General features: G+C 47.7%; 3 protein-coding genes across 3 annotated transcripts; 2 read left to right on the top strand and 1 right to left on the bottom strand.

Annotated features, from left to right (window-relative positions):
* Positions 1 to 16,225: 16,225 nt before the first annotated feature.
* On the top strand, positions 16,226 to 154,452 carry PHF20 (PHD finger protein 20). Its single transcript, XM_062204130.1, has 18 exons — positions 16,226 to 16,310; positions 43,356 to 43,470; positions 74,738 to 74,909; positions 77,100 to 77,184; positions 86,740 to 86,819; positions 91,684 to 92,071; positions 97,889 to 98,002; positions 98,704 to 98,892; positions 99,262 to 99,441; positions 123,145 to 123,423; positions 126,703 to 126,801; positions 127,393 to 127,557; positions 127,994 to 128,172; positions 136,463 to 136,562; positions 139,344 to 139,539; positions 144,711 to 145,104; positions 146,702 to 146,885; positions 151,940 to 154,452. Exons 2-18 carry the CDS (start codon positions 43,388 to 43,390, stop codon positions 152,080 to 152,082), a joined length of 3,030 nt encoding a protein of 1,009 aa, XP_062060114.1. The 5' UTR covers positions 16,226 to 16,310; positions 43,356 to 43,387; the 3' UTR covers positions 152,083 to 154,452.
* Positions 154,453 to 155,125: 673 nt separating this feature from the next.
* Positions 155,126 to 156,721, bottom strand: SCAND1 (SCAN domain containing 1). The gene is made up of 2 exons (XM_062204131.1): positions 156,617 to 156,721; positions 155,126 to 156,516 (listed from the first exon to the last, which is right to left on the bottom strand). The coding sequence occupies exon 2, from the start codon at positions 156,466 to 156,468 to the stop codon at positions 155,968 to 155,970; it is 501 nt and encodes a 166-aa protein (XP_062060115.1). The 5' UTR covers positions 156,469 to 156,516; positions 156,617 to 156,721; the 3' UTR covers positions 155,126 to 155,967.
* Positions 156,722 to 164,569: 7,848 nt separating this feature from the next.
* CNBD2 (cyclic nucleotide binding domain containing 2) lies at positions 164,570 to 216,198 on the top strand. The gene is made up of 12 exons (XM_062202349.1): positions 164,570 to 164,620; positions 165,921 to 166,058; positions 168,158 to 168,211; positions 170,633 to 170,796; positions 175,587 to 175,743; positions 176,176 to 176,327; positions 178,604 to 178,742; positions 184,926 to 185,040; positions 192,161 to 192,338; positions 194,745 to 194,865; positions 209,028 to 209,197; positions 215,861 to 216,198. The coding sequence occupies exons 1-12, from the start codon at positions 164,570 to 164,572 to the stop codon at positions 216,177 to 216,179; spliced, it is 1,758 nt and encodes a 585-aa protein (XP_062058333.1). The 3' UTR covers positions 216,180 to 216,198.
* Positions 216,199 to 255,229: the final 39,031 nt, after the last annotated feature.

Genomic DNA, 255,229 nt, shown 5'->3' on the forward strand with positions numbered 1-255,229 from the left:
GAAAAACAGACGAGATGATAGTATTTCCATTCCAGGAACCCAGGGAGTCCTGCCATCTCTCTCATTCTATTTTCTTATTTCAGCCCAGATGTTGCAAATTTCCTCTATTTCCTTGCCTAGAGAACGTACATCTTTGAATATGTTTGTTTTACTTCCTCTAGGAAGTCAGCCTCGTTCCTGTCAACCCCTTGTTAGACTCAACTCATTATTGCTCTTGTGAAGCTGAATTTCACTTATTTTCTTACATATTTGTCTTCACCACCGGATTATGAACTCCTCTTGGAACCTACTAAGAACGTACTTCCTGTTTGTCTTTCTCCCCGAGCGCCTAGCGTTCGGCCTGGAATATGTTGGGTGTTTCACAACTATTTATTGAATTATTTGGGAGTTGCTCTAGAGAGGTACTAGTGCAGAGCCATACAGAGGAAGAATGAAACAATCTCCCAGAAGTGGAGCACTTTGCCTACTGATAATAAAGTGTAGACAACAAGGAATTCTTTATGAAAGGGGCTGTGTAGGTTGGTTGGAGACTCTCAGCAGATTCCTGGGAGTTTCCATTAGAAAGGTAGAAAAGGGCTGATCTGATCAAGGAGCACTCGAAGGGGAGTGCTGGAGCTGCCTCTTACCAGCTCATGAGCTGATTATTAAATGTCCAGGAATTTTGTGAGCCAGCCTCACATTGGTAGCTTGAAGTTGGCCATAGTAAGGTATTTACACCACAGATATCTGCGATTGCAGCAAACCAGCCTTTTCCTTTTTCTTAGAAAACCAGTTACTGATTGGCTGCTGAAAAGTTTTGAACAAGGGAATCACATTTAAAAGGTTGTTTAACCTCACACAACTGTTAAAAAGATTAAATGAGAAAATATATATGTAAAGTATTTGGATGGCCTGGCACCAGGGAATCAATTGAACAACCTGGTATTAACATTCACACAAAGAATAGCAGGTGTGTGCTTCTGGTGCCGCAGCCATGGTTAAGAGGCCCTTGAGCTGCCCACGTCCCGTAATGGAGTGCGCAGGTTCAGATCTTGACGTTGCTGCTTACTCCAGCTTCCTGCCAATGGGCATTCTGGGATGCAGCAGGAAATGGCTCAGGGATCTGGGTCCTTGCCATGCACCAGGGGAACCAGGATTGAGTTCCAGGCTCCTGGCTTTGGTCTGGCCTAACCACAGTTGTTAGGTCATTTGAAGGAATGAAACAGTGGATTGAAGATTTGTCTTTTAAATAAATAAATTAAATTTTAAAAATTAAAAAAAAAAAAATCAGACATTTGTTCCTGGCCACACATCATTCATTCCAGGCACTGGGAGTATAGCAGAACACAAAACAAAGACCCAGCCTTTCAGAATTTGAATTCTAAGAGTGGGCAGGTGTTCGGCCTGGTGGTTAAGACTTCAGGGACCGGTGCCATGGCTCACTTGGTTAATCCTCTGCCTGCTGCGCTGGCATCCCATATGGGTGCTTGTTCTAGTCCTGGTTGCCCCTCTTCCAGTCCAGCTCTCCGCTGTGGCCCAGGAGGGCAGTGGAGGATGGCCCAAGTGCTTGTGCCCCTGCACCTGCATGGGAGACCAGGAGGAAGCAACTGGCTTCGGATCAGTGCAGTGCTGGCCATAGCAGCCATTTGGAGAGTGAACCAACGGAAGGAAGACCTTTCTCTCTGTGTCTCTCTCTCACTGTCTATAACTCTACCTGTCAAATAAAATTAAAAAAAAAAAAAAAAGACTTCAGACATTCGCATCCCTTCTGAGCGTTGTTCTTCGATGTTGCTCCTGACTCCAGCTTCCTGCTAGCTCAGACCACAGGGGACAGCGGTGATGGCTCGGATGGTTGGGTTCCCGCCCCCCACTCACATGGGAGACATGACTGGGGCTTTGTTGTGGGTACTTGGGGAGGAAGGCAGTGGAGGATGGGAGTGTTTCCTGTTTCTGTTTCTTTACCTCTCTCTCTCTAATAGAAAAATAAACAAATAATTTTTAAAATTTTATATGCTAAGAGTATGAAACACTCTGAATATCCCAGCTGGTGACTTGTACTCTGAAGAAACATAAATGAGAATCGGGGGAGAGAAGGACAGGGCACTGCGTTATTCAGGGTGTCAGACACAGCCTCTGAAACGGAGGGACATGAGAACAGATAGCAGAAGCAAACCGGCGGCTCCGTCATGCGGGTCTCTGGGGGTGGAGAGAACAGTGAATACAGAACCAGCTGCAGGCTGACGTGTGATTAGTGTGTTCACGGGACACACGGCACTAGTGTGTAGCTGGGAGAGAGTGAGCAAAGCAGAGAAGGGAATTCGAGGTCAGAGAGCTGGGGAATGCAAAAGGCAGCTCAAGGAGTGCATGTGGGCCCAGAGCCTGAATTGACCTTCAGTTAGACAGCAGACACTGTGAGAACATTGTGTGCGGAGAATAGATGATCTGCTTTACATGTTTATTTATTTATTTTCATCTACTTGAAAGGCAGAAAGAGAAGGATAGAGAGAGAACCTACAAGAGTCAAGGCTGGGCCAGACTGGACCAGGCCATTGTAGGAGCCCTTAACTCCATCCAGGTCTCCCATGCAGGTGACAGGAGCTCAAGCACTTTCACCACCATTTGCTGCTTCCCAGAATGCATGAGCAGGAAGTAGCATCAGGGAAGGAGTAGCTGGAACTCCAAGTGACACTGCAATGTGGGATATAGGTGTTGCAAATAGCAGGTTAACCTGCTGGGCCACAACACCCACCCCCAACGTGTTTTAGCAGGGAGCTGGATCAGTTGCAAAATGACAATAAATAGAAGCTCTCTTCCACGGTTATTGTGAATAGTAAATGAAATAATTAATGGGGTCAGTGTTGGGGCTTAGTGGGTTAAGCTGCTGCCTGCAGTGCCAGCATCCCATATCAGACTGCCAATTCGAGTCCTGGCTAGTCTGCTTCTAATGAGCTCCCTGCTAATGCACCTGGGAAAGGAGTAGCGCATGACCCAAGTGCTTAAGTCCCGACCACGTGTGTGGGAGACCTGGATGGAGCTCCTGGCTCCTGACTTTGGCTTTGACTAGCCCCAGCTGTTGCAGCCATTTAAGGAGTGAAAAAGAGGATGGGAGATCTCTCATTTTATGTCTCTTTCTCTCTCTTTGTAACTTTGCCTTTGAAATAAATAAAATAAAAGATAATAAATAAATAATAAAGAAAAGAAAACAAAGAAATAATTCATACAAAGTGCTTATCACAGTGACTGGCAAACAGCAAAATTTCAATAATATTATCATTTTTTCCCCAAAAGGAAACCATTGTTGGCTCAGGGGTTAAGATGCTCACATTCTATATCCAAGTGCCTGGGTTCAAGTTCCCACTTTGCTTCTGATCCAGCTTCCTATTAATGTTAATTTGCCACCTGCTGGTTTACTCACCAAATTCATGGAACAGTCAGGGCTAGGCCAGGCCAAAGCCAGGAGCCTGACACTCAATCAGGAACTCTCATGTGGGTGGTAGGCACCCAAGTGCTTGGGCCATCATCTGCCGCCTCCCAGATGCGCACTAGTGAGAAGCTGGACTCAGAAGCAGAGCCAGGATCTGAATCCAGGCACTCAGACACAGACATAAGGCTCGCAAGCTGTGTCTTTACTGCTACCCCAAACGCCTGCTTCTACTGCACTCCAATCTCTACATTTGCTAGGTGTTCAGAGGCTTCTGCTTCTAGTTTACTTCCTGTAGTCAAGAGGCTCCCCTAAAAGTAAAAGGAGCTGAGTAGGAGGAGCCCCATAATTAAGTTTCTCGAATAAATAAGTCTTTGGAAAGAATAAAGGCCAAAAATGAAGCAGCCAGGGCAAAAAAGGCAACGGCAACGGAGGAAAGTGGAGAAAGTGGAATAAGTTGTGAGAGTCTCTGTGATGCCCTTTCTCTGTAATTCCACATGGTTCTCCTTGCTGGTGCTATTCGGAGCCTGGAATTTGGAATCCCGATTGTACTTCTGATATCTTTCAGGCCCAAGGGAACAGTAGGCTGGGCTGTGTAGGACCAAGTGAAGGAAGGGAGATTTGAAAAGTGCAAGCAACAGAAAAGAGAGGAACGCATCTGGATCTTGGAGAATGAGCAAGCAGGCAAGAGGGAGATCTGTGGGGCTCTGCGCAGAGAGCATGGGCGATCATCTCCACCCTTCCTGCGCTGGCTCCAAGTGACAGGATGACACGGATGCACTCCATTGTGCTCTTGGTCCTCGGCTGCAATTCCCATTAAGCCCGACACAATCTCACTTTCTCATTTCTCTTGATTTTTTAGAATGTACAAGGATGTTTACTGAGGCTTTTTTTTTTTTTTTTTTTGACAGGAGGAGTGGATAGTGAGAGAGAGACAGAGAGAGAAAAGTCTTCCTTTTTGCCGTTGGTTCACCCTCCAATGGCCTGTGCGGCCGGCGCATCGCGCTGATCTGAAGCCAGGAGCCAGGTGCTTCTTCCTGGTCTCCCATGCGGGTGCAGGGCCCAAGCACTTGGGCCATCCTCCACTGCCTTCCTGGGCCATAGCAGAGAGCTGGCCTGGAAGAGGGGCAACCGGGATAGAATCCGGCGCCCCGACTGGGACTAGAACCCGGTGTGCTGGCACCGCAAGGCGGAGGATTAGCCTGTTAAGCCACGGCGCTGGCCAGGCATTGTTTATAACAATTGGAGAGCTTTATGAATGACCATTAGTAGATAATTATTTATTTATTTACAAGCAGAGTGGACAATGAGAGAGAGACAGAGAGAAAGGTCTTCCTTCCGTTGATTCACCCCCCAAATGGCTGCTATGGCTGGCGCACTGCGCTGATCTGAGCTAGGAGCCAGGTGCTTCCTCCTGGTCTCCTGTGCGGGTGCAGGGCCCAAGCACTTGGGCCATCCTCCACTGCAACCAGGACAGAACCGGCACCCCAAATGGGACTAGAACCTGGGGTGCCGGCGCCGCAGGCGGAGGATTAGCCTAGTGAGCTGGGGCACCGGCTGATAATTATTTATTACCACATTGTTTATAAACATTGGAAGCAAAGTGAATGACCCCTCTTTGTTGCCCTTCTTTTCCCTCTGTTTTGTCATGTTTCCCTACTATTTTTTTTTAAATATTTATTTATTTGAAAGTCAGAGTTACACAGAGAGAAAAGGAGAGGCAGAAAGAGAGTCTTCCATCCACTGGTTCACTCCCCAGTTGGCTGCAACGGCCAGAGCTGTGCTGATCCGAAGTCAGGAGCCAGGATCTTCTTCCGGGTCTCCCACTTGGGTGCAGGGGCCCAAGCACTTGGGCCATCTTCTACTGCTTTCCTAGGCCACAGCAGAGAACTGGATCAGACAGAATAGGAGCAGCCAGGACTTGAACTGGCACCCATATGGGATACCGGCACTGCAGGTGGTGGCTTTACCCGCTATGCCACAGTGCTGGTACCCCAGTATCTCTCTTTTTAAAAAGATTTATTTGTTTGTTTGAGAGGCAGATTGAAGAGAGAGAGAGAGAAGAGAGAGAGAGAGAGAGAGAGAGAGAGAGAGAGAGAGAGAGAGAGATCTTCCAAATGCAAGCCTAAAGCCAGGAGCTAGAAACTCCATCTGGGTCTGCCTTGTGGGTGGTAGTGACTCAAGTATTTGAGCCATCATCTGCCACCTCCCAGAATGAATATGAACTAGAAGCTGGCTTGGAAGAGGAGCAGCTTGCACCTGAGACAGGGACTCTGATACAAGGCATGGGTGTCTACAGGTGAGGTGACTTAACCTGCCGCACCACGATGCTCACTGCTGTATATCTCTTTTTAAAAGATACGTTATGATGGCATTGACATTTATGACATATGTGGTGGTGCCAGTGGGTTACACATATTCCTAGCTGGAAAATTGGTAAATCACTCATTTCTCTCTCTATCAAAGATGCAAATAAGTGAGAATAATCTTGGAACAGCTTATGTTTCTTAAACTATAAATAAGTTACAGGATTTTAGTTGTCACAAGTAACAGATCACTTGTGACACATTTTGCAACTGTTGAGTTATATCTTTGGAGGGTAATTTGCAATCTTTATGAAAATTATCAGTGCACCTACCCCTGTGGCCCAGTTCTCTCATTTTTGAGAATTTTTACTACAGTTTCATCTGCACACAGGCACTGCACTATTTGGAAATAGAGCACTGCCTCTAAATTGCAGAAGACTGGAACCAACACAAATGTCAGTAGGGGACTGATCAAGCAAATGACATAGCACAGCACACAAAGAATCCTCTATAGCAGCAACATAAAACAGAATAATAGGGAAGCTATTTTCATTCCATTGTATAAAATGTGTGGAAAGGTATCCAAAATATGTTATTTAGTGAAAAGAAGTCAGAAGAACAACACGAATAAACCTTTCCTTTTGTTTAAAAGAACTGAAATTAAACCTATATTCAAATTTTCTTATACACGCAAGAGAAAATTCTGAGAGGATTCGTAAAAAAATGGGAACAGAGGTTGCCAATGGAAACCGCAAATGAGGGACAAGAATTTGAGAGAGACTCTGTTGTGCATTTTTTACATCATTTCTTTTTTTTTCTTCTTTTTGTGCCATATAATAGCATTAACTTTTAAAAAATATTTATTTATTTATTTGAAAGTCAGAGTTATACAGGGAGAGAAGAAAAGGCAGAGAAAGATGTCTTCCATCTGATGGTTCACTCCCCAGTTGGCTGCAATGGCTGGAGCTGTGCTGATCCAAAGCCAGGAACCAGGAGTCTTCTGGGTATCCCACATGGGTGCAGGGACACGAGGATTTGGGTCATCTTCTACTGCTTTCCCAGGCCACCACAGAGAGACGGATTGGAAGTAGAGCAGCCAGGACTCGAACCACTGCATACTCAAACCTCTGTATGGGATGACGGCACTGTAGGAGGCAGCTTTACCTGCTACGCCACAGCACTGGCCCCAGTAGCATTAACTTTTTAAAATTAAATTACATATGTTGGACTTTGAGGTGGTGCTTGAGACCACTCTGCTAGGGACACTGGTAGCACATATCAGAGTGCCTGGATTCAACTCCTGCCTTCACTTATGATCCCAGCTTCCTTTTTTTTTTTTTTTTTTTTTTTTTTGACAGGCAGAGTGGACAGTGAGAGAGAGAGACAGAGAGAAAGGTCTTCCTTTGCTGTTGGTTCACCCTCCAATGGCCGCTGCGGCCGGCGCACCATGCTGATCTGAAGGCAGGAGCCAGGTGCTTCTCCTGGTCTCCCATGCGGGTGCAGGGCCCAAGCACTTGGGCCATCCTCCACTGCCTTCCCAGGCCATAGCAGAGAGCTGGCCTGGAAGAGGGGCAACCGGGATAGAATCCGGCGCCCCGACCGGGACTAGAACCCGGTGTGCCGGCGCCGCAAGGCGGAGGATTAGCCTGTTGAGCCATGGCGCTGGCCCCCAGCTTCTTTTTAATGTGCAGATGATGGCTCAAATACCTGGGTTCCTACCATCCACATGGGAAGCCTGGATTGAGTTCTGGGCTTCTGGGATTTGGGGAGAGAACCAGGGGATGAAGTTTCTCTCTTTGTCTCTATCTCCCGGAATTGCAAGTAAAGAAAAACTAAATTATAGGCTGGCGCCGTGGCTAATCCTCCGCTTTGCGGCGCCGGCACACCGGGTTCTAGTCCCAGTTGGGGCGCTCGATTCTATCCCAGTTGCCCCTCTTCCAGGCCAGCTCTCTGTTATGGCCCGGGAGTGCAGTGGAGGATGGCCCAGGTCCTTGGGCCCTGTACCCGCATGGGAGACCAGGAGAAGCACCTGGCTCCTGGCCTCGGATCAGCACGAAGCGCTGGCCGCAGCAGCCATTGGTGGGTGAACCAACGGCAAAAAAGGAAAACCTTTGTCTCTCTCTCTCTCACTATCCACTCTGCCTGTCAAAAAATAAAATAAAATAAATAAATAAAAATTAAATTATAAAAGTTGGTCAAGTAGAACACATGAAAACTCTTTAATTGATCTCTATTCCTTCTATTCTTAGTCCCCTGAGGCTATAATCCACCCCTCTTGCTCTTTATCTCTGAGCTGTCTGAAGTTTCAATGCACAAGAAATGTTTATTTATTTTTAAAAATATTTATTTATTTATTGGAAAGGCAGAATTACAGAGAGGCAGAGGCAGGGAGGGTTGGGGGAGATTGATTTCCATCTTCTCTGGTTCACTACCCAAACAGCTGCAATGGCTGGAACTGTGCTAATATGGAACCAGGTGCCAGAAGCTTCTTCCAGGTCTCCCATGTGGGTGCAGGGGCCCAAGGACCTGGCCCATCCTTTGCTGCTTTCCCAGGCACATTAGCAGGGAGCTGGATGAGAAGTGGAGAAGCCAGGACTCGAACCGGCACTCACATGAAATCCTGTGCTACAGACGGTAGCTTAACCTGCTGCACCATAGCACTGGCCACAAGAAGCGTTTGTTAAATATGCTTAAATTATAGGAAACAGTGCTAAGTCCTGGAGCCCCCAAGGGACAAAGGAGAACAGGACATAGCCCTTGCTGTTGATGTGGTACAAGTGGATTTTTATCAGGACAAAAATTAAAAATTTTCTTCTTCCCTACTTATAATCTTAGAAAATGCTGGAGGTATATATATATGTATGTGTGTGTATATATATATATATATATATATATATATATATAATTCAATTCTTCCCCTCCCGACCCCCACTTATAGTGCAGTTAAGGCCTGGGAAGCTCAGAACTTTCCATCAAGTCCAGACTGGAGGGAGCTCAGGCCGGGGCAGAGACTCAGCCTGTTTTCCTGAGGCCCCTGGGGCCTGGTCCAGGTTGGTTCTTGGACTTCACACTCTTGACTGTGGTTTCCGGCTTCCTGACTTCGCATATTCACAACTGCAGTTCCTGCTTTGGGGACTGAGCTGCTCAAGCATGGGATACCTGAGGTTTGTGAGAACTAAGGGGCTTGTTTTTCTGTTTTAGTTTCTCTCTTTCCCTGTCAGACTCATTATAAAAGCCTTGGGGTTGTGTAAGGACAGGGTATGAAGTTTGCTGGAGAGAGGCAGAGAAAGATCAGTTTCCTAATTGAGTAACCTATCTCATATTAGGTCCTTAATGCTGCTTTACTTTAGTTAGGGATGTCTTCAATAGGCCAGACCCTGAATCTGGTAAGAAAGCAACCATGGGGGCTGGTGCTGTGGCATAGCAAGTAAAGCCACCGCCTGCAGTGCCGGCATCCCTTATGAGCACTGCTGTGGTTCTCAGTTGCTACACTTCCAATCCAGCTCTCTGCTGTGGCCTGGGAAAGCAGTGGAAGATGGCCCAAGTCCTTGGCCCTCTGCAGCCACGTGGGAAGACCCTGAGGAAGCTCCTGGCTCCTGGCTTCAGATCAGTGCAGTTCCAGCTGTTGTGGCCAGTTGGGGAGTGAGCCATCGGATAGAAGACCTCTCTCTCTCTCTCTCTCTCTCTCTCTGCCTCTCCTTCCCTCTCTGTGTCTCTGTGTATCTCTGACTTTCAAATAAATAAATAAATCTTTAAAAAAAAAAAAAAGCTGGGCCGGCGCCGTGGCTCAGCAGGCTAATCCTCCGCCTTGCGGCGCCGGCACACTGGGTTCTAGTCCCGGTCCGGGCACCGGATTCTCTCCCGGTTGCCCCTCTTCCAGGCCAGCTCTCTGCTGTGGCCAGGGAGTGCAGTGGAGGATGGCCCAAGTGCTTGGGCCCTGCACCCCATGGGAGACCAGGATAAACACCTGGCTCCTGCCATCAGATCAGTGCGGTGCGCCGGCCGCAGCGCGCCAACCGCGGTGGCCATTGGAGGGTGAACCAACGGCAAAGGAAGACCTTTCTCTCTGTCTCTCTCTCTCTCACTGTCCACTCTGCCTGTCAAAAAAAAAAAAAAAAAAAAAAAAAAGGAAAAAAAAAAAAAGCTGCCAGAAAGTCATTTGTATAAAACTTTGCAGTTTATAATTTTCCTATTTATTCAACTTATTAAGGTAATAATTTTGAGAGTTAGATATCATCCAGTAGATAAAATAAGTGTATATGAAGAACAGTGATGCTTAAGAGGATTAGAACTTCTCCTTGTGGGTGTTGAATACTTCTAGTGTTAAAGTATACCTTGTTTCATTGTGGAGCTACATTTTATGGGCTGGGGAGACTTTTTTTTTTTTTTTTTTTTGACAGGCAGAGTGGACAGTGAGAGAGAGACAGAGAGAAAGGTCTTCCTTTTGCCGTTGGTTCACCCTCCAATGGCCGCTGTGGCCAGTGCACCATGCTGATCGGAAGGCAGGAGCCAGGTGCTTCCCCCAGGTCTCCCATGTGGGTGCAGGGCCCAAGCACTTGGGCCATCCTCCACTGCACTCCCTGGCCACAGCAGAGAGCTGGCCTGGAAGAGGAGCAACCGGGACAGAATCTGGCGCCCTGACCAGGACTAGAACCAGGAGGATTAGCCTATTGAGCCGCGGCGCCGGCCTGGAAGACTACAGTTCTAAATAGCTCAATATTTAGCAGGAGAGTCTACTTTAACTTGGAATCGAGGCTGTCATTCTTGAACTCACTCATTCTCAACTATTCGTCGTGCTGCTTACCTTGCACAATGAAAGGCTTTCCCTAAAAAGAAGTGGGAAGATGAGACCAAGTATTAGTATTAGCTGCAGAAAGGGCAAGACCTGGGCTGTAGGCCAGAACTTTGTCAACTGGAGCTCCCTGGCCAGCATCCCATTAATATCCAGTTCAAAGGAAGCTGGTAAGTCAGGTTTAGGCAAGTTTGTTTTTTTTTTTTTAAGATTTATTTTCTTTATTTGAAAGGCAGAGTTGCACAAAGAGAGGGAGAGGTAGAAAGAGAAAGAGATCTTCTATCTGCTGGTTCACTCTCCAAACATCCCCAGTGTCTGGGGCTGGGCCAGCCTGAAACCAAGAGCCCAGAATGCCTTTCACGCCTCTCACATGAATGTCAGAGATTCAAGTTCTTGGACCATCTTCTGCTGCCTTCCTAGTTGCATTAGCAGGGAGCTGGATTCAAAGTGGATCAGCCAGAATTCAAACTGGTACTCATATGGGATGCTGATGTTGCAGATAGCGGCCCAACCCACTTTGCCACCATGCCAGCCTCTCTACAATTTTTTAATCAAAAAGAGCTTAGCTTACAATACACTTTATTCCTGTCTGTATCAGATTGTATTTGCCTGGTCAGTGTGTGTCTCCTTTAATTACCCTGCCCCCTGAACCCCTTCCTATCTGGGGGGGGGTATCCTTAGCAACAGATCATTCTTCTCTCTTTCCCTGGCAGCCAAGAGTCATCCCATATGACCTTAGATTGGCCAATCAACAATGGCTGCTAGTCAAGACTTTGCCTCCTGGGGCCAGCACCGTGGTGTAGCGGGTAAAGCCACCGCTTGCCATGCCATCATCCCATATGGGCGCTAGTTCATGTCTTAGCTGCTCCATTTCCCTTCCAGCTCTCTACTATGGCCTGGGAAAGCAGTAGAAGATGGCCCAAGTCCCTGGGTCCTGGTACCCACGGTGGAGACCTAGAGGAGGCTCCTGGCTTCGGATTGGTGCAGCTCCGGCTGTTGCGGCCAATTGGAGAGTGAATCATCGGATGGAAGACCTCTCTCTCTCTCTCTCTCTCCCCTCTCTTTCTGCCTCTCCTTCTCTCTCTGTGTAACTCTTTTAAATAAATAAATAAAACTTAAAAGAGTTTGCCTCCTGAGCCAGTGGCTCAAAGACAAAGGGATATTAGGACTGAATTCCAGCAGTGGTGCGCAGTGTTTCCAACAACAGCTGCTTCTGCTGCTTCTGGCTTGAACTGCCCTTGCGCCTGGTTGTCTGCCAAGCCAGCCCTCCTGTTACTGCTCAGGGCCCCCATATCCCTCTAATATATTTCTGTTTTGTCTGTACTTGCAACAGTGTCATTGCTTGTACTTGCAACAGGCAAAATGAATTTTTAACTTAAAAATTCAGGTTGTTCCTTCACCAGGCTGTGGGCTTCCTGAGAACGGGGCCTTAATCTCACTCTGCTCTGTGTCTTTGGTGCTTAGCTCAACCCTGCCTCTCAGTGAGTGCAAATTAAATAAGTGAAAAACAGACTGTATTTGTTTGAGGCTATAGATACGGAATTAAAACTTTTTTTTCCTTGCGGCGCCGGCACACCGGGTTCTAGTCCCGGTCGGGACACCGGATTCTATCCCGGTTGCCCCTCTTCCAGGCCAGCTCTCTGCTGTGGCCCGGGAAGGCAGTGGAGGATGGCCCAAGTGCTTGGGCCCTGTACCCGCATGGGAGACCAGGAGAAGCACCTGGCTCCTGGCTTCGGATCAGTGCGATGTGCTGGCCGCAGTGGCCATTGGAGGGTGAACCAACGGCAAAAAGGAAGACCTTTCTCTCTCTCTCTCTCTCTCTCTCTCACTATCCACTCTGCCTGTCAAAAAATAAAAATAAAAAAAAATAAAAACAAACAAACAAAAAAAACCTTTTTTTTCTATTTCATAAAAATTTATGGGGCCAGTGATGTGGTGTAGAGGGTTAAGTTGCTGCCTATAGTGCCAGCATCTCACATTGGTGCCAGTTCGATTCCTGGCTGCTCCACTTCTGATCCAGGTCCCTGCTAATGTGCCTGGGAAAGCAACAGAAAATGACCTAAGTGCTTGGGCTCCTATTCCCAACTGAAAGATCCATTTGAAGCTCCTGGTTCCTGACTTCAGTCTGGTCCAGCGCTGGCTGTTGTGGCCATCTGGGGAGTGAATCAGTGGATGGAAGATCTCCCTCCCTCTGTCTCTCCCTATAACTCTGCCTTTCAAATAAAATAAGCACAGCATGAAAAAAAAAGTTAGGCTAGGCTTCGGATTTTTTAAAAAAGATTTTACTTATTTATTTGAGAGGTAGAGTTACAGACAGAGAGAGGCAGAGAGAAAGGTCTTCCATTTGCTGGCTCATTTCCCAAATGGCCAAATGGCCAGAACTGAGCTGATCTGAGCAAGGAGACAGGAACTTCTTCTGGGTCTCCCATGAGGGTGCAGGGCCCCAAGCACTTGGCTCATCTTCCACTGCTTTTCCAGGCCATGAGCAGAGAGCTGGATCAGAAGAGGAGCATCTGGTACTCAAAATGGTGACCACATGGGATGCTGCACTGCAGGTGGAGAGGTGGAGGCTTAGCTTTCTATGCCACAGCACCAGTCCCTTGGCTTTGGTATAAAAAAAATTATTTGCAAGGGAGAGAGAGAGAGAGAGAGGGGAGAGAGAGAGAGAGAGAGAGAGAGAGAGAGAGAGAGAGAGATGTAGATCTTCCATTTGCTGGTCTATTCCCCAAATGGTTGCAACAGGTGTGGTTGGGCCAGGGCAAAGCCAGGAGCCAACAAGTCCATCTGGGTCTCCCAATGGGTGTCAATAACTTAAGTACTTGAGCCAGTTGCTGCTGCTTCCCTGGTGCTTAAGCAGGGAGTTTGTATCACAAAATGTAGATTTTCCTTTTTTTATTTAAAAAATTTTAAAATAATGTATTTATTTGAAAGGCAGAGTGACAGAGAAGAACGGGAAAGACAGAGATTTTTCTGTCTACTGGTTTACTCCCAAATGGCGGCAACAGCCAGGATTGGGCCAGGCCATAACCCTGGAATTCTGTCTGGATCTTCTACATGTGTGGCAGGGGCCCAACTGCTTAGGTCATCTTCTGCTGCCTTCCCAGGTGCATTAGCAGGGAGTTGAATTGGAAGTAGGGCAGCATGGACTTGAACTGGCTCTCTGATATGGGATGTATGGGTCCCAAGTGGCAGCTTATCCCACTGGGCCACAATGTCTGCCCCTCTAATTTTTTTCAATCTCATTTTCTTTCCTTTTTTTTTCTTTTAAGATTTACTTATTTATTTGAAAGAGTTACACAGAGAGAGGAGAGGCAGAGAGAGAGGTCTTCCATCTGAAGGTTCACTCCCCAATTGGCCTCAATGGCCAGAGCTGTGCCAATCCAAAGCCAGGAGCCAGGAGCTCCTTCCAGATCTCGCATGTGGATGCAGAGGCCCAAAGACTTGGGCCATATTTCACTGCCCTCCCAGGCCATAGCAGAGAGCTAGATTGGAAGTGGAGCAGCCGGGAGTTGAACCAGTGCCCATATGGGATGCCGGCAACTGCAGGCAGCAGCTTTACCTGCTATACCACAGTGCCAGCCCCAATTTCTTTTCTTTTATTCCTTCACAGTTCATATCTACCATTTGCTAGATTCTGACAATTCTAGTGACAAACGTAAGCTCTAACACATGAAATAGACCAGTAGAACCAAGAGAACAAACAAATGCAATAAATAGTCTATGTAAAGCACTCTGTTGAAAATGAACAATGATAAGGGAGGGAGTCACTTCTTTTTCTTAAAAAAGATTTATTTATTTATTTACTTGAAAGTCAGAGTTGCAGGGAGGCGGAGGCAGACACAGAGAGAGGTCTTCCACCTGCTGGTTCACTCCCCAAATGGTCACAACAGCCAGATCTGGGCAGATCCGAAGCCAGGAGCCAGGAGCTTCATCCAGGTCTCTCATGCAAGTGCAGGGGCTCAAGGACTTGGGCCATCTTCTGCTTTCACAGGCCACAGCAGAGAGCTGTATTGGAAGTGGAATAGCTGGGACTCAAACCGGCACCCATATGGGAGGCCGGCTCCGCAGCCAGTGGCTTTATCCACTATGCCAAGGCGCCGGCCCAGGAGTAATTTTCATGGGTGAGGCATAAGATCCAATGGAGCATTTCTAGATAATATGGTCATTGAGATGACAAACAGACCTGTATGACAAAGTGGGCCTTGCAAGTAGCAGCCTTTTTTTTTTTTTTTTTTTTAAGATTTATTTATTTGAGAGGTAGAATTACAGACACAGAGGGAGACAGAGATTTTCCATCCACTGGTTCACTCCCCAAATGGCTACAACAGCCAGAGCTGGGCCAATCTTAAGGCAGGAGCTGCTTCTAGGTCTCACATGTGGGTGCAGGGGCCCAAGCCCTTGGGCCATCTTTCACTGCTTTCTCAGGCCATTAGCAGAGAGCTGGATTCAAAGAGGAGCAGCTGGGACTTGTTCCAGCCCTCATATGGGATGCCAGGGCTTCATGCCATGAGCGTAACCTGCTGTGCCACAGCTCTGGTCCACAACAGCCTTTTTAAGGGCCCAAAGGCTGTAAAGAACTTAGAGCACTGAAACAGAAAGTGAGTTTGGCCAGAGGCTGATGTAGATGAAGAGACTGTAAGTTGTCTGTCAGTATCTAGTAGGGCAGTGATATGCCTAGATTTACATTTAAAGGAGTGCAAAACAGGATGGGGTGCAGTGCCATGGGTTAAGCAGAGGCTTGGGATGCCTGCATCCCATATAGGATTGCCTGGGGTTCAGTCCTGCCTCCTGTCCTGCTGACATGTCTGGAAGGTAGCGGATGCTGGTCCAAGTACTTGGGTTTTCGCCACTCACTTAGGACTGAATTCCTGGCTCCTGGCCTAGCTGGGCTATTGTGGGCATTTGGGAATCAGACCAGCAGATATAAAAGATTTGCTTCTGTCTCTTTCTCTGATTGTCTGCCTTTCAAGTAATAACAGTTTTTTTTTTTTTTTTTTGAAAAAAATAAGTGTGATCTGGCTGCCCTGTCTCTCCAATGAGAAGTCATCATTGCCCTCAGAAAGAACTTCAGCATTTCTCCTAGGGGCTTGCCAGATCCCCATCAGGGGAACATCTCAGACTCTTGTAGCGACTTTGACCTTGGGCTCTGGAGACAAACATATAGCTTCTTTTTCTCAGCAGCAATTTCCTAGCAGTTACTGACACAAAGCAGGGGAGGGGTGAGTGCAAAGGCCCTGAGGTGAGAAAGAACCTTCAGGCTTAAGGGCTTGAAAGGAGCTGAGAGTGTGGAGCAGCTGGATGTGTAGGACAAGAAAGAGGCAGGTCCTGATGTTGAAGAACCTGGTAGGAAGTCGAGGTGAGGATTCGGGTCTTAATTTAGAGGAAGAGGGAGAAGGATTTTGAGTATAGGATTGCTTTTGACAAGCTATGGGATCCTATGGGGGAATTGTCATTTTGGAGAGGTGATAGTGGTCTACATCCTTGTGGCGACAGCGTCTACACCCGGCCTTCGCGTGACCTCAGCAGTTACGGTTGAGGACGGACTTCGCGCGTGTCCCATGGACGGTCGGCCTGGTTTCCCGCGCGTCAGGGCAGTGGGCGTGGTCTGCTGGAGCCGTCGCCACGGAAACTGGGCGGGGCGGGGCCGAGGGCGGGGCCGCTGGAGCGCTGCGTCACCCGGTGGTGGCGATGGTGCGTGTGTGTGGGGGGCGGGGGATACGCTGGGCGCGTCCCTGGGGTCACGTGGTGCGCGGCACGCAGAGTCCTTCTGTCGGTTGGTCCTGGAGCGGCGCAGCAGGAGCGGGGCCGTGAGGTGAGCTCGCGGCGTGGCGCGGCAAGACGAAGCCGGCTGGCTGGGGCCGGGTCGGGCCGGGCCCGCGCCGCGCGCGCGCGCGCGCGCCGTTCGGGCGGGAGCGGTGACGGACGGCCCCGCTGCTCCGGTCCCCTGCCCGGCCCCGCTCCCCGCTTGCCTCCGCTTGCCCAGCCCTGAGGGAGGCCCGGGGACCGCTGCTGAAAGCGTGGCGGGCGTGCAAGCGGCGCCCAATGCCCAGGGCTGCCCGCGGGAGTGACGGTGGCCGCAGCCAATCAGCGCCGCCCGAGGGGGCTGGGCCGTGGGGTGCGGGCCCGGGGCGCGGAGCGGGCCGTGGCGGGGTGGGGGGGGTGCGGGTTAGGGTTAGGAGCTGAGCCTGGGCGGTCTGGCCCCTGGGAGCCACCATCACCACCCGCTGTTGTTGCCTTGTGCTTTGAGGACGCGGTTTCTTTTATTGACTCATGTGATTCTGGGTAGCACGCCCCTTTCTCAAGACCCCGAATATGGGAGTGTCCCGTTTTCTGTAGTTTTTAAAGATCTGGGCCATGCACCCCCTTTTTCAGCTCGGACTCTGGAATTTTATCATAATTTCTGAAGCTCCCCAAACTGAGGGAGTACCTCATTTCCCCAGCCCCTCAGACTGGGCGCACAGTTCCTGTTTCACGATTCCTTCCAATCTGAATACGCACTGTTTCTAATTTGGAGGTTCACCTCGTCACCAGGGCCCTCAAATATGGGATCAGTAACCAGAGTTTTGGGATATACTCCAAGGAGTAGTCGTCTGTTTCTGGCCCCAAATCAGAACATGTTTTCCAGAATTTCTTGAGTTTAGGGATTATTTCCTTTCCTCAGCCCTTCAAATCTGGGGGTGCACCTCATGTCGAGTCTATACAAAATGGGATCCATGCCCTAAAGTTTGTGAGCTCGTACTTCCAGTTTCATAAATAAGGGAGTTCGCTGCCTCTTCTAGTTATTGTGTTCTTGGGGTTAACTCCTTTTTCAAGAGAGACTGATTTTCCTATCTGAGAGAGTGTTTCCTGTGTCCTCCGGATGTACCAAATGCACCCCTTCTAGCTACACGACCTCTGGGATGTGGCTGCCTTCCTGGCGCTGCATACATCTGGTGTGCACAGCTTCTTCCACAGTTCATTCTCAGGTGGTTCTTGGGCCTGCCTTCCTACCTTTCTGGCTTTTTGCCAGCCAGGATAGCTTCTTTCCTTCCATTCCTTCCCTCGTTGGAGCCGCATTTCCCTTTAGGTGCTCTCCCCTCTGGTCAGGGCACCCATTTCCTCTTCCTCTGGCGAGTGCCTGTCTCTTTTCAGCATAGCACTTTCTCTCTGCTTCCGTGGCTTTTTTTCTGTGCACACTTCTATAGTCAGACCTGCTGAATATCCCCACCTCCATCCCAGGATCCCTCTTAAAAGGGTGCCTGCACATGGTTTGCTATGTCAAATATATCTTTCATCTGCAGACAGCCCTCCTCTCTTGGCTTGCTACATCCCCAGGCTTTTTGTTTGTTTGTCTGTTTCGTTTCATTTGGTTTCTCATTCCCTTTGGAAACTGATCTGCTTATTGAGTGGCTATAGAGATCTCCTTCTCTTCCCCTTTTGTGGAGGTGGCCTTAAATCCAGGCCTGCCTGGCCTCCCAGCACTGGAGTCAAATGCAAGGAAAACCTCTGCATTACTTTGGTTATTCATAGGATAATTAGTCCTCCTGGTGGTTTGCTTCTGTCAGATTCTGGTTAGGTTGGTTTCATTTTCTCTGCTTTATCTACCGGTATTAAGTAAAAAAAAAATACCCTCGAGATTTTTCTAGTTTTGTATTGCTTCTAGCCCTTAAGTTTCTTTCCTACCTTGGCTTTCTTCCTTTTATCGAGAAAATAAGCCATTTGAAGGAATTTTCTTGGATACTCTTTGTTCTGGTCCTTTTTGTGTGAGAGGGGGATAGATATTTTTCCCTCCCTGTCATCCTCTCCAATATCTGCCAATCCTTACCTTTACCTACTTTAAAGTCTGCAGATATCTGGGACTTCTTGTCTCTTAAGAGCCTCCCAGTAGGTTCTTTCTTTTGTATTTCCCTCTGCCTTTCCAGAATTTTCTAGGGGGTTTCTTAGCCTGAACTCCCAACCAGATTAATTTCTTCACAGCTGGAATCTCAAGTGCTTAGGGGATAATGACACCCCTGACCTTTCTCTCTTTGGGGAAGTACTTGAATGTGCAGCTGTGTGAGGCCTCAGTGGGGGAGAGTTTGGGTCTGAGAAGCTCCACCAGTAGGACTAGGCAGGAAAATACTGCATTTTCAGGACCACGTCCTTCTGAATCTCATTTGGAAGCTGGATGCTTGCCAAGCACCTGCTTCTTAGGGATGCTGAGGGATTTAATGATACTTCCAGGAACCTGTAGGAATTAATGGGGCCTGTGGAGAACTGCTCTGAACTCAGTGTTGGAACCTGAATAAAATTATTGTCATTGTATTTTCAGAATAACTAACATATTTTATACATGAAAGCCCTGGAAGTAAGTTGTGTTAGTTCAGGAAGTGAAATAGATCACACACTGAGATCATATGGTTATTAGTAAGTACTAAATTTATAAAAACTTTGGAGGTCTAAGAAGTACCTAATAAAATATGGTGTGCTGAAAATAAACAGGAACTTTGTCTTTTTATTTGTTAGATATTTTATCTGTATCCTGCCTATAGGGCATCCTTAAAGTATTCAATTTCAGTGTTTCTCAAACTTGAATGTACTTGGAGGTCTTGATAAAATGCTGATTCTGATTTGGTGGATCTGCACTAGGGCCCAAGTGTCTGCATTTCTAATTTGTAGGTGGAGCTAATGTTACTCAGCAAGGCTTTGAGTAGTGAGGTTCCATATACAAAGCCAAAGATTTCTCTGAAAATAGGAAGAAGGTAATTAGCTTTATGCTGGTGTAATGTTTTTCCATTTTTTCCTTTATCCAGACACACATTCCTTTTTTTGTTTTGTCTTAAGATTATTTTATTTATTTGAAAGGCAGAGGTACAGAGTGAGAAGAAATAGAGATCTTCCATCTACTGGCTCATCCCCCAAATGGCCACGACAGCCAGGGCTGGGCCAGACTGAAGCCAGGAGCTTCATTTGGGTTTCCCACATGGGTGCAGGGGCCGGCCCAAAGACTTATTTTATTTATGTGCAAAGGTCCCAAAGACTTGGACCATCTTATACTGCTTTTCTAGGTGCACTAGCTGGGAACTGGATCAGAAGTGGAGCGGCCAGGACTCTATCCGGCACCCATTTGGGTTGCTGGCATTGCAGGCGGTGGCTCAACCTATTACACCACAGTGCTGTCCGCATATCCAGATATACATCCTTTAAAGTTTATGTAAGGCCAGCTCCTTCTGAAGACTATTAATTATACTTATTTATAATTATTCCAACATTTAGCTTTTTTTTTTTTTTTTTTTTTTTTTTTTTTTTTTAAGATTTATTTGAAAGGCAGAGTTAGAGAGAGGGAAAGACAGAATTTTCTGTCTGCTGGTTCACTTCCCAAATTGCTGCTGCAGTGGCCAAGGGTGTGCCAAAGCCAAAGCCATGAGCCAGGAGCTTCATTTGCATCTCCCATGTGGGCGCAGGGGCCCAAGCATGTGGGCCATCTTCTGCTGCTTTCCTAGGTGCATTAGGGAGCTGGATGGACTTGTCTGGTTTTCTGGGTTTTGGAACTGGGCCTTGGAAAGGCCGAGGTAAAAGTAGGTGCCTGGATCCTGAATGGAAACTGCTGGCTTGTCTTCTAAGGGGTTGGTCCTCAAAGGCAGTGGGGAGGGGGGGCAGATGACAGATGACATTCTTTGGTGGGGATCATGGCTTACCTATTTGTCTGTACCTTGTTAATTCTCTGTGTGGTTTTCCTTTCCTTTCTTTCTTTCTTTCTTTTTTTTTTTTTTTTTAAAGATTTATTTATTTATTTGAAAAGAAGTTACAGAGAGGCAGAGGCAGAGAGAGAGAAGGAGAGGTCTTCCATTTGCTGGTTCACTCTCCAAATGGCCTCAATAGCCAGAGCTGAGCTGATCCTGGAGGTTCTTCTGGGTTTCCCACGTGGATGCAGGGGCCCACGGACTTGGGCCATCCTCCACTGCTTTCCCAGGCACATTAGCAGGGAGCTAGATTGGAAGTGGAACAGCTGGGACTTGAACTGGTTACCCATATGGGATGCCAGCACTGTAGGTGCGGCTTTACCCACTGTGCCATAGTCCTGACCCCAATAGTTTTCCTTTCTAAATACCTTGAGATCCTCTGTACCTGTTTCCCTGACTGTCACCTGTCATGGCCCTTTTCCAGCGTGATCCTATTCCTGGCTCTAATCAGGACAGCCTTGATTGTCCATTTGTCCCTGGCCCTTCCACTCCCTCTCCCTCCCTCACATGAATGTCGGATCATTTTCAGTAACAGATTTGATCTGGATTTGGCTCTAGTCCCAACTTTTCCACTGAACGTGAGACTTCAGGCAAGTCACTTAACACTGCCACTGGGCTGCCTCCCCGTTTGTAAAATGAGGGACTGAGGGACTGATTATATCCGAGGTCTGCTCTGCTCTGGGTCTTTGTCAGTGCCTTGCTTAGAAACCCAGTTGTCTGTGGGCGCTCATAGCAGATCTGATTTCCTTCACGTGCTCTGTTGGGCAGTCTGCCAGTCATTGCCTTGTGCGCATCAACTTCTGCCACTGTCCTTTCCCAGCCGCGGCGGCCAACTTGGCCTCACACCCAACTTCAGCCTTCTTCTGACTGCGTGTCCTCTGCAGTTCTAGGCTGTATTTCATTCAGAACGGCCTAAAAATTCTCCCAGAGGTCTTGAGTTCTCTGTTCAATGTTTTCTCCTTCCCTGCATCACTGAGAGAGAGGCTGTATTTTATATACAAACCAATTTACTGTTAAGTTCTCTTACCTGATAAGTATTTTAAAAAGGTCTTCCCCTCCTCCACACCCAGCTTTCTTTTTGCTTTGAATTAGCACCGAGGTAGCAGAAAATGTTTTTATTTTTAAAAATAAGAGAGGCAGGCCAAGAACTCCCATCTGTTGGTTCACTCCCCAAATGCTGACCACAGCCAGGACTAGGCCAGCCAAAGCTGGAAGCCAGGAATTCAGTCCAGAATTCCTCCCATGCCTCCCACAGGGCTGGTAGGAATCCAGTTATTTGAGTCATTGCTGCTGTGGTCTCTGCATTAGCAGGAAGTTGGAGTCAGGAGCCAGAGCCAGGTATGGAACCCAGATAATCCAAAATGGGACACAGGCATTTTAATGTGCCCTGGTAGTTGCGGTTTAAAGGGGAAGCAGGTATTTTGCCTTTGGCTGGAATTGGGAAACTGAGGTGCAATGCTTTTAGACCCCTTTCCCTAAAATCTCCCATATCTCTGGGAATCAGCTACCTGGTTACTTCTTCCTGGATTTTAAAGGTGATTAAAATTGGCCAGCGCTGTGGCTCAATAGGCTAATCCTCCGCCTGCGGCACCGGCACACCAGGTTCTAGTCCCTGTCGGGGCGCTGGATTCTGTCCCAGTTGCCCCTCTTCCAGGCCAGCTCTCTGCTGTGGCCCGGGAGTGCAGTGGAGGATGGCCCAAGTGCTTGGCCCTGTACCCACATGGGAGACCAGGAAGAAGCACCTGGCTCCTGCCTTCGGATCAGCGCGGTGTGCTGGCCCCAGCAGCCATTGGGGGTGAACCAACGGCAAAAGGAAGACCTTTCTCTCTGTCTCACTGTCCACTCTGCCTGTCCCCCCCCCCCCAAAAAAAAAAAAAAAAAAGACAGATGTCAATGCTGCCTAGAAATAGGGGGTTATTAAAGGTGTATTTTACCTCCTGACTTTTGTCCCCTTCCTCTTCTTAGGAAGTAATATGGAGGATGCTTACTTTTTTTTTTTTTTTAAAGATTTATTTATTTACTTGAAAGGCAGAGTTACAGAGAGGCAGAGATAGAGGGAGAGAGAGAGGTCTTGCATCCGCTGGTTCACTCCTTTAAATGGCAGCAATGGCCAGAGCTGGGCTGATTCAAAGCTAGGAGCCAGGAGCTTCTTCTGGGTCTTCCCCATGGGTGCTAGGACTTGGGCTATCTTACTGATTTCCCAGGCCAGAATAGAGGGCTGGATTGGAAGTGGGCAGCTGGGATTCGAACCGGCACCCATATGGGATGCTGGCACTGCAGGCGGCAGCTTTAACTGCTATGCCACAGAACTGGCCCTACCTTTTTTTTTTTTTTTTAAGATTTATTTATTTATTTGAAAGAGAGAGAGAGACAGAGAGAGAGAGAGAGGGAAAGAAATATCTTCCATCTGTTGGTTCATTCCCCAAGTAGCCACAACAGCCAGAGCCAAAGCCAAGAGCCAGGAGCTTCCTCTGGGTCTCCTGTGTGTGTGGCAGGGTCCCAAGCACTTGTGCCATTGTCTGATGCTTTCCCCAGGTCATCAGCAGAGAACTGGATCAGAAGTAGGGCAACCAGGACACCAACCAGCGCCCATATGGATTGCAGGTGGCAGCCTTGCCAGCTACGCCACGATACTGGATGCACATTTTTAGAAAAAATTTTTCAATAAATTTAAATTTTTAAAATAATGTATTTTATTTGAAAAGCAGAGAGATGAAAGGGACATAAGTGATAGACTTCTATTTGCTGTTTCACTCCCGAAATACCTGCACAACTGGGGCCAGGCCAGGCTGAAGCTGGAAGCCTAGAACTCCATCCTGGTCTCCCACATAGGTAGCAGGAAGCCTAGTACTTGAGCCGTCTCCTGTGGCCTGCAAGGTGCACATGAGCAGAAAGTTGGAACTGGGGCTTGAGCCCAAGTACTATGATATGGGATGTGAGCGTTCCAAGCAGCGTCTTAACTGCTGCACTGAACACTTACCCCACATTTTCCTTTCTTTGTTTCTTTTAATAAGGATTTATTTGTTTATTTGAAAGGCAGAATTACAGAAAGAAAGAGGGAGAGACAGCAAAATCTTTCATCTGCTGGTTCATTCCTCAAATGACTGCAATAGCCAGGACTGGGCCATTCTGGAGCGAGAAGCCAGGAACTTCTTACAGGTCTCCCACGTGGGCACAGGGGCCCCAGCACTTGGGCCATTATCCACTGCTTCCCCAGGTGCTTTAGCAGGGAATTGGAAGTGGCGCAGCTTGGACACGTGGGATACTGGCTTTGCAGGCTGCAGTGTAACTTGCTATGCTACAAAACAGTCTTTGAGCCAAATTATTGTATGTTTAGTCACTCTTCTGGATTGGATTATAAGCTGGGGTAAAGAAGTGGGTGCCGTCTTACCTACCTTTCTCAATGACTGCTGCTTACAGGTTTATTTCTTTATTTTTCGTGAGAACAGCCCTCCCCACCTTTAAGTTTTATTCATTTTTATTTGTTTGAAAGGCAGAATAGTGAAGGGGAGAAGAGGAAGTGGGGGTGAGCTCCCGTCTGCTGGTTGACTCCCTAAAATGCCCGTGACAGCCTGGACTGGGTTGGGTGGCAGGGGCCCAGTTAGTTGAGCCCTCACCACTGCCTCCTTGGATCTGCATTAACAGGAAGCTGGAGTCAGGAGTTGGAGGCAGGTGTTGAACCCAGAGAGTGTGTTCCAGAATGTGGGTGTCCCAACCAGGAGTCCAAACACCCATCTCAATTTGATTCTCATAGGTTCTTGACTGACTAACCATAGGATAACCTGATAACATGTGGTAATCAAAATTGAAACTCTGATTTGTAGTAATACTTTCACAACTTTGGTATATCCTGGGCTAGGTCTCCAGTTGTAGTTTGCTTTCTTTGGCTAAATAATGAAAGTAATAGACCTGTAAAAATTCTGTAAAATTTTAAGAGCCTGGTATGAGTCACCAAGTGCAAATAGGGGAGTTATATGAAAGGGAGACAGAGCTTGATTTGGTGAACTTTGGGAAAGAGGGAGAGGCGGGACCTAGAGAAGGATTTAAAATGGAGTGTTTACTTCATGACAGTTTATCCCATGCCTGGGATTTTAAAGGCTGACTCCCAGGCATCTTAGATAAGTACAGTAGTTAAACTCTCTGTCCAAGTAGAGACCTGATTTTCAAGAAGTCTGTTTCCTACTTGGTAAAGGTCATGGGTAGATGGATTGACACGCCTTCCTTGCTTGTACCTGTGCACAGGTGTTGGACTTTCTAGGTTGTAGAACCCTGGCCTGGAACTGTAAGGATTTTGCAATAATGATAGCCATAGCTAATGTTTTTGGAGCACTCTGATGTCATGGAATCCTCATAGCTGGTTTATTATCCCCTCTAACAGAGGGGAAACTGAGACTAAGTAACTTGGCTGAGGTCATTTAGCTAATAACCAGAGCTTGGGTGCAGTTCGGGTTTTGTTGCCTCTAGTTCTAGTGCTCTTACCGCCTCTGTCCACAGCTGCTTTACGTTTTTTTTAGCAGGGGTAGGGAATGTCTGGCTCACGGGCTGCTTAAGGCCTGCAAAATCATTTGGTCCAGCCCTGCCAAGGTAACTGCAGGCAGGCTCAAAATTCAATAAATCTATATAGCAGGCTAATTTTTAAGTTGATAATTTTGAATGGCCTATGAATGGTGTTAAAAGTATCCACATGGCTCCTGGCAGAAAATAGGTTCCGCACCCCTGCTGGGTTTGAATAAATTACTTTAATTACAGGATCAAACAGGTGGCAGCCTGGAACTCAGAGCTGAGGCACTTTGCCACCCTCACACCAGGTTTCATTCCTGACCATGCAAATGTTCTTTAACTGTAGAATCCTTTCAGCACAGGCCACCTCTTTCCTGTCAGTCTGTCTTTCTTTCCTTCCCTGCCTCCCTCTTTCCTTCCCTCCCTCCCTCCTATCTTTTTTTTTTCAATGTTTTGTGTGGTAAAATACACATAAAATTTACCAGCTTAACCATTTATATATATAATATATATATATTTAAAGATTTATTCATTTATTTGAGAGGCAGAGTTATAGACAGAGAGAGGAAGAGCCACAGTTCACTTCCCAAATGGCTACAGCAACTGGAACTGAGCGCATCAGGAGCCCAGAGCCTCTTCCAGGTCTTCCACGTGGCTGCAGGGGCCCAAGCACTTGAGCTATTTTTCACTGCTTTCCCAGGCACATTAGCAGGGAGCTGGATTGGAAGTGGGACAGCTGGGAATTGAACCGGTGCCCATGTGGGATGCCGGTGCGGTAGGTCATAGCTTAACTGGCTGTGCTACAAGCCCCTTTTTCTTCCTTTTTTGAGGCTTGTGGACATGGCTGGATTGGGTTGCTTGATTGTCCTTGGTCCTATGAAGAGGTGCTTGCAGTGTAGTGTGTTTTGATGAGTAGGAAATTGGTTATGCTGTGACTCCGGGACACTTTAATATCTGCAATTCGGAAGGCCAGATAGTTGCAAAGGCTGCCTTTCATGTCCAGGCTGCATGTCATGTGGCGGTAAGCACCCAGGATTTAGTCAGAATGCCTGAATTTAGTTTCAGCAGCTGCCACTCTGTGGCCACATGTAACTTGGGCACGTGGTTAAACCTCTGACCTCTCACTGTGGAATGGACATTGGAGGCAAATGTTCCAGGATGGCGAGTTACTTGACCTAAGTGGACTTTGGGTTCCTCTGTCAAGTGTTTTCATAGCTGCCTCACATTGATCATTGGCAGTCTTCAGAAATATTACTCTGCTAACTGACACGTGGGAATAAAAAACCCCAGTTTATATGGTTATCAAAGTTTGGTAATCCACAGAGAATTGAGTGTGTGTGTGTGTGTGTGTACTTTGTTTTTCATCTTATAAAATGTAAATTCCTTCCATTGGGTTGGGAAGAGAGAGGAAAAAAAATTCATCCCATGGGCTGTGGTTGTTTATGTGTGTTTCATCCATCACTTTATCAGTAGTGTCCATCAGAGATAAATGGTCTTCAGTTTTCCTTGTTTTCACATGCAAAATCTTAATAGTAATCTGGTAATAACACTGGTGTTCAAGTATCCCAAAGGCCTTGCTTTTTTTTTTTTTAAACTTTTATTTAATGAATATAAATTTCCAAAGTACAGCTTATGGGTTACAATGGCTTCCCCCCTCCCATAACTTCCCTCCCACCCGCAACCCTCCCCTTTCCCGCTCCCTTTCCCCTTCCATTCACATAAAGATTCATTTTCTTTTTTTTTTTTTTTTGACAGGCAGAGTGGACAGTGAGAGAGAGAGACAGAGAGAAAGGTCTTCCTTTTGCCGTTGGTTCACCCTCCAATGGCCGCCGCGGTAGTGCGCTGCGGCCGGCGCACCACGCTGTTCCGATGGCAGGAGCCAGGTGCTTCTCCTGGTCTCCCATGGGGTGCAGGACCCAAGGACTTGGGCCATCCTCCACTGCACTCCCTAGCCACAGCAGAGAGCTGGCCTGGAAGAGGGGCAACCGGGACAGGATCGGTGCCCCAACCGGGATTAGAACCCGGTGTGCCGGCGCCGCAAGGCGGAGGATTAGCCGTGGCGCCGGCTTTTGTTTTGTTTTTAATAAAGATTTATTTATTTTACTTGAAAGAGTTACACAGAGAGGAGGAGAGAGAGAGAGGGGCTTCCATCCGCTGGTTCACTCCCCATTTGGCTGCAGCGACCAGAGCTGCGCTGATCCGAAGCCAGGAGCTTCTTCCAGGTCTCCCACGCAGGTGCAGGGACCCAAGGGCTTGGGCCATCTTCTGTTGCTTTCCCAGGCCATAGCAGGGAGCAGTATAGGAAGTGGAGCAGCTGGGACTCGAACCCGTGCCTGAATGGGATGCTAGCACTGCAGGCGGCGGCTTTACCTGCTATGCCACAGTGCTGGCCCCAGGGAGCTGTTTTTGAAGTGGAGCAGCCAAGACTTGAACAGGCTTCCCATATGGTCTACAGGAGGCAGCTTAAACCACTGCACCACACTGTTGGCCCTGGCTCTGGCTTCTGATTCTACTCCTTGCTAATGCAGACTTTGGGAGGCAGTGGCAGTGGTGATGGTTCATATATTTGGGATCCTGCTACTTACCTAGAACCTGGATTAAATTCCTGGCTTCCAGCTCTTCCCAGCATTTGGGTAATGAAGCAAGGATAGGAAGTCTCTCTTAAAAAAAACAAAAAAAAAAAAAAAGAAGAAGAAGAAAAATTATTTTGAAGGAAGTTCTGCTCAAATCTCAAGTCTTGAGTCTGGTATTTGGTGCAGGGGTTAAGATGCCACCCAGGATTCCTGCATCCCATATTGGAGGGCCTGGGTTCCAGTCCTGACTCTGCTTCTGATTCCGGCTTCCTGCTAATGTGCACCCTGGGAGGCAGCGGATTGTGGGTGAAGTCCTTGGGTCCCTACTACCCTCATGGGAGACCAGGATTGAGTTCCTGGGTCCTGGTTTCTGCTTGGTCCAGCCCTGGGTTTTGCAGGCATTTGTGGAAATGAACCAGTGTATAGAAGAGCTTTCTGTGTCAGTCTCTTTGTTTTTCAAGTACGTAAAGGTAAAATAATCCCAGTTCCTACACCTAAGTGGATAACCGTGGGCAAAAGTTACTTATTTACTTTAAATTCCTTGTTCCCTCCTCCTCTGTAAAATGGAATACTATTGGGGGCTGACGTGGTATGGTGGTTAAGCTACTGCCTGTGATGCTAGCCTTCCATATGGGTGCTGGTTTGAGTGCTGGCTGCTTGACTTCTGATCCAGCTCCCTGCTAATGTGCCTAGGAAAGCAGCAGAGGATGGCCCAAGACCTTGGGCCTCTGCACCCACGTGGGAGACCGGGAAGAAGCACCTGGCTCCTGGCCTTGGACTGGCCCTGTTCCAGCCTTTGTGACCATTTGGGGAGCGAACAGTGGATGGAAGATCTCTCTCTCTCTCTCACTTTGCCTTTCAAACAAATAATAATTTTGTTTTTAAATGGGACACTACCACCAACTTCTCTGTGTTGGGAATGAGACATTTGTCAAGGATTTAGCATGTGGTAAATACTCTGTAAATGTTAGCCATTTCCTGGTTTTAATAATAAAGGCCAGAAATAAAAGTTAATATTTAAAGAATAAGGAAATTAATGGTCTATTAAATTTAATTTTTGTATCTTTAAAATGTCACAGGTATTGAAAGTGTTGTAATTCAAGAAAATATCTATGGCAGCTATATCAGATAATGGCTCCATCTTCAAATCATTTTCCTTTGTAATATGGTGATAAAAAATGTAATATGGTGGTACTTCAATTCAGAAATCATGTAAGAACAGCTAAGGTGTATTTAATAAAAAGAACCTCCCCTTCCCTCAAAAAAGAGGGGTTGTACAGAAAACTCACTGCAGAGCTAGACTCTGAAGTCCACAGCCTGCAGACAAGCTGCACACTGGAGCCACCAGTGACTGAAAACCCAGATAGAGCATTTCTTGGGCCTCAGGAACAAAGTCAGTGTCTGTTTTCAGGTGCCTTCTTTCCTAAGCTTTGCCTTCCTCCTCTGCCCCCAAGGAGCAAGGACAGTGCCATTATTCCAGTTGCCTTCCCCGGCATCTCACTTTGCACACTGCTCCATGTGGTCATCTCCTTTAATCCCTATAACCCTTGATGTGGGTGATGCTGGTCTGTTTTCCTGTTTTTCTTTGCGTTTTGCCAGCTTGAAAGAGCTGATATTATCTCGTCTAACCAGTATGGGACTGCTGTTTCAGGGCACTGTTTGTTAGCGGTGGGGGTGTGCCTGTGAGGAGCAGGTCCCCTCTTGGAGAGAGGAGGCTCACACATGCGGGTTCAGTACGGAGTGAGGAATGTGGTGACGCAGACGGTAGGTCAGGCTGCCGTGGAGAATATAGGGGTGAGCAGCTGGCCCAGCAAGCCCTCTAGGGAGTTGCTGATGGCTGAGCCCAGTCCTGAAGTACCACAGAGGAAGCAGCTTGCTTGTGCGAAGGTCCTACAAATCAGAATTGCAAGGAGCGTAAGTGCGACAAGAGTGTGCGTGGGCTGCGAGAACGGGGATAACTGTGTGCCGGTCTCTGTTGAGTAACCTTCATCTTCATGACACTTGCGATGGTGTGAAGGAGGTGCCAGTAGTTCCCTATTTTGCAGATGAGAAGCCTGGGGTTCATAGAGGAAATGACTTGTACAGGGTTATCTGGGAAATGGTGGAGCTGGGATCCCAATGAGGACAGTCCCAGTCCAGGGTTTTTCTCCTGACCACTAGGTGCAGCTCCCCGTCTGCCAAGCTTGCCTGCTCCCCCCTTTTCAAGCGGTCATCTTTAGACTCCTGTCTGATTTGATCCCTGATGGCCGCAATGGCCGCAATGCTGCTCTGAGTGTCTTGAGCTCTTGCTGTAGGGGAGTGACTGAGTGGTTTTAATACAGAGAGGTTTCACGACCTGGTTTGCAGTATAACAGTGGGACTGCTGTTTCAGGGCACTGTTTGTTGGCGGTTGGAGGTGCCTGTGAGGAGATGATCACCTCTTGGAGAGATGGGCTCACACAGGGAAGTTCCGTGCAAAGTGAGGAACATTGTGACCCAGAGGCTTACCGTGTAGAAATCTTACTGTAGCCGCAATATGGAAGATTAGCAACAGTGATGGTTGATTGGATTCAGACTACTTGGGTTCATGCCTTGTCCCAAAACTTGTTAGTTTTCTTATTTGGGCCTCTTTTTGAACCTCAGTTATTAAATAGGAATAACAGTAATTGCTATAATCTGGATTAGAACTGATAGGGTTCTGAACTGGGCAGCTCTTTGGCAATGGGAAACCTAAAAGTAGGTCCCACAAAATGGTGACTGAGTGGGAGGTGAAAGGTCAGGGTGCTGCCCATGTTACTGGCTTGGCATGTTGGCTAATCTTGAGGGCTTAAACTGTGATGGGAGAAAAGGAGAAACAGCTTGTAAGGGTGAGATGGTTAGCGTGGTGAGGTTGAGTAATGTGTCAAAGGTCATATAGCAAATACATTTGAGAGCCAAGCCTGGGCACCAGGCCATTTTCATTGCTTCTGGGAAGACCCACTGATTTAAAAACTCATTCTTGGTCATTTGGAATGAGTCAATTCAACCTGTATTTGCTTGACAGCCTGAATTTTAATTGTGAATGAAAAAGTGTGGCTCTTGGAGAACACATTTCAAGTGTGTAGGAAGAAGGTAAGGGAATTTCTGAGGCTGATTTCTGTTCTCCCTCCCTCGCCACATCCCTGACTGCAGCCTTCCCCCCTCTTTCCTTACCCTCTCAAGCAAAATGGACTGATTCGGCTCTTTTGGTGTGACTGGGAAAGGGCCCTACTTGATCCAGCTTGTCCTTCCCCAGCACTAGTGATGAGATGTGTTCACTTGGGTATTGGGTGCTGTTGGTTAATATTTCATCATAACATTGCCTGTCGTCCTTGCAGCCTGTGTCCTTTTTGCTAGTATACCGCCATTACCATCATCATGCTGAATATTTATTGTTTACTGTGCTAAGTCCTTTCCATCCATTAACTCATGTATTTTTCACAGCCACTCCAGGAGGTTGAGATATTTAATCCCCTTTTACAGGTGGGCAGATGGAGGCTCATTGATTTTTCTCATCAGTCAGCCAACAATGATGGGAGTCAGAATTGGCCAGAATCTGAGTCTAAAATCTCTGCTCTCTCTCCAGAGCACTCCCTGGCCTTCCTTTGAGGGAGAACTGTTGGCCCAGAGGCCCTGTGGAGGCTTTCTCTGGGAGACATCGGTGTGGCTGGGTCTGTTGATTATGTTGATGCTTTTCCTAGGCAGTGGTGTGGGCTGCAGGGAGTGTCTGCCTCTGGGCTCAGGGCGGGCTGTCTTTGCCTTCAGTACATTCCCTCTGCCTAAAATTTTTTCCCCCAGATTTTTACATTTGCTGTTTCTTTGTCATTTTTTAAAAAGATTTATTTATTTATTTGAAAGTCAGAGTAACACCGAGAGAGAGGAGAGGCAGAGAGAGAGAGAGAGAGAGAAAGAAAGAGAGGTGGAGAGAGAGAGGTCTTCCATCCGGTGGTTCACTCCCCAGTTGGCTGCAACGGCCAGAGCTGCACCAATCCGAAGCCAGGAGCCAGGAGCTTCTTCCAGGTCTCCCACATGGGTGCAGGGGCCCAAAGACTTGGGTCATCTCCTACTGCTTTCCCAGGCCACAGCAGAGAGCTGGATTGGAAGTGGAGCAGCCGGGTCTCGAACCGTCGCCCATATGGGATGCTGGCGCTTCAGGCCAAGGCCTTATGTGCCATGGCGCCAGCCCCCTCTTTGTCATGTAGGTCTCAGTTTAGACCTTGGCTCTCCAGAGGGCCCTTTTTTAGCCTTACCTGAAATGATTGCTTAACATGTTCACATTATTTTGTTGTTACCCTACAGTGCCATCTTTGTGAGAAATTATATTTTGATGTATGTGTATCTTACACATCTGCTTTCCTCACTAGAGAACAGGAATGGGGGTGTCTGTCTTTTCTAGCACCTGGCACACAGCAGGCAATAAATGTTTGTTGAATGGAGAGGACATGAAGATTTAAACTGGTCTTTCTTCTGAGTGTTGCTTCTAGAGGGGCTGCACTGAGTTTAAAAGGCGCCGTCACTCTTCAGTGGAGGTGGACTGAGAGCTAGCTGCTGGTGCGCACTGATGGGTAATCCCAACACCTCTTCTGTAGTATCTGTTGAATGGAATTTTGTTCCTCTAAACATGACCCAGAATTGACTGATTGAAAGCTCTTTTTTTTGGCAGGCAGAGTGGATAGTGAGAGAGAGAGACAGAGAGAAAGGTCTTCCTTTTTGCCGTTGGTTCACCCTCCAATGGCCGTTGCGGCCGGCGCATCGCGCTGATCCGAAGCCAGGAGCCAGGTGCTTCTCCTGGTCTCCCATGCGGGTGCAGGGCCCGAGGACTTGGGCCATCCTCCACTGCCTTCCCTGGCCACAGCAGAGAGCTGGCCTGGAAGAGGGGCAACCGGGATAGAATCCGGCGCCCCAACAGGGACTAGAACCCGGTGTGCCAGCGCCGCAAGGCGGAGGATTAGCCTGTTAAGCCATGGTGCCGGCCTGAAAGCTCTTTTTCTATATCCATCCATCACTTTCGTTTTTTAAAGATTTATTTTATTTATTTGAGAGTCAGAGTTACACAGAGAGGGGAGAGGTGCAGAGAGAGAGAGAGAGAGAGAGGTCTTCCATCTGCTGGTTCACTCCCCAGATGGCCGCAATGGCTGGAGCTGCGCCGATCTGAAGCCAGGAGCCAGGAGCTTCTTCAGGGTCTCCCACTGCGCCACAGTGCCAGGTCCCCCCCCCCCCCCAACCCCAAATCCATCACTTTTAATTCTTTATTGCTTTCAATCCTTACTCCCTCTTCTCATAGTACAATGGAATTGTTGGGGGCAAGGCCTCCAGTAGCCATGGCGACTCTTTCACCTTTCCCTAAATAAAACCCTAAGTCCTTCTCAGTACAACATTGACTGTAAATGTTTTATGAATTCCCAAAATTCTCTTACCACTTATTGAATATATGCTTTGTGCTAGATATTGTTGTAGGTGTTTTGCAAACCTTTGTTGTTTAATCCTTATAGGGATATTATCTCCATATGATAAGTGAAGAAAGAGTACTCACAGATGTAGACCATAAATAAGCTTGGGGTAGTGGTTAAGTATCTGAATTCAGGGAGATGGTGCTGTTGCTCAGTGGATTAAGCCACTACCTACAACACCAGCCTCCCATAGGAGTGCCGGTTGCTCCACTAACAACATGCTTGGGAAAGACGTAGAAGATGGCTCAAGCGCTTGGGCCCCTGACACCCATATGGGAGACCTGTATGGAGTTTCAAGCTCCTAACTTCAGCCTAGGTCCGCCCCAGCTGTTGTGATCATTTGAGGAGTAATCCTGCAGATGGAAGACATCTCTCTTCCTCTCTAACTCTGCCTTTCAAACAAATTAAAAACAAAAAAGGAATCTGAACTCAGAACCACTGGGTTCACATACTGTTGCTTGCTCAGCTCCCTATTATATGGGTATAATAGAGTATCCTTAACTTTTCTTTATTTCTTATCTTTTTTTTTTTTTTTTTTGACAGGCAGAGTTAGACAGTGAAAGAGAGAGAGAGAGAGAGAGAGAGAGAGAGAGAAAGGTCTTCCTTTTTCCGTTGGTTCACCCCCGAAGTGGCCGCTACGGCCGGTGCGTTGTGGCCGGCGCGCTGCGCTGATCCGAAGCCAGGAGCCAGGCGCCTTCCCCTGGTCTCCCACGCGGGTGCAGGGCCGGAGGACCTGGGCCATCCTCCACTGCACTCCTGGGCCACAGCAGAGAGCTGGACTGGAAGAGGAGCCACCAGGACAGAATCTGGCGCCCCGACTGAGACTAAAACCCGGGGTGCCGGCGCCACAGGCGGAGGATTAGCCAAGTGAGCCATGGTGCCAGCCTATACTTCTGATTATTATAAGGATTAAATGAGTTAATATATGTAGGTTTACTCATTACTTATTTGAAAGGTATTTGACAGAGTGGGACAGAGGGAGACCTGCCATCCCCTGGTTCACCGTCTGTATGCCCTCAAAAGCTGGGACTGGGCCAGGCCAAAGCCGGGAGCCAGGAGCTTCATCTGGGTCTCCCATGTGGGTGATAGGAGTCCAAATGCTTGGGACATCTTCCTCTGCCTTCCCACGCCATTAGCAGGGAGCTGGATCAGAAGTGGAGCATCTGGGATTTGAACCAGTGCCCATATAGGATGCTGGTGTCTCAGGTGGCTTCACCCGCTATGCCACAACACTGGACCCTGTTTAAGGGTATTTTGTGTCTATTCTGTTTTGGAAAGTGAATTCAGATTCTCATAATTTCAGTAGCTTATAATATTCTCTTTCATTTATTAGGGATCTATCAAATTTATAGTGTATTATACTGAGTTTTATTTAAAAAAAAAATTTTTTTTTTGACAGGCAGAGTGGACAGTGAGAGAGAGAGACAGGGAGAAAGGTCTTCTTTTGCCGTTGGTTCACCCTCCAATGGCCGCCACAGCTGGTGCGCTGCGGCCGGTGCACCGCACTGATCCGAAGGCAGGAGCCAGGTGCTTATCCTGGTCTCCCACGTGGATGCAGGGCCCAAGCACTTGGGCCATCCTCCACTGCACTCCCTGGCTACAGCACAGAGCTGGTCTGGAAGAGGGGCAACTTGGACATAATCCGGCGCCCCGACAGGGACTAGAATCTGGTGTGCCGGTGCCGCAGGCAGAGGATTAGCCTATTGAGCCACAGTGCCGACCATAAATATTTTTTGTTCTTAAATGTGTGAACAGTATCTAATTTATCCAAGATCACCTGTAAAGAATTATTGTTTCTTTTCTCAAATTCACAAATGATTTACTTTCATTCTGGGCTGTGTTCGTCAGATTGCAGTGACTGTGAGTCCAGGATTATAAGCAGTTTTGTAGCTTGTTCCTTACTCCCAGATTGAGGTCTAAAAAGATGGCTACAGTCAGGCCCTCAGGGAGTGTTCCTAGTTTTTTTTCTTACTAAAAAATTAAATATTTCTGCTTGTTATAGAATGATGCAACAATTCTGACACAACATTTGAAAAGCATCCAATTACTTTATCTTTGTGTATTCAAATTATGTTTATATTTACAGATGTGAATGTAAGCATAGCAATACTTTGGTAGAGGAAAGAGGGGAGGGCCTTTGAGAAGTGGTTTGACTGCTTCTGGAAAATCCTATTAACTTTTTTTTTTTAAAGATTTATTTATTTATCTTCCATCCGCTGGTTCACTCCCCAATTGGCCATAAGGGCCAGAGCTGTGCTGGAGCCAGGAGCCAAGAGCTTCTTCTGGGTCTCCCATGAGGGTGCAGGGGCCCAAGGACATGGGCCATCTTCTACTGCTGTCCCAGACCATAGCAGAGAGCTGGATGGGAAGTGGTGCAGCCAGTTCTCAAACCAGTCCCCATATGGGATGCTGGTGCTTCAGGCCAGGGCATTAACCTGCTGAGCCACAGCGACGGCCTCATCCTATTAACTTTTTTTTTTTTTTTATAGATAGAGTTAGACAGTGAGAGAGAGAGACAGAAGACAGAGAGAAGGGTCTTCCTTCCGTTTGTTCACCCCCCAAATGGCCGCCACGGCCAGAGCTAAGCAGGTCTGAAGCCAGGAGCCAGGCGCCTCCTCCTGGTCTCCCACTGGGATGCAGACGCCCAAGCACTTGGGCCATCCTACACTGTCTTCCCAGGCCACAGCAGAGAGCTGGACTGGAAGAGGAGCAGCCAGAACGAGAACCCGGCACCCATATGGGATTCTGGTGCCGCAGGCAGAGGATTAACCAAGTGAGCCACAGCACCAGCCCCTTATTAACGTTTTATTTTTTTATTTTTTGACAGGCAGAGTGGATAGTGAGAGAGAGAGAGAGACAGAGAGAAAGGTCTTCCTTTTGCCGTTGGTTCACCCTCCAATGGCCGCTGCGGCCGGCGCATCATGCTGATCCGAAGCCAGGAGCCAGGTGCTTCTCCTGGTCTCCCATGCGGGTGCAGGGCCCAATCACTTGGGCCATCCTCCACTGCCTTCCCAGGCCATAGCAGAGAGCTGGCCTGGAAGAGAGGCAACCGGGATAGAATCCGGTGCCCCGACCGGGACTAGAACCCGGTGTGCCGGCGCCACAAGGTGGAGGATTAGCCTGTTAAGCCACAGCGCCGACCCCCCTTTTTAACTTTTAATTAGAGGGATTTCTCCTGCCTTTCGTTTCTGTATGTTGGGGAGATTATATTTACATTACTTTACACTTTCCTTTTTTGTGTTAGAAGATTACATCATTGGGGGCCAGTGCTCTACCTCTCAAATAAATAAAATCTTTAAAAAACAAAAAAAGAATAAAATTCTTGCATTAGAGAAATTGCAGGAGCGTGCAGGTCTTTGGCCTAGCAGTTAAGACACTGGTTGGGTCTCCCACATGCCGTATCAGAGCACTTGAGTTTAAGTCCCCGCTCTTGTTCCTGATTTCAGCTTGCTGCTAATGCATACTCTGGGAGGAAGCCGCTGACAGTTCAGGTGACTGGGTCTGTGCCACCCATGTGGAACTCCTGCCTTCTAGTTCTGGTCTGGCCCAGCCCCAGCTGTTGTGGGTATTTGGGGAGTGAGCCAGTAGATGGGAGTATCTGTTTTCTCACTTTGGCTTTCTGTTTGTGTGCCTCTGTCTCTCAAATAATAATGAAGACTACAGAGGTGGGTGTTTGGCCACCAGTTACAGGCTGTGGGCCAGTATCAGAGTGCTTGGGCTGGCTCTGGCTTCTGTTTCCAGCTTTTTGCTACTGTGGAAGTACATAAGTAAAATTCTTTAAAATATTTATTTATTTACTTGGAAGGCAGAGTTACAGAGAGCCAGGGGTGGCGACAGAGATCTTCCATCTGTTGGTTCACTCCCCAAATGGCCGAAATGGCTGGAGCTGGGCTGATCTGAAGCCAGGAGCCAGGAGCCAGGAGCTTCCTCTGGGTCTCCCTGTGGGTGCAGGGGCCCAGGGCTTTGGGCCAACTTCTGCTGCTTTCCCAGGCACGTCAGCCTGGATTGGAAGAGGATTGGAGAGCTGGATTAGAAGTGGAGCAGCTGGGACTCTGACCTCCACCCGTATGGGATGCCAGCACTGCTGGCAGGGGCTTTATCTGCTTTGCCACAGCTCTAGCCTCAAACATTGTTTTTTTGATTTGCATTTCCATTAATTGAAGGTGAGGTTATGTGGATATAATATCATATGCTTATTAGACCTTTATATCCCCCCATCTGCCAGTTCATACACTTTGTCTTTTTTTACTTATTTTCTTAATTAACTAATTAATTAATTAGAGGAGGTGTGGGGGAGAGGGAGCCATAGAGTTCTCATCTGATGATTCATTCCCCAAGTACTGGCCACAGCCTGAACTAGGCCTGCTGGCACTGGGAACTCAGTCTGTTACTGGAGGTGGCTGCTCAGAGGTTCTTGTTTTCGTGCAAGAAAAAATTCGTACGTAAGAGAGAGAGCACTGAGCCTGCCACCCAAATTTAATGAGGAGAAACACACCTGACAAACCAGGTGAGCTACTCAGGAAAGAACTGAGAGCCCAGCCTGTATTCAGACAGGAGTTTTCAAGGTTATGGGTATGGGCCTCTGTCCCCACCTCCCCACCCCCACCTTAGATGTTGTTGATCAGAGGGTTTTATGGATGTAGTTCCTGAAATTCCTCCCAGAACTTTGTAAGGGTGTGGGGTGGGGAAGATTCCGGAAGCTGCCCCAGGAGGATTGGGGCCCACTGATGTGTAATTACTGGTCAGCCACACAGAGGAGCCACCTAACAAGGCTTTCTGACAAGGCCAAGACTTTTATGTGTAAATGCTGGTCTGCTCTCAAGGCTTCTATATTTCATCTCTCATTCAACCACACAGAATTTCCTATTTTCCTCAAAAAATAAATAAATAAATAAATAAATAAAGTCCTTTTTTGGCCCCTTATACACAGATAGGCTAATGCCTACCTAACAAATCCAGGTCTCCCTGGTGGGAACAGAAATCCAAAGGAGCTTCCTTGCTGCCTCCCAGAGCCTGCGTCAGTAGGAGGCTGGAGTCAGGAGCTGGCACTCCAGTGTGGGATGCAGGCATTTTCACTGGAAGCTTGGCTGCTGGGCTCAGTGCCGGCCTTTGCTTTGCCTATTTTAAAGTGACAGGTTGGACTTTCTGTCCTTGTTTGTATGCAGTCTTTGTTAATAAAGGAAGTTAGCTCTTTGTCCTTATGGGTTGAGTTTGTTTTTGTGAAAGTGATCTTTGAACTGTGCTCTACTGCATACATTTAAAGCTTTCATTACCACTGATGCAGGGAGCATTGCTGACTGTATTTAAGGAAATAAACTAGGCTAGCTGTCTCCTGTGTGGCAGTGAGTTTCCATAGAAGGGAAATTTGAATATAAAGGAGTAACGTGAAGTCTTGCCACAGTCTTTAAAATGGAATCCCAAATGAATATAGATTGCATCTGACTGTTTTCTCTTAGTCTCTTCCTCCTGTGTCCACCCGAAACCATGTTATGTTCTTATTCTAGAAGTTGGAGATTTTTGGAAGGAAAAGTTAAGGTCTTAAAGGATGGATACATTTAAAGCTTCAGAATCTTAGCCCTCTTGTATCTTCAGAAAAATTATTTGTGTTTAAAACTAAATGTAAGGGCCGACACTGCGGCTCAATAGGCTAATATTCCGCCTGCGGTGCCGGTGCCGGCACCCTGGATTCGGGCGCTCCTCTTCCTGTCCAGCTCTCTGCTGTGGCCAGGGAGTGCAGTGGAGGATGGCCCAAGTGCTTGGGCCCTGCACCCGCATGGGAGAGCAGGAGAAGCACCTGGCTCCTGGCTTCAGATCAGCGCGGTGCGCTGGCTACAGCGGCCATTGAGGGGTGAACCAACGGCAAAAGGAAGACCTTTCTCTCTGTCTCTCTTTCACTGTCCACTCTGTCAAAAAAAAAAAGAAAAAGAAAAAAGAAAGAAAGAAAGAAAATAAAAGAAAAAAAAAACTAAATGTAAGGAGTGGGCATTGTGGCTTAGCAGGTAAAGCAATGCCAGACTCCCATGTTGGCTCCTGTTTGAGTTATTGCTTCCCTGCTTCTGATCCAGCTCCTTGCTAATGGCCTGGGAAAAGCAACGGAAGATGGCACAAGTGTTTGGGCCCCTGTCACCCACGTGATGAAGCTCCTGGTTCCTGGTTCTAGCCTGGCTCAGCCCTGGCCTTTGCAGCCATCTGGGGAATGAACCAGTGGATGGAAGATCTCTCTCTCTCTCTCTCTCTCTCTCTCTGTCTTGCTCTTTCAAATGGATAAATGAATCTTTAAAGAAAAAAACCAAAAATGTAAGGAGTAAAAATGTACTTGTGTGTTTGTATATGTGTATATGTTTGTGCATATATATGTATATATATATGTATATATATATATATATATATATATATATAATTACTGCTTCTGGATTGGACTCTTCTGTGTGATCCCTTCAGTTGATTTCCCCAGTATCCCTCCACCCTTGCCCTTGGTTAGAGCTCATTCATTCTGCGTATTTGTGATTGTCTTGCTAGTTGTGGTGGAGTGGGACTGAGTTGGATTCCTCATTTGCAGCTTAATGCCTCACTGGTAGTGTTCATTAATGGCTATTGGATAAATTAATATGAGATTTAAATTCTGCCCCCTCAGAGGGCTAGGATTGGGGATGGGATGAAAATGCTCTTTCTTAGCCTTGCTCTGCGTGACACCAGAGTAAAACTTCTAAATGGTTACAATGAAACAGTTTTTATTGTTCTTTAACACAAATGTTTATTTTTTCATGTACTTAAAAGAGAGACAGACAGTGATATGTGTTGCAGGTGTCCCAAGTAGTGATTTTACTCATTGTACCACAAAGCCCAGGGCTCCACTAGACCAGTTTTAGTTCATGATTAAGAACTGTGACAGTTCAGCCTCAAGAGGAACTGGTTTTTTTGAGCCATTGGGAATAATCTGCTCTTCCTCATTCATTGACTACTGCCTGCTCCCTCATGTCTGTATTTTAAGGGGAGGCCTCCTGAGGTGCCTGGGGTGCAAAAGGATTTCTTCAGCGGAAAGAATGAATCCACAAATTAGGCAGACGTGGACTTTTCTAGGACCACTCAGTTACACTTGAACTTTAGTCAAGTTACTCTAATTTCTTCATTTGTGGTAATATAGTTACGAATAGCTACTTGCTTTGTGCCAGCCTAGGATGCTTTACATGGATTATCTCGTTTAGTCCTCACACCCCTGTTTGGAGATTGGTCCCCATTTTACAGAGAGGAAAGAAATTCAGAGGGGTTCAGGAATCACACACCTTCAGATAGTAAAGGGTGGTACTGGGGTTTCAAGGCCACGCCCTTAACCCCTTACATGGTGCTGTGGCCCTGCACAAAGCCTGGCAGATAAGAGCAGTGCAGTGAGTGTTCAGGGTTACGCGGCCTTCCCTTGGGCCATCACCTTTTCGTGTAATCTGGGTGGGCAGGCTAATAATCAGAATAGTTCTTGGTGTGCTTGCCCTCAGATGAAAGGTAGATAGATGTCTGAGGTAGTATTTTAGGCAAGCCAAAATAAAGACTTTTTCCACTTATTGGATTATATTTGTGAGTCATATTTGGTATCTCATTTTCTTTTTCTTTTTTTTTAAAGATTTTATTTATTTGAGAGAGTTACAGACAGTAAGAGGAAGACAGAGAGAAAGGTCTTCTGTCTATCGGTTCACTCCCCAAATGGCCGCAACAGCCGGAGCTGCGCTGATCCGAAGCCAGGAGCCAGGAGCCAGGAGCTTCCTCCCTGTCTCCCACACGGGTGCAGGGGTCCAAGCACCTGGGCCGTCTTCCACTGCTTTCCCAGGCCATAGCAGAGAGCTGGATTGGAAGTGGAGCAGCTGGGACTAGAACCAGCGCCGGCCCCTGGTGTCTCATTTTCAAGGAGAGTGCTTGGTGAAGCCAGTAAAACCTCTGACATTCCCTTTCTGAGAGTTCATATCGTGGAAACACTGCTGATAACAGCGCTTCTCCGTTTATTAGGTTTTAGTTTCCTTATACAACTGTCACCCACCCCTGCTTCAGCCTGACTTGCTGGGAATGTTTCTCAGTATCAGACCTTCCTGATGGTTGTTTAGTGAATGGCTTATCCTTCACATTACGATTTTTTTTTTTTTCTGGAAAATTTCTGGTGTGAAAAACTATAACTATAGGAAACTATTTAAGTGGAAAGGAACAATCACCTTTAAACATGTTTTTTCTTCCAGTCATTTTTAGAAATACACATGAAGTCTTCTTAAGTAATTAATTAGAGGAAGAGACAAAGAAAGCTCCCACCTGCCAGTTCATTTCCCAAGTACCTGCAACATTTGAGACTGCATGAGAGCTGGCAGTGCTATACAGGTCTCAAGCGAGTGGCAGGAATCCAGTTACTTGAGCCATCACCGTTGCCTACCAGAGAATGTACTGGCACAAAGTTGGAGTCAGGAATTGACCCTGGCTACTCTGAAGTGGAATGTGGATGTCTTAACCACAAGGCTAAGTACATATAAGTTTCAGTGTAGTTCAAGGGGTGTAGTTATTTAAAAAGATGTGTTTATTGGAAAGAATTATAGATGGAGGGAGAGATCTATCTACTGGTTCACTCCCCAAATGAGCAAAACAGTCAAGCTGAAACCAAGAGTCAGGAGCTTCATGCCGGTCTCCCACGTAAGTGTTAGGGGCCCAAGTGCTGCTGCCCCTTTCCCAGGTACGTTAATGCTGGATTGGAAATGAAGCAGCCAGTACTTGAACTGAGGCTGACATGGGATGCCAGTGTCACAGAAGATGGCTTAACCTGCTGTATACAGTGCTGGCCCCAAGAGGTGCAATTTTGCATCCTGCCTTTTCACACAATATTTTGCTGGCAGAGTTCTTCCTAAAGTGTGATGTTCCAGATGAAGATATCAGGACCCCACTTCTGTAAATTTTTTTATGTTCATTCATTGCAAAAAATTGTCCACATCTCCATCAGAACCACAAGACCATTTGTTTGCATTTGGGACTCCCTAGGTTTACCTGAGTGACCCCAGGAACTGTTCTTTTCTGGCAGTCATTTTTTCATAAGTGGCCTAATCCAATACATTTTCCCCCCTTTATGATTTATTTACTTGTTTCTTTGAAAAGCACAGTGTCAGAGAGAAATAGAGACACAGAGAGAGAGTGCTAGAGTGTGCTTCTGGTCTTTGGTTCACTCTCCAAATGGCTGCAACAATTAGGGCTGGGCCAGGCTGAAGCCAGGAGTCATGAACTCCATCCAGGTCTCCCACATGAGTGGCAGGGGCCCAGGTTCTTGGGCCATTATGTGCTGTTTCCCAGGCACATTAATAGGGAGCTGGGTCAGAAGTAGAACACTCTGATATGGGATGCCAGCTTTGCAAATGACAGCTTAATCTATCTGCTGCATCCCAATGCTGGACTCCATAATGTAGTTTTTTTTTTTTTTTTAAAGATTTATTTACTTATTTGAAAGGCAGAGGTACAGAGAGGGAAGGACAGAGAGGGAGGGAGGGAAGGAGACAGAGAGAGATAAAGAGAAAGAGAGGAAGAAAATCTTCCATCTGCTGGTTCACTCTCCAAATGTCTGCAACAGCTGGGGCTGGGCCTGGAACAAGCTGGGAGCCAAGAACTTCCTTTGGGTCTCCCATGTGGATGCAGAGTCTGAAGGACTTGGGCCATCTTCTGTTACTTTCCCAGGCGCGTTAGCAGGGAGCTGGATTGCAAGTGGTGCAGTTGATACTGGAACCGCCACCTCTGGGATGCAGGTACTGTACCACAGCACCAGCTCCATTGTTTACTTTTCATCAAAAATGGCCACCAGTCTCATTACCTGAAGGCTCAATAAAGAGAACAAGTGTGGAGAGCACAAATATACAACACAGGATTGGTGATTTTGAGATCCAAATGGTGACTACAGATTCAAAAGCAATTGGTGCAATCAGAAGGTAAAATATGCAATATTGTTCTGTGTTAATAAAATTGAAATGCTTGTTGAAGTGGACAGTTTGGTAGGAAAATGGTAGACATTGTCAAACTGGACTCAAGAAGAAACAAAATAGAAATAGAACAAAGAAAATATAAATAGGCTTTTCTTGTTCTGCCTTCCAAATGTGGGGTCAGGTATCAGTGTCTCAGCTTTTGTTTGCTTCTTTTGTAGCAGTTAGATTTCATAGCATTTATAGTTTGCAGTTATTTCATGTATTCATTTATTGGCTGAATTTTTGTCTTCCTCTAAGAGACTGAAGGTTCTTGAAGACAGGAACTATGAGTCTATTTTGGTCTCAACTGTTTCCCTATAAAATCTGAGTACATATTTGTGGAATGCAGCAGCACCTGATAGCTTTTGACCATGAGAGAGATCGTTTTTTGAAGTTCTGGGGAGTGCTTCTTGTAGGAATCCTTGGAAAGCAGTGTTGAGGGAGGGGTCCAGTCCCAGGGACTGTAGGGTGCTGCACATGGCAGAGGAGGACTCAGTGGATAGCACTCTCATGTTAGAATCAGGGCAGGCGTGGAAGAGGGTGCTGGCAGGGTTCCATGGACCTTTGTGGTTTGAATAATGCCTGCTTGCTTTTTATGTGTAGGGAGTGATGCTACACTCTGGGCAGACTGTGCCTAAGTTTCATAAATATTTAATTGGCTTTTTCAGGAGAATAAAGGCAGCCCCGTTGATGACTGAAAATGACAAAGCATCCACCTAACAGACGAGGAATCAGCTTTGAAGTGGGAGCCCAGTTGGAAGCCCGGGACCGTTTAAAAAACTGGTATTTTAACATTTTCCTGTTAACTAAAGGCCTTCAGTAAAGGGTTTTTGTCAGTACTGACAATGAGTGGTAGTGTAGGCTTTCTGTGGTGTTTTCCTGCTCTCTGACTCTCAGATGAGGGAGGGAGATTTGCCTAGATCTGTGGGGATGTCCTTCACATTTCGTGCAGGGTCTCCGTGTCAGGGGGGTCCATCCTGTGACCCCTTGTTCAAGCTTGTTTATCCTGTGCTTCTGAAGGAGTTACGGGAGAAGGAAGCACAACCAGCTACCGGGAAAAGACGGGTTAACAGTGGCAGCTCTCTTGCTGTTGGCTGCCCTCTGAAGAAGAAAGGAGAGAAAGAACAGGGATGGAGAAATGAAGATGAGGGGTTGGGTCCAGACAGCTCAGGTGTTGTGAACAACCCCTCTTGTTTTCTGGGTGTGGTGTTGTGTGGTTGACACATCTCAGAAGCGCACTTTCGTAACGATGAAATTCACAGGCTAAAGGTTGCCGGTCTGTCACGGACTTGTGACCTCTGACATTGGTTTTGTCTACAAATGCATTATGTTTTGGTAATATTGATATCATGGGACTAGTCTGGGTATCAAATGGAGTATGTGGGGAAAGGTCTTAGAAACTGTAAAATGATCATTGGGGGTTGAGGACATCCTAGAATTTGGTCATTTGTTAGGGTTCAAGTTGAGGATACAGGTTTCAGACCTTGTTCCTTTTTGAATTTTGTAAGGAAGAATTTAGCTATGTTGGGTTTATATTAAATAGATTGAACAGTTTCTGGAGTATAGAAAGAGAGAGGCAGGATCAGAAAATTGTCTCTACTATTAGAACTAAGACACTTTGGAGATGGTTTTTAGGCTGTTGTATTATCTATAATCTTTTTTTTTTTTAGGTGTTTTTTTCTTTTTTTCCCATTTAGTTACATGTTTTTCTATTGGAAAGTCAGAGAGAGAGAGAGAGAGAGAGAGAGAGAGAGAGAGAGAGAGAGACAGAACTCTCTCCCTGGTTTACTTCCCAAATACCTGCTGTGGCTGAGGCTGGGGCTAGGCCATGCCAAACCCAGGAACTGGGAACTCAGTTTCACATGGATGGCAGGAAGCCAACCCCTTGGGCCATCACCTGGTGTCTCCTAGGATGTGCATCAGAAGGAAGCTGGATTTGGGAACAGACCTGAGACTCAAACTCAGGCATTCTGACACAGGGTGTAGGCATCACAAGCAGTGTCTTAATGGTTAGGTCAAATGCCTGTCCCAGTTTCAGTATTTTTTAAGACAACTTTTGATGCTAGAGAATCAAGGGGAAAAAGTGAAAATGCAAAAAGTAAAATACAAAAATTGTAAAGTGCAGCTAGTCCTAGTAAATATTAACATTTTAAATTTCATTTCTGTTTTCTTAGAAATTTGAGTGGCAGGGGCCAGTGTTGTGGTGTAGTGGGTAAAGCTGCCATCTGCAACACTAGCATCCCATGTGGGTATCCATTTGTGTACCAGCTGCTCTGTTTCCCATGCAGTGTCCTGCCAATATGCCTGTGAGTCACAGGATGAAAACCCAAGTCCCTGGGTTACTGCCACCCATATGCAGGTCCAGTTCCTCGTTCCTGGTTTAGGCCTCATGTAACCCTGGCTGTTGGGGGCTTTTGGGGGAGTGAACCAGCGAATGGAAGATCTTGCTGTCTTTTGTGTGTGTGTGTGTGTGTTTTTTTTTTTTTTTTTTTTTTAAGATTTATTTATTTGTTTGAAAGAGTAACAGAGAGAAGGAGATGAAGAGATCTTTTATCCATTGGTTCCCCAAATGGCCGTAACAGATAGGGCTGGGCCAGGCTGAAGACAGGAGTCAGGTGCTTCCTCCAGGTCTCCCATGTAAGTGCAGGGTCTCCAGGACTTGGGCTATCTTTTGCTGCTTTGCCAGGTGTGTTAGCAAAGGAGTTGGATTAGAAGTGGAGCTACTCGGTTTCAAACTGGCACCCAAATGGGATGCTGGCATGGCAGGCAGCAACTTAACCTGCTGTGCCACAGCACTGGGCCAAGAATGCGTTTTACAGCTTCTTTTTCAAACCAGGATCCAGTCAAGGTTCACACATTACATTTTTTTTATATGTCTCATTAGTTGCTTTTATTCCTTGGTAATCCTCTTTCTACACCCCACCCCCCTTGGCATTATTCGTTTATTTTATTTAAAAGTTCTGAGCAGTTGTTTTATAGAATGCTCCACGTTTTGGGTTTTCTCATTGTTTTCCATGTTGCATTTAACTTGTTTATGTTTGTATTAGTTAGGCATCCTAACTTTGTCAAGGAAAAAGGTTTATTTAACAGAGTTCCGCCACATCAGGCAGTCCCTTGGTTTAGGCTGTGGTGAGGCTGTTGAACCACAATGGTGGAGTGCATGCAGAGGAAGGATCACAGGTAAGCCAGAAGCAGAGGCCTGGTGGGCCTGAGCTCAGGCTTTCCTAACAGCCCTCTGAGAACTGCCTCCTGGGGCCTGCCTCTAAGGGCACCACTCTGGACCTTTGGGGAACGCCAGACTAATCCAAACCATAGTTCTTATGTTCTCTTATGTTTCTTGTAAATTGGAAGCAAAGTCTGTCAGGCTAAGCGTTTTTTGGTAGACTGTGTCGTTGGTAATGCCAGGTGTTTCATATTACATCACGTCAGGAGTCACATAGCTAAGTCATCCCAGTGTTCCGTGTTTCACTTGGTTAAGGTAATGACTGCCTTTCTCACCACTAAAAAGGGGTGTTTTTCCCGGTGCAGGTAGTGTGTGGTACCTTGGTTAATGCTGGTATCCTATTATCTCACACTGAGTTTGGTACCCATTGATAATCCTTCTCTGAATCGGTTATTACAATGGAGGTGAAAAAATGGTGATTTTTTTTACTTTGGTCTTTGTATGTTTTATTAGATGATGTTCTCCTGTAAGAAGACCTTTCTATTTTAAGGATTGCTAAGATTATTTAGTGTGGTATTGTGTCACTTCCATTCATTATTCTTTTTGGCCCTAAAGTTTTTCCAAATTTGGCTGGTGGGAGCCCCTTTAAACTGGTTCCTTTGTCCATGGGACATACTTCTGTTCGTCCTTGAGCACTGTGTTGTTTTCTGGCACTACTAGATGATGCAGGTTGTCTTCCACTTTTTTTGTGCCTGACCCTGGATTCAACCACTTCCCCGAAGAGGCTTGGTTCCTTTTATTGGAAAGTGATACAATTGGCCCTTTATATCTGCAGGTTCTGCATTGTGGGTTCAACCAACTATGGATTGAAAATATTTGGAATAAAACATATTGCATCACAGTGGGTGTTTGTCATAGTGGCTAAGCTGTTACTTGGGAGGGAAAGCCTGGGTTTTCGTTATAGCTCTGCTTGTGATTATGCGCACCCTGGGAGGAAGCAGGTGACGCCTCACGTGGTTGAGTCCCTGCCATCCATGGGGGAGACCTGGATTAAGTTCCTGGCTCTAGCCCGTTCCTGGATGTTGTGGGCATTTGGGGAATGAACTAGTTGATGGGAGCTATCTTGCCAGTCTTTTTTAAAAAAGATTTATTTATTTATTTGAGAAGCAGAGTTACAAACAGAAAGGGAGAGAGAGCTCTTTCATACACTAGTTTACTCCCCACATGGCTGTAATGGCTGGAGCTGGGCCAATCCAAAGCCAGGAGCCGGAAGTGGGAGCTTCTTCTGGGTCTCCCACACAGGTGCAGGGGTCCAAGCACTTGGACTTTTTTCTGCTTTCCCAGGAACATTAGCAGGGAGTTGGATCAGAAGTGGAGCAGCTGGGACTTGGATCGGTGCTCATATGGAATGCTGTGCCAGTGCTGCAGGTAGAGGCTTGTACTACACCACAGTGCTGGCCCCATCTTGCCAGTCATATGCCTGTCTCACTGCCTCTCAAATAAATAAATAACAATTTAAAAAAAAGTGAAACTAATGAATTCTTTTTGTCAATTATAGTTCAATAAAATAGGGAAAATATAAATCTTAAAATGTTAAATGTAAATTGTAAATGTCAAAATGAATTCAGTTTTTCAAAAAAATATATTTCTTAGCTGTATCCACTGATGATGTTTATGACATAAATTAAATAGAATCCCAAAGTAAATGAGCTCCATTCTGATACTCTTACAGTTTAATTTTACTTCCGTATTTTAAATTATTTTTAATGTACATACAGTATATCCACTGTTTCTGGGTGCATAGTTGCTTCTTTACCACCAACAGTGTCCAGAACAGTTTCAGCACCCTGAAGATCCCCTCATGCTATGCCTTTGACGGTCTATGATGATTTAATTAGACTGTCTTCCCCCACTAGAATGCAAGACTCATGAAGGCTATTGTGCTAGATGGGATTTCCAGCACGTAAAACCAGAGATTAATTGGAGAAACTCCTGCAGGGGAAGTGGAGACGGGTCTGGAAGAGGCTGGGAGAGCTGTCAGCATGGAAAGAGAGCAAATAGGAAAGTCATAGACTGCAGCACAGTTCTAAATGTAAAAAGAGAAAGTTACAGCAGTTTCAAGATCTTACTTGACTTTTTTTAAAAAAAGATTTATTTTATTTATTTGAAAGGCAGAGCTGCAGAGAAAGAGGTAGAGACACTCAGAGAGGTCTTCCATTCGCTGTTTCATTCCCCAAATGGCTGCAATGGCCAGAGCTGAGTTGATCCAAAGCCAGGAGCCAGGAACTTCTTCCAGGTCTCCCACCTGGGTGCAGGGGCCTAAAGACTTGGACCATCTTCCACTGCTTTCCCAGGCACATTTGCAGGGAGCTGGATCGGAAGTGGAGCAGCCAAGACTCGAACCAGTGCCCATATGGGATGCTGGGGCTGCAGGCCAGGGCTTTAACCTGCTGTGCCATAGCGCTGGCCCCTTAATTGACTTTTTAAAGGTTTGTTTATTTATTTATTTATTTAGAGAGAGAGAGAGAGAGAAAGAACGAGGGGGATAGGGAGAGAGAGTGACAGAATGAGAGAGAAAGAGAGAGAGAGAGAGAGATCTTCTATATGCTGGTTCACTCCCCAAGTGGCCACAGTGGCCAGGGTTGGACTAGGCCAGCACCAGGAGTCTGGCCCTCCATCCTAGTTTCTCCCGTGGGTGGTAGGGACCTAAGTACTTGCCATCATCTGCTGCCTCCCAGGATGCATTAGCAGGAAGTTGGATAGGAAGCAGAGTTAGACTCAATCCTTAACATTCTGATATGAGATACAGGTGTTCCAAGCAGTGACTAAACCTGTTGCAATACCATGCCCACCCCAGCTTTATTTTCTATTCTGGAATTAAACTATAATTTATTCCACAAAATAAAGTAAGTGATCTGATACCAAGGAAAGGAGGTTGGTTTTATAGATACCAAAGGGGCTCAAGGAAGCAAAAACAAAAATTGGTCATTTCATAGTTACCTTCCTTGTAAGGTGGAGACAGGGAGATAGAGCCTAGAAAAATAACTGATTAGATATGTTAACCATTTGTGTGCAAAGATTAAGGCAGAGGGAATTTCGTTATCATACCAGTTGAAACTGGAAAATTATTTGGAAAATTTCCACTATTATCTCTTTAATTCTGATTTCTAGGAAAGCCAAATAAACAGATTAGTTTAAATTTAGTGACTGGGAGCTTTTGTGTGAGTGACTCCATTTTGATTTTTAGGCTGGTCTGCTTGTTGGGGCTAGAGCAGTGTTGATGAGGACCCCCAAGTTATGGTGTGGACATTGAGAGCCCCAGCTGTGTTTAGTACAAGTTCTTTCACCTGTGCTAGGGAATGTGGCTAGAGCAGGAAGGCAAAGCAATAGTACACTCTCAGATTTGTGTGTAGGCAACCTCAAGAGAGTGAATCGCCTCCATCTATCTAGGCTAGAGTTGTCCTTTTTATAGGATAAAGGGTGGGACCACAGTGCCAAGAAGGTGTCGTAGTGCCCGGTGCCTGATGTAAAGTGGGGCTTAGCTGCATGGTGAGGAGTGAGCAGGGAAGGTGATGGGATTAGGGCGGCAGGCCTGGCTTGAGTGTTGGCAGTCTTTAACTACTTTTTCCTCTCTGACTCCTTGCTTAGCCTAGATCAGCAGGAACTTAGTTAAAAACTGTGGCCTCTGTAATTGTTGCTTAAATAGGGAAGTTTTGGAAAAGCAAGTGGAGAGTCCACAAGTCCAGTTGCCATCAGAGGAGTCTCATTCCGAGAAGGCTCTTGCCTTATTATTTTTGCACACTCATTTTTAGGAGTGAGGAGTGAATTCATTACTAGGGACGTGTGGCAGAGGATCTGCAGCAGTGCACTGGAGTCAGTTACTAGCTTCTCTATGAGGATGTGAGAGGTGTATTTTCTTTCCCTTTTTTAAGATTTTGTTTGTTTAAAAGATAGAGTGAGAGAGAGAGAGTGCAAGGGCATGCATTCCCAACTGCTGGTTCACTTCCCCAAAGGGCCGCAACAGCTAGGACCTGGCTAGGTCCAAAGCTAGGAGCCTGGAAGCCTGGAACTCCCATCTGGGTCTCCTGGATGGGTGGCAGGAATTCAGGTACCTCTCAGGTGCCTTAGGGAGCTGGATGGAAACAGAGTAGCTGGCTCTCAAACTGGTGTTGTCACAAGTGGAGGTGCCAGTTTAGATGGGTACATTTTCTTTCTTTGTCTTCTCTCTTTCTTGATTCAAAATACACACATGTGTGTACACACATACCCCTTCCATCTGTTGTTTTACTCCCCAGTGGCCACAATAACTGGAGTGGGGCCGGCTGAAGCCAGAAACTCTGAGTTTCCCATGTGGATGGCAGGGGCCTCAATACTTGGGCCATCTTTTGCTGCTTTCCTAGGTGCATAAGTGGGGAAATGGATTGGAAGTGGAGCATCTGGGTCTCGAACTGGCACCCATATGGGATGCTGGTGTCACAGGTGGTGGCACAGCTCTGGCCCTGATGGGCATATTTTCAAAGCCAGGCACAGGTGAGCTGTCTGTTTTGTTCATTGATGTCTCAGTGCCTCAGTACTTTACCAGGCGTGTAATAAGTACTCGGTGCAGTATTTGTATACTGAGTTTCAAAAGATTGTAGGACAACATTTTCCTAAGTTATTCTCACTGCTTACGTTTTAGGTCTGAGAAAATATTTTTAATATTGCTGACTGTGTGGTTTATTGAACATAACTCTGGGTCAGGCTCTTCAAATGCAGCTTATCCCTTAAATATTCCCAACAAGCTTTGAAGTTGTTTCTTGTTTGAATTTTATAAATTTTATAAATGAGAGAAGAAACTGAAGCTTGCAGAGGTAAAAGTCCAGTGTCCCATATTCAGAACTGATGGATCTTAGAGCTGGGATTTGAACCTGTGTTAATTTGACTTCAAAAGCCAGCCATGTCTCCTTGGTGATTCCTTTCCTAGCTGGTATTATTTTTATTGCTCTCCCATGTTTCCTATATTTATGGCTAGTTGCAAAAAAGGAAAAGGGGCTACGGCATTGTTAAAAACCCATGTGATGGAAGTGTATGGAGATATAAATGTGGCCCAGAGTACGTGCCTGGATTATTGCTTCATGTATATAATAGGCCTCTGTATTTGATTTATTTTGTCTGTATTTCTTACACAGGCGCCTGGTTTTTCTTTCTTTATATACAGGGCATATTGTACTCCTGGTAAACAGCAACAGTCATGATAACTAATAGAGATTTGCTGTGTCAGGCACAATGCCGATTGTTAATTGCTTTACATGCCTTTTTTTTTTTTTTAAGATTTATTTTATTTATTTGAAAGACAAAGTTACAGAGTGAGGCAGAGACAGAGAGAGAGGTCTTCCATCTGCTGGTTCACTCCCCAAGTGGCCGTATCAGCTGGAGCTACGCCGATCCGAAGCCAGGAACCAGGAGCTTCTTCCTGGTCTCCCACATGGGTGCAGGGACCCAAGCACTTGGGCCATCTTCTTTTGCTTTCTCAGGCCATAACAGAGAGCTGGATTGGAAGAAGAGCAGCCGGGACTAGAACCGGCACCCATATGGGATGCCAGTGCTTCAGGCCAGGGTGTTAACCTGCTGTGCCACAGCACCGGTCCCCCCACCCCCTTTTTTTTTTTTAAAAGATTTATTTATGTTACTTGAAAGAGTTACAGAGAGGCAGAGAGAGAGAGAGAGAGAGAGAGAGAAATATTCCATCTGCTGGTTCATTTGCTAGATGGCCACAGTGGCCGGAGCTGGGCTGATTTCTGAAACCAGGAGCCAGGAGGAGCTTTTTCTGGGTCTCCCTCTTGGGTGCAAGGGCCCAAGGGCTTGGGCCATCTTCTGCTGCTTTCCCAGACCATAGCAGAGAGCTGGATCAAAAGTGGAGCAGCTGGGACTTGAATTGGCACCCAAATGGGATGACTGCATTGCAGGTGACGCTTTAAATCTCCCATAGCAGAGCCCATTTGGAACTGACACTCAGAGGTAAACTAATTTGCCCAGGGTCACAAATTAATCAGTGGTGAATCTGAGGCTCACCTACTTCTGTGAGACAACAGTGTTCTGTGTACTTTACTAGAACTTGAAAATCATCCAAGCCAGCTTTTTGCAATTATTAGCTCTCAATGACATCATAGAATCAGGCTTTTAATTTTCTGAGAGAAGGGAGTTTATAACATATAGGTTTAAATTTTCCATGAAGATCATTAGTTTCAACGTGATTTTTTGCATGTCTTCTCACCAAGCAAGCTGTGGAGTATTTGTTAAGAATCTATGTTCTTGGGGCTGGCGCTGTAGCGCAGCAGGTTAAAGCCCTGGCCTGAAATGCTGGCATCCCATATGGGTGCTGGTTTGAGTCCTGGCTGTTTCTCTTCCCATCCAGCTCTCTGCTATGACCTGGGAAAGCAGTGGAGGATGGCCCAAGTGCTTGTCCCCCTGCACCCATGTGGGAGACCGGGAAGAAGCTCCTGGCTCTGGATTGGCGTAGCTCCGGCCGATGTGGCCATCTGGGGAGTCAACCATTGGATGGAAGACCTCTCTCTCTGTCTCTACCTCTCTCTGTAACTCTGTCTTTCAAATAAATAAAATAAATCTTACAAAATACAAATAATAAAAGAATCCATGTTCTGAGGTGGGAATTTGGCTTGACTGTTAAGCTTGGGACACCTGCATTCCATGAGAGTGCCTAGGTTTGAATCCCTGCTTCTCTTCCCATTCCAGCTTCCTGCTTGTGTGCATCCTGGGAAGCAGTAGGTGATGGCTCAAGTACTTGGGTCTCTGCCATCTTTGTGAGAGTCCTTGATTGAGTTTTCAGCTGGTATTTTCAGCCTGGCTCAGCTCTGGCTGTTGTGAGCATCTGGGCAGAGAACCAGCAGGTGGGAGACACTTGTCTCTTTCTGCCTTTCAAATAAACAAAATAAATGAATAAAAATGACCAAAAAAAAAAAAAATCTGTATTACCAACAACGCTGGAGAGAACTTTCCACAGGTCCATTTCCTTGTCTTTAGAGGGGTAATCCTCCCTCTTTTCACTTCCTGGGTTGTGATGAATTAACAAGTGAGAGGCTGCAGTTTCAGGGCTGTGAGGTTGGTGGATAGAATGGAAGCAGCTTGCTCGGCTGTCTTCCGCCTCCCTCCTGTCTGTCAGGAGAGTACCATCTGTCCCAGGCAGTGGGCTGGCCTTCCCTGTTCTTGCTGTGAACATCGTGAAAAGGCTTCTTCTGTCTGCTACTTCCCTGACTCTGGCTCGTTTCCACTACTGTGTTTCCATTTAAATGGGCCATAGTGGTTTTTGTTCTTTTTTGTACAAAGGATTTAAAAATCTGCATTTCATAATGTCCTTAGATTCTTTCCTATTTCTTTTTCATTTGGATTATTTGCACCAAGTGTGCCTGTGTTTTTACCTCTTCACTTCTTTTTTCTCATTTAATTTATTTGAGAGGCTGGGAGACAGAGTGAGCTGCTCTGTACTGTTCTCTGTATGACTACAAAGGCTGGGGCTGGGCTGGGGCTGGGCCAGGAGCTGGAAACTCAATCCAGGTCTCCCATGTGGGTGGCAGGGACTTAATTACTTGCGCCACCACCACTGCCTTCTAGGATCTGTATTGGCAGAAAGCTAGAATTGGGAGCTGGGGCTGGGAATCTAATACAGGTGAAATCCGAAAAGACCCCCTAAAATCTACACTAAAATGTAGCCCTTTAGAGTTCCCCAGCAGTGCTAGCTGGGGTGCCACATGTGCTATTGGAATTTGGGGTGCCGTACGATTTCAACATGGGCTTATTACTGAATCCTCAATATTAATAAGCCCAAGAGGGTTCTTGCCTAATATTTAGAGAAGCATTCTCGGCTGGCACCGTGGCTTAACAGGCTAATCCTCTGCCTTGCGGCGCCGGCACACTGGGTTCTGGTCCTGGTTGGGGCACTGGATTCTATCCCGGTTGCCCCTCTTCCAGGCCAGCTCTCTGCTATGGCCAGGGAAGGCAGTGGAGGATGGCCCAAGTGATTGGGTCCTGCACCCCATGGGAGACCAGGAGAAGCACCTGGCTCCTGGCTTCGGATAAGCACGATGCGCCGGCCGCAGCGGCCATTGGAGGGTGAACCAACGGCAAAAAGGAAGACCTTTCTCTCTGTCTCTCTCTCTCTCTCACTATCCACTCTGCCTGTCAAAAAAAAAAAAAATAAATAAAAGAATTATAAATACCAGCATAGATAAACGAGGCTGCATGGGATGTTTTAAGCTTTTATTTAGTGAGAAAGATGCATAGGAGAGTGAGAGCTTTATTTAAGAGAGAGAGTTGAATAGGGGTTCATACCCAGAACTAGGAACCAGCCACGTGGATGAGCATCTAGGCCCGAAGGCCATGTGCCTTGGAGGTGCAGGGCTACAGCAAGCCCTGTCCTGGCAAGAGGCCAGGGAAGAAGAGCCGGCCGGGCCACACCGGCTTTTAACCCACTTCCAAAGGGGAGTGGTTAATTAACTTGATTGGTTGGTAGGCACCCAGGTGTGGCCAGGTAGGGGAAATGAGGTCACACAGGGGCATGGGGAAGGCATCAGGTAGGGGCATGAGGTCACACAGGGGCATGGCGAAGGCGTGGTCTTCTAGTTCACAAATCTAATCAATTTTAGCCTGTATGCCTGCCTACTTCACAGGCATCCAATGATTTGTAACTGGCATCTTAACTGCTAGGTCAAAGGCATACTTTCAGTCTTTCTTTTTTAAACTTGTCTTTTCATTTTTTTAACTTTCCACACACACATATATTGAATGTCTTCTGTGAGTCAGGCATTATTACATTAATGGACTGTGGGAGGAAGAAAAATCACACAGATCCTTCTAGAAGTTTGGAGATGAGTGGGGTATTTGTCTTTGGCCAGAGAGTGTTAACCATATATTCTCATGCTTATGTCTTTGCTGATGTCTCACATTTACTGAGTGATATACTCTGTGCCATGTACAAATCTAATTGTGTGTTTAATCCTCACAGCAGTATGAAATGGACACTTTTATTGTTGGGATTTTATATATGAGGCAGCCCAGGCACAAGGTAGTTAAGTAAGTGGACAAAGTTACACAGATAGAAACTGTTAGCCGTCACAAAACACACCGAACACAGGAATAAGAGAAAGGGTTTATTGAGGAAAACCAGCAGACCGGAGGGAAGGGGCAAAGAGGGAAAAGGGACATGGAAACTGTAAGAGAGAGAGGGGAGTGAGAGAAGAGAGAAGGCTAGAGAGGGTGAGCAGGAGAGAAGAGAGAAGCCAAGAGAGAGCACAGAAGAGAAGAGCCAAGAGAGGAGAGCGAGCAGGAGAGAAGAACCAAGAGAGAGGAGCCAAGAGAGCTACCTGTTCAGGGACAGATTCTTTTAAAACTCTGCCCGAGGGCGGGCAGGGAAGCAGGAGCAGAGAATCCCATTAGGATGGAGGTGGAGCTTGACAACAGAGGTTGGGCCATGTGGCCACCTGGCTTCCAGCAATGGCGGTGGGGGCTAGAGCTTGGGATGTAAATCAGGGTGTAGATGGTGCCATAGATAAAACTGTGCCAGTTTCCTAACAGAAACTGCTGCATTTGGGACTTAAATCCAGGTAGTTTGGCTTCTGAGAGTGGTAGGTTATGGTTTCGTTCCCTGCATTGTTTCCTAAACCTAGAATAGTACCTTTTTTTTTTTTTTTAAAAGATTTATTTATTTGAAAAGCGGAGAGCGAGGGAGAGAGAGAAACCTTCCATCTGCGTGTTCACTCCCCAGATGGTCACAACAATCAAAGAAGGGCCAGGCTGAAGCCAGCAGGCAGGAATTCCATCTGGGTCTCCCACATGAGTGGCAGGAGTTCAAGTACTTGGGCCATCTTCTGATGCTTTCCCAGATACATTAGCAGGAAGCTAGATCAGAAGCAGAACAGTTGTGATATTGGATGCCAGCTGGCACTGAAGCATTGTAAGCCGTGTCTTGATCTGCTGCCCACCATGCTGGCTCCTAGAATAGTCCTTGACATCAATTGTGTCATGAGAATTTATTACTCTGTACAAAGTTCATGTACTGATACCTACAGAGAACAGGTTATTTCATATGTAGGACATTCCAAAGATTTTATTTACACAAAGGTGGCTTTTGATGTCTCCAGCCCCTCCCTTAGATTTTGAATGAAAGTCTGTACATGTGACTCACACTTCAGAAGTGGAAAATTTTGGAGCCAGTGCTGTGGTGTAGCAGGTAAAGCTGCCACCTGCGGTGTAGGCATCCCATATGGGCTCTAGTTCGAGTCCCAGCTGCTCTACTTCCAATCCAGCTCTCTGCTATGGCCTGGGAAAGCAGTGGAAGATGGCCCAAGTCCTTGGCCCCTGCACCCACACGGGGGACCCGGAAGAAGCTCCTGGCTTCGGATCGGCTCAGCTCTGGCCATTGCAGCCATTTGGGGAGTGAACCAGCAGATGGTGTTATGCCGAGTTCAGTTGTCCCCAAAGACCACCAAGGAGCCGATACTGCTGTAAAGCACATGATCGTTTTATTGCAGGTCCGGCCCTGGTTTCTCAATCAACACCGATGCAGCGGGTCTGAATTGAGAGCCCCGACCCTTCAGTTAACAGGGTTTTTATAGGGTTTTCAGAGACATTCTATACATCATGGTACCATTTAGCAAATCATCTCATCCCGCGGGAAATTCAAAGGACATCTCTTAGAACTGATTAGTGCATCCAGTGGTGCGAACGGACCTACTAAAGGTGGTTGGATGGCTTTGGGGTTGATGCCTTTTAAATTGATTGGCTGAAGCATAGAGTCCGAGCTGCTGGGGTGTACGTGCCGAACTACAGGGTCTCAGGTAGCTATTAATCATCTCATCTGCCCTGAGAGGCCACCAGGAACTCTAGGTATTTCTCTGTTATCTGTTAATCGGCTGTTGCTAGGAGTGTTTATCGCAAGGGGAGTTCATTTATTTACTTTTAGGAGCTTCTGGCTTACGGTTCAGGGCCTGTTTAGGCCCAAGTTACAAGATGTAGGCCTAATTTAAAATAGTTACACCTTGATCCAGGCTCAGGTCTCACAATGGAAGGCCCCCCTCCCCCCACCTCTCTGGCTCTACCTCTCTCTGTAACTCTTTCACCTAAATACATCTTTAAAAAACAAATGTAGTGGAAAGTTTTGTTCCGTAGTGTGAGAGGATTAGCAACCTAAGTTATTTTCTGTTCTCCCCTATTTTTTTAGTCATCTGTATCAGCATGGAGTCATGTATTTTATTTTATGCTTTGGGTTATAATCAGGACTATTTTACTTTTTGTGTGTGTGTGTTTAAAGATTATTTATTTATTTGAAAGGCAGAGTTACACAGAAAGAAGGAGAGGCAGAGAGAGAGAGAGAGAGAGAGAGAGTCTCCCATCCACTGGTTCAATCCTCAGTTGGCCGCAACAGCTGGAACTGCTCCGATCGGAAGCCAGGAGCCAGGAGCTTCCCCTGCAGGTGCAGGGGCCGAAGGACTTAGGTCATCTTCCACTGATTTCCCAGGCCATAGCAGAGATCTGGATTGGAAGTGGAGCAGCCGGGTTGTGAACCGGCGCCCCCATGGGATGCTGGCACTTCAGGCAGTGGCTTTACCTGCTACACCACAGCACTGGCCCCGAGTGTGTGTTTTTAAGGATTTATTTGAAAGGCAGAGTTAGAGAAATCTTCCATCTGCTGGTTCACCACCCAAAATGGCTGAAATGGGTCGAGCTGGGCTGATCCAAAGCCAGGATCCAGGAGCTTCATTCATTCTCCAACATGGGTGCAGGGGCCCAAGCACTTGGACCATCTTCAGCTGCTTTCTCAGGAGCAATAGTAGGAAGCTGGATAGGAAGTGAAGCAGCTGGGACTTGAACTGTGCCCATATGGGATACTGGTGCCACAGGTGGCAGTTTTACCCACTACGCCATAGCGTTGGCCCTGTTACAGTGTTTTTCATAATGTTCCCTTGGGAGCTCCTTCAGTTGGTTTCTTTGTGTGTGTGTGTGTGTGTGTTTTAAGCCTTATGTATTTATTTGAAAGTCAGAGTTAGAGAGAGGAGAGGCAGAGAGATCTTCCATCCGATGGTTGACTCCTCAATTGGCCGCAATGGCTGGAGCTGTGCTGATCCGAAGCCAGGAGCCAGGAGCTTCTTCCAGGTCTCCCACGTGGGTGCCGGGGCCCAAGGAGTTGGGCCATCTTCCACTGCTTTCCCAGGCCATAACAGAGAGCTGGATGGGAAGAGGAGCAGCCGGGACTAGAACCGGCGCCCATATGGGATGCCAGTGCTTCAGGCCAGGGTGTTAACCCGCTGTACCACAGCACCGGCCCTCTTTGTTTTTTTGACATATCCTCATCATGATTTTCTGTGTCTGTGTCTATATGTAAAATATGTCCTCATTTCTGGCACTACAAGTTATTCTAATACATTTTGTTTATTTCCTGCCCAGGTCTTAGAGTCAGCCATTTCACCAAGGAGCCCTTTTTTTTTTTTTTTTTTTTTTTTTTTTAATTGGAGAATGGGCTTAGATACCCATTTCTGGCCCTGATTCTTATTGGAGAATGGGATTAGATACGTTTTTCTGGTGGCTCAGCAGTTGCTACTGAGGGGTCCTGGCTTTTAGGCCCTAGATTATTTTTTAATTTTAGTTTTCTTGAGCAAATGATTGTTTTTCTTTCTTCTTCTCATTATATTAGTACTTGTGCTTGCTGTCAGAAACAGTTAAGTGTCACAGAACTCAACAGACTTCCTTAGAATTCTGTTGGTGTCTCCCTCTGCACCCTTATTCAGTGTTAGCTGATCCCATTGGTCCCACATTCAGCATTCACCCAGCTTTGCCACTGGCTGCCACTTCTGGTGCTCTGGTCTCAGCCCCACCATGGATCTAACAGATGCTGACAGGAGTCTCCTTTTTTATTTTTATTTATTTATTTATTTATTTATTTGACAGGCAGAGTGGATAGTGAGAGAGAGAGAAAGGTCTTCCTTTTTGCCGTTGGTTCACCCTCCAATGGCCGCTGCGGCCGGCGCATCTTGCTGATCCGAAGCCAGGAGCCAGGTGCTTCTCCTGGTCTCCCATGCAGGTGCAGGGCCCAAGCATTTGGGCCATCCTCCACTGCCTTCCCAGGCCATAGCAGAGAGCTGGCCTGGAAGAGGGGCAACCGGGATAGAATCCGGCGCCCCAACCGGGACTAGAACCCGGTGTGCCGGCGCCGCAAGGCAGAGGATTAGCCTTTTAAGCCACGGCACCGGCCAGGAGTCTCCTAATGGGGCTTCTGGGTCCATCTGTTCTCCTGTGCCTCTTCTTAGGCTATTTCCCTTCAGAAGCCAGTGGTAGGTCCTGGGTTTTTATTGGTAGTTATTTATTTATTTTTAAAAGATTTATTTATTTAAAAGACTGAGTTAGAGGCAGGAGGAGAGAGAGAGAAAAAGAGATATCTTCCACCTGCTGGTTCATTCCCTGAATGGCTAGCATGGCTAGGGCTGGGCCAGGCCAAAGCCAAGAGTCTGGAATTCCATCCAGGTCTCCTACGTACTTCATTAACAGGGAGCTGGATTGGAAGTGCTGCAGCCAGGACTTGAACTGGGCCTCATATTGGATTCCTCTGTTATAGGCAGTGGCTTAACTTGCTGCATCACAGCGCTGTCCCCTGAATTTTTATTTTTTTAAAAGTTATTTATTTGTTTGTTTATATATATGAAAAGCAGAGTGATAGAGAGAGATCTTCCATCCACTGAGTTCATTTCCCAGATGCCTGTAATGTTCCAGGCTGGGCCAGGCTGAAGTCAGGAACCTGGAACTCCATCCTGGTGTCGCACGTGAGTGGCAGGGACACACGCACTTGAGCCATTATCTGCCGCTTCCCAGAAGGTGCATTAACAGGGTTTATTAAAAAATTGATTGGCCTCATGGCAGATAGCATCACATGTCAGAGAAGTACAAATGGCTGTGTGCAGAAGAGCTGTCAGTATTTTTGATGTTAATTTTGATGGCAGTTTACAGATGTTAGACATTGAATTAAGAAGTGGAATATACAGCAGAGTGCACACATCTTAATGTATAGCTTGATGAACTTTTACACAGGTAGACTTTTCTGTAGCTATCACCCAAATCAAGATACATACCTTTTGGGCACCCAGAACACTTTTGTGTCCCCTGTCCAGTCACACAAGCTTTCCCCTTAATCCAGAAGGAACCACTGTTTGCAGTCATGCACTGAAAACGGCACCCATCCGCATGTTGAGTATGTTCTCCAGCTGTTCTGAGGTCTGGAGTGTCTAATATGACAGTGACTGGGAAGCAGTAATGTTGGAAGGGGAGGGGATTGGGAGTTGAGGGTGTATATAAGAAGTGAGATTCACAAATGAGACTTCCAGGAGAGAGTAGGATTAGACAGAGAGAAAAAGCCAGCAAAAGTGTTCAGGGCCTGGAAGAACATGGTGTGTTCTGAGAACCTAAGAGGAGACAGGTCAGGAGAAGTGGGAAGTGAAGCCTAGGAGAGACATGTTCATATCCATCTGAGGGACAGAAAAGCTGTAGTGATCGTTCAGTCTCCAAATCCTTACTGAGTGATTCTCAGAGAGCGACTGGGAGTTGTCTCTCCGTACTTGGTACTCGTTGTTGCTGGTGAGAGCTGATTGGGACAGAGATGAATTCCAGGTGCTTCCTGAGTTAGAAGTGTCAGGTGTTGATTACTTACAGTGGTGAAGGGATAGCAGTTCTGCTGCTAAATAGTCATCCCTTCGTTTTCACTAAATACATCTTCATGCCCATCCTCTCTCCAGGGAAGACTGGTGTGTGCCCTCAGCCAAGAACAGAGATCTGCTTGATTCTTGAAGTAGAATGAGTGCTGCATGTTTTCAGAAAGGCTGTTTATATGGAGAAGAATCTGGAATCAGCCTGAATGCCTAACCCCTGGGGAAAAAGTTGGGCAAATTCTAGGCTATATGTACTTACTGCATATACTTACTATTAGTTTGGCTGAGATGAAAGGCACTTCTGTGGGTGTGCGTCACTACAAGGATATTTAGATGTGATGTCACATTAAGAGCAAAAGGCTCTTTCTTGGGTTTAGAATTAGAAGATTTGGATACTGTTGTTGGTTGTGGCTTTTCCTAGTCAGTATCTTTGAGCCTCCATTCCTGCAAATATAAAATAGGTGCAGTGATAGTAACTCCTTCAGTCCTTGTGAGGTGGTTGTAAAGATAAGTGAGATAGCTTCTGTAAAGGTGATTTTTTTTTTGGACAGGCAGAGTGGACAGTGAGAGAGAGAGACAGAGAGAAAGGTCTTCCTTTTGCCGTTGGTTCACCCTCCAATGGCCGCCGCAGTAGGCGCGCTGCGGCCAGCGCACCGCGCTGATCTGATGGCAGGAGCCTGGTGCTTCTCCTGGTCTCCCATGGGGTGCAGGGCCCAAGCACTTGGGCCATCCTCCACTGCACTCCCGGGCCACAGCAGAGAGCTGGCCTGGAAGAGGGGCAACCGGGACAGGATCGGTGCCCTGACCGAGACTAGAACCCGGTGTGCCGGCGCCGCAAGGCGGAGGATTAGCCTAGTGAGCCGTGGCACCGGCCCTGTAAAGGTGATTTGTAAACTCTCAGGTAGGTTGTACACGTTATTAATAGCCATGTGGTGGGACCGGTGCTGTGTCATAGTGGGTTAAACTGTGGCCTGCAGCGCTGGCATCCCATATGGGCACTGGTTTGAGTCTTGGCTGCTGCACTTTTGATCCAGTTCCCTGCTAATGTACCAGGGAAAGCAGCAGAAGATCGCATAAGTACTTGGGCCCCTGCACCCATGTGGGAGACCTGGAAGAAACTCCTGGCTCCTGCCTTCAGATCTGCCTAGCTCCGGCCATTGCAGCCATTTGAGGAATGAGCCAGTGGATGGAAGCTCTCTCTTTGTCCCTCTTTCCCTCTCTCTGTAATGCTGCCTTTCAAATAAATAAGTAATCTTTTGGGCCGGCGCCGTGGCTCACTAGGCTAATCCTCCGCCTTGCGGCGCCGGCACACCGGGTTCTAGTCCCGGTCGGGACGCCGGATTCTATCCCGGTTGCCCCTCTTCCAGGCCAGCTCTCTGCTGTGGCCAGGGAGTGCAGTGGAGGATGGCCCAAGTGCTTGGGCCCTGCACCCCATGGGAGACCAGGAGAAGCACCTGGCTCCTGCCATCGGATCAGCGCGGTGCGCCGGCCGCAGTGCGCCTACCGCGGCGGCCATTGGAGGGTGAACCAATGGCAAAAGGAAGACCTTTCTCTCTGTCTCTCTCTCACTGTCCACTCTGCCTGTCAAAAAAAAAAAAAAAAGTAATCTTTTAAAAATATTAATAGCCAGTGTGCTTTATAAGCAGCTTAACTTTGCTTAGAAGTAACCACACTTGTGAGCTACAACACTTCCTGGGATTTGGTCATATAGTATAGATGAGTCAACATTGTATCCCTGGGTAGACTGGGACTGTTGTCTTCCTTTCTGGACATGCAGGTAGAATCATTCCCCCTCATTTGGTGAGAGCTTTGCTCCTCACCATCCTTTCCTTTCCTTGGGAGAGCTGTTTGTCATGTTGGTTTATCTGGTAGCCTAGATCAGTGTGTTTCTCAAAGTTGGAAACACAAGGTTGGCAGTTATTATTATTTTTTTTAATTTAAAGTTATTTATTTGAAAGAGAGAGAGAGAGAGAGAGGTCTTCCATCTGCTGGTTCACTCCCCAAGTGGCCGCAATGGCCAGAGCTGGGCTGATCCAAAGCCTGGAGACAGGAGCTTCTTCCTGGTCTCCTACGTGGGTGCAGGGACCTAAGGAGCTGCGCCATCCTCCACTGTTTTCCCAGGCCACAGCATAGAGCTAGACTGGAAGAGGAACTGTCAGGACTCGAACTGGCACCTTTATAGGATGCTGGCTCTGCAAGTGGCAGCTTTACCCACTACTGTAGTGCCAGCCCAGGCACTTCTAACCTATAAACTCCCAACAGATCTCACTTTTATAAACCATAGTATTGGCCGGCACCACGGCTCAATAGGCTAATCCTCTGCCTGTGATGCCCGCACCCCGAGTTCTAGTCCCGGTTGGGGGCGCTGGTTCTGTCCCGGTTGCTCCTCTTCCAGTCCAGCTCTCTGCTGTGGCCCAGGAGGGCAGTGGAGGATGGCCCAGGTCCTTGGGCCCTGCACCCGCATGGGAGACCAGGAGGAAGCACCTGGCTCCTGGCTTTGGATTGGTGCAGGGTGCCGGCCATAGCAGCCATTGGGGGGGGGGTGTGAACCAACAGAAAAAAGAAGACTTTTCTCTCTGTCTCTCTCTCTCTCACTGTCTAACTCTGCCTGTTTAAAAAAAAAAAAAAAAAAAAAACACAGCGTTGTAGCAAAATGCTACTTTGTTAGTTAGTTGTTAATTGTTTATTACAGTGTATGAGATGTTTTTAAAACATAGTGGCCTACAACAGCAACAAACGTTTATTATCCTCTAAGTTGTATTTGGGTCTGGAATTCAGGAGCAGCCTGCCTGGAGGATTCTGGCTCTGGGTCTGATGAAGGAGCGGGTTCAAGGCAGCTCAGTCTTGGGGCACATACGTTGATGCTGGTTTCCGGTAGGCCGCAGCTCCTTGCCCCACGGACCTCTCCATAGACATCTAGAATGTCTGCATGAAGTAGCACTCGGCTGCTTCTTGGGAATCCAGGAATGAGAATGGGAATCCAGGGATGTGCAATGCAGAATCAGCAGTGCTGTATGAGTGTGTGTTCGTATGAAATAGAATATGTATAAAGTAGAGTTTGCTTTTTTAACCATTTTACATATTATTCTGTGGCATTAAATGCATTCACACTGTTCTGCAGCTATCACCACCATCCATCTCCAAAGTTTTTTCATCTTCCCAGACTGAGATTTTATATAATCACAACAGCTGTCATTCCCTGAGTCCTGATAGGCTCAGTCTACTTGTATGAATTTAAGTACTCTTGACTGCAGCCATACAGTTATCCCGTGTTTATTTCACTTAGCATAGTGTCCTTAGAGTTCATCCATATTGTAGGACTCCTTAGAATTACTTTATTTTCTTACAATCTTTTTTTTTCCTTTTTGTTCATTCCTTCTTTATTCTTTTCTTTTCTCGCATTCTTTCTTTTCCTTCTAAAGGCAGAGTGACAGAGGGAAAGATTCACAAGTGATCTTGTATCTGCTGGTTCATGCCCCCAGATGACTGCAACAGTTGCAGGCTGGGTCAGGGTGAAACCAGGAACCCAGAACTCCATGTGGGTCTCCCACATGGGTGGCAGGAATCCAGGGCTTAGGCCATCTTCCACTGCCATTTCAGGTGCGTTAGCAGGGAACTGGATTGGAAGTAGAGCAGCTGGGACTCAAACTGGCACTGCAATATGAGATACTGCTGTCCCAAGCAGTGGCTTAAGTTGTTTTGTCACAGTGCTAGTCCCCATTTCTTTCCTTCCTTCCTTCTTTTAGATTTATTTATTTATTTTCAAAGTCAGAATTACAGAGAGAGAGAGAGAGAGTGTTTCCTTAAAATGCCTTCAACAGCCAGTACTTGCTGTTCACTCCCCAGATGGCTTCAACAGCCTGGGCTAGGCCAGGCCGAAGCCAGGAGCTTTTTCCAGGTCTCCCATGAGGGTCATAGGGGCCTAAGCATTTCAGCCATCTTCTGCTGCTTTTCCCAGGCCATTAGCAGGGAGCAGGATCAGAAACAGAGTATCAGGGACTTGAACTGGTGCCAGTATGGGATGAGGGTAGTCACAGGCAGTGGCTTTACCTGTTAAGGCCACAGCACCGGCCCCTCTCCCCATTTCTTTTTAATGGATGGGTATCCCGCTGTGTGGACATCACTTTTGTTTGTGTACTTATTTGTGAGACCCTTGGGTTGCTTTCCCTCTGACTGCTATGAATAATGTTGTTAGGAACACTGGTGTGAGTATCTGTTCCTGACTTACTTTCAGTTCTTCTGTGTATCTACTCAGAAGTGCGATTGGAGCAGTACTTCTTATGAGCCAGCTTTGGAAGTCCCACAGCATCACTTCCTCCTCATTCTGTTAGAAATGAGGCCACACTGAAGGGGAGGAGAATTAGACTCCATCTTTTGAAAGAATGACTATCAAATTTACAGACATGTTTTAAAGCCACTACAATGGCTGTTTGAGAATTAGGTAATGCCAGGGTAACTGCAAACACACACTAAAATTCTTTAGTAGTTGATTATATAGTGGTCGTCTTGCATCTTGACTTTTTTCATGCTGTTGTATGCCCCTAGCTGGGAAGTGTTGGTAGAAATGATCCAGATTCTGGAGAAGCACAGTAAAGTGTTCCTGATGGAGACCTTGGGGAATGCCAGCTCTGTGTTCATCCACACCCAGTGGCTTTTGGACTGCTCTTGGGAAGCATTCACTTAAGGCATTGCCCTCTACGGTGTTCGTCCTTGTTTTATGCTTGCTTTTATTTTCTCCCTCCCTCCCTCCCTAGATTTATTTCTTTGAAAGATAGAGTTGGCTGGCACCGTGGCTTAACAGGCTAATCCTCCGCCTTGCGGCGCCGGCACACCGGGTTCTAGTCCCGGTCGGGGTGCCAGATCCTATCCCGGTTGCCCCTCTTCCAGGCCAGCTCTCTGCTATGGCCCGGGAAGGCAGTGGAGGATGGCCCAAGTGCTTGGGCCCTGCACCCGCATGGGAGACCAGGAGAAGCACCTGGCTCCTGCCATCGGATCAGCGAGATGCGCCGGCCGCAGCGGCCATGGGAGGGTGAACCAATGGCAAAAAGGAAGACCTTTCTCTCTGTCTCTCTCTCTCACTATCCACTCTGCCTTTCAAAAAAAAAAAAAAAAAAAAAAAAAAAGGATAGAGTTAAAGAGAGAGAGGGGTCTTCCTTCTGCTAGTTCACTTTCCAAATGGCTGCAATGGCCAGAGCTGAGCTGATCTGGAGCCAGGAGCTTCTTCCCAATCTCCCATGTGGGTACAGGGGCCCAAGGACTTACGCCATCTTCTGCTGCATTCCCAGGCACATTAGTAGGGAGCTGGATCAGAAGTAGTGCAGCCAGGACTCGAACCTGCGGCCATATTGAATGCTGGCACTGAGGGTAGGGCTTTAACTGCTGCACCACAGCCCTGGCCCCTTGGTTTGTGCTTTATGTACACTCCTGCTCTGTTCATATTGCATCTTCTCCCAGAACTGTTCACCTTCTACACTGCATCCTTGATCTGGAGAATACCCTCTCATCTTTGAGAGCTGAGATCAAGTGCTCCTCTTCCCTAGAGTGGTCTCAGATCCTCTTCTTCCTCAGTCCTCTTTCCTTCTCTTTGCCTTTTGCTCCCTTCTGCCCTATCCTACCCTAAAGAATCTTCTGTTGTTATAACTGCCACACCTGACTGAAGTTATTTGTACGTATGGAAGCATAATTTAATCCTCCTGAAGAGACCATAGTGGATGTGTGATGCCTGTGCCCAGTAGAGTGGATGAGGAGGACACCTTTACCATCTCCTGGGGAAACAGGCTATAAAGATAACTAAGTGAGGAGCCGGCACTGCGGTGTAGCAGGTAAAACTGCTGCCTGCAGTGCTGGCATCCCATGTGGGCGCTGGTTCAAGTCCTGGTTGCTCTACTTCCGATTCAGCTCTCTGCTGTGGCCTGGGAAAACAGTGGAAGATGGCCCAAGCCCTTGGGTCCCTGCACCTGTGTAGGAGACCCAGAGGAGGCTCCTGGCTCCTGGCTTCAGATTGGTGCAGCTCTGGCTGATGTGGCAATCTGGGGAGTGAACCAAACTCCATCAGTATTTGGACAAGGTCATAAGCAAGGTGGAAGTTCTCTCTTCCCTTTCGAGAGAAATACATCCTTCTTTGATGGCCACTTCTTTCCACTGGGGTCTCATTCACATAGATCCTTCATGTAGAACATTTTTTGTCACCATGTCTTGGCTTTCCATGCCTGAAATGCTCTCAAGGGCCTTTCAGCCAGACCAGGAAGATTTAAGGGCCGATTCTGAGGGTAGAGTGTTGCTTAAAGCAGTTGTCATTCTATGAGTCTGCTTCCCATGTTGGTCATTCTCTCCTTTTTAATTGTATCTATTATTATTGCCAGGCACTTGATCCTATTTATATGATCTCTTTAACACTTAATCCTATCTATACGTTCACTTTAACACTTAAAAAATGTGAACAATTTAACAATTAAGATAGCATTTTTACCAAGTTTGATGAGATTTAGAGTTCCATGACAAGTTTTTAATCTACAGATTAGAAGTCAGTAGGAACATATGCAGAACTATACAGCTTTACAGTTACAAACTTCCTCTTCCTTCTCTTATTCCCACTCTTATTTTTTACTGAGACCTATTTTCAATTGACTTTATACACATATGATTAACTCTATGTTAAGAGTTCAACAGGCCGACACAGTGGCTCACTAGGCTAATCCTCCGCCTATGGCGCCAGCACCCCAGGTTCTAGTCCCAGTTGGGGTGCTGGTTCTGTCCTGGTTGCTCCTCTTCCAGTCCAGTTCTGCTGTGGCCCGGGAAGGCAGTGGAGGATGGCTCCAGGCTTCAGATCGGCACAGCGTGCCGGCCGTAGTGGCCATTTGGGGGGTGAAAAAGGAAAAGGAAGACCTTTCTCTCTGTCTCTCTCTCTCACTGTCCACTCTGCCTGTCAAAAACAAAAACAAAACCGGAGCCGGCATTGTGGTGTAGGGGGGAAAGCCGCTATCTACAGCGCCGGCATTCCAGATGGGCAATGGTTCAAATCTAGCTGCATCACTTGCAATCCCCCTCCTTGCTAATGCACCTGGGAAATCAGCATAGGATGACCCAAGTCCCTGGTCCCTGCACCTGCGTGGGAGACCTGGAGGAAGCTCCTAGCTCCTGGTTTCAGATCTGCCCAGCTCAGCCCATTGCAGCAATTTGGGGAGTGAACCAGAAGATGAAAGCTCTCATACTGTCTCTCTGTAACTCTGATTTTCTGACTTTTAAATAAATAATCTTCTCAAAAAAAAAAAAAAAAAAAAGGCAGACTTTAACCTAAGCACTCTGATATGGAATATGTGTCCAAAGCAAAAAAAAAAAAAGTTTAACAAATAGTATGAAGAAAAAAAGATGAAAAAACAAAATGAAACTGTTCTTTGACAATCAAGACAAGGGCAGCTCAAGTCATCCCTTCTCGAGTGTCAATTTCACTTCTACAGATTTCATTTTAGGTGCTCTATTAGTTCTAACAGGTCAGGGAGAACGTATGGTATTTGTCCCTCTGAGACTGGCTTAGTTCATTAAGTATGATGTTTTCCGGATTCATCCATTTTGTTGTAAATGACTGGATTTCATTTTTTTAAAAACTGCTGTATAATATTCCACAGTGTACATATCTCATAATTCCTTTCTCCAGTCTTCATTGATGGGCATTTAGGTTGATTCCATGTCTTAGCTATTGTGAATTGAGCTGCAATAAACATGGAGGTGCAGATAGTTCTTTACTTTACTAATTTCATTTCCCATGGTAAATTCCCAGGAGTCTGATGGCTGGGTTATTTGGTAGGTCTATATTCAGATTTTTGAGGTATCTCCGTACTGTCTTCCATAGTGGCTTTACCAGTTTACATTCCCACCAACATTGGATTAAGGTACCTTTTTCCCCACATCCTCTCCAACATTTGTTGATCTCTATATGAGAGCCATTCTAACTGGGGTGAGGTGAAACCTCATTGTGGTTTTGATTTGCATTTCCCTGACAGCTCGTGATCCTGAACATTTTTTCATGTGTCAGTTTGCCATTTGGATTTTCTCTTTTGAAAAATGTCTGTTTAAGTCCTTGGCCCAATCCAGCTTCTTACATAAAATGTACATCCTAGGAGGCAGCAGGTGATGGCCCAAATACTTGGGTTCTTGTTTCTCCTGTAGGGGAGAATGAGATGGAGTTCCTGGTTCCTGACATCAGCCTGGCAGAGCTCTAGCTCTTGGGGCATTTGTGGAGTGAATCAAGGGATGGAAAATCTCTTCTTCTTTTTCTGTCACTCTGCCTTTCAAATAAAAATGAAATTTGATTTTTTTTTTTACTAGCTTCTGGAAAGATGGATGAATGAGCGGGCAAGACATATATGAAAGAGATATCTTTCTTCCAATTTTTTAAAAAATTTATTTGACAGAGTTACAGACTAAGAGAGACACAGAGAGAACGGTCTTCCTTCCATTGGTTTACTCCCCAAATGGCCGCTACAGCCGGCTCTGCGCCGATCCGAAGCCAGGAGCCAGGTGCTTCTTCCTGGTCTCCCATGTGAGTTCAGGGGCCCAGGCACTTGGGCCATCCTCCACTGCCCTCCTGGTCCACAGCAGAGAGCTAGACTGGAAGAGGAGCACCCGGGACTAGAACTTGGTGGCCATATGGGATGCCGGCACTGCAGGTGGAGGATTAACCAAGTGAGTCATGGCGCTGGCCCCTCTTCCCCTTTTTTTTGAATATTTATTTTATTTTGAAAGGTAGAGTTACAGAGAGGCCCAGGCAGAGGGAGGGGTGGAGATCTTCCATCCGCTATTTCATTCCCCAAATGGCCGCAACAGACAGAGCTGCGCCCATCCAGAGCCAGGAGCTTCTTCCGGGTCTCCCACACAGGTGCTGGGGCCCAAGGACTTGGACCACCTTCCACTGCTTTCCCAGACCTTAGCAAAGAGTTGGATTGGAAGTGGAGCAGCCAGGACTCGAACTGCTGCCCATATGGGATGCTGGCACTGCAGGTGGGAGCTCTACATTCTATGCCATAGCACCAGACTCTCCCTATTTTTTTTAAGATTTATTTACTTATTTGAAAGGCAGAGTTATGTATATATAGAGAAATATTCCATCCAGTGGTTCACTCACCAAATAGCTGCAACAACTGGAGCTGGGCAGGTATCATGCCAGGAGCCAAGAGCTTCTTCTGGATATTCTACATTGGTGCAGGAGCCCAAGCGCTCGAGTCATTTGCTACTGCTTTCCCGAGCGCGTTAGAGGGGAGTTGGATTGGACGTGCAGCTGCCAGTGCCGTATGGGATGCCAGCATCTCAGGCAGTGGCTTTCCTTGCTGTGCCACAACACTGGCTCTCTTTCTTCCCACTTTACAGAGAAGAATAGAGTTAGGGAATCCTTTCCTGTCTCCTACAGTTGTATCACTCTGTTCAGCAGTCATGTGAGTAACCAGTCTGTTGTCAAGACATCTTGTATTCGTAGCAGCTGTCATGGGGTAGGAGTAGGAAGACTAGTTTCAGGGCAGTTTATTCCTTCTGTTAATATTTTTGAGCAATTAATGTATGTTATAGTACCATATTAGGACTTTTGAAAAGCACATGCTGTCAGTCCTCTGTGAGTAATGTCCACCTGAAGTGATGGGGGCCTGAACTTGGGAGGGCTTGAAATTGGAATGAGTAAGTGGAATTTGAAAATCTTGAAATGGAACAATTAGCAGGACACATGACCTTTGGGAAGAATAGGAGAGTGGAATTCATTTACTGAACTTTTGTTGAGTGTGCAATATGTGCAAGGTGCTGTGATGGCTAATTGCTTTAAGTGTGTGTTAGGGTAGGATTGAATACAGCCTAGTTTATAGATCAAGAGAACAGACCTATTCATTTATGTAGGACAGCAATGTCCTAGGTGCTGGATACAAGAAAGGAAGGAAATGATGCAGATCCAAGCTGTAATCAGAAAGTATAGGTAGAAATTGAACTTTCTCAGTTCAGAGTTAGCAATCTGATTGTGTATTTTGGAAAATAATTGCATACACTATTTTTCTTCTTTTTATCTACTCATTTATTTTTAGAATGAGCAATACATTTGTATGGTTGAAAATTTTAAAGGTATTAAAAAGCACACTGCAAACATCTTCCTACTTTCACTTCCCTCTTCCTTCACAGTTTCCTTTTGTGTCAGTCAGGTGTAAATATTGGAAACAGAAAGCACTATGGATATTTTAACTGCGAAAGGACTTAACATGGGGAATTGGTACTTGGAAAATTGCTTGGGGGCCATCACTGTGGCACAGAGGATTAACACCCTGGCCGGAAGTGCCGGCATCCCATATGGGTGCTGGTTAGAGACCAGGCTGCTCCACTTCCCATCCAGCTCTCTGCTATGGCCTGGGAAAGCAGTGGAGGATGGCCCAAGTCCTTGGGCCCCTGCACCCACTTGTGAGACCTGGAAGAAGCTCCTGGCTCCTGGTTCGGATTGGCACAGCTCTGGCTGTTATGGCCAACTGGGGAGTGAACCTTCGATGGAAGACCTCTCTCTCTCTCTCTCTCTCTGCTTCTCCTTCTTTCTGTGTAACTCTTTCAAATAAGTAAATAAATAAATCCTTTAAAAAAAAAGAAAAAAGAAAATTGCTTGGAAGGATTGATGCAGTAGAACTCAAGGGGACTACAGCTTAGTATACCAGTTGGAACCGGAGATCTGATTAGAAGGCCATGAAGTCCCTGTTGCCATTGTGCCTCATACCGCTGTTGCTTGGCACTGCCGAAGCTGCTGAGCCTTGCCTTCTGCCCACCAGCAGCAACACCAGGAAGCTTGTTAGAGATCTTGGGCCCTAGCTCAGACTATTCAATCAGAATCTGCATTTTAACAAAATCTCTTGATGATGGCTTATGTGTATAAAAGTTTGAGGGGTCCTGCACAGGTGTGTGGGTTTAGCCACTAACCTGTTTTTGGCTCCCCTAACTCTCGATCGGGAAGGAGGGTGGAATGGAGGTTGCAAGAACCCATCTACTGGCCGGCGCCGCGGCTCACTAGGCTAATCCTCCGCCTTGTGGCGCTGGCACACTGGGTTCTAGTCCCGGTCGGGGCACCGATCCTGTCCCGGTTGCCCCTCTTCCAGGCCAGCTCTCTGCTGTGGCCAGGGAGTGCAGTGGAGGATGGCCCAAGTGCTTGGGCCCTGCACCCCATGGGAGACCAGGAGAAGCACCTGGCTCCTGCCATCGGATCAGCGTGGTGCGCCGGCCGCAGCGTGCCTACTGCGGCGGCCATTGGAGGGTGAACCAACGGCACAAGGAAGACCTTTCTCTCTGTCTCTCTCTCACTGTCCACTCTGCCTGTAAAAAAAAAAAAAAAAGAACCCATCTACTGAACTGACCACATTTTCTCACAGGTAACCATTTTTAGTTTCTTAGGCATCCTTCTACATAGATATTTTATAAGTATATGAGAATCTCTAAATATATGTTTTTCCATTTTGTTTTAAAAATAAATAATGGTTTAACATACACAGTGTTGTGCATCATTTAATAGTACCCTATGGGAGAGCTTTCCCTATTGTGACATACAGGAACATCTTGTTCTTAACAACTGTAAAGTAATCTGTCATATATGATTACATAATGTTTAAAACTAAGATTGTGTGATACAGTCTGAGTTATATAGTTCTTCTAATTTTACTGTTAAAATATAAAATATAATTATTAAATATTTTTTCTTGCCTCTTTTTGTTTTAAATTTAGAGGGCACATAGGGAGAGAGAGAGATGGAGTGGGTGCACAAGAAAAAATTTTTTTTCTTTTTTAAAGATTTCATTTCTTTATTTGAGAGTTGGAGTCCCAAACAGTGAGAGGGAGAGATAGAGAGAGGTCTTCCATCCACTGGTTCATTCCCCAAATGGCTGCAACAACCAGAGCTGAGCCAACCTGAAGCTAGGAGCCAGGAGCTTCTTCCAGGTCTCCCACGTGGGTGAAGGGCCCAAGGACTTGAGCCATCTTCTACTGCTTTCCCAGGCCACAGCAGAGAGCTGTTTGGGAAGAGGAGGAGCCGGTACACAAACTGGCACCCATATGGAATACCGGTGCCGCAAATGGAGGATTAACCTGCTGCACCACAGCTCCTACTCCTCTTCTTCTTCTTCTTCTTTTTTAAATATTTATTTTACTTATTTGAAAAGCTGACTTACAGAGAGAGGGAGGTCTTTGATCTACTGGTTCACTCCCCAGATGGTTGCAACAGTGGGGCTGGGCCAATCCAAAGCTAGGAGCCAGGAGCTTCTTCTGAGTCTCCCATGTGGATATAGGGGTCCGAGAACTTGGCCCATCTTCTACTGCTTTCCCAGGCCATTAGCAGGGAGCTGGATCAGAAGTAAAGCAGCTGGGATGTGAACCAGTGCCCATAGATGCTGGTGCTGCAGGCTGCGGCTTTACCCATTACACCACAACACCAGCTCCATAAGAGTATTCTTTTTTTTTTTTTAAAGATTTATTTATTTGAAAGTCAGAGTTACACAGATAGTGGAGAGGCAGAGAGAGAGAGAGAGAGAGAGAGAGAGAGAGAGAGAGAGATCCTCTATCCAATGGTCCACTCCCCAATTGGCTGCAATGGCCGGAACTGTGCCAATCAGGAGCCAGGAGCCAGGAGCTTCTTCCAGGTCTCCCACGCAGGTGCAGGGGCCCAAGCATTTGGGCCATCTTCCAGTGCTATCCCAGGCCATAGCAGAGAGCTGGATTGGAAGAGGAGCAGCCGGGACTAGAAGCGGCACCCACATGGGATGCCGGCCCTTCAGGCCAGGGCGTTAACCTGCTGTGCCACAGTGCCGGCCCCACAAGAGCATTCTTAATCATTAGTTCACTCCCCAAATGCCTGCAATGACTGAGATTGGGCCAGGCCAATGCTGGAAGCCAGAACTCAATCCAGGTCTCCCATCCAGGTGACAAGGGCCCAACTACTTGCGGCTTCATACCTCTCAGATGCTCACATCTTTTGTATACATCACCTCATTTAACTTGTACTCAATCCTGTGTTTTTCCTGCACTTTACATAAGGAAATTCAGACTCTGATATGTTAATTTATTAAAACATTTTTTAAAATATTTATTTATTTGAAAGGCAGAGTCACAAAGAGGCAGAGGTAGCGAGAGAGATCTTCCATTTGCTGGTTTACTTCCCAAATGGCTGCAATGTCGGGTTGGCCAAAGCCAGTAGCCTGTAGGTTCATCTGGTTCTCTCATGTTTGTGCAGAGACCCAAGTACTTGGGTCACTTTCTGCTGCTTTCCCAGGGGCGTTGGTAGGCAGCTGGATTGGAAGTGGAGCAGTTGAGACTTAAACACTTAAACTGGCACCCATAACACAGTGCCGGGCACTGATTTATTTTAAAATTATTTGTTTATTTGAGAGGGGAGGGAAGAGAAAACTCCCATCCACAGGTTTACTCTCTTTCTTTCTTTTTTTAAAGATTTATTTATTTATTTGAAAGAGTTACACAGAGAGAGGAGAGGCGCAGAGAGAGAGGTCTTCCATCCGCTGGTTCACTCCCCAATTGGCCGCAATAGCTGGAGCTGCGCTGATGTGAAGCCAGGAGCCAGGAGCTTCTTCCAGGTCTCCCACGCAGGAGTCTTTGGGCCATCTTCTACTGCTTTCCCAGGCCATAGCAGAGAGCTGGATTGGAAGAGGAGTAGTTGGGACTAGAATCGGCGACCATATGGGATGCTGGTGCTTTAGGCATTTAACCCATTGCACCATAGCCCTGGCTCCCACTGGTTTACTCTTAAAATGCCTGCAATAGCCATGACTGGGCTGTGCCAAAGCTGGGAACCAGGAACTCAGTCTGAGTCTCCCATTTGGGTGGTGGGAAACCAATCAGTTAGTCATCAACTGCTGCCTCCCAGGTTGTGCATCTGTAGGAAGTTAGAGCCAGGCATCTAACCTAGGCACTCCATGGGATGCCGCCATCTTTACTGGCATCTTAACCCTTAGACCAAACACTTACCCTCTGAAAGGTTAGTTGAATAGTTAATAAACTAAGGAATATCCAAGTTGGGATTTGAACCTCAAGTTTGTTTTCCTCTATATTTTGTGATTAGATCCAATTACACAGCCTCTGAATGCTAGGCCTGTAGTACTGTGTACATCTCCTTGGGGAAGAGAGTTGGAAGTACACCATTTTGGATGTTTTCCGTGGGTATTAAAGGAATTTTGAATTTTGTTTTCTGACTCAGGTATCCAGCTCACATAGAAGACATTGACTACGAAGAAGGAAAAGTACTCATTCATTTCAAGCGTTGGAACCATCGTTACGATGAGTGGTTCTGCTGGGATAGTCCTTATTTACGTCCTTTAGAAAAAATACAGCTGAGGAAAGAGGGCTTGCATGAAGAGGACGGATCTTCTGTGAGTGACACATCTGGGAGGTTCTGTACCGAGTGGGGCAAGCCGTCGGGCAGTTTCCCTTCTAGCTTTTGATGTTCAATATGGAGGCAGTAGCAGCCGGGGACCCTTAGCCCTGTAGTTGTGACCCTGAGATCTCTGTGTACCTGGGGCTCTTGGAGAATCCCAGTTTTCATCTGTTTGAATGATATGATTGATGTTATAGCTCGTAAACTACTTTGGCTAATACTGTGTTAATAATGAACGAGGAGCTTACTTCTCTATTACACCACTGCATTTCTAGTCTCCAGAACACTGCCTACCTCACACATAGTAGGTCATTAATAAATAATTGATGGCCAGATGATTGAATGATTGAATTTAGATCCATTGTTTCTATAATACTGGGTATTCTAGATATTGTAGACTTCTGGACCATTTATGAAATAATCATTCTGTATGAAACACTGTGCTAGTCTTGTATACAAAGTCTTTTTTTTTTTAATTTGTTTATTTTGAAAGAGTTACCGAGAGAGAAAGAGATGAGGAAGAGACAGAGAGAGAGAGAAAATCAATCTTCCATTCTCTGGTTCACTCCCCAGATGACCCTGCGACCAGCACTGGGCTAGGCCAAAGCCGCGAGCCAGGAGCTTCATGTAGGTGTCGTGTGGGTGGCAGGGGCCCAAACCTTTGTGCCGTCTTCTGCTATTTTTCCCAGGCCATTAACAGGGAGCTAGACGGGAAATAGACCAGCTGGGACAGGAACTAGCACCCATGTGTGATGCCAGTGGCACAGGCAGCAACTTTACCTGCTTTGCCACAATCCTGGCCTTGTCATATACAAAGTCTTTTATAAACCCTTGAATAAATGATCAAAGAACATTCCTGTTTTCTAAATTTCTTCACTAAGCCTTGAGAGTTTACTGATTTTAGAATGATGTAAGAAGTATTAATTTTAAGTTTTCTAAAAAATGTTTTCTGTTGTTTTTATTGAAAGGCAGAGAGACAGAGTTGAACAGATCTTTCATCCACTGGTTCATTCTCCAAATGCCTGCAGTGGCCCGGAGCGCAGTCTGAGTCTCCTGCGTGGGTGCAGGGAGCAATCACCTGCTGCTTCCAGGATACATAGTAGCAGGAAGCTGGGATTGCAGACAGAACAGGGACTTGCACCCCGGCCCTCTACCCCCGCCCTCTAACATGGGATGTGGGCGTTTGAAGTGGCGTCTTAACTATTGTGCCAAGTACCCATCCCTGGTTCTAACTTTTTAGAAACAGGCATTGAGACCTCTGTGGTATTCTCGCGGTTTTGGGTTTGACTCAGCTCTGGGTTTTAACCCGGACCAGGAATCTTATATTCTTGCTGGCTCTTCACCCTAACCCTCAATTTTGGATTGTTCAATATTGTTTCATTTGATTGTTTAGTGTCTCTCTGTGTAAAATTTATCAGTGCAAACTGTGTGCTAGGAAAATAGTCTGAAAATAAAAATGAGGTGCTGGCGTTGTGGCAGAGCTGGTTAAGCTGCAGCCTGTGATGCTGGCATCTCACATGAGCACTAAGTCCCGGCTGCTCCACTTCTGATCCAGCTCCTGCTGATGGTGCCTGGGAAAGCAGCCAAAGATGGCCCAGGTACTTGGTCCCAGCACCCACTGGATGGAGTCCCAGGCTGCTGTCTTTGGCCTTGCCCAACCTTGGCCGTTGTGGCCATTTGGGGAGTGAAACCACAGATGGAAGATCTCTCTCTCTATCTCTCTCTGTCTGTCTCTCTCTCACACATTATCTGTAGTTTTACTTTTCAAATAATGACTTTTTTTTTTTATTTAAAAAAAGGCAAATGGCTGTCTCCATTGCCATAGACCTTAATAGTGTGGGTGGTGTAAAATGGCATGAATGCTGCTCCCCTGAAGATGAACTAGCCTGATTCCTGCCGCTCCCATACCAGTGTGTTCCCTGGTGGGCCTGCCTGTTAGACTTGCTTTCAGTGCACATCCTGCAAAGGGTAGGGTTATCATCAGTGCTGTGCTGTGTCAGAACTCCAAGGCTTGACAAGGTCTTGTGTGTTAGTCCTGTTGTTTAGAGTCCTAGTGTGAAACAGCAGAAGCATCTGTTTCTCCTTGCCACTCTGTTACCAACCCCAGCTTCTTTGGTGAATTCTGTTATAGTGTGTGTCCTATGAAATTTTGTTGGTAACAGGATTTTTTTTTTTTAATTTTCAGGAATTTCAAATAAACGAGCAGGTCCTTGCTTGCTGGTCTGACTGTCGTTTTTATCCAGCCAAAGTCACTGCTGTTAACAAGGACGGTAAGGCATTTGGATTGTAATTATTTTTACTTATAACTTAGGGGGCATAGAATATTAGAGTTTGATAGTATATTTTCAGTATTTATTCCTCTTTTTTCAAGTTAATCACAATGTCAGGCATTAGGAAGAGATTAGTAAATGAAAGCTGGAAAAAAGGGGGAGTTTGACTCTTTGCCCCCTGCTTTCTGTCACTGTCACTCTGCTGGGAGGTGTGTAGGTTCTTGCTATCTAGAAGTGCCTCGTGTAATTAACTCAGTTTCTCATACATACCTGTGAATAGTCTACCAGTTAGGTGAACACCAGCAACCATTTCAAAATGTGCTTTGTGGATGCAGGGTGGTTGAGGGTCATCTTGTCACAGCTGGGCTGCTGGAGTTTTAGAGCACTAAGTTGGTTGCCTTTGATAGGTTAGAATCTGTGAGGGGATAGGAGAGGGAACTTGACCCAAAGAGGCCCATTTTGCTAGCACAAGGGCTGGAGAAGGGTTGTAAGGATAGTACGTGTGCTCAGAATCCTGGCGCTCACACAGCAGACTGGGTTTGAGGGACACCCTTTTTAGGATGTGTCTATTAGGATGTTTGTGATTGTCCTTGATCTCTGATGTGAGTGTTGAAGGCCGTCAGGCCTCTTGGTGCTGCTATTAGGGGTGACTATGAGGCTGGATTGGCTTTTCAGGTATTATTTAGGTATTTATTCAGTACTCTGCTACGTGTTGAATGTCAAGCTGACCAAATTTTGCCTCATAATGGTTGAAATGGTCAAAAATAAACCTGAAAAGCAAAGTTATATCTTCTGAGTTGTCTAAGCAGTTACTGATTCTCCAGTTCATGACTGAACCTTTTTGGATAGCCCCTTGTTTCTCTAAGTTACTTTAATGAGCTTAGGTTCAAAATAAAATCACCTGTTAGTATTTTTCATATGTGTCATGTTAACCTGAAAAACTTATTTTAAGGGAAAGCTTGCATAATATTTTTTTTTTTATTTGAGAGAGAGAAAGAGACAGAGTTTCTGTCTGCTGATTCACTCCCTAAATGCTTGCCGAAGTTCTTGGTCATTGTCCCCGGGAACCCAATCCAGGCCTCCCACCTGGGTGGCAAGAACCCATCTGCTTGAGCCATACTGCTGCCTTTCAAGGTTTTTATTTGGCAGGATGCTGGAGTTGGAAGCCAGAGCCGGGAATCAAACCCAGGCACTCTGATGCGGGCTGTGAGTGTCTTAACTACTAGGCTAAAGGGCCATTCCAGCTTAAGTTGCCTGAAATCCTTTTAGTAAGAAACAGAGTTTAGCTTTTCCGGTTTTTTTTGTTTTCAAGATTAAGCTTCTTTCTTACTGGCTTTTGAATCATGTGGGATGGAATACAAGTGTTCTTCTTGTATATAAATGTTTTCCTCGTAAGTTCTTCAGATGATTGATGATGAGCGAGTCCTGTTTCCCCGAGTACCTAGTGGCAATGTGTCTCCTGTGGGGGGTGGCCGTGCTTTAATCTGATGCAAGCTCTGCACGGTAACGGTAATTCTGTAGGCACAGGAAGTAGCAGAGAGGAGGGGATGTTTCTGTTGTGTTCCAGGGATGCCCTTCATCACATGGGGGACCTAAATGGGATTGGATGAGAGAATGGCAAAGAAGGCATTTAGGAAGAGGAGTTTAGGAGCTGGGGCAGTGCTCATCTGGGTGGAGGCAGTGAGGCTTAGGAATCTACTTGTCTGCACCTTCCATCTGCAGAGGCCAGAGCTCAGCATCAAGTATTTTAAAAAAGAAGACTTGGTCACGGCAGAAACAAGTAGGTACTGAAATAGAGGTATTAGCAGGAGGTAGGGTTGGGGCCAGTGAATCAGTCACGACAGGGTTGGGGAGTGGGGATGCCTGTCTGCAGAATGTTATGTGTGGGATGCTTCTGAAACTGAAAGAATCATTTAAAGACTAAAAGTCATTGTCCACGTTATTGGTTAGTTTTTTTTTTTTTTTTTTTTTTTTTAAGATTTATTTGGAAGGCAGAGTTACAGATAGGCAGAGGCAGAAAGAGAGAGGGAGGGAGGGGTACTCCACCTGCTGGTTAACTCCCCAGATGGCCTCATGGCCAGAGCAATGCCTATCTGAAGCCAGGAGCCTGTACCAACGTGGGGTACAGGGGCCCAAAGACTTGGGCCAACTTCTACTGCTTTCCCAGGCCATAGCAGAGAGCTGGATCAGAAGTGGAGCAGCTGGGACTTGAACTGGCACCCATATGGGATGCCGGCACTGCAGGCAGCGGCTTTACCCACTATGCCACCGCGCTGGCCCCAGGTTAATTAGGTTTTAAAATATCTTTAAAACTTGGGCATCTGGAGTTTTGCAAGTTAAAACAAAAGTCTTTTTCGTTGTGTTTCTTTCATGAGCTAAAATTTATAATAGAGAGAGTCTTGAGTTCATGTTCTTAAAATGGTCATTTCCCACTTTAATGTTCTTCAGGCTCAGAATTCTGTCCAGTGAATGTTTATTAATAGCAGAACATAAAAATTGGTGATTTCCCCACAAACTGTCTTCTTGTAGTTTATGGTTCCGGAAGCCCTGTGTTGTGCTGCCAAGTTTACTGGTTCTTGAAACAACTGGAAGAGGGAAGAGAGGACATGGGGGCAGGGACATCTGGAAACCGAAAGTTAGTGGGACAGATGCGGTGGTAGGGTTGCTGTGCTGAGGATTGTGGAGGGTGGCTGGCCTTTGTGGGACTCAGATCTCTGCCTGCTTTGGAGATGAAGAGAATGACTCTTAGCTGCTGTCTCTGGGATTACATTTGCATCTGTGGAAGCTGGTGGGCAGTTTCTTCTGCTTCAGCATGAAGGATTCTGGTTCTTGCTGGGCTCTCTTTCACTCCCTTTTCCACACTGGCTCAGTTGCCTTGGTGGCGAGGCCACCACAGCTTAAAGGCTCTGCTGGCAAGGTGCTCCTTTGTTTCCTCTACATGTGACTTGTTTTCCTGGTGCCCCTGAGAGGCAGCTGCGGATACAGTATGGTCACGCCTTGTAAGACTCATCTTTGCAAGGCTTGATGTGGTTTTCTTGCCACTCTTAACCTTCTTGCTGGTTTTGCTGAGGCTGGGCCTTGGCTGAGCAGACTGGTGCTTGGGGAACCTTGCCAGAGTGCGGAAGTAGTGGCTGCGGGCACTGGGGAGTCTGACGTGACTGAGTCAGAACTTAATCACGATTTCCGAGTTTCTTAAGGGAGTTGGCACCTGGGAAATAGGGAGGGCAAGGCCATATTATCTGACCCCCCCCCCCTTTTTTTTTAATCTGGAATGGTTCTTTGGCAATGGAAATATTTTTAGAAAATTAATTTTATTTGAAAGGCAAGATTATAGAGAGCGAGCAAGCACGCTCTTTCATCCATTTGTTCACTCCCTATGGCCAATGTCTGGGGCCAGGCTAGGCTGAAGCCAGGAGCCTGGAACTCCATCTAGGTCTCTCATGTGAGTATGGGGCCCGAAGTATTTGGGCCATCCTCAATGCCTTCTCAAGTTCATTACATGAAGCTGAGTTGGAAATGGAGCAGCCCGGACTTGAACTGGTGCTCATATGGGATGCTGACAGTTTAACCTGCTTCACCACAACGTTAGCCCTGGCAATGGAAATTAAGCATCATTTAACGTGAAGGCAGCGGCAGTTTGTAGCCTTGTTAACCCTCAGTCTGTGTTGGAGTAAAAGGCAGCGTTCTGCTTTCAGGAAGTCTGTGGAAGCCATCTCTGGTGAATTGACCTGAGCCCTGCTGGGGCTGCTGGGCCCCCTTTGCACACAGAGCTTGGGCAGCCAGGCTCCCATGAGGGCTTTCTGCCCTGCTGGTGCCTCACTCTGCCCGGTAAGGCATTCTGTCTGGGGAAACTGCAAGTAAGTTGGCATTTAAGACAAAATGGGGCATTGTTCCTTCCTACTGATGTGTGGTTCTTTAACTTGGGTGAGCAGGTGGATCAAATCCCTCTTCCTAAAAATAGGCATATTTTTGTGTCATGTATGCCCCACCCGCCAGTTCAATCTGTGGGCCAGTGCCTGCAATCTGCATTTATAACATGAGATGGTATGGAAATGGGCTTATTTCTAGACTCTCTGGCTGAAGGAGTTCCTATTTTTTGTTTTCTGCAAGCTGTAACTGATCCTACATTTGAAATGCTGGGAGGTTGATACTATTTGAACAGCTTTGCATAGAGGTAAAAAGAATATTTTAGGCCCACACATGCAGGTGCTAGCTTGGCTGTTTTCTTCTATGGGTGGAGAGGGATTGGTGCTTCCCTTTTGAAGTGACTTGGTAGATGATGATAACCACTTATTGATCCTTTCCTCTGCAACAGGCTAGGTAATTCTTGTCTTATCTCATTTAAACTTGGTACAAACATGGGAAGGTTATTGCCATCAATCCCATTCTCTTAAAGATGAGGAACTAAACTCACAGGAGAAGCCTTCTAAGCTTACATGGCATGGAAATAGTAGAGCTAAGACGGGACTGGGGCCCCGTGGGGCTCTGAAGTTCCTGAACTGCAGTTTCCTCAGTACTAAGCTGCCTTTCAGGAGCAAGGTTTTCGTGACAGAGGAAGATTATCAAGTAGGTGCAGGTGTTTACAGGATGCTTATTGAGGGTAGGTGGGCTGACTCTCTGGAGCCTGGTGTCTGGGAATCCCTGGTTGGGAAATAGACTCTAATCCAGTCTCTGTTCAGAGATTCAGGGCAGTTGGTTGCCTTTGCTGGACTCACTGAATGCCTAGAAGTAATAGAAGGAATTGGAATAAATGAGTGCTTTTGGAAATTGTTGGCCACAGAACCCAAGTTCAATATGAAAGTTGCTAAGAATTCAAGAGTGAAGGGTGGTGGAGGAGTGTTGGCCAGTGTGCACGTCCTCGGCCTGCCCCCTGAAGCCTGTCTGTGGGAACCTCAGGACTTGGAGAAACCACGTTTGAAAGGTTTTCATCTCCCTTCTTTGGCATTCTGGAAATCTCTGTCAGCTGGAGAATGAGTGAGCTTGAGAAGGGCCCTGGAGACACACTTGTGTTAGATTTCAGGAGCAACAGAAATCTGTCCAATCCAGAGTTTCCATTGTCAGTATTTTATTGGTTCTAGAGCAGATGAGCTTTAGGTTCTTTTTTTTTTTTTTTTTTTTTTTTAAAGATTTATTTATTTACTTGAAAGAATTACAGGAAGAAGGGGATAGACTGAGAGCTCTTTCATTTGCTGATTCACTCCCCAGATGGTTGCAACAGCCAGTGCTGGGTCAGGCTGAAGCTGGGAGCCAGGTGTGTCTTCCAAGTCTCCCATGAGAATAGCAGAGCCTCAAATACCTAAGCCATCTTCCTTTGCTTTTCTTAGGCCATTAGCAGGGTGCTGGATCAAAAATGGAGCAGCCGGGACACGAACCAACGCCCATGTGGGATGACAGTGTCACAGGCGGTGGCTTTCCTTGCTACACTATGATGCCAGCCCAACCACCCCCCCCCCCTTTTTTTTAAGATTTATTTATTTGAAAGGCCCCAGTTTTGTTCTTACATCCCTTCTGTTACTGACTACTGTAAAATTGTCTGAAATGCTGAACTCTGAACCCTCAGAGGGGCAAGGCTCAGATGCTTTGTTTTACTGGTCCATTTAAGGAGAGACTCCTGAAGATAGCCTTATCAAGTCAGAGCAGATACAGCAGGGTGCACTTATTTCAAGTTCTGTTATTTACATGTTATTGTGGCTACAAGAGAGCTGTTATCAGCTGCTCAGAAGATTCCATGAGAAGGCATTTTTACTCGTTCATGAAACCATTAAAGTAGATTTTGGGCCTCTCTCCAAAAGTGGTCCTAGGTCACTGTTACTGGTCATATTTTCGGTAGTTCAGAGTGACCAGTGAGGCTCCGGATCTGTGGTTTGTCTTGGGCAGGGAGTTTAGGCGATTGGCAGTGTGGGATGGTGGGAGGAGGATGGTAGCGGTCAGCATGTGTGCTCAGGTTCTTTTTTTTTTAAATTTTTTATTTTTTTATTTTATTTTTGACAGGCAGAGTGGACAGTGAGAGAGAGAGACAGAAAGAAAGGTCTTTGCCGTTGGTTCACCCTCCAATGGCTGCTGCGGCCGGCGCGCTGCGGCTGGCGCACCACGCTGATCCGAAGGCAGGAGCCAGGTACTTCTCCTGGTCTCCCATGGGGTGCAGGGCCCAAGCACTTGGGCCATCCTCCACTGCACTCCCTGGCCATAGCAGAGAGCTGGCCTGGAAGAGGGGCAACCAGGACAGAATCCGGTGCCCCGACCGGGACTAGAACCTGGTGTGCCAGCACCACTAGGCGGAGGATTAGCCTGTTGAGTCACGGCGCCAGCCAATGTGCTCAGGTTCTAATCCTAGCTCGCTCTTAGACTGTGGAAGTTGCAACCCTTGCATCCATGGCTGCCTTCTGAAACCTACCATCAGGAGTGAGCTTCAAAATTAGCCTCACATAGCTGAGAAAGTTGGGCTCTGGGGTAGCATCATTTAGCGTTGTCCGTTTAGACGTTGTAAATGTCCATGAAAATGTGTTTCTGTTTTGATGTAACAGATGCTGGACTTTGTTAATTAGGTAGTTGAAATTAGAGGCTTAACGGGGGGCCACCTGTGCCCTGGGGCAGTGCAGTCCCCAAGGCCGCCACGGCCAAGGTCACTCGCTCACCACCCAGTCCTCACCACGCCCTCCGCACCCTACGCCACCCGCCCATCCCGCCACCCGCCCATCCCGTGTGCTTGGTTTTGGGGCACCTCCGGGGAGTGGTGACCCCGCAATAGGATGGGGCTCCAGCCGCCAGGGTGGGGCGGGCGCCCTGCTGTTTGGTTTCCCGCCTTTGTTGGATTCAGGTTACACTTGCAATAATCCACACAGAGCCCAGCTTCGGGAGGTCAGAGCAGAATAAACAGTAACTTATTTAAGAAGCAAAAAAAAAAAAAAAAAAAAAAAAAAAAAAAAAAAAAGAAATTAGAGGCTTAAGTGGCTTGCTGACCCACCTTGTGTTTACAGTTTCATGAGTACTGTATTCTGAGAGCTCCCAGTGCCTACCTTCATCTCCAAACTGGCCAGAACTGCACTCTGGGTGCCTGAGAGTGGTCTGTTTATAATCCATAGCATTGCTTTTCATGACTCCTTTGCTTGCCAACACCCTCACAATATAGGCAGGGAAAGAAAGGAACACAGACCTTTGTTGTTAAGTCATAAATCATTGCTGAACTGCCTCATATAGAGAAGTATTTATGCTCTCATCCTTGGGCTTCCTTCATCATAGCCTATCATCTAATTTCTGGGGTTGTACCTGACCAAGCCGAGCCATGAGTATATGTAGCCTTATATTTGGTTTGCGCATCGGTTTCATTCCATATTGGTGACACCTGTGGTATTCACCTTTGCTTTTAATCGCCAGGAGTAAAGACCTGTAGATAATTACTGATCGTCTGTGGCAGTGGTTTTTAAGAGTTTGGTGTGCATCAGAATCACCTGCAGGATTTGTTGCACCATTTCTGCGCCTGCTCCAAGTCTGTGATTCAGTTCATCTGAGTTAGGGCTGCTAACTTGGATTTCTAACAAGTTCCCAGAAGTTGCTGCTATTGTTGGTACAGGGAATTTACTTACCTGAAGGTAGACCAGGTGCGAAGTTCTGCAGGCCAGGTGCCAAGTGAATCTGAGAAATTCAGAGGAGGGGGAAATCACCAGTAGCTGACAAACCAGGAAGCTCTTAGAGAACTGTTGTGGTCTTTTGAGCTGGGCGCTTATGGATCAGTGAGTGGCACATTTCAGGTAGGTAACATTTTACTAAGATATGGAGATGGAAAGGTCACAGGCAGTTGCATTAGCTAGCAAGTAGTTGGTCACTTTGATTTGGGTAGTGCTGATAATGAGAAACAAGGTTTGGAAAAATAACTGGGCCCAGATTGCACTGGATTTTGAATACCAGGGAGTTAGGCTTTTGGACTTCATTTCGTAGTGATGCCTTGCAATGTCAAGGCCCTTTGGAAGTTAGAAGTGGGGTAGGGAGAAAGTGTGCAAGAAGGAGGTAACTGGGGCATTTTAATTTCCTTGTTGCATCCTTTTGCACCCAGTCCTCAGTGTTTCTTTTCTTTCTTGGATGGTGGAGGAGGTGGGAAATTGGTGCTGAAAACTGACCCATGTTTACCACTGATAAACCATTTTTACATGATTCATTGGTAATTTTGAATATTAGAGATTCAAAATTTTGATTAGTGCTAACACACAAAAGTTTGAAAGTGTTGGGGTGCGTTATTTGTAAAGATAGGATTGTTTGGATTTCCAGCTTTTTTTTTTTTTTTTTAAGCAGAGAGTTATTCTTTTGATTCTTATTAAGCAGTTTTTCTAATGGAAATAACCTGACAAGGTAACAGGCAGTATTTAGTGTTTTGGCCAAGTCTCTGTTTTAAAAATATTATTATATGAAGGTAATTCATATGGACTTTGGGATTAATTCATCCTTTAACTATATGATAACATTGATAGAATGATCATGTTTCCTTTATTATATTATGTGAGAGGCAAGGAGAGAGAGAGAGAGAGAGAGAGAGAGAGAGAGAGAAAGAAAGTGCTCCCGTTCGCTGTTCACTCTCCATATGCCTGCAGGAAGCTCTTACAGGGAGCCAAGGTATCAATCCAGATCTCCATGTGGGTGGCAGGGACCCATCTACTTGAGCCGTCACTTCCCTGGGTCCACAATAGCAGGAAGCTAGAATTGGCAGCTCGAGCTGAGACTGGAGTCCAGGCCTCTGAGATGTGACATGGTCTTCTGAGCTGGGGTTTAACTCAGTAAGCCAGATCCTTGCCCTTCAAATTCCTTTTAAAATTTAAAAGACATTACTGTCCCAAGCTCAGAAAATAAGATTAAGTTATTCAAAAAAGAAATTCATCAGAGAATAAATAAGTATGTATTTTTCTCACATTTTTAATTGATTCACTGGTCTTTGTACTTCGCCTAAATTTACTGCAAGTTTTATTTTAGGGAAGCATCATACAAATGAGTTATTTTTTGATGGATTTTGATTTGTATAGATACACTGAAAACTATATAATCTTGATTAAAAAATGAAGGCAAACATGATTAATAATTGTGAATATATTGGGGCTGATGCTGTGGCGTAGTGGGTTAAAGCCATAGCCTGTAGTGCTGGCATCCCATATGGGTGCTGGTTTGAGTTCTGGATGCTCCACTTATGATTCAGCTCTCTGCTAATGTTCCTGGGAAAGCAGCAGAAGATGGCCCAAGTGCTTGGGTTCCTGTACCCATGTGGGAGACCTGGTTGAAGCTTCTGGCTCCTTGTTTGGCCTCGCCCAGCCCAGTCGTTGCAGCCATTTGTGGAGTGAACCAGCAGATGGAAGATCTCTCTCTCTCTGTCTCTCCTCTCTATCTCTGTAACTCTACCTTTCAAGTAAATAAATACACCTTAAAGTATATATATAGTGAATATAAGTAAGAGTAAATGTGATTCCTAAATAATTCAACACCCACAGATTTATTATTAGAGTTTTGTTGTGCTTATGCTTTGAAAATTTGCTGATTTCAAAAACTGAGATAAAATCATATCTTCTTGAATTTTAGGTACTTACACTGTGAAATTTTATGATGGAGTAGTTCAGACTGTCAAACATATTCATGTCAAACCTTTTTCCAAAGATCAGGTGAGAAATGTGGTTTTGTGCTTTGTGGTATGAATCACACTAACATTGTAGTTTTGTTTCTCAAAGATGTTACGCTTGTTTATGATGGCAAGCTTTTGTTTCCTCCATGTGACACAGTTTGACCACCGAGTAACACCCACGTTTTCAGAAGTTGTGAATATTTGTCTCTTTGCCATTTCCTTTTAACAGTGATTCTTTTTTTTTTTTTTTTTTTAAGTGTCAAATACTTGGATACCACTGCCTGTTACCTGTTTTCCTCATCTTTGCTCAACAGTGTCTGTTGTTACTCTTTTTTTTTTTTTTCCCCTTCTCCCCTTGCACTGTCTCCAAAGCTGTTCCCATCACAGGGCACTTGGTGAAACACATGAGGAGACCTAGTATGTATTTTCTCCTCGTTTGGCCTTGTCCTTCAGCTTGGGACCCTGATGTTGCAAGACTGCTCTTTGGCGTGGGTTTGTCATGCCTGGCTGGAGAGTTTTGTGTCCTGATGTTACATTTACTATACTTATATTTGGCTGAGTGTGGAGCCAAATTCTCGTCCTGGAAGCTGACACTCACTGGCTATCTTGAAATGCTGCCTACTTTCTTAATTTTCCCCCTTTTAGTCTTTTTCATATTTATGTTTTCAGGAAATAGTCAAGGGGAAAGTAGAGATCAAAACTGGATATTGGTGTTTTTAAAAATTCTGGTTGTTACTAATTGTAGCTCTTGAGACAGCTCAGGTAAGATTTTGTCACTAAGGTGATTGTGTGACTGGTTGTTGATATGACAACATTGATGATGTTGTGACTTGTTTCTTTCCTTGACAATTTGATGCTTCTGCTTATCATGGGTTTTAATAAATTCTAATTTACATACATTTAGCAATTTCAAAGGATTGTGCAACATGATACCTTTAGAGGTGGCCTTGTGGATGTTTTTTGCCTTTTGCTGGTTTTCCATTTCAGAAACTTGGCAAAATTATAAAGCTGTGACCCTGAGGATCGACACAGTACTCTAAAATGTTATTTTAGCCCTCTATTTAGTGTTTTTATAATACGATTTGTGAGATGAATTACTATAGACCATGACAGCCATTTTAGGAGTGAACCAATGGATGGAACATCTCTCCTCCCTCTTGTTCTCACTGTCTATCTGTAACTCTGCCTTTCAGATAAATATTTTTTTAAAGATTTATTTATTTAGGGACAGATACTGTGGTGTAGTGGGTTAAACCACCATCCGCAGCACTGGCATCCCATATGAGTACTAGTTTGAGTCCCAGATGCTCCACTCACAATCCAGCTCCCTGCTGAGGTGCCTGGGGAAGCAGCAGCAGATGTCCCAAGGACTTGGGCTGCTGTACCCACATGGGAGACCTGGATGAAACTCCTGGCTCCTGGCTCCTGGCTTTGACCTGGCCCAGCCCTGGCTGTTGTGGCCATTTGGGGAATGAACCAGCAGATGAAGACTTCTCTCTCTGCCTCTGCCTCTGCCTCTCTGTGACTCTGCTTTTCAAATAAATAAATAAATCTTAAAAAAAAAAAAAAAGATTTATTCATTTGAAAGGCAGTTATAGATGGAAAGAAAGAGAGAAAGAGATCTTCCATCCATTGATTCACTCCTCAAATGGCTGCTAAGATTGGCATTGAGGCTGGCAGAAGCCAGGAGCTTCATCTGTGTCTCCCGTGTACATGGCAGGGTCCCATGCATCTGGGCCATCTTCTGATCTTTTCTCAGGTGCATTAGCAGGGAGCTGGACTGGAATTGGAATGCCTAGAATTTGAACTAGTGCACATACAGGATGCCAGCATTGCAGGTAGATGCTTAACCTGCTGCCACCCCGCCCAATGCCAGCCCCAAATTACTATAGATAGAGTGCTAAAGCATGAATTTGTCTAGAATTGGCAGATTGTATTCAACACCTCCCCAGAATGGAAGTCTAGAGCTCTGGGTAAGCAAGTGTTCAACTGTTTACTCTGCTGTACTCAGTTGAATCATAGCTCTCAGTAGGCACCTTACCCATGAGGTTCTGTGTGTGCTTCAGCTCCCAGTTCCCTCTTTTTTTTTTTTTTTTTTTTTTTTAACAGAGTAGACAAGGAGAGAGAGACAGAGAGAAAGGTCTTCCTTTTTCCATTGGTTCACCCCGCAATGGCTGCTGCGGCCAGCACTGCGCCGATCCGAAGCCAGGAGCCAGGTGCTTCTCCTGGTCTCCCATGCGGGTGCAGGGCCCAAGCACTTGGGCCATCCTCCACTGCCTTCCTGGGCCACAGCAGAGAGCTGGACTGGAAGAGGAGCAACCGGGACAAAATCAGGCACCCTGACCGGGACTAGAACCCAGTGTGTCGGCGGCGCAGGTGGAGGATTAGCCTAGTGAGCCACGGCGCCGGCCCCCAGTGACCTCTTGAATATCTAGGCCTAACATCAAACATAGGCCCATAGTGCCCTTTTTTTTTTTTTTTTTTTTTTAAACCCCAAGAGGGTGTAGTGAACTTGGCTGAAGGTAAGTTACGGATGGCTTTTAAAGTCCTTTTCGTGTAGCATTAAAATAGCTTGAACCCCATTGTCCTAATTTTTTTTTAAAGCTTTGTTTATTTGAAAGGCAGAATGAAAGGGAGAGAGAGCCAGATAGACAAGAGTGAGTTCTTAAATCTTATGGTTCACTCCCCAAATGTCTACAACAGGCAGGATTGGGGCATGCAAGGCCAAGAGCCTGGAACCCATCTTGGTCTCCTACATGGCTGACAGGAAGTCAAATACTTAGGCCTTCATCTGCTGCCTCCCAGACACATTAGCAAGAAGCTGGATCAGAATTGCAGAGTAGCCACTGCTGGAACCTGGCACTCTGATATGGAATGCAGGCCATCTAAGCAGTGGCCTAACCCGCTGTGTCACGATGCCTGCCCTTAAATGTTTTTATAATCTATATTTTAGTAAGTTTTTCTGAATTTATAAAAGTGATATATTTGCTGTAGAAGATTTGAAAAGTACAGAAAAGCACAAAAGTTTGGTGTGTATCTTGGTTTTTGTTGTTGTTAAGCATATGTATGTGTGTACATAAAATTCTTTTCTAAGTTTGAATCATGTGATATATTACTGTTCTGTAACTTGTTTTCTTTTGACAGAATAGCATTTTCCCCAAATTTTTTAATGGTTTATTTTTATTTATTTGAAAGGCAGAGTTACAAGAGAAAAGGAGACATAGAAAAAGAGATCTTCCATCTACTGGTTCACTCCCCACATGGGTGCAACAGCCGTGGCTGGACTAGGCTGAAGCCAAGAGCCAAGAATTTTGTCCAGATCTGCCACGTAGGTGGCAGGGGTCCCAAACACTCAGGCCATGTTCCACTGCTTTTTCCAGGTCATTAGCAGGGAGCTGGATTGGAAATGGAGCAGCCATGATAAAACTGTCACCCATGTGAAATGCTGGCATGGCAAGTAGCGGCTTTACCGGTTATACAGCAGCGCCAGCTCCAGGAATGCAGCTTTTAATGACTAAGCAATTCCTGAATGCCCATTGAGGATATTTGTAAATCTGAGTACACAAATCTAATTATACTGGTAGCAAATCTGTTTCTAGGAATTTATTTCTAGTTTATAAGTTTTCATACCTCTTGGTATCCAAATTGCTAACATACCCCCATCTTAAAGGTTGATGTCTAGAATCTGTTTGTGTCAGCAGTTACTGAAAGTGCCTGTTTCAAATATGGCTTCGTTCATAATAATTCTCATGACTTGAAAGAATATTTATTTTTTATTGTCTGTCTCTCTAGAACAAATTAAACTTTTACATACAAGAAGGTATACCTTCTTGTTTTTGGCAAAAACCTATGTGTCCTGTGTATGCTGGGTGCTGGGGATCCCATGTGAACATGGTATAGGGTTGTTGCTCTTACTTTGATGTCTTGGGAATAGAGATGGATTATAGCTTTCAGAGTTGGCTTTATTATGAGACAGTCACATTAACACACAACATTTTTAGGATCAATTTTAAAGGAAGTAATTCAGGAGGAAAATAACCAAGAAGCAGTATTTCCTTCTGATGGACAAACACTGAGAGTAGTTCAGAAATACAGCAGCTGACTTACTGGGCTGAGTAGGAGGAAGCAGAGCCACGGGTTCAGTTTTCCTGTTTAGCCTATATTTGCCAGTTTGGGTCTTTCTCTACACAGGGTGTCTGCATATACTGGGAAACTGAGCCAGGCCTCTAAAAAGCCCTGAATCAGGAGGATCACACTGGGGATAAGGACAGAGCATGAAGGCGTGTTCTTAGAACACCTCTGTCAGATCGCCAGATGGATTCTGGGGTTGTTGTCTGTCTGTTTTCTAGGGACTTCATCATAATAAAGGAGATTGCTATGTCTCAGAAGCAATTGCACTTGGCAGTTTTTTTATTTTTTAAATTTATCTATTTGACAGAGACAGAGAGAAAGGTCTTCCTTCCGTTGGTTCACCCCCCAAATGGCCGCCACGGCCAGCACACTGCGCCGATCCGGAGCCAGGAGCTTCCTCCTGGTCTCCCATGCAGGTGCAGGGGCCCAGGCACTTGGGCCATCCTCCACTGCCTTCTCGGGCCACAGCAGAGAGCCGGACTGGAAGAGGAACAACCGGGACTAGAACCCAGCGCCCATATGGGGTGCCGGCACTGCAGGCAGAGGATTAACCAAGTGAGCCGTGGCGCTGGTGCCGGCCCCGGCAGTTGTTTTTTAAGCTTTAGGGTTGGTTCTCAAATCTCAGAGTACCGGTGGATGTTCTCAGTGGTGTTTGGCATTATGTGACCTGGCATATTTTCTTCTTGACTTTGTCTTTATATGCTTGCAAAAAACCTCTTTTGTATTTGCAAGTAGTCACAAAGTGTGTTTCATTGCTATTTTGCTCATTTTAGAATATTGTGGGTAATGCTAGGCCTAAAGAAGCAGATCACAAAAATCTGTCTTCGTCTCCTGACAAACGAGAGAAGTTTAAGGAGCAGAGAAAAGCTGTGGTGAACGTGAAGAAAGACAAAGAGGACAAAGCCTTGAAGACAGAAAAGCGTTCCAGGCAGCCTGACCAAGAAGGGAAGTTAATCTGTTCTGAAAAGGGAAAGGCGTCCGAGAGGAGCCTTCCCGAGAACGAGAAGGAGGACAAGGAGAACATTTCCGAAAACGACAGGGAGTACTCTGGAGATACCCAGCTGGATAGAAAGCCCGGCAGTGACATTGTGAAGAGTCCGCAGGAAAACTTAAGAGAGCCAAAAAGAAAACGAGGCAGACCCCCCTCCATAGCTGCTGCTGGTGAGTTTCCCAAATGGGCTCTGCAATGGGCATTGCCCGAATGTTTTCCTGTGACCCTTTATATTTCTCTGAAACCTCTGTACGTCCGTCCTCCGTTTTTGTGTCTGACTTTGAATCGTCTTGTGACGTGGACGCAAGTCCTATCTGGAGCTGAATGTAAGCATCACACATCCAGAAGAGACTGAATTGAGAGATGTGTGTGCCCATGTCTGAGCTTCAGCTGGATGCATGGGCTTCTGTGATAAAGCTTTCTGCTTATTTCTATTCAAATGAGCTTTTTAAAATCTGTTTAAGTAAGTTTAACTGAATCTGGGACCAGGAATTTAATAGTTTTAGTGAGATAGACATCAGAGACCTAGAGGAGAAGTAAAAAGGTGTGAGCATTCAAAGGAGGGAGGGCCAAGGGAACACTGGAGCTAGGAAGTCATGTGTGTGTTTGAATTTGAATTTCCTAATTTCCTAGAGAGGGTTGTTGATTGGAGATTTTTATAGCCTAAATAAAAAGCTGAGATGGTTAACTGGTAAGAATAATAGTTAGAGGGTATAGATACAGTGCAGAATACATAGTTTTTTTTTTTAAGATTTTATTTATTTATTTGAGAGGTAGAGTTATAGACACAGGGAGAGATAGAGAAAGGTCTTCCATCCACTGGTTCACTCTCCGGATATCTGCAGTGGCCGGAGCTGAGCTGATTGGAAGTCAGGAGCTGGGAGCCTCCTCCAGGTGGGTGCAGGGGCCCAAGCATTTGGGCCATCTTGTACTGCTTTTTCAGGACATAGCAGAGAATTGGATGGGAAGAGGAGCAGCTGGGACAGGAACCAGCGCTTATATGGGATTCTGGCACCGCAGGTGGAGACTTAGCCCACTACACCACAGCGCTGGCCCTGAATACATAGTTATTAAAAGCAGTTGAAATTTGTAATTCTTATAGAATGGCCAAGAATGAAACAAACCTCGATTCCTTGCTAAACCAAATATTTATTTCCAAGATCAGTGGCATTAAGAGTCTTTCAAGATTTCTAAACTGAACCTGCCCATGGTTACATATGTAGGATTTGTCTTCAGATTTTCTTTATATATTTGAGATAGATAGACACAGATACATATATACACATCTCCCATTTCCTGGTTTACTCCCCAGGATGGTTGCAGCAGGCTAGGCCAGAGCCAGAAGCCAGGAGCTCAAACTGGGCCTCCCATATGGGTAGCAGGAATCCAATTACTTGAGCCATTATTTCTGCATTGGCGGGAATCTGGAGTTGGGAGCTAGAGCTGGGAACTAGACCCACAGACTCTGATGTAATATGTTGATGTCCTAACTGATAGGGTAAAGACTTGCTCTAGGGGCCAGCGCTGTGGTGTAATGGGTAAAGCTGCTACCTGCAGTGCCAGCATACCATATGGGCGCTGGTTCAAGTCCTGGCCGCTCTACTTCTGATCCAGCTCTCTGCCATGGCCTGGGAAAGCAGTAGAAGATGACCCAAGTCCTTGGGCCCCTGCATCCACGTGGGAAACCCAGAAGGAGCTCCTGGCTCCTGACATCAGATTGGTGCAACTCCGGCTGTTGAGGCCAATTTGGGAGTGAACCAGTGGATGGAAGACCTCTGTCTCTGTCTCTGTCTCTCTCTCTCTGTCTCTCTCTCTCTCTCTGCCTCTCCTTCTCTGTCTTTGAAATCCTTTAAAAAAAAAAAAAAAAAACTTGCCTGAGTGTTCAGACATATTTGCTTGCATATTCCTTACATGACTGTTGAACAACTGTCACTCTTAGCACATTTTGAAGCAATATCTATTTTTTCCTTAAACATGTAAATGCTACAGTATAGATTTAAAATTCAAAATTTGACATAAAATGTATTCTCATCAAAACTGTGGAACTACAGAGTTAACTTACTCATTATTTTTTAATGATGTAAAATATTAGCCAGCCCTCTCTATCAAACTGGACTTCTGCATCATACTTACTTTCTTGGGGAAAAAGAAAAATCTTAATTTGCTTCAAATAAATCTGTTAGTACTCATTCTCAAAAGATAGTCTCCTTATATCTGAATTCTAATTTTTTTTTTAAGATTTATTTTATTTATTTGAAAGAGAGAGAGGTCTTCCATTTTCTGGTTCACTCCCCCAGATATGGCTGCGAGGACAGGAGCTGAGCCCATCTGAAGCCAAGAGCCTGGCACTTCTGCGTCTCCCATGTAGGTGCAGGGGGCCAAGGACTTTGGGGTGTCCTCCAGTGCTTTTTCCAGGTGCATTAGCAGGGAACTGGTTGGAAGTAGAGCAGCCGGGACTCCAACCCGCTGCCATATGAGATGCCGGCACTGTAGGCGGGATTTTAACCCACTATGTCACAGCGCCAGCCTCTCTGAATTCTAATTTTAAGATGGAAACTTAGATTTTATAGTGACTTGTCCCTAGATGGAATAAGGAAACTCCTCCTTTGTGGTTGTAACAGGGTTTTACTTTCAATAGCTGCTCACGCTGGAACTGTCCCTAGCCCTAAATAGGGCCTAGATCCGTGCTGTCCACTATAGTAGCCATTGGCCATATGTGGCTGTTAAAAAGCTGAAATGTAGTTAGTTTGCACTGAAGTGTACTGTAAATATAAAACATTGGCTTTCAAATACTTAGTCCAAAAAAAGTATAAAATATCTCAGTAAGTGTTTTGTATTGGTTACATATTGAAATATTTTTGTTGTATTAGGTTAAATAAAAAATTTTTTTAAAGATTTATTTATTTGAAAGGCCAAGATACAGAGAGAGAGAGAATCTTCTATCCACTGGTTCACTCTTCAAAGGGCTGCAATGGCAAAAGCCAGGAGCTAGAAGCTTCTTCTGGATCTCCTACATGGGTGGCGGGGGCCCAAGTACTTGAGCCATCTTCCACTGCTTTTCCAGGCACATTAGCAGGGAGCTGGATTGAAAGTGGAGCAGCCGGGACTTGAACTGGCGCTGGTATGGAATGCCGACACTGCAGGCAGAGGCTTAACCTTCTGTGCCACAGTGCCAGCCATAAAATATATTCTTAAAACTTTTTAATTTTATTTCTTTTATAAGATTTGTTTGTTTATTTGGAAGTCAGGGTTACAGAGAATGTGCGAGACAGAAATCTTCCATCTGCTAGTTCACTCCCCAAGTGGCTGCATTGGCCAGGGTGGAGCCAGGCCTAAACCAGAAGCTAGGAGCTTCTTCCTGGTCTCCCACATGAGTTATAGGGGCCCAAGGGCTTGGGCCATTTTCCACCACTTTTCCCAGGCCATTATCAGGGAGCTGGATCAGAAGTGGAGCAGCCAGGACTGGAACTGGTGCCCATATGGAATGTCAATGTTGCAAGCTGCTACTTTACTTGCTATGCCACCGTTCCAACCCCCAAAAATTCACTTTTTAAAAAAGTCTATATGTGGCTACTAAAATAAAGTACATTTGTCTCGCATCTATGGTTTAATGTGTCTGTTTAACAGCTCTGGCCTTAAATTCACTGACTTTCCCAGCAGAGTGCTGAGAATCAGGCATCCCTGATCTGTAATGACCGACCTCTGTGCATGAGAGTGGTGCTGGATAGGTACCACTCAGAGGAGAATCCAGAAAACCTTTCTCTTCTGACTTCAGCTGAGGAGTCAGTCCCCGCTGAGAAAGTCTGGTGTTTAACATTCCATGATATCCAGTGCACCGTGTTAAGACGTGGGATGAGTGAGAGGCCTTTTTATGTAAAGTGAGGGAAGGGCAGTTATGCAAGAAGGGAAGAATGTGAACTGGCAGAGCTGTGCTCAGTTTAGGAAAAAGGGAATGTGAGAATTGAGTGTTTTGAAAATGATTGTCCTCTAGCAGTTCATGCTGTGGCTTGTGGCCTCTGGAAACTGTCCTGGGCAAGTCCTACACCCCCCCTACCCCAGCAACCCCCAACAAGCAGATGGCTCCTAAGAACCCATGTGACTTCACTCAGATAAGAAAAAGGAGGTTCTGTTGATTGCTTTTATCAGTTGGTTGCTTTTTTTTTTTTTCTTTAAATTTAGAGAAAGGATGTTTTCTGAATTTACTGCTAACCCTTACCTGAGGGATTTATGAGAACAGATTCTAGTTTTGTCTTAGTCTTCCCTTGCAGGATCCCTGGATGAAGACCTGGAATGTGACTTGTGAATGTGTTTCCCAGATGATTTTTACCATAAGAAGAGGTTGGGAAACACTCAAGTTCTGTTCTAGTCAGCCTCATTTGAATAGTAACAAAGGGAAGACAGCTTGCTAAATGGTCCCTATTTCGTTCTTGTCCCTTTAAAAAAAAAAAAAAATTGCCTGGAATTCATTCCTTGATTTAGTAGAGCCTTGGGCTCCATAGATTGTGGAGACCTGATTGGAAACAGGATCTGAGCTAGAGAGGGTTGTTTGTATTTGTGTTTAACTTGGAATGTGGGATCTCCATGTTCCTACCACTTGGAACAAAATAATGTTGGTATGTGGGAAGATTGAACACAGGAAGAGCCGAGAAGCTGACCCCTCATTTGGTTTGCTTCTTCAGAGCTCTGTCCTGACTCTTCCAGCCCTTTGACGTGGCAGACCTGAAGCTGCTGGTCTTGGATGAGTTTTCTCTCTGCCCCCTGCCTGTTGCCCTTCTGTCCCCCTTTGTTCTCCCCTTTCTCTCCTTCCTCCCTCTCCTTTACATTTTCCTGGGCTCCTTAGCCCTGCCTTCCTGCCAAGCTGCCCAATTTCTTTTATTCCTTCTTCCTGCCTTTTGAATGATCTTTTCTGAATCTCACATGTTAGGTTCTAAATAAACAGTATTTTAGGAAGATTTAACATTTGCATTGCTAAGTTTTGTCAGAACTGGGTTTGGTAGGCATCAGTACCCTTGCCTGTAGCATTGACTATCAAATACCATAGTCTCCTGAGATTTTTCTGGGATTGTTTTCAAGAGAATATAAATGTTGACATTCTTTTTGGGCACTCAAAATTAGGGTCAGTGCCAAGATAACTAATTTAGCAAGTAGCGACTTAAAACAATAACCAGACTGTAGTCCCAGTGCACACATTTTAGGAATTAGCCTGTATGGTAAATTTCCTGAGTATTGAATAGGTGATCTTATAATGAGAAAATTTGATGGTAATAAGAATAACTTTGCTACTGCCCTTAAACCTTCATAGTTTAAAGTAGTCATGTTGGGGTATGGTGTCTTTTTTTTTTTTTTTTTTAAGGATTTATTTATTTGAAAGATAGAGCTACAAAGAGGCAGAGGCAGAGAGAGAGAGAGAGATCTTCCATCTGCTGGTTCACTCCCCAGATGGCTGCAGTGTTGGAGCTGAGCAGATTCGAAGCCAGGAGCCAGGACCTTCTTCCGGGTCTCCCACGTGGGTGTAGGGATCCAAGGGCCATCTTCTACTGCTTTCCCAGGCCATAGCAGAGAGCTAGATTGGAAGAGGAGCAGCCAGGACTAGAACTGGCACCCATATGGGATGCAGGCACTACAGGCAGCAGCTTTACCCACTATACCATGGTGCTGGTACTGGAGTATGGTGTTTCTTTTAGAGTATTTCAGGAAAGAAGTATGTGGTTGAAGCTGGCTCATAGGAGAGAACCAAAAAAAGAGATTAAAGAGGTTGACCTGCAGGGTCTCAACATCATCCATAAGGAAGTAATTTCTTAATTTATTTTTCTTTTTTTTTTTTTTTCTTATACCTTAAATAAGGATGCCGTTTTGGGGGTCTGCTTATAATGCAAAGATGTATACATATGTATGTTTATATGTTTTGTTTATATATCACATAAAAGTGAAAGACTGGACACAATAAATTACATATATTCTTTTGTGTGGCTTTATATACATTGTAGCTGTAGATTCAAACTCCCAGACTTTGCAACCAATAACCTTGGAATTGAGAAGACGGAAAATATCAAAAGGAAGTGAAGTTCCCTTAAAACGTCCTCGACTTGACAAAAATTCATGTGAGTTTCCAGTTTATGTGTGCACAACTAAAGGTTGGCATTATTTGGTTCAGCCTTTGTCTGACCTCACCTCTATTTTCTGAAAGCTCCAATGCTTGTCCTTGACCACATGGGCTAATATGATGGGGATGTGGTTGGATCAGAAAAAGTTTGTGCTAGAAGAAAAAAAATTTCAAAGTATAAATTGTATTAATTTGGGTTCAATGATGTCATCTCCAAATTCATAAAGCATGTTTGGTTTGGAATTCCTCTGGAAATTAAAAGGCTTAGGAGGGATGGATTTCATGTGCTGAGTTAAACTTTAAAATTACTATTTATTGACTTTAGAAAATACCCTGTTGGCTCCAAAAAGGCTTTGTGGTGGCTTTAAGTAAGCTTCTTATGAACCTTACTGACTTTGGAAATTAGTGCATAGACTTTTATGTTGAAAAGCCCCACCGTAATGTTTAGTTGTGAAGACTGGGGCATAACCTGGTGCAGATTTTCAGATCATAAATCCTTAAAGAGTGAACTCTATCTGGGTAGAGAGACTTTGCCCTTATTTAAAACTATAAATTAGGAAAGGATATTTCTTTTTATCACTAGTTTAGCATTCCAGAAAGTCTTCCTGTTAAGCCCTAATAGAAACAGCCAGTCCAGCAACGTGTGGTAGTTATTGCTTCTTCTTGGTCTCTTGACTACAACTCTCTCTTGGTTTGTAGCCCAGGAAAAGTCAAAAAACTATCCGGAAAATACTGTCAAAGACTTATCAAGGAGACGGTCCTCCAGGCTGTGCACTGGTGCGACTCATGAGATTCTAGATCCTGGCTTGGTCGCATCAGATTTGGTTTCTAGAGTCGACACAGATCCTCTGCATCCCACATCATCCAGGAACAAGGAATCTGAAGAAGGTGAGTAAGAGTCTGCCAACCCGCTGCCTGTGTAGTAAGCTAAATCATTGCCTTCCACAAGGATAGTAGGTGGTCTTGAAATCAAATTGTATGTTTACGTTTTCCTTCATTGATGATTTGTTCTGGAGGCATTTGTGGTCGGTTTTTTTAATATACCACTAACTGTTGAATTGGAAACACACTTTTTTTTTTTTTTAAAGATTCTTAACAGCCCTGCCTATGTGTTCTGGAATCTGTTAATATATTCCCATGTACTGTGTGATGAATGGCTTCCTCTAAAGTAGTCACTGGCTTTCTTAGTATGTTGTGGGACTTTTGGTTCCCAGATGACATGTGTGTTCCTCAGGCTTTCTTTTCCCTCCCTCTTAGGTCAGTTGAAATCTTCTTTGGAAGCTGGCCAGGTCTCATCTGCACTAACTTGCCACTCCGTTGGGAATGGATTGGGGGCTGCAGGCCTGGAGTTGAACTGCAAGTCAATGGGAGAAAACACTATGAAAACAGAACCAACTTCTCCTCTTGCTGAATTACAAGAGATTTCCACTCTGGAAGGTTCATATTTAGAGTTAACATAATCCTCCTCTTACATGTACTTCTGCTATGATTGTGAATTTTAAAAAAATAGACTTTGTTAATAATGGTTTTTCACCTTTTAATAGTATTTTCTTATTTTTATGCTATACCCCTTTCATTTCTGATTTTAGTAGCCTGTTTTGCCTCTTTCTTTGGTTAGCGTGACTAGGAATTTATTAATTTTGTTCATACTTGAAAAGAACTAACCTTTTACTTTGTTTTTCTCCATTGTTCATTTAAAATGTGGTTGACTTATGTTTTGATTTTAGTTGTTTTCACTCAACTTTTTTTAGAATCTTGGGTCATTGATTTTAAATCTTGTTTCTTTAAAATTTAAAATTAAACATTTCCTATTAAGCATTGCTTTAGCCATATCCTACAAATTTTAATGTGTTTTATTTTAATTTTCATTGATTTCAAAATAACTTGTGACTTACTTGTTAACCGTGGGATGCTAAGAACCATGTTGTTTTGGGGTGGTTGTACAACCTGCCAGTTAAGGTGGCAGTTAGGATGTCTGCATTCCACAGCAGAGTACCTGGGTTCTGCTCCTGGACTGGGCTTCTGTCTCCAGCTTCCAGCTAATGCAGACTCTGGGAGGCAGCAGGGATTGCTCACATGATTGGGTTCCTCCCACCTACATAGAAAACATGGATTGTGTTCCCTGCTCCTGTCTCTGGCCCTGGCTCAGACCCAGACAGTATGGGCATTTGGAGAATGAACCAGTGGATAAGAGCTCTGTCTCTGTCTCTTTGCCTCTCAAATAAGTAAAAATTACAAGGAAGTCCGGCATTGTGGTGTAGCAGGTAAGGCCACTGCTTGCAGTGCTGGCATCCCATATGGGTACCAGTTCCAGTCCTGGCTGCTCTACTTCTGATCCAGCTCTCTGCTATGGCCTAGGAAAGCAATGAGGATGGCCCAAGTCCTTGGGCCCCTGCACCTTTGTGGGAGACCTCGAAGAAGCTCCTGGCACCTGGCTTCTGGCTTCGGATCAGCACAGCTCTGGCTGTTGCAGCATCTGGGTAGTGAACCAGCGGATGGAGGATCTCTCTCTCTCTCTCTGCCTCAGCCCCAGCCTGTGCCTCTACCTCTGCCTCTCTAACTCTGCATTTGAAATACATAAATACATCTTAAAAAAAAAACTAGAAAAAAATTACAAGGAAAAAGCCCTCGAAATTATGTTGTTTTATTTCTAAGAATTTAGGGTTATTGTTGTTACTGATAACAAATGTAACTTCATCGTGCGTCAGAAAACACACTCTGAGATTCTTCATCTTTGTTTGTTGAGACTTACATGGCCTTCCATTTGATCTATCCTGGTGAATATTCCATATGCATAGAAAAAGCGTGTGTATTCCACCATTGTTGTGTAGTGTTCTACATCTGTCAGGGCAAGGTCATAGATGGTGTTTTCCGGTAAATATCTCCATTGATTTTTGTGGCTTTTTTGGGGGCAGGGGGTGTCTAGTTCTGTCAGTTACCAAGGGTAAAGTGCTGAAATTTATTTTTCTTTTTCTTAAAGATTCATTTATTTATTTGAAAGTAAGAGTTACATAGAAGGAGAGACAGAAAGATCTTTCATCTGTTGGTTCATTCCCTAAATGACCACAATGGCTGGGACTAGGCCAGGCTGAAGCCAGGAGCCTGCAGCTTCTTCTAGGTCTCCCACGTGGGTACAGGGGTCCAAGCACACATGGGCCATCTTCCACTGCTTTCCCAAGCACATTAGCAGGAAACTGGATCAGAAGTGGAGTAGTCAGTACCCTGCAGGTGGCAGCCTTACCCGGTATGCCACAGCACTTGTCCCCTTTTCTTTTTTTTTTCGCCCCTTCTAGTTCTCTCTTTTCTTAATACCAATTTACTATTAGTCTCATCCAGTAAATTTTTATTTCTCTGTTTCTAGTTCTAGAGTTACCATTTGGAAAATTTTTGAAAATTTTTCCATTTGCAAAAAAAGACTATTTTTTTTTTGAGAGGCAAAAAGAGGAGTAAAGAGACAGAGTTAAACCCATTTGTTGATTCAGTTCCCTAATGCTCTAATGGCTGGATCTAGGCTAGGCAGAAGCTGGAAGCTTGAAACACCATTCATGTCTTCATGTGGATGGCAGGGACCCAGGTATCCCAGAGTGTGTTAATAGGAAACTAGATTAGGGAGTACAGCTAGGTCTTGAACCCAGGTACTTCAGTGTGAGATGCCAACATCTTAACTGCTAGAATAAATTCCTTCCTCATGAGCGGATTTAAATTCTGTATCTACAAATTCCAACTTCTTAATTATCTTGAGGTTAGGCCGTATTGGTTGACTTTTCTTGACCATGAGGTATGTTTTTCTTTTTGTTCATATACCTAATGCTGTTGTTCTTGTTAGAAAGATGGGAGAGAGACAGAGCTCACATCTCTGTCTCTCATTCCTAGGAGCCAGAAATTTTTTTTTTTTTTTTGACAGGCAGAGTGGACAGTGAGAGACAGAGAGAAAGGTCTTCCTTGTGCCGTTGGTTCACCCTCCAATGGCCGCCGTGGTAGGCGCGTTGCGGCTGGCGCACTGGCGCACCGCGCTGATCCGATGGCAGGAGCCAGGTACTTCTCCTGGTCTCCCATGGGGTGCAGGGCCCAATCACTTGGGCCATCCTCCACTGCACTCCCTGGCCACAGCAGAGAGCTGGCCTGGAAGAGGGGCAACCGGCACAGGATCGGTGCCCCAACCGGGACTAGGACCCGGTGTGCCGGCGCCGCAAGGCGGAGGATTAGCCTAGTGAGCCGCGGCGCCGGCCAAGAGCCAGAAATTTGATGTAAGTCTCTCATGTGGTTGGCAAGGACCCAATAGCTTGAGCCATAACCTGCTGCCTCCCAAGATGAGTGGATAAACCAGGCACTCTAGCATGTGATGCAAGTGTCCCAGCTGTCTTCTTAACTGCTAAGCCCAATGCCTACTACACACCTAATTTTTTGGTTTATAACATTGTAGTCAATATATTTTGGAGCTTATGTTGTGTTCCTTAAAGAATACTGATTTTTGTTTTTTTTTGTTTTGTTTTGTTTTGTTTTTTTAAAGAGCTTGTCTGAAATGAGTCCAAATACTTTTCCTCCTATAATGGGCAGTAATTGAGATCTCTATGCACTTTTAGTTTTTGTTGGACTGCTTGCAGCTCTTTATCTATTAGCCAGAGATCTAGGCAGAATTTCCTCGCATGAACTGGCACCACCTGTTTGTGTAACCTTTCTTCTATTATTTCCCTCCCTTTCCAACTGTTATAGTTGCACTGAACTTTGTCTTATGTTTCTTTCTTTTTCTTTAAGATTTATTTATTTATTTTCAAGGCAGAGTTACAGAGAGGCTGAGGCAGGGAGAAAGGGCCAGTGCTGTGGCATAACTGTGTGATCACCACCTCCAGTGCTAGCATCCCATGTGAGCGCTGGCTCTCGTCCTGGTTGCTTCACTTCTGATCTAGCTCTCTGCTGTGATCTGGGAAAGCAGTGGAGGATGACCAAGTCCTTGGGCCCCTGCACCTGCATGGGAGACCCGGAGGAAGCTCCTGACTCCTGATTGGCATAGCTCCAGCTATTGCGGCCACTTGGGGAATAAACCAGCAGATGGAAGACCTCTCTCTCTCTGCCTCTGCCTCTCCTTTCTCTGTGTAACTCTGACTTTCAAATAAATAAATTTTTTTTTTAAAAAAAAGAGGGAGGTCTTCCATTTACTGGTTCATTCCCCAGATAGCTGCAACTGTTGGAGCTGCGCCAATCCAAAGCCAGGAGCCAGGAGCTTCTTCCGGGTCTCCCACGTGGGTGCAGGGGCCCAAGGAGTTGGGCCATCTTCTACTGCTTTCCCAGGCCATAGCAGGGAGCTGGATCGGAAGTGGAGCAACCAGGATTTGAACTGGTGCCCTTATGTTATGGCAGCACTGCAGACAACGGCTTTACCCGCTGTGCCACAGCTCCAACCCCTTATGTTTCTTTAGAAGACTAAAGGCTTCTCTCAGTTGTAGCCACCTAGTGCTATTTACTATTACCTTTGGGAAAAGAGTCTTAAAATTGGGAAGCTTATTTAGTGTTCTTCCTTTATTGCAAGCGTCTGTCTGCTTTTTTGTTTCTGCTTTATTCCATAGTTTATAATGGGCATATGTGGAAGGCTTCCTCCAATATGAACTGTTCTAGCATTATTGGAAAGGAAACATCCACGTTAAGTTAATCCACAGCTTTAGGAAATTGTACATACTTATTACCTCACGGTGGGGTTTTCTGTAGTGATTGCTTATTGTGTTGATCGCTCTTTACATGCAATGGTTATGTGAACTCGTTCTTTCTTTTTTTAAAGTTTTTATTTGAAAGGCAGAGAGGGAGAGTGAATGCTTCCATTGATGGTTAACTCCTCAAATGTCCACAACAGCTAGGCCTGGGCCAGACTAAAGCCAGGAGCCTGGGTCTCCCGTATGGTGGCAGAGACCTAAGCACTGGGCCCATCATCTGCTCCCTCCCAGAGTGTACGTTAGCAGGAAGCTGGAAATGGAGCCAGAACTTGAACCTAGCACTCCAGTAACTCCAGTGTGGGTGGTAGGCATCCCAGGCAGCGTCTTAACTGCTGTACCAAATTTCTTCCCCCCCGGCTGTTAGTTTTGGTAATCTTATGATTGTAGTTAATTAGTCAGAGTCCAGGGTGGTCCTGCTCAGAAGAGAATCCTTTTTGTTTGTTTGTTTGTTTTTTAAGATTTGTGTTTATTTATTTGGAAGGCAGAGTTACATAAAGAGAGAAAGAGGGAGAGAGAGACAGAGAGGTCTTCCATCTGTTGTTTTTACTCCCCCAGATGGCCACAACAGCAGGGCTGGGCCAGGCTGAAGCCAGGAGCTAGGAACTTCATCTGGGGCTCTCATATTGGTTCAGGGGCCCAAAGGCTTGGATTGTCTTCAGCTGCTTTCCCAGGCACATTAGCAGTGAGCTGGATTGGAAGTAGAGCAGCCTGGACTCGAACTTGTGCCCATGTGGGATGTCAACATTGCAGGCTGCAGCTTAACCTGGTATGCCGCTGTCCTGGCCCTGAGAAAACCTTGATCTATCTTTTGAGGTAGATGATGAAGCACATCTAAACCTCCTATTGTGTGTGTATTTTAATTTTCCTTTTTCAAAAGTAATATACAAATAATATGTTGATCATAAAAATAAATTCCATACAATATAGTGGTTTTAGAAGTCAAAGCTAAAGCCTGTATCTCACTCTTTTCACCTGGGGTGACTTCTAAATTTAGTCTGATGTTTCCAGATCTTTTTCTATGCATTTACAGAGGTAGGGAGGAAATTAAGATTTTATTATTTAAAAAATGTAATTAGGATAATTCTGGGCTTGTTTTTAATTTTTAAAAAGAATTATTTTATTTATTTGAAAGAGTTACAGAGAGAGGTAGAGCCAGAGAGAGAGGTCTTCCATTCCACTGGTTCACTCCTCAAATGACTGCAGTGGCCAGAGCTGAGCTGATTTTTTAAGTACTCTCCCATTCATGTTAATGCTGAAAATAAGATGTCACTTTTTTCACTTGTATGCTTTTTAATAAGGTTGAAGTTTTTATGTGTTTATAGTTTTTTTGGTGAATTTATGAATATGTGGGTATATATTACAAATATACCTATAATTTATATTATTGATTTATATTTATTGTATTTATATATTTTTTAAAGATTTATTTTATTTGGGCCAGCACCGTGGCTCAACAGGCTAATCCTCCGCCTTGCGGCGCCAGCACCCCAGGTTCTAGTACCGGTTGGGGCACCGGATTCTGTCCTGGTTGCCCCTCTTCCAGGCCAGCTCTCTGCTGTGGCCCAGGAGTGCAGTGGAGGATGGCCCAAGTGCTTGGGCCCTGCACCCCATGGGAGACCAGGAGAAGCACCTGGCTCCTGCCTTTGGATCAGTGCGATGCGCTGGCCACAGCACGCCGGCCGCAGCGGCCATTGGAGGGTGAACCAATGGCAAAAGGAATACCTGTCTCTCTGTCTCTCTTTCTCTCACTGTCCACTTTGCCTGTCAAAAATTTAAAAAAAAAAAAAAAAAGATTTATTTTATTTGAATGTCAGAGTTATACACAGAGAGAGAGGGGTCTTCAGTCTGATGGTTCACTCCCCAGATGGACGCAATGGCTGGAGCTTCGCTGATCCAAAGCCAGGAGCTACTTCCAGGTCTCTCATGTGGGTGCAGGGGCCCATGGACTTGGGCCATCTTCTACTGCTTTCCCAGGTCATAGCAGAGAGCTGGATTGGAAGTGGAGCAGCTGGGACTAGCCCATATGGGATGCCAGCGCTTCAGGCCAGGGCGTTAACCTGCTTTGCCACAGCACCGGCCCCTATATTTTTTATTAACATGCATTTCTCATATTTTAAACTCTATATTATAATTATTTTAATTACATTACAAAGCACCTCAAATTTTTTTAAGATTTGTTATTTTATTTGAAAGGAAGAGTTATAGAGAGAAAGAGATATGGAGAGAGAGAGAGAGAGAGAGAGAGAGAATAGCTCTTCCATCCACTGGTTCACTCCCCAACTGGCCACAATGGCCAGGGCTGGGCCAGGCCGAAGCCAGCAGCCAGGAGTTTCTCCAGGGTCTCCCATGTGAATGCGAGGGCCCAAGCACTTGGGCCATCTTCTGCTAATTTCACAGGCGCATTAGCAGAGAGCTGGATCGGAAGTGGGTGTCCATGTGGAATGCTGGTACTGCAGGCTTTACCTGTTATGCCACAGCACTGTCCCCCAGAGATCCTTCTTTTTTCTTTTTTAAAGATTTTATTTATTTGAAAAACAGAGTTACAGAGAGGCAGAGAGAGAGAGGGAGAGGTAGAGAGGGAGAGGGAGAGGGAGAGGCAGAGAGGGAGAGGGAGAGGGAGAGGGAGAGGTCTTCATTTGCTGGTTCGCTCCCTAAATGGGCACAGCAGGCAGAGCTGCGCTGATCTGAAGCTAGGAGCCAGGATGGGTGCCATGTGGGAGGGGGACCTAAGCAACTGGGCCATCTTCCGCTGCTTTCCCAGATGCATTAGTAGGGAGATGGATAGGAAGTAGAGCAGCTGGGACTTGAGCTGGTACCCATATGGGATGCCAGCACTGCAGGTGACAGCTTTACACACTATGTCACAGCACTGGCCCCCCAGAGGTCCCTTTAAAAAAATGTTTATTTTGGGCATGGGTGTTCTGGCACAGTGGGTTAAGCCAGTGCTTGGGATATCCATATTCCATATCAGTGCTGATTTGAACTCTGGCACTTCCTTTTCTTATCCAGTTCCTATTCATGTATTCTCAAATGTAGTGATGATGGTTCAAGTGCCCCTACCACCATGTGGGAGACATTGATGGCTCTCTGGGCTCCTGGCATTGCTTGGTCTAGCCCTGGCTAAATGGGGCATTTGGAGATTGAACCAGAAAACTGATCTCTTGTTCTCACTCTGCCTTTTTTCTTTCTTTCTTTCTTTTTTTTTTTTTTTTGACAGGCAGATTGGACAGTGAGAGAGAGAGAGAGAAAGGTCTTCCTTTTTATGTTGATTCACCCCTCAATGGCCGTCGCAGCCGGCGTGCTGCGGCTGGCACACCACGCCAGTCCGAAGTCAGGAGCCAGGTGTCTCTCCCGGTCTCCCATGCGGGTGTAGGGCCCAAGCACTTGGGCCATCCTCCATCCACCTAGCCTGGAAGAGGGGCAACCAGGACAGAATCCGGCGCCCCAACCGGGACTAGAACCCTGGGTGCCGGCGCCACAGGCCTATTGAGCCGTGATGCTGGCCATCACTCTGCCTTTTAAGTAGATGAAAACAAAGATGAACAAATGTTTACTTTAGAAAGTTTGACGTGTCACAAATTGAAAGGGGCAGGGTAAGGGAGAAGGAAATTAATGTAGGTATATTCTGGCATTTCTTTCAAAGAAAAATTTTTTTTAAATTTATTTGAATCTGAAAGAGCAAGACAGAGAACTGTCACCTGCTGGTTCATTGCCCAGATGCCTGCATAAGCAGAGGGAGAGGGGAGCCATAGCTGGGAGCTGCAAACTGAATCCAGGCCTCCCATGTGGGTAGCAGGGACCCAACTGCTTGAGCCATCACTGCTGCCTCCCAGGGTTTGCATTAGCTGGAGCTGCGTGTACAAGCCAGTCATTTTTGACATTGGGCATGACAGTGCCTACCCTAGCAAATTTTTTCTTTTTCCTTTGAAAACGAAGGAGATGAAGACTTCCCATCTGCTCACTCATGCTCCAAATGCCAGCAACAGCTGTGGCTGGGCCATGCTGAAACCAGGGAGCTGGGCACTCAGTATGCTTTTCCTATGTGGGTAGTAGTGACACAGCTATTTAAACTGTCACCTGCTACTCCTCTGGGTATGCATTAACAGGAAGCTGGAATTGGGAGTGTGGCCAGGTCCTGAACACAGGCAGTTTGATAGAGGATGTGGATGTCTGAGGTGGCATCTTACCCCTCTATCATTCCTTAAATGTCAGTGTAGCCCTACGAGTTTGTATTATAGCCCTCTTCTAAGCTCAGTCATATTCTGGATGAAGGTGGACTTAGTAGAGGTGGTTTTTTTTTTAAGATTTATTGTATTTATTTTAAAGACAAAGTTACAAAGTTACAGAGAGAGGTAGAGACATACATAGAGGTCTTCCATCTGCTGGTTCACTCCCCAGATGGCTGCAACGGCTGGAGCTGAGCTGATCCGAAGCCAGGAGCTAGGACCTTCCTACTGGTCTCCCACGTGGTTGCAGGGGTCCAATCACTTGGGCCATCTTCCTTTGCTTTCCCAGGCTGTAAGCAGAAGGATGGATTGGAAGAGGAGCAGCCAGGGAAATGAACCAGAGCCTGTATGGGATGCCAACACCACAGCCTACTATGCCACTGCACCACCCTTCCCCCTTTAAAAAAAAAAAAAAAGGTTTATTTATTTGTTTGAAAGGCAGAGTTACAGAGATCTTCTGTCTGCTGTTTCACTCCCCAGATGGCCACAATGGCCATCCCAGTCTCCCACATTGGTGGCAGGGGCCCAGACACTTGGGTCATGCTCCACTGCCTTTCCCAAGTCATCAGCAGGGAGCTGGTTCAGAGGTGGAGCAGCTGGGACATGAACTGATGCCCTCATGGGATGCAGCTGTTGCAGGCAGCAACTTTACCCGCTACACCATGACAACTTCCCCAAATCTCATGACATTCTGTTGACATGGTTTTGGACGTGGCAAGCATCCTCTGCTAACATAACTGATCTAGAACCTTCTTTCTCAGTGACTGGAGTTCTGTAGTTCTGCAGTACTTCTTGGGTTACACATGAGCCCGGAGAAAGAATGAAGAAGTTTGCACACATGTTTGTGGGTTGCTGCTGTTGTCTGGGGAAGAATGTATGGCCAAGTTTGAGAAATAGAGACAGCAACACAGGTAGACAGAGCATCTGTCTGCTGTTTGACTCCCCAGATGCCTGCAGTGCTGGTGGCAGGAAAGGGGGCCAGGTTGAATTCAGGAGATGGGACTCAATCTAGGTCTTGTGGGTGGTAGGAATCATCACTGCTGTCTTGTGGGGCCTTCGTTAGCGGGAAGCTGGGATCAGGAGGTGTGGCTGAGTATCGAACACAGGCACTCTCATCTGGCACCCAGGCATCCTGATGGGTGGAGTAACCCTTAGGTCAGATGCCTACCCCCAAGTTCTTTTATGACTGAACAAGATAGGAAAGGTAGGATGGAATTGTCTTCTTGCAGTTAAATCTTTCCAGGTGAGAGGAAATGTTGAACACGTGTTTGCAGAGGCTCTGAGTCTACATCTTTCCTTGGTCACTTCAAAGTGTCCTGTGCACCTGCTCAGTAACAGGCATTATTCAGACTCAGTGCCTGACTGAAGACCCTGTTATTTGGGGAACTTTACCAAGCTGAGTCTTGATGGATGACTTGCTTTGCCCAGTGAGTAACAGATGGGGCTTGTTACTCCCTGTGAGGGAATACATTTCCTGCTGTGCTGTTGCAGACAGAGAAGTAGTTACCAATCTACTTGTGAATATTATCAGTCCTGAAATCTATAGTTCTAATACTCCTTTGTATTAAATGTAACCTAATCTTATATGTAACAATATAAGATTTGAATTCTTTGCCTTTCTTCTAGGAAGGCAAATTCCAAATAGTAAAAGTAACGTAATTGCAAACAGAAAATTTTACCTTGTCAAACAGTTTAAAAAAAAAAAAAAAAAAACTACTTGAATGTCATTAATGAGATTGTTTATACCTTAGTAACTATTTGTCTACAGCACTGCAGAGACAGGATTGGAAGCCAGGCACTCTGACAGGATGCTAGCATTCCAAGCAACATCTTTACCTCTATGCCACATAGCACCCTCTATTTACTTTTATTTATTTGAAAGAGAGACTGAGAGGAATCTTTCATCGGCTGGTTCACTCCCAGCATGCCCACAGCAGCCGGTGTTGCGTCAGGCTGCAGCCAGAAGCCTGAAACTCCATCTGGATCGCCTTCATTGCGTGGCAGAGACTCAAGTACTTGAGCCATTATGACGCCTTAGCAGGAAGCTGGAACTGAAAGCAGATCCGACATTCCGAGCCAGAGCCCCCAGTGTGGGATGCGTGCTTCCAAAGAAGCATCCTAACCGCTGTGTGCTCGCCCCACCCACCTATACTTTAAAGAAGTCTTAAAATTTGAATGTATTTCAGAGTTATAAAAGAATAGTGTAAAGAATATATCTTGAACCAGTTTCCCCAAATGTTTGCAATTTACTATATTTGTTTTATTATTCCCTTTAATCTTTTAAGGTATTCCTAAAAACAAGGATGTCCTCCTGTGTTACCACCATGAAATATCTGAAATCAGGACTTTCTTCAGATGTCACCAGGGATTTATTTAGTTACTGCCTTTCACTTACGACAATGTTCTTGTCTTCATTTAGTATATTATTTGAGTAACTTTTGTATATTCATAAATTTGAAAACAATTTCAGACAAGTACAAGAATAATCCAACTAACATTCTTGTCTCCCACAGCCCAGAAATATTAGTATTTGGTTATGAGTGCCTCAGGTCCCTACACTGGCCTGCACGGCCCTGCTGCTTCTGGCCACCTGTTGTCTCTCCTTCCTGCTGACTCTACTGTAGCCACGTGGCCGCCTTGCTATCCTGTAAGCCCAGCAGGTACATTGCTCCCTCAGGGCCTTTATTCAGCACACTTTTATTGAATACTTTTTTATTCTCAGCCAGAGCAGTCAGATCCACCGGAAGTGTTTTTATGTCAGTACAACTGTGGGTGATACGTCCTCATTAGGTCATTCCTCCAGTAATGACTTGAGCATTTCCTATATGCCAGGACTCTGAAGGGGAGAGGAAAGAGTTGGAAGGTATAGTAGGAAAATATACAAAGATGAGTAACTTATGATCTCTTTGATCTCAGGGAGGTACTTCCTTTAAAGAATGTTCTGAGTCCTTCCAGTTAATAAATGGTGAATAGCACTTTTGGTTGATGATTGCCTAGCTTAATTATTTCTACCATGACATTGCAATTCTTTCTTCAAACAAAGTTTCAAATATGTCCAATTTTTTCTTTTTTTTTTTTTTTAAGATTTATTATTTATTTGAAAGGGAGAATTTCAGGGAGAGAGAGAGAGAGAGAAAGACAGAGACAGAGAGAAAGAGAAAGATTGACCATCTGCTGATTCACTTTCCAAATGGCTGTAACAGTCTGGACTGGGCCTGGCTGAACCCAGGAGCCTGAAGTTCTATCCGTGTCTTCCATATGGGCAGCAGGGGCCCAAGTACTTGGAGCCATTTTCCTCTGCTTTCCCAGGTGCATTAGCAGGGACCTGTATTGGAAGAAGAGAAGCCAGGATTTGAGCTGGCACTAATAAGGGGATACTGTTGGTGTAGGTGGCAGCTTGACCTGCTGCTTTACTACAATGCTGGTCCTTGTCTTATATTTTTCATGTAGTGATTCTGTTTTTAAGATTTGTTTTGGCTATGAGAATTTGAAAAGATCTACATATGATTAGATAAAGCGTCTATTTTCAAAACTATTATAGAAAAATGTTTTAATGTTTTCTAAAATATTCAAACTTATATAAGTTACTCATTAATTTTCTTTTCTGAAAAATATGTAATATGGCATGAATCTTCAGATCTTTCCGGAATCTCTGGGTTTAGTATGGTCATCAATTTCAAGTCAGAAAGAAAAAGAAATGAAAGATTTTGGGTAAAGTTGACTTTTAAATGAAATTTTATTTTTCAGCATAAAAATATTAAATACTAATTTTTAAAAAAGATTTATTTAGTTGAGAGGCAGAGTTACAGACAGAGAGAGGGAGAGACAGAGAGGTCTTACATCTGCTAGTTCACTCTTCAAATGGGTGCAATGGCGGGAGCTAGGCCAATCCAAAGCCAGGAGCCAGGAACTTCTGGGTCTCCCACATAGGTACAGGGGCCCAAGCACTTGGGCCATCTTCTGCTTTCCCAGACTATCAGCAGGGAGCTGGATTGGAAGTGCAGCAGCCCATATTGGATACTGGTGCCGCAGGCAAGTGCTTATTAACCTATTAGCCATAGCGCCGGCCTCAGATGCTAATTTTTGATGAGTTTTTACAGCTCCTTTTTGAATTAATGCAGATAGAAATTATTTTATACAAAATTTAAGAAATTATTTTATACAGAATCCTTTTGTCTTTTTTGCTGTAACTTTCACAGCTAATGTATGCTAAGAAAAATTAAAACAAATTAAAAGTAAAAAATTTTCCTTTATCTCGCTTCCTTCTCTTTCTAGGGCCTCTGTACAATTTGGTGTGTGGTTCCATCCTTCCAGATGCAACCTCTGCATATAAAACACACATACGCATGTACACATAAAACTTGCTAGAAACACAGGAATCAAATTATATTTAGTGCCTTGGCATTTACGTATATGGTATTTTTCCACATCAGTTACTGTCTTCTTTACAATTATGTATAATTTTGTTTTATCATATGACTATTCCATATTTTATTTTCTGGACCCTGCTGACGTTATTTAATTATTTAGATTACTTCTGACATTTCATTATGGGGATACTAGAAAAAGTTAATGGAAAATGGAATTAAAAATTGAGTTTATTTGGCACCATAAAACTTTGAAATCTATTTGTAGTTTCTTCATAATACTCATTTTCCTTGAATATTTTGAGGACCCTTCATAGTCTCAGAATTTTTGTGTATCAAAAATAAACTTTTAAAATTCTGTTTTTCATAAACTTTTTGAGGTACCCTTGTGTTCTCCCTGTTTTGTAGACAAAGGATCTAATACTTGTCAAGAAGGAGTGACTTAGAGTCCGTACTTCTTACTGATTGGTAATGCAGCCTGCAGCTCCTGTCTTCCCCTCAGGACCTAATTTCATCTGGTCAGATGCTGGATGTTGTACCGATAAAGTGAAGAGGGCCCTTGCCTTTAGGGACGTTGCGCAGGGTGGGACGTAGAACTGCTCCGCTCCCAGGGCAGAGAGAGCACCTTGATACGTGGCTGGATTTGACGAGCAGTGTGTGGTACAAGTGGTGTTAGTGCTCCAGGATTAGATGGTGCCTCTGGAATCCTGTAGTTGAGAAGGAAATCTGTGGATCTGGAAGCTTGATGGTGTTCCTGGGGTTTAGTGGTGAGTACAGGACAACCCAGAAAGATTGCTGGGGGAGAGGGAGCTTGTTGAAAACTCATTGACCAGGAATGTATTACGTAAGTAAGCAGGAAATAGGGCGGAATCAACATAGAAACATCCAGCGAGGCCTCTGGAGGCCTGGATGCTGCGTCAGTCACTGGTTAGTGTTTGCTGTCCTTAGCAGATGCCACAGCCTTGGCATTTCTGAACTGCGATGCAGTCGCTATCTGAGAAATTGACGTGAAGGAGGCCTGTAGGCCAGGAGGAGGCTGCTTGCTGCTCCACACCCAGCTCTGGTGTTTGGGGCAGTTCTGCCATCTTGTGGCATAAATGCTCAGTGATTTTTGTGGAGGCCAGGGCGGAGATGTGCCTTGAAGGGTTCACCAGCACTGTGTGTTGGCAGATTGCTCTCCTTCCACTTAGCCATTCTTTGGCTTTCAGGTATTTTTCCTGCATGCATATATGTAGTATTTTTTTTTAAGTATTTATTTATTTACCTGATAGGCAGATTCAGGAAGAGGCAGAAAGAGAGAGAGATCTTCCATCTGCTTGTTCACTCCCACTCCTCAAATGACCACAACAGCCAAGGGCTGGCCAAGCTGAACTCAGGATCCCAGAACTCCATCCAGGTCTCCTACATGGGTTGCAGGCACCCAGGTTCTTGGGCCGCCTTGCTGCTTTCCCACGTGCATTAGTAGTGAGTTGGATCAGAAGCAGACAGCTGTAACTTGCACTGATACTTCCACATTGGATGCTGGGGTCGCAAGGTGGCATCTCAACCATCTGCCCACAATGTTGGCTCCTGTAATATCTTTTCTTTAACCTGTTCTCACAAGAAATTTATTTATATGGTATATACTGGCAACTTCCTGTTGTCTCGAGATTATCCATATCAGTAAATACAGAGCTAGCTCATTCTTTGTAATGGCTGTTTAAACTTACGGAATGCAGACTTGCCGTGATTTGTTTAATTGCTCCTCCACTTATGGACATTTTTACCTTTTTTTTTTTTTTTAAAGATTTATTTATTTTATTTGAAAGTCAGAGTTACACAGAGAGAGGAGAGGTAGAGAGAGAGAGAGAGAGGTCTTCCATCTGATGGTTTACTCCCCACTTGGCTGCAACGGCCGGAACTAGGCCGATATGAAGCCAGGAGCTTCTTCTGTGTCTCCCATGCAGGTGCAGGGGCCCAAGAACTTGGGCCATCTTCTACTGCTGTCCCAGGCCATAGCTGGGAGCTGGATGGGAAGTGGAGTAGCCAGGTCTTGAACCGGTGCCCATATGAGATGCTGGCATTTCAGGCCAGGGCGTTAACACGCTGCGCCACAGTGCTAGCCCCTGGCTGTCGATTTTTGTATTTTAAATATCTGAATGACCTTTCTGTGAATAGGTTTTCCCCCATTATCTCAGGGAGATATGTACCAAGATCATTACTAGATGCCTGCAGCCACAGATGGTGCCAAAACCTGTGTTTACTGTTTTTTTTCTATACGTATACAACTATGTTAGTTTGATTTCCAGATTAGTCACAGTAAGAGATGAATGATTACAACTTACTGTGGATCTGAGCAGCCTCAGCATATGATTGTTTTTCTTTCCATGTTAAGTTAGGAACCTTCACCTTTTCACTTAAAGCATTTTATATCTTCTCTTTGACATATCTGAATTGCAGCCATCGCTGCTCTTGGGCTTTGGGACCATTAGTGAATAAAATAAGGTTTACTTGAACGCAAGCGCTTTGGTACTGTGACAGTTGATCTGGTAACTGCAGCAGCTACTGACTAATGAGCAGGTGGTGTTTAGTGTGGATAGACCACACAGGGAACAGAGTCAGCTCCCGATGGGCAGGGTGCTGTGAAGTTCATGCTACTGAGGAGGGCATAAAACTGAAAACAGTGATTTTTTATTTCTGGGATTTTCCATTTAATATTTCCAGACTTCTGTAAAACCGTGGAAAATGAAACCACAGATAAGGAAGGGACCGCTGTGTTTCAGTCTGTTCATGTTTCCTGTTGATTGCTTTTTATTTCTTCAAAGCTGAGGAAATTATTCTTTCAGAGACCTGAAAAATATTTATTACAGTATTTGAAGTTAGTGTCAAAAAGATATTAAGATACCTAGCTGCATAGTTTCAGTGCCCAGAAGAATAATCACTGTTTGGGGGTTTGGTGCTGAGAGAACACTGGACAGTGAGAAGTGGCTCTTACCTCTGACTAGAGAAGTGACAGGTCAGAGGATCCACGAACAGATGCTGATGCTGATGATGAAGTGCTGCAGGTAGTCATTTGTGCCAGGAGTCGGTGGCATGTGGCCCTGAGATCCAGGGCCATGTGGACGTCTCCCTGCACGTGGAGTGAGCAAATCTTCTTGGAAGTGAAGACTTGGCCAAGCCAAGGAGGAATGGCTCAGAGCACGCATAGAAGTCAACCTTGAGAGCATGGACCAGTGGCCCAGCAGTTGGGGGCAGGAGCTGAGACCTCACTGTCGATAGCAGGAGAGATGGGTTTAGAAAGCAAGATGGCTTAGATTGACATGGGCGTTAAGTGAGGACAGACGGAGCACTGCCAACCAGATTGGATATCCCCATCCTAGTCGTCATTGTGAGGTTTCTGAGGTGCTGGCAGTGCATATACCAAAATATTAAATGGATTACTTAATTCTACACCAAGTTTTTTAAAAAAAACTAGTTTAGAAATAATTTAAAGCTGCCTGTTATAATATTAAAATAATGTGTTTTATTAAAGGAAAAGCATTGTTCAAGTATATAGAAAATATGAGGGCTGCTGATCCTACTCTATATTTATAATCTGTTGCTGGTAACAATATTAACCCCACCTTGGCGGCTTAAAACAGCATTTATTGGCCAGCGCCGTAGCTTAACAGGCTAATCCTCCGCCTTGCGGCGCCGGCACACCGGGTTCTAGTCCCGGTTGGGGCACCGGATTCTGTCCCGGTTGCCCCTCTTCCAGGCCAGCTCTCTGCTGTGGCTCGGGAAGGCAGTGGAGGATGGCCCAAGTGCTTGGGCCCTGCACCCGCATGGGAGACCAGGAGAAGCACCTGGCTTCTGGCTTCGGATCAGCGAGATGCGCCGGCCACGGCGGCCATTGGAGGGTGAACCAACGGCAAAAAGGAAGACCTTCCTCTCTGTTTCTCTCTCTCACTATCCACTCTGCCTGTCAAAAAAAAAAAAAAAAAAAAAAAAAAAAGCATTTATTTCCTGCAGTTTCTGTGGATGAGGGGTTCAAGCAGAGCTCAGCTGCCTTCTCTCTGAGCTTGGGATCCATCAGTTGGCCTGAGCCACATTCTCATCTGAAGCAACTGGTGAGGGATCCAGGCTCGTGGTTGTTAGCAGCATCCAGTTCCTTTTAGATTGTCAGGCTGAGGGCCTTGGTTTGTTGCTGGCATTTTTGGTTCTTGCTTCATGGGCCTCTCCTAGAGTAGCTCCTGACATAGAAACTTGTCTCATTAAACCAGCAAAGGAGAATGTCTACTAAGAAGACAGATGTTACAGTCTTAGGTAATAGAACCGCAACAGTGACATACTAGTGCTGCAGGCAACAGCTTAACCTACTGTGCCACAAAATTGGTCCCTAGTGCCTGGAGAGCACTGTGAAGGGGCCATCACCTCCAACACCAGCATCCCGTGTAGGTGCTGGTTTGAGTCCCAGCTGCTATACTTCCAATCCAGCTCACTGCTAATGCACCCGAGAAAGCAGAAGATGGCCAGGAGACCTGAAAGCAGCTCCTGGTTTCTGGCTTCAGCCTATCCCAGCCCCAGCCATTGCAGCCATTTCGGGGGGTGAATCTCCAGGCACTAGGGACCAATTTTGTGCAGATTTTCTGTCTTCTGTCTCCTAGTAGCTGGTGACATGCTCACATAGACCATAATATCCCAAGAGTGGATGGTGTCGCTTAGCTGAGGCCATCTCGTCCTCCTCTTGGAATATACACACTGTGTGTAAGACTTGGGATTTGGCAACCAAACTCCTGGTTCCTTGTCCGTGCTTCCATCACAAGGGTTTTTATACTGGTTTTGTTTTGTTTTTGGTGGATTAACATGTTATACCACAACACCAACCCCTTGAGTTTTACTTAGTGTAGTTACCTGTGTGTGTGTTCTACTTCTTCCTTTTAAATACAGAACATTTTTGCTGGTTGCATCATTTTATTTTTCTATTGTGTTTTATTAATTATTATTGCTAGTTCATTGTTTGATCAATAAAGTGAAGCAGTTAGATTTTAGAATTTTGCAGGCGAACTAGATTTTCAGCCCATCAGTTAAGATGCCTGTTTTGAGGGCAAGTGTTGTGGCACCGCAGTTAAGTTGCCACTTGAGACTCTGCATCCCACATCAGAGTGCCTCATTTGAGTTTGGAAACCTCTGCTTCTGATACAGCTGCCTGCTACGGAGAGAGCAGAGGATGTGGAGTGTTCAAGTGCTTGGAGTTCTGGTCTCCTGACCTGGGCCTGACCTGGGCCTGGTCCAGCCATGACTGCCATGGGCATTTAGGGAGTGAACCAATGGATAGAACAATCTCTTTTTTTTTTTTTCCCCCTCTCTGTCTTTGTGTCACTTGCTTTTCAAATAGATGAATAAAAATAAAGTATTTAAAATTGTCATTTCAAAAGAAAAAAACAGGGGTGCCTGTGTCCTGCATTGGAATATCTAGGTTTGATCCTGGCTCTCACTCCCAACTCCAGCTTCCTGCTGATAAAGAACCTATAAAGCAGCTGTAGTGTAATTGGCTCTGGCCACCTCTGTGGGAAACCTGGATTGACTTCCTGCTTTCCAGTTTCAGCCTGGCCCAGGCATGGCTGTTGTTAGCGTTTGGGGAATGAATGCGTAGGTGGGAACTTTGTCTCTCTGCCTCTCCAATAAATAAATAATAAATATACAAATAAAATGATTTTATAAGTTATGCCACTGATAAACTACCCCTGGCTAGGATTATGAATAACTTTGTCTTAAGTATAATAACTGAGATGAGTGACAGTGATGACAACTAACGCTGAGTGACCTGTTGCAGTAATGGATCTTCTGGAGTGGGGATTCAGCCTGGTGTTAAGATGCCTGAGTCCTCCACTGGAGTACTTGGGTTTGATTCCTGGCGCTGGTGCCAACTTCCTGCTATTGTAAATCCTGGGGGGCAGTGGAGGTCACCTAAGTGTTTGGGCTCCTGCTACCCACATGGGAAACCTTGATTGAGTTCCCAGCTCCTAAGTTTGCTTCTGGCCTAGGGGATGTTGTAGGTATTTGAGTGAGTCGGCAGAAGGGAGCTCATACTGTCTCCTTCTGCTTCCCAAATTGGGGGGTAGGAGGTGGGGGACAACACTTCAATCTATTTTAAAAACAGTCAGTAGTGGGCTTTCTCTTGTGCCTCATGGAAATGCACTTTTGTTCAGGAAGTTTCTTATTCCACTTCATGATGAGAAGCATTCTCAGGAGAGGCCAACTCCCTTGTTTGCTGTAGACGTACACTAAGGGAAGTACTGCAAAAGAAGTAAAAAATGACCCCATTTCAAGATTTTTAGAATAAGGAATGAACAGACCCAGCTGTTAGATAAATATAAATAAACAAGTACTACAAGATGTGTTTCCTATGAACTACTTAAGGGAATTCAGAGGAGACAGAATTGAGTATTTTCTGCTGAAACACCAAGGAAAAAACATTGTGCAGAAGGCGGCAGTTGAAGGATGAGTAGGGCTTGGTGTGCCTGTGGGCGGGGCCTGCAAAATAAGGGCCCGTGCGGCCTGGACTGGCTGACCTAGCACACACCTCCTCTAAGGCTGCAGTGTGGCAAAAGTTAGGATGAAATTGTTAAGTCTGGAAATCACAATTTTTCATTTCCTTAAAAATTTGGTAGATTTGAACATATTCCAGTGTGTAAAACCTTCAAGCCAAAAGGGTGTATTTACTTGTACATCTTTTTTCCTGTTGTTTTAATTTAACACATGCTACATATGTTCTCATGAAAAAGTCAAACATTTTATTCCTATACAATTTTTATCTGCTTGTTGATTTATAGTTCTATAGTTATGGTGGATTGTATAGCTTACTAGATTTTGTCACTGGCTGTTTGCTGTCTATCTGACCCCATTGCTTGTGTGGATTGCTTTTCCATCCTTGATTGGTGGCTTCCCAATAGGCCATAATCACAATGGTTGCCTATGAGTAAGTTGTACTCCACTGCATTGAGTTTATGGGGAAAATTTACTTCCTGAACTTCTATTACTGAAAATTTATTATGCTCCAGTCTTTCTTTTGATACATGTTCCTTTAGACAAAACCCAGCGTGTCTCACTTTTTCTTATGAGTGTTGCTTTCTTGAAAAGAACTCTTGCTTTGGCCAGGGACTTTGTGACAGTGGCACCTGGTAGTGACTTTGTGCATGGGGAATTGTTTCTCTGCTTATCAGAGCCTCTTTGGTCCTTGAGCCATCTCTCAGAGGGAGCTGACCCACCAGGGTGCCAAGCTTGCTTTCCTTTGGAGGTCCTGTTACACCTACCTTTGCTTAGCTGGAAGGCAGAGCAACAGAGAAAGAAAGATCTTCCATTTGCTGGCACTTCCCAAATGGGTCAGGCTGAAGCCAGGAGCCAGGAACTGCATATATCCGGGACTCCCACAAGGGAGGCTGGTGCCCAAGTACTTGTGTTATCTTGTATTACTTTCCCAGGCGCAATAGCAGGAAGCTAGATCAGAAGTGCAGCAACCAGAACTCAAATCAGCACTCCAATATGGGATGTAAACAGCAACTTAACCCTCTGTGCCACAGTGCTATCCCCCTGGAGAGGAATTTTTTTAAGATGTATTTTTATTATTTATTTGAAAGAGTTACACAGAGAGAGAAGGAGAGGCAGAAAGAGAGAGAGTGCGCGCGTGCTTCCATTCACTGGTTCACTCCCCAATTGGCTGCAACGGCCGGAGCTGGGCTGATCCAAAGCCAGGAGCCAGGCGCTTTTCCAGGTCTCCCGCGGGGGCAGGGATCCAAGGACTTGGGCCATCTTCTACTGCTTTCCCAGGCCATAGCAGAGAGCTGGATCGGAAGAGGAGCAGCCGGGACTTGAACCAGTGTTCATATGGGATGCTGGCACTGCAGGCAGCAGCTTTACCTGCTATGCCACAGCACAGTCTCTGTGCCCTTGTGTGATGCCTGTGTTGCCTTTACCAGCTGTGCCACAGCACTAGTCCCTGATCCCCTGTTTTGTGCCAGGTACATCTGTTATCTATAGCCCTCTCTCTGACTTTTTGAAATAGTTGATACTCTTTGCTCTTGTAGATAAGAAGCTGGATAATCAGACTAGTTTGCACAGCTTATTTATCCTACTAATGGCGGGGGGGAGGCAGGATTGAAATATAGCAATCACTGCTATACCATACTGCCTCTGGCATGAATAAGCAACAAAGCCAGGACGCTGGAAACTTCTGCTGGTTTGCTTGTGTGCAGGTTAATTCTTGAAAGGCTGTTCATGGATCGCATTTGTGAAGTCTGAAATGAAACTGTATAGTAATAATAACCACTGTTGGCCACTTAATTCTGTGTGACTTTTCTAGGATCTTTGCAAGTAATGCATTTAATTCTCACAACTCAGTGAAGTGGTTGCCACTATTACCTCTCCCATGCAGGTGGGATTAGTGGAGGAGCCAGATTTGAAACAGGCTGTCCTGCTGCAGAACCCATGCTTTTAGCCACTGTGCTGTTTGCCTTGGGTGTTTGAACACAAGGGGCAAAGTTTTAAGTAGAGAGGATGGTAATTCTTCTTGGAATTGGTTCAAATCTCTCATTACTTCTAACCCTCAAATTGTGTAAATGCAGAGTTGTTTGTATTTTGTTATTCTGCCTTTCATTATGAGCAGGTTTGTCACAAAGCAAGTCCTGGGGTAAGCCCAGGGATGGCCAGTTCACTGTAACTGGACTTGACCACTGTTGCCCTCAGATAGTGATGGGCTTGTTGATGCACTTTGACTTTCGACCTTCACTTTGTTCACTCAGTGGTAATTGGGGTTATCTGCAATGCTTTTTGAACTAATATCTGTCACAGAAAATGATTTATTAGGTTGAACCATGTAAAATGACCAATATATAACCTTTCTTAGCCTACAAAAATGGCAGGTTTACATGGTATAGCCTAATAACCCCATTAGGAGGAAATTTTAGAGAAACCATTTGTTTTTTCTTTTAAGAAAGAATTTGAAGATACATAGAGGTTTGCAGATCCAGTACTTTTAACATAGTGGGTGAAGCTGCTGCCTGCAGTGCCGGCAATCCCATATGCACAGCGGTTTGAGTCCCGGCTGTTCCACTTCTGATCCAGCTCCCTTCTAATGTGCCTGGAAGGCAGCAGAGGCTGGCCCAGGTACTTGGACCCTTTTGCCCACATGGGAGACTCAGAAGAAGCTCCTGGCTTTTGACTCCTGGCTTTGGATCAGCTCAGCTTCATTTGGAGAGTGAAACAGCAGATGGAAGACTCTTTTTTCTCTCTCTCTCTGTCTGTGTAATTCTGTCTTTCAAATAAATCTCTTTATATATATACATACATATATACATATATGAGGTTTGAATTTTGAGTTTCTTCACTGACATACTTTCCTTCTATTGTTTGTCTAAGAAGTATATATTCCATTGTACTTCATCTTTCCTACACCTAAACTGATTTGGAGACTTAGAATTTTTATCTTTGGTAGAAAGTGATCTTAAGGCATTCTGTTTTAGATGTGTGTATAATTTTTTTAACTCTTAATTTTATTTTGCTTACTTTAAAGGCATAGAAACAGCGAGACAGTCAGATGAGATCTTTTATCCATGGATTCATTCCTCAAATGCTCACACAGCGGGAGCTGGGCTAGACAAAAGCTAGAATCCCAGAACTCAGACTCGGTCTCCTATGTGGGTGGCAGGGACCCAAATGCTTAAGACATAACATGCTGCCTCCCAGGAGGCACATTAGCAGGGAGTTGCAGTGAGGGGTGGAGCTGATGCTTGAACCCAGGTTTTCTGACATGGGATGCGGGCGTTCCATGTGGTATCTTGACCCCTAGCCCTCACCTGCCTTTGTTGTTGTTGTTGTTTAAATTGGCTGTATAACGGCATCGGTCAGATCATCAAGCCTAATTTTGAAATGTAGAGCATTATTTAGGCTGAGTGTTAGAATTTTTTCCTTCTGATCATGAGATAGTACTTGAGAATAATCAAAATATTTATTAAAAGCTCAGTACACTGCATGCTTCTAGTGGAGATTGTATCATTGTATTTAGGAAAAAATTGATTCACTCAACAAAGGTGCATTCAGGAAATTCTTGGGTGACGTTATCTATAGAGAGGAAGCAACTTTAGTTGAAGGTGATTGCCATCAGTGGGATGAAGATGTTGTGAAGGGAGTCTACAAATAACAGTTTCTAGCAAGCACAGGTGACGTCCGTGTGACAGCTTCCCTATTTCTCGTTGGTGTGTGACAGACCATTGCCTCCTGGTTATTTGGTCTGGGTGGGGATCTTCCTGTGTCTCTTTGGACGTGATCACCGCGTCCCCCAAGTCCTCTTCATGCTTTCCGGCTCCGTTCAGTCAGGAGTTTTGTTTTTTCTTGTAGTATCTTGGTCTTCTTGATCAAATAAAGCACATAGTAAGAAAAAAAAGGGGGGGGGGGACATGTTGAAATCTCAAAAGCTTTCTAACAGTCAACATCGTCTTGTGCAAAAAATGCTGTAATACCCCTTAGGTTTTATAAAGAGAGCTGCACAGTGTTCCCTAATTTTGTCCATACAGGCAGGTACCAGGATGTTGGTGATCCCACTCATGAGTAATAAGAACTGGCTCAAGATGCCTCATTTTCTTCCTGTTCTTCTCCTGAGAATGTGCATGGCTGCTTAAAACAGACATGTTCATGTCTCTTTTCTAAAGATGCATTGCCGTTGAGTCTCTGTTACTTTACCTGAAGTTGTATTCATTCTCTCCAAACTGTAATTAATTTTTGATCGTAAAGGCAGTGTGATTGCTATGTTGCCACGTGTTAATATGTGTTTTGTCTTAGCTAGAATAAGCTCAAGGGATCTTTGCTTTTTTTTTTTTTTTTTTTCAGTAACAAATACATTTAAGAAAACTGATGATTCTGTCACATCTAATGTATCAGCTGGTGACCTAAACCACAAGTTTAGATGCAAAGTTGTGGACTGTCTAAAATTTTTCCGCAAAGCCAAGCTGTTGCACTATCACATGAAGTATTTCCATGGAATGGAGAAGTCACCGGAGCCGGAGGAAAGCCCGGGAAAGAGGCATGTGCAAACGAGGGGCTCTGCGGCTTTGGACAAGTGCAGCCAGGAGAACCTGACCAGGAAGAGGGTCTCTGCCAGTTCCCCAAGTAAGTATCTCGTTTCTGCATTGCGTCGTGGAGGGTTCCACTCACTGCTCGGGTCTCAGTACTTAGGTTTCAGAGACAGAGCGGGCATTAGGTTGCTCTGCTCCAGTTGAATCCCACCAAAAGGAAAGTGGTGAGAAGTTCTCAGGAGTAGAATTATGGAGCTGTGGCCTTCCTAGAGGCCTCTGCCTCTTGCTGCCCAAGTCCCCTTGAGAAAGTCATGCAGCCCGAAGGCCTTGATGCTGCAGAATGAGTGGGGACAGTGGGACCGAGCGGGCTCCTTCACTAGGCAGCAGAGCTTGTACTCTGAAGCGCATGGTGCCATCGTCCTGCCCCCAAACCTGTGACGCGTGTTTGCCAGCCAGACAAGAGAACCGAAGGGTGCTGTGGGACTTTGCTAGGTCCAGATGTGGCATTCATCTTGAATGCAGCTGAGGATATTCTCTCTCTCTCTCTCTCTCTCTCTCTCTCTCTCCCTCTCTTTCTCTAACGTTTACTTATTTGTTTGAAACAATTACAAAGAGAGAGACAGAGATTTTCTATCCGCTAGCTCACTACCCAAATGGCCGCAATGGCCAGGGCTGGGCCAGGCTGAAGCCAGGAGCTAGGATCTTTATCTGGGTTTCTCATATGGGTGGCAGGGGCTCAAGCACTTGGCCATCCTCCTCCAATGGGGAGCTGGTTCAGAAGTGGAGCACATGGGACAGGAATGGTTAACCCACTACACTGCAACACCAGCCCCTAAGGGTATTTTCTGATAACACTGTTGATTTTGTATGGGATTCACAATGGAGGTGGTATGGACTACCATAAAGGCTCATTCCATATCATTACTGGAGAATCTTTTCAGAAATTTCTTCTGAAACTTAGAGAAGTTAAAAACCCTGAATTTCTGGGAGGAATTACAGAAGAATTAGTGATTTTCTAATAAACTCTTAAGTTGTCCCAGCTTGTTTTTACCTGTGATTATAATATCACTACATATTTGTGGTTTATGGTTTTTGGTTTATGGCTTTTCTATTAAAGTATATAGGTATTAAGTGGTAAAAGGATCTTATAAGATATCTGGCAGTACAAAATCAAGGTTCTGGCCAGTGGGGAAGGGCTTTGACTCTCAGATAGGTCAGTCCTCAGATATGCTATGAGATGTCATGTGTCAGGGTCATGGTAGAATTTCTTCATCATTTTTCCTGCATTATTCATTAGAAATACAATGTATTTTTAAAATATGAAAAGAAATAGGGGAAACTTTTTATATTTTAACTCTCTCCAAAATACAGTCAATAATGGACCCCATTTGTAACAGTGGTCCCTTCTGATTATATTGCCTCCTGACATTGTAACTTTCTTAGTTTGTTAAGTACACTCTACAGTGTTTGCTCACTGGCAGAATTGTCTAACAGTATGCTTCTCAGAATGCATTCCTAGTGTTAGACCAAGTGTGACTATGGTACCGTCTCAGCGTGCAGCCAGTATGGAAACTGCCAGTGTGCTATTTTACACCCTTTCTACTGAGTCTTTTAAATCCTTAATGAACATCTCTGGTCAGGCTGGCCACATTTCGGGTTCTCAGCGTCTGTGTGTGGCTATTGACCACTGAATGTATTGGACCATGCAGCTGAGGTCCACACAGCTGTGTTACCTCAGCTGCTTTTCCCAGGCTCTAAGCAGAGCTGGGTTAGAAGTGGATCACCCAGGACTCAAACCGGTGCCCAAATGGGATGCCAGCTTCATAGGTGGTAGCTTTACCTGCTACTCCACAATGCTGACCCCTGCTTTTTTTTTTTTAATCCCTATTTTTACAAAATCTATTTATTGGAAAGGCAGAGTGGCTGAAAGAGGAGAGTGCACACGCGAGAGGGCTTCATCCCATGGTTCAGCCCCTAGATGCCTACAGCTGTTAGGGTTGGGCAAGGCCAAAGTCAAGAGCCAGGAACTGCATCTAGGGGTCCTGGGTCATCACCTGCTGCCTTCGCAGGTGCATTGGCAGCTAGTTGGATGGGAAGCAGAGTAGCTGGGATGTGAACCAGCACTGTGATATGGGTTGCCAAAGTCCCAGCCAGCAGGTTAACCTGTTGTGTCACACTACCCATCCCTGCTTTCTGTTCCTAAGATTAGTTGTCATTTTCTGGGACATTTTATAGATAGAATCATGTAGAATACACTAGTTTTGTCTGGCTGCTTTCACTCAACCTACTTAAGAGATTCCCTTATGTTGCTGTATATATTGATGGGTATATTCTTCCCCTGTTAATGCACATTTGGGCAATTTTCAGTTTGAAGTGATGACACATGAAACTTCTTTGTCAGTCCCTATGTAGATATATGTTAAGCTCTCTCCTGGGTAGATCTCTCGAAGTGGGATGGCTAGGTCATAGGATATTCATATGCTTGAGATCTAAAAAATGACATGTGATGAATTACTTGAAATGCCGCAGCTGTATTTGATAACATGGAGAATAAACAGCTAGATATAATAGGGAATTTACTAAATTTGAACACTTGTCTCAGTAGAGTGGTAGGTGGGAGCTTTTTAGAATGGAATTAGGGAAAGTCAAAAGGAGAACTTTGGACAGGGAATATTGATGACTTGAAGAGTTTTGCTCTAAGGAGTAGAGAAATTGACGTCGTATTTGGAAGATGTGAATTGTTCACATAAAAATGATTAATTTTATGTTGTATGAATTATGCCTCAATTAAAAAAAAAATGAAAAAAATTTGAGGTCTGTGCCATATCCCAGGCCAATTAAGTCAACATCTCTGAGAGGGGGCCCTGACATTCAGGTGGTTTTGTTTTGTTTTTGTTTGTTAAGATTTTATTTATCTATTTGACAGGTAGAGTTCAGAAAGAGGGAGAGACAGAGAGAAAGGTCTTCCATCCACTGGTTTGTTCCCCAGACAGCCACAATGACCGGAACTGAGCCAATGCAAAGCCAGGAGCTTCTTCTGGGTCTCTCACGTGGGTGCAGGGGCCTGGCCTAGCCTGTGCTGTTGTAGATATTTGAGAAGTGAACCAATGAATAGTTCTTCTGGCTGTCTCTGCCTTTCAAATAATATAAAAAATAAAATGAATAAAATAAAGGCTAAGTGGTGGAGGAATGGCTCTGCTCTCAGGAGCTCTCAAGGGAAAGGAAGGCGACTTCTCAGGCAGAGCCAGGCCAAGAACCAGCTACCCTGCCTGTCCCAGTTCTTCCCATTGGGTGTGTTTCATTACTTAAGAACCTCCCAGCATTAAAGACAAAACATTAAAATGTCAGCACTTAAACTCATGTTTAATTCTAGCTGTAAAAGACAAGGAAAAGAATAAAGAGAAGAAGTTCAAAGAGTTTGTGAGAGTGAAGCCAAAGAAGAAGAAGAAAAAGAAAAAGAAAGTCAAACCTGGTAACTCTTCCCTTGAGGGTTTCACGTGGGGGCTTCCTCACCATGGGGGGTGGGTGCTGTCTCCTGTGGTGGCCTCTGAGGCTGCTCTGGGGCGAAGCAGGACCAGCAGGCCTTTCCCAGGACTTGCGTGGGCCCTGCGAGGAGGTGCCGCCTGGCATTTATAGAAGCCTCCCACTTCCTGTGCTGGCCAGCATGCTCTGGTGCGGTGCTGTCAACACGAAGACATCCAAGTACGAGAGGATGTGCGGATGAGTGACTGCACTTGCATTCATAGCTCTTAAACATCCCTCTACACCCATCTGAACCTTTCTAGAAAGGATTTGCTCCTTGAAAAGTGTTTGTCTAGCCCCCAAAGAGATGTGCAAGAAAATCTGTTCCATCCTTGAGAGTTAAAGGCCATGTTTTGTTCTCAGTGTGTCTTCTGGCTTACACAAAGGGGACACGGGGTAATAGTGAAAAGGAAGCAGTGGGGATTGAGATGCTCAAGGGTAGCTGCAAATCTAAATCCCTGGAGAGGCCTGTTGGTTGGGAGAGATCGACTCTGTTGCCCTGGTGATGTCTGCAGTGGCTCATTCCTTCCTGTGCTTCCAGAATGCCCCTGCAATGAGGAGATCAGTGACACCTCCCAGGATCCTTCTCCACCCAAGGCATTTGCTGTCACCAGGTGCGGGTCCTCACACAAGCCTGGCGTCCACATGAGCCCTCAGCTTCATGGCTCAGAGTCTGGAAACCACAAAGGGAAAGTGAAAGCATCTGGTAAGGAGGCTCTGATTGTGTTGCGGATCCTTGGCTTAGACCACTGTCTGCCGCAGCAGGTGTGACGTTAACTGATCGGGCCTGTACTGGTTCTGATTCTTTCTCCAGTCTCCCCCTGTCTCCTTTCCCACTGTGTACAGAACTTTACCAGTGTCTCTTGAACAGGCCAACTGGGAGCCAGGGCCTGACAGGGTGGGGTGAGGCTGAGGAGCTAGGGAGACAATGGACAGCTGCTAGCTTGGGCTCCGTTCTTTCAGAGCGCAGTGCGGTGCCACCACGCAGCATGCTTTGGGGGTGGGGGTGGGGGCTGTTACCAGAGGACAGGCCTAAGGAATGAAGGTCCCCATTTCCCAGCCTGTGAAAGCTCATGGAGCTTTACTTTAAATTGTGCAACTGTAATGTACAGTAACGCCTGTTGTTTTCCTCTTCCTCCCAGAGGAGGATAATCTGAGTGAGTCGTCTTCTGAGAGCTTTCTTTGGAGCGATGAGGAGTACGGCCAGGATGTCGATGTGACCACCAACCCGGACGAGGAACTCGATGGGGATGACCGCTACGATTTTGAAGTGGTCCGCTGCATCTGTGAAGTCCAGGAAGAGAATGACTTCATGATTCAGGTAGGTAGCGCTCCCAGGAACAGGTCCCTAGGGGAAGTTTCCAGCCCCGCAGCAGTGACGAGTCACCTCGGAAGCCCCAGAGAATGTGAACAGCAGCAGACTGAGCTTTGTTTTTCCTTTTGGTCCTCAGGATCCCAGGCTGCCCTTAAATAGCCCATAATAGAGTGAAAGAGGACCTGGGGATCCTTGAACCTAAACTTGGGCTCTGTGTGAGCCAGGTGAGACCTGCAGTGGGAAGGACCTTGCCTCTCTTCACACCGTGAGGAGGGGAGCAGCAGGCACTCACCTTTGGGAGTGGCCCAAGCCTCTGTACGGCCTGTGGAAATGGAGGCTGGCTTTATAACATAGTTTCTTGCTCTGTGTTTTCCTGACATGCGTGTCTGTCATCTCTCAATCTGGGAGGAGCCTTTGGAGTGAGTTTGCCCTACCTGCTTGGTGAGACCCTCCCTGGCTAGCACCTGCTGGCCTCTGGCCCCTCTTTTCCTGTTCATTGCAGCTGTTCTGCTTCATCTGGCTGCCTCCAAGGGCTGTTGTAAATACCCCGGGAATTCCTGACAGTTCCCTGGCTGGCCAAGGAATCTGAGTTTTATTTTATTTTATTTTGTTTATTTTTTTTTTTTCAGTAAGTCATGGTTCAATTAGTTAGGTTTCTTTTGGGGTGAATATAAGTATTGTTGGGAAAATAGCCTGGAACTTGGAACCCGGAGAAAGCTGCCAGGCTCAGGAACCTGGAATTCTGTCTTGCGGTCAGTCCACTTTGTCTCCTGCTTCTCCCCACAGCCCATTTCATTCTTTTTCTTTTTGCTACTTGCTTATTTTCTTGTAAAATGATCATTCATGACCCCTCCCCCTCTCCCCGATTTTACATTTTTGTGTTTATGGGACAACTTATGTCAAGTGAGGTTGTGATCTCAATCCCAATCCTGAATTCCTGGGTAAGGTGTAGGTAAGCTGTAGACCAGAGTGGGAAGAGGTTGGTCCTGGGCCAAATGATTCCCCCTGGGTTAGTCATCTGATCTGTTGGTGGGTGGTAGAGTTTGGAAGTGTGGGCAGCCTTGTGTTGTATAAAAACGCTGCCTGGGGCCTGTCTCTGTTACTGTGTGCATGGAAGTAGGGGTTGGAATGGCTACCCCCTTGACCCAGTCTGTTAAGATTATGAGAAAAACACCCCGGCCCTTGGCTTGCTTTCTGTGTTAGAATGTTATTTCCTTGTCCTGCAGTGCTTTGGACATCAATTTTGGAGGTTCACCTATGGGTCTCGATCTAATGCACACTTGGATTTTTGCCTCTTTATCTTTCCATTTGTCTTTTGTATTCAGCAATCCCCTCTGCTTTGAGGGCTTTACCTTTGTTCTTCAAATCTTTGGAAAAATCAGAGAGTGACTAGGTACACTTGCTTTTTCACTTTGTATTTTCCTAGTGCTTTTTAAAAATTTTTACTTTGAAATAATTAGATTCATAGGATGTTGGGAAGAAACATACAGGAAGCCCATGCACTCCTCCTCCACACGCCCTCCTGTGCCAACAGCATACACAAACCGCAGCCCAGTGCCAAAACCAAGAAATTGACATTGGCACAATTAACAGAACTTATTCAGAGTTCGCCAGTTAAATACATGTACTGTGCACATTTGCATGTCAAGCAGCTGTGCAGCCTTTTGTAGTCATTACCACAGTCAAGATACTCAGCTGTTCTGCCAGCACAAAACTCCTTCGTGTTACCCCTCGTTAGCCAGCCATTCTGTCCTTTTTTTTCCCTTACCTCTAAGCCCTGTAAACTACTAACCTGTTTTACATCTTTCTTATTATGTAATTGTACGACTGTTGATTGATGGAATTATGTGGGATGTATCTTTTCAGTGTAATTTTCTTGAGATTGATCCATGGTCTGTGCATCAATAGTTGACTTCTTTTTATTGTCCTGTGGTGTTCCTTGGCATGCATGTAGCTTAGTAATGTTCTCTCTCTCTCTCTCTCTCTCTTTTTTTTTTTTTTTAAGATTGACTTATTTATATTTGAAGGGCAGAAAGAGCATGAGAGAAATCTTCCACCCACTAGTTCAGTGCCCAAAGAGCTGGAATGGCTGGGGCTGGGCCAGACTGAAGCCAGGAGCTAGGAGTTTCCTTCTGGTCTCCCTCGTGGGTCAGGGGCCCAAGGACTTGGGCCATCTGCTGCTGCTCTCCCAGGCGCACCAGCAGGGAGCCAGATTGGAAGTAAAGCAGCCAGGACTGGAACTGGTACCCCTATGGGATGCCAGCATTGCAGATGGAGGCCTAACCTTCTATGCCTCAGTGCTGGCCCCAGTAATGTTCTTTGTGTTCATTGTAGTGACACTAAATAATGGTTTAACATTTCTGGAATATTTTCAAAAATACCATTTTACCTCTAGCCAGGCTGTTGCGAGTCTTTGGGAAAAATTGGGTAAACTAAATTATGAAGATACATTTTGCTCATGGTTGGAGAACCATTAAATATAGAACCATTAAATGAATTATCAGGTTATTTGAACCCAGGATACCCAGTCAGATGTTCTGTCCCTAGTTATGGGGATTCACATTTATAATTGAGAAATGAGACAAAAAATTGTTTTTGAAATATAACAGCACTTTCTAAGCTAGCGGATTCACCCTTCCTTACCAGTGTGCAGGCACAGGAGCCCACACGTGGGCAGTCTCGCACACACACACACACTGTCTCTCTCTCTCAGACACACACATACACATTCTCTCTCTCTGTCTCTGTCTTTCTCTCACACTTTTTGGGTTTAGGGAGTGTCTTTCTTTTTTAGGAGCCTGCATAGTAACCTCTGGGACTCAAGGGAGCATGGAAGGTCTCCTTGATCACCTGACCTTTCTGGTTTTCAGAATACCTTGGTTCAGTGGTTTCCAAACCTTTCTCAGCATCAGAAGCCCTTTCCCAATAGACTCCTTCACAGAAGCCCAAAATGTCTAACAAGTAAAACAGAGGTTTCAGAAGTTCGGTATGGATAATCTTCATGTTTCAGGTCAGAAATGTAGTGGCGGGCAGGTTCCCTGATGTCTGAGAGGCAGAGTGTGAGTGATAGTGTCTGACTTGGAGCATTTTTGGTGACTCATTTCTTTTTCTCTGGCTGTGCGGCAGTGACACAAATGTGATGCACATGGCTTTTTTCAGGGGGACTCCTCCTGAATAGTGTGCAGTGTAGTCCTGTTGATTCATCAGAGATGGGAGAAAAGGCTTAGTCCTAGGACAGCATCATGCTGAGCCAGCCTAGCATGCAAAACTGTGTATGGATGGGTTCTGTAGCCTTAACATTTGGCATGAAACCTGAGTATGCATTTTTTGTCCCATTTTAAACACATACACTTAGAACCTCTGAAGCTCTGTGGATAACAGTTTGAAAATTGTTACATAATGTGAAGACATAAATCTTAAGTGGAGTTTTTTAATAAAGTTTATTTTATAGAGGATGTTGATGGTCTTTGGTTACTACCCTGTTTTTCTGGGTGTGTGCTCAGTTCTGGGCCCTGATAGCCTGATGGTATTTGGCCCTCAGCTGTCCTTAGGAGTTCCCAGTGGGTGGGTAAGAAAGACCTCTCCTGACAAGGCTGTTCCATATCAACAGTATGCAACCCAATTCTGATTCATGGTACTTTCTCCATTGACTGCTGTATCAAGTATCGAGGGTGCAACTTGATGCGCCATTTGATGCTAAGTGAAGAAATTGGGAACTATTGAGCTGTACCAACTGTTATAGGGCAGTAAAGGCCAACTTCTTGTCTCCTGCATCTAAGCTTCTGTCTGGTCTCCCCCAAGCTGGCCTCAACTCAATACTTGTGCCCAGCACCCTGGTGTTGAGCTCACTTCAAAGCTCCTTGGCTGGGGCCTGCATTGTGACACAGTGGGTTAAAGCTGCTGTCTGTGACACCGACATTCCATATGAGCACCAGTTCAAATCCTGGCTGCTCCATATTGGATTGAGCTCCTTGCTAATGTGTCTGGGAAATCAGCTGAAGATGGGTCAAGTACTTGGGCTCCTGCTACCCATGTGGAAGACTTGGATAGAGTTCAGGTTCCTGGCTTCAGCCTGGCCCAGCCCCAGCCCTAGCCCCAGTCATGTGGCCATTTCAGAGTGAGCCAAAGGATGGAAGGTCTCTTTGTCCCCACCTCCTTTTTTTTTTTAAATTTATTTGGAAGGCAGAGTTACAAAGAAGAGGCAGAGAAAGAGACATCTTCCATCCACTGCTTCAATCACTCCCCAGATGGCTGCAACAGTCAGGGTTGAGCCAGGCCTAGGAGCTTCATCTGGGTCTCCCACACAAGTGCAGGAGCCCAAGCATTTGGGCCATCTTCTGCTGCTTTCACAGGCCCATTAGCAAGGAGGGATAAAAAATGAGCAGCTGGGAGGTGAACTGGTGCCCATTTAGGATGCTGGTGCTGCAGGTAGTGGCTTTACCTGCTATTCCACAGCTCTGTCCCCAATGAATACATCTTTTAAAAATATATATATTTTTAAAAACTCCTTGGTTTTTACTAGCACTTTTCTTTGCTGTCATTCAAGTCAAGAGTATGTCCTGCTGACTTTGTGTTGTGAAGGGACAGTTTCTTCTTCTTCTTCTTCTTCTTCTTTTTTTTTTTTTTTTAAGACTATTTGAAAGGTAGAGTTACAGAGAGAGAGGAAGAGATTTTCTCTTTGCTGGTTCACTCTAGAAAAGACCACAATGGCTAGGACTGAGCCAGGCCAAAGCCTGGAGCCCAAGCACTTGGACCATCTTCTGCTGTTTTCCAAGGCACATTAACAGGGAGCTGGATCAGAAGTGGGGCAACCAGGACTTGAACTGGTGTTCATATGAGATGCTGGTGTCACAAGCAGTGACTTAGCCCGCTGTGCCACATGCTGGCCCCAGGGGACAATTTCTGATGATCTCTTTCATGTGAGCTATGTACCTTTTCTACTCAGTAACCTCAGCCAAAAGTCACTAATATAGGTGGAGCTAATGAGAACAAATATAATTTAAACCTTTTTAATGCATTCATCCTCTAGTTAGGAAGGTAGGAATAATTTGTTCTTAAAATAAAATTTTAACTTAAATTTTGATATAGAACAACCATGGAATACATTTAGAATTGTTTTCTGGAAGTGCATGAATTATTTTAGAGAAATAATTTTCTTTTTTTTTTTTTTTTTTTTTTTTTTTTTTTTGACAGGCAGAGTGGATAGTGAGAGAGAGAGAGAGACAGAAAGAAAGGTCTTCCTTTGCCGTTGGTTCACCCTCCAATGGCTGCCGCGGCTGGCGCACTGCAACCGGCGCACCGCGCTGATCTGATGGCAGGAGCCAGGTGCTTATCCTGGTCTCCCATGGGGTGCAGGACCCAAGCACTTGGGCCATCCTCCACTGCACTCCCTGGCCACAGCAGAGAGCTGGCCTGGAAGAGGGGCAACCAGGATAGAATCCAGCACCCCGACTGGGACTAGAACCTGGTGTGCCGGCGCCGCAAGGCGGAGGATTAGCCTAGTGAGCCGTGGCGCCGGCGAGAAATAATTTTCTTTTGGTCATTTTCTTACTTGATATCAACTTTAGGTATATTATTAATTATATTTATCTGTGATAATCCTGCTGAATAACCTTGAGTATTTGAGAAACCTGGGTACACATAGAAATGAACATCAGGAAATGCACTTGATATTTAAATTACTTTGAATGCTTCAGAGCAGATTTTAGCAAAGTTCTTAAATGGCCATATAACAAATATTTCAGGCTTTGTGACCACATGGTTCTGTAGCAGCTACTCAGTTCTGCCCTATTCGTCCATAGGACACATGGCTGGTTCATGTAATATTTTATTTGCAAAAGTAACATTCCACTTGGGTTTGGCCTATAGGCTTAATTAAACTAGCTGGCCTTTGCCGTAGAGCAATAAATATACAATAAGTACCCAATTCCACTAAAAGTTATTTAGCAGTTTTAACAAGAATCTCATTTTCAAAGCTTTATATTTTTAAATTTGTTTTTTCTTTGTTGCTAGATAATGCACTCACATAGTTCAAAGTCTAGAAAACAACACTTAGCTCCACTTTATCCCACAACTACCTATTCCTTAGAGGCAACTGTTGTTGCCAGTTTCCTATTCTTTTTATATAAAAAAAGGTGTGTGTGTGTGTGTGTGTGTATAATGCTCACAACAGCCTGTATGGGCCAGGTTGCAGCCAGGAACTCCCATCCTGGTTTTCTGCATGGGTGACAGGGACCCCAGTACTTAGGCCATCATCTGCTACTCTCACATTAGCAGGAAGCTAGATCAGATGTGAAGCAGGTAGTACTTGTACTGCCACTCTAATATGGAATGCCAGTGTCACAAGCTGTAACTTAACTCACTGTGCCACAACACCCGAGTGAATTTGTGAAATTTTTTTTTAGTTTTTAAAAAAAATTTATTTGAGAGACAGAGTTACAGTGAGAGAGACGACAGACAGATCTTCCATCTGCTGGCTTACTCCCCAAATGGCCATAACATCCAGGGCTGGGACTTGAACCAGCGCCTATATGGCCCTGTCTCAGACAGCCCTTAACCTGCTATACCACAACACTGGCCCCTAAACTTTTTTTTTTTTTTTTGGAAAGATGTATTTATTTATTTGAAAGGCAGAATTATAGAGATCTTCCATCTGTTGGCTCACTCCTCAAATGTCCACAACAGCTGAGGTGGGGCCAGCAGAAGCCAGGAGCCTAGAACTCCATCCAGATCTCCCATGTGGGTGGTAGGGGCCCATGCCCTTGAGCCATTTTCTACTACATTTCCATGTGTATTAACAAGGAGCTGGATTGAAGTGAAACAGCCAGGACTTGTACCTGTACTGATAGGGCATGCTGGCATTATAGGCATCATCTTAACCTGCTGCTCCATAATACTGCTCCATAAACAAACTTTTAAAAATGATTTAATCTATACCCACATGCAAAAAAGCTATCATTTTGAATTTTGAAATTTAGCTGTGTTTTGATTCATTTTTAGTGATCCCTAGTCCTCAAGACACTTAGAAAATGTATTGGTGATACTGTTTCATCTTTGTTAGTCTGTTTTCTATTCTTAACTGCTTTTTTTTGTCTTTCAAACTCTACTTTTCCTTTCTGAGCCTCCATTTTCTCATCTGTAATTTGAAGAATCTATATCACATCCTACACGAAGTCTCTCCTAGCTCTGCCCCTGTTGGTTCCTAGAGACCTTGTATCTGCCTCTGAGGCCATCTGACTTCAAGTGGTTGATAAACTGTCTCTTCTTCGGATTTGCAGCCCCTTGTATAGCTCCCTGTCCTCCTTCCAGGCTAACCTGTGGGTAGGGTAGTTAAAAATTCAGGGCCTTGGTCTGGAATTGCTTGAAGTGTTCTAGTGTTTCCTTGGAATTCCTGCCTTTCCTCTCCGTTCTCTCCTCTCTCTTCTGTAGTTCTTGAACTTCTGTCCTCAGCTATCCACTGTCTCTTATTGCTGCCTTCATTGTCTAACTCCTTCCTTCCCCTCTCTTCCTCCTGCTCTCGCACCTTCCCAATATACCAGGAAGGCAGGTGACCATAGAGATTAAATCTGCCAGGGTTGTGTTTTGGCCTGCCTTTGCCTCCCATCAGCTGTGTGACCCTCTGTGATGCCTCCAGGAGGGCTCAGAGTGAATTGGCTTGCTCTCTAGTAGTAGCAACTATGTCATACATAGAGCTGTGAGCTGGGGTCTGCAATAGGAGCATTTTTATGTGACCCATTGAATCCTCATAGACAGCCCCTGGGGCAGATAGGAATCATGTCCCAGAAGTACAGGGAAGAGAAGTGGCCTGAGCAGTCACACCACTGATGAATGTCTCAGCCAAACTCCATCTCGCCCTTTCCTCATTTCAGGTTAGCCTTTTTCCAGATTAGACAGCGTTAACTGCATTCCCATAAAGGGATCAGGAAAGCAAAAGCCTATAGAAATGGGAGTGAAAATTAGTTGTTCTGATGAGATCAGTGCTGTTTAACAGATCTAAATATCGTAGTATAGCAGCCACTGACTTTATGTGGCTTGTGAGTACTTAATGATATTGCTAGTGTGACTGAGGAAATGAATTTAATGTGTTTGTTTAAATATAGAGCCCCATGTGAAGCCGCCATATTACCATATTAGACAATGCCTGTCCACATTTGTGGCTGCAGCTCAGGTCTATAGAAGTGAGTGGGAGTGCCCCTCCCTCCCCTTTCCTACTGTCCTCCCTCCAAGCAGGTGGGTCTTCCTTTTGGTAGAGGATACCTTCTGAGTTTAATTTTTGTTGCTTCTTTAATTCTAACAGTGTGAAGAGTGCCAGTGCTGGCAGCATGGGGTCTGCATGGGATTACTGGAAGAAAATGTGCCCGAGAAATACACCTGTTATGTTTGCCAAGACCCTCCAGGTAGAGATTTCTGGAGTCAGGGATACTCACAGTATGTAGCCTTTTCCATAGCACACCTGGCTGTGATGCCTCCTAAGTGTCTGTGGTCTTGAACCTCACTTCTTTGACCTCAGCTAGACTCCAACTCCTTTGTCCTTAGCCCACCTGAGCTGTGCCCTTGGCTGCAGTCCTGTCCGAGTACTCACCACAAGAGTGTGGGTGAAAAGGCTTATGTAGTGGAAGACCTGGTCTGGACCCAGGATGTTTTGTTTAATTGTGGTTAAAAAAAAAAAAAAAAAAATGAGATGTATTCTTTAAAAAAAAAAAAAAAATTGTAAGGTCTGTTTCTTTATTGTCCACTCTTCAGAGTGGTGATTTAATTCCATAGCCATAGGGTCAGTTCATTTCATGGCTCCATGGTTGCCTTGGGTGCCCTTTTCCCGAAGAGGTGGATGAATCTGTGGTTCTTGTCTTGCTGGCAGTGGGATGGTGACATTGTTGAGTGTTTGCCTCAGCTGCAGTGTCCCACTTCCCTTACAGCCACGTTATTCTTGAGAGCCTGTGCATTGTCCTTTGGTCTTCTGTGGTGGACCTGGGAGGAACTCCTACTGCTGTTTTTGCTTGTAAGGAAGACATCAGTGGACAGAGGATCTAAATGACTTTTTCTAACCTCCTAAAGCAAATTGGGATTAGAATGTGCTTGGAAGGTCAGCTCTTGATTTTGCTGTTTGTTTAGGGAAAGACTGGCCACCACAGTTCATTTGGACCTGATGACCTCTCTTGTGACCTCTTTTGTGAGTCCTTGTACTAGATTAGTCCCTAGACAGTGAAGAATCTGCCTCTGTTTGTCTCTTTATAAGGAAGGGATGTGGTCAGATGATTAGGCAATCAAACAGGCCCAGAAGGGACAGGACTGGCTCAAGATCACTCCATCAGTTAATGACAGATAAGTAATGAGGACCTGCTGGTCTCTGACTTTGTCTTGTGAAACAGTTACTGCTACCTTGAATCCTACTGGGGCACCAGTGCCTGTAGCAGCTGCCTCTGGAGGCTTCCCCAAGGTTCCATGTGGCACCTTTTAGATATCTTTGTTGTTGACCTTATCTTTGTCTCCACTCTTTCCTCTTTCTGAAGTCACATACGCCATCTTTATCGATTCCTGTGCACTTTTAATTTCTTCTGTAGTGTTAATCACTAGGTCTGTGAATAGACTCCTCTTGAACTGATGAACACTAAGTGTCTGTCATAGGGTTTGTGCTTACAGATTATTGGACTCTGCAAGGGGTTGGGCCCAAAATTCAACCTGATTGGGTTTTTTTTATTTTTTTATTTTTTATTTTTTTGACAGGCAGAGTGGACAGTGAGAGAGCGAGACACAGAGAAAGGTCTTCCTTTTGCTGTTGGTTCACCCTCCAATGGCCGCCGCGACTGGTGCGCTGCGGCCGGTGCACCGCGCTGATCCGAAGCCAGGAGCCAGGTGCTTCTCCTGGTCTCCCATGCGGGTGCAGGACCCAAGGACTTGGGCCATCCTCCACTGCCTTCCCGGGCCATAGCAGAGAGCTGGCCTGGAAGAGGGGCAACCGGGATAGAATCCAGCGCCCCGACCGGGACTAGAACCTGGTGTGCCGGCGCCGCAAGGCGGAGGATTAGCCTATTGAGCCGTGGCGCTGGCCGTACCTGATTGGTTTTTAAAAGATTGCTTAAAAATTTTCAGCAGCATTGAGGTACATCCCCACCATGTGCATTAGCAAAGCCCGAAGGAGCCCAGTGAACTTGGTGGGGATCACTTGGATGATGTCAGAGTTTTTGTAGATTCTGACAGGTGACCAACAGTCTGAAAGCTGCCCCCTGGGCTCTTGGAACAGGAAGTGATGCCAAGTCACATGTGCTATGATTTTGGACCTCCCTAAGAAGCCCTGTAATGAATAAGACCTCTGAAACCATCCAGTTCATCTGTCCTGTGACAGACGGGAATGGGAGATCCAGAGAAGGGAAGGGGGTGGCAGGTGTTGAATCTGGAGGGGGACCTGGAGCTTCAGCTTCTTTTCATTCACTTGGTGAACTCATTCAAGATGCATTTTGCCAGGCCCTGGGGATACAGTCATGAGCTAGGTGGTCCCAACCCTTCTGGCTGTGCGTAGGATAGGGGGCCCTGGAGCATGCTCCAACAAGTTACATAAACAACTAGACTGTTAGGGGGAAGCCGTCAGGTGGGGAATGGCTGGAAAGCACTGGTGAGGGTCTCCTCACTTTGGGAGGTAGCCAAAGGCTCTGGGGGGGTGGCTGGCTGGGCGGTGAGGAGCCAGCCTTGCAAAGCCCTTGGGGTCTGTTGCTCCAGACACAAGGGTGCTATAGCAAAGATGCCAAACCTGAAAGAGTGCTGCATTCTGGAAATGGGAAGCAAGGTACTGTATGGGTGGTGGAGGGGGGCAGGAAGGAGCTGGGTTCTGTGGACCTCATTAAGCCAGGGTAGGGCTTTGGGTTTCCTTCTTAGAGCAATGGCAGACTGTGGAAGCTTTTAAGTAAGGGAGGCAGTGAAATGATTTACATTTAATGAGATAATTCACTTTTTCCACTGCACTTCTGACCAGTCCCAAGAGATGAGAACCATCCATGCCTTACTGACTGTCTTATCCTCAACACCTAATAGAGAGAGCTCAGCATATAGTTGGTGCCTGGTGAATGTACACTGAATGAATTAGCAAAAAGAGCACACTAACCTATCCTCCAGTGTTCCTATGATGATTGAATGGCCTGGGTTTCCTTCAGCCACACTTAACCCTCTCATTGTCACTGCTTTAGGTCAGAGGCCTGGCTTCAAGTACTGGTATGACAAGGAGTGGTTGAGCAGGGGACACATGCATGGCCTGGCATTTCTAGAAGAAAACTACTCTCATCAGAATGCCAAGAAAATTGTGGCCACCCACCAGCTTCTTGGCGATGTGCAGAGAGTGATCGAGGTTCTGCACGGCCTGCAGCTCAAGATGAGCATCTTGCAGTAAGTGTGATGCCTGCAGCTTTGGGGACCATCTGGGGGTGGAACAAATTTGAAAAATTGTAAAGCTAAAAAATCAGTCTTAAGACTGATAAGGAGGGGCTGATGCTGTGGCTCAGCGAGTTAACGCTCTGACCTGAAGTGCCAGCATCCCATATGGGTGCTGGTTCGAGATCCGGCCACTCCACTTCCGATCTAGTGCTCTGCTATGGCCTGGGAAAGCAGTAGGACGGCTCATGTCCTTGGGCCCCTGCACCCTCGTGGGAGACCCGGAAGAAGCTCCTGGCTTTGGATTGACTCAGCTCTGGCGGTTGTGGCCAATTGGGGAGTGAACCATCGGATAGAAGACCTCTCTCTCTCTCTCTCTCTCTCTCTCTCTGCCTCTCCTCTCTGTATAACTCTGACTTTCAAATAAATAAATAAATCTTTTAAAAAAAGAAAAAAAAGACTGATAAGGGGGCAGGCATTTGGCCTAGCAGTTAAGACATCACTTGGGGTCTGGCGCCGTGGTGTAGTAGGTTGAACCTTCATCTGCGGTGCCAGCATCCCATGCAGGCGCCAGTTCCTGTGCCAGCTGCTCATCTGCCTGTGAAGGCAGAAGAAGATGGTCCAAGTGCTTGGCCTCCTAGACCTGTGCGGAAGACCCAGAAGAGGCTCCTGACTCCTGGCTTTGGATCAGCTCAGCTCTAGCTGTTGTGGCTGTTTGGGGGAGTGAACCCATGGATGGAATAAGTCTTTTTTTTTTTTTTTTTTTTTTAAAGACATCGTTTGGTATCCCCACTTGGCACATGGGAGTGCCTGGGTTTGAATTTGGACTCTACTCCTGATTCTAGCTTCCTATGAATGTGTACTCTCTGTCTCCCTGCCTTTCAAACAAAATGTAATAAGTCAATTGAAACATAAAATAAGTTAAAAAAAAAAAAACTTTATCATGTAACTGAGAATTTTAGTAAAGGTCTCCAATTCAGTCTTGTTTACTTATTTGAAAAGCAGAGAGAGAAACTAGAGATCTCATACACTGCTTTTCTCCCACAGTGGCTCAGGCTGAGCCAGGCTGAAGTCACGAGCCTGGAACTCAATCTGTGCCTCTCCCATGGGTGTCAGTGACCTAGCCACCCAAACCATAACCCACTGTACCCCATGGCATGCACCAGCAGGAAGCTGGAATCATAAACGCTGCCAGATCGAGAATCAGATATTCCAACGTGGGATGCAGGCACCCCAAGCAGCATCTTAACTGCTATGCCAAATGCCAGATGCTTTTTTTTTAAAAATCAACTTTACTGAGATATATTTAATATATAGTTTACCTGCCTTTAAGAGTTAATTGAGTTTTAAAACACTTTTTAAAATTATTTTTTATTTATTTAAGAGGCAGAGAGAGACAAACAGTGCTCCCATCTGCTGGCTCACTCCCCCAAAAACTTGCAGTCCCAGGCTGAGCTGAAGCCAGAACAAAATCCAAGTCTCCCATGTAGGTGCCAGGAACCCAATTTTGAGCCAGCACCTGCTGCTTCTGAGGGTCTGTATTGGTGGGAAGCAGGAGTCAGGAGCGGGAGCTGTGAATCAAATCCAGATACTGTGGTGTAGGACAAGGGCATCTTTACTGGTAGGCTAAATGTCCACTCCCAGAGTTCCTTGAGTTTTAACAGAAGTATATACCCATGCGACCACCACCATAATCAGGCTAGGGTGTGTTTGTTTGTAGTTTGGCTTGTTTTTTGTTTTGGTGTATAGTTCTGAGTTTTCTGTTTGTTTTTAACTATGGTAAGATATACATACTATAAAATCACCCATTTACCATTCTTAGGTGTATGTCTCTATTTGGTTAAGTTATCACATTATTAGGCAGCCAGTCTCCAAAACTCTTCATCTTGCAAAACTGAATTTCTCTACCCATTAAACAACTCCCTATTCCCCGTCTCTCCATTCTCTGGCAACCACTGTTCTTCTTTCTGCCTGTATGAATGTGATCTCTTTGGGAACTCCGTGTAAGTGGGATCATACAGTACTTGTCTCTCTGTGACTGGGTTTTTTCACTTAGCGTAATGTCCTCAAGGTTCATCTCTGTTGTAGCATATGCCAGCATTTCCTAGCTTTTCGAGGCTAAATGGCACTCTCTTGGGTGTAAGTAACACATTTTGTGTATCCTTTTATCCCAGACACTTTTGATTGGTATACAGGGCAGAACTGAATGCTGCTGGGAGAGATTTTTGGCAGGTCTGCTCTCTAGCATGGCAGTTTGCTCACACAGAAAACGTTAGGCCGTGTCTGGCTTCTAGGGGTCAGGGGCTTGAGGAGTAGGACTGAGTGTGCGCTCCCTTCTGTGGTTGCATTCTCCATATCATATGCTCCAAGCCTGTGGAGCTCTGTTAAAGACATGTTGCTCCTGTTGGCTTTTATAAGCTACTTAATATAGCAGCTGAGGCCTTGAGTGGGCCTTGAGTGGCTGCCATCAGGTACTGTCCTGCACCTTTCTGACTGCCTCTCCTTGGCAGTGACCTTGGGAGCTTTCTTTGCATGTTAGTAGAGTCTCTGGCAGGGGCTTCTCCCCTGTGAACCCGCTATGTTCTTCCCATAGGAGGCTGTTTTAATTAAGTCACAAACAATGACATACTAGTGCTATGGGTGAGTTAGGATCTGATTGGCCCTCTGACAAGACTTGCTGTGTGCTGATTAGTCTTGGAGGCCTCTGTCAGGGGAGTGGACCACCAGAGCCTGGAGATGGCAGGGTCAGAGGCTGCTTCCTCTGTGTTCTCTGGCACACAGAGGCCTTGCTCAAGGTCTGGCCCAGCAAGGGGACATTTATCAAAGATCTGTGTTGGTTTGGCTAAAAGTTAAGCTGCTGTAACAAAGATCCCTAAAAGAGTGACTCAAACAAAATGGCAGTTTCTTTCTCACCTAATGAATGGTGGAGGGATAAGCAAAAGTCTAGGCCAGGTAGGAATCCTCTCTCCAGAGATTTGGGGACTTGGTTTCCTTTTATTGCTCTGTGTGGTCTTGGGATCTGCATGGTAGAAGGAAATTTGAACCTTGACTCTGCCCCAGCACCTAAGAAGGAGGGAAAGAAAAGAAGGGGAGGGCGAGCAGTTTCACAGACACACCTGACTGCAGGTGGCTGGGTGGTCCCGTGGCCTGCCCAAACTCGGGAACAGGGGTGTGTGTGTGAGAGGGAGAGGGGAAGATGGATATGGAAGGCAGTTAGCAGTTGCTTTGCCATTATCTGTTGAGGTGAACTGCATCTGTTGACAGCCCCAGGTAGGGTATCAGAGATTGGCTGTTCCCTCATATTTTGTAAGATAGGAAACTTTACCCCTTATGAACCCAGCTAGTCTGTTCTTAATGAGATGCTAGACTGACTGAAGTAGGTGGACAGTGGTCCCTGTGAGGGGCTGATTGTCAACTCTGTTTCTTTTCCTTTGAGGATTCCTTCAGATGGTACTCTCTCATTGAAATGCCAGTGCCTCTGGCCCTGCACCATAGTCTGTAACCTTGTCTTTCTGAATCCTGGTTTAAAGCCTTCATCTTTATAAAAGTGACTTTGTTTGCACTGGAATTAAATCAGACTCATGACAGTTCAGAAGAGGGCATAGGGAGATCCTGTTAATCATTATGCATGGAGGAAAGCTCCTGGAAAAGGGACAGGGGCTGTTGTGTCTTTGTACCCTGGATAGTCTGTGCAGTCACGGGCCCTGGGTTTTCATTGTCAGATATATTGTTCCCAAGGGGCCTTGTGCAGTTTGTGCACAGGCAAACATTTCAGAGCATCATTTTGAAAGTGGCGTGGATAGCTGTGCATACTTTCTTCATGATTGACAGGGCTTACAAAGGGTGGTCAGGGTCATCCTTGTCAGGAAGAGTAGTTGGGATTCTAGGTTGTAGCTGGGAAGGCAAAAACTCTAGTACGAAAGAGGCAAAGATATAGTTTTTGTATAAAGAGCAGATCTGAACTATGGCTCATGAGCTTCATGTTAACACATTTCAGGTGGCAGTGGCCCTAGAAGTTAACAAGACAACCCCATTTCTCCTGCACCATTCTGATTACAGAGGTGTGTCTGGGCTCTGGTTCAGGCTCTGATACCCTGCCTGGAGGTGGCCCAGGGACCCTGGCTACCTTGGTACCAGTGGCTTCTTCTCCTTCCTCAGTGGGTAGGAGTGGAATGGGAGAGCCGTGAAAGGCTAGCTGCACACCTAGGGAGTAGAACTTGGGGTTGTGCCAAGTTGCTGCAGCCTTTACGCTCATGGGCAGTTGCATTTCTGCAGGTAAGAGGCAGGGTACTTCTGTCTAGGAGCTGCGGCTCTCAGTGTTTATCTCTGCGGGTCACGAAGGCACTGTTGGCAGTTCTGCCATGGGATGGTTCTTCTCCATATGGGGTTGCCTGAACATGACAGGATTTTTAGTGTCCCTGGGTTCTGTGAACTAAATGCTGGTATCACCCATAAGGGTTGTGACAACCAAGAAGGCCCCGCGTTTTCTCAGTACATTACTTTTTTTCTTTTTTCTTTTTTTAAGATTTATTTATTTATTTATTTGAAAGTCAGAGAGAGAGGGAAAGAAAGAAATAGAGATTGAGAGAGATCTTCCTTCTGCTCATTCATTCCCCAAATGGCCATGATGACCAGCATTAGGCCACGCCGGAGCCAGGAGCCAGGAGCTTTTTCCAGGTCTCCCACATGCATGGCAGGGGCCCAACACTTGGGCTGTCTTCAGCTGCTTTTCCCAGGGCATTAGCAGAAGCTGGATTGGAAGTGGAGTAGGTGGAATTTGAACTGGCACCTGTATGAGGATGCCAGCATTGCAGGGAGCAGCTTTACCCGCTAAGCCACAGCAGTGGCCCCTCAGGACATTTCTAAATGAACCAAACGTGAATCACAGCTCTCTGTCCACCTGCTTGTGCCTGAAGGGCACTGCCTGCTGCCCACCCTCCCTCCTTTCCATCTTCCTTTTGTTTAATGATCTTAGGTTGTAGTAAAGATTCTGAGTGGTAGAGAAGAGTTAAAAGATGGAGTTTACATAAAGTAGGTATTTTTAAGACTGGAGATTGGCTCTCCCTTTTGCTTAGCGAATGATGGGATTTGACCAGCTGGCCCTGTTGGGAGAGTGCTTGGGAACTGAGGCGCTCTGCCATCGTGCCAGTTAGCAAAAAGCCTTTCCCTGTCTGCCCTCCCAACAGAAGCAGGGAGCACCCTGATCTGCAGCTGTGGTGCCAGCCTTGGAAACAGCACTCTGGGGAGGGGAGAGTTCAGTCCACGCACATCCGCATCATGGACACCAGGAGCAGGGAAGAGGCCCCCAGCTATAGAACTTTGAACGGGGCAGTGGAGAAGCCCCTGCCCCGCTCCATGGAGGAGTCATATATCACCAGCGAGCACTGCTACCAGAAACCCCGCGCCTACTACCCTGCTGTGGAACAGAAGCTGGTGGTGGAGACGCGGGGCTCTGCCCTGGACGATGCAGTCAACCCACTCCACGAGAACGGCGACGACTCCCTCTCCCCTCGTCTGGGCTGGCCTCTAGACCAAGACAGGAGCAGGGGTGACGGTGACCCCAAACCCAGCTCCCCAAAGGTATGTGGCTCCTCATACTCGTTCTTCCTCAGTGTTGGAGTGCTTGTAACTTCTCCTGGTAGGTTACCTGTTCTGTGCAAGATAGCCAGAAAACTGCATTTAAATCTGTTTAACATACACGTGTTTTCTATTAAATGAATGCAAAGTCAAGAGAGCTCACTTAAGCTAACAATTGTTGGTTCCAGAAAACACCCACAAAACGGTGTGGTTGGCAGGGTGGGAGTGGAGAGGTGGGAAGCTGCCAGGAGCTCCAGAAATGGAACCAGGGTAGGGACACTCCGTTTCCTTCATGGTTGCACCTAGGTGCTGATTCTTAGCACGAGCGCACAGTGAGTCAGGTGTTTGGTTAGGCCTGGTTTTTTCAATACAGTTGTGTGACTTACTTTTCTTTTAACTTTGCAGCCCTGTCATAACAAGGGTCCATTTTATCAAAATATTTGCAGATTTCCTCTGTTTTCTCCAGAGCCACTTTTGTGGCTGTTTTTCAAGTTATTCTCTTCTGGAGCCTTCTGCCACCATCATTGCCAGTGTGTTCATCTTGAGCTGTTTCCAGGGTCATTGTGCCCTCTGTGATTGATTGGAGGACTTTCTTGCCCTTGACACCTCTAGTCTCACCCTTGATCCCACAGGGTGGTGTTGCTGGCATTAAGGGCATGGCTGGCTACACATGGCCAAGAGGAAGCATCCTGGGCTGTAAGCCCCTCAAGGGTAGTGATGGTCACAGGTTCAGACAGTGCTGAGGAAGGTGATAAGGATGCTGTCTTTTAAGAAAGACCCAGCTGAGTTTGGACTCAGCCCCTTTGTGATTCTGAGCAAGTTCCTTCACCTCCCTGATCAGACCTGTTTCCCTACCTGCTGAATGGGCCCAGTGACAGTGATCCTCATTTGCTGCACAGTGTATTTCAGAAAAGCTCCTAGCACATGGTTTTGCCCATAGTAAACACTAAATCAATATTAGCTATAATCTGTTTCATTTAGAATAAGTGAATGATAGGTGGAGTTCCCAAATTCCAGAAAAGGCTTGTGGTCCTGTGCACAAGGTGGATTTCTAGGGTCTGGTATATGATTCAGTATTAGGAGATTGTGGGCCTTCGTTGTTGGGGGAGTATCCATGAGCTGATCCTGTTTTATTATTATTCTGTTCCATCCTCCTGAACCCTCAAAGTAGGTTTTACTATTTCTCATCTTTCTCCTGAAGAACAGAGGCTCAGAGAGATAAATAACTACTGCTGGGTCACACATTCTGCAGGAAATGGAGCTGGCACTTGAGACTCATTTGTGTGGGCTCCCACATACTAACCCTTGTCTCTACTAGCCCTGCTCTGCTCAGATCCCAGGGCTCTGGAAGCCACTCTGTGACTCCTCCTTCAGGCCAGGGTATCGAGCCAGTCAGTGAGAAGCAGCTGTGGGGCCTCCTGAGCCAGAGGTCTGTGCTGCCCTTCAGTAGTGAGACGGGTCCAGGGGAAAGGGTAAACGGAGCAAGGGTTTGGAGTCTTCAGACTGCAGCTGGTTTTTCAGGTGGTTCCAGATGCTGGCTGCATAGGAAAGGGCCTTAGAGGTTCCCTGCACTCAATAACTCCCTGCATTGCTTCCCCAGGTGAGGGAATATGTCTCCAAAAGTGTCCTCCCGGAAGAAGCCCCTGCTCGGAAGCTGCTGGACAGAGGTGGAGAGGGGCTGCTGAGCTCCCAGCACCAGTGGCAGTTTAACCTGCTGACCCACGTGGAGTCCCTGCAGGATGAGGTCACACACCGGATGGACTCCATAGAGAAGGAGCTGGATGGTAGGCTCCTTCCTTGGCCCTTGCCTGTTGGCCTGCACTGGGCACCCTCTCCCCCAGATAAGCTGCTTTCTGACCCCTGTTCTTGAGAGGTGGCTGCATTCTTGGCTCTTCTTTTCAGCCTCACCCCACCTCCTTTGTCCCCTCAAAATGGACAAGTCTGACTTTGTTTTTTTTTTTTTTTAAGATTTATTGTATTTATCTGAAAGACATTTACAGAGAGATGGAGAGAGAAAGAGAGAGAGAGAGGTTTTCCACCTGCTGGTTCACTCCCCAAATGGCTGCAATGGTCATAGCTGTGCAGATCCAAAGCCAGGAGCCAGGAGCTTCTTTGGGTCTCCCACGCGGGTGCAGGGCCCCAAGGACTTGGGCCATCTTACACTGCTTTCCAGGCCATAGTAGAGAGCGGGATTGGAAGTGGAGCAGCTGCAATGTGAACTGGTGCCCATATGGGATGCTAGGGATGTAGGCGGCACAACCTTAACTGCTACGCCACAGCGCTGGCACCCAAGCCTGACTTTGATACTTATTGGCACTTTTTTTTTTTTTTTTTTGACAGGCAGAGTGGATAGTGAGAGAGAGACAAAAAGGTCTTTCCTTTGCCATTGGTTCACCCTCCAATGGCCACTGCAGCCAGCGCACTGTGCTGATCCGAAGCCAGGAGCCAGGTGCTTCCTCCTGGTCTCTCATGCGGGTGCAGGGCCCAAGCACTTGAGCCATCCTCCACTGCACTCCTGGGCCATAGCAGAGAGCTGGCCTGGAGAAGGGGCAACCGGGACAGAATCCGGTGCCCCGACCGGGACAAGAACCCGGTGTGCCGGCGCCGCAAGGCGGAGGATTAGCCTGTTGAGCTGCAGAACCAGCCTGGCACTTCTAAGGTCTTAATGTGTTCCACCAATTTAGTGTCACATATTCTGTATATGTTCTGATACTCTGAGCCCTGAGAGGTACCAAGGAGGCATGAAGATCAATGATAAAGCATGAAGATTTTTATTTAGGTAAATAAACTTTTGCATTATGAGTCATCAGAATCTCTTTAAGGAAGCAGCTCTTTTTTTAAAAAAAATTATTTATTTATTTAAGTTTATAAGGCAGACTTACAGAGAGGGAGAGACAGAGATCTTCCATCTGCTGGTTTATTCTCCAAATGGCTACAACAGCTGGAGCTGTACAAGATAGAGCCAGGAGCCTAGAACTCCATCTGAGTCTTCCACGTGGGTGGCAGGAGCCCAAGCACTTGAACCACCTTCTGTTGCCTTCCCAGGTGCAGTAGTAGGGATCAGAAGTGGAAGAGCTGGAACTCTAACCAGTGTTGGCATCATAGCTGGGGCTTAACTTGTTGTGCCACAATGCTGCCTCAAGGGAATCAACTGGTTGTTTGTTTGTTTGTTTGTTTTTTTAAAGAACTTTTAAAATTTAGTTGAAAGGCAGACTTACAGAGAGAGGTAGAGATCTGTAGAGAGAGATTTTCCATCCACTGGTTCACTCCCCAAATGGCCGCAATGGCTGGGGCTGGGCCAGCTGAAACCAGGAGCAAGGAGCTTCATCCAGTTCCATGTAGATGTAGGGGCCCAAGTACTTGGGCCATCTTCTGTTGCTTTCTCAGGCACATTAGCAGGGAGCTGGATTGGAAGTGGAGCAGCTGGGACTTGAACCAGTGCTCATTTGTGATGCTGACATTACAGGCAGCGGCTTAACCCATTATTCCACAGCACCAGTCCTGGGAATCAACTCTTGAATTCATTTAAATGCCATCAAGATGAACTTAAGCTTTTATAGAAATTTGAATGTAATAGTCCTTTAAAAAAAAAAAGCCTAGTGGAGCAGGTATTTGCCCTAGTGGTTATGACACCTGTGTTCAAGTCCTGGCTCCACTATCAATTCTAGCTTCCTATTAATGCATACCCTGTGTGGCAGCAGCTAATAGTTTAATTAGTTAGGCCCCTGCCATCCACATGGGAGACCTGGATGGAGTTCCTGGCTTTCACCTGGCCCAGCCTATTCACTGAAGGTATTTGGGGATTGACCCAAGCAGATAGGAAAACAGAAAAGCTATCATTATTGACACACACAGATAAAAGTCATTTTTTACTATTAACCATTATTTAATAATTTATAAAGCTATGTGAATAGTAGTTTAAAAAGCAAAGGAAGGGGGACCAGCGCTGTGGCATAGTAGGTAAAGCCACCACCTGCAGTGCAGTCATCCCATATGGATGCCAGTTCAAGTCCTGGCTGTTCCACTTCCCATCCAGTTCTCTGCTGTGGCCTGGGAAAGCAGTAGAAGATGGCCCAATGCCTTGGGCCCATGCACCCATGTGGGAGACCCAGAGGAAGCTCCTGGCTCCTGATCGGCACAGCTCCAACCGTTGTGGCCTTTTGGGGAGTGAATCAGCGGGTGGAAGACCTTTCTTCCTCTGTCTCCGTGTAATTCTGCCTTTCAAATAAATATAAATCTTAAAAAAAAAAAAAAAAAAAAAAGGGGGCAAAGGAAAGAAGACATTGTGGAACAAATGTTTAGGACAACTGCAACCAACACATGAGTGCAGTTTCAAGTCTTGGCTCCTCTGCTTCCGATCCAGCTTCCTGCTGATGTGCCTGAGAAGGCAGCAAATGATGGCTCAAGTGCTTGGGCCCTGCCATCCACATGGGAGACCTGGATGGAATGCTGGGCTCTTAGATTCAGCCTGGCCCAGTCCTGGCTGTTGTGAGCATCTGGGGTGTGAATCAGCAGATGGAAACATGGACTCTCTCACTCTTGTTCTATCTGTGTATGTGTGGGTGTCTCTCTTTCTGTCACTCTGCCTTTCAAATAAGTAAATGATAAAAATAAAAGACAAAGGAAATTAAATGATCATGAAAAGTGAAATATTAAACACTTTAGTATTTAATATTTAGAAGTATTATTTTAAGGAAAAAATACCATAGTGAACAATGGTCCCTATACAGATGAGCTTGAAGAGTGTATTTGAAGTGAAACTTTTCCCATGGTGACCTTGTCTTGCTAGCAACCATTATACTTAGAAGTGGTTTCATTCCCTGAAGAGCGAAGTTGGGATAATGGTGTGGGCAGCCCAAAGCTTGTGGGGCTGGCCTGCCGGACTCTGTGGTCCCAAGATGCTGTTGACTTCCCATGGCTTTGGCCCTGTTTGTTCTTCAGCCCAGCAGATCTGGAGAGCGAGCTTCTGTCGCAGGAGTTCCAAACACTCCCATAAACCATGCTCAGATACTACTGAGTGACATACACTGTGCCAGTCTGCATGCTGCTGCTTGTTTCCCTGTGCTTGTCTCCTGAGCCACTGTTGTGGGGTGCCTTCTACAGCGAGCCTGGCACCAGATCCAAGGTAGTTCAGGTGATCTTAAGAGGGGTTGCTCAGCAACTGCAGGATCATCTTGCCTAAGTCTCCCCTCGCCTTTCAAATTGATCCAGCCAGTCCTGACTGCCTTTTTTCCATTTATTTATTTATTTTTAAAGATTTATTTGAAAGTCAGAGTTACGCAGAGGCAGAAAGAGAGAGAGAGAGAGAGAGATGTCTTCATCTGCTGGTTCGCTCCCCAAGTGGCCACAATGGCTGGAGCTGGGCCGATCCAAAGCCAGGAGCCAGGAGCTTCTTGCAGTTTTCCCACATGGGTGCAGGGGCCCAAGGACTTGGGCCATCTTCTACTGCTTTCCCAGGCCACAGCAGAGAGCTGGATTGGAAGTGGAGCAGCTGGGACTTGAACTGGCACCCATATGTGATGCTGGCACTGCAGGCAGCTAACCCACTCACCATAGCTCAGGCCCCTCCATTTATTCTTGTGCCTGTGTGCTAAGCAGTCTGTTGTTGCCCTCTAGATTTTGTTTTTTAATACTTACTGATGGACTGAAACTGGTGACTGTGGAGTTGTTCAGATGACCACTAGTCCCTCTCAAGTGACTTGGATTTTTTACTTTTGGTTTCCAAGTGTGGGTACAAAAAGGCAGTATTGTTTTTCCTTTTTCCTTGTGGTTAATCACAAATTATTAAATGCTCACAGGAGAGCATGTGGTACCATAGCCTCTGTAACACAGGGAGTAGATTCAGAGTGTAGAATTGAGGAGGCTTCCCTAAGGAGTAACTTGCTGTGAACAAAAGATTTAGAAAGGTAGAGAGGAAGGTGGGGTTAGGTGCGAGAGCTGGGGGTTGTGTGGTAGGCTGCAGGCGGCCAGAGGAACAGACACTGGGTGGGTGGGTATGCCTCCTTCTGCATTCCAGGGTCCAGAGGTGCTCAGTACAGGTTGAGGCATGGCTCCTGGCAAGCTGGGGTAAGCACAGGTCACCATGAAGGGACTGGCTCTTGTCAAAGGTGCAGGGTTCCCAGATGACCTCTCCCCAAATACCAGAGCTTCTGAAGAGAAATCCCAGCTCACACAAGTATTTCTAGATACTGAACCAGTTACAATGAAGTGTGTGAGTATTATCTAGACATATTAATTCCTAGAGGGAGAAAATCAGAGTGTTCTGTGTCTCTGACGGTTACATATTAATCAGGAACTAATATAAAGCAAATCAGAGTTTATGGTGATAAAAAACAGAGCCTTTCAAGTCCCCCCCCTCCTTTTTTTTTTTTTTTTTTTTTTGAGCCTAAAAGACCAGGCTTTCTGATTTGCAACATGGGCAAGCTCTGTAAAGAGTGGGCAGTCACACTGAGAAAGGTGGTCTTTGAAAGCCTTTTAGACCCAGTTGTCCAATATAGTAGCCACCAGCGAACAGTGTGTGGCTATTTCAGTTCATTTAAATAGAGTAAATTTAAAATTCAGTTCCTGAATTGCACTAGCCATGTTTCAAGTGCTCAGGAGCTGCATATGGCTACTGTACTGGACCATGCTGACCATTCCCATCATTGCACAAGACTGTGCTTGTCTAAAGCAACTAAGCTTTGTTCCAGGAGTATGCAGAGCAGGTATTGAGATAATATTGGCTTCAGTGTCCCTCCTTCCCATCTCGCAACAGGATAAGGTGCTGAGAACCTTGTTGATCTTCTTGCAAATGAAGTGTTGGGGGCTCACAGGGTCTTCTTTCTCTCTTTTGCCACAGTGTTGGAGAGCTGGCTGGACTATACCGGGGAACTGGAGCCCCCAGAGCCGCTGGCCAGGCTGCCACAACTCAAGCACTGCATCAAGCAGCTACTTACAGACCTGGGCAAGGTGCAGCAGATTGCCCTCTGCTGCTCTACATGAACCTGGGTACCCAGAACTAATGGGGGCACCACCTTGGGGCACCTGCAAGAGGAGCTTCACGTATTTAAATGAACAAACCTAGCATGCCGAATGCACGTGACACCAACTGACTTCAGGGATCCAGCCAGGAATGTGAGGAGTGTTGGACAGAGAGGCCATTTCTGGCTGCTGGAGGACAGGGCACTCTGATCTTGAAGCCTGCCAAGAAGCTGGCAGATAGACTCTTTGGGATTCCCTTCTTCTGTGCACATCGTTGAATGAAGAAGAGTCATTTTGCACAAACTTCACTTGAAATCGTGCCACTGATGATAAATGGAATGAGAGCCAAAAAAGTTTATTTGGGGACAGTTGTAAATTCTACTTGCAGTTTATTTAATTGACTTCTGTCAGGTTGGGGTATGCCAACCCTGCTGGTTTCTGCCTGGCATGGTGTTTAGGCAGCAGGCATCATTTCATTTTCCAGCCTGGCGGGAAGGTTGGGACTTCACCGTTCAGTGGTGGCTGGGAAGCAGCAGAGGCCGTGGCTGCAGTGCTTTTCCAGTAGGACGCTTCACTTTCCTCACATCGTTTGCATGACTTCCTGGTACCCGGGACAAGTTCTGTATAACCTCACCCCAGAGTTGGCGTTTGTAGCAGAACCCTACAGCCCTTGGAGGAACTAGAATCTCACTGTATTAACAATCTAGGAGGAATTCCAAACTGAAACAGGCAGAGTCTGGAACCCAAAGGGGACGGCATTTTCTACCCATGTCTCAACATTGACAGCTTCCTGGTCCTATTTAATGTCCAAAAAATGTTTCCCAAAATTCTGAACTTTCACTGTAAAGATTTGTTACGAGGAATGTGGTTTGGGGATGTTTCCTTATTATTTTATACTGTTGTAAACAAACTTCAGATGTGACATGTGCCGCTTTTCTCCTCCCCTGAAGGGTGTGTCCAATAGTCCGCATCTTCAGAATTGTCTTGTTAATATAACACTTCAAGTTCCAGGTATTATTTTGTGAGATCAAGGTAATTATGCTGCTTAAGGTCCAGGTACAACCCATTTGTACCTTTGAGACATTATTTGTGTTATTTTTGCAGGTTACGGTTCCACATGTAATTGCTATATTTTGTTTTTCCTTACTAGGCAAAGTTAAAGAAAATGTTCTATGCTTTGAGGAGTAACCCATTTTCACTAGTTTTCTTATCACTAAAGGCAAAAATCAAAGCACAGTTGTCCATTTACTCTCACAATTATGGGTTTATGAATCTATAATGTTATGTGCTGCAACTATTTACTATGTAAACGTGAAGTAGCCAGAATCTCCATAGCAGTAACTCCAGAGCCCTTTGGAATGGTTAGGCTTTAAGGCGCAGGTTGCTGTGGTCATGAATTCAGGCCTCTACGAAGGAAGACCTGTTTCAGGGAACGCTCTAGTAATGTTCACCATTTGATATAAAGTGAATTCGAGGCCAGGTATAAGTTGACCTGTTGTAGCTTATCCATCAGAGGGAACACATGTGGCTGTGCATAGGTAGTGAAGCTGACAATCCCCCTGTCAGATGCTGTTTCCCACTGCCGACATTGGTGTTTCTGATGTGGGAAAAAATGCTGAAGGCGTGTGCACAGCATCAGTGTTTTGGACAGTTTACCAGACAGCTGTGTAAGCACTGTGTGATGTTGGACTAAAAAGGGAACAGGATGATTTTCTGTAGCCACACTGTGAGGCATGATGATGTTGTATTATATTACTGATTTTTTTTCTTCTGGAAATACATTTAAGTATTACATCTAGGGAAACTGTTAAGACAGCCAATTTTGTGTCTTGTTCAAAGAAGTAGAAACAATTACCATTTTGCCAAGTGGCTATTATTAGGTTTATTAATAAGTTTTATAAAAGAAATAATCCATTTCACTCATTTTGACTTTTGTTCTTAGGGAAGCAGGGATGACTCCTCAAGTTCTGAGAAACCTCAGTGTGTTTCCCTAACTTAAAGCCATGTTGAGGGGCTCCATTCCCAGTTTCTGGGTCAAGCTGAATTAACCCCTAAGTTGGAGCACTGGAAACTTACTCAAACCTTGCTGTTACCATTTAGAAATAAGTGCACTACCTAAGTTTGGTTTTTTGAGAAAAGCTATCCACCTGTAAGAAACTGCCTTGATAAGAACAGTTCTGATTTGACTAATTTTAAGTGATAAGAATATGCAAGGTGGGTCCTTGATGAGCCAACATTGCACTGTGGATATATATCTATGTTTACGCGCTATTAGAACAGAAGGCGCTGTATATAGAAATGTTGCTTTGAAGCAATATTTGCAAAACATGCAAACTTCTGTATCTGTATTTGGAAAAAATAAAACAGGTTCTTGTTGCTGTGTTTCTATTAGTTCTTTGCCCTTGGTTTAATTGCATTGTTTTCTCTTGTGAGGTGCAGAATCTCACTGTATTAACATTTTTTTAGATTTATTTGAAAGAGTTACACAGGAGAGGCAGAGATGTCCTCCATCTGATGGTTTACTCCCCAGATGGCCGCAACGGCCAGAGCTCTGTCAATCTGAAGCCAGGAGCTAGGCGCTTCTTTTGTGTTTCCCACACGGTGCAGGGTCCCAAGGGCTTGGGCCACCTTCCACTGCTTTCCCAGGCCATAGCAGAGAGCTGGATTGGAAGCAGAACATCCGGTTCTCGAACTGGTGCCCATATGGGATGCTGGCACTTCAGGCCAGGGCGTTAACCTGTTGAGCCACAGCACTGGCCCCAACGATATATTTGAAAGTCTGGGTTAAGAGATTTTCCAACCGCTGGTTCACTCCCCAAATAGCCTGGGGATGGGCCAGGCTGAAGCAAGGATCCTGAATTCCAGCCAGGTATCCCATGTAGGTGCAGGGGCCCAAGTACTTGGGCCACCTGCTGTGGCTTTCCCGGGTGCATTAGCAGGGAGCTAAAACCCTACCTTTAGCAGAAGCCTGCTCTTGCCTTCTAAAGGGATATTTTGCAGCAAAGCAGAAACAACCTGTGCCAGGAAATCCCAAGAAAGTATTCAAAGTACTTCTGAATCCATTTAAATGTTTCTTTATTCAAGAGCAAAATGCCCATACCAGCTTTTAGTCCAGCCTGGTTCATGCTTTTTGGTGCAAGCTGCAGACGGACTATAATGCTGATTGCTGGAAGCAGGTCTCGCACCATCTTCAGGCCCTGCTAGGTGGGACCCAAGGAGCCCCTCCTCCAGTGGGCAGAGCCTCAAGAGAGGTGGAGTCCCAGTTAGCAGATTCTCCTCCTTTCTTGCCAAGTTCTCTTCCCTCTAAACAATTAAGCTGATTAAATTAGGGGGCCAGCTGCAGAGAAGTTAAGATGAATAGCTTCAGTAATGCAAACCATCCTTTCGTTCACACCAGTTCCTCCATTTAAATCCTACCAGCCTAAAATTTTGCAACAGAGGAAGTTAGTCTGGAGGCATAAACCAGAGCTCATCAAGAACTAGTCTCTCCCTGCAAGGTGTAAAACACATGGCAACAGCCCCGGAATTCGGGCCTTAGGGAAGAAAGGCAGTGCCCCAAGGGCAGGTACAGAACCAGCAGGACTCCACAAGCCATCATCCACCTCTTCAGGTAGGAGAACAAGCTCCTGTTAAACAAGAAATCCAGGTGTGAAGGGTGGTCCAGGCCTGGTCAACATGCAAGGATCCCACAACAGCTAAGGCAGGCCCAAGGACTAGGAAATGGAGGCCTTCCGCGCGCACTGCAGGTGGGAAACAGGCTCGGTGAAACTACCCCAATAGAAGACGAACGAAAGAGAGACACCAGACCACGGGAGCTGCCAAACTCTATTTCATTCACAGAGTGGGGAGCAGGTTCTCGCCGCCCCACGCCCCACCCCCCGGGACCGGAGCCCGCAGCCCCGCCGCTCAGCCGGTGATGCGCACGTCGGCGCGACGACGCAGCCGCCGGGCCCGCGCCGCCTCGGGCAGGATGGCCAGCAGCTGCTCCTGCACCAGCATCTGCACTATCTGCTCCTTGGTGCGGATGTCGGGCCGCAGCCACTGGCGGGACAGCTCCCGCAGCTGGCGGAACGCCTCGCGGGGCCCCGCCGCGTCCTGGTAGCGGAACTGCCGGAAGCGCTGGCGGAACGTCTCGGGGCCGGGCCGGGAGCCGCCGGGGCCCGGCGGGGAGCGCGGAGCGGCCTCGGCCTGAGGCGCAGAGCGCAGGGGCAGCTCCAGGGCCGCGGGGGGCGGGGGGCTCGCTTCCTGGACGGCGGGCTCGAGGGAAGGCGGTGAGGCCTCCAGCGTGGAGGGGCCCGCGGAGTCACGCTCAGGGTCTGAGCTCGGGCCCGCTTCCTCCTCGCGCTTCTCCAGCGACGCCGCTGAGGGGCTCCGGGGGGCCCCCAAGCTCGGCTCGGTCTCCGCCATGGCTCCGGCCGTCACTCTTGTCCAGCAGCCGTGGGCTCAGCACTGCGTCTGCGCGGGGGCGGGGTGAGGAGGGAGAGAGACGCGTCCCGCTGAAGGGCGACCGCACAGGGAGGCGACTCGGGGCCGGTGACGAGGGCGCGGAACCTACCTGCCCCGCGGAGCTCCAGGCGCAGCCGGAAGCGGAAGCCTCGCGAGGCTTCTCTGTGGTTCCGCGGGCGCACGAGCGCCCGGAAGCCGAGGCCGAGCTTCCGGAAGCCGCGCCGCGCCGCGCTCGCGAGGCCCCTGAGGAAGCCGTGAGGTAAATTTAAAGGAGAGGGGCCCGGGCTGTAGCCGCGGCAGCGCTTGGGCTGGCGGCGGCCGCGGCTCGCGCGTGGGCGTGGGGTTGGCGGCGGCCAGGGGCTGAGCGCCGCCTGGCCCGAGGTGGTCTCGCGTCGTCGGCACCCGCCCTTAGCGCGACGGTGACAGAACACGACACGGTGGATGCCCTGCCGTTTTTTATTTTTTGTGTGCGTGCCTTCTGACGCCACGCGACAGGCGGCTCTGAGGGCTTAAGCGTTGCGGGCTGGCAGTGCGTGGCCCGCGCGGTGGCCGCCAGTCACAGGTGTCAGCTGGGCCCGTGAGGTGAAGCCGGTCCGCATGGAGACGTTTCCTTCGTAGGGACAAAATGCAAAACACCCCAATAGTCGTTTATACTGCGTGCATGTTGGAATGTAACGTTTTGCCTATATGGGATCAAATAAAATATGTTATTCAACTTAAATTCATCCGTGATCTTTTTACTTTTTAAATGCGGTTATTGGGAAAATTTACATTTATATTTCTGCCGAACAGCACCGGGCTGGAGAGTGGGAGTCAGATTGCCTTGGTGGAATCCCCTTTGCAAGGTTTCTCATCTGGCAGTAATGGTGCCTACTCAGAGCTGCTGAGCGGATTGAATGTGGGAAGCCCTTGGGAAGAAAGGACTTTAAGAATACTGTTCTCATTGAGCAAGGTGTTCCTGTCTCTGAGCTACAGTTTCCTATAAAACGTGGATGCACTAGCACCTACCTCATAGGGGTTATTGTGAGAATCCAGTAAGATTAATGTGTGTAAAAGTACGGAACTCGCAGCCCTTCTATATATGGATCATGTGGGTGCACACACGACTCACAAATAGGCATTGTATCCCTGTTGTACAGAAACGGAAACAGGCCCAGAGAGGGGTAGGGACCCTCGTTTGCCCCTTGGGTCCTTTTCAGCCCCATGCAGGAAGGGTGAGCGTATTCAACAACCGTCCACACACCAGTGGCCCTGGGATCAGTAGGAAACCTGCCCTCTTGCAGGGTGACCTTGGATGGGTAGATGGCGATGGTCATGGAACAGGTTCCAGAGCCTGAAAACCTTGGAAGCCATCACGTGGGTCTTTAATGGTTTTTTAGTTGTTGATATGTAAAAATTGGTAAATATCATATGCAAATCTGGTTTCCCAGCTTTTCTTGAAAAAAAGTGAAAGAATTGGACTCATTCCTAGCAGAAGCTGAGTAAACTCCTTCCTTTGACCCAGATGCTCTGTCCTGCGTGGTCCCGGTTCTTGCTGCTGCTCCCTAGTCTCTCAAACAGTGTTGTTTGCATTTACTATTGCTCTCAGGCTGGTCTCCCCAGAGCTAGGATTTTCCTCTCGTTTCAGAGGTGGGAAAATGAAACTCCAGGTGGAGCTGGTGTGTGTTACACCTGCTTGCTTCACAGCTTCTCCTGACTGGCCCCTGACAGTTGGGTTTGCTTTCCCCAGTGAACCACGGTCCTATGCCCTGTGTGGGAACAAATAGTCCAGCATTGAGGGAGCATGCAAAGACAAGGAGCCGTGAAAGGCTTCCCCGGAGGGGAACTTCAAGCTGAGCCTCAAGAAGAAAGGGTGGAGTTAGGGGGCAGTCCAGGCACTGCCTGCACCAGGGCACCTAGAGAGGCAGAGACAGTCTGATTCGCAGACTGGATAGAATGATGGGGATCTGGGCAAGAGGTGAGACATGAGATTGGAATGTGGATATTAAGTCTTAAAGATCTAGAACTCCAGGTTTCAAATTTAGCCTTTAGGTGGGTATTTGGCTTGGTGGTTAAGATGCCCTCATTCCTCATCAGAATTCCTAGGTTCAGTACCCAGCTCTGGCTTCCAACTCCAGCTTCCTGGTAATGGGCACCCTGGGAGACCAGCTCAATAGCTCAAGTAACTGGGTGTCTGCTACCCATGTGGGAGACCTGGCCCAACTCAGGCTCTTGTGGGTATTTTGGGACTGAACCATCAGATAGGAGTTCTGTCTTCTGTCTCTCTCTCTTTCTCCGCCCTCAAATAAAGAAAGAAATACATAAAAGTTTGAAAATGCAGTCCTGCCTTCTTGGGGAAGGGAATGAGCTCTTGTGGTACTTGGGATTATGAAGTGTTAGCTCTCTGGTCCATTTCTTGCATCCTGTTGGGATCATGGAATATTAGAGGTGAAAGCAGGGGTGGGGAGTAATCTTAGAGACCTGTTAGAATCATGCAATGTTAGAATGGAAGGGGCCTTAGAAATTGCATCCAAAAATCCAGTTGGTTATTGTAAACACTTTGTGGGTTAGTAAGAAGCCAGAATCTGAAAAATAATACCTCTTCCTAGAAAAGGGATGCAGTTATGTCCTTCTGCATACAGTTTCAGGTAATTTACACGTCCTTGAACCTACCTGGAGGCTCCAGGTTAGGTTTTAAAAATATATATGTATTATACGCACTTGCCATGAGTTTTTGAAGACCTTATATATAAAGGCACTTGTAGAGAATCTGCCACTAGTATACATATATTTTTTTTAATTATTTTTATTTTTTTTTATTTTTTTGACAGGCAGAGTGGACAGTGAGAGAGAGACAGACAGAAAGGTCTTCCTTTTGCCGTTGGTTCACCTTCCAATGGCCGCCGCGGTTGGCGCGCTGCGGCCGGCGCACCGCGCTGATCCGATGGCAGGAGCCAGGTGCTTCTCCTGGTCTCCCATGGGGTGCAGGGCCCAAGCACTTGGGCCATCCTCCACTGCACTCCCTAGCCACAGCAGAGAGCTGGCCTGGAAGAGGGGCAACCGGGACAGGATCGGTGCCCCGACCGGGACTAGAACCCGGTGTGCTGGCGCTGCAAGGCGGAGGATTAGCCTAGTGAGCCACAGCGCCGGCCAGTATGCATATATATTTTAAATGGTAATAGTTATGATATAAACACTTGAATGTGTAAGTTCACATATGTGGTATATTTTTAAAGATGGTATTATGTTATTAATCATTCAACATTTGTTTGTGACACGTTATTAATTGAAAAATTAAGGCCTAGCAAGATTAATTAACTTGCCCAGATTTGGTCAATACATAAGATTGGATTTCAAACCCAAGTTTTACCTACACATTTGGAAGCCGTGGAAGGGGTTTAAATAGGGAAGGGATGCAATCAGATTTGTTTTAGGAGACTCACTTTGCTTAAAAAGAGTTGCTGGGGTGGACGTTTGGTGAATGGTGAAGCCACTCCTTGAGAAGCCTGAAGCCTGCAACCTGGGTTTAAGTTCCGGCTCCACTTCCACTTCCAGTTTCCTGCTAATCTTGGAAGGGAACGAGTGGTTGGCTTCCTGCCATCCCTGTGGGAGTTTCCAAGGCAGCAGCCAGTTGTGGGCATTTAGGGAGTGAATCATCAGAATAGGAGCCCTCTGTTTCTATTTTTCCCACTGCCTGTCAAATAAATAATTTTAAAAAGAATATTGCTTTATTACTGAATACTTAGATTATTTCTGATTTTCATTATTAAAACAATGACAGCCATCAAGTAGCTAAAGCTCTTGTACTTTGGATTACAAGTGTCTGTTGCTATCAAATCTGTTTGGTTTCTGAATTTGAAAAACAGGAGTTGTTGAGCTAAAAGCGAAGGCTGTAAGGAAGGGCCCCTTGGCCACAGGTGAATTAAAAAATCTGGCAAAAAGTCAGCTGTTCCTTGTGCCTGCAGTGATGATGAGCTTTGATTCCTTTCCTATTTAAGCATCTGAATTCTCTCCCTTTGCATCCCTTGCCATCCATATTGTAATGAAGTCTTATCTTAGAGCCAGTTGTACATTTACAAATAAACTTTGGGGGGGGGGGGGGACCAAGAGTTCTGATAATGAGAGTTTGAACAGTAAAGTTTGAACTTCCCTAAACTATAATCCCAAAAGATTGACTAAATTAAATATTTTTGCTATATATTGCTGCCTTTTTTCCTATAGAGACTTGTTTGATTTATAGAACTTTAGGACAACCCCTAAAACCCAGACTGGCAATCGAAAGTCCAGAAAGTAGAAGTACCAGTAAGGGCAAGTGGCCAGAGCCCAGCGGTGAGTGAGTGTTAGTCCCTTGGCACACTCGCCAGCACTTGGTATCGTCGTGTTTTTAAAAGACATTCTAGTAGGTGATCAGTGGCTGCTCACTGTGGTTTTAATTTGAATTTCCCTAATGACATCGAGCATGCTTTCATGGGCTTATTTGCCATCCTTGTATCTTTGGTAAAATGTTTGTTCAAATATTTTGTTCATTTTTTACTGTTTTCTTTTTGTTGTTGTTATTCTATTATTGCTGAAGCTGCTTATTTTTTTGCTTTTTATCTGAATGCAGTTTTTAAACATTGAGATAAAATCTAAGGACACAAAATTGACCACTTAAGCCATTTTTTCAGTGTACGGTTTAGGGGCATGAAGTACCTTTGTTGTGCCCAGATAAGTAGATCACCAAGATCACACCGAAATGCAAAAGAATGTTAAAGGTACAAGCTGCGACAGGGACCTCATCCAACCAACCAGTGCAGTGGAGGAAGGAGGAAAGGCCCAGGTCTTTGTTCGTGGAGCTTTTAAAGGGAAGATACGTCAGCGAGGGCTTAGGGTGCAGGGCCTTGTGTGATTGGGCAGGGCAGAGAGGGGGTCTCCCTTTGGCTTGGGCTCCAGGAGTTACCTCATTTTGGTAATCTCTACTGAGCTGCCCTTGGTCTGCTGAGCTAGCTGTCCTTGGTAAGCGTTGATATCTCCGGAATGCCTGAATGCCTGCTTTTACAAGGACTCGGGTCTGCTATGGGGAACGGAGGCTGCTTTTTATTGTTTCAAGATGGAGTCACTTCACCTCCACATCCTCGTGCACCCATTACCATGATCTCCCTCCAGAACTTTTTTATCACTCCAGACTGAAGCACTGTACCCATTAAACAGTAACCTTAAATTCCCTACCCATGGTTCTGTTTTCTGTCTCTTTGAATTTAACTATTCTGGGTCTGTCGTATAGATATATTTGTCCTTTTATGTCTGGCTTATTTCACTTAACATAATGTCTTCAGGGTTCATTCACATTGGAACATTATCAGAATTTCATTCCTTTTTTAAGACTAGTATTCAAGTGTGTGTGTGTGTGTGTGTATGCAATCAAACACCAGAGTACTTCAGAGAGTTTATGGTGGGTGAGCGTTTTGCCTGGCTGTTAAGATGTTGGTTAGGGGGGCCGGCACTGTGGCGTAGTGGGTAAAGCTGCTGCCTGTGGTGCCAGCATCCCATATGGGTGCCGGTGCAATTCCCGGCTGCTCCACTTCTGATCCAGATCTCTGCTATGGCCTGGGAAAGCAGTGGAAGATGGCCCAAGTCCTTGAGCCCCTGCACCCACATGGGAGACCCAGAAAAAGCTTCTAGCTTCTGATCTGCACAGCTCTGGCTGTTGCTGTCATTTGGGGAGTGAACCAGTTAATGGAAGACTTTCTCTGTCTCTCTCTGCCTCTGCCTTTCAAACAGATAAATAAATATTTAAAAAAAAAATGTTGGTTAGGATGCCCAGCTCCAGCTCCTGACTTCAACTTCCTGCAAATGCAGATTCTGGGAGGCAGCAATGATGGATCAAGTAATTGGGTCCCTGCTCCTGGGTTCAGCCTGGTCTGGCCCTGGCCATTGTGGGTATTTGGAGAGTGAGCCAGCAGGCAGTAGCTTGCTCGCTCTCCTTCTCAAATAAATAAATAATAAAATAAAAATTTAAACTTTCATGGAAAAATGGCTTTAAAAGATAAGTTATGGAGTGGACCTTTGGCCTATCAGTTAAGATTCCTGCTTCTCACATCAGAGTACCCAGCTCCTGACTCCAGCTTCCTGCCAGTGTAGACCCTGGAAGTCAGTGGTGAAAACTCAAGTTATTGGGTTCTTTCCAACCATGTGGAAACCTGGATTGAGGCCCCATCTGCCTGCTTCAGCCCCAGCCCAACCCCTGCTGTGTGGGCATTTGGGAGTGAAAAGGGAAGATCTCTGGGTCTCTGTGCTTTTCAAAGAAAGAGCAGTTAATGGTAAAAAGACCAGTAAAAAAAAAAAGATGTTCATTATGGTACAAAATTTTTTAAAAATCTGTGCATGTTTTTTGAATAATATGTTATTTTCATCCTGGAAACTTCTTGTTTCCTTTAAAAAAAAAATACTTGTTGTGGCTAGTGTGGTGTGGCAGATAAAGCCCCTGCTTGCAACACTGGCATCCCATGTGGGTGCTAGTTCAAGTCCTGGCTGCTCTACTTCTGCTAATGGCCTAGGAAAGCAGTGGGAGATGGCCCAAGTGTTTGGGCTTCTGCTACCCACCTGGGAGATCCTGGAGAAGCTCCTGGCTCCTGACTTCAACCTGGCCCAGCACTGGCCCTTGTAGCCATCTGGGGAGTGAACCAGCAAGATGGAAGGTCTCTATATCCTTCTTTTTTTTTTTAAAGATTTATTTTATTTATTTAACAGACAGAGTTACAGAGAGAGGTAGAGACAGAGAGAGAGAGGTCTTCCATCCACTGGTTCACTCCCTAGATGGCCACAATGGCTGGAGCTGGGCCGATCAAAACCAGGAGCCAGGAACTTCTTCTGGGTCTCACACATGGGTACAGGGTCCCAAGGACTTGGGCCATCTTCTACTGCTTTCCCAGGCCATAGCAGAGAGCTGGATCAGAAGTGGAGCATCCAGGACTAGAACCGGTGTCCATATGGGATGCCAGCGCTTCAGGCCAGGGCTTCAACCTGCTGCGCCATAGCGCCGGCCCCGGTCTCTATATCCTTCTGTCTCTAACTGACAAATAAATCTTTTTAAATAAATTATTTATTTATTTGGAAAGGAGAGGGAGGGAGAGATTTCTTCTTTCCACTGATTGACTTCCCAAACAGCCATAACAGCCAGGTCTGGGGCAAGCTAAAGCCAGGAGCCAGGAACTCCACCCTGGTCTCCCACAGGGGTAGCAGTGGCCCAACTGTCTCTGCTTTCCAAAGCTTATTAGCAGGAAGCTGGATGGGAAGTGGAGTTGGTGGGACTGGAAACGGTCCTCTCTTACAGGATGCCAGTGTAGCAGCTTAACCTGCTGCACCCTCCTGTTTTTCTTTTCTTTTTTTTTTTTTTTTTTTTAAGATTTATTTATTTATTTGAAAGTCAGAGTTACACAGAGAGAGGAGAGGCAGAGAGAGAGAGAGGTCTTCCATCCGATGGCTCACTCTCCTGATGGCCGCAACGGCCGGAGCTGCGTGGATCTGAAGCCAGGAGCCAGGAGCTTCTTCCGGGTCTCCCACGTGGGTGCAGGGGCCCAAGGACTTGGGCCATCCTCCACTGCTATCCTAGGCCATAGCAGAGAGCTGGACAGGAAGTGGAGCTGCGGGGTCTCGAACCAGCGCCCATATAGGATGCCGGTGCTTCAAGCCAGGGCGTTAACCCACTGCACCACAGTGCCAGCCCCCCACCTGTTTTTCTAAGATGGCCCTGTGACTGGCAGTCATTTAGCCGCTTTGAACCTGTGTCCTCATGCACGGAGCTGATCCCTGTCCTTGGGGATCAGCTGAGCTCGTGCCCATGAGTGCACACAAAGAGCCACAGATTCCAGTCCCTCCTCCCTGCGGAATCTGTCACTGTGACATAGGTAGATTCTGAGCGTGAGGTTTTCTCAGAACAAGGCTTCCGGCAGCAGTTGGTAGGGTATAAGGAGTGGAGAGGAGCTCTTGCCTTGCCACTAAGGAAGCTGTTTGTTTCTAGTATAACTGGACTTTCTGGGAAGATTTCTCGTCCTCCCCCTGAAAGGCAAAGGGGCTTGTTGTGCCATTTGCCAACTCCTGGACCATGAGGCGATATATGGTATCTCATGCCTGGCAGATCCTGAAAAAAGAACTGGTGAGGAGAGACCTGGGCTGAGGAGGGAGGAGCAGAGCATTGAGTAGACAGAGGAAGGAAGAGGCGGGTGGAGGAGGGGTCTTGGATGCATGCATGGTGGCTACCCTGTACCTCTTTGGAGTCACAGCACAAAGGAAGGAGTCCCAAGCTAGGCTTCAGAAGGACTGAATCCTGACCTCTACCCTGTAGCCTACTGCCACGGGCCACACTCTGAGCCCCTGAGCCCTGTTCTGTACCCACACTTTCTGCTTTGATGAGATCCAGAGAGAAACTCAAACTGCACAAGGACACAGCCATGAGGCAGGCAGCGGGTGAAGTGAAAGGGGAAGCAGGTGGGTGCTGGAGCCTGTTAGTCACACGGCCATAGGCAAGTTACTTGGTTTGCTTTGCCTTTGTTTTTCTCCCCTGCAAAGGGTGAGGAGGATACTAGTATCTATTGCCTAAATTTACACTTGAGAATTAAATGAGGTAATATATATTAGAATAATGCCTGACAATAGTAAATTATACTTGATGAGTATTTCATTAAGAAAGTACTTGTGGGGCTGGTGCCATGGCACACTAGGTTAATCATCCTCCTGTGGTGTCGGCATCCCATATGGGCGCCAGTTCTAGTCCTGGTTGCTCCTCTTCCAGTCCAGCTCTCTGCTGTGGCCTGGGAAGGCAGTGGAGGATGGCCCAGGTGCTTGGGCACCTGCACCCACATGGGAGACTAGGAGGAGGCACCTGGCTCCTGGCTTCGGATCAGCGTAGCTCCGGCCGTTGTGGCCATTTGGGGAGTGAACCAACAAAAGGAAGACCTTTCTCTGTGTCTCTCTCTCACTGTCTGTAACTTTACCTGTCAAATAAATAAATAAAAATCTTTAAAAAAAGTACTTGTTTCTCATACTTAGGTTTTTTAAATAAACACATCTTAATTCAATTTTTTCACAAGCTTTTTTTTAATAAAAAGATTTATTTATTTGAAAGGCAGATTAGTTAAGGAGTGAACCAGCAGATGGAAGACTTCTCTCTCTGCCTCTCCTTCTCTCTGTGTAACTCTGACTTTCAAATAAATAAATCTTAAAAAAAAAATGCAGATGTATTATCCTACAGCCTTGCAGGCTAGAAGTCTGACCCAGGTCTCCTTAGCCTGAAATCAAGGAGTCAGCAGGGCTGTTTTCCTTTATCAAAGTAGGAAAGAATCTGTTTCTTTGCCTTTTTGCTTCTAAAGGCCGCTGGCATTCCTTGGCTAGCCTGCCTGCTGTAGGCTGTTGAGAACAGACAGGTTCCATTGGTCTTGTCTGCTTTGTTTCCACAGGGACTGTACCAGCTGGTCAGGGATATCATCATGATGATCCGAGTATGCAAAATGTTCCGCCAAGGCCTCAAGGGGTTCCGGGAATATCAGATCATTGAGGCTGCTCACAGAAAGCACCCGATCTTCTCCTTCTGGGATGTAAGCAGCTGGGCTCAGTGGGATCATGGAGATTTAAGGGGGTCCAATAAATAAGTCCCCTACTTCTCAGCCCAAGCTTAGAACAAACCAGAAGACAAAAGTAGAACAGAGGAGAGAGTCAACTGTCACCTTTCTCATGACCAGATTTATTTGAAAGAGGGGGACCTGACACTGAACTCCAGAATTAGACAGCCTTATGCCCCTTGTCACAGGCAGTGCTGGACCCAGGCCTGCTGCCCGGAGTTGCGAGAATGCCTGGGAAGAGTAGGGGCTCGGAAGGAAGGGCTGGGGGACCATCACGCCCATTCTTTCCTCCCAAGCCCACAGCCCAGAGACAGCAGTGTTCTGCTATCATGCCTCCCTCCCTGTGGCAAGGAACATTAGCTGGGAGTGCGGAGGCGTCTCTATCCCAGCACTGACCAAAAGGGCCGGCAGCACTGGGAGTCGCCGCAGAGTCGGGGTTTTCTTGTGGCTCCCCGACTGTGGACCATCCCTACTTTCTTTCCTATCCCCCTCTTAAATGAAGGGGATGTTTCCAGGGCTCAGTTAACTATGGTGACTATGCTTTCTCAACTTTCTAGAAGGTCCCAATTAAAGTATTTTGTCCCGGTTGTCAGGAGTTTTTGGGCTCATGGAAGTTGGTCACAGGTATGTCACCCAGGACATCAAGGTTTCCCCAACCAATATCTGGATGAATAGTGCCCATTTTCTTATTGTACCAAGAGGGGCCTGATCCAGCTCCTGGCTCCCCTGCACCTAGAAGTGCGCTCAGAGCCGTTTCCTGGAATGGTCTCTGAAGGATACCAGCTAAAGAGAGGGTCTGGGGTGGTGACGGGGAAAGGACTTGCCCATGACCTCTGGTTTCTGAAGGTCCAGCAGGTACTACGACAAGAGTGTATGGCTGAGCTAGACGTAGCAGCAGTCGGGGCAGCTGAGAGTCATTGAAAGGCCCCTGTTTGGAGACCCTGTGCTGGCCAGTCCAAACCAGTCTGCATGAGATGGGGCGGGGAGGCAGTATAAGGGTCATAACCTGGGAGAGTCCACTTAGCTCTCAGGAAGAACGATCTGACTCACAGGGCGGCAGGCCTTGGCGAAGCCATGGGCCCTGGGGTTAGTGGCAGACTTGGGCTGATGCAGGGGGCAGCTGGAATCTGAGAACCCAGACGCAGGCTTGTTGGGGGGGGCGGGGAGGAGGGAGCAAAATCTGCCCTGAGCAGAGCAGAAGCCTCACAAGGACAACCCGTGAGAGTCAGGTGGAGAGCTGGGGGCCGCAGCAGAGGGCCAGGTGGAGAGAGCTGCAGGTGGGTTTTCAGTGGAGGGTGTGAAGCCAGGTATCTCAGCCACACCACTTTCCCATTGGCTGCCTCCCTGGGAAGCACCTCATGGACATGGACACACAAACTGTAAAGGGGGTGGACAGGAGGTATGCCCCGCAGGGAGAGAAGGTTTGTCCCAGGATGATGCCAGGGCCCTGTTTGTCCCTTTCCTCCTTCCCCCACCTTCCTCCTTCTTACCTATTTCTAAGTCCTCTCCTCATCTGTCAGAAGATGGGATTGGGTTACTTCATCCCTGAGACCTCACACCTTCCCTCTAGACACGGAGCTGTGTTTGCCAAAGCCTGGGGTTTGGATTCCAACTGTCACTTGCAGTGTGGTTCTCGGGCAAGGTCCTCCACCTACTTCAAGTCCACAGTGGAGCTTAACAAAACCTGCTTTGCCCTGATGATTAAATGGAGTAAGACAAGGAAGACGCGCCGAGCTTGGCACACGGCAGGCGTGTAACAAGGGGGCTTCCAGCGCTCCTGCCTTTTGTTTCCCATTGTTCTTTCCACCAGACTTTCCTATTCTCTTGCATGTTCTCCCCTTCCCCCTTTGGTTTTCCTCTAACCTTCCTCCCCTCTCCCACCCCTGTGTTCTCTGCCTTTGCTATCCTTGCTGCACGGGAGGCAGGGGCTGAGCCGGGCGGAGGAGAGGGTCAGCTGCCAGGTTTCTCACCGGCCCTGCCCACCGCAGCGGCCCAGGCACACAGCCGGCTGCAGAGGCAGAGTCCTAGAGGTCGGTTTGGTGATTCTCCCTCCCCTCCCTGCCCCCTTCTTTCAGAAAAAGAAGCAAGGCCGAATCACTTTTGATACCATGGACTTGGCTGCAGAGGAGGTAGGCGGAGCGCTAATCCTGCTGGGGGGAGGAGGGTTTTTCTTTCTGCACCCTGGCCTGGAAGAAGCACTGGGCTGGGTGTCTGGAGAGCTGGATTCTGTCGGCGCTCTTTCTGCAACCCTTGGTTCCCTCACTTACGGGAATGCTCATCTCAGCCACCCTTCCCACCCTGAACCAGTGGTCACCATGTGAGGGCACTTCAGAAGGTTTGTGGGAAATGTATATTATGCAAAAGCTATGTAGAGATTTCACTTTTTTTTTTTTTTGCACCAAAATAAACTTTTCTTTCACTTCAATTTCCCCTGCACTTGTTGCAGTGGCCCTGTGTCATGGAGCAGAGCCTTGAGAACTGAATTCCTGGCTTGGACCTGTGGGGATGTAGAGGGCGAAGCCCAGTGTGCCTCAGAGCAGAACGAATCCAGGGTCCCCAGCTTGTGTGTGATTCTGGTTCTGCCCTGATCTCCCGGTGAGACGCTGGGCCCCCGACCCCCACCTGAGTGTCAGGTGCCACTGCAGGGGTCTCCCCATGCTGTGCAGGTCGGGGAGCACCTGTGTGTCGGTGCAAAGTTTCTATCTCTGCGACTTGTTCTCAGGGTTTCAAGCATTGTTCCTTTTTTTTTTTTTTTTGCAGGTAGAGTTATAGACAGTGAAAGAGAGAGACAGAGAGAAAGGTCTTCCTTCTGTTGGTTCACTCCCCAAATGGCCGCTATGGCCTGCGCTGCGCTGATCCAAAGCCAGGAGCCAGGTGCTTCTCCTGGTCTCCCATGCGGGTGCAGGGCCCAAGCACTTGGGCCATCCTCCACTGCCTTCCCGGGCCACAGCAGAGAGCTGGACTGGAAGAGGAGCAACCGGGGCTAGAACCTGACTCCCTTAATGGGATGCCGGCGCTGCAGGCGGAGGATTAACCAAGTGAGCCATGGCGCTGGCTCCTTAAGCATCATTCTTAACTTCCCAGCCTCTCCTCACCCAATCCTGCAACTAAATTAATTAAAAGTCCAATTTAAAATTCAAGGGAGTCTATAGGGAAGATCTGAGGCTCTCACCAGTGCAGACCCTGGCCGTGATGGTTTTCAAAGGGGAGAGAACAGAACGTTATCCTTGGTACCAGGGCCGCCTGTGCCTCTCCGCTGTCCCACAGCTTCTTTCCCAGGAGCTGAGGAATGGCTTCCGTCCCCCTCCTGGGCACCATCTCCCCCTCCGGGGGTGGGAAGCATGGTCAGGAAGTCGCTCTGTGCCACGCTTCGGCTTTCTGGACTGGCCAGGCTCTGACACTGGACATTGCCAGTTACCTCAATTTTTTTTTTTTTTTAAATTTTTGACAGGCAGAGTGGACAGTGAGAGAGAGACAGACAGAAAGGTCTTCCTTTTGCCGTTGGTTCACCCTCCAATGGCCGCCGTGGTAGCGCGCTACGGCCGGCACACAGCGCTGATCCGATGGCAGGAGCCAGGTGCTTCTCCTGGTCTCCCATGGGGTGCAGGGCCCAAGCACTTGGCCATCCTCCACTGCACTCCCTGGCCACAGCAGAGAGCTGGCCTGGAAGAGGGGCAACCGGGACAGGATCGGTGCCCTGACCGGGACTAGAACCTGGTGTGCCGGCGCCGCAAGGCGGAGGATTAGCCTAGTGAGCCGCGGCGCCGGCTGCCAGTTACCTCAATTTTGCGAAATGGTTTGAAGAAAGTGATTCAGAGCCTGCAGAGTGTGGGGGAAGGGACCTGCCATTGTAGCTCCCAGGAGCCCGTGGGGACTCCCTGGGTGTGGCAAGGCGCAAGCTGAGAGCAGAATAGGGAGGAGCAGGCGACCACAGGTGGCCATGTGGAAATGCAGGGGAAGAACAGTCTAGGCGGGAGAAACAGCCCAAGACCTCTGGACGGGGAGAGGTAGAAAGCTGGAGGAGAGAGAAGGAACGGGAGGAGATCAGAGATGAGGCTGGAGGTGTTCATGGCTCACAGGACCGTTCCCCCCGCAGGCATGAGTGGAGGGCGAGAGGTAGATTGGCTTTGTGATCCCTCTTCATCTCTCCTGGCTTTCGGGTCTCTGGCAGCGTGCCGAGGTCTGGGCCGAGATACTGCCATGGGCACGCACCGGGGAGACCTGCAGGACCCCTGGAGCCCAGGGAGCCCTGTGTTATGTGGGAGGGCCCACGAACAGCACAGCTGCAGATAAGGGCCTTGGCTGTGGCCATTCCACTTAGAATCCTGCCTGTGTTTCTTCTCCTGTCAAATGGGAATAACGGTTCTTGGGCTGGGCGTGGCTTCAGCGAGGTGGCCGTACAAGGTGCTTATCCCCACGTGTGGCACACCGAAAGGACTCATTGTGTGGCAGCCAGGGTTGTGTGGGCACCAGGAGAGCCTACACACACAGAGTGGGGAACTCCAGCTGGCCCTTGGGTCCCATGTGTCACTCTGGTCTTCTATCCTCAGGGCCACCTCCCTCCAAAGGCCATTAAGATCACACGGAAGAAGCCTTCCTGGAGGACAAAGCAGGACATCCAGACTCTCTGCAAAATCCTGCAGGTCCTGGATAGCTACCGGAACTACTCAGAGCCCCTGCAGCTGCTCCTGGCCAAAGTCATGCGCTTTGAACGGTCAGTGAAGGGCACAGCCCTCGGGCTGGGGCTGGGACTGGGCTGGGCAGGAAGTGCCCAGCTGAGAGGGTACGGCCAGTCCTGCCTGCCCCTCTGAAGAGCGTAAGCCACGGGAAGATGCCTGTCAGTCTCCCATGGTGCTTGCTGTTGCTCTCATTCGCTTCCTGAGGGTCTTCCTCTAATGAAAGAGCCACTGGACCTGGAGAGGATCTGCTAGGAACCTTGGAAAGGATCTGGTCATCAGATCATCCTAGGCTCATCCTAGGCCACCCAGAGACAGAAGAGCCAAACCAGGCCCTAAAAGCCAGAAGGGGTCACAGCCAATTGTCCAAGGGAACTTCAAAAGGTTCAGGGAAATTGGAATTTAAGTGTAAGTTTATTTTGGTACAGAATACTTTAACATTCACATAGAGCGTGCTCTTCACAAATTTGTGGGAATAGAAATGAAATCAACACTTGAGATGCGATGACTTTGAGCAGCCCTTGTCTCCACTGTTGAGGAGAAGGTTTTTTTTTTTTTTTATATTGTTTGTTGAACTCTTTACTTAGTATATTGTTAATCTTATGTGTATAGAGTTAATTGAAAATAGCTCCTAATAAAAAATAAGAATGGCAATAGGAGAGCCAGGAGGAAGAAGGGTGGGAGTGTGGGTAGGAGGGAGGGTAGGGTAGGAAGAATCACTGTGTTCCTAAATTTGTATTTATGAAATGAATGAAGTTTTTATACCTTAAATCAAATGTCTCTGGGTAAAAAAAAAAAAAAAAGTTCTAGGGGTGGGTGTTTGGCTTAACGGTTAACGTCAGAGTGCCTGGGTTCAATCCCCACCTCTGGCTCCTGACTCCAGCTTCCGGCTAACACGGACCCCGGGAGGCAGTGCTGGTGTCATTGGTTGAGTCCCTGGCACCGTGTGGGAGACCTGCAATGAGTTCCAGCTCTTGGTTTTGGCACAGCTGAGGCCTGGCCACTGCAGGTATTTGGGGAATAAACCAGTGGATGAGAGTTCTCTCTCTCAAATTTTAAAATTTAAATTTCATAGAAAATGCATACTATAAAAAACTAGACGTGGATTTCAAAATATTTATGAACCCAAATAAATATCTTTTAATTCTGTTTTCCACAAATTTCTAGAAAGTACCCTCATACTGTATCCAGGCAGGAACTAGAACAGGATCTATGAACTAAATGAGAAAAAGTATATTTCAATTTTCATTAACCTCTTTATTATTTCCTTCAATTATGAATATAGGCAACAAACCACTGTTGTATTTATTAATCATAACTAAATTTTTCACTGAAAGGAATCAGACATTTTTCAGGTCATATTTAAATTTCTTGAAAAATAATTTTTGTTCATCAAATCTTCAAAATTATAATAGGTAGTAGATCTGCTGCTAGATCTTATTTTATGCCTTGATAAAGATGTGTATATATTGTTATATTTCAAATTGGAATTATTTTTATCTGAAAAAGTTAATTCTTTTTTTAAGATTTATTTATTTATTTGAAAGGCAGAGTTACAGAGAGGCAGAGGCAGAAAGAGAGAGAGATCTTCCATCCACTAGTTCACTCCCCAGATGGCCACAACAGCCAGAGCTGGGCTGATCCAAAGCCAGAATCCAGGAGCTTCCTCCAGGTCTCCCACCTGGGTACAGAGGCCCAAGGACTTGGGCCATCTTCTACTGCTTTCCCAGGCCATAGCAGAGAGCTGGATCAGAAGTGGAGCAGCCGGGACTTGAACCGGCACCCATATGGGATGCTGGCACTGCAGGTGGTGGCTTTACCTGCTATGTCACAGCGCCAGCCCCCAAATCTGAATTTTAAAAGGATAATTCTGCTGGATTTTACTTTACACACTTAAAACATTATTTTGTGAAGTCTTCACCAGACTGTCCAAGGGTCCATGACACAAAAAGTGTCACGTAAACGCCATGTAACCAGAGCACCTAAGCCACACACGGACGCACTGCCATTGCCAGGACATCGCAGTGGCTTCTGGGAGGCAGTCTCACAGAATACTTGGCGAAAGACCTGCCTTGAGAATCCAGAATGGAAGGTGGCTGTAGCTTTGCACCCTGGTATCTTTCTTCATGGAGGTTATAGTCTGTGAATGGACATAGCCAGCCACAGACCAAGGCCTTTGTGACTGGTGTGCACTGACATGGTCCATTGTGACCAGTGCAGGTGCTCCTGGGAGGGAGGAGACAACCATGCAAGCCGGCTTGGTCAGGAGTATCACAGAGGAGGTTCCTGGAACAGGTGGATTCAGCTGGTGTGGGGGTGTAGACAAGGACGTCCAGGCAGAGGGAACTGCTGGCTTGGCCCTGGCCCAGGGCAGAAGAGCAGTGTGCTCTTGTGTGTTGGGTGAGAGTCATAGCATGCAGAGCCATAGCGTGGAGGAAGAACATCCAGGGAGCTCCAAGCTCTGGAATTAATGCTACATCTGCCCTGGGGGGACCTCGGTCAGGCCACTGAACATTTGTGAGCCTCAGTATCCTCATCAGTGGAGTAAGGATGAGAATATGGGTTTTACAGGTTTTATTAAGGATGATGTGAGATTTGGAGGAAGATCTGTGTGGTGGTGATTGTGAAAGTCCTCTGCTGGTTGTTGATTATTTCTGGGATTGGGAATTGGTGGCTTAGGCAGGATTCTTCCACTGCAGAATCAGAAAACCCAGGCCAAGGGGACACACTGGTGGCCCCATGTATCTGAAAAGTCCCAGGAATGTTCTCCAGCTTCAGGTTCAACAGTGTCACCAGGACCAAATGTCTGCCCATCTGTTTCTGTCTCTGGGCTCCTCTTTTGTATAAATATGACTCTTCCTCATAGTGGCAAAGTGGCTGCCATGTCTCAGCTCCTAACTTCCATCTTTGCAGTTGTAGTCCAATGGGAAACAGAGAAGATACCTCTTCCCAGTCACTCAAGTCAGAGCACTGGGATTGTTTCTTTCAGACCCAGACTGACTTTGCTGGGATCAGAGGGTTGGTGATTCTCTGACTGTCCTAGAGTCGGGGAGGGGTGGTTCTCCAGAAACAAAGTCCAGGGCAGTAGTGGGAAAGGAGAGACTAAAGGGCTGACTTGGGGCTGCCCATTGCCTTCTGGGTAAGTCCACACCCACTCAGCCGTGGAGGCCTGCAGTGTCTGCCCCGCCACCCCTCCCCCTCCTCCTCTGCCTCACCTCCCTGTGGAATGCAGTGTGCTGGGCCTCCCCAGAATGTGGCAGGTTTCCAGTCACCCAGTGTCTCTCTGCTTGGGATGCTCTTCCATGCCCGTGGCTGCTGGACGACTCACCTCAGACCCCATCCTCCTCTGAGACCCCTCCCCTCACCTGCCCAGCCCTCCTCTGGCCCTGAACCACCTTTGCTCACCTCTCTCAGGGCGTCTGCAGAAAGTTTATGTTTATGTATTCGAAACAGAGAGAGAGAGAGAGATCATCCACTCACTGCCTTACCCCCCAAATGCCCACCAGAGCTGGGACTGGACCAGGCCACAGCCAGGGCCCTAGAACTCCATCTGGCTCTCCTGTGTGGGCGGCAGGCACCAGAGTATTTGAGCCATCACCTGCTGCCTCCCTGGGTGCGTGTTAGCAGGAATCTGTGACTGCAGACCAGGCACTGTGATGTGGGATGCAGGAGTACCAGGGAAGTCTTAACTACTGCACTAAGCACCCACTGCTCTTCAAGGATTTTCAAAAGATTTATTTATTTCTTTGGAAGGCAGACTGACAGAGTGGGAGAGAGAGAGAGAGAGAGCGAGAGAGAGTGAGCTTAGATATGCTGGTTCATCCCCCAGTGGCTGCAACAGCCAGGGCTGGGCCAGGCCAAAGCCAGAAGCCAGGAACTCCTCCTGGTCTCCCACATGGATGGCAGGGACCCAAGGACTTGGCTTACCTCCCGCTGCCTTCCCAGGGCATTAGCAGGAAGCTGGGTCAGAAGTGGAGGGCCCAGGACACAGACCCTCTGATAAAGGATGCTGGAGGCCCAAGCAGTGGCTCAGCCCACTGCAGCACGATGCTGGCCCATCCTCTTACAGCATTTTCCAACCATTTGCCTTGCTTTGCTTTTGAAAACAAAATCCTTGTCCTTGATTCCTGTGCCTTACAGACAGAGTTGGTATTTTTTTTTTTTTTTAACTTTCTGAATGAAGGGAGGAAATGAATGAATTTGGGAAGCGGTGAGGTTTGCATTTGAAGTACAGAAACTTGCCTCTGAGTTTCAGAACTAAATCCTCATTTGCTCTGGGCTGGCGCCTCTACCCGAAGGTCCCCAGGTGGATAGTGAGTTACTGGTGATCACGAGACCAAGAATCTCTCTCTAGGCTTGCTCATCTGCATTCTTTAGGTGAGAGAAGCAGGCTCAGAGAGCGAATGTGAGTTGCTTTGTGTCACACAGCTGGGGGCAGGACCAGGATTTGGATCCTGCTCTGACTCTGCTGTCAATGCTGATCATTCAGTTTCTCTGCCAACCCCTCCACTGCTCTCAGCACTTGCCCATTCACTGATGCGGCTACTGGTCACTGAGCGTGTGCTGTGCGCCCAAGCACAGGTGGCCGGGAAGCAGAGCGACAGCGGCCCTGCCTGCGGGAGTGGCCAGTGGAAAGCGGTGTGTGAAGAAGCCCAGCTCGATGGGCGGGGCGGGGCAGGGCCGCTCTGAAGTCCTCTAGTCTGCATCTGTGGTTCAGACGCCAGAACGAAGACCACAGCCGCCCGCAGTCCCTGGCACTTGCCAGTGCAGAGCAGCCTGGGAGCGGCTCCGGGCTCAGGCCCCTGCATCCGCCGTCCTCTTTCCCTAGCTTCAGCCGGCGGCGAGTGATCGTGAAGAAGGGGCGGCGGGGCAACAGCTTCTACTTCATCTACCTGGGCACCGTGGCCCTCACTGAGGACGACGATGGCAGCAGTGCCTTCCTGGACCCCCACCCCACGCTGCTGCACAAGGGCAGCTGTTTCGGGGTAAGTGCCGGCAAGGGCCTGGCTCCTGTGCTGGGGGCTGGGGGTGCACAGGACCCCTGTGAGAGCCTCTCAGCCAGACCGCATCCTGCCTTGTGCTCTGTGCCAGTCCCTGTGCTGCGTGGGGCCCCAGGACCCTTACCCGTCACCTGCCCCTTGATTCTAACTGTGACGTCCAAGGCCAGTGTCTTCAGCTGGGTGTTTGAGGGGCATGTGCCCTGCGTGATCCCTGAGACAGGCTGGGAACCCACAGGGGGGCCCTCCAGCCTGTCCAGGCCTTCTGCTCTGTCTCTACAAGTGGGAGTAGAAGAGCGAGGGGATGAGGGGGACAGAGGCGGCCAGGGAGCCTGCAGGCTGGGGGCGAGAGAGCAGGGCTGGCGTGTGCAGGATGCTGGAGGGGGCTCACGCCTGCTCTCGTCCCTGTCTACCCGCCAGGAAATGGGCTTTCTGAGCGCTTCCATCAGGAGGGCCACGGTGGTCTGCATGGAGGAGACGGAGCTCTTGGTTGTTGACCGGGAGGACATGGCCACTAACGAGCTGGATGAGGAAATTGAGAAGAACGCTCAATATCGGTTTGGATTTTTTAGGTAATGCCGCCTCATTCACCAGCTTTCAGCCCCTTGCGTGTTTACGAGGACTTGGCTTTGTCCTGGCCCCGTGCTGGAATGCTCTGGAATGCTCTGGGAGGGACGTCCAGTTCTCAGCTTAAATATCCCTGGACATTAGAATAGCTGATGTCTACCCAACCCTTGCTGGCCACCAGGGGCTAGGCACCTCGTGCCACCTGTCACGTCTAATCTCCCCGAGCCTGGCTCCCTTTCTTGCCGCGATTGTGAGAACAAGGCGCAGGATGCAGAGGCACCCAAGTCTGAGCGGGTGTCCCTGGGCTTCACCCCCTCTAAGCAGTCCCTCCTGTGCTCACCCCAGCAGTGAGAAAAGGCCCGAGCCTGGGCCTGCAGCCCACATCCAAACTGTAGTGAGATTTAACAAAATGATTGAAGAGACAGAGAGAGAGGGCCCATGGACTTGTTTATGTGCCAAATGTCCACCACTGCTGGGGCTGGGCCAGGGCCAGAGCAGGGACCTGGGAACTCAGTCCAGGACTTCTGGGCGGGTGGCAGAAACACAAGTACTTGAACCTTCATCACTGCCTCCCAGGCACACTAGCAGGATCTGAAGCAGAGGCAGGACTCCAAGCCAGGACAGGGGATGTGAGTGTCCCACGCAGCAGCTTAAGCCACGGTGCCACAGCACCTGCCCCAGTGCGGGCACCTGAGCCAGTGTCCTAACCGCTAGGCTGACTGCTCGCTCCAAGCGGCGACTCGTGATACACAATCACTTCTTCACAGTCTTGTGCCCCATCAGACATCAGCAGTGCAGCGACAGGGCCCAGTTCCACCTTTGTCACTGTTGTGATCACTGTCACTCCCAGTGATCCTCCTGTGGTCACAGGACTGGCACATGCTGGCGCTCAGCCAATACAGTGCGAAGAAATGAATGACAGGCTATAGGTAACCGCAGCCGGGTGTGGGTCACGAAGGAAGCACCTTAACAATGGGTATCCTCTTGAGCAAACCACAAAGCAGGCTCAGCTGTGGCAAAGGACCTGTGTTGTGAGCACTCACACAAAAGGCTGTGCACAACGAGATGCCACTTGTCTATTTGTTTATCTGCCTTTATGTAGACCAACGGAGGGTCTGCACTGGCCGTGAGCCACAGGCTGCAGAGAAGCAGGCTGGGCCGAGAGTCCGTGCCTGTGGTCCTGTGGGCAGTGGAGAAAGAGGCCTGGGTCCCCACCTCAACCTGGAGGCTTCCCTGCCCCCAGCATGAGTTCCTTCACTTCTCTGAGCCTTTGCCTCCTGTTCTGTAACGTGGGGGTGATGCTACTGATCTCCCAGGGTCATTGAAAGGGTCGGGTGCTGTGGGGGCTGGCGGCGTGGTGCAGAGGGTTAGGCTGCTGCCTGTGACACCTGTATCCCATGTTGGAGCACCTGTTTGTCCCGGCTGTTCCGCTTCCTATCCAGCTCCCTGCTAATATGCCTGGGAAAGCAGTGGAAGATGGGAGACCCAGATGGAGTTCCAGCTTCTTGGTTTGGGAGTGGCCCAGCCCCTGGCTGTTGTGGCCATTTGGCAGCATGAACCAGTGGATAGAAAATTTCTGTGTGTGTGTGTGTGTTGAGAGAGAGAGAGAGACAGAGAGAGAGAGAGAGAGAGAGAGAGTCTCTGCTTTTCAAATGAATAAATCTTAGAAAAGGGTGGGATGAGATGGCCAGGGAAGTATGTGACCCAGTGCGTGGGACACAGTAGGCTCTCCTGTGTAGCCCTCATTGTCTCCCTGTCTCTCCAGATCTTTGTCCCTTTGTATTTCGCACCAACCCTGTTCCCCTTTGGTGTCCTGCACTGGGTGCCCCTGTTGAAGCCCGAGTCACCTTGAGGTTAGCTGCGGTAACTCAGTCAACCCAAGGCAGTTGAGTTCTGCCCATTGGAGCTGAGCAAACCTAAGCTGGTTGCTGGCAGGTCCGTGGGGCAGTCAGGGAGGGTGAGCCCGTGGTGGGTGGTGGGTGGTGGATAGTGAACGAGGTGGGGGAAGGGGAGGCCACGGGAAGCCACAGGCAAAAAAGGAGAGTGTGGACTTCTCCCAGTGCCCCAGCAGGCTGCAGCGAGCCGTCCAGACCACAGGTAGGGTCAGATCTATGGGCCTGGGGGCCAGGACAACAGCAGGTGGGGTCGGGGAGCAGCCTCCTACACAGGGTGGTGGGGAGCAGAAGGAAAAAGCAGAGGCCAGGCACCTCAGGAGTCTGAGCACAGCAAAGAGGGGTGCTCGGCTGCGGGGGCCTTGATCCTCGCCCGCGCCTCCCCGCAGGGAAATGGATCTGTTTCAGTCGTGGTGCGACGAGAAGCTCTGGCAGCTTGTGACTCTGGGGAAGGTGGAGAAGTTCTCCTACAAGCAGCTCATCTCCAAAGACCTCGCCGAGTCGGCCTCGGTCCTGTTTATCTGCAAGGTGAGCGCCACGGCGGGGCAGGGCTTCTGTGTCCTGGCTCTGAAAGCCAAGTGACACAGTTCGGCCTGGGGATGTTGAGATGGGCAGGGGTCCCCCGTTATCCACAGCTGGGTCGCTCAGCTCTGTGTTCGCTCTGCTTGGTTACCTAACAGTCATGGTGAAGTGTTACCCGAAGGTAGGCGCCGTAGCTAAGCAAACGGGATGGGGGTGGAATTCTGCGTCCCCGGGTCACCCTGGACTGCGGGGATGAGCGGCCACTTAAAACAAACATTTTCCAGCTTCTCCCTGGCGCATCGAAACTGCCCGGCATTGCTGTGCTTTGGGGCCTCGGTTAAGGTGACTTGAACACAGGTGCAGGCAGTTGGATTAGGAGGTGGCTCCTATGTGAGTAGGGGGCAGGGGGTGTACAGAGCCTGGATCCACTTGTCAGGAGGATGGAGCCGCGTGGTGTGAAATTACATCACACAACTCAGAAGTGTGCACAATTTAAAACTTAGGGTTATTTCTGGCATTTTCCATGTGATATTTTCAGACTGCTGTTGACTGCAGCTAACTGACACAGAGGAGACTGGCTAAGGACAGAGCAACGTGCAGTTATTTTACTGGAGAGCAAACCGTGAGGTCCCCCTCCTTGAGCACATAACCCTTGTTTATATAAATGTTCATTGAGACGGATGTGTGTGGGGCACTCTTGACTCTCACAGTGCCAGGCCACTGTTTTATTATAATTTTTTAATTATGAGAGTGGTATGACTACACTATAAAACCTTCTGGAAGGGGAGAAGAAATCTCTCATTTGCACATCACCTTAAAAGAGAGCTCCCAAACCAGCATTTCTGGTGTTAGGACTTGTATCTCTCTCAGACAAGTGGATCCAAAAGGAGGGGTCCGCTCACTGTAGCTTCTGGCAGGCAGCGCTTTGCCGGTGCTCAGCACCTCTGCCAGCCCTGCGGGTCATTCTCCCAGAAGCTTTCTGATTTATTAGGTGGCAATTAAAAAAAAAGAGATTTATTTATTTATTTGAAAGGCAGAGTTACAGAGAGAGAGAGAGAGAACTTCCATCCACTGGTTCACTCCCCAAATGGCTATAATGGCTGGGGCTGGACTGGGCTGAAGCCAGGGGCCAGGAGCTTCATCTGGGTCTCCCACATGGGTAGCAGGGGCCCAAGCGCTTGGTCATCCTACGCTGCTTTCCCAGGCATATTAGCAGGGAGCTGGATCAGAAGTGGAGCAGCCACTCAAACTGGTTTCTTATGACTTCATTCTGAGAAGAATAACAGAGACTACAAGGGGACAACAGGTGGCAGTGGGGGTCTCTAGGCCAGCAGAAGAGTTGGGTTTGTCCCTCACAGTGTTTTGTGACGGTACAATGCCACAGTGTTTAAGATACCTGGGTTCGTGTCCTGGCTCTACTGTCAGTTCCAGCTTCCTGCCCCTGTGCACCCTGGGAGGCAGCAGGTGAGGACTCGTCTCCCTGATGCCCTGCCACCCACAGGGAGATGCACACTGAGCTTCTGGCTCCTGGTTTCTCCCTGGCTGTTGCAGGCACCTGGGGAATAAACCAGCAGATGGGAGATGTCTGTCTTTCTGCCTTCAACTAAATAAAAAATTAAGCTAGGATTTAAATGTTTTTTTAAAGATTTACTTTATTTATTTGAAAGTCAGAGTTACACAGAGAGAGGAGAAGCGCAGAGAGAGAGAGAGCGAGATCTTCCATCCGATGGTTCACTCCCCAGTTGGCTGCAACAGCTGGGAGCTGCACCAATCCGAAGCCAGGAGCCAGGAACTTCTTCCGGGTCTCCCACGCAGGTGCAGGGGCCCAAGGACTTGGGCCATCTTCTACTGCTTTCCCAGGCCATAGCAGAGAGCTGGATCAGAAGAGGAGCAGCCAGGACTCAAAACAGCGTCCATATGGGATGCTGGCGCTTCAGGTCAGGGCATTAACCCACTGTGCCACAGCGCCAGCCCCATGATTTAAATGTTCTACATAAATATTCCCAAAATTCAGAAAATCAGGCACTATCAGGCCTATGCTGTGTGGCCCCTTCAGGCGAGAAATGGGAGGTGCCTGGCCCCTTCCCCCAGGTGCAGTCCCGGCTGTTCCAGCTCCTGTACTTTTCCAGCAGTGCCACTAGAGGGCGACATGAGCAGCGGATGGCTGGGTGTCCTTGGGACTAGGGACAGTTGGGAAACTTGATTTTCTGCTGGTTTGAAGGCGTGGTTAATGCCCGTAACCAACTCTTTTTGTACAGTTTGTCACTGGGCGACCCCTGGAGAAACTGTTCTCCCCACAGCGACGGGCGTCATTAAAGCCCCACGAGAGACTTTGTCAAGAGGAAGCCGTGCGTGCGCAGTTCCCGGGGATGTGGGTGTTGGATCCTGCGGGGTACTAAGGGCTTCTCACACGTTTCCTCTCCTCCATCTTAGCAGCGGTCTTGAGTCTTTATGATGTCTCTGCTAGAGTTCCTACAGAACTCTGAGAAGTACATCATTTTTTTTTAAAAAAATTATTTATTTATTGGAAAGGCAGAGTTAGAGGCACAGAGAGGTCTTCCATCTGCTGATTCACTCCCCAATTGGCCGCAGCAGCCAGAGCTGGGCCCATCAGGAGCCAGGGTTTTCTTCTAGGTCTCCCACATGGGTGCAGGGGCCCAAGCACTTGGGCCATTCTCCGCTGCTTTCCCAGGTGCATTAACAGGGAGCTGGATCATAAGTGGAGTAGCTGGGACTTGAACCACTGGCCTTCCAGGATTCCAGCATTGCAGGCCACAGCTTAACTCATTACACCACAACGCTGGCCCCTAAATGTGTTTTCTCCGGGGTTCTTTACTGCACTGTTGGAAAGAGTGTGGGTTAAGTGAACCTGAGGGCAGTTTGGCACTGTGTATCAAAACAGAAGAGGTGGGTCCTTGGCATTATTCCCGAGAAGATCATCAAACGCGAACATGATGTTAGGATGACTGGGTGACGTTGCAGTAACAGCCACTCCTCACTCAGTGCCCTGACGGACAAGAGTCCCGGCTCTGCCATACTTGCTGCCCAAGAGTTGTAGGGGGAGAGGGCTACTCTTCACGGCTGCCCAGGAGCCTCGGTCAGGGAAGCCTCTGGTTTGAACCACGCTACCCTGACCAACAGGACAGGAAAAGGGGGTGCCAAGAGCCGCCCACTGGCTTTTTAAGATTTGCATCCACTTGTATCACGGGCCACTTTGCTAAGGAGATTGTCCAGGTCTGGAGAAAGGCTGTGCCCTCACCAAGTAGGGGGCACGAGCACAGAGCTGCCACGTGCCTGGGGGGAGCGTGGGTGTCTGCGAGCTGCCCGTGTCCTCTGCTCAGGCTCCCAGAATCCCAGCTGCTTCATACGTAATAAGTTTTTCTCAGGTGGTAGTCAGTCTAGAAGGAAGCAGTCCAGGGTCTGGACAGCTGTTCCAGGAAGTCAGTGTTACCGGAGAAATTGCAGGGTTTTCGTCTTCGTGCAAGAAAGAATTCAGGCGTGAGACAGAGAGTAGTGGGAGGCAAAATAGCAAGGTTTATTAGGGAAGGGACATCCGCAAGAACGGATGGGCACCTCTCCAGACAGGACCTGGGAGAGAATGCAGTTGCCCGGACGGGGGGTGGTGGGGGTTTGGGGGGGTGGGGGGGGTGGGAGGAGCGAGGTTACATGTTGAGTGGAGAGATTACACCTGGCCAGGCAGGCGGGCGGCTCAGCAGAGAGGCAGAGGGCTGAGCACGCAGTCCAGTTGAGGCCGGGGGTTTTTAAGGAGATGGGTCTTGCTTCCCCACTTCTGCTCCTCTTGGAACAAAGGGATTTTTGGATGTAAATAGAAAAACTTCTATCTTGAGTTTTCCCCTGAAGGTATTAGACAGGAGGAAGCCTAGCTGGCTCCATCCTGAGTTTAGAGGAAGGGTGAGCAGGACCCCCTGGAGAATGGGGATCCGGAGCAGGGTGTTTGAAATGCATATACTGGGCTGTGTCTGGGAGAGTGTAGAAGATTTGTCAGGCAGAAGGGGTGGGGACCTCCACCTGGCAGATTATCAGGTAGAAGGGGGCAGGGCAGGATGTGAAGGCCAGGCTGCTCCTGAAACATTATCGGGATGACTTTGAGATGCAGATGCATATGCTGGACATAGATGTCTTCTCTTTAGGCCTGTTACACACACATAAGCTCATACCTGACTTCCTACCTAACAGTCAGGAACCCAGGCCCTGGGGCTGGCAGCGTGGCAAGGCCAGCATCCCGGGTCGGAGTGCTGACTGGAGTCCTGGGTGCTCTGCTTCTGCCCCAGCTCCCTGCTCGTGCACATGGGAAGGCAGCGGAAGATGGCCCAGCGGATGAGGGTCTGCACTCATGTGGGAGACCTGGGCAGAGCTCTGAGCTCCTGGCTTCAGCCTGGACCAAACCCTGTTATTGCAGCCATTTGGGGGAGTGAACCAGCGATGAAAGCTCGCTCTCTCTCTCTCCCTTTCTGTTCCCCCCTCCCCATCTCTGTCTTTCAAATACATGTATAAAAAGAACAACAACCCAGGCCCCTTTGGCCTTTTCTTCTCATTGTCCACAGCTTATGGATGTCATCCTAATGGTCACAGGGCGGCTGTCCACCTCCAGCCATCACATCTGAGTTTCAGGCACAGAGAAGGAAGACCAACAGCAATACCTCTCCTGGGAGTTTTATCTAGCTGTCCTCCACTTAGATCCTGTTAGCCAGAGCTGAGTCACTGCTCCCCCCACTGTAAGAGTTTGCGACGGTAGTGAATTTCTTTCATTCATTTTTTTTTTTAAACTGGGGACTTTGCTACCCTGAACAAAATCAGAGTTAAATATAACACTGACAAATCAAGCACAACCTAATGGGAATCTTGAAGAAAAGCTGCGCTCCCGAGACCTTAACATATATGCAGTGAAGATTGCAAACCCAAGCTTTATAGCGTGACAGGTGCAGTCAGCAAGACGGAGCTTTCCCAGCACCCGCAGGCTCCGTGCCCCTCCCCAGACGGCCCCGCAGAGTCCCCACTCAGGACTTCAGACCACCGCGGACGGCGTTTACTTTTCCAAAGAATTTTTATTTTAGAGGCAGGCAGGGAGCGACAGCTGCCGTACCCTGGTTTGCTCCCCAAACACCCGCGAGGGGCGGAGCTGGGCCGACCTGAGCCGGGGGCCAGGAACGCCGTTCAGGGCTCCGACGCGACGCGGCAGAACCCCAGTCCTTGGGCCATCACTGCTGCCTTGCAGGAAGCGGGGGGGGGGGGGGGGGGGGGCAGAGCTGGGGCCCCGACTCAGGCAGCAGATGCAGGAAGGGAGCGTTCTCACCAGCACAACCAGCGCCCGCCCCGCCTTGGCCTGTGTGCGACCGTCTATAAACCGATCACACAGTGGGGACTCTGTGTCCGACCGCTTTTGCTCAACTGAATATTTGTGATTTTTAATTTTATAAATCAAAGTTTACACAAAATAATACACAGTCACTAAAAATGATAATACAGAACAAAATTGTTAGACATGAGAAATGTCCTTGATAGATTATTGAGTTTCTTTAAAGGTTTCAAGTGTGTCTTATGTAAATGAACTCATTCACTAAAAATTGTAGATGTGTATCTTACATGTTCATGAAGAAAAGTTTGAAATGTTCACCAGTGTGTTGTTATTTCTGGGTGTTAGGACTAATTGGTTTTAACATTTTCTGTCCTTCTCTGTTTGGCTTGACTTAAAGTTTCAATTTTGGAATAATTTTAAAGTTATAGAAAATTTACACGAATAGCACAAGAACTCCCGTACAACCCAGATTCACCAGTTGTTAACATTTGCTACATTTGCTTCAACATCTGTGTATTTCCCTGCCTGAGTGATTTGAGAGCTAAGTAGCATTCATCGTACTTATTTGCCCCTTTATACTTAAGTTGTTATTCCTAAGATGAGTAGTTAGCAAAGTCAGGGGATTTTTTTTTCTTTTTTTTAATGTATGTTTACCTTTTTATATACAATCAGGGGATTTTAGCGCTGCCATAATATGTAATCGGCAGTTGGTAATCACTTAGTGCTTCCCAGTGTCCTGCGCGGTAATTTTCCTGTGCCGGGCCGCATGCCTCTTAGGCTGTTAGGATTGTGCGGGAAGCAAGCTAAGCGGCTCAGAGGCAGTAGCAGAGGCCGCGGGCTTAGCTCCGGTCCGTGTCCCTTGTTGTGTGCAGGGCAGCTGTGAAGTCCTGCGGCTGATAGACCTCACCAACTCGCCGTCCTACTGCAGGTGGATCTGGCAGCACCTGGAGCTGATAGAGGACAGGCCTCTGGAGACCCACCTGGCAGGTAGGCGGGCGCGGCCCTGCAGGGAGCACACAGCAGGGGCCGCCTGCGCCTGTCCTGTTTCTAGCCCCCGAGCGTGGCGTGCTGGGTGTCAGAGCTGGAAGCGATTCCTGGGATGTCTGATCTGAGTCCTTCTTCCACAGCCCTGGACACCTGGTCCACGGAGCCCAGCCCTCCCTTCCACTCCTCCTCTTGAGCCTTTCCCTCTCGTTTTTCAGCTTTTCTCTGTAGTCATCTGCTCCTTGCCACCCACATCCCTCCTCCACTCCTGTTTTGCCCAGTTCTCTTCTGCTTTTGAGATCTGAGACCAAACACCACTTCTCAGAGAAGTCTTCCTGGTTTCCTGCACTGGATCGGTATCTTCCACCTCCCAGCGTGTCCCATCCACATCCATATCCTGCATTTCTCTCCTGAGATGGCCAGCCCCAGTGAAATAGAATTGAATCTGGAGTGGTTAATAAGTAACTGTGTCCCTGGCAAACTGTGAGCTCTGTAAGGGCTTTGCAGTCCTAGGGCAGAGTGCCACACCTGCCGTCTAATGACTTTCAAGCTAGCCTTTTTATGTATCAGTTTTTATAAGAATGTACTTGTTTTATTTGGAAGAGGCAGGGAAAGAGAGAGAATGATGATAGAGATCTTCCATCTACTGGTTCACTCCCTGAATGTCCACAGCAGCGGGAACTGGGCCAGGCCAAAGCCAGGGAGGGGCCCAGAATCCATCCGGGTCTCCTATGTAGGTGGCAGGGACTGAAGCACTTGAGCCATTGCTGCTGTGCTCCAGGAAGCTGGATCAGAGGGGACTGGGCCCAGGCACTCTGATGCGGGATGGGGGTGTCTCAATGGCAGCTTACCCTGTTAGTCACCTGAGGCAACCAACTCGATAAAAGCTTGCTTGATTTAGCTCATAGTTTTGAGATTCAAGACCAAGATCGGGCAGCCCTATTGGTTTGGCAGCTGGTGAGGGTGGCAGCTGGCAGTGCAGAGCGTGTGCAGAGGGAGGCGCGTGAGGCAAGCCAGAGAGAGGCCTTCTGAGGAGTGTCCCAGTGACTCAAGGCCCTTTCACCAGGCACCTCCTGTTGCCCCTACCTTACTGCCATTAGCTTCTGACTTTGGATGAGTTTGGGAGCCAAGCCACAGCCATGCTGTGGCCCTGAGCCCAGCATCACAAAGGAGTGAGAGTGGGACAATGGATAGCAAGTGCGCTGCACTGATGAGCAGTATAAAAACGCACCAAGGCATCGCACTGCACCCCATAAGGACACATGGCCCAGAACGTTGCAATTTAAGGCTAAGCTAACCACACGTCTTGGTTACTGTGTATGGTCATGGACACATCCCAGACCACGAATGTGTGTGCACCCTCTCCACAGCCATGCCCAAATCCTATATATTTGGAAATAAGTATGAATGAATTCTGATCATATGCCAATTTTTAAAAAGATTTATTTTATTTATTTGAAAGAGAGGGAGAGAGAGAGATGGGGTGGGCGAGTGAGAGACAGAGAGAGAAAGGTCTTCCATCCACTGGTTCACTCCCCAAATGGCCACCCTGGCTGGAACTGGGCCAGGCTGAAGCCTGGAGCCTCATGTGAGTCTCCCATGTGAGTGGCAGGGGTCCAAGCACTTGGGCCATCTGAAGCTGCTTTCCCAGGTACATTAGCAGGAAGCTGGATCAGAAGTGGAGCAGCCAGGACTCAAACCTGGTGCCCATATGAGATGCAGGCAGTAACTTAACCTGCTGTGTCACAACACCTGCTTGTTTTAAACATATCTGTTATGTGACTGCTTGTTCATATAAATAATCCCCATGACAGCTTTCCAGGAAGGTATGGTTGGGTCTTCACCGTACAGATGAGGGAGTTGAGGCTCAGGGAGGCGAGTCTCTTGTCTAAGGGGCCCAGGGAGAATGACAGCAATGGAGGATTTCAGAACCGGGACTCGCCGACCAGGTTCTGCTGTTGCGAAGCCCAGGCTTCTCTTCATAGCCTCCTCCAGCCTTCTTCACTTTCTCTTTCCTGTTGTTGGGAACAGACGTTGTTTGAGAACAGCTTCTAGAACCGGCCAAAGTAATAACCAGGTTTCCTGGATCTGGGGCTGTTTCTGCCCATGGCTCAGTTAATGGCATTTTCCTTGCTGTTGCCTTTTAGTCCTCGGCTCAGCCACTTGCGCTGGGAACCCCAGTGCCAGCAAGCGTTTGCAGGGGCGCAGGGGTCATATGCTGTGCCGGGTACTGAGTACCGCCAACATACTTCCCCCGAACCCTCAGACAGTTATCCTCACGTTCAGCTGAGCCCTTTGCCCCAAGAGTTGCCTTGGAAAGCCTCTATTGCTTTGTCTTCAAGCTTGCCAATCTTTCTTTTGCATGGTCTAATCGTCTATTAATCTCGTCTAGCGTATTTTTCATTTCAAATATTATGGTTTTCATACCTTGTAGTGTAATTTTTTTTGAAGATTTATTTATTTTATTTGAAGTTAGGATTTCCAGAGAGAGAAGGAGAGGCAGAGAGAGAGAGAGAGAGAGAGAGAGAGGTCTTCCATCCGCTGGCTCACTCCCTAGTTGTCCGCAACAGCCGGAGCTGTGCCAATCCGAAGCCAGGAGCCAGGAGCCAGGAGCTTCTTCCATGTCTCCCACACAGGTGCAGGGGCCCAAGGACCTGTGCCATCTTCTACTGCTTTCCCAGGCCATAGCAGAGAGCTGGATCAGAAGTGGAGCAGCCGGGTCTCGAATTTGCGCCCATAAGGCATTCCATGGGGCTTTAGTTTGAATCCCAGCAGCTCTACTCTGATCCAGCTCCCTGCTAATGCACCTGGGAAAGCAGCAGAAGACAGCCTAAGTCCTTGGGCTCCTGCCACCCACATAGGAGATCCAGATGGTATTCTAGGCTCCTGGCTTTGACCTGGCCCACCTCTGGCCATTGAGGCCATTTGGGGACTGAACCAGTAGATGGAAAATCTCTGTTTCTTTCTCTGTCTCTTCCTCTCTCTCCATAACTCTGCCTTTTAAATAAATAAATAAATAAATCTTTAAAAATTCTGTGTCTTTACTTAATATATATAAAAGATTTCCTTTTAGGAATATATTTATAATAGCTGTTTCAATGTCTTTATGTATTTACTCTGTCATCTATGCCATTTCTGTGTCAGTTTCAATATACTATTTTTTTGTCTTTGTGTGGTTCATAACTTCCTACTTCTTCACATTCTTGGTAGTTTTTAATAGGATGCTGAAAATGAAAATTTCAAGGGTTGCTTTTTTTTTTTTCCAATTTCTGAATTTTGTTCTAGGATGCAGTTAAGTTACATGGAAATATTTTAATATTTTATTTTTTAAAGATTTTTATTTATTTATTTGAGAGATAGAGTTACAGACAGTGAGAGGGAGAGAGAGAGAAAGGTCTTCCATCCGCTGGTTCACTCCCCAAATGGCCACAATGGCCAGAGCTGCACTGATCCAAAGCCAGGAGCCAGGAACCAGGAGCCTCCTCCAGGTCTCCCACACAGGTGCAGGGGCCCAAACCTTTGGGCCATCTTCTACTGCTTTCCCAGGCCATTGCAGAGACCTGGATCAGAAGAGAAGCAGCCAGGACTCGAAGTGGTGTCCATATGGAATGCCGGCACAGCAGGCAGAGGATTAACCTACTGTGCCGGCCCCTATTTTGATACCATCAAGGCCAGCATTGAGATTTTTTGGATGAACTCACAGCAGTGTTTAATCTAGAGCTCATTCCTCCCTACTCCCGAGGCAAGCGAGCCGTTCTGAGTGTCCCGCGACGCCCCACAGAAGGCTTTCTATAATAGTTGCAGGCAGGGACTGGTCCAGATCTCATGTGAGTGCTGCTGCTTTTTAGTATCTGTCCTTGTGTAACAAATTACCCCAAAACTTAGCAATGTAAAACAATAAATATTTGTTACCTCCCAATTTCTGTGGGCCAAAAGTTGGGGTATGGCTTTCAGTGCCTCTGGCTCAAGATACCTCATGATTGCCACGGTCTCACTTGAAGGCTTGGCTGGGGGAATCCACTTCCAAGCTCACTCAGGAGGCCCCGGGTTCCGTGAGCTTGTGGCCCTAGTCTCCTGCGTATCTCCACAGGGCTGTTGGATGACGTGGTAGCTTGACCGAGAGAGCATGCCGGAGAGCATGTCCTAGATGGAAGCCATGGGCAGTTAGGAACCTGGTCTCAGGTGCCCCATCCTGTAACTTGTGCCGCATCCTGCTATTGGGAGGGCATTACGTAAGTGTGCAGATACCAGGAGGTGGGGGCCGGGGCCATCCTCCTAGCACCCGTGTGCTGAGCCTCCAGGGGTCCCTCTGCAGGTCTGTCTGTGTACAGCTCTGTGTCCTGCTCTGAGGAGTCCAGCTGCCTTGCCCTCCCCTCTCTTCTGTCTCACCAAATCAGGGAGATCTCTGGGCTCTGCCTGAGTGCCCTCTCCATGCACTACAGTCCAGAAAATCTCCAAGCAGGGAGCTCAGGGCAAGAGCAGAGCTTGGGGCCGGTGCTGTGGTACAGTGGGTTGAGCCTCCACCTGTGAGGCTGGCGTCCTATGTGGTTGTCAGTTCGAGACCCTGCTGTTCCATTCCTAATCCAGCTTCCTGCCAATGGGAAGGCAGCAGAAGATGGCCCAAGTGCTTGGACCCTTGCATCCTCACGAGAGACCTGGAAGAATCTCTGGGCTCCTGGCTTCAGCCCCAGCTGTTGCAACCATTTGGGGAGTGAAGCAGTGGGTGGAGGATGTGTGTGTGTATGTCTCTCTGTCTCCCTCCATAACTCTTCCTTTCAAATAAATAAAAAATAAAAATCTTTTTTTAAAAAAGAGAAGAGCTCACCTCATTCATTTTGTATCTTAGAAGGTTGATTATCCTTCGTTTCCTGGTGTTCAATTATTTAAAAAAACTTTTCCATAAGTTTGCCCAGTATTTTAGTAGTTTCAAACAGGAAGAAAAATCAAGTTCCGGTTATCCCGTTCTGGCTAGAAGCAGTGGAGTTTTATTCTCTTATGTGGATGTATCATAATTCCTTTAATTACCTTTTATACATTTTGAGTTATTTCTGATTGTTCATAGTCTAATTTTTTACCCTACTGGGACAAATTTCTTGGTGTGTTTATCTTGTATCCTGTGCAAGGAAACATATTGAAAAAATTATCAGAATTACCAAATCAACTAATTGACCCAATATATATAGTCAATGTACATTTAAAAAATTTTTTTTTGACAGGCAGAGTGGACAGTGAGAGAGAGAGAGAGAGAGAGAGAAAGGTCTTCCTTTGCCGTTGGTTCACCCTCCAATGGGCGCCGCGGCCGGCGCGCCACGCTGATCCAAAGCCAGGAGCCAGGTGCTTCTCTTGGTCTCCCATGGGGTGCAGGGCCCAAGCACTTGGGCCATCCTCCACTGCACTCCCGGGCCACAGCAGAGAGCTGGCCTGGAAGAGGGCAACCGGGACAGAATCCGGCACCCTGACCGGGACTAGAACCTGGTGTGCCGGCGCTGCTAGGCGGAGGATTAGCCTGTTAAGCCACGGTGCCGGCCGTCAATGTACATTTAAAATATTGATTGTTGTTGCCAAAATGCCTTTCCAAAAGGTCATGCTCAGTGTCTGATTTGTGCAGTGTTAGGCCACGCCTACTCTGTGTTAGGCCACGCCCACTCCTTGTAACTGTGAATTTAGTTCTGTCAACATTAATTTTAATAGCTGATTATAACACTAGTGCTTTCTCTTAAAAATTATTTATTTGTTTACTTGAGAGGCACGGGGACAGAGGGAGAACAGATAGAGAGCCGATTCACTCCCTAAATCCCCCCAGTGGCCAGGGCTGGACCAGGAACAATGAGCTCAGTCCAGGTCTGTGTGTGAGCAGCAGGGACCCAGCTCCTGGGCTGTCATGCCTGCCCCAGGGTCTGCATTAGCAGGAAGCTGGAGTCAGGAGTCAGAGCTGGGAATGGGACCCAGGTGCTCTGACATGGGATGCAGTGTCTTAGCCACTAGGCCAAATGCCCATCCTAAGAGACCTCTTTAAAATATTTGCTGGAAGGGCAGAGAGAGACACATCATTCTTCCATCTGCTGGTTCCCTCCCCAAATGCCTTCAACAGCTGGGGCTGGGCCAGGCTGATGCCAGGAGCCAGGACCTTAATCTGACTCTCCTCCACGGATGGCATGGGCTCAACTACTTGAGTCACCCCCTGCTGCCCCCAGGGTGTGCATGAGCAGGAAGCTGGAATTGGGAGTGGAGCCAGGACTCGAGCCCAGGCCCTCTGATATGGTACGGAGGCATCCACCACTCTGCCAACTCCCACTCCAACATCTCCTTGTTTAATCAACGTGATTGAGGTGATTTTTATACAATAAGATACACACATTTCAAATGTATAGTTCACTGCATTTTGTCAAGTGTGTACCTTTGTGTGACTGACACACTCAAGCTATAGAACATTTCCAGTGCCCAGGAAGTTTCCTCGTGCCCCTTCCCAGTCGATCTCCAGCCTGCATCCCTGGCCCTAGACAGCCGCTGATGTACTTCCCACCACTGTCGCGTGGATTTGTCCCTTCAGTGGACACCACCTCAGTGACACTCGGGTGTCTGGCTTCTGTCACCAAGCATAGTGGTGCTGAGCAGTCAGTTTGCTCCTTTTGACGTCTGAGAAGTGTTTCCTTGGAGCAGTCGCTCTCATGGAGGGCTTAGCCCCTGCAGGCACTGAGCTAGATGCAGCATAACCCTATCTGTAATTCCACCCATGGTCTACCACGACTCCCGGGCACACTGGGCCGTCCTGGGCTCTGGCCTGAGTCTCCAGGTCATCTTTGAGTGCCGCCCTGCCCCAGGTTGAAAGCTGTGATGGACATTCCCTATTAAAGGAAGATGTGAACTTTGGATCTCATAGCCCTGAGTTCTGGGTGACCTGAATTCTGCCGTTCCTCTTACCTTTTCAATCAGGTGAATCGCACTTGTCCCGTGCAGCAGGGACGTCACATCGAGGTCGGCACGTCCTGCTCTTAATTGCTTCTTACTTTCTCCATGCACCACACTATTAAGGCAAATGCTCTGCAGAACTTCTGTCGCCACCACTGCCGCCTTCAGCTGTCCAGAGACTTAGTAACGTGCTTTCCTGTGCTCTTTCCAACAGAATCCTCTCCCAAGGAGAGATTTAAGCAGTTCCAGATCAAATCCTATCCTCTCCAGGACTTCAGCTCTTTGAAACTTCTGCATCTCCAGAATGCCAGGGAGCAGCAGAGGACGAGCTTGGGCAGGAAGATCCAAACCTCAGGAAGCAACCTCCCGAAGATGATGGGCCCCAAGATCAAGTAGGCTCAGCTCCTGGCAGAGGAGGGTCTGGGCTGTGGCTGGAAGGGGGCGTGGCTCACATGGCAGAGTGGAGGGGTGCTGGAAGCACAGATACTGGGCAACCCTGAGGGGAGCGGCACATGCGCTCGGCAGCCTACAGAGGGGCCAGGCTTGGCGTCCAGGACGGCGTGTCACTCACAAGACATTCTAGGTAGCCGCCAGGAACCTATTTAAGGAAGAAGGGGCGAGGCAGATCTGGCTGTGACGTTCTGTGTGTGCATTGCTGGGCTTTCTGATTCAGAGCTTCTTCAGGAGACCCCACCCATCTATGCGAGGCACCTACAGGACAGTAGAGAAGATCTGGGTTTGCAATCGGTGCAATTAGGGTTCAAGTCCTGCTCAGCCACTTATTATAGCTCAGTGGCTCCAGGCAAGGGACTTGACCTCTCTAAGCCTTGTTTCTTTGTAGATAATAATAGCATCTAAGTCTCAGGGTTGTTGCGAGCCAGCAATTAAATGAGACAGTGATAATTATACATATAGTTACCACTTACAGAATCCTCTCCTGTGCCCTGTGCTGCGATATCTAATTTAAACCCGACAATAACTCCGGAAGTAAGTCCGTGATTATCACTGCCAAGGTTCAGGTGAGAAAACCAAGGTGCAGAGGGACATCAGGTTGCCTGCTCAAGGTCCCACAGGTAGGAAGCAGTAGAGCCAGGAGTCAAACCTGAGCGGCTTATTAATGCTCAGTGTTTTTTTTTTATTTTTAAAAAACATTTTACCTACTTGAAAGGCCCAGTGACACACACACACAGAGAGAGAGAGAGAGAGAAAGAGAAAGATCTTCCATCTGCTGCTTCACTCCCCAGATGGTTGCAAAAGCTGGGGCTGAGCTAGGCTGAAGCCAGGAGCCAGGAACTCCATCAGGGTCTCCCACATGGGTGGCAGGGACACAAGCACTTGGGCCATCATCTGCTGCCTTCCCAAGTGCATTAGCAGGAAGCTGGATTGGAAGTGTACAGCCGGAACTCACACTGTCGCTCATTTGGGACTCCAGCATTGCAGGGGGCAGCTTAAGGCTGGCCCTGCACCCGGTCTTATCATCAGTTGTGTTGTCTGGTGTGATGGTCACAGCTGGCACAGGTGGACACCGATGTCTGTGCTTTGGCTTTTCCCGGAGAGGAGGACGAGCAGCAGAAAAGAACCCTGGGGGAGAACCAGCCCTGCCTGGGCCTAGCACAACACAACTCCCTTCTGTTACACACAACATGGAAATAGTGCAAGGATACTAGTAACAGCGGCCATGCAGAGCCCCCACACTGCCCCGAGGGCCTCCACACTCCCACCCTCTGCCCCCTCCATGGTGAGCGCCTCCTGACTTCTGAGCCAGGTTTTCTTCCCTCGGATGTGCCTTCCAAGGACTGTCGCAACCCAGATCCAGCTCCTCCTCTGAGAATCGGGAAGGGAGAAGGGACAGGTTGGACCCAGAAGCAAATAAATAGCTGGCATGCACCTTTCACATCCACGCCCTGGGCAGTGGGAACTAAAGCCCGTCTTCTCTGTGTGCTGGCTGAGTCCTGCTATGTTCTCAGCCGCTAATTGAGCTTTCCCTGTATCTTATCCAGTGGCTTCCCTCTGCCTAGACAGAGATCAAAGCCAGCACACAGGACCTCCCACGTGGCCAGCACACAGGGCCTGCGTGTTACCTGAGGACACCTGTCTGTGGACAGAGAAGCAAGCCTTCCTATTAAAAATAGCCTCAGCTTCTGCTGGGTTCCCAGGGTACAGAGCTTCCTCTTTGCCAGAGCAGGCCGTTCCACTTCAGACACTCAGGCCTAGAAATCCCTTCCTGGGGATTGGCGCTGTGGTGGAGCAGATTGAGCCTCTGCCTGTGACCCCAGCATCCCCTATGGACAGGGGTTTGAGTCCCAGCTGCTCCTCTTCCAATCCAGCTCCTCACTAACGGCCTGGGAAAGCAGTGGAGGACGGCCCAAGTGCTTGATCCCCTGCACCCATGTGGGAGACCTGGAAGAAGCTGCTGGCTCCTGGATTCCATTGCAGTCATCTGAGGAGTGAACCAGTGGATGGAAGATCTCTTTCCCTCCCTGTGTGTGTCTCCTTGCTCTGTAACTCTGTCTTTCAAATAAATCTTTAAAAAAATTCCTTCCTCACATTGGGTCTAAGTAACCAGCCCAGACTTCTCATCTTTCCTCCGTGTAACCTCCAGGTGCTCTGTGGGCTCTCGCCCCTTTCCAAGCCCCCTCCCTGTACCTTTCACCCATTCCTAACAGCGGGAGTCAGTGTCTCCCTTCTGGGGGTGGGAATTCTCCAGGGACAGAAGCTCTCCCTTTGCCATCTGGTGAGGAGCTTTGCGCCCACTGTGTTATATACACGGGTCTCTTTAATGAGCTGTCATATTTCAGGTCCAGGGATGCTCATTTGATCAAATGCCCTATGATCAACACCAAGTTTGGGGAGCTCCCGAAAGAGGCTGCCGTGGGTGCCTACATGAGAATCCACACCGTGGAGCAAGGAGAAATCGTGGTATGTGTGCAGAGAGCCTTGTTGACGGTAGAGTGGGCTGGGTGTGCTGAGCAAAGAGGATGTGGTTTCAGAAGCTCCCCTCCCTGTGTCTGGTGGTATTAAGAAATAGTGTTGATTTTTTTAAGATATGATAAGCATATTGTGGCTATGTTTTTAGAGAGTCTTCATATTTAGAAGATACATATCAAAATATTTATAGATGAAGTGATGTGACAGCTGGGACTTGCCTTAAAAGAATCCAGGAACAAGGCAAGGGTGTTCCTTCTTGTCACTCCTATTCAACATTGCCCCACAATCCTAGCCAGAGTGAGTGATGACGAGGAAGGGAGGGAAGAGGAGCCAGACTGGGACGGAGCAAACAAAGCTGCCTCTGTTTTCAGGTGACATAATTGTCCATGAAGGTACTTCCAAAAAATAAAAACACCCCTGAAACCGATAAGTGATTATTGTAAGGTTACAGGATACAAGTTCATATACAAAAGCCAAGTTTTCTTTTTCTTTCATTTTCTTTTCTTTCTTTCTTTCTCTTTTTCAAGATTTATCTATTTGAAAGCAGAGTGACAGGGAGGGAGGGTCAGAGACAGAGAGATCTTCCATCTGCTGGTTCACTCCCCAGATGGCTGCATCAGCTAGAGCTGCACCATGCTGAAGTCAGGAACCTGGAACTCCATCTAGGTCCCCCATGTGGATGGGAGGGGCCCAAGAACCTGGGCCATCCTCTGTTGCTTTCCCAGGTGCATTAGCAGGGAGCTGGATTGGAAGCAGAGCAGCTGGGACTTGAACTAGTTCTTGGATAGGGGATGCCAGCATCCCAGGTGGCAGCTTAACCCACTGTGCCACAACACCAGCCCCTCAATTGCTTTCTGTATAGCAGCAATGGACAATTGGAATTTGAAACTAAAAATAAATTTATCATTTATGATAGCACCAAAAAATGTAAATCTTATATGTAAGTCTAACAAGATACATTTAGGATCCGCAGAGAGAAAACTGTGACTCTGATAAAAGAGGTATAAGAGGGGCCGGGGGGCGGGCTTTGTGGCACAGCCAGTGAAGCTGCTGCTTGGGACACCTGCATCCCATATTGGAGTTCCCACACCTCCACTTCTGATCCAGCCTCCTTTCAGTGCATCCTAGGAGGTGGCAGATGATGACGCAAGTACCTGGAGCCCTGCACCACCTGGGAGACCTGGCTAGAGTTAGGAGCTCCTAGCTTTGGCCTGATCCAGCCCTGGCCATTGCAGCCATTTGCAGGAGTGAACCAGCAGATAGAGGCTCTCTCTTTGTCTCTGTCTCTGTTGCTCTTTCAAGTAAATGAAAATAAATAAATAAGCGGGTAAGCAAAAAAAGTGAACATATTTTAAAAGGGGCTGGGCATTGTAGTTCACTGGGTTAAGCTACTGCTTGGGATGCCCATATACCATATTAGAGTGCATGGTTCGAGTCCCAGATACTCTGTTTCTTTGTTTGGTTTTGGTTTTTCTTTTTTGTTGTTAAGAAAATATTTGTCTATTTGAAAGGCAGAGTTAGAGAGAGGGAGAAATAGAGAAATCTTCCATCTGCTTGTTTACTTCCCAAATGGTCACAATGGCTGGGGCTGGGACAGGCTGAAGCCCGGAGCCAGGAGCCTCTTCTGGGTCTCCCACATAGGATCAGGGGCCCAAGCACTTGGGCCATCTTCCACTGCTTTCCTAGGTGCATTAGCAGGGAGTCTATATGGGATGCTGACATCATAGGCAGAGGCTTTACCTGCTATGACACAATACCTGCCCCCTAGATACTCTACTTCTGATCCAGCTTTCTGCTACAGTGATGGCCCAAATATTTGAGCTCCTGTCACCCATGTGAGAGACCTGGGTGGAGTTCCTGGTTCCTAGCTTCAGCCTGGCCTAGCCCTGGTTAATGTGGGCATGTGGGCAGTGAACTAGTATATGGCAGATCTTTCCTTCTGTCTATTCCTCTCTGTGTCTGTCACTCTGCCTTTCAAATAAATAAATCTGTTTTTTAAAAAAACTGAGGGGGGGGGGGTGTGAGGGAGGGCCAGCACTATAGTGTAGTGGATAAGGCCGCTGCCTGCAGTGCTGGCATTCCATATGGATGCTGGTTCATGTCCCAGATGCTCCACTTCTGATCCAGCTCTCTGCTATGGCCTGGGAAAGCAATAGAAGATGGCCCAAGTCCTTGGGCTCCTGCACCCACATGGGAGACCAGGGGGAGGCTCCTGACTCCTGGCTTCAGATAAGTGCAGCTCCAGCCATTGTGGCCATCTGGAGAGTGAACCAGCAGATGCAAGACCTCTCTCTCTCTCTGCAACTCTGCCTTTCAAATAAATAAATAAATCTTAAAAAAAAAAAAATAAAAAAAAAAAACTGGGAGGCAGGTGTTGTGGGTAAAGCTGCCACCTGTGATGCTGGCATCCCATATGGGCTCCAGTTTGAGTCCTGGCTGCTCTACTTCCCATCCAGCTCCATGCTAATGTGCCTGGGAAAGCAGCAAAAGAAAACCCAAGTTTTTGGGTCTCTGCACCCACATGGGAGATTGGAAAGAGGCTCCTGGCTCCTGGTTTCAGCCTGGTTCAGCTGTTGCAGGCATATGGGGAACAAACCCAAGGGTGGAAGATCTCTCTCTTTCTGTAAGTCTACCTTTCAAATAAATAAAATAAATCTATTTAAATACTAAAAAATCTAAATAAATGGGGAAATATTTGAATACATGCTTTGGAAGACTCAGTATTGTTAAGACATCAAATTTCCCCAATTTGGTATGTGGATTCAATGCAATAACAATCAAAATCCCAGCAAGTTATTTTGTGGATATTGACAAACTGATTGTAAAGTTTATATGGAAAGGTGACTGCTATATTTATATAATAAAATATTATACATCAGTAAAAGAAATGAACTATTAAGCTATGAGGAAACATAGCATAATCTTCAATGGCGTTGTGATACAGTGCATTAAGCTGCCTCTGTGACTTCAGCACCCCATATTGGAGTGATGGGTCAAGTCCCAGCTGCTCCACTTTCGGTCCAGATTCCCACTAATGCGCCTGGCAAAGCAGTGGATGATGTCCCAAGTGCTTGGGACCCTGCAACCCATGTGGGAATCCAGGATGGTTCCCCTGCCACTCATGGGGGAGGCCAGACCTGGCTTCTGGCTTCAGTCTGGCAGGGACCTGGGTGTTGAGGCCATCTGGGAAACAAACCAGCGGATGAAGATCCTCCCTCCTCTTCCTCCTCCTTTTGTCTCTCTCTGTCACTTGCCTTTCAAATCCATAAATAAATCTTGAAGAAAAAAAAAAAAAGAATCCAGTATGGAAGAGACTAAGTATTATCTGATCCTGTTTTGTTCCATTCAGGAAAAGGCACAGCTATGGAGGTAGTAGCACCATCAGTGGCTGCTGGCAATTGGGAGTTCAGGGATGGTATGAATGTTTGAAGCCCAGTGCATGTTTAGGTAGGAAAACAATTCTGTGCTTTCGTGGTGGGCACAAAACATGAAGCATCTGTCAAACCCACAGAACGTTACAGCACAAAGACAGAAACTTGCTGTGTACACTTTGTGAAAAAGAAAAAACTCATCGCTCAGAAGCTCAGCAGAGCCCAGGCGAGTGCCGATGATGCCGGGTGAATCTGTTGTGGGTGTGCGGCCTGATGAGGGGCTGGCAGGAGGGCTGGCAAGAGAGCTGCCGACACGAGCAGCCTTGGGAATGGGCTGCTGAGATGAAAGCCGCAGGCGCTGCCCGCGAGCGCTGTCCACCTCGTGCAATTACCTCCCACAAGGGGACAGCTTCATCATCCTGACCCAGCTATGCGCGTGCAGAGACTCTGGTTAATGGGTGGCTGAGGGTGCAGCCAGGTTCCTTGCTGTTGGAGGGAGGATTTACAGATGAGGGGAGAATGACTCGAGTGGTAGTGGATTAGAGGTGAACTCATCAGTGTGAACTCGGTTGAGCTTGGTGTATACTCATAGGTGGTTACGTGTGGAAGTATTCATGAGTGTGTATATAAACACACATCTTTCATCCTGTCTGCTGAGAGAGCCTAAAGCAAATGACACCCCAATAGCAATGAGCACATTTAACATCCACATTTAAATTCTAAAAAATGCATTCATTTACCTGAGAAGTAGAGGGGGGAGTGGACAGAGTTCACTCCCCAGATGCCTTCAAAATCTGGGACTAGTCTGGGCCAAAGCAAGGGACTTGGTCCCCTCTCCCAGGTGGGTGGCAGGAATCCAATTAGTTGAGCCATTACTGCTGCCTCCTAGGGTCTGCAGGAAGCTGGAGACAGCAGCTGGAAGTGGATGTGGAAGCCAGCCACTCTGATATGGCATTTGGGCATCTTAACTGAATCTTTTTTTTTTTTTAATTATTTCATCTACTTGAAATGCAGGACTATAGAGATAGAGACAAAGAGCCCTTCCATCCACTGATTCTCTCCCCAAATGCCCACAACAGTCAGGGCTGAGCTGTGCTGAAGTCAGTAGTCTAGAACTCCATCTGGGTCTCTCACCTGGGATGCAGGGACCCAAGCACTTGGACCATCATCTACTGCCTCTCAAGATACATTAGCAGGAAGCTGGATCAGAAGCAGAGTAGCCAGGACTGGAACTAGCACTACAAAATGGGATGCAGGAATCCCAAGCAATGGCTTAACCTGCTGCACCACAACACCCGCCCCTTAACTGGCATCTTGACAACTTTTAAATTAAAAAAAAAAAAAAAAGTTTATGTGGTGAGAACATTTAATTCTAACCCCTTGGCAATCGAATATACAAAACATTATTATTGACTATAGTCACCACATTGCACATCTGGTAGAGCTCCTGAACCCATTCCTCCTGTCCAGCTGGAATTTTGATCCTTTGACAAACACCTCCCCAACACTGTTCTCACCAGCCCCTGGTAGCCAGCATTCTCTCTCCTGCGAGTTCAATGTTTTTGGATTCCATGTGGAAGTGAGGTCGCGTGGTATCTTTCTTTCTGTGTCCAGGTTGTTTCCCTGAATATAATGTCCTCCAGGGCCATGCGTGTTGTCACCAATGACGGGATTTCCTTGTTCTTGAAGGCTGAGTGATGTTGCACATGTGTGTATGTGCCGCATTTTCCTTGTGGGTGGGCACTGGGTTGCTTTTGTGTCTTGGGCACTGTGACTGACGCTGCCATGAACGTAGGCACGCAGCTGCTTCGTGGCTGTGCTGACTGCGTGCTCAGAAGGGGGCTCGCTCTAAGGTAGCTCTGGTTTTTAACTTTCTGAGGAACTGCTGGGCTTCTCCCACTTCTACTAGTTCCTTAGTTCCCTAGTGGCTGTACTAGTTTATGTTCCCACCAGCAGTGTGTAAGGGTTCTCTTTTTTCTAGACCCTTGCCAACATTTGTGATCTTTTGTCTTTTTTATAAAGCCATTCTAACTCTGTGATTCACGATCTCATTGAGTTTTTAATTTGCATTTCCCTGGTGATTAATAATGTTAAGCATTTTTTTCATAGACCTGCTGATCATTTGTATGTCTGTCTTTGAGAGATTTCTGTTCAGGCCTTTTGATTTATTTTTTAAGGTATATTTATTTATTTGAAAGGTAAAGTTACAGAGAGGGAGAGAGTTACAGAGAGACAGACAGATCTTCCAACTAGTGGTTCACTCCTCAGATGGCCACAACAGCCAGGACTGAGCTGGGCCAAATCCAGGTGCCAGGAAGTCCATCCAGGTCTCCTGTGTGGTTACCAGGTATCTAAGCATTGGACATCTTCCACTGCTTTCCCAAGTTCATTAGCAGGGAACTGATCAGAAGCAAGACAGCCAGGATACACATGGGTGCTCATATGGGAGGCCAGTTTGCAGGTGGCAGCTTAACTCACTGTGCCACAAGACTGGCCCCTGATTTTTAAAATCAGGTTGTTTTCTTGCTACAAAATTGTTTGAGCTCCTTATATATTTGGGATAGTATCTCTGTATTAGATGTATGGTTCACAATATTTTCTCCAATTCTGTAGATAGTCTCTTTACTCTTGTTTTCTTTGCTATGCATGAGCTTTTTCATTTGATGTCTTCCTATTTACTATTTTTGCTTTTGTTGCCCATGCTTTTGGGGTCATATCCAAAAAAATTATTGCCCAGGCCAAAGTCAAGAAGCCAAATCTTAGTTTCTAGAACCACTTCCCAATGAAAGGAACAAGGGCTCCTTGGAGAACTGGTTGATTCTAGGACTTGGGCAGGTAATATACAAGGTGAACTATGCACATTTTGTAGTATCAGAAAGCATAAGAAAAAAAAAACTACATTGATGGGGACAGTTCAAAGGGACAACAGAGGCCAGCCAAAAAAGCTCTCTGTGGCCCAAACTGGAACAGTTTGAGCAACAAAATAAAGCAGAATGGATAATAATCCAAAGTATAAAATAAGCATCCAGGAGCGCATGCTGACATAAACGAACCAGTACTGAATCAATAATGGAGAAGAGATAAAGCTCTTCACAGAAGAATTCCAAATAATTGTCATGTGTACCCTGCCCTCGAGGAGGGAGAGCTTGGCTCTCTGTTCCTCTCTTAGAGCACGGTATGGAGCCGAGGGACAGGGAGGCTGCATATGACATGATGAAAACGGTGCTTTACCTCTGTGGTTCTCCTCGCGGTCATCCTCAACCCGCCTCCCCCAGTTTAATCATGAGAAAGACATCAGACAAATCCCAATAGTGGGGGCAGGCCTTGTGGCACCACAGGTTAAGCCACTGCCTGGGAGTGCCTGGGATGGAGTCTGGCCTCTGCTTCTAAAACAGCTTCCTGCTAATGTGTACCCTGGGTGACAACAGGTGCTGGCTCAAGTACTTGGGTCCTGGGAGACCCAGATGGAGTTTTAGGCTCCTGGCTTCAGCCTGACCAGCCCCAGTTGTTGTAGGCATTTGGGCAGTGAACCAGTGAATGGAAGATGATCTCCCTCTCCAAGCCTCTTTTCTTCTCTCCTCTTTCCTCTCTATCTCCTCCCCCCACCTCTGTCTTGCTTTGTCTTTCAAATAAAATTAAAATAAACTTTATAAGAAAGTTTAGAAATTTCTAACAGTAGAGAATCCTACATCATAGCGGATAAGCATTCCTCAACATTATCAAGGTCATTGAAGACAAGGAAGTTTGGGAAACTACACAGCAAAATATTAAGATTGTGTCCTGAGTAGGAGCACAGAGTGCAAGAAGAAGTTAGGGGCCAACAGGATTTCTAAATAACCTGTTGACTTCAGTTGGTAACAATGTATCAATATGGGTTCACTGGTTGTAAGGAAGAACTCATACTAACCCAGGATGGTGGTAATAGCAGGAACAGGGTGGGGTGGGCAGGTATTAGGAACTCCTACTTTTCTTCCCAATTTTTCTATAAATCTAAAACTTTAAATAAATAATTATTAAGGGGCTGGTGCTGTGGTGCAGTAGGCTAAACCTCTGCCTGTGGTGTAGACATCCTATATGGGCGCCGGTTCGTGTCCCAGCTGCTCCTCTTCTGATCTAGCTCTCTGCGATAGTCTAGGAAGGCAGTGGAGGATGGTCCAAGTGATTGGGCCCCTGCACCCACATGGGACACCCGGAAGAACTTCCTGGCTCATGGCTTCAGATCAGCCCAGTTCTGGCTGTTGCCACCGTGTAGAGGAATGAACCAGTGGGTAGAAGACCTCTCTGTCTGTCTCTGTAACTCTCCCTCTTAGATAAATAAATCTTTTTTTTTTTAAGATTTATTTATTTATTTAAAAGTCAGACTTACACAGAGAGAGGAGAGGCAGAGAGACAGAGAGAGGTCTTTTATCCTCTGGTTCACTCCCCAGATAGCCGCAATGGCCAGAGCTGTGCCAATCCAAAGCCAGGAGCTTCTTCTGTGTCTCCCACATGGGTGCAGGGATCCAAGGACTTGGGCCACCCTCCACTGCTTTCCCAGGCCATAGCAGAGAGCTGGATCAGAAGTGGAGCAGCTGGGTCTCAAACCAGTGCCCATATGGGATGCCGGCACTTCAGGCCAGGGCATTAACCCGCTGCACCACAGCACCGGCCCCTAACTAAATCTTTAAAAGTTATTAGAAATATTAACCTCATGGTGAAGGGAGACATATAGATGAAGAAAGTGTGGCCATAAATTTGTTGCTCTTGAAGATGGGTGATGGGGAGGGAGCACAGCTGAGTGCAGACACAGCACTTGGGCAGGAGGGCTTTCCAGCAGGCGTCACTGGCCTGTTTGCCAGGGAGGGCCTGTTCTGAAGCCACGCGTGCTCATCTGGAGTCTGGGACCTGCTCCCTCATCACACAGCTCTAGTGACAGTATCTCCAAGGCTATGGGGAAAGTGCCTGCTCCAGCCCCATGCTCCTGCATGTCCTCAGGGCCAGGAAGGTGAACACAGCAGGTGCTGCCTGGGAACCCCGAGTTCGAGCCCAGCCCTCGGTCAATGCTCATGAGGTGCTTCCCTGCTTCTGGGAAGTTCTTCCGTCTGCTCCAGCAACGTCTGCCTCCTGCAGCTTTCAGCTCGCTCCCCCTCCCTGCCAGGCCCCCACCCAAGACCAAACAGAAGACAGCAGCTTCCTCGCCATGGGCGGCCCCTTCCATATGTAAAGACGCAGTTTTAGTTTTCGGTCAACATTTCTGCAGCCAGGCATGGGGCCAGGTTCCATGAATCATCTTCTTCCTCTGCCGCTTCCGTCCTTGCTCGCGTGGCCTGGTCCCAGCCTGTCGCTGCTTCACTTCAGATTGCCTGTGTTTGTGAGCAACGTGCTCTGAGCTGGGCAATGGGCACCTGGGCAGAGGGTGACCGAAGTGAGAGGCAATGTTGCAGAGGACCCATGATGCTGGAGGAGGGAGGTTGGCTTGATTCTCTGGGAAGGCCTGGGGAGGCTGTAGATAGGGGCTCAGTGCCAGCTCCTGGCCTTCCCCTCTCCACGCAGGAGCAGCACGCAGATGGCCCTGGGCAGACACTTGCTGGCATCTCCCTTTGAAGCAGCGTCTGCAGGTGGCTCTGGTGACACTGTGCTCTCCAGGCCCCAGCTTTGTTGGTGTAGAATAGGTGACTGCAGGAGTGTGGAGCTGGGTCAGCCCAGGAAATAGCAGAGGTCAGGACCTGGAGCAGAGAGACCCAGAGTTTGAGCCAGGATGTGTGGATCCAGCTTCTCCAGGGCCAGGCAGGTGCAGGCCTCAGTGGTGTTCAAGGTTGGGCAGGCAGAAGTCAGGTGAGGGGTGTGGGTGTGTGTGTGTGTGTGTCTATGTGTGTCTGTGTATGTTTGTGTTTTTGTGTTGGGGGGAAGCAGGGATCTTCTCATTTTGCCTCTAAGAGCTACCTGTGTGGCCTTTGGCATATTACTTTACCTCTCTGAATGTGTCCTCGTCAGAAAGTACAGAGATTGGTCTGAGTGAGCTGTGCCCTAACGCCGTGTGATTCCATCTGAGTATTCATTCAACAGGGACTCCTTTGAGCCTCTATTATGCTCCAAGCATGGCATGAGATGCCAGCATTGGCAGCACATAATTCCTGCCCTCATGGGGCCGCATACAACAGACAGGCAAACAACAGAGACCGCCAGCCTCCCCACTCTGGGGGCTCCGCACCTGGGCTCAACCAACTGTGGATGGAAAACATATTTAAGATTTTTTTTTTTATTTATATGAGAGATAGAGTTACACACACAGAAAGAGGGAGAGACAGAGAGAAAGGTCCTTCATCTGCTGGTTCACCCCCCAAATGGCTGAAATGACTGGAGTTGAGCCGATTTGAAGCCAGGAGGCAGGACCTCCTGGATCTCCCACGCAGATGCAGGGGCCCAAGGACTTGGGCCATCTTCTACTGTTTTCCCAGACCATAGCAGAGAGCTGGATCGGAAGAGAAGCATCCAGGACACAAACCAGCACCCATATGGGATGCCAGTGCCGCAGGTGGATGCTTAATTTACTTCACCATAGCACCAGCCCATGGACAACATATTAAGATTTACTTATCCATTTGAAAGGCACAGTGACAGAGAAGGAGAGGCAGAGAGAAAGAGAGCTTCCACCTGTTCAGTCCCCAACAGCAAGGGCTGGGCCAGGCTGAAGCCAGGAGGCAGGAACTCCATATGTGTCTCCCATGAGGGTAGCAGGGAGGATTTGAGCTGTCCTCTGCTGCTTTCCTGGATACATTGGTAGGGAGCTGAATTGGAAGCCCAGTAGCCTGGACCTGAACCAGTGCTCTTATGGGATGCCAGTGTCCAAGGTGGTGGCTTAACCCACTGTGCCACAGTGTTGGCTTGTGGATAGAGAGTACTCAGGGGGGGAAAGCATCTGAATTGAACACATGCAGATTTTTTTCTTGTTATTCTCTAAATAATACAGTGAGCAATTACATAGTGCTTACGGTGTATTAGGTATGGTAAGTATCCTAGAGATGATGTAATGTACATGGCGGGTGGGGGCGGGCACTGGCACAGCAGTTAGGACACTCTTGGGATGCCTGTATCCCATATTGGAGTGCCTGGGTTCCAGTCCTGGCTCCGCTTCTGATCCCAGCTTTCTGATAATGTGCACCCTAGGTGATGCCTCAAGTTGTTGAGCCCCTGCCACCCACGTAGGAGACGTGGATTGTGTTCCAGGCTCCTGGCTTCAGCCTGGCCCAGTACCAGCTGTTATTAACATTTGGGGAGTGGATGGGAGATCTCTCTCTCTTTGTTGCTCTGCCTTTCCAATAAAGAAATAATTTTTAAAAATACACAGGAGGGTGTGTTATTTGCAGAGACATTGTACTGTTTATATAAGGGGTGTGAGCGTCTACAGGATTTTGTGTCCATTGGAGGCCACAGATCTAATCCACTGAGGATACCGAGGGTGTGCAGTACACAGAAAGTTGCAAATTGTTGTAGAAAGGGGGTTAGAAAGCAAGGTGGGGAGGTGGGCTGCTTCAGTGGGGGTCAGGAGGGCTGCTCTGAGGAGGCGATGTCTAAGCTGAGACCTGAAGGATGAGAAGAGCAAGCTAGGGCGGGGAGGAGCAGGAAGGAGCAGGTGGAAAGGACAGGGAGGGGTGGGGGGCTGGAACAGAGTGAACCAGATGGCGCTGTGAGGGCCAGTGGCAGAGGGGGCAGCCACACCGAGGGTCTTCTTTCTTCTTTTTTTTTTTTTTTAAGATTTATTTTATTTATTTGAAAGGCAGAGTTAGAGATCTTCCATCCACTGGTTCACTCCCCACATGGCCGCAATGGCCAGGGCTGGGCCAGGCTGAAGGCTTCCTCCTGGTCTCCCACGTGGATGCAGGGACCCAAGCACCTGCATGGTCCTCTGCTGCTTTCCCAGGTACATTAGCAGGGAGCTGACAATTGGAGCAGCCAAGACTCGAATCAGTGCCCATATGGGATGTCGCAACCCTGGCTGCTGTTTATCGGGGTGCTTTGGGAAGCTGCTTGAAGGTCTAGGCAGGGAAGTGACTGACTCTGGGTGTTTGGGATGGGGAGGGGCAGGCAGATGGACTGGAGGCGGATGAGAGAGCAGGTAGGACAGTGCTGCTCCCCGACAGATCCCTGGACGCAGGCCCTGGCTCGGCCACTGGGTGTCTTGTCACCTTGGGCAAGTCACTTGGCCTCTTTGTGCCTTGGTTTTCTCACACCACAGTAGCTCAAAGCACAGACTCTGAAGCTGGATGCCTGGACTCAAACCCTTGCTCCGTGGCTTCTGTGCTGTGTGATGGGGGCGAGGCCCTTCCCCTCGGGCCTCATCTGTGGTTGGCACTGAGGGAAAAGCCGTGTGGGGGGTTGTGGAGGAGGTTAAGCACGGTCTTGGGTGCAACGCTACAGGCGGCCTGGGAAGTAGAGACTGCTCAAGAACTAGGAGCTGGGGCTGTCATCACCCCGCTGTTGCTGTTACAATAATAACACGCATGACAATGGACAAGTAACTTCTTTTCCTGAACCTCATCGTGCACATCTGGGGATGAGAATTCCTCTTCTAGGGTGGGTGTGAGGACTTATTTACGTATCTGTTAAATCTGTATCTTTTTTTTTTAAATGATATTTATTTGAAAGGCAGAGTTACATAGAAGCAGAGGCCCAGAGAGTGAAAGAGTGGGAGAGAGAGAGGTTTTCTATCTGTTGGTTCACTCCCCAGATGGCTGCAACAGCCAGAGCTGTGCCGATCCGAAGGCAAAAGCCAGGAGCTTCTTCCAGGTCTCCCATGTGAGTGCAGGGGCCCAACCACTTGGGCCATCTTCTGCTGCTTTCCCAGGCCACAGCAGAGAGCAGCTAGGACTCGAACCTATGCCCATATGGGATGCCGGCACTGCAGGCAGCAGCTTTAACTGTTACGCCACAGCACTGGCCCCTAAATGTGTATCTTACATATGTGTGTGTGTGTATTTGCCCCACTCAGTGGGAGCTGGCCAGAGGGCAGCCATTCTGGCTGCTACTCGAGAGCTAACATGGGTGGAGCCTTCACATCCCTGGAACTGTTATGCAGGAGGCGCCTCCTGTCTCCCGGAGCTCCCTCACTTGCCATCTCTTTGAGATCTTGGGCGGCTTTGGAGGGAAAATAGCATGTGTTCATTCCAGGCTCAGCCCCGAGACACGAGGCCAGGGCTCGGAGCCCTGAAGCCTTTGCAGGTGGTCTCGCTTCAGGGGGCAGAAGCCGAGTGGCAGCAGTGGTGGCATATTCCAAATTCAGCTTTGTAGCTTTCCAGTGCAAGGTCTGCCAGAGACACGCGGGACAGGTATCCTCAGCTCCGTTTCACAGATGAGCATCCAGGAGGTATCACTGGCTCAGAGGCACTTAGGAAGTCCAAGTTGGGATCCAGGCCTCCTGGTTGTGATCTCAGGTCTTCTTGATTCCCAAGAGAGCCGGAGACAGGATCTCTGAGGCTTCTACCCCGAGCCGCTGCCCTCCCCTCCTCTCCTGAGTCTTCATGGGCTGCTGAGAGGTTGAAGACCAAGCATTGCATCGGCGGCTCAGCAGCCAGGGTTCCAGCCCCAACTCTGCCCATCCCTGGAGCCTTCTTTAAGGCGTCTGGAGCAAGGGTGCCCATGGATCTCCATCTCCCTTCCAGATGTGACCAAGCAAAGAGCTGCGGCGAGGGGGCAGGGACTCCCAGGGTCTGGGAGGGCTGGAGAGAGGATGGGAAAGACAGGAAGGGGGCAGCAGAGAAAGGGGGGTCCCTAAGCACCCCAGCTGTTTGATGTTGGCGGGAAGTCCTAAGGAAGGGGGTTTGCTCAGCAGGTAGCAGAGTTGAGAGTGGAAGTGGGAAAGCTGGAGACTCAGTGCACGGGTGACTCCTAGGGCCAACACTTGGCCTAGGTTAAGCCACTGCCTGTGACACCGGCATCCCATGTGGGCTTTGGTTTGAGTCCTGGCTGCTCTACTTCCAGTCCAGCTCCCTGCTAATACATCTTGGAAAACAGCAGAAGATGGCCCAAATGCCTGGGCCCCTGCACCCACATGGGAGACCCGGAAGAAGCTCATGGGCCAGCCCCAGCCATTGTAGCCATTTGGAGAGTGAACCAGCAGGTGGAAGATCTCTCTCTGTCTCTCTCGCTTTCTTTCTTTCTTTTTTAAAATTTATTTGAAAGAGTTACACACAGAGAGAAGGAGAGGCAGAGAGAGAGAGAGAGAGAGGTCTTCAATCCACTGGTTCACTCCCCAGTCGGCCACAATGGCCAGAGCTACACCGATCTGAAGCCAGGAGCTAGGAGCTTCTTCTGGGTCTGCCATCCAGGTGCAGGGGTCCAAGGACCTGGGCCATCTTCCACTGCTTTCCCAGGCTATAGCAGAGAGCTGGATCAGAAGTGGAGCAGCCGGGACTCGAATCGGTGCCCATATGGGATGCCGGCACTGCAGGCTGCGGTTTTACCCGCTATGCCACAGTGCCGGCCCCTCACTTTCTGTTTTTCAACTCTGCCTTTCAAATTAAAAAAAAATTCTCTTTTAAATAAAGAGTGAATCTCAAAGCCTCAGAACGGAATTGGGGGGTGGTGGGTAGGGGAGAAGTGCTCTCAGGGCTCTCCCAGTCTGAGGACTCAGCGGCCTTGGACGTCACCTTGGGAGAGGAGCCCTGGATTTCTCTGCCCCATTGCTTCCTTGCTCGGTGACCCTGTGTGGACTCACTGCCTGTCGGGGGCCTGGTTTTTCCCACCTGGAAAGGCTGCTGGTGCAAGGGGCCGGCTCTGAGGTCACCTTTCTGTGCTTTGTTACAGGGCTTGTACCAGGTCTTCCTCCCACAGAACCAGCGGGACCTGCGGCCCTTGGCCCTCGTGAGCCTGGGCGCTGAGGTCATAGAGATAAAGAAGGAGAAATTCTGTGAACTGATCGGCGAGGACGAGGAGATACGAGACAAGTTGACGAGGATGGAGATTGAGTACCCCAGGTCAGTGCAGAAAGGCCCGGCCATCGATCTGCTGGGAAATAAACCTGTTCTTTTAGTGAAAGGGAGAAAACTGTTAATACCTAATGCTGACTCAAAGAAATGAAACTGCCAGCAGTTGGTACTCTGTTGGCTCAGACCTTTTGCTAATATAATCATTGTAGCTTCCTGCTTCAAGGGTTACAGAAGCGTCCCTGTCCTTTAAGGCAGGGACCCACCTTGAATTTGTCTCTATTTCACCAACATAAGGGCAAAGCTTTTGCATGAACAACATATTATGGAAATCAGATTCAGAAGAGAGAGAAAAACCCAGCAACCGACGTGTGTCACGTTCAGGGGACAGTTTAGAAGATAATAGTGCACTCCCTGGAGAGATCATGCAAGTCTATTTATTTTTTAAAGGTGTATTTATTTATTTGAGAGGCAGAGTTACAGACACAGAGAAGGAGAGGCAGAGATAGGTCTTCCATCTACTGGTTCACACCCAAATAGCTGCAACAGCTGGAGCTGGGCTGATCCGAAGCTGGGAGCCTAGAGCTTCATGTGGGTCTCCCACATGGGTGTGGGAGCCCAAGCACTTGGGCAATCTTCCACTGCTTTCCCAGGCTATTAACAGAGAGCTGATTGGAAGAGGAGCATCAGGGACTCAAACTGGCACCTATGTGGGTTGCTGATGCCTTAACCTGCTACGGCACAGCGCTGGCCCCAAAAGATGCACCTTTAAAAAGTTATGTCAACATTAAACATTCTGAGTGGGTTTGTTTCTTTTCTTTGTTTTCTAAATTTTTGATAATGATGACATACTTTTATAATTAAAAAATAATAGATATTTATTTTGAAAACTTAGATAAAAGGAAATTTCTTTTTAGTTTTTCATAGTTTTCAAATTCAGCGTGAGTGTCCATGCTTTTACACTGGGACGAATAGGTTTATTTATGTTAAAATTATTAGTTGCCCAAGTCACTGGTTTCAAAACCATTGTCATCTCACATTGCTGTTACTAAACAAGTATTAGAGTCTCCTAGCTACAGCGCATATGTAACATATGCTAGCTTATTTATCATAGCCATACATTACAATATATATATTATAGGAAAATAGATCTTTAAAAAGAATGACAGGGTAGGCACTGTGACTCAGGAAGTCAAGCCTCTGCTTGGTATGCCTGTAACCCTTCGTCAGAGTGCCAATTTGAGTCCCAGCTGTTCCACTTCCAATCTAACTCCCTGCTAATGCATCCTGGGAGGCAGCAGATGATGGCCGAAGTACTTGGGTCACTGCAACCTATGCAGGAGACCTGCATGGAGTTCCAGGCTTCCTGACTTCAGCCTGGCCCAGCCAGGCATTGGGGGCATTGTTGCAGGCACTGGGGGAATGAGTGGATCATCTCTCTCCCTCTCTCCCTACTGCTCTCTTCACACATCCCAATGGATCCTACATACAAGTCTCCCCCTACATCACACATCCCAGTGGATCCTACATACAAGTCACCCCCTCTTTGGGACCCCTGGTGTAGAATCCGGCAAGAGTCCTAATCCTAGCCCTCCTGCCTCAGTCTCCTCCCCACTAGACCATTTCTGCACATTGAGCTCGTGTTAAAAATCTACCTGGCCATGTTAAAGGCCCGTTAGAACCTCCCAGTGACATCTCACTACCTGTAGCATAAAGTCCAAACTCAGTGCTGCCTAAATGGCGCTGCATAGGCTGGCTGTGCTCCAGTCCAGGCACACCTGCTGCCGCCTCTAAACCAGGCCAGCTGCCCAGGCCAGTCCCCTGCCTGAGCCGGTGCATGCCTGGCCTTTGTCACTGTGGGGTGCCAACCTGGCCATCCCCCAGTCCTGCCCTCTGGTTCTTTCTGGTACATTTCTGTCCATTCTGTAGCATTCTTCTCTAGGAAGCCTTCCCTGCTACCCCTAGGTTGGGATGGCACCCCTTCCTGTACGCGGCTCTGCTGTTGAGCACACCATGCTGTGCTGCAGTTAACTCTTTGCCCACTCCCCCCCACACACACACACTTGATGCTGTGCTGCAGGAAGGCAGGGCTGTGCCTCAGCCACCTTCCATCCCTAGCAGCTGTGTTGTGTTCCGCATGGGGCAGGTGCTCTGCACATGTTGAATGAATGGGTCATGCTCTTCACAGACAACCGGAAAATACGGAGCCGGAGCCGGAAAAAGGGCGAAACCCGGCCCAGCCACCGTCCTCCAGCATCTCAGCCTTTTGTGTATTTCCTTTTAGTACTTAAATGTTGGGGGTGGGGCAGCATGGGTAAAGCTGTCCCCGGCAGTGCCCGGATCCCATATGGGTGCTGGTTTGAGTCCACGCTGCTCCTCTTCTGATCCAGCTCTCTGCTATGGCCCAGGAAAGCAGTGAAAAATGGCCCAAGTCCTTGGACCCCTGCACCCACATGGGCTCCTGGCTTCAGATCAGCCCAGCTTCAGCTGTTGCAGCCATTTGGTAAGTGAACCAGTAAATGGTTCTTCCTCTCTTTAACTCTGCCTTTCAAATAGATAAATAAATCTTTAAAAAGAGAGAAAGAAATGCTCACAGTTAACAAAATGAGAATACAAGCCATAGAATAGAAGAAAATACTTAAAAAAAAAACTTTAAAAAAAATGTATGGGAGAGAGAGAATCCACTGATTCACTTCCCAAATGCCCATAACAGCTGAAGCTGAGCTAGGCTGAGAGAGGTCTTCCATCCACTGGTTCACTCCCCAAATGACCAGGATGGCTGGAGCTGGGCCATTCTGAAGGCAGGAACCAGGAGCTTCTTCCAGTCTCCCACATGGGTGCAGGGGTCCAAGCCATCTCCCACTGCTTTCCCAGGCACATTCAACTATGCTTTTTATCATTGATGCAGGTGAAGTTTTCATGCTAAAGCGCATACTGATTATACAATTCTGCATCTCCTTACTTCATTACTTGTGGTTGTAGTGGGATCACAGGTTTTGTTAGCAGGTGTGGGAAGCAGGTGATCCCAGTAACAGAGAGGAGGTGTGAGGGCAGACAGACCTGTAGATCTGACAGACAATAACTTGACGTCAGATCTGGATGATCTTGAGCAAGTCATTGCCCATCCTCTAGACGTCAGGCTCCAGTTGGCAAAATGAAGAAATGAGATTAAATCAGTTTCCCAACATATGTGCCATTTTGCACAGAAGGGTTACAAGATGACTTTAGGTGGCACACAGGTTGACACTTTTGATTTGTATTAATTTTCATTCCTGCTTTAAAAATATTTATTTTTATTTGAAAGGCAGAGTTATGGGGTGGCGAGAGAGACAGTGAGAGAGAGAGAGAGAGAGGGAGAGAATATTTTCCGTCCACTGGTTCACTCCTCAAATGACCGAAGCCAGGAGCCAGCAGCTTCATCCAGGTCTCCCAAGACTTAGACCATCTTCTGCTGCTTTCCCAGGTTCATTAGCAGAAGCTGGGTCGGAAGTGGAGCAGCCAGCACCTGAACTGGGGCCTATGTGGGATGCCAGAGTCACAGATGGTAGCTTAACCCACTGCACCACAGCGCTGGCCCCATCTTCATTTTATTTGAGAGAGAGAGATCTTCCATCCACTATTTCACTCCTCAAATGCCCACAACAGACAGGACTGAGCCAAGCCAAAGGCAGGAGCCTGGAACTCAGTTTGGGTCTCTCGTGTGAGTGACAGGGACCCAAGCACTTGAGCCATCATCTGCTGCCTCCCAGGGTGTGCATCAGCAGGAAGCTGGAACCAGAAACTGAGCAGGGACTTGCGCCTAGACGCTCAGACACAGGAGGCGGGTATCCCAGGCAGCATCTTAACTGCCGCACAAAGCCTGCCCCAACAGTCTCAGTCTTAACAGCTATGTATTTATTCTAGTGCGAATTTAAAAATCACATGTCTAGTCTACTAAACCCAGATTTCACAGATCTTGTTGCCTAGGGAAAAGCTAAAGTAAAAATTTAAGTAAATGAAATTGAGTAGGCTTAAGGAAAATCATGAATAAATTAAAGAACAGAGGAGATGTAGAAATGTAGATGCTAGATGTAGATGTAGAGCTAGAGAAAACTGGGGCAGTGAAGTGGGGAAACACTGGTGGCTGTTCCCAGTTCAAAGATGCCACCCTCCTGTGACTCCTGGGTGTAGAGAAGGGCTGATTGGACCTTCCTCCCTGGGACGGGAGTCTGACACAGCAGTTAAGACACTGCGTGGAGGCCCCACATCCCGTATCAGAGCGTCTGGGTTTGAGTCCTGTCTCCGCTTCTTTTTTTTTTTTTTTTTTAAATTTTTGACAGGCAGAGTGGACAGTGAGAGAGAGAGATAGAGAGAAAGGTCTTCCTTTTGCCGTTGGTTCACCCTCCAATGGCCGCCGCGGTAGCGCGCTGCGGCCGGCGCACCGCGCTGTTCCGATGGCAGGAGCCAGGTGCTTCCTCCTGGTCTCCCATGGGGTGCAGGGCCCAAGCACTTGGGCCATCCTCCACTGCACTCCCTGGCCACAGCAGAGAGCTGGCCTGGAAGAGGGGCAACCGGGACAGGATCGGTGCCCCGACCGGGACTAGAACCCGGTGTGCCGGCGCCGCAAGGCGGAGGATTAGCCTAGTGAGCCGCGGCGCCGGCCCTGTCTCCACTTCTGAATCCAGCTTCCTGCCAGTGCACGCCCTGGGGAGCATCAGATTATGGCTCAAGTACTGGGGTCCTTGCCGCCCACGTAGGAAACTTCAGATTGAGTTCTGGGCTCCTGGCATCAGCCTAGCCCAGTCCTCGCTGTTGCAGGCATTTGGGGGAGCGAACCAGGAATAGAAGACTCTGTCTCTCTGCCTTTCAAATAAAATGAAAATAGACTTAAAAAAAAAATCTACCTACTCAAAAAAGAATTTAAGGATTCTTAGCTCTGTGCATAATGTGTGGCCCATGGGGTCTCCACCATGCTTGTTGAATTGAAATTCAGAAGAGGTTCATGCAGACGAAGGGTAGCAGATGTTCTGTCCTCGGCATCTCTGCTGCCCACTCAGCGTTTTGCTGCAATCATCAGTGATGTTGACAGACGGAATTCTGTCTTAGTCATTAATTGTTGAACTCCAGTTTCTAGGCTGCTAAAGCAGGCACAAAACAGATCCGCTAGCCATTCACATCCCCTGTGTTTCCACTGAGGACTTCCAGGGCCTAAGGATCACAGACTCCATAGCAGAGGCCCCTGGCCTGTGAGTGCTGTGGGCTTGATGACCAATGCTCTGTGGAATAAGATGAACAGCTGAGATCATAAGATAGGGAAACTGCCAAGGGCAAAGTGAAAAGGATCCTGAAACTCAAGCCAGCGTGTGGTTGAATGCTGGGATCACCCCCGAGGGGAGAAGGGCACGGTGGGCTGAAGTGTTGCATGAGTAGGGACCGTCCAGCCTGCAGGCTGTATATTACCCACAAAATTATGTGGTCTGACCCTACCAAGGCAATTGCAGGCAGGACTTGAAGGTCAGTATAGCTATGGCAGGCTCATTTTTTTTTTTTAAATGAGAGCTGGTATTACTGATATAAACTAAGAACCATATTGATGGGTATCAGGTGATTCTAACGCTTAGGAAGATTTGACAGCCCTTGGTGGAGAACACTGTTTTTGTTGTTGTTGTTTTTTTTGTTTGTTTGTTTGTTTGTTTTTTGAAGATTCATCCATCTGAGGGGCCAGTGCCGTGGCTCACTTGATTAATCCTCCACCTGTGGTGCTGGCATCCCATATGGGTGCCAGGTTCTAGTCCTGGTTGCTCCTCTTCCAGTCCAGCTCTCTGCTGTGGCCCGGGAAGGCAGTGGAGGATGGCCCAAGTGCTTGGGCCCCTGCGCCCACATGGGAGACCAGGAGGAAGCACCTGGCTCCTAGCTTTGGATCGGCGTAGCTCCGGCTGTAGCGGGCATTTGGGGGGTGAACCAATGGAAGGAAGACCTTTCTCTCTGTCGCTCTCGCTCACTGTCTAACTCTGTCAAATAAAAAAAAAGATTTATGCATCTAAAGGCAGAGCTAGAGAGAGAGACAGAAAGAGAGAGATTGATCTTCCATCCTCTGGTTCACTCCTCTAATGGCTACAATGGCCAGGGGTAAAGTCGTACTGAAGTCAGGAGTCGAGAGCTTTCCCTGGGTCTCCCATGTGGATGCAGGCCCCAGGAACTTGGGCCATCTTCCTCTGCCTTCCCAGGTGCATTAGCAGGGAGCTGGATTAGAAGTTCAAGCCGGGACTTGAACCGGCGCCCATATGGGATGCCGGCACTGAAGGTAGCAGCTTAACCTGCTATGCCACTGGCCCCCAGCAGACTCATCTTTAAGTGGATAATTTTGTACAGCCCGTGGATGTTGTTATAAATCTACAAATAACCCTGGCCAGACAAAAGCTCCCAGCCCTGAAAGCCTGCAAGGACAGGTAAAGCTTTCAGTTCCGGCAAGGCCGAGGACTGGGAACTACCCTGTTTAGTGAAAAGGTAGACCAGAAGTCAACACCACCATCGTCCCCAGCAGGTGACGTGGACTGTGTCTTACTGACAGAGTTGTAGTGCGATGAAGGAAGCAGAGCAGAATCTAGGAGGGCCCGAGGGGTGACGGAGCAGTATGTCCGGGGATTGGAGGAGCGGTGGGAGACGAGGCTGGGGAGGGGGGCGCAGACAGGGCGGAGCTGGCGAGAGAAGCTCAGCCTCCATGCCTGCCCTCAGCGACGAGGACATGTGCCAGAGGTTCCTCCAGGAGAACAGCTGGAACCTCTTCCGGAAGGACCTGGTGCGGCTGCTGCTGAGGAGTCGCCAGAACCCACCGTTCGCCCCGGCCTGGCCCAAGAAGAAACGGATCTACAACCCCAAGTCTGTGATGCTGGACTTGTGTAGCATCGAGAAGAAGAGTAAACGGCCTCACCCCGTCGTCATGGCGCCCCAGAAGTCCCTCCCCCCACTGAGGATTGTCCAAGCCATTGTAGCGCCGCGGTACAAGATCCAGGAAGTCCTGCCTCAGTACAAGAATGACGGCGTCCTCATTTAGAACCAATAAAGGCAGTTGGATTGGCCAGTGTGTTTTCTGAATGATCACCCTGCAAGCTTGGAGGCTTGGGGTGGGGGACTGGACAGCTGAGCTGTGGATCCAGAGAGGTGTTTGGGGACAGCACTGAAGCAGTGTCCCTTGATGCCTGTGGGCTGGACTGAGCTAGTGAGTGGTCAGGAGGCTGGCTGGGGACAGGTTAATCACTGCAGAGGGTCTCCGTGTGGGAGGGGGTCTTACTGATGAGCTGGAAAGGAGAGCGCAGATCAAAGCTGTCAAGACGATGGCTTTACACACAGCCACCTGCCAAGGCCAGGCGGGTCCCCCAGGGAGGGCCACGGCAGAGCCAGGAGCAGCACCACGGTGAGGATGCCCGGCTCCTGCTGTGCATGCTCCCTGTCCAGGTGGAGCAACCATTCTGAATCGCAGTGAACTGATCTGGTGCCAGAAAATTACATAGGCCCAGCACTGACAGTCTGTGGATGATTCAAGAGAATGAAGAAATCCATGATTTCTGATGATTCCTTACTGGTTTTTAAAACATGAGCAACGAATTCAGATTGTTTTAGACTGGCCCACATCTGTGGTCTGTGTTGGGCCTGCAAACTGGGCTCTGTCATTGCCAAGAGCATTGTCAGAGGAGGGGGAGGCATGGCAGGGAGCACAGAGGGTGGGGTGGGGGAGGCGGAAGGAGCCAGAGATGGACAGATGGGGGGGGGGGAGTGTGTATTCTGGGGTGTGGGCGGAGCAGCCCGACAGCGGAGGCAGGCAGAGACATGGAGGCAGCTGGCTTGGAGTGAACGAGGGCTGGCTCTGTGGTCCCTGGTGGGAAGTTGGGGGCACTGTCTCTAATCTGGGGCACCTGTCACTGACCTGGATCTAGAATTCAGGGTTCCTGTTTCCATTCGGTTAGCACCATAGACCAAGTGCCAACCAAGTCCTCCCTTCCTTAGGGAAACCTCATAGGTTAGCTGGGGAGTACTGGGCACCTGGTGGAGGCCCAGGCAGCACAGGAGCCTCCTCCTAGTCGCTATACCACACCCACTCATCCACCTCGCTCCTGGCAGGAGTGGAGTCTGCGGAGCTGAGAAGCAGAGCCCTGGGGGAGCCTGGTTCCGTTGCTTATCTCACTGGGCCCCTGTGAGCACCTGGAGTTCTTGACCTGCCCCTCTGCCTCCCCAGCGGTGAAACGAGCAAGTTGGACGAGATCAACAGTGAGGGGTGAGTAGAGTTTGAAAAGCATATTCAATAGTATAATGTTGCTGGTTAAACAGAAAACTGTTTTCATTTTGCACATCAACAAAGGAAGAGTGTGAAGTGTTTCCGCGAGAAGGGGGTGTGGACATAAAGGAGGGGGAGGCAGTGCACAGAAGGCTCTGCCCTTCCCTGTGGCTCCAGAGTCCAGGCATCAGTGTACCCGTAGCAGGTCTGGAAGGCCTTGTGACCTACAAGGAGCGGCGTCGCTGCTGGGGACCAGGTAAGGAGGACGTCTGACCGCAGTCAGGGATCTCTTTACACGTGGGCCGTGGCTCCAAGATGATGGCGTGGACTTCTTGTTCATTGAGCACCCGCTGAGCAGCAGGCTCCAAGGAGGAGAAGATGCGGCCTGGGTTGCCTCTTGTTCTCTAGGCCAGGAGTGAGCAAACTCCTTCTGTAAGGGGCGCGAGAGTATTTTAGGCTTTGCAGGCCTCATGGTCTCTGTTGCAACTGCTCAGCTCCACCTCGTGAGAGCAGCTGTAGAGAGCATAATGAGTGGGTGTGGCTGTGTCCCAGTAAGGCTTTATTGACACAGGCAGCAGCAGTCCAGACTGGACCTGCAGGCCGCGGTTGGCACACCTCTGCTCTAGGCAACAGGGAGCCCTGGAAGCCCTGGAAGGTTTTTTTTTTTAAGACTTTGAGAGGCAGAGCTATGTATATAGAGAGAGGTCTTCCACCTGCTGATTGACTCCCCAAATGGCCGTTGGAGCTGTGCACACCAGGAAACCTTTCCGGAGGGCAACAGTGTCCTCCCCACATAGTGTCAGGCTTGTGTGACAGAGAGTTCTGGAAACCAGGTGGCCCCTTGGCCTGAGAGCAACAGCAGTGGAAGAGAGCAGGCATCATGGCAGTTGCCAGCCTCCGGTCTCCTGGTAGCTGCATGCGCTGGGCCTTAGGCTCCTCTCCTGTCAAAGGGGATCAGGTCCCCTGGGTAGAGGTGATGGCCTCTGCAGAGTGCTCCCATGCCCACACGACCGGGTTGCACCACCCCCGGGTCGAGCCCTTCTAGCTGGCTCCCCGTGCACTATGAATCCCAGGCCCCTGGATCTGTGCTTGGGAGGGCAGGAGGGCCTCTGGACACTGAAGACAGAGCTCGTTGCCAACACTCAGGCTGAGAGGAGCTGGGTGTGTGCCTCTGTTAGTATGTCCTTCCCGATTCAGCTCTTGGGGTCCCTCTGCATGGCCCTACCATTCCCTGTCGCATGGTGTGCGTGTGCATGTGCAGACCCTGAGACTTGCTGCTCGTCTGGATTCCCAGACAGGAAGCTCCAAGGCAAGCACTGGGTGGGATGTCAGCCAGGCCCCTCCTACCCCAAAAGGGCCTGGATCACAGGTCACAAGGGCTCAGCCTTCCAAAGTCTCGTTTTCCTGTTCCACTGAAGGGGAAGAGGGCTCTGGATGGTCAGACTGGTTTTGGTCAAAGAGATGCTGAGAACATGTACATTGACACCATGTCACGTATGTACACGTTACTATGGGTCGGGGATTTACAGGTGTAACCCAAGTAGAACTAGGGCCTCAAGCTGCCCACTGCATGTGTGGTCACAGCCATTTGAAAGTCAGAGCTACAGAGAGACAGAGACATCTTCCATCTGCTGGTTCACTCCCCAGATGGCCACAATGGCTAAGATTGGGCGAGGCTGAGGCCAGGAGCTTCTTCCAGATCTCCCATGTGGGTGACAGGGACCCAAGGACTTGGGCCATCTTTTGTTGCCTTTCCAGGTCATTAGCAGGGAGCTGGATTGGAAGTGGAGCAGCCAAGACACTAACCAGCATCCATAGAGGTTGCTGGTGTTAATTTTTTGAGAAACTATCATACTATTTTTCATAGTGGCTGTATCATTCTTGCAATTTTAGGTCTGAAAATACAAAATAAAAATTACAACTGCAAAAAGTATAGGGGGAGCTAACATGAATATTCATAAGTATGGCTCTAGTTAACTCTATAATTGATAACTGATTTTTAAATTTGGCAGTACCCATGGTGAAAAGGGAAACATGTTTTCTCACTAGAAATTAGATAATACCAATGTGGTCGGAGTTGTGGTGCAGCAGGTGAAACACTGCCTGCGATGCCAGCATCCCACATCAGAGCGCTGTTGGGAATCCTGGCTGCTCTGCTTCCAGTCCAGCTCCTGGCTTCAGCCTGTTGTACCATGTGGGAGTGAACCAACAGATGGAAGATCTACCCCCCAACTCCACTCCACCTCCATCCCTCTCTCACCCTGTTTTCCAAATGATTAAACAAATCTTTTTAAAAAGATTTATTTATTTATTTGAAAGTCAGAGTTACACACAGAGAGAAGAAGCAGAGAGAGAGAGACATCTTCACTCAGATGGCTGCAACAGCCAGAGCTGCGCCAATCCGAAGCCAGGAGCCAGGAGCTTCTTACGGGTCTCCCATGTGGGTGCAGGGCTCAAGGACTTGGGCCATCCTCCACTGCTTTGCCAGGCCATAGCAGGGAGCTGGATCAGAAGTGGAGCAGCCAGGACACAAATTGGTGCCCATATGGGATGCTAGTGCTGCAGACGGTGGTTTTACCCACTACACCACAGCACCAGCCCCAAGTAAATCTTTTAAAAAGAAAAGAAATTAATAACAAGAATAAAATGGAGGAAGTCAACATAGATTTGTATATCCATTAGCTGTGGTGGTGATAAAACCTAGATTTTAGGCCGGCGCCGTGGCTCAACAGGTTAATCCTCCGCCTTGCGGCGCCGGCACACCGGGTTCTAGTCCCGGTTGGGGCACCGATCCTGTCCCGGTTGCCCCTCTTCCAGGCCAGCTCTCTGCTGTGGCTAGGGAGTGCAGTGGAGGATGGCCCAAGTGCTTGGGTCCTGCACCCCATGGGAGACCAGGAGAAGCACCTGGCTCCTGCCATCGGAACAGCGCGGTGCGCCGGCCGCAGCGCGCTACCGCGGCGGCCATTGGAGGGTGAACCAGCGGCAAAAGGAAGACCTTTCTCTCTGTCTCTCTCTCTCACTGTCCACTCTGCCTGTCAAAAAAAAAAAAAAAAAAAAAAAACCTAGATTTTACATACCTATTAGAATGGCCAAAACTTGGAACACTGACAATATCAAATGTAGAGCAGCACAAATTCTCTTTCATTGCTAGTGGGAATGCAAAATGGAACGAGTTCTTTGGAGGACAATTTGGTGCTTTTTTTTTTTTTTTTTTATAAAACTAAACAGACTTGTACCATGTGATCCAGTGATCATGCTCCTTGGTTTTTACCCAAAGGAGATTAAAAACTTATGTGTACACAGAAACCTGCACACAAATGTTTATAGCAGGTTTGTTCATAACTGCCAGAACCAAGATGTCCATCATTAGGTGAGTGGATAAATAGACTGGTAAGTCCAGTAATGGACTTTTATTCAGCACTAAAAATAAATGAGGGGTGGGCACTTGGTGATGCTGTTGGCTTACGTGGACTCAAGTCCTGGATCCATTTCCAATTCTGTCCCGCTAATGTGCACCCTGGGAGGCAGCTGGTGATGGCTCAGCACTGGGTCCCTACCACCCATGTGGAGACCAGACTGAGCTCTCTTGGCTTTGGCCTGGCCCAGCCCCAGCTACTGCAGGGATCTTGGGTGTGAACCAGGGCATGGAACATCTCTGTCTCTGGATCTCTACCTTTAAGATAAAATTTAAAAAGCAATGAGCTATCTAGCCCTGAAAACACAGAGGACTCTTCGTTGCATATTACTAAATGAAGAAGCCAGTCTGAAAAGGCTACCTCTTGTATGGCCATCCAGTTCTATGAGGCTATGGAAAGACACACTGTGGAGACAGTAAAAGGTTCAGGGGCTGTGGGGGGTGGGGAGAGGGAGGCACGGATACACGAAGAGCAGGATGTTCAGGGCTGTGCCGTGATCTATGTGACACTGTAAAGCTGGACAGGTGTCAGTCTGTGTTGGCCAAACCCACAGAATGGACAACACTGAGACCTTAACGTGAATGACGGCCTTAGGGTGAGAGTGACGCGTCAGTGTAGTTCCTCAGTTACAACAGAAATGCTATGCTGGTGGTGAGGGTAGGGGTATATGAGAAATCTCTGTTCCTCCACTCACTTTTGCCATGAACCTAAACCTACTCTAAAAAAAATAAAACCTATTAAAAAACAGACAAACAATTGGCCTTCAGCTTCCTGATGGCCAAGGCCAAAAGAAGCATGGGGCCCCACATTAGATCAGAGGAATCCACTCAGTCCCCTAGGAGAGCAGCATTCTTCCTGCCCTCGGAGGCTGGGCAGCTTCTCTTGCCCCCTTCTTTCAAAGGCACCTGCTACTGCATTACTGTGCTGGTCCCTTCTCTGTGGGGACCTTACACCAGGGGTTTGTGTCTGTCCTACTCCAGACCTCTGAGCCTCCAGGGCTGCTCTCCCTCACTTCCCTGCTGAAGATACCACCAGGAGGACGGCCATGGCCTCATGGCTTCCAGCTCCAACAACACTCATCATCTGTGGTGTGAACAGCCACAGCCAGAAACAGAGACTCTCTGTTTCCCCAAGAGCAGTTTTATCTTGAGATGACATTGTCCTTCCTGCCATAATTTTAAAGCTCGTGCTACTGTCAAACTTTTTTTTTTTTAAAGATTTTTTTATTTTACTTGAAAGACAGTTACACAGAGGGAGAGGCAGAGAGAGCTTCCATCTGCTGGTTCACTCCCCAAGTGGCTGCAATGGCTGGAGCTAGGCCAGTCTGAAACCAGGAGCCAGGAGCTTACTGGTCTCCCACATGGGTGCAGGGGCTCAAGAACTTGGGCCATCTTCTACTGCTTTCCCAGGCACATTAGCAGGGAGCTGGATGGGAAGTGGAGCAGCAGGGATTCGAACCGGCAACCGTTTGGGATGCTGGTGCTGCGGGCAGTGGCTTAACCTGCTACATCATACCACTGGCCTCTCTTCGGATTTTTTGTTAAGATTTGACAGGCAGAGCCACAGAGAAGGAGACAGAGAGAGACAGAAAGTCAATCTATCCCCTGGTTCACTCGCAAATGCTTGCAAGAGTTGGCCCTGAGCTGACCTAAGCCAAGGCCAGGAACTGAATCCGTGTTTCCCATAAGGGTGGCAGGGACCCAACTACTTCAGTCATTGCCTGATGCCTTTATTCTCTCTCTCTCTCCTTTTTAAAAGGTCTATTTATGTATTTGAAAAAGAGGGACAGACAGATCTTCCATCCACTGGCTCTCTCCAGATGGCTGCAATGGCCAGCGCTGGGCCAGGCTGAAGCCAGAGCTTTATCCAGGTCTCCCATGTGGGTGGCAGGAGCCCAAACACTTGGGTCATCTTCCGCTGCTTTCCCCAGGCCATTATCAGGGAGCTGGATTGGAAGTGGAGTAACCAGGACATGAACTGGTGCTCATATGGGATGCCGGCATCCCAGGTGGTGGCTTTACCCACTCTGCCACAATGCCATCCCCATTCTCATTTTTAAAATGAGAATATTGATGTTTGAAGGATGAAATGCCTTGTCTGCTGTACACTGAGTGCTGGTTTCATAGTAAAGCCAGGATTTTACCCTGGGTCTGTGGCTCTAAACCTGGGCTTGCTTTTTAAGCATCTTCAACCTTCTGTGATTACACACTGATATTGTCAAAAAGTTCCTCTTGTTTAACACACAATCTTTCCTGTTGCAGTTGGAGCCCATTTCTTGTGTGTGTGTGTGTGTGTGTTTTTTTTTTTTTTTAAGATTTATTTAAAAGAGTTACAGAGAGAGGAAGATAGAAAAAGAGATGTTCCATCCTCTGGTTTACTCCCCAGAAGGCCACAGTGGCCAGGGCTGGGCCAGGCCAAAGCCACGAGCCAGTGGTCTCCCACTGGTTGCAGGGACTGCACTTGGGCCATCTTCCACTGCTTTTCCCAGGCCATAGCAGGAGCTGAACTGGAAGTGAAGCAGCCAAGACACAAACTGGCACCCATGTGGGATGCCAGCGTCACAGGCTTTACCCACCGTGCCACAATGCCTGCCCCATCTTAACCATTGTTAAGTGCTAGTTTAGTAGTATTAAATATATTCACATTGCTGTGTGATAGATCAGCTTTTCATTTTGCAAATCTATTCCTATTCCTTTAAATCACAACTCCTCTTTTTTGTATTTCCAGTCCCTGATAACCACTCTTCTACTTTGTTTCTATTTGATTACTCTTGATACCATATGTAAGTGGACTCAATATTGTCTTTCTGTGACTGGCTTATTTCACTTAGCATGCTGGCCTCAAGGCTCCTCTGTTGTAGTATGTGACAGACAGGACTTCCTTCCTTTTTAAGGCTAATATTCCATTCTGTGTGTACACCACATTTTGTGTATCCAGTCCCCCATCAATAGACATCTGGGTTGCTTCCACCTCTTGTGACTAATGCTGTGAACTTGAGTGGGCAATTAACTCTTTGAGACTCTGCTCAAAGGAGGCATAGCTGAACCACACAGCAGTTTTGTTTTGAGGAGCTGTTACACATGTGGGCACGCCACTTCACGGTCCCTCCAGCGGGTGCAGGTGTCCCAAGTTCCCCATGCCCTCACCAACACTGGGATTTTCTGTTCGCTGGAAACCATCTTCATGGCTGTGAAGTGGTATCGTTGTGGTTTTGGTTTGTATTCCTCTCATGACTGGGGACGCTGAGCATCTTTTCATGTTAGCCACCTTCACATTTTTAGGGAAAAGTCTATTCCAATCCTTAGTCCACTTAGGTTTTATATGTGTGTGTGTGTGTGATTCTAGATAGTAACCCATAATCAGCCATGATCTGCAAACGCTTTTCCCATTTCATAAATCACCTTTTCACTCTGTTGATTGTATCTTACTCCCTTTTAATAAGTACTTTGTGAAGATGCACTTTGAAACTTTTTAAGTACCCTCCGCCTCATAAAACGTGGCATTATTCATTCCATTGTCTATATCAGAATTAGGCTCATGGCTTCCTGTTTTATTCAGTGTGTTATCATCTGTATCATTACACATTTTGATGCTCAGATTGGCATAGCTATGGCTAAGGAAGCCACTTCCGCCGGCATCTATGTACCTTTGATGTATCTGCATCACTCTGAGCGCTTTCTTGCTTCCTGCTACAAGACCTTCCAGGATGACCTTGTGCTTTTTCTGCTGCGCTGTGGAAGTAGCCATTTCTCCAAGGACTTTGGTTCTTTTAGTAGAGTAGTGTTTAGATGTTTTTGGTCCTGGCTTTGCCACTGATGAGATTCATGGCTTTGAAAGCATCTGATCCGGAGAGGCAAACCTCAGCAATCAGTAAGAACAAACCCCTCACTTACAGATGGGCACAGCTGGCCATGGTCCCTGGCCAGTGACAGAGTTGAGACAAGGGCTGAGGTCTCTGACTTCCTGTGCAGTGCTGGCAGGGCCCAGTCCTCTCTGGACCGCACTGTCCCCGTCTGCCCACTACAGGTTAGCTGCCTGGGTCCCAGGACTGCCTGTCAGAGCAGAGCGCTGACCCTGTCTTACAGCCTTTTATGTGCCTTCCCCTGCTGGAGCCCTTTCTGGGGGAACCCACCCTGAATGAGACTCCGGCTTCGGAGGATTTGGAGCTTGTCAAGCCAGTCCCAGCCTGGGATGAGCTGACCAAGTGTGTGGACTTGGGTGGAGATGGAAGGAATCTGTGCCTCCCTGAAGTCCTTCCGGGTCAGCTAATACCCACCTCATGGGGACATCAACAGAACATGGGTCCAGGCCTGATGCTGGGAAGGCAATCGGAAGCACCCAGGCTGACACCAGAAACACTATCTTCCAACAGCCGGAGGGCAGTGTCTCTCATGATGCACTCCAAAGGTGAAAAGAACCCTTCTGCTTTCCCATCAGTTTCCTGTGCCTGATTGGGGATGGGGCGCTGCTTCTGACTTGTACCCTCTCCTTCAGTCAGCATAGCAGTCCCCCGGCTGGCTGGTGAGCCCTGACTGTGTAACTGATGCCGGTTACCAGTGGTGCAGTCAGCTCTTCTAGGTCACATCCTGTTGCCATTGAGAAGTCTTGAGCTCTGTCCAGTAGGCTTTCAGGTAACGACAGTGCAAGTGGGTTTCATGCAAGGCGAACAAGTAGGGGCTGCAAAAGAACAGACTAATTGCTGCCTTTCAGTTCCAGCACTTGCTTCTGGGCTGCCAGACTCTTATAGGGAAGACTGTGCAGAAATTAAAGGTTGGGCCTTGCAGAAAGATTTGCTGAATGAAAAACTGCGGAAAGAGCTCTACAGGCAGAAGGAACAGTTTAGCAAACTACGGGGACACCAAAATGCAAGGTGACCTTGGACAGCAAAGCTGGGGCTAGGACCCAGGCACCCAAGAGGGAAGCCTCAGAGCACCTGGGAGCATGCAGTATCTGGGGAGAAGCTCATTTTTCCCAACAAGCAAGAGACTTCATATGGGTTTTTAAAAATAACCTTTATTTTCTCAAAGCTAATAAGTGCATTACAGGAAACTTAAAAACACAAGAAGCAAAGAACAAAGTCATCCGCAATCACAAGCAGTGGAGCTCAACACGTCCTTCTGGGTCCCTGCGTGCACACACAACATCCCTTGTATGTGCCTGAGCTAGGGAATGTATGGATCATGCTTTTTCACACTTCATGAATATTTACCAATTCCAAATCCCAAAGCTGCATGAGTATTTTGATAACCAAAAATATACTACATCAACTCAATCTGTTAGGAAAAAATGTAATTGATTTTCTTGGGAACAAAAATTTTCTAAAAGACAGAAATAGCAGCAGGCCTCTAAATACAAGTTTTGGCGGAGTTACAATGAAGACGCGGCATTCCCTTACTGCCTTACAGTGACACACACAGCAACGGTGCAAGCGTTCTAAGACAATTCGTGATCAGACTGGTATTATCGAATAGTAGCAAGAAGGCATGTTTGCATTCACTTACTTAACGTACTCCTACAGAACAGCCAAAGGAAATGCACATCCACCAGTGGTTATCATCAACATGTAGATAGGACCCCTCTCGCTCCGTACTGCCTCTGCCCCTCTCTGCCTGCCCAGGGAGGAAGTTCTGATACACGCCGACTGCTCAGAGGTGGTTTAACGATTCCAGGTCCAGGATGCATCTGTTCTATCAATTATAACAAAAAGATACAAACTGTCTAATTCACCAGCTCTACTTTTTATCATACATTGCCTCCCCAAGACATCTATAAAGTGTAGCTGTTGTAAAGAATGAACTTTGTCCACACTAAACATGGGTATTTACCAAAAAACGCACATATACACCTACTGGTCTAATCTAACAGCATCTTCTAGCTATGGAGGTACTAGTAATGAGCACCTTCCCTTCACCCTCCCCTTCCACCATTCCAGTGACCAAGCCCAGGACCGGGACATCTCCCTCCCAGAGGAGGACTAGCAAGGGTCACTCCCAGCAGATAGCCCTTCCTAAAAACTACCAAAAGGGGTGTTTATATAGGAATTATCTTATTACCTCTACTTTTAGCATACTTTGGGCATTAGGACTTATTTAATATACAGCAATATTAACTAAAATGCACGTATATAACAATGGATAGACAACTGGAACAATATAAGAGGAAGGTAACCCTTCTATGCATACTTCCTCAAGACCCCTCCCCCCCACCCACCGCCCAGTGACTTCAGCATTCTCTCCAATGCCATTCCCACAATGCAATCACTCCTATGAAATAACTACTTAAACGGGTGTTACTTTTAAACACCTAGAGACCAGATGTTTCCAGTAAGGACTTCAGTTTCCCACTAACCACACAGTAGCCCCTAAAAAACCCACACATGTAACAAAGGCTCTAATGTGAATGTCTTCTCAACAAGAACATCTGGACTAGGAAACCTTTCCCTTCCCATCTCTATCAACCCAGTGGTTAGGTACAAGCACCTGTATGCTTACAGGGAATTTTAACAATTTCACTTTCATACGTGGTTTAAGATCGGTCTTTCCTAGGAGTTTTAACACAAAGCATACTCAACATATTCATTTACTAACTCTACTTTTGTCATACACCAGCAACCTCTTTAACATCTAGGAAGACTAGATGTTGTAAAGAAGGACCTGTTGGCCCTTTATATATACATTATGTACACAGCATGACAAACAGCATGGACAATGGTTCCCCTTGTCCCACCACACACACACCGGCCAAAGCCCTTTAGACTTTCTTCCGCTGCTTCCTCCCTGAAGCAGCACAAACACAAGTGTGTACTGCTCAGACAAGGAGTTCATCATTCCACTTCCAAAAGACAGGATTTCATATGAATTTAACAAAAGGATATCTACAAAATGTATTATTTACTACCTCTACTTTTAACATACTTTGTGCACTTCTGAACATCTAGAAGGACTAGATGTTTCAAATAAGGACTTAAATGTGTCCACTATGTACACAGTAGTGTGGAATAAACTATACACAGGGAACTGCTTCCGTCAGAAAGTGTCTTCCGAATAGGAACGTTCAGGAAGGTCTAGAGAAGCCTTCATTTCCTCCAACTCCTTCCCCCCACCACCAACAGGTAGATGTGGGGCACACTTGTCACTGCAATGTGATGTTCAACTTCACTTCCAAAAGTCCTTTTCAGAAGACAGTCTTTCTATGTATTTTAACACAAAATATACAAAATGTGTTAGTTTACTAACTCTACTTTTGTCATACATCGGCAACCTCTTTAATATCTAGAGACTAGATATTGTAAAATTAGGACTCCTTTGTCCAATATATACACAATATATACAATACAGCAAAGTTAAATGAAATGCATGTAACATATAGGGCAATAGGTATGCTCAAATTTTCTAGCACACACTAGCAAAAACACATTTTATAATCTCTTCCCTCCCACCTCCCTCAACCCAATGAACAAAGTACAACAGAGTATACTGTCCACGAAAGTGGCTCACCAATTCCATTTCCAGACGTTTCCTATCACTTTTTAAAAGCTATGTACAAAAGTGGTAATCCACTGCTCCTACTTTTAAATACACCAAGCACTTCTAAAGGTCTAGATAGACTAGATATTTCATACGAGGGTCTTCAGAAAGTTCATGGGAAATACTTATTACAAAAGAAGCTATATGGGCTTCAAATTTTTTTTGCACCAAAATAAACATCTTTTAATTTCATTTTCCATGAACTTTCTGAAGTACTCTTGTGTAAGGACTTGCCCACTAAGAACACAACGCCGTTAAACAAAATTGCACAAAGGTAACAATGGTTATGCTGAGGTATCTTCTAAATGTGACCCTTTTGGTCTGGAACCATTCCCGCCTCACTTCCACTTTCCCCTCTGCCTTCGATCCAGTGGACAAGCACAAGCACGTGGAATGCTTACAGATGGCTTCACACACGGACATCCAAGTCATTTACAGAGGACACGCTTCCCTAGGAATCTCAACACAAGGTATATAAAATATGCTAATTTTACTAACTACTTTGTCATACACTGGCAACCTCTCTAACATCTAGAAACTAGATGTTACAAAATTAGGACTCATTTGTCCATTATATACACTATACACACAGCAAAACAAAATGCACAAAACACAGAAAAATGGCTGAAAACATCCCAAGTAGGAACACACCAGCATATTACCTTTTACAGTTCCTCGCCTCCCACCTCCTCCAAACCATGGACAAGCACATCTTGTACACGGCTCACAGACGTGGCCAATTCCATTCCCCGGAGATGCATTTCATGAGTTTTACCAAAAAGATATTTACAGAGTGATTTCACTACTTCTACATTTAACATACGTCGGGCACTTCTGAACATCCAGATTAGACTGGACGTTTCAAAATAAGGACTTAGCTGTCCGCTATATACACAGCAGTGCTAAACTGCACACAAATAACAAGAGTTAGAATCTGAAAGTGTCTTCGAAGTGGGAACATTCTGGCCCAGAACCCTTCCCCCCTCCGCCATCTCAGTGGGCTAGAATGCTCCGATTTTCCAAAGACAATCTTTCCGAGGAATCATAAAACGTACAAAATTAGTTAACTAACTACTTTTGTCATACACTGGCAACCTCTTTTAACATCTAGAAGGGCTAGATGTTGTAAGTTAGGACTCCTCGTCCTTTATATACACTATATACACAGCAGAGGGAGGAACACGCACACACACCGAGGGTCCTCGCCGGCAGCTCGCAAGCACCGAGTCCCCCCACCCCACCCCACCGCTTCCTCCCTCTCCACCCCCACCAGAGCCCAACCACAAGCGTACCCCTCAGGAGGGAGTCCGGCCACCCCCCAAAGAACCGTCTCACAGGCATTTTAACGAAAAGATTATTTACAAAACGTGTTATGTTACTACTTCTACTCTGAACGTCTATCAGGCACTTCAGCACATCCAGTTAGGACTAGATATTTCAGAAAAGTACGTGGCATCGTCAGCTATACACAGCGGTGAGGAAACGCACACACAACACAGCGGCTGGAACAAGACGTCCGAGCATGAGCAGTCGGGCCGGAACCTTCCTCTCCTCTTCGTCCTCACGGCCGTGGCCGGCGCCCTCCCGGCCCCCAGTCACTTCCAGAAGACATCTCTTTCCTTCCGTGTTCCAAGCACAGATGGCGTTCACGAGACGCGTGGTTTTTCTAACTCTACTGTATCATACGTCGGCAACCTCTTCACATCTAGAACGCCTAGACGCAGCCAAACCAGTTGTTTTTTTTTTTAAAAAAAGGTCGAGGGGAAAGTTGAGAGCAGCTTTTTCATATTATATACACAGGCCTTCTGCGAACGGCCAGCAAATCTTCCCAGGGGCGGCGGGCCTCTCCGGGCGCCTTCTCCCCGCTCCGCCACTGCCGGCCCAGCGGAGGTGTCGGCCCGCAGCGACACGGCGATCGCCCCAGGCCCAAAGACACGGCCGGGCTTGCGTCCGCAGACCGCGCCTTCTCCGGCCCTCAGCTCCTAACGGCCTCCGCCGCGTTCCAGCGGCCGCCATTCCGCTCGCCTGGCCACACCCGCACCGTTCGCAGGCGCAGCGTCCTTGGCGCCTCGCACAGGCTCCGCAGGGTTGAGCCGGGAGCCCCGGCCGCCGGCGGGGTGCGGGGTGCGGACTCCGGGAGGCGACCGCCGCCATGAAATCGCCGAGGTGGGGCCGGGTGCGGTTCGCCGCCGCGTCAATGCCCAGGCCAGGGCGGTGGAGCAGTCGGCAGCGAGAGCCCCGGGAGTCTCAGGGTAGAGGCCATAGTCCGTCCCGGGGGCCCCCCAGCTTACCCGCCGGCGCTGGGCCGGAGGGAGCGGAGGGCCCCGGGGGAGCAACCCGCGTCCTTCTTCTCTCCGAGTTCTCTGCCGGAACTGACTTGGCAGTTCGCTGCGCGGGTGGGAGAGGAGAGGCACCGGAAGTGCCCTCGCGCCGGGGCCCGGGAACGTTGGTTCCGCGACAGCAACGTTCCGGCCTGGGGGCGGGGCATAGTCACGTGGGCTCAGGACGCCCTCCTGGCTTGCCCTTCGCAATGGTGGTTTTTACCGGCCTCAGAATACTCCGAGCATGCGCATTTCTCAGCTTTCGCATCACCACCCCATCCCCCTCCCCTTGCCGCTTCGCAACGTTTTATTCATTCACTCCCTCGCCCACCGCCCGTCTGTGGTTTGAGCCCCTACAGTGTGCCCCGTAAGCGCTGGGAAATGTCGCCGCGAAAGCAAGAATAAAGACACAGGAACACGCCTGCCCTCCTGAACTTACGTCCTAGTAGGGACAGCAGATAAACAAGATCCCTAAAACGAGTAAAAAAAGCAGACAGCAAAGAAAATTTAAAAATAGGGAAGAGGAATGGGACGTGTGGGTGATGGAGACTTGGAGGGGGTGAGCGGGGCTGAGCCGCGCAGGAGCCTCCCTGGCAGGGGAACAGCCAGTGCACAGGCCACCAAGCCGGAGCATCCGTCCCCGGCCTGGCCTGCAAGCAGCAAGCAGGCAGGGGACGGGGCAGAGGGCAGACCGGGTCACAGAAGGAGGGGCCGGAGATGGGAGCCTTTGGAGGCCTTTGAACGCGGAGAGGAGGCTGGGGGAATGGGGAGGGAGACCTGGTGGGGACCACTGCAGTCAGCCGGTGAGACAGGAGGGGCGAGGGCGAGAACGCAAGGAGGCCGGGCCTTTGGGCCTGACTCAAGAGTGGCTAGGAACTGAGATGGAAGAGACCATGGGAGGAGCACGTGTCGGGGAGAATATCAGGAGCTCAGCTTTGGACGTGATTTCGTTTGAAATGCCTGTCTGACATTCAAGTGGAAATGTCAAGTACACAGTTGGATTTATGAGTTGGCATTCAGGGTAGAGTTCTGAACTGGGGATGTACATTTGGAAGTCATCCGCATATATGAGGGTATTGCAGAAGTTTCCTGGAAAATGAAAAAAAAAAAAAGGATGGTTTATTTTGGTGCAAGAAAGATTAAAACCTGCGCTTAGTTTTTTCATAATACTCATTTTCTATGAATTTTTGAAGATTGCTCACATGTATAGATTTCAAATTTTGAACTTGAATTTATTTAGTCTCACTTTATTTGACAGACAGTAGAGATGGTAGCAGGGATGGAGGTGGGGTAAGAGGGGGCGGTTGGGACAGGGATCTTCTATCCGCTGGTTCACTCCCCAAATGCCTGCAACAGGCGGAGCTGGACTAGTCCAGAGTCAGGAGCCTGGAGCTCAGTCCAGATGGTGGCCACCCATGGTCTCCAGCCACCTCCCTGCCTCCCAAGGTCTGCACGAGCAGGAAGCTGGGTGGGAAGCAGAGGAGCCGGGGACTCACATCTAGCTCTCGGATACAGGGCGCAGGCGTCCCAAGCAGTGGCTTAAGCACCACAGCAAACTCCCACCCCTCAAGTTTGTTCTGCATCACAGCGTTAGCTCCATTTTCCACGAACCTTTGAAGCCTGGTCCTAGATGCCTGTAGAGCCGTGAGGCTGGGTGAGGGAACCAGGAAGTGCAGAGAGAGGCGGGGTCTGAGGCCTGGGCCGTGAGAGGTCAGAGAACAACCAAGAGAGTGTGGTGTCCTGGGAGCAGGTGAAGAACGTGTCTCGAGGGAGAGGAGACTTCTTTGTCACCACTGTTGAACACTAGGGATGGTCAAGGCAGGGAAGCCTGAAGCTGATGCTTCCGGCTTTTCTCTTGAATGCTGTGGCGAACTCTCTTGTGAAGGCTTCTGAGTCCCTCGAGTCAATCCTGGAAAGTAACGGAAGATCGAAGGACTGGTGCAGTCTTGGCGCAGACCCAGGTCAGATTCCCAGGAAGAAAACCCTAGGCGCAGATCCCTGTGATGGGAGGTGGACAGGAGAGGAGGTGAGAAGGCAGGTGGGGCTCTAGTCCACAACGCCACGGCCAGGGCCTGAGCAGGGGCGGACAGGCGAGACGAGAGTTTCCGGCACTGCGAAGGAAGAAGCCACTGGGCTTAGTATCTGGTGAGAATAGGGAGGAGAGGCAGGAGGAGCCACGGACCATGCTAGGACGTCGATACTGGGTCTCAGTGGACAGCTGCGTGGTTGGCACTCTGACCGTAACAGGAAGCAGGAGAGGACCCCTTTCTGAGCCCACACCTCCTAAGCAGCCCAACCCGCTGGTGTCCCGGGAACCTGTGAATGACAGTGAGGACTCTGCACACCTCCTACTTTCTGCTTGGAATCTTGACTGCACTCTTCCGCCACTTTTTTCTTCCCTTCAGCTAAGACAACAGAAGAGATGATTTACTGTGTACGGGTTATACTCAGCCACCACGGAGAATAGAACTAACCCAGAGTGTCACAGGCCCAGGGCCCAGGGCCATCAGGGACTGTTTTGATGCGGCAAGGTGGGTCTCTCATGGGTGGCTTTGGAAGTCCGACAGTGATGGAAGTTTCAGATCCTTCACGACAAGTTGTAGATGGTAGTGAGCAGTCCAGCAACCCGCTGCAGCATCGCCGGCCTCCAGCGTCCCTCCGTCTGCTGCCTTGGCCGTCCCCTGCACGCGCCAGCTGGGAGCTCTGCCACACCTTTCTTTTGCACTTCACCCCGCGCTGGTGTCTTACTCTGCATGGCTCTCGTGGAGCAGAGGCTTCCGAGAAGATGGTGCTAAAGCCAAGGGACCCAACAGTATCTCAAGCTCCTCTTGGTATCTCCCCCTTGAAAGCCTGCTCTTCCACAACTCAGTAATGGCTATTCCCAAATAAGAAGTAGGCTTAATCTGTGATGCCCCTCCCACTTCTCACACCGCAATCATCACCTCCTAAAAATATTTCAGATACAGCCAGTGCCCTGGGCTGTCCTTGGCAGTCCTCACGAGCCCCTTATACTTTAATTAAAGTGACAAGAAGGTGAAATTTCAGCTCATCAGCGGCACATTCATCAGCCACATTGCAGGTACTCGAGCCACAGGCAAGGCTGGCACAGAAGCTCCAGGTACCAACCACATGGCTGAACCAAGAAGCCATATTTAGCAATATTTTTGTCAATAACGCAAAATTGACAAACTTGTCAATAATGCAAAAATAATGCTTTTTCTTCTAGAGAAAACAAAATGAGCCACAGGTGGCTCTTGGCTGCCGTGTGAGCACAGATGTAGAGTAGTTCCTCCACCCCAGGAAGTCCTTTAGATAGCACTGATTTGTCACCCAGTCCAAGCCAGCAACATCTCCGTCTGGATGCCATGAAAGCTTTCATTGTCCTCCGGTGGTTTCTACTGCTCCTCCTCCCTACGCCAGTCTCCCACAGAAGCCAGAGTTAACTTTTCATCACAAATCACATCTCGTGACTCCCCTGTGCAGGCCCTCAGTGACTTTCCATCACACTTGGAACAAAATCCAAGCTCCCGGCCGTGCTGCTGCCCTCCATGACCTGCCCTCTGCCCGCAGCGCCTCCTCGCACTTTCTCTCTGTGGCATGACATCCTGGGCACGTGGTCTCCTTGCTGTTCCTTGTGCTTCCCAAGCTCTTCTCTGCCTCAGGGCCTTTACATGTGCTCTCTGTCTGGAAGGCTCTGCCCTCGCTCTTGGTCTTTACATGTGCTCTCTGTCTGGAAGGCTCTGCCCTCGCTCTTGGTCTTTACATGTGCTCTCTGTCTGGAAGGCTCTGCCCTCGCTCTTGGTCTTTACATGTGCTCTCTATCTGGAAGGCTCTGCCCTCGCTCTTGGTCTTAGCCCTGCTTCGTTCCTTTAGAAGGCATTTTCTGGCTCCTTGTCTCAGGAGATCTCTTCCAGTTATCATTTCACCCTACTTATTTCCTACATGCATTCACCGTAACTCCTAATTGTATTAATAGCAATGAATATTGCTGTTTCTTTTTTACATTTTTTATTTATTGGAAAGGTAAAGGGAGGGATCTTCCATCTGCTTGTTCCCTCTCAAATGACCACAATGACCAGGACTAGGCCAAGCTGAAAGCAGGAGCCCCGAGGAGCTCCATCCAGGTCTCCCATGTGGATGTCAGAGGACCAAGTACTTGAGCCCTCACCTGCTGCCTCTCAGGGTGTACTTGGACTTGAACCCAGGCAGTCCAGTTGGGCACTGTCTTAACCACCATGCCGAACACCTTCCCTTCTGTTTGTTTCTTATGTGAAAGGCATTACGCAAAGGTCTTGAATTTTTTTTTTTTTTTTTTGAGAAAAGGTTTATTTATTTGAAAGGCGGAGTGACAGAAGCAGACACAGTGGATCTTCCATCTGTTAGTTCACTCCCCAAATGCTTCCCGCAGCGGAACAAGGATTCAGGAACTCCATCCAGGTCTCCCATGTGAGTGGCAAGAATTAAGCACTCGAGTCTTCACCTGCTGCTTTCCCAGGCACATTAGCAGAGAGCTGGATCAGAAGCACAGCGGCCGGACTCCTGACAGCACTCTGATATGGGATGCGGGTGTCCCAAGGGGCAGCTTAACCTGCTGCACCACGATGCCCACTCCCAAGGTCTTGACTTGGATTCTTCGCTTTACAGTTTACATTCTGTTCTTATTTTCCCCTGTGTCCCTGACACCTAGAACAATGCCTGGCATACATACAATAGCCATGAATAATTGTTAAACAGGTGAATGAAATCATTCAGTACATACTAAGTAAGCACTTATTTACCAAGCCAGCACTTCTGTGATGGTCTCAGTTTTCACAGCCAGCCTGTGGAGTGGGTATACGGCTGCCCCCCTTTTACGGGAGACAGGCTGTGCACCTTGCCCACCTCTCAGGGAACCAGGGTTCTAATCCAAATCACTGGAGCTTCCTGGCGCCCCGGGAAGGCACAGTAGGGGTTATAGAGCTGAGCATGTGGCAGCCTGCACCACCCTCAGCTCAGAGCAGAAGCGCGAAGCCAAAGGACTCCTTTCCTGAAGGCCTTCCTACTTCAGACCAGGCCAGGGATTGCTAGCTGTCGCTGTCACGGCTCAGTCGGGAGGCAGAGGCAGGCCTGGCCAAGCTCCGGAGCATGCAGGGTGGGGCAAGCCAATGCGCCAACTCAGTGCTGAGCCTGCGCAGTGAAGGCCGGGTGGGGCCCAGAGACCCCAGACAAGACCCTTGAGCCAGGGCTACTCCCAGTCTGACTGGGAGTCACCATGTCCCTCTGCCTGTCCCCAAGCAAGGATGACACAGAGAAAGTGAAAACAACAAGCCCTCTAGCACTTCTCCTTGGGAAATATCACGTCAGATCTGTGACACGGAGCGGTGTCTATTAGGCCAAAGGCTCCAAGCTCATTAGTGACAAGGGTGCTGAGCTGCAAGGCACCCACACAGCTCGCTCAGAAACAAACAGGGCAGTATCCCTCCCCTCCCAGGCCTGGCCATGCCGTACCCCAGCACCAGCTCTCGCACGCGTCTGCACCACAGCCGACCGGCTGTATGCGGGGCGCCCTCAGGGTCTGCTCGTAATCCTCATCGCTGTCATTGTGGCTCAATTTGGGACTGCATTCTGCAGAAGTCCATGACCTTGAATCATTCCTTTTTTTTTTTTTTAAATGATTTATTTATTTATTTGAAAATCAGAGTTACACAGAGAGAGAAGGAGAGGCAGAGAGAGAGAGAGAGAGAGAGAGAGAGGTCTTCCATCCGCTGGTTCACCCGCCCCCCCCCCCCCAATTTGTCTGCAACAGCTGGAGCTGTGCTGATCCAAAGCCAGGAGCCAGGAGCTTCTTCCGGGTCTCCCACGTGGGTGCAGGGGCCCAAGGACTTGGGCCATCTTCCACTGCTTTCCCAGGCCATAGCAGAGAGCTGGATTGGAAGTGGAGCAGCTGGGTCTCGAACCAGCACCCATATGGGATGCCGGCTCTTCAAGTCAGGGCATTAACCCACTGTGCCACAGCACCGGCCCCAGCAACTTCCTTCATAGCTGTGTACCACAGTGTCCTACCCCATTCAGGCTGCTGTCATGAAGATGCCACGAACCAACCCGGGAAGCTTCTCCCAGATCTGGAGGCCGGGACGTCTAAGATCGGGGAGCCAGCAGACCCCGTGTCTGCTGAGGGCCTGGTTTCTGGCCCCTGGGGGGTGTACTCTCCCTGTGGCCTTTTGTGGTGGAAGGGACCACAGGCCCCTGTTGGCCTCTTTTATCAGGGTGCTAACCCCGGTCACAAAGGCTCTGCTCTTATGTTCTAATCACCCACCGAAGACCCCACCCCTCAATGCCATCCCGCGCTGGGGGTTTGGATTTTGTCTCCGGAATTCTGGGGAAGGGGAACACAAACACGCAGATCACAGCCTGCCAGTGCCAGTTTTTACTTACTGCCCGTCTAGGAATGCGCTCACTCAGCGTAACCGTAGCTCGATGAACCTTGTCCTCAACAGTAGTTGTGAAATGGCCAAGTTGGCAGGCATGCCAGTTATATGTTCTCACAAATATATGTAAATATAGAACTGTTTAAAAAAATGTTCATCCGGGTTCCACTTGGAATCCTCTCAGTGCAGCCAGTGAAGCCGTCACACTTGGCAAAACGACTGGTGCCGGGGATACAGGGACAACCCGGAAGAGTTCCCAGTGGCCAAAACGGGAACAATTTGAGCAACAAAATAATGTAGTACTGGAAAATAGCCCAAGTGCACCCTAAATATAGTCCCTATTGATATAAATGATTGAATAGATAAATACATGTGGCAGAAGAGACAAACCAGCCTTACGGGAGAGCTACAGATAACATATGTGGATCCGCCCCCTTTGCGCAGGGTTGACGCCCACCTTGAGTGCGGCTTCATTTAGTGACTTGCTTCCAAATTGTGGGAAAGGAAGAAAAACAGGGAAGCTCACAGCGGAGAAACCTGGCAAGCACTGCCTTGGCCATCACCGGGTCGTGCCAACAGGGAGCCCCGACACGATGTAGTAAGAGCCCTTTAATTCTCCGCTGTCCTTCCCCCCAGCCCGTAGCCCTTGCCTCACCTTGGGAAAAACATCAGAGGGACTCAAATGATGGAACATTCTGTAGAATACCTGACCAGTAATCCTCACAACCACCAGGGTCATGAAAAGTAGGAAAAGCCTGAGAACCGGTTAGAGGCCAGAGGAGAATAAGGAGCTATGATGCTTGGGTCCCTGGGACAGAAGATGGACACTCGCGGGAAAGCTGTGCAGTCCGAGCCAGGCGCGGAGGTTCGTTTCTAGGAGTGCACCGGTGTTGGTTTTTGGGTTGTGACAATGCTGTGAAATGTAAGATGTTAGCAACAGGAGAAACTGGGTGAGGAGCAGACAGGAGCTCTCTGTACTACACGCGTGATGGGTAACTGTGTGTGTCAACTTGACGGGTGTTTTTGGAAGAGATGAACATTTAAATCAAATCAGCGGACTTGGGGTAAAGCAGATTGCCTTCCATAACGTGGCCAGGCCTCACCCACTCAGCTGGAGACTTAAATAGAACAAAAGGGCAGCTACCCCAAACAAGGAGGAATCCGCCTTCAGCCCACCTTCCGACCGCATGTGCACCATCAGCTCTCCTGGCTCGTCAGCCTGCCAGTCCACACTGGACTTGGACTTGCCAGTCTCCATCGTGATGGAAGCCAATCCCTTATACTACAGACACTACTCAATTAACGATGCACTTATATCCTGATAAGCCCATCAGAAGCTGAACATATTCTAAGTCAAATATACATGTTATACACCTTGTCTACTGAACATTGTACCTTAGTAACACAGAGCATTTTAGCACCTGTTGTGTCTGCTCACAATCACACTGGGAGCTACAGCTCACTGCCAACACCTAGCATCTTAAAAAAAATTTTATTTATTTGAAAAGCAGAGTTACAGAGAGACAAAGGGATCGTCCATCTGCTGGTTCACTCCCCAAGTGGCTGCGGCTGAGCAGGCGCCTCATCTGGGTGTCCCATGTGAGTGCAGGGGCCCAAGCACTTGGGCCATCCTCCACTTCTTTCCCAGCACACATTAATGGAGCAGGAGTGGAAGAGGAGCAGCCGGGAATCCAGCTGGCACCCATATGGAATACCAGCATCACAGGCAGCAGCTTAACCTGCCACGCCACAGTGCTGCCCCAACATCTAGCATCTTGAGAGAGTAATGCTTACAAGTGAAAAGATCAAAACTCAAAATACAGGGCCAACATTGTGGTGCAGTGGATTAAGCTGCTGCTTCCAACACTGGCATCTCATATCAGGGCACTGGTTCAAGTCTTGGCTGCTCCACTTCTGATCTAGCTCCCTGCTAATGCACTTGGGAGAGCAGCAGAGGATGGCCCAAGTGCTTGGGCCTCTGCCACCCACATGGGAGACCCAGATGGAGTTCTAGGCTCCTGGCTTCTGCCTGGCCCAGCCCTGGCCATTGCAGCCATTTGGGAAGTGAACCAGCAATGGGAGAGCTCTTTCTGTCTCTGCCTCTTTGTTTCTCTCTGTCACTCTGCCTTTCAGACAAAAAAACTCTTTTTTTAAAATTCAAAATATAGGGGCTAGCGCTGTGGCGTAGCGGGTGAAGCTGCTGTCTGCAGTGCCAGCATCCCATTTGGGCGCAAGTTCGAGTCCCGGCTGCTCCACTTCTGATCCAACTCTCTGCTGTGGCCTGGGAAAGCAGTAGAGGATGGCTCAAGCCCTTGGGCCCCTGCACCCACGTGGGAGACCAGGAAGAAGCTCCTGGCTCCTGGCTTTGGATCAGCACTGCTCCGGCCGTTGCAGGCAACTGGGGAGTGAACCAGCGGATGGAAACGCTGCGCTGATCCGAAGCCAGGAGCCAGGAGCTTCCTCTTGGTCTTCCATGTGGGTGCAGGGCCCAAGGACCTGGGCCATCCTCCACTCTCTGCCTAGAGAAATACGATTGCTCTGAGGGGCGTGCAGGGCAACGGGGAGCCGCCGGGAGGCTCGGGGTGGCCGTCACGTCTTGCTGTGTAGCCACCTGAGTCGTTCCCAGCCTCTCAATCACCCCCATCGTTGCATGGGGATAATAAAATGCCGAGCCCGCTGCGAGTTCTGAACTGCTGTGTCGGGGAAGCCCGCCGAGTCCACCGGCGGCTTCTAGAAGGTCTGCCACAGGGCCAAGACCTCCATTTCGCAGGCGCTCCGGGCCGAGGGAAGGAGGGCTCGGAGACCCGCCGGCACCCTCAGACCCCTGAGCCGCGGGCTTCAAGTCCAGCGGTTGCCGTGGCAACGCCCGGAGGCTGCTGGGAGAGAGGAGGCGGGGCCGGCCCACGAGCCGGGTCCTATCGAAGCCCCACCCCCGGGACGGCCCCGCCCCCAATGCGTCAAGACTCCGCCCAGAACAAGGCCCCGAGGCCTCGGGCAGGCGCTGGTGCCGTCCGTGCCTGACGGACCGAAGCTGACCAACCACAGCCGCCATTCCTGCTGATAGTCCCAGTGTGCCTGGTTCTGTCTGACTGGACACAGCTTCCGTGGTTGTCTGACAACCCAAGACTGCCTGACCGCGGCCTGACGGGGCGTGTCTGAGCGGCCTCCCCCCGAGCTGGACAGGCCGGAGCGGCCGCCTGTGTCCGATTCCACCGAGACCGGCCGACCCGAGGACCCTGCCTGGCCGCAGGACACTGACTGACCCCCTGCCCGCGTCGCGGCCGGCCGGGCTCTGGCAGGGCCTTCTGAGTGCGGGGGCTGCTGACGTCCCTCCCTGGCCACCTCCGCCTGGCCCAGGGCAGCAGCCATTGCCTGTGTGACGGGCAGCTGGCCGGCTCGCGCCTCGCTCCCTGAGTCCTGGCCTCTTTCCCCATGGATGCCCAACCAAGGCTTCTGGGTGCCGCTTGCCCGGGAGTCCGGGGCCAGGGCATCTGCGGCTGCAGGCTGGGCCTTCAGCTACACGCAAGGGCACCAAGAGGGGAAGAGAGTCCAGGACAGCCCGAGGGAGAGGCAGGCAGCAGGAGGAGGACTTGGGGCCCTAGGGGGGGGTTGGAGACGAGCAGGGGCCCGGGCCTCAAGGGATCTAATTCTGGAAGAGAGCCAGCACCCGGAGGACGGATGGTGTGCGGCTGCCTCAGGACCGTAATGGGTGAGGGTCCAAACCCGTAATTGCTCTATGTTTGTGGGCTCTGTCAGTGCCCTTCCACTCTGCACGCCCCACATCTCCGGAATGGAAATCTTTCCCACAGTGCGTGTGTGTGTGCATGTGTGTGTGTGGCTTTCCCACAGTGCGTGTGTGCTTGCGTGTGTATGTGCGTGTGCACACCAGTAACACCAACCACAGAGAATGCCTTCCCCGGTGGAAAGAAAGGCTCTGCACCTCTGTTAAGAATCAGGGGGTCTTGGCCGGCACCGCGGCTCACTAGGCTAATCCTCCGCCTGCGGTGCCGGCACCCAGGGTTCTAGTCCTGGTCGGGGCACCAGATTCTGTCCCAGTCGCTCCTCTTCCAGTCCAGCTCTTTGCTGTGGCCCGGGAGTGTAGTGGAGGATGGCCCAGGTCCTTGGGCCCTGCACCTGCATGGGAGACCAGGAGGAAGCACCTGGCTCTTGGCTTCGGATGGGCGCAGCGCGCCGGCCATAGCAGCCACCTGGGGGGGGGTGTGAACCAACGGAAAAAGGATCTCTCTCTCACTGTGTAACTCTATGTGTCAAGAAAGAAAGAAAGAGAGAGAGAGAGAAGAAAGAAAGAGAGGAAGAGAAAGAGAAAGAAACAGGGGGTCTGGGCAACTCCTCCCTCGGAGCCCCCCAACCTGCTGCACCAGGAGGCTCCCTGCTTTCAATAAAACTGCTGCTTCGCTCACCAGAAAGGGACCCTGGGCAGGCATGTGGTGCAGTGAGTTGAGGCACTGTTTGGGACACCCACCTCCCATATCACAGTGCGTGTTCAAGTCCCAGCTACCCTGGGCTTCGGATCCAGCTCATGTGCCTGCAAGGCAGCAGAGGGTGGTTCCAGTACTAGGTCCCTGCCTCCCAGGTGGGAGACCTGGATGGAATTCCTGGCCCCCAGCCCTGTTTAAGGAGTGAATCAGTGGATGGAAGATCTCCGTGTTTCTCTCCTTCTCTGTCACTCTGCCTTTCAAAATAATGTCTTAAAAGTGGGGGCTGGGCAGCGCTGTGGCGTAATGCCATATGGGTGCCAGTTTGAGTCCTGGCTGCTCCACTTCTGAGCCAGCCCTCTGCTATGGCCTGGGAAAGAAGTAGAAGTTGGCCCAAGTCCTTGGGCCTCTGCACCCGCATAGGAAAACTGGAAGAAACCCCTGGCTCCCAGCTTCAAATCGGTGCAGCTCCAGCTGTTGCAGCCATCTAGGGAGTGAACCAGCAGATGGAAGACCTCTCTCTGCCTCTGCCTCTCTGTAACTTTATTTTTCAAATAAGTAATTAACTAAATAAATATTTTTTTAGAAGAAAATAAGGGGCTGACATTGTGGCACAGCCAGTAAAGCCACTACTCGAAACACCAGCATTCCATATTGGCGTGCCGGTTTGAGGCCAGCTGCTGTGCTTTGGTCCAGCTTCCTGCTGATGTGCCTGGGAAAGCAGTGGAAGATGGCCAGGTACTTGGGTTCTTGCCACCCATGTGGGAGACCCAGATGGAGTTCCTGGCTCCTGGTTTCAGCCTGGCCTAGTCCTGGCTGCTGTGGTCATTTTGAGAGTGAACCAGCCAATGGAAGATCGATCTCTCACTCTCTCTCTCTTCTCTGTCATTCTGCCTTTCATATATATATATATATATTTTTCTTATATATATATTTTCAAATATATATATATATTTTCTTAAAGATATATATATATATCTTTCTTTTTTTTTTGACAGGCAGAGTTAGACAGTGAGAGAGAGAGAAAGGTCTTCCTTTCTGTTGGTTCACCCCCCAAATAGCTGCTATGGCCGGCGCGCTGTGCCAGTCCGAAGCCAGGAGCCAGGTGCTTCCTCCTGGCCTCCCATGTGGGTGCAGGGCCCAAGCACTTGGGCCATCCTCCACTGCCTTCCCGGGCCAGAGCAGAGAGCTGGCCTGGAAGAGGAGCAACCGGGACAGAGTCCGGCACCCTGACCGGGACTAGAACCTGGGGTGCCGGCACCGCAGGCTGAGGATTAGCCTAGTGAGCCACAGCGCTGGTCTATATATGTGTGTGTGTGTGTATATATATATATATATATATATATATATCTTTAAGAAAAGAATAAGGAGGAATGAAATACTGGTAGAGCATGGGTGTGCTATGAATTATATCTGTTACTATTAATAATGATAAAATGAGAGACTTGCACTACCTTATCATGACCAAACTCTAGCAGGATAAGATGCTGTCTTTCCATTAATAACAGAGGCCTGGCTGCCTCACTGGTTTCATCATAAGCCAGGGGAGGAGTGGGAGGGAACGAACAGCTTCACTCCCAAGAGCTCTCACAACGTACGTTTGGAACTCAGCCACTGTGGGCAGTGGGACTTCCCTGCGAAGAGGACTCCAGGGGACATGGGAAAGAGACAGTGACAAGCGGTGTGCAGCACTTTGTGCCTGGTGCATTTGTTCATCCACTCGGCAAGTGCTGAGAACTGTGTGCTGTGCTGGACTCTCACCCTGTCCTCAGGCAGCACCCCTGGACTCATGGGCTCCAGGAAGTCTGTCCTGTGCCCCTCAACTGTGGTCCTCACCAGCTGCCTTCCGGGCCACCTGCAGAGCTGAAGGCAGAGGGCTGGGGAGGACAGTGCTTCGCCAAGTGTGGCCCCTGGTCCAGCAGAAGCAGGACCACCTGGGAACTGATTAAAGTACAAATGCTTGGATCCTGCCATAGATGAGCTGAATCAGAAACTCTGAGTAGGGCACAGTAATCTACATTTCAATAAGCTCTCCTCCGGCGATGCTCACGTATGCTAACGTCTGAAAACCATCTGTGGAGTGATTGTGTTGGCTCTGGTATCACACTGCTCACAATGAATTTTTTTTTAAGATTTATTTATTTGAAAGAGTTACCGTTACACAGAGAAGGAGAGGCAAAGAGAGAGAGAGAGAGAGAGAGAGGTCTTCCATCAGCTGGTTCACTCCCCAATTGGCCGCAATGGCCAGAGCTGTGCGGATCCGAAGCCAGGAGACAGGAGCTTCCTCTGGGTCTCACACATGGGTGCAGGGGCTTAAGGACTTGGGCCATATTCTACTGCTTTCCTAGGCCATAGCAGAGAGCAGGTTTGGAAGTGGAGCAGCCTGGAATCAAACCAGTGCCCATATGGGATGCTGGCACTGCAGGCAGCGGCTTCATCCACTACGCCACAGCACCGGCCCCTACAATGAAATCTTAGCTCTATTTCATAAGAGCTGTGTGACTTTGACCAAGTCTTGAATCTTTTTGTGTCTCTACTTTCTTATTTGCTTAACTAGAATAATTATAATTGCCTTAAGCTGTTGTTGTTGGTATTAGATCATATAAAGAGCTTAGTATGTAAATTCAGCTTTTTTTTCAAGATTTATTTATCTATTTTTGATAGCATTATGGAGAGACAGAGGAAGAGAGAGGGAAAGAGATCTTTCATCTGCAAGTTCACTCCCCAGATGGCTGCAATGGTCAGCACTGGGCCAGGCCAAAGCCAGGGGCCAGGAGCTCCATCTGGGTCTCCCTACACCACCCTCCTTGGTTTACAGGGGCCTAAACATTTGGGCCACCCTCCTCTACTTTTCCAAAGCCATTAGCTGGGTGCTGGTTTGGAAGTGGAGCAGCCATAACATGAAAACAGTGCCCATATGGGATGATGGTGTCGCAGGCAGTTTTACCCGCTGTGCCACAACACTGTCCCTGGTATAAATTCAGTTCTAGGAGTGTATTCTATGGACATATTCCAGCATGTGCTGAATAGCATTTGTACAGGGTGTTCATTGATGCATCATTCATAATACAAAAGAAACACCCTAAATATCTATCTATAGGGAACTGGTTCAATAAACCATGATCCTTCATACAAAGGACAAGGCAACTCTTTATAAATGCATATGGAAAATGTCCAGAATTTCCAACTAAAGGAACAAAATGCAGAAGAGCCTGTCTCATGTGGTTCCATTTCTGTAAAGAAAAATAACCTTTATAGAATCTCTGTATTGGTACAAGCTCATATATACATAGGTTATCTCTGAAAGAATACTCAGGAAATTGAGGGGCCAGCGTTGTGGCATGGCAGGTTGGGCTACCATCTGCAGAGCCAGCATCCCATGTGGGCACCAGTTCCAATCCTGGCTGCTCTACTTCCAACTCTGCCTTTCTTTTTTTTTTTTTTTTTTTTTTTGGACAGGCAGAGTGGATAGTGAGAGAGAGAGACAGAGAGAAAGGTCTTCCTTTTTGCCGTTGGTTCACCCTCCAATGGCCGCTGCGGCCGGCGCATCGCGCCGATCCGAAGCCAGGAGCCAGGTGCCTCTCCTGGTCTCCCATGCGGGTGCAGGGCCCAAGCACTTGGGTCATCCTCCACTGCCTTCCCGGGCCATAGCAGAGAGCTGGCCTGGAAGAGGGGCAGCCGGGATAGAATCCAGCGCCCTAACCGGGACTAGAACCCGGTGTGCCGGCGCCGCAAGGCGGAGGATTAGCCTGTTAAGCCACGGCGCCGGCCCCAACTTTGCCTTTCAAATACAATAGATCTTTTTTAAAAATTGAGTGTTGAGTGGGAGAAGAAGAAGTAGGTAACTGGGAATAGGAGAAGGAGAGAAACTTATTTTTATTATACTTTGCAGTATGTGTATACATTGCCTGATTACAAATGTGGTGTTTTTAAATGCCTGAATCCCATATCAGAGTGCCTGGGTTCAAATCCCAGCTCTGCTCCCAATTTCAGCTTCCTACTAATGCACACCGGGGAGGCAGCAGTGATGGCTCAAATACTTGTTTCCCTGCCGCCCGCTGGAGGCCGGGATTGAGTTTCAGGCTCCTGACTTGAGCCTGGCCCAGGTCCAGCTGTTGTGGGCATTTGGGAAGTGAATCAGTGGATGGAAGATCTCTCTCTCTCTCTCTCTCTCTCTCTCTCTCTCTCTCTACCTTTCAAATAAGAAAAGTTTTTTTTTTTTTTTAAGTAAATAGAAATTTTAAAAAGGGGGGAGACCTTAGCGCAGTGCCTGGCAGTGGCAGCTGCGGTGCTGGTAGCCAGTCTGCAGCTCTCGGCTGATGATTCACTGCGAAAGTGGGGCCCAGGAATAGCAGGGGTGTGGCCAGTTTCCAGACTGCACGCCAGCCTCTTGGGCTCACCACTTCCTTCTGTAAGGTCCGCGTTTCTCTGTCGGAGACTCCTTGCATTTTTTAGATGGAAAGGCGTTTTCAGACTCCTGTATAACACTTTTATTTTAAAGGTGAGGAAACCACATCCCAGAGAGGCCAAGGTTATCCAGAGGCTTCAGGCTCAACCAGAGGCCTCCATCACTACGAAGCTTTCTAAAATTCTGCCCCCACCTTAGTGCTGTACCCATGACTCCTTACCCTGCCTGTTGAGACTGGTCATGGTTTAACTTGTAGCCAAACTTTTCGACCTTATTTTCCATCTTTTCCTGTCTGTATTCTCTACCCTAGCCATGTAGGTCTCCTAGCTGACCCCAAATGCTTCTGCTTTGCCATACCGTGTCAATGCTTTGCCTTCTTCCTGAAATGCTGTTGTTTTTTTCCTGTCCGTTCAGAGAAATTCTGTCTAAACGTGGAAGCGCAGCTTAAATCAGAGTCCTCTAGGAAGTCTTCCCTGATTATTCCAGCTTTTAGAGCTCTTTGTTTCCTCGGAGCTAACTGAAATTTTCCTTGTAAGATACCTGCCGCTTACGAGGGGTAAAGGATGGTTGCTTCTTGAGCAATGGGAAGTCGACGGTGATGGAGCCAGTTCCCCACCCCTGATTCTCCATTTCTACAGCTGCAGAAGTCTTTAGTCCTTCTTATAGTCTTGGGGGGGGGGTGCTCTGGGTGCGGGTGCCTCTGAGCCCGCCTGCAGCCAGGGGCCAGTCTGCAGAAAGTGCTGGGCCTGTTCCTACCCTGATGTTTACTTGGCCCAGAGGCCCAGTGTGATGAAACCCAGCCCTGTTGCCGAGCACCTTGGGAGGCCTCCTTCCAGGGTCCCTCTGTGCTCAGACAGTGGCCCTTTGTGGAGCAGGGGAGCAGGCCTGAAAGCAGAGCCGCTGGGAGCCTGTCCCTCCCCCTGCCTCCAGCGCCTCCACGGGCAGCCTGGACCATCCTGTGCTTGGGTGGCCTGGTGGAGTGAGGAAGGGCCTTCAGGCCGCCGGCTAGGCTGGGAGGGCTTGGAGGGGTCCTGCCAGGATCCCCTGCGGAAATGGAGCGTCCCTTAATCCAGTGAGGGCTGCTTGGAGTGGGGCTCTCAGAGGAGGAGACTGGTCCCCCTACAGGCCAGCGGACACACTCACCATCCCCATCACCACCAAATAAGCGCCTTCTGCCCCTGCCTCACTGATTCTGTTACTTACCAGGGGAAGATGGAGACGCTGTTAGATGTAATCCCAAAGTTGGTGGAGGGGAAGTCGGTATGGAGGGGCGTGGTGGGGAGAGGAGGGCGGGGAGGGAGCTGCAGGAGCGCTCACTGCTCTGGAATCAGCAGGAATGGAATTCCCGTCCCTGCCAAGCCACTGGCACACTGGGTGATGAGAGCTCCTGACTGCCCTTTCTGCGCCTCAGCCTCCCAGGTGCAAAATCACGAAGGCAGAGTAGGCACGCGGCGGTGTTGGCTGTTGTGAGTTTCCCTAATGCTTTGATCAGAGGGAGCACAGGGAAGAGTTGGGGGTGGGCTGGAGGTTGATGGCTGGCTTGGAGCTCTCGGTGGATTCACCAGCAGCCCCCTGCATCCCCTCCCCCTCCATCCCTCCCTCTCTCCTCCCCACCCTACTTTGAGGGCTTTTTGTGATGAGATCTGGAAGCTATTTGATGTGGATTTGTCTTATCAGCAAGTTTCTGGTGGAGAGAGAAGGAGGCCAGGAACCAAAAGAGGAAATTGAAGAGGTGACTGAGCTGGAAAGAACTGTTGAAAGAGAGTAGAGGGGGAGAGAAAAGGAAGGAGTAGGGAAGGGAGGATGGGAAAAAAATAGAAGCACGAGGAGGTTAAAGTGAAAGAAAGAGAGGTGAAACAAGTTGGAAAAAGAGGAAGGTCCAAGTGGGGGAGAAAAGCAGGGAGTAAGGCTGAAGAGACGGTCTGGCCAGCACGTGCAAGCAGCGATCACTCAGGGACGACGGACAGTTCAGCGGGGCTGGAGGAAAGTGTGCGTGCAGGAGAGACAACATGAGAACCCATTGTACAAGGTCTTCAATGCCAGGCGAAGGATTTTGAAGCTTACCTCCCTTATTTTCCTCTGCTCGGATCCCCTGGGATAAACTGGGGGGAGGCCCAGGGGTGCATTTTCATTTATTCCATCCATTCAACAAGGGACTGTATCTTATCCCATCCCCCAGAGCATAACAGCAGTTGCATTAAAGAGAGAGTCAGTTAAAACTGAGTACTTGGGGCATAAGAAAAAGAGCACTTGGAGAAAGCAGCCACTAAGACAACCTCACAGAGAATATAAGAATAATCACATTACAAGGTAGAAAGTGCTAGGATCCTAAGAGGGGTTTGGATTATTGTTGTGGGACATCAGAGGAAAGCAAGACAGCCTTCCATGCTACTCATAGCAAAAAAAAAAAAAAAAAAAAAAGTGCCAGAGAAGATTGTAATAGGGTCAGTTTAGGCCACTTGAATTAATCCCTGGGACCTGGAAGGTAGGTGCTGTTGGAGGATACATGGTTCTGTGTATTAGTGCAAAGCTGAGCTCACCAAAGAAGAGGGAGGAATTATTTCTAGAGGAAGAGAAATTAGAAATGGATGTGACTGCGTGCCAGCATCCCATATGGGCATCCCTTTGTGTTCTAGCTGCTCCACTTCTGATCCAGCTCTCTGCTATGGCCTGGGAAAGCAGTAGAAGATGGCCCAAGTGCTTGGGCCCCTGCACCCACATGGGAGACCTGGAGGAAGCTCCTGGATCCTGGCTTTGGCCTGACCCATCCCTGGCTGGTGCAGCTATCTGGGGAGTGAACCAGCAGATAGAAGATCTCTCTCTGCCTCTCTCTGTCTCTCTCTCTCTCTCTGTAACTCTTTCAAATAATAAATCTTTAAAATATAGTAATAATTAGATCTCTGAGGTATGGGATGGACAGGAGGCCAGAAGACCAGGACTGACGGGAAGTTGTTCTGGCATGTCCTTTGATAAAACCTACACCTGAGATCCTTCACCTGCATCGGTGTGCTTCCATTACGACTTGCTTTGCGTCTTGGTTCTGCCCATTCCAGGTCAGAGAACTCAAAATGATGAAAGGCTGCACCTCTGCCAAAAGGGCTGCTCTGTCCTGGCCACGTCTCTTCTTCTCCCGGGGCTACACCCGCTTAACCTGGAAAATGGGTGCTCCAGTGATTCACAGGTGTGGATGAGCACCTGTGGAGGACCTTGAAGACTGATGGGCAGGGTTTCTAACGACGCTTCTGGAGGGTGGTAGGCTCAGCAGTGCCCTGTTTCTGAAATCTGCCATAACAATGGGAGAAGCTGCTCAAGGGGTCTTGGGTTTGCGCAGGCGGCGGCCTAGACCCGTGGCCCAGAATCAGCCCTCTCCTGCTTCTAAATATTTCCACAGGTAAGAGTTCCAGTGCGGCTCAGTGGGAGCATGAAGTTTTGGAGTTGAATATACCTGACATTGGTTCTCAGCCGTGCTGTTCCCTAACCCAGGGACTTGGAATAAGTTTTGTAGGTTATCTGAGCCTTTATTTCCTTGTATGTAAGGTGGGATGGAGGCGGGTTGTGTTGGGGGGAATAATACCAACCTCCTCGACTCATTATGAGAGTTGAATAAGATGCCAGAAAAGCAGTTGGCACAGTGCCGCACAAGCCATGGGCACTCAGTGAATGTGAATTCCCATTCATTTTTTAATTCACAGAGGTATGTACTGTTGGAGCTGGAGGTATCTTAGAAATTCCTGTCCAGGGGCTGGCACTATGGTGCAGCAGGTTAAACCACCGCCTGCAGTGTCAACATCCCACATGGGCACTAGTTCGAGCCCTAGCTGCTCTACTTCTGATACAGCTCCCTGCTAATGTGCCTGGGAAAGCAGCAGGAGATGACCCAAGTACTTGGGTGTCTGCATGGGAGAAGCTCCTGGCTCTTGGCTGAAGCTCCTGGTTCCTGGGTTCAACCTGGCCCAGCCCTGGCCATTGTGACCATTTGGGAAGTGAACCAGTGGGTGGAAGATCTCTCTCTCTTTCTCTCCTCCCTCTCTCCCTCCCCTCCCCCTCTCTCCCACCCTCTCTCTGTAACTATGCCTTTCAAACAAATAAATCTATCTTTAAAAAAGAAAGGAAGAAAGGAAGAAAGGAAGAAAGGAAGAAAGGAAGGAAGGAAGAAAGGAAGGAAGGAAGGAAGGAAGGAAGGAAAAGAAAGAAACAAAGAAAGAAAGAAAGATTAATTATTGGTTGAGTCCTCTCGTTCTATGGTAGTGAGGACTCCCAGGGAAGTTTCCTCTTACCCAGCCTGATTTCTCTCCTGCGGCAATATTGGCTGATTCTGTCCTCACTGGAAGCAGAGATCTGGCTGGCATCCTTCCTCTTACGTAGCTTTTAGCTACATAAATCCTGCATGAGTTTTATGCCCATTCAGAAAAGGGTATTTGGCTCCTCTATCTTCTCCCCCAAGAACATTTGCCCATCCTTTGCTCACTGCTCTGCCCGTTAGTGTACCACACTAAAGTGATGGGAATACAGGGGAGGCACCTCAACAAATCCAGCAGTCCTGGGGCATCTGAAGGAAACCTCTCCCTGTTATTCTTACATAAGCTAAGAAATATATACAACTATTCGTTGATGGATTAGAAAAGTTTTTAATTTTTATTTCTCAGTTGACAGGAGGTCCTAATTCTTCACCTTTACTTTTTAGAAACGTATGGCAAGAGACACATTACAAAGCTTATCATTTGAGCTATTGAAGTGTAGAATTCAGGCCACTAAGTACAATCACAATGTTAGGTAACTATCTCCCAAACTTTTTCACTATCCCAAAGACAAACTCTGTGCCCATTAAACAACCCACTCTGTCCTCCCCCCAGCTCCTGGCATTCTATTTTCTGTCTCTGTGAATTTGCCTTTGTGCAACATCTCAAGGAAATGTAATCATACAGTATTTGTTCCTTTGTTTTTGGTTTATGATATTTCCTTTCCTTTTTTAAAAAAATATTTATTTGAAAGGGAGAATGACAGAGAAAGAGAAAACATTCATTCCCCAAATGCCGAAAATTGCCAGAGCTGGGTCAGGCCAAGTACAGGAGCTCCATCCGGGTCTCCATGTGAATGGCAGGGACTCAAGTACTTGAGCCATCATCTACTGTTTCCCAAGCACCTTAACAAGGAGCTGGATCAAAAGTAGTTTTTCTGGTCTCAAACCAAAATTCCCATGTAGGGTACAAATGTTGCAGGTGGTGGCTTAACCCACTGCACCAAATGGTGGATGCTTTAGCATGATGTTTTCCAGTTTCATCTGTGTTGTAGCATATATTAGAATGCCACACCGGGGCCGGCACTGTGGCACAGCAGGTTAAGCCTCTGTCTGCCATGCTGGCATCCATATGGGTACCAGTTGGAGTTCCAGCTGTTCCATTTCTGATCCAGCTCCCTGCTAATGGCCTGGGAAAGTAGTAGAAGATGGCCCAAGTCCTTGGGCCCCTGCGTCCATGTGGGAGATCTGTAAGAATCTCCTGGCTCCTGGCTTTGGCCTGACCCAACCTCGACTGTTATGGCCACTTTGGGGGTAAACCAGCAGATGGCAGATCTCTCTCTCTCTCTCTGTCTCTCTATCTCTCCTCTCTCTCTAACTCTGCCTTTCAAATAAATAAATAAGTCTTTTAAAAAAAAGAATGCTCTGCTCTTCCACTTTTTAAATATACCAGCTTTTGTTTATCCATTCATCTGTCAGCGAGCACTGGGTTGTTTCTACCTTTCAGCTATTCTGAATATTGCTCCTATAAACTGATATATAGCTAATTATCATTCTTGTATACAATCCATAAGAAATAAAATTCTTAAAAATTTTATTTGAGAGGCAGAGAGAGAAAGAAAAGAGAGAGAGAGAGAGAGGGGGGGGGGGGGGGCTCCCATCTGTTGCTTCACACCCCACAGTGGCTAGAACTGGGCTGGACCAGGCTAAAATGAAATCATAAACTCAATCCCGGCCTCAAACTCAATGTACATCTCCCATTTGGGTGGTAGGGACCCAACCATTGCCATGAGTATTTCCTCCCAGGGTCTGCATTAGCAGGATGCGGGGGCCAGGAGCTGGAGCTGGGCATCAAAATCCTGTGGGATGCAGGCATCTTAGCCACTAGGCCCAAGACTCATCTAAGTGAAGCATTGTAGGCAGAATAACGGCCCATAACAATTCTAGTTTTCATCCCTGGGGCCTATAAATGTTGATTTATGTGGCACAGATGTTGCAGGTGTGATTAAAGCAGTCTCAGACAGGGAGATTATCCTGGATGGTAAGGGTGGGCCCTAAGTGCGATTCCACGTATCCTTAAAAGAGGAAGGCTTGGAATTAATTATTAATTAATTTTTTAAGATTTATCTATCTATTTGAAAGACCGCTCTCTGGTCGTGGTGGGCAGAGCCAGTGTGCACAGACAGTAGGAGGGTTCGAGGTATAGGCTGGGTTCCACCCCAGGAAACGCAGCATGCCCAGTGGACTTGAAGCTTGGCTATTTAAGGAAGACTGGGTCTGAGGGGAAGTTGCAGGGATCCAGCACTGTGTCCCATCCTGACTGACTGTGCCACAGGGGTCCAATGAAAATAATATTGATAATGATAATAATAATAATGGCAGAGTTAGAGAGAGAGAAAGAGAGAGAGAGAGAGAGAGAGAGGCAGAGAGAGAGAGAGAGAGAGAGAGAGAGGGAGAGAGAGAGAGAGAGAGAGAGAAACTTTCCTTGCACTGGTTCACTCCCTAGATGGCTGCAACAGCCAGGGCTGGGCCAGGCCAAAACCAGGAGCCAGAAGCTCCTTCTGAGTCTCCCAAGTAGGTAGTATGATCCCAAGCACTACTTGGGCCATCTTCAACTTCTTTCCCAATGCCATTAGCAGGGAGCTGGATTGGAAGTAGAGCAGCTAGGACTTGAACCAGTGCCCATATAGGATGCTGCTGTTGCAGGTAGCCTTTTAACCCTCTGTGCCACAGTGCCAACCCAAAAGGAACAGTTGACCATAAAAAAGAGACAGAGAAATGTGACAAAGAAGCCAGAGACTGGAGAATTACAGCCACAAGCCAAGGAATACTGGCAACCTCTGGAAGCTGGGAGAGACAAAGAGCAAATTCTCCCCTGGAGTTTCTAGAAAGAGCATGGACAAGTGATATTGAATTGGCCTCCTCGCCTCTAGAATTCGGAGAGAATAAGTGAAGCATTTTAAGCTATCAAATTTATGGTCATTCGTTGTAATGGCCATAGAAGACTAGTAGAAAAACTGATGGAAACAATAAAAATGAATTAAAAATTGTGAAAAGAATAAATTGAGAACAGAATTTAGTTCTGAAATTTAATCTGGGAAAGTTAGACTTCATAACAAAGAGACCTCAAAGTGGTAAAATCTATAACACTCAATAATTACTTTTATGTGGACCAAAAATGTTGATAAATTGACTCATAATCAATATGGAAAATAATTGATCTCGATGAAAACAATTTCATTAAAATAAAAATGAAAAAAGTTGGAAACAGTGTCATTGTTCATAAAGATAATCAACCAAGGAATTCCATTGGCTTAGTAGGTGCCCCAGAAAGAAAAATGTTTGCCTTGAAAATTCATTAATGTTTATATAAATCAAATAATGTGTTTTTATTCGTGAACACAAAGTCAAACACACTCGGGGTCAGACATACCCAATGTCCCTTTCCTCGTGCCTCTGAGCTGCCTTGTTTTCAGAACATCAGAGCTAGAGCATTTCCTTTACATGAGACTTTGATCCCAGGAATTTCCTTCTACTTAGAGATGGATCCATGACTACAAAATCTCAGCACGTCCCAGACGAAAGGAATCTCAGAGACAACTATCAACTCACATCTGTCCTTTCACAACTGAGAGACTTAGGTCAGAAGAGAAAGGCACTGCCCCAGAATCACCTGTGAATGAGAGTGTTCCCTGAATTATCGGATCCCTCACCTCTGTGTCAATTTCTTACAGCTTCTCCGTGACAGTTTGACTCCCATGCATGAGAGAGTCCCCCGAAGACTTGCACATTTTGAAGCTTTGGGCTGACACTCTGAGCTGATGGTTTGCAATGTGAGATGGAATCTTTGCAAGCATAGCCAGAGGTATCCTTGGCCCCTCCTTCGTTGTACCCCCTGCTGTCGCCCTGCAGGGTAGGCCTAACTGTCCCTTTGGGGTCCTCGGCAGCACCTGCCTGCTGGCCTTCTGCTTCAACCCCTACCAGTTCATCCAGCCACCACAGCAGCCTTTCTGAAGATACCAGATTTAAAAAGTATTTCAAAACGAATCCAGATATATCAAAATGTATAATCCACACCGTTTCACACTCATTAGGATGGCTATAATCAAAAGAGAGTTAATGACAGATATTGGCAGGGATGTGAGAATTGAACCCTCATGTTGCTGGTGGTGAAGCTGCTTTGGAAATTCTGTAAAAAGTAAACAGAATGATGCAACAATTCCACTGTTAGGTAAGCACCCAAGAAAAAGGAAAATATATGCTCACATAAGAACTTGAACATGAATGTTCATAGTATCGTTATTCATAGCAGCAAAAACCAGAGGGGTGGGCAACTGTGCAGCAGCACGTTAGGCGGCTGCCAGAGACATCAGCACCCATATGTACGTCAGTTCAAGTCTCAGCTGCTCTGCTTCTGGCCCAGCTCCCTGTTAATGCATCCAGGGAAAACAGCAGAAGATGGCCAAAATCTTGGGCCTCTGGTACCCATGTAGAAGACCCAGATGGAATTCCAGGCTCCTGGCTTTGCCCTGGCCCAATCCTGGCCATTGTGCCATTTTGGGGAGTGAATCAGTGAATGGAAAATTTCTTCCTCTGTCTCTCTCTCTCTATCCCTCTGCCTTTCAAATAAATAAGATTAAATCTTAACAAAAATAAAAGGAGAAATAATCTAAATTTCTATCAATCAACTGATAAATGCATAAACAAAATGTAGCATATCCATGCAAAAGAATAGTATTTAATCATGCAAAGGAAAAATATTAATGCTACAACATGGATGAATTTGAAAATATTATGGGGACAGCACAGCAGTGCAGTAGGTTAATCCTTCACCTGCAGCACTGACATCCCATGTGGGTCCCCGTTCTAGTCCCAGCTGCCCCTCTTGCAATCCAGCTCTCTGCTGTGGCCAGTAGAAGATGGCCCAAGTGCTTGGGCCCCTGCACCCATGTGGGAGACCCGGAAGAAGCTCCTGGTTTCTGGCCTTAGCTTGGCCCAGCCCTGGCCATTGTAGCCATCTGGGGAGTGAACCAGTGGATGAAAAACCTCTCTCTCCCTCTCCCTCTCCCTCTCCCTCTTCT

The sequence above is a fragment of the Lepus europaeus genome, chromosome 10 (genome assembly GCF_033115175.1).
Source record: "Lepus europaeus isolate LE1 chromosome 10, mLepTim1.pri, whole genome shotgun sequence".
Lineage (NCBI taxonomy): Eukaryota > Metazoa > Chordata > Mammalia > Lagomorpha > Leporidae > Lepus > Lepus europaeus.

Bases quoted from the DNA above. Each gene is read 5' to 3' on its own strand.
- PHF20 (XM_062204130.1), top strand. From the start codon at position 43,388: ATGACAAAGCATCCACCTAACAGACGAGGAATCAGCTTTGAAGTGGGA. The intron at 98,003-98,703 runs GTGAGTTTCCAG...CTTGGTTTGTAG, and splicing joins TCGACTTGACAAAAATTCAT to CCCAGGAAAAGTCAAAAAAC. The intron at 145,105-146,701 runs GTATGTGGCTCC...TTGCTTCCCCAG, and splicing joins CCAAACCCAGCTCCCCAAAG to GTGAGGGAATATGTCTCCAA.
- SCAND1 (XM_062204131.1), bottom strand. From the start codon at position 156,468: ATGGCGGAGACCGAGCCGAGCTTGGGGGCCCCCCGGAGCCCCTCAGCG.
- CNBD2 (XM_062202349.1), top strand. From the start codon at position 164,570: ATGAGGCGATATATGGTATCTCATGCCTGGCAGATCCTGAAAAAAGAA. The intron at 170,797-175,586 runs GTCAGTGAAGGG...CTCTTTCCCTAG, and splicing joins AAAGTCATGCGCTTTGAACG to CTTCAGCCGGCGGCGAGTGA. The intron at 178,743-184,925 runs GTGAGCGCCACG...TGTTGTGTGCAG, and splicing joins CGGTCCTGTTTATCTGCAAG to GGCAGCTGTGAAGTCCTGCG.